General features: G+C 40.7%; 2 protein-coding genes across 5 annotated transcripts in view; both read right to left on the reverse strand.

The window, feature by feature from the left end:
* Window positions 1-18,092: 18,092 nt before the first annotated feature.
* On the reverse strand, window positions 18,093-152,826 carry LOC126106137 (uncharacterized). Its single transcript, XM_049912380.1, has 6 exons — window positions 152,664-152,826; window positions 149,584-149,626; window positions 114,720-116,728; window positions 75,654-75,743; window positions 18,615-18,727; window positions 18,093-18,508 (listed from the first exon to the last, which is right to left on the reverse strand). The coding sequence occupies exons 2-5, from the start codon at window positions 149,601-149,603 to the stop codon at window positions 18,678-18,680; spliced, it is 2,169 nt and encodes a 722-aa protein (XP_049768337.1). The 5' UTR covers window positions 149,604-149,626; window positions 152,664-152,826; the 3' UTR covers window positions 18,093-18,508; window positions 18,615-18,677.
* A 55,046-nt stretch (window positions 152,827-207,872) lies between these two features.
* The window catches only part of LOC126106899 (nuclear RNA export factor 1-like), a 299,293-nt gene continuing 218,807 nt past the window's right edge, over window positions 207,873-288,358 (reverse strand). For 2 of the 4 annotated variants that reach the window (XM_049913313.1, XM_049913314.1), the window contains exons 9-16: window positions 283,650-283,849; window positions 273,880-273,986; window positions 265,100-265,136; window positions 250,650-250,876; window positions 230,990-231,158; window positions 229,131-229,301; window positions 213,937-214,073; window positions 207,873-208,468 (exon numbers count right to left, since the gene is read on the reverse strand). In XM_049913313.1, coding sequence (XP_049769270.1) covers window positions 208,363-208,468; window positions 213,937-214,073; window positions 229,131-229,301; window positions 230,990-231,158; window positions 250,650-250,876; window positions 265,100-265,136; window positions 273,880-273,986; window positions 283,650-283,849 — 1,154 coding nt within the window. In that variant the 3' untranslated portion in view covers window positions 207,873-208,362. The remainder of the gene's footprint in view (window positions 208,469-213,936; window positions 214,074-229,130; window positions 229,302-230,989; window positions 231,159-250,649; window positions 250,877-265,099; window positions 265,137-273,879; window positions 273,987-283,649; window positions 283,850-288,358) is intronic. The other 2 variants (XM_049913315.1, XM_049913316.1) reach the window with 1 other exon arrangement.

Here is a 288,358-nt window from a genome sequence, read left to right on the forward strand (position 1 = left end):
TGTCCCTTCTTCTTGTCAAGTTGTGCCACAAACTCCTCTTCTCCCTAATCCTATTCAATACCTCCTCATTAGTTATGTGATCTACCCATCTAATCTTCAGCATTCTTCTGTAGCACCACATTTCGAAAGCTTCTCTTCTCTTCTTATCCAAACTATTTATCGTCCATGTTTCACTTCCATACATGGCTACACTCCATACAAATACTTTCAGAAACGGCTTCCTGACACTTAAATCTATACTCGATGTTAACAAATTTCTCTTCTTCAGAAACGCTTTCCTTACCATTGCCAGTCTACATTTTATATCCTCTCTACTTCGACCATCGTCAGTTATTTTGCTCCCCAAATAGCAAAACTCCTTTACTACTTTAAGTGTCTCATTTCCTAATCTAATTCCCCCAGCATCACCCGACTTAATTCGACTATATTCAATTATCCTCGTTTTGCTTTTGTTGATGTTCATCTTATATCCTCCTTTCAAGACACTGTCCATTCCGTTCAACTGCTCTTCCAAGTCCTTTGCTGTATCTGACAGAATTACAATGTCATCAGCGAACCTCAAAGTTTTTATTTCTTTTCCATGGATTTTAATACCTACTCCAAATTTTTCTTTTGTTTCCTTTACTGCTTGCTCAATATACAGATTGAATAACATCGGGAAGAGGCTACAACCCTGTCTCACTCCCTTCCCAACCACTGCTTCCCTTTCATGCCCCTCGTCTCTTATAACTGCCATCTGGTTTCTGTACAAATTGTAAATAGCCCTGTATTTTACCCCTGCCACCTTTAGAATTTGAAAGAGAGTATTCCAGTCAACATTGTCAAAAGCTTTATCTAAGTCTACAAATGCTAGAAACGTAGGTTTGCCTTTACTTTATCTTTCTTCTAAGATAAGTCGTAAGGTCAGTATTGCCTCGCGTGTTCCAACATTTCTACGGAATCCAAACTGATCTTCCCCGAGGTCGGCTTCCACCAGTTTTTTCATTCATCTGTAAAGAATCCGCATTAGTATTTTGCAGCTGTGTGTTCGGTAATTTTCACATCTGTCAACACCTGCTTTCTTTGGGATTGGAATTATTATATTCTTCTTGAAGTCTGAGGGTATTTCGCCTGTCTCATACATCTTGCTCACGAGATGGTAGAGTTTTGTCAGGACTGGCTCTCCCAAGGCCGTCAGTAGTTCTAATGGAATGTTGTCTACTCCGGGGCCTTGTTTCGACTCAGGTCTTTCAGTGCTCTGTCAAACTCTTCACGCAGTATCGTATCTTCCATTTCAGCTTCACCTATGTCCTCTTCCATTTCCATAATATTGTCCTCAAGTACATCACCCTTGTATAGACCCTCTATATACTCCTTCCACCATTCTGCTTTCCCTTCTTTGCTTAGAACTGGGTTTCCATCTGAGCTCTTGATATTCATGCAAGTGGTTCTCTTTTCCCCAAAGGTCTCTTTAATTTTCCTGTGGGCAGTATCTATCTTGCCCCTAGTGAGATAAGCCCCTACATCCTTACATTTCTCCTCTAGCCATTTTGCACTTCGTGTCGATTTTATTTTTGAAACGTTTGTATTCCTTTTTGCCTGCTTGATTTACTGCATTTTTATATTTTCTCCTTTCATCAATTATATTCAATATTTCTTCTGTTACCCAAGGATTTCTACTACCCCTCGTCTTTTTACCTACTTGATCCTCTGCTGCCTTCACTACTTCATCCCTCAAAGCTACCCATTCTTCTTCTACTGTATTTCTTTCCCCCATTCCTGTTAATTGTTCCCTTATGCTCTCCCTGAAACTCTGTACAACCTCTGGTTCTTTCAATTTATCCAGGTCCCACCTCCTTAAATTCCCACCTTTTCGCAGTTTCTTCAGTTTTAATCTACAGTTCATAACCAATAGATTGTGGTCAGAGTCCACATGTGCCCCTGGAAATGTCCTACAATTTAAAACCTGGTTCCTAAATCTCTGTCTTACCATTATATAATCTATCTGATACCTTTTAGTATCTCCAGGGTTCTTCCATGTATACAACCTTCTTTCATGATTCTTGAACCAAGTGTTAGCTATGATTAAGTTATGCTCTGTGCAAAATTCTACGAGGTGGCTTCCTCTTTCATTTCTTACCCCCAATCCATATTCGCCTATTATTGGAAGAGGGTAGCATAGTTTTGTTGAGATATTCATAAGGGTATGGATCAAGAATTTAGGAGGAATTAAAATCAAATTGGATTATTGTGTAGACCAGACTGTATGACCGACACTAATATATCCCCTTGGACATGAACGAAGTTTATGTTGTAAAATAAGGTTTGTAGTATGTGGAAAATAGTTCATATCTTGATTTACGATATCGTGGAGTTCGTAAAGAGATATCAAGCAGGTGGTGACCATCGAATTTGTTGCATATGAGAATAAACAGTCTTCATTGTGATCCAAGGTGAAACAAAGTCAACAGGACACTGAACTGTTTCCTCATGTGTGAGTAAATATGCTGAATTGTGTCGCCGATGTTGGAGGCCGGTTGATGCTGGGTTGAGTTTATTCAGTGCTGTTGGACGACAGACGGTTCGGTCCACTGGAGAGCAGGATCTTCTTTCTGCTGATTTCTTCAAAACAATACTGCAGCTTTTTCCACAATGGCAGCTTGTGAATTGTGCTTTTATAATGCAAGTTTTCAGGTTTCAGACACTTTGAACAAGTCTTCATCCCAGACAATGGTGAAACATGTGTAGCAACAATGTGTCAACTTAGCAAAATAATGCAAGCAAATGACAGAACCATTCAATAGGCGAATAATAAAATATAGAGGAATAAGCAGAAGAGTGAAGCAAGGCTGGAAAGGGTGTATTGATTGATTTTGTAATAATAGGGCGCGTCTAACTTACAATGTAAAAGCAGTAACACCGGGGCCTGCTGGTTATACAGAACAGAGTTTAAACCACAGAAAGCTACATTACAGCATAAAGAGGGGACCAATGGTGATACGGCATCAGCTTTGTGACAGGTGGTATGATGGATGCCAGATGTTGACAACGGAGAGGCTGTTGCTCGTATTGACCAGATCAGTGGGGAATAAGTTCTCTGTAACATCAAACACACATGCTTAAAAATCATTAAGGTACAGAGGTAGCTTTATAACAATGGCATACATGCAACACTTAAGCAAATTTTCTAGCTAATTGGGCACCTGATGCAGTGAAAACACACAAAAGAATCAATAATCTGGGTAAACAGTAGAGTGATATAGAAAATACTTACATCATATCGTGCCTAAGATACGGTTTGTTCTTAATCCCTTGACCATAAATTGCACAGTGGCAGAACATAAATTGTAGTGCCAGAAACTTGTTGGTTGCTGTGTAACAGTTTTGCTGCACATTGGCTTTTGTACTGAAGGATACTTTCTGAGCTTAGCTGTAGCCACTGCGAGGGGATGATATATTGCTACCTTTATACTTTGTTAAGCAATCAAAACGAACAATCTTTCAATCTGGGAGCTGTAATTTGACAGTGACAGGTGACCTGAAATGTACAATCTGAAACCGTCTGTCCCAGGGGCGTGTAAACTCTGTTAAGAGCATGGTCAGCATTACACACAGATGGTAAAAGATATTGCCTTAGTTCTTTCACACCCTAATGGAGGGAATCTTTGTCCTTCATGCACTATCCATGAAACATTAGTTTACTTTGAATTTTTGACTGAGATACACAAGAAGACACTAGTGCAGCTAATATATTGGATTTTGAGGCTGTTTTTTCTATAGCTACCCCAAAGGTCAAAAAATGAGCCATGCTGCTGCATCTGAATATGTGGGGAAATCAAAGTAGTTTGTACAAAAGTGGGTAACACGCTATAAATTGGTTAAAAATGTGCATGATTTTGAAGAGTGTGGCTGAATTGGTAAAGTGACTCCAAAAGTGGAAAAAATAATTATTAACCTTTCTTCGGGAAACCCATCCTTAACACTGTGTCAAGCACAAGCAAAATTCACTTTGAAACAGCTGTCAAGGCAAATTTGAGGCATTTTGAGGTCTCTTCCACATAAATATGCGGAAAACTTCATTTCAATCATGTCTCAGAGTTACCAAGCAATAATCGATGTTGTGGATGTATTATTAGTTGTAATTGCATTTTTATTTTGTTCACATATGATGTATGTCTATGTTTTAGTTAGTTGTCACATACATTTGTCTACTGATCTTAATTAACAGACTGTAAATTTCTGAGTTCTGCACACATTCAAGACAGTTTATCGTCATATAGTGTAATGTCGTATTTGATATAGCAGCATTCCACCATTCTTTCAAATACAGAGTTGCTATCTCCACATTAGAGCTGCACTGTTCTGCAGAACTCTCTTCCATATAAACTTTAATCTTTTAGCCAAGTGCTTCAGTTTGCTGGAATTAATTTTAGGTGGTAACATCTCAATATCAAAAGGGGAAGGCATTTTGCAACCATAAATGACGTCGTAGGGTCTCAATCCTGTTGTTTCATTATCTTGGTACTGTATGATGGAATTATGACAACAGATGATCCCCGTCTGAGTGTGAACTATTCATGTAACACGGTCACATTTTAACTACGGTTTTATGGAAGCTGTCAATCCTGCCATTACTGTTAGGGTGAAATTGCATAGTTCTCCACTTCTTTATTTTCAATACACTGTATATGCGAAATAGGTGATCGTTGATGTACTGGTAATGGTTTCGACATCGTTCACCAACAGATAGCATAGTGGCATAGCTACCAGACGGCCATTTGTTTCTACCCTTTAATAGGATGACTCACAGCCAGATGGCTCATTGTGATGCAAACTTGTGAAGCAAGCAGGCAGCCATGCCAGAGAGACATACTAGTGCTTCCTACAGCCAACTGAGCAAGTTTGAAAGGGGTCAAATTGTGGCCTCCTGAGTGGCGAGATGGTTCTTTCAGAGAACTGGCACACAAGCTGCGTCAGTTATGCAATGATACCAGTGGTCATGTGAACATTCTCGCAACTGTAGACAATGTTCTGGACATCCATGCAGCAGTCATGTGCCAGGATCGTGATTGTAAGGGTGGCAAGGGCAGATCGTACCTTTGCACAGGTAAAAGGCCATGTGAGCACAGACAGGTCAACACACACTGTTACGAACCAGTTGTTAGATATGGGACTAGCACACCCCTAGCCCACCTTCCACTCACACCATAGCACCAGCCGGCCAAAGTGGCCGTGCGGTTAAAGGCGCTGCAGTCTGGAACCGCAAGACCGCTACGGTCGCAGGTTCGAATCCTGCCTCGGGCATGGATGTTTGTGATGTCCTTTAGGTTAGTTAGGTTTTACTAGTTCTAAGTTCTAGGGGACTAATGACCTCAGCAGTTGAGTCCCATAGTGCTCAAAACCATTTGAACTCACACTATAGCACCGACATGCACAACTCGACTGGATCACTTGGAAGCGAAATAGTGCACTGTGGTCTTCAGCAATGAAAGCAGGTTCTTCCTGCGCACAAGTGATAGTCATTTGCATGTACGGCATTGACTGGTGAGTGCTGTCTTGTAGAGACGACATTGACTGGTGAGTGCTGTCTTGTACAGTGGATTCATCCGAGACACACTGGCTACATTCCAGGCATTATGGTCTGGGGTGTGATAAGCTACAACTACCATTCACCTTTGCTGTTTCTGGAGGGGACACTAAATAGTGCTCGGTATGTGCATAATGTTGTTATACCTGTTCTTGCAACTGGAAGGTGATTTGTTTTTCCAACAGGATAATGCTCACTCACACTCTGCCTGTGAAACTCAACCTACTCTGCAAGACATGCAGCAACTTCCTTGGCCAGCACAATCTCCGGCATGTCTCCAATCCAGCACTTGTGAGATATGATGGGGTGAGAAGTAAATCGTGTGACTTGTCAACCAACAGCTCTTACAGAACTACATGAGCAGGTGTGGCATAACGTATCGCAGGGCAATATTCGCCATCTGTACAATCGATTGGTTGCCAGAGTCAATGCATGTATTGCTGCCTGTGGAGGCTACACCATGTGCTAATATGGGTTCAGCATGGGTCGATATCTGATACCTCAGAACCGCTTATGCTATTGACCTGTAAATGTACATTCATGTATTCCATACACACTGTTGCATCAATAAATCTTGATTGAACTGGAAACCTCCAAAAGCTTTTTCCCTCAGCAATGTAGTTGGAATACCTGTACCATAAGATTGGACATAGTTTGTCCTTAGATCTCTTATAATGGCCTGTGGAGCCCCAAATTGTAGTGCTAAATGAGTGACAAAAACTTTCGCAAGTCTCTCTGCAGTAATGTATTCAGTCGATATTATAAGAACATAGTGAGAGAACTGGACAATAACAGATAAAACGTATGTTATTTTGCTCCATTACGAGAAGCTGTTTCATGATATTGAGTGCTACAATTTCAAAAGGTCCTGCTGCCTCAGGTAGAGCTTGCAGAGGTACATTTGGTCTTACAGAGTTTTGAATGTAATCTACTTATTTTCATTGCGGCTATTGTTAATGGGCTGCCATGCACAATTTCCTTTTTTAATTGTGACACATGTGTATGCTATCGTCACAACGTTGCAATATGTACTTGAGGATTACCTTTGGAACTACTATCCATTTTCCAAGATGCATTTTTTTTATAGAAAATCATATCGTGTAATAAAATACGGCGATGTAGCTAATTTCTTGTTCTTGGAATCAGATTCTTATGCCGTTTTTAATTCCTTAATACGCACATCGTGTCCTTGTGGAACCTTAATTTTCCTACTCGAGGGATCTTCACTGTGGTTTAATGTGCCAGGCTTGCGTTTGACTACGTAATGTTCACCGAGTTTTAAAGCTGATCTACCAGATCTGCTGCTCTGGAATCTTTTAAACTCAATAGCCATTGTAAAGCCACATGATGTGTAATTATTGTGAATTGTCATCTGTATAGGTAATACCGAAACAAGTGCCTTAAGTTCCTTTCTGTGCTCCGTAGTTTTGCCAGCTCGATTCAACAGATGCAAAGCATGCATCGACCAATTTTTTTTCCATCTCATCATCATCATCATCTTGTATTTGACTCAAATGTAGCTGAGAGTGACATTGCTAGCATCACACGACTAGTTAAAACACTAGTGCAGTAGTGTGACAAATTATTTTTAGTTTAAAGATATGGCAAAAGACTGACTTTTGCCAATGCTGTCTGTTCTTTTGTGTGCTGGATATATTCCCACTATAGTCCTAAATTTCTTATCTTTACCAATTTGTGCATTGAAGCCCCCCAACAACAGTTTGATGTTGCAGGCTGGAATTTTATTCCTCATTTCCAGAATTTATCTGCTTGTTACAGTTGTGGATGCATGTGTGTGCTTTGGTTTTTGATCAAAAGTAGGGAACTTCTTTCAGAGGAATGTGTGAAATTAGTACTGACTTGATGAAATTTTTCTTGTGTTGCCTTTAAATATTGTCATATTTCTGGTACCTTCTGTTATAGTTTATGTAGTGCTGTTCAAATTTCCCTACTTCAGTTTTTGTTTTATTACTGTTTATTAAAACATTCAGTGCTACTACAGTAACGATGACACACTATCTCTGCAAGAAACATACGGGGTGTTCAAAAAGTCTCTCCACAGTACCGTATGCCGCAGTGAATATACCGAAATGAAACTCAGTGAAATACAAGTTATTAATTTATTGAATATTTATTTTTACTTACAAATTTTCACATTAAATGTTGAAAGTGTCCCCCCTGTTGTTGAATACACAATTCAATTTGTCTAATCATGTTTCCAAACACAAGTTGGTTCATTTCTTCTGTAACAGAAGCAGTGAAAGTGGATATTGCAGTTTTCAATTCATCGATGGATTTTGGAGTTTTTATAGCCAGTTGCTTTCGCTACACCCCAGAAGAAAGTTTGGTGGTGTTAGGTCAGGCGATCGTGGAGGCCTAAGTCCCTGTGAAATCATGCGGTCACCAAAAACATCAGCAAGCAGTGACATTGAAACGCGAGGTATATGCTTGGTTGCACCATCTTGTTTAAAATAACCGTCCAGTATTGCACTTAACCCAGTTTTTCCTATGAATGGGTACAGAATATCACAGCAGTATCGTTGTGCGTTTATTGTTTTGTTGAAAAAACCAGACAGGCGAACAATCATACGGTACTCCTTAGCGACTTTTTGAACGCCCCGTATTACTTCAGGGAAAAGGAAGGATATACAGTAGTATTAAGGTAACCAGCAGAGAAATGAATTGTATCTTATCAGGTTGTATACGTGGACAAGAAAAAAATTCTCAGATTTTTCCCGGATCTCCCGGTTAAAAAATCACTTTTTCCATGATAAGCGACAGTGTGCTTTCCCTCGAAGCTATAAAAACATCAGTCCTCTGAATGGAAGACGTTTTACAGAAATCCATTTTGTTTTCATATGACGTGTGAACTGTAAATGAAGAGGAAATAGGACATCAGGAAACAGCAAAATCACTAATCGTAAACACAGGTCACTATCCCCCTCCCAATTAAAACCCAGACAGCTTTGCGCATGCCGTGAATCTGCCAGCTTGGGCTCGCCAGGAAAATTTTTGTGTGTACCATGCATTAATGCTTCTTGTTACTGTTGCAGCCACACTTCAAGTAGCCAGAAGCGGGAGAGGGCATTGCCCATAAGCAACTCAACTGTGCATGAGCCTGCTGTCAACTGCTCAAGACGAACTTAAGTCGGAAGCAGTTTGCTGTTATGAAGTATTCCATAGTCTTCGTCCCAAAACCTTTGACACATTTTGGTGTTTATTATTTCTTGCCAGTCAAAATCACAAAAATTTAAATCAAGACTAAAACAATGAAAAATTCCCAGTTTTCTCCCAGATAAAAAAAATTCATGGGTTTTTCCCGAAGCATATACACCTTGCTTATGTAACTCTCATTTGTGTCTCCAAATACTACGGAAGGTGGTGTTTAAATCCCACACAGTGAACACACAGATTACGCTGTCAGCCCTGATTTGTAAAGCAACTGTGTGTGCCTTCACTCTCACGTAACTATTTATCAGTGCTTGACAACATGTGAAAACTACTTAGCTGTTCTGTACCTCGTCCATTGAGATAAGGAAGTGGTGTTAATGATTCCAGATAGGACTATCATGATGCACAGATTCCATTTCTAGGACCAACCATACAGACAGAAGTGTGTGTCATATTGCTAAAATACTAGGGATGAGAAGTGATAGTACACGTCTCTAGAACCTTGAGGATTTCCCAGTGCACATCTTGTAAAGCATGCCTTGTGAGAAACTCGGGAATGGAAGTGTGCTTTTAATATCACATGTTCGAGCTCAATAACATTCACTAGACTTTGATGTCTCGCAGAAGGCAATTGTGAACTGAGGCCTTCTATTCACAGCGAATAGTGTAGGTACAGTCTGGTAATCCTGCAATAGAAACAACACATGGGGAGAATATGGTCATTTGTTTGGCATCAGTCGGAAATAACTGTACTAAATGCAATTCTAATACACATATTGTGGCAATGAAGATGAAATAATTGGCCTGGGAATAAACTGGATGTTTCTGAAAATAAAATACAGTGTCATATTTGTCCCTGGTATACTATTTCTGAAAGATTAAATACAGTTGGCATGATTCCCCTTTTGAAGAGACATGAAATGTTTCAAGGCATTTGAGCATTAGCTTGTATGTTCGGCGTTGCAGGTTATTAGTGCAGATATGACAAATGACGATAAAGTTGTTGTAGTCTACAGTTCAAAAATTAATTTGATGCAGTCTCCCGGCTGGTCTATCCCATGAACGTCTCTTTGGTTCTGGATAATTACTGCAACCTGCATACATATTTTTAAATCTTCTCTCACAGACTCGATTCAGTACCTCTTTCTTCATTGGTTTTCTGATCTACCCATCTAATCTTCAGCATTCTTCTGTAACACTACATTTCAATAGTTCCTACTCTTCTCTTCTCGTTGCTCATCTAACAGTCAATCTCTTGCAAAACTCTGGTTGGAACCTCACCTCCATTCAGTCCGGACATGGTACTTGGACTACTACCTGTTATCCAAGTTGAAGGAATGTTTGTCTGCACAGTGGTTCTTCACCGCTGACAACAAGATTCAATACTTTCTGAAAGCCATGGCAGCAAGCTGGTGACATGGAATTTGTAAAACTGCCTCAGTGTCTCCAAAAAGCATCGACCAAAATGGCCATTATGTAGAAAAATAAAGCGTGCTTCCACCTTTAAAATTATGTAATTATTTTTATAGAAAATAAATGGTTGGTTGTATAAGTGAAAATGCGGGAGACCTTACTTTTGGGATTTTCCTCATAATTGTGAAGATTGACTACTATTAAAAGTGGAAACAAATATTATGTTGGTCACGGTGTGACGACAGGAAAACAGCTTCACTTGCTGTGTGCGGGGCCTTTTATATTTTGACGTCGCAACTTGATCGTTGAGGAGTAACCAAGCTCTCCAAGAATGAAAATAAAACATAAGTTGGTTTTGTGATAAATAAAATATCTGGTAATCCAGATTCCAATAGGTTTACAATATAAGTTACTCCTCTCTTCCCTTTGGTAAAGGACCATAGTAGTCAGCTGCTGTGAGATCAAGTAATGCTATAGGTATTACAGAATATAGCTTATATGGTACTCAACTACTATTTTCTTTTATCTTTTGACACAAGTCACAGGTGTCGAAAGTGTTCTTAACTGTTTGACTTAAGTTTTTATAATAAAATTTAATCATATGTGTAATATATTTATTAACTTTAAAGTTCCCATATCCTTCAAGTAAGAATCAAACGAGATACTCTTCTGCATTCTAAGGAAACTGTGTAGTTTCCAAAATGCTGAACCTCTGTTGACACTCCAAAACAAAGATTCTTGATACACTACTCATTTCTTTTACAGTTAGTATACCTCGTTTGCTAGCCACAAATATCTCACAAATATCTTTTTTATTTTTCATGCAGGGTAACGTACTTCATTCTTAGTGTAACCAACTGATTGGATATTTATGGCAAATATCACTCCTGGGCCTCTTGTTCTGGTTAAGTCATCCACAGCAGGGGTAATTTGGATAGAGCATTGGATACCACATTCTGTGACACCTTTACATAATTTCTTTGTATTTTGAATTCCTGTAGAAGAGCACCGAGCACAGAAGGAGACACATAAGCAGATTTACCAAAGTCCTTATTAGCAAGTTCTGCCATATGGTAGGTACGATAGGCGATAATGTCTCTATCAACAAAACTTTCAAGTCCAGGAACACTAGGTACACCTGTACCTCCACGTACAATGGCTACAGTGAGCCAACTGTTATCATGATCGAAAGTATCGTTAATGTCAATACTAAAATTAAGTCTGCAACCACAGAAAACACAAGGTCCGTCGACAAGTGAAGTAGCAGCAACACTCTTAACTGGTATGCGGTTCTTCTTGTCTCCAGCTGTTGTGGCGAACTCGATGTTCTCGATGGTTTTATAAACTGTCTGTTTAGAACCATTAACCGACACGGGTACATCACGAACCGGGGGGGCTCAAGGAGGCAACAGTTTTGTTCTATTAATAGACTTATCGCCTGACCTTGCTGACCTCGCGCAGCTGCGGCTGGCTTACGCACAAGTCCAAGCTACTGCATATACTATATAAGCGAGCGAGAGCCGTGCAGAAACTCACTAGCGCTGCTGCTGCTGCACAGGCAACTCCATTGAACGCCGCCACGATGCCTTACAGGAGAATTCGTCGCCGTTCTAAACAGACAGTGTATAAAACCATCAAGAACATAGAGTTCACCACAACAGCTGGAGACAAAAAGAACCGCATACCAGTTAAGTGTTGCTGCTACTGCACTTGTCGATGGACCTTGTGTTTTCTGTGGTTGCAGACTTAATTTTAGTATTGACATTAACGATACTTTCGATCATGGTAATAGTTGGCTCACTGTAGCTATTGTACGTGGAGGTACAGGTGTACCTAGTGTTCCTGGACTTGAAAGTTTTGTTGACAGAGACATTCTTGCCTATCGTACCTACCATATGGAAAGACAACACTCGGTGAGCAGGGTAAACCACAATCTTTGACCCCGAATGAGCATCTGAAACTTAGGCAAACTCAATACTGAGGCTAATAATCCTTTTCAGTGATGGTGTCCACTCAGTTCATGCTTATTCAGGCTCCCGCCTGCAAAAGCTATAGTTGCATGTTCACCTTCTTCAGGATTTCATACCTCTTGAAACAATGAGACTAACGTATAAATGATAAATTGCCTCTCAGCTTTTGTCTCATGATCTTGGGCTGACATTTGCCTAACAATTTTTCAGACGTTTCAATCCTCCACTGCCGGTAGTGGAACGGGAGTAGATATTGTGGATGGAGATTATATGTGTGTTGCACCAATGTCTGATGGTTTTCTCTGATATCTGCTCTGATTTCTCAGTCCCTGCAATTGTCATTCATTGCAGCAAGTCCTTTTACTTTGAGTTTCTCTTATTTTTCATTGAAACTATTGTCAGTTTTGTGAAGTACTACAGCTTTCCTGAACAATGGGCAAAGATGCTCTTCTCCACAGTGTGAACCCACGTGTTGGGGAATTTTATTGTGTGTCTGGTGTCACACAGCAGGCGTTCCACCACAGCCAACTTCTGAACCAGCCCACCACCAATAAAAAAGTGTGAACCTCTGTTCTCTGGTGGTATTTCACCTTCTCATACATCTTGCACACCAGATGGAATAGTTTAGCCATGGCTGACTCTCTCAAGACTGGCAGTAGTTCTGGCAGAATGTCGACTACTCTAGAGGTCTTTTGACTTAGGTCTTTCAGTGCTCTGTCAACAGGGGGTGGCTACTTAAACTTGGAGCGGGCGAGTGAGGGGGGGGGAGAGGGGGGCGGGGGGGAGAATTCCTTGAGAATTCCAGCTATGAGGAGGAAGATGGTGTCAAGAAGCCCCTCATAAATTAAGGGTGAGTGGGGGCCAGCATACCACAGTAATGACTTCTCTTTCCTCTCAGCTGAACAATATACCAGCCATAAGCAGTATTTCAACCACAAATTTTAAACATTGACAATTTATATGGAATAATATTCAAACAATTAACACACTTTGAGATATTAAGTATTTTAAAATTTGTGACTTATAAAACTTAATATAATTCAGTTTCAATGGTAGTTAAAAATACAGAATTCCCTGAGATTTTATAAATTTCTCTGAAGTTTTACTTATTTTTTCCAGAAAAATTTACTCCCTGTGAAAGCCAGGTTTTCCAGATGGATCGCCACTCCAGTCAAATTCTTATTGAAGTATCATATCCCCCTCTCATCTTCATCTAGGTTCTCCTCCCTTTCTACAAATTGCCATCTAAGCTCATCTCCCTTGAACAGATTCCCTACATCATGGTTACACAACTCAAAAGTAGTCCAGGTCCAAACAAAAACGAGAATCTAAAGTGCAAGCCATAGTACATTTCTTGGTCAATTGGATCATATATAATCTATAAAATTAATAAAAATTAATCATTATTTCAATTATTAATTATTATTTTATTATATATTTTCACTTAGTTGTGACACAGAAATAGAAAACATACAGTACAGATACAGACTACGAATGTAAGCAGCAACCAAAAATATTAAACTTGGTATACACAAAAATAATTTTTGAACTCTTGAATATATACATTATTTACAAAATATTTTTATTAAGACACATTTAGTGGCAGTGAGGAATGATTGATTTAGTAGCATAGTAGCACGACAAACTACTCTGCTGAAAAAAATACACTCCTGGAAATGGAAAAAAGAACACATTGACACCGGTGTGTCAGACGCACCATACTTGCTCCGGACACTGCGAGAGGGCTGTACAAGCAATGATCACACGCATGGCACAGCGGACACACCAGGAACTGCGATGTTGGCTGTCGAATGGCGCTAGCTGCGCAGCATTTGTGCACCGCCGCCGTCAGTGTCAGCCAGTTTGCCGTGGCATACGGAGCTCCATCGCAGTCTTTAACATTGGTAGCATGCCGCGACAGCGTGGATGTGAACCGTATGTGCAGTTGACGGACTTTGAGCGAGGGCGTATAGTGGGCATGCGGGAGGCCGGGTGGACGTACCGCCGAATTGCTCAACACGTGGGGCGTGAGGTCTCCACAGTACATCGATGTTGTCGCCAGTGGTCGGCGGAAGGTGCACGTGCCCGTCGACCTGGGACCGGACCGCAGCGACGTACGGATGCACGCCAAGACCGTAGGATCCTACGCAGTGCCGTAGGGGACCGCACCGCCACTTCCCAGCAAATTAGGGACACTGTTGCTCCTGGGGTATCGGCGAGGACCATTCGCAACCGTCTCCATGAAGCTGGGCTACGGTCCCGCACACCGTTAGGCCGTCTTCCGCTCACGCCTCAACATCATGCAGCCCGCCTCCAGTGGTGTCGCGACAGGCGTGAATGGAGGGACGAATGGAGACGTGTCGTCTTCAGCGATGAGAGTCGCTTCTGCCTTGGTGCCAATGATGGTCGTATGCGTGTTTGGCGCCGTGCAGGTGAGCGCCACAATCAGGACTGCATACGACTGAGGCACACAGGGCCAACACCCGGCATCATGGTGTGGGGAGTGATCTCCTACACTGGCCGTACACCACTGGTGATCGTCGAGGGGACACTGAATAGTGCACGGTACATCCAAACCGTCATCGAACCCGTCGTTCTACCATTCCTAGACCGGCAAGGGAACTTGCTGTTCCAACTGGACAATGCACGTCCGCATGTACCCGTGCCACCCAACATGCTCTAGAAGGTGTAAGTCAACTACTCTGGCCAGCAAGATCTCATGATCTGTCCCCCATTGAGCATGTTTGGGACTGGATGAAGCGTCGTCTCACGCGGTCTGCACGTCCAGCACGAACGCTGGTCCAACTGAGGCGCCAGGTGGAAATGGCATGGCAAGCCGTTCCACAGGACTACATCCAGCATCTCTACGATCGTCTCCATGGGAGAATAGTAGCCTGCATTGCTGCGAAAGGTGGATATACACTGTACTAGTGCCGACATTGTGCATGCTCTGTTGCCTGTGTCTATGTGCCTGTGGTTCTGTCAGTGTGATCATGTGATGTATCTGACCCCAGGAATGTGTCAATAAAGTTTCCCCTTCCTGGGACAATGAATTCACGGTGTTCTTATTTCAATTTCCAGGAGTGTATTCTCTGCACATAGCTATCACTCACCAATCTCCTGTACACAATGCCACTTATTATTATTCTGGAATTTGAGTAGAGCCTTCTGGCCATTCAGATGAGGTTCCTTGTGTGATTTACAATTTCTTCCCTGCTGTTGTTTCGAAGCAAATTTGTTCCCATATGGATAAAAACATCTTTTGGATTTCTGTTACGCTTATCTGCTGTGTTCCCTCTTGAGTTTAAGACATTGTGTAGGTGTGTACGCAATTGAAGCATACTGATTCCTGGTCGGACATCAATTTCGGAGTGACTATTTTTTTCAATAATAATAATACAGAATTCACTTTCTGCCTCATTACAATACTTCTTTCTCTCTTTTTTTGTACATTACATCTGAATAATGAGGACAAAGACTTCAGAACCAGATTTAAACAGTAAGACATTTCAAGGAGCAGAAGTGGACTATCACCACAATTTACTGGTTATGAGCTGCAGATTAAAACTGAAGAAATGGCAAAAAGGTAGGAAACTAATGAGATGGAAACTGGATAAATTTCAGGAACAAGATGTTGTTGAGAATTTCAGAGAAAGCATTAGGCAACAGTGGACTGAAGTGGGGGAAGAAATAAAATAGAAAACAAATGGGTAGCTGTGAGAAATTCAATAGAGTAGGCAGCAGAGGATGACATAGGCAGAAAGACGAGGCACAATAACAATGCCTGGATAACATAGGAGATATTGCATTTGATTGACAAATGAAGAAAACATGAAAATGCAGCAAATAGAATGGGCCACGGGAAATAATGATGCCTAAAAAATTATACTAAGAGAACTGAAAAATGGCACACAGGAATGGCTTAAGGATAAATGCAAGATATAGTAGCATGAATAAATGAGGAAGAAATATATGCCACCAATAGGAAAATTAAAGACACATTTCAAGAAATAAGAAGCAGCTCTATAAATATCAAGAGCTCAGGTAGCAAGCCAGTGCTTAGCAAAGAAGGAAAAGCTGGAAGTGGTATATGGAAGGGTAAAAAAAAAAAAAAATAATGAACTTTTGGCAATATTATACAAAGGGAAGAGGACATCAATGAAGATGATACAGGAGGTATGATACGGCAAGCAGAATTTGACACAGCACTAAAAGAAGTATGAGGTGTGTACAAAAAGTAGCAAGGAATTTTTTAATTTTGCGGGCTTTATACATCTGATTTTTCCATATATATATATATATATATATATATATATATATATATATATATATATATATATATTCTTGAGGGTCCACACATTCCACATGCATGTTTGCATTTTCAGCTGTTTTGAGTATTTAGTTTATTGTTGACAGTTGAAAAGGTTACACATGTTTTCGAGTGTTTGGCAAACTTTTTACTTTCGAAAAATACGGATCAAACAATTTGTATTAAATTTTGTTTGAAAAATGGAATAAAATACAGGATTACATGTGAAACGTCAACTGTAGCTTTTGGCAAGTCTAGTGGGAGTGAGACAAGTGTTTGAAAGTGGTATAAATGTTTCAGAGAGGTCTGAGAAGATCTAGGAAATTGCTGAATCACCATCAGAAACGTTGCTGATGATGCTGGCATATCCTTGGGCTCATGCCAAGCAATTTTATCAGATGTTTTGGGCATGAAACATGTAGCAGCAAAATCTGTTCCAAAATTGTTAAATTATGATAAAAAATGATGTCACACAGACGTCACTCAGGAACTGCTAGAAGTTAACAATTATCCAGAACTCCTAAAGAAGGTTATAACAGCTGACAGAACATGGGTATGTGGGTATGACATCAAAACCGAGGCCCAATCGTCCCGATGGAAACTGCCTGAAGAGCCAAGACTGAAAAAAAAATTCGGTAAGTTTGATCCCATGTGAAGGTTCTCATGGTTTTCTTCAATTACAATGGGATAGGACTTCACGCGTTCCTGTCTTAAGGTCATACACACAATAAGAAATACTACCTAGAGAAGAATGGGACCAGAATTGTGGCAACACCTCTCACCAAAATTGCATCACAATAATGCTCCTGCTCATGCCTCAATGCTTGTTCATGATTTTTTTTTGGCAAAAAACAGAAGCATTATATTGCCTCAGCGACCGTATTTGCCGGACATGGTCCCCAGTGACTTCTTTCTATTCCTGAGACTGAACCATGAAAGGACATTGTTTTGTCACCACTGGCAAGGTAAAAACAGGCTTGCTGAAGGTGGGATTCCTATGCTGCGTTTGACGCATGCGGCAGCCGTTGTGTGCCTGACGCAGAGCTGGCGATTCCTATAGAGCAGCGGCCGCACAGTGTTTAGTTGGTCTGCTGCGTCTGTGCCAAAAGGATGAGTGAGTGCGATTTGTTGTTTTATCTAATGTTAGAAGACGTTGAAGATGAAGAAATTCAGCTTCAGCTATGTGAGGGAAATGCTGAAACACATCCAATTTACCTCACAAGAACTGAGGAAGGCTGTTTCGAACAACTCATCAGTCAGCACTTGTTAAAAAATGACCAGAAATTTAGAGAGTATTTCAGGTTGAACATAGCGCAGTTTAACTATGTTCTCAATACTGTCAAAGAAGATATCGGGAAGGATTCGTCTCCCAGATATCCATACCCTACAACACCAGATAAAAAAACTAGCTTTAACATTGAGGTATGTACAATAAAATTTGTTAATGTGTTACTGCTTTATTAATAATGCACACAGTGTAAAAAATGAAAATTGCACAATTCAAAAATATGAAATTAACACTTATTGCAACATTAAATGCATTAATAAGCTGGCGTTTCTGTCTCTGTGGTGGTCTGAATGATGCGATGTCCTCCACATCTTCGGAAAAAAATTTCATTTTCTGACAAAGTAGGCAATGTGTTGATAGCAGTGTTGGAGTTGTTGAGTATGAAAAAGTACTTTGAGATGAAAGACGCATGGAAGAGTAGTATTCAAATTAACTGTGATTCTCCAAATCAATAAGCATCTGCAAGGATCTCAATTTGACTTCATTGATCAAATTTTTTTACACTGCAGGCGATACTTTTAAAAAATAAATCGATGCCATCATCACACTTCAGGCAGTCTTTTCATTAGTTTTTCTCTTGGCCTGCTTAGAATCATCAACTCCATGATTTTTTTCATTTTGTTGTGACCTTTTCCTGGGTGGTCTGAATGATGCGATGTCTTCCATGTCTTCAGAAAAAAATTTCTTTTTCTGACAAAGTTGGCAATGTCTGGCACACCTCTCTGTTACTCAGTTCACCATCATATTGTGGGCTTTGCACTTCATCTGCCGCAACGTCGTTGGATGTACTTCTGTGAAATGAAATGTATTACAAAAATACAGGTAATTCAGTGTCAATAATAAAATGAAACAGAATAAAAAAAATAATGTAAACAGGCAAATTGTATGGCAACTTACACTCGCTTGTGATCCATTTTGTTTAAAAATGTTAACATATCAGCCAGTGACCAATTATTTCCTTTACTGGAAGCAGACCTTCCAGTACTTTTCCTTTTCTCTGCCGTCTTCAACTATAAAACACAATACAGTCAAATAATTAAGTACCTTAATATTTGTTAGATGTAAAAATAATAATTTTTAAAGTTACATCTATCTTATTTTTATTTTGTTTTTAGGTTTATGGCAAGGGGGAAACATTCAGAATATCTCCTTACATCAGTAAAATCATACAAGTTGTGCTATCAGTTCTACATAAGAAGTTACTGCCAATCCTTTTGCCACCGATGTCATCTGACCAGTTGAAATCAAAATATAAGGAATTTGAAGAAAAATGGCAATTTCCTAACTGTGCGAATTTTTCCCCCTGCACTGTCAAGCTCATTGTATTACAACTACAAACATTTTTTTTTTCTACCATCCTGTAGTTGATGCGAACTACAAGTTCATTTTCATTGATGTCGGGTCATATGGGAAAGAAGGTTACAGTAGAATTTTTGATAAAAGTAATATTGGGAAACTGTTTTCAAGTGGTAAGATGTTTCTTCTACCTACTAAGCTGCCGGATTCGGACATAGTAGTGCCACGTTTTTGTAGGCGACGAGGCATTTCAATTACATCCAAACATGATAAAACCTTTCTCTTATCGAGTTGCTAGTACTGACCAAAAAAAGCTATTTTTAACTACTGTCTTTCACGAGCTCATAGAGTTTCTGAAAATGCCTTCGCTCTGTTAAGTCAAGTATTTTGCATATTTTATTCGCCGATCAGTCTGAAGCCAGAAACGACTGATAATTAGATTATTGTTGCTTATTGTTTTACACAATTTACTTAGACATGCATTCTTAGAGAAAGTTAATGAGCCTTATTTTGAATTAAACAGAAGTGAAACACTACCTACTGAAAATCTTGGACCATTAGCAAGGAGTGGCGGTTATGCACATGCTGATGGATTTTCTGTGCAAGATTCATTTACAGAATACTTAAACAGCCGTGCAGGTGCAAGGATAACGCTGTGGAAAAGTGATCACGTTAACAGAACTCAGTAAGCTTTGAGCTCCCTAATCTTTAAAAATTTGTATGCACATTATAATAAATTGAATTTTTATAATATACATCAGGGTTGGGGGTTGGATTGTTTGGGGAAGGAAGTCGGCCGTGCCCTTTGAAAGGAACCATCCCGGCATTTGCCTGGAGAGATTTAGGGAAATCACGGAAAACCTAAATCAGGATGGCCGGATGCGGGACTGAACCGTCATCCTCCCGAATGCGAGTCCAGTGTCTAACCACTGCGCCACCTTGCTCGGTTATACATCAGGTTTTGGTATTCACTTTGTGTACACTTCATTATTATAATAATAACAACTGAATATTATGTGGGACAATGCTACTTATTCTTGTTTATTACAATATGCATTATTTGCCTGACAACTAAGTATTAAACATTATGAATAAACAGAAAATATATAGTACTTTTCGTACTTGTTCTTTCCACGAATTTCGCTATCTCTCTCCAAGCATTATCCTTCACAGTTTGGCACTTGTCTACTAGTAATTATACATCATAGATACAAGGAAATTTAGAAACCATTTCTACTAGTTTCTCATCTTCCACCACCGTGAATAGTACTTTTCCCTCTGACATGCTGTCATGTTTTCCTTTGCGGCTGCGTCTAGTCTGCTCTCAACCGGCTGAGCCGCAGCCGTAGCGTCAGCTGCACAGTCCCTTTTAACACCATCTGTAGCAGTACAGTGTGACAGAGGCATAACGGTGGCTGCATGCGTCAGACGCTGCATAGGAATCCCACCTTGAAGGGGCTGAACATCACAATGAAACGTGACTTCCAGAAATGCTCCAACGCTGGAAAAAGTGCTGGCACAAGTGAGTTATATCCGAGGGGGACTACTTTGAAGGAGACAAAGTTGTTGGTGATGAAAAATAGAGACTCTTCATGAAACACAGAAATTCCATTACTTTTTGATCACACCTCATATGTGGAAACAAGGTCCATGAAGCAGACGACATTGCCTCAGAATTGTTGAGATCCTTCGGGAAGCCACGTTTCAGGAAATTATTCCATCATGTGTGCAAGATAAATGAGACAGGGGAAGTACAATAAGGCTTCAGGAAGAATGTAATAATTCCAGTTCCAAAGAAGGCAGGTGTGAGTACCAGTGGACTAGGAGTTAAATAAACCATAGAAGCAACATACTGACAAGAATTATTTACAGAAGAATGAAAAACTGGAAGAAGCCATCCTCAGGGAAGATCAGTTTGGATTACAGAGACATACAGGAACATGTGAGGCAATAATCCCTCTACAACTTATTCTTGAAGATAGGTTAATGAAAGGCAAACCTGCATTTGTAGATTTAGAGAAAGTTTTGACAAAGTGCACTGGGCTTAAACTCTGAAACTTTGTTGGCAGGAAGGATAAAATGCGGAGAGCGAAATGTTGTTTACAACTTGCACAGATACCACACTGCAGTTATAATAACGAAAGGACTTGCAACAAAAGCAGTGATTGAGAAGGGAGTGAGACAGGGTTTTAGCCTATCCATGATGTTAATCACTCTGCACACTGAACAAACTGGAACAGAAACCATAGAGAAATTTGGAAAATGAATTAAAGTTCAAGAAGAAGAAATAAAACTTGTAAGGCCTGCTGATGATATAATTCCATCACAGGTGGAAATGGACTTGGAAGAGATGTTGAATGCAACAGATAGTGTCTCAATAAGAGATTACAAGACAAACATCAGCAAAAATAAAACAAAGGTATTGGAAAGTAGCGGAATTAAATCAGGCGATGCTGAGGGAACTAGATTAGGAAATGAAACACTAAAAGCAGTAGATCTGGAGAACAGAAATTTGTTAACATAAAAGTACGTGTTAAGATTCATTTTCTGAAGGTATTTATCTAAAGAGCAGGGGAAATGTAGACTTATACAGATGTGAAACATGACTCACTCAGACGAGAAGAGCATACACATTTTTGAAATGTGATGCTACATAAGAATGTTGAAAATTAGATGGGTGGATCAAATAACAAACAAGGTGGTACTGAATCAAACTGGGAAAATAGAAATTTATGGCACAACCTGATCAAAAGAAGGGATCGGTCGACAGGACACATCCTGAGGCACACAGGAATTGTCAATTCGGTAATGGAAGAAAGTGCGAGGGGAGACTGAGATCCGAACATGAGAAGCACGCTCAAATGGATGTTGAGGTGTAATATGTCATTTACAGAATGAGATGTTTGACATCCTTGATATCCACTAGCTGACAGAAGATGTTCGTGAGTTAAGGTAGTTACTAAGTAGAAAGCACTCCACTTTGGGAGGTTTTTGACGGATTGTGCAGATCGAAGTTGCACCAATCCTATGTTAACGAGGGCGACTGACTGGTGCTTCTACCTGGCGGGTGGAGTCGTTCGTTCCACAGGGTTGCAAATGAAGGGCACGGACTGCATTGGACTTCCATGTCATCAAAGAAATCATCGCCGAAGTGATTATTGATGTTAAGATTTTATTGTAAAAGTAAGTAGACACTCTTATGAGGTGCATTCATTCAAACATCTCGGCGGAATTTTACACCTATGTCATCAATCAATTAGAAGTTAGCATTGTATGTTACAGGAAATACACTGAGTTCCCTCCGTGGATTATTCCACCAGATAGAAGGAAAAAATCTTTTTATCTGTCATCGACACAGCGGATCAAAGTCCACAGGGGAGAAACTGGTTCACGGTCTGAGAGAAAGACATAGCAGGGACAGTGTACCATCAATATTGTACAGTGACCAACAGAGAACATAAGAGAATTGGAAAATCCTGTAAAATACATAAGCTGCAGATCGACTACTGGACTGTTTCAACAGTCCACAATAGGAAAATAAGCCACATAACATTCCAACGTACACTGTGGTTGTTAGGCAGAGACGATGAGTCTCACACAGTATAGACTAGTGCGGATAGCTGCATCAAGTAACGCAGTCTCTAGACTGAAGGTATGACAACATCACTGCCTTAACTTGTTGCCAAAAATAAAAATAAAATGGAAACACAGAGCCACTTCCATATTTGTACATTTAAGAGTTTCCCAGATCAAGTGAGGTTAAATGAAAGCAATACTATGCAACTGTTCTGTGAGGGCTGCTCTGTTCCTGTATGTGCTCCTACAAAACTGTCAATACTGAACTAATTTTGGACAGATTGTAATAAGGCACTCTGTGTAAAAATAAAAATTCTCTTAAGAAAACCAAAAAATTATCAAGAGACAGAATAGTTGGATAGTCATTACCCTCAGGATATGACATTCTAATTGCTGCTGACAGACATATACACTCATTCTTTAAAATAAATAAATAAAACCACAACCAACCTTGAATGACTAGAAGTAGAACATTCATATTCACAGGACATGTACATTAGTATGTTCTGCAGTAATGATTAGCATTTGAACAACATCGGCTCGTGGGTTCGATGTCAACATCAATATAGCAGCGCAACACCACCTATTGGTGAAACGTGCCTGCGACTCTCGATGTCGATATAAACTGAAGGTAATGGATCAATGTGACTTGCAGGATGCCTCGCAGACATATGTATGAACTGTACCATCAAATCAGTGAGTTTCAAAGAGGGTGCATTATTGGAATGAGAGAATGTGATTCATCCATCTGGGAAATTGCTGCTTGTGTGGGACGAAGTGTTTTGGCACTGCAACAGCTGTGTGCAGAATGGTTCAGAGGCCGTAGAACATGATGAGATGTATCAGGTTGTACCAACCACACCACCCCTCGAGAAAATCGACACTTCCTCTGAATGTTCCATAGAGCCGAGGAGGATGCAGGTCTGTCCTGCGATGCCAGTGTTACATGTCGTACACATCCTTATACGCATCAATGCCATCACACATGGATAAGTTATCAGGGACCATGGTGGACTACGTGCCCACTAGGCAACAGGACATATTCTGAACTGAGGTGGCGGGAGTGCTAATCATTTCTGCAGAACATATTAATGTACATGTCCTGTGAATATCAACATCCTCTCTCTTGTTGTTCAAGATGTTGTTCTATTTTTTCTGAACATGAGTGTGTAAACAGTGAGACCTTGGACCTCCCACTCTCTCTGACAACTTCCCCAGCATGTTTGTCTCCCCATGTCCTTATCTTGCTGTCTGACTGACCTGCCCTCATATCTAAGTACCTCTTTTCTCCTGCTGGAATAAACTAACAGTTCTGAAAGCCAAGAATTTTTGTTTCCCTACTTATACGCGTGTCTAAGAATTTAGAATATCCTTCCAGAAGTTAGCCATTCCATCCCCTTTTCATGAATAGATTACTTCTTTACCTTGTTTCTGAAGATACGGGGATATTTGATTTCCTGCCAAATGTCCACCATGAGCCTGTTATACTTTTTTTTACATAAAAGTATAAAACTCCATTCTCAACCACAGGTAGGGATTCATACTCTACAAGTAATTTACTTTTAATCTAGTACTGTGGTTGCGAAGTGCCACTGCATCCTAAATCCACTATAAATAGCTTCGAGATATGTGTATTGGCACTTAAGTGTAAGAACCTTAACATCCCTGAAGAGGCTTCTGCAAGATGTTCGGCTGTCAACATTACGTGGTATTATTACTGTACTCTTCTGTACAATAAATACTTCTTTGGCCTTTGCTATATAGCCCTAGGGCTGTATTTATTGGGAGTATGCAAAATAAGCAATCAATTGTAATACCAGTAGGAAATGGCTTGTTGAATACTGCATGGATAACCATTGGTTTTGCAGTATCTGATTAAATGTAAGGAATTTTATTTTCTTACAAACAGGCTTTCTAGTGAAACTTCCTGCCATTTCAAAACTTTGTGCTGGACCAGGACTCGTGCATTTCACAGGCAGGTGTCCTACTGACTGAGCTGTCTGATCATGGCTCACAACCTACCCTCACAGCTTACTTGTGCCAGTACATCTCCCACCTTCCAGATTCTTTCTGGGTACTTACTAGTGTTTACAAGTCTCTACTAGATTGTAACTATATTTTTAAAAATATTATTCAAATTAAAATTTTGCTTTGCTCATAATCAAAGAGTTAATTTATTTTTCAGAGTATTAATCACCTATTAATAGTAATACCTGAGACTGAAGAAAAGCAATCTTACAGATACTCCAAAATTTAAAAAAAATGTATTACAAAATTATAAAAACTGTCTAGATTCATATAACATACTGTTGTGACTCACAGTTAAGCGTGTGCTCTACATGCGGCGCTGTCTGCCAGCCATGCAGCAGCAGCGCCACCTAAGCAGCCAGCCAGCCAGCGGCCGCTAAACTTGGACTCAGTTACGATTTGATTGTTATTGTGTGTACACGTCTCACTCTGTTTACTTGATCTATGACTTTCATGTATTGCATCTTCCTTGAAATATATTTGTTCAACTAGAAGTTATTACAATTGGCGACGAGGTAGTGATTTTTCTTTTCCATCGTTGACCCATGTGTTTCCATGGCTACTTTACAGCAACTATTGCAAGGTCTCATAGAACAGCAAACGCTTCTCACAAATGCGATTCTTGATTTTGTCGCGGCATCAAATGTGGGGCGTCTCTCGTCATTGTCTCTACCTACTTTTCCTCCTTACGACGGGACGGCAGAAGACTGGTCTGATTACGAAACATGTCTTCGACAGCACTTCTTGGCATTTCATGTCGTGGACGAACAAACATGTAAGTCTCTGTTCCTTTCACAGATTTCACCTCAAATGTATCGGTTGTTGTCGCAATTGGCTCCTTCGAAAGATCCTGCGTCTTTGTCCTTTGCTGAAATGTGCTCACTTCTGTCCGTCTATTTTCAAAAGCAAACGCATGTGGTAGCCTCTCGTGTTGCCTTTTATCATTGTCAAAAACAACCGAATCAATCCTATCGCGCTTGGGCTGCTGAACTTCCCGGCCTCAGTAGAAAGTGTCAATTTGTTACTGAAGTTCACAAAGAATCCTACGCCGATTCCATGGTACAGGATGCTTTGGCAAATCCAACTCTAGATGACGTCCTATCCATTGCGCAGTCTTTTGAAATTTCTCGTGCCGCAGTACGCTTCCAAGCGCAGCATTGGCCTCACCGTAAACAAACCTCTAAGAAACTGCAGCAAAACCCACGGCAACTTCCTTCATGTCCACGGTGTTTTGCGAAACATTCACGAGAAGATTGTCCACAACGTTGAGCTGTGTGTCACAAATGCAAAAAAAAAAAAAAAAAAAAAAAGGTCATGTGTCATCCGTTTGCAGACACTGATTCTGATTCTGTGTTGTCTGTCAACTGTACTTCTTCCCTTTCAGGGAAGTTATTCCTCACTGTCCAAATACTTGGTCGAGATGTTCGCATGCAGGTGGATACTGGTTCTGCTGCCACTATCATCAATTCTCAGACATATCTTCAGTTGGGTTCTCTAATCCTGTCACGTGTCACTAGGCAATTACGGACTTACAATAAACAGAAGATTTCTCTCTTGGGACAATTTGATTCTGAGGTATCTTACAAATCTGTTGTTCGCACTGTTCCCACATTTGTGGTTGACCTTAGTAATGCAGAGAATCTTTTTGGTTTCGATGCCTTTCACGTTTTTGGGTTCTCTATATATGACTCTGTCAATATTGTCTCTGATGCTATTCCTTATGCTCAGTTGGATTCCTTATCGACGACATTTTCGTCCCTTTTCTCTCCTGAGTTAGGCCGTGCAAATGACTTTGAAGCGCATATCACGCTCAAACCCACTGCTCAGCCTAAGTTTTTTCAGGCCCGGTCCATTCCTGTGGCCCTTCGTGATCAGGTCAAACAGGAACTGGATCGTCTCACTGATTCAGGGGTCTTGCTTCCTGTCACTTCCTGTGAGTGGTTCTCTCATGTCATCGTCGTTGCTAAGCCAAATGGTGATATTCGTCTCTTTGGCGATTTCAATGCCACTGTAAATGCTCAATGCCTTATCGACACTTACCCTATGCCTCGATCTGAAGAATTGTTCACTAAACTTGCTGGAGGCCAGTATTTTTCTAAACTTGACCTGTCAGAAGCTTATCATCAACTTCCTCTCGATGCTGCTTCCCAGCAGTTTCTGGTCCTTAACACACCTTTCGGCCTCTATCAATACCAATGCTTGCCACTCTTTCAGCAATTCTTAGAACAATTATTGCTCACTGTCCCTGGGTGTATAAATTACCAGGACGACATAGTTGTCACTGGCACCACCACTGATGAACATCTTCAAAATCTCTGCACACTTTTTCATGTCTTACAGACTGCCGGTCTTAAGTGTAATCTTCAGCAATCAAAATTTTTTCAGGCATCTATCACTTACTTGGGGTTTAAACTCTCTCGGGATGGTATTCGTCCACTTCAGCATGCAATCGATGCCCTTCCTTGCCCTACATCTGTTAAGGAACTGCAGGCCTTCTTGGGGAAAACAGCATACTATCACAAGTTTTTACTGTCTGCTGCTTCGGTGGCTCAGCCGTTGTACCGCCTGTTGCATAAAAACGTGCCTTTTCACTGATCCGCATCATACGATGCGGCTTTCCAGAAATTGAAGACTATGCTGAAATAGGCCCCGTGCCTGGCTACTTATCGACCTGGCCAACATCTCGGTCTTGCCACGGACACCTCTCAATACGGGGTCGGTGCAGTCCTTGCGCACCGTTTTTCTGACGGTTCTGAACAACCCATTGCTTATGCCTCCAAAATGCTCACAGATGCCCAACAAAAGTATTCTCAATTTGAAAAAGAAGCTTTGGCCATTATTTATGCTCTTCATAAGTTTGGTGTTTTTCTCTATGGGTCCAAATTTCACCTTTCTACGGATCACAAACCACTTATTTCCTTGTTTCATCCATCAACGTCACTTCCCGACAAGGCTGCACACCGCCTCCAGTGTTGGGCTCTTTACTTGTCTCGCTTCAATTATGAGATTCATTTCTGGCCGACGGCTCTACATGCGAATGCTGATGCACTGTCTCGCCTTCCGATGGGTCCTGATCTGGCATTCGATAGGGACGAACTTTTGTGTTTCCACCTGGATGTTGCGAGCAGCGGGTTGTGGACGGGTTCCCCATCACCGGGGACCGGCTGACGGCTGCTACGGGTTCTGACCCTACCCTCTCCCGAGTTTTACGCTGTATTCAGAAGGGTTGGCCAGATCGTCCATCCGCTAAGCGTTCTGATCCATTGCGAAACTACTATGCTATGCGTTACCGCCTCACGGCTAGGGATGGTGTTATCCTCCTTTCCATCGAAAATGCTTCGCCGCATGTTGTGGTACCTGCGTCTCTGCGTGCTTCAGTTCTGCGCCTCCTTCACCAAGGGCACTGGGGTGTCTCTTGCACCAAATCTCTGATGCGCTGTCATGTGTACTGGCCCGGCATCAACTCTGAAATCACACACATGGTCGCTGCCTACGGCCCTTGTGCATCACAGGCCGCCGCCCCGAAGTCATCTTTGTCACCATGGCCTTCGCCTGAGAAGCCCTGGGAGCGTATTCATGCTGACTTCGCAGGACCTTTTTCAGGTACTTATTGGCTTCTCGTTATTGATGCCTACTCTAACTTTCCTTTCATTGTCTGTTGCACGTCGCCTACCACTGCGGCCACCACCAATGCTCTAGCCCGCATTTTCTCTTTGGAAGTCCTTCCCTCTGCTCTTGTTACTGATAATGGTCCGCAATTTGCCTCTTCCGATTTTGTGGATTTTTGTTCCCATCACGGTATCATGCATGTCAAGGCCCCTCCGTTCCATCCACAGGCTGAACGACTGGTCCGCACATTTAAGGCTCAGATAAGGAAACTCCTGACTTCTTCTGCTGATGATGTGCTTCTCCAATTTCTGCCTTCTTACCATTTCACCCCCATGTGCAACCACAGTACGGCTGAGCCCTTACATGGCCAACAGCCCCGCATGCTGCTTCATTTTCTGCGGCCTTCCACCTCATGGCCGCGGGTGCCTTCAGTTGGCCGGTTCGGACATGGGTGTTGCAGTGCGTCATTCGGACCAGCTTTGGCCTCGTGTGCTGGCAACGCCTGTTCCTGATGCCGCTACACCACCTTCGGCTCTACCTGACGCTCAGGATACTGGAATCTCTCATCTCTCATTACTCACAACGCAGTCCTCTCACCATCATATTAGTGCCAGCACAAGGACTGACACCACCAGGAGACGTGCCCATGCAGGAACCAGATGACCATCATCTGTCGGAGCAACTCTACTCGCCTCCTTCTCCTATGGACGCCAATACATCGCCCATGTCTCCTGTTATAACAACCAGACTTACCGCAACGGGCAGATTGGTGCACGGGGCCCCAGCAGATTCGACCCCCACGTCTCCTGTCATCTTGGCCCGTTATCATCGGGGACACTTCCGTCCGTACGGGAAGCCTCCTCCTCGAGACTTTACGGACAGTCAAACAACACCTATGGATGTTAGCAATATACAGGCCACCTCCATCGAGACCTGTGCAAAAAAGTGTTGTGACTCGCCGATCCTTCAAAGTGCCGCTGCGCAGTTACATGCATCCTCTACATGCAGTGCTGTCTGCCAGCCATGCAGCAGCAGTGCCACCTAAGCGGCCAGCCAGCGGCTGCTAGACTTGGACTCAGTTATGATTTGACTGTTAAAGTGTACACACATCTTACTCTGTTTACTTGATCTGTGACTTTCATGTATTGCGTCTTCCTTGAAATATATTTGTTCAACTTGAAGTTATTACACATACAATCTTAAAATATAAGATTAAAGATCTTACTATTAAGGTGATAGTTTTCTGGTTATGTCCATTGTGTGCACTAAATAAAACCAATCTTATCACACTGTACACCTTTTGTCTTTATTTTTTTAAAGGCATATTCAGTGTCCTGAAATATATCCATATTCACGAGTATAGCAATTTGCTTTACATACTAGACACTCTACTTCCAGATCAGACGCAGTGCTGGCACTCTATGATTTTGTATAATACAGTAATGCTGCTCTAAATATGAGCCCATTTTCTGTCTTTAAAGCTGCTGTTCCGCTTTCATTGGCACAGCACTGAGAGTATGAACACACATTTTCTTCATACTGTTCCAGACTACTGTAAAAATTCCAATCATTATTACATTATATAAAATCAGAAACTGCTACAAATGTTTCTAATCTGAAAGTACAATGCCTAGAATGCAAAGCAAAGTGGTACACATACAGATGCACATATCACACATTATTTTATGTTCTGGACAACCACAGCTGTTGAAATGCATGATGTTAGGAAGAAGTCCACTAACAACTGGTAAAATAGTTGTCTGTTAAACACAACCGGTTTAATGGCCTAAAGGCACATCATCAGGTGCAACATACATGGTAAAAAGCAAAGTCCAATGTCACCACATTTTATGGATATAGAACTTAATAAAGGAATGTGTAAAATACACTCAAAGTTAAGAGGTGATAGGCATACCCATCACTACTAGTCAAAATTTACTATTCAGTGAATATCGTCAATACTACAGTAAGCAAAATATAAACAAGACGTCCTCCATTATTTAAAATTTGCCTGCTCTATAACAAGAAAAAAGCAAAAATATTTTATATTGAGCAGATGGTTCCGGATTGGCAATAAAAAGTTGTCTCTGCTAACATAATTAGTCATGGCACTACGCAAATTACTATGTGGGAATATAATAGAGGGAAACGTTCCACGTGGGAAAAATATATTTAAAAAGAAAGATGATGAGACTTACCAAACAAAAGCGCTGGCAGGTCGATAGACACACAAACAAACACAAACATACACACAAAGTCTAGCTTTCGCAACCAATGGTTGCCTCGTCAGGAAAGAGGGAAGGAGAGGGAAAGACAAAAGGATTTGGGTTTTAAGGGAGAGGGTAAGGAGTCATTCCAATCCCGGGAGCGGAAAGACTTACCTTAGGGGGAAAAAAGGACAGGTATACACTCGCACACACACACATATCCATCCTCATATACACAGACACAAGCAGACATTTGTAAAGGCTTGTGTCTGTGTATATGAGGATGGATATGTGTGTGTGTGCGAGTGTATACCTGTCCTTTTTTCCCCCTAAGGTAAGTCTTTCCGCTCCCGGGATTGGAATGACTCCTTACCCTCTCCCTTAAAACCCAAATCCTTTTGTCTTTCCCTCTCCTTCCCTCTTTCCTGACGAGGCAACCATTGGTTGCGAAAGCTAGATTTTGTGTGTATGTTTGTGTTTGTTTGTGTGTCTATCGACCTGCCAGCGCTTTTGTTTGGTAAGTCTCATCATCTTTCTTTTTAAATATATTTACTATGTGGGAAGTATCACGTGGCAGTGTCTTACTAATGTGACAGCAGAGCAGCTCAGTGCAGGACAGGGCAAAAGCAGCCTGTAACAACAACAAAGAGAGACCAACTGGCTGGCTGAAAGGAAGCTATTCATGTGGGCAGCGTGATGTCATATACTCATGACTAGGATTGCTGGGCCCCGGTCCCATCTTTAGAAGTGAGAATACTAACACCTAATCGTACAAACAATTAAAATTGTGCAGAATGCTATGGTGCTTTCATTACAATTGGTTATTCAATGTAAATTGTGTATTTTCGTTTTTATATCTAAAATTTTCTTCTTCCTGTAACATATTCAGAATATGTCTTTTTCTTTTTTATGAAGTATTTATAAATTTTCTGAAGCTCTTTTGATGCCGTGCCCCTCTTTCCAAATATGCATTGTTAATGCAGATTGTGAGTTATTTAAAATAAGGTGTTTCTGACATCTTATTTGAAATGACCTACCACTTTGGTTTATATATTTCTTAGGACAATCACTGAATGTAATGCAGTATACACCCACTTAATTATTTACCACAGTATTTTCCTTATAATGCTTGGACCAGCTGAGCAGACAAAGGAACCTCGGCTTTTTCTAGAATAGCTTAGTTGCGTGCAACATCCAAAAAAATTGGCAGACGTACAAGATCTAAAAACATTATTCTAGCGTATTTTACTTTTTTGGATCTAGGCAGAAAACTCAGGCACAAGGAAAAAGCTGTGGTAAATAAATGTAATGATGCAAGTGTGTACTGCATTACATGCAATGATTACCCTAAGAAATATATAGGGCAAACCAGTAGGTTATTTTAAATACGATACAGCGCACTTTCCCAAAGAGGGGCACAGCATCACAAGCCCTTCAGAAAATTTAAAAATACTACATAAAACAGAAAAAAGCCGTATTTTGAATATATTAGAGGAAGCAGAAATTATTAGACATAAAAACGAAACACACAGATCATACAGAAGAACCAATTGGAATGGAAGCACCATAGTATTCTGGTGAATTTTGATTGATTGCACAATAGGTAATAGTACATAATAAAATTCTGTATTATTCTCACTTGTAAAGGTAGTGACCCAGCGATCACAGTCATGAGTATATGACGTCACACAGTCCACATGGGTAGCTTTCGTTCCGCCAGCCACCTAGTCCCTCTTTGTCGTTTATGCAGGCTGCTTTTGTGTTGCCCTGCATTGAGCTGCACTGCCTTCACACTGCCACCCAATGCTTTCCACATCGTAATTTCCATAGTGTTGCAATTGATCATATTAGCAGCGATATTTTTTTTTTTATCACCAATCCAGCCCCATTTTAAAAACTTTTAGCAACCACTCATTATAAAGTATTTTTCTTTTTTCTTCTAGATGCAGGCAAATTTTAAAGAACGGAGAATGCCAACATTATATTTTACTTGTCATAGTATTGATGATATTCACTGAACAGTAAATTTTGACTAGGAGCAATGGGGCTGGGTATGCCTATCACGTTCTACCTTTGTGAATGTATTTTAGAATTCCTTTATTAATTTTAACATCCACAAAATGTGGTGACATTGTACTATGGTTTTTACCATGTATGCTGCACCTGATGATGCGGTTTTTGGCCATGAAACCAATTGTGCTTTAGCAAACAACAATTTTACCAAGATATGCATATATTTCAAACCAATGATGAAGCCTTCAAAAAATAAAGGAAAAAGGCTTCTGGTATAATAAAATTGGTATTATTCAATTGCCTGTAGATGAACATAATGTGGAAATTATCAACACAGTATTACAAGTAATTTAGACATGACAATTCAACAGAAGTTACAGATGTTCATCGTTTACATTTATGGAACGCTTTTATTGATTCTGATATAAGATCAGATCACAGTGCAGTGTTAGGCAATGTCTAAACACCTGCAACTTCAAAAGGCTTAGTCTCCCAAAAGATGCAAGTACCAGCGTGCTAAAGTAAAAGGAATTGTTCTCATTATTTGGCTACAGAAGCTACAACCTGGTAGTTGTTTGATGTTGTAGTGCTCCATAATTCTCAGCTTTTTCAGAAAATGCATTTGAAAATCAACATCGGATAAATATCAGCTATCAACTACTGACACTGGCCTTCCATAACTCTACATTGCCTGATGTTTTAGTTCAGTTTTACTACTTTTTCTCCCCTATTTTTTGTTATGTGTAGAGATTTGGCTTTCAGCTCTCTAGTTCCCTTATCCGTTACGAAAACCTCAGCACAATTCAACAGAGGATTTATGAAAATAATTTTTTTCTGTGTTCAGATGGCAAGAAGTGGCAGTCGCCCTCTGCACACTAACCTCTGCAACTGAAGCGACACACAGTAATTTTTGCTCTTCTGATGATTTGTTTTCATCCTATTCATCTACTGAAAAGAATAATGTACTACATGATAGTTCAGTCCTTGTTTAACTGACTAGAAATAAAACAGTCAACTGAACTCCCCCCCCCTCAATAAGCACTAAGACTGCTGCAACACTGACACGCTGTCAGTAACGTACCTTCAAACTTCTTGCGAACTCATCTTATTCATTGTTTAAGTCACCTGAAATCACTTCCACATTAATTAAGCTGGCAATTTAGCTGTAGCCGAGGGCAAGCATCTGCATGCTGCAGTGGCTGAGTGGCTCGTATGTGTGCAGAATGAGTGCAGTAGCACTGCATGGTGGGTAGCCTACGCTACATGCATCTAAATGCAGGCACGCTAACAGGCAGTCAGCAGCCCCGTGAGATGGTGACGGAACGGCCCACTTCAAACTGGCCACTGCACTCTGTGGTCACTCTAACTTCAGCAAAGTTCAGATAACATTTGGCCAGTAAATTATAGAGCTTTGTTGCTAAGTGAGTCAAGGGGGTTTTCTGGTCTAGAAGTTTCAAAAAATCTATTTTTTTATTGCATATTTTGATATTATGGAGAATATGTGGATGAAATCGCTTTGCCTGTAAACTGTTTCATACAGTCAAAACACACGATCATTGGACTGGCAGTTCTGTGGTAGAAGGTTGCCTGTACCGCTTTCCACCAGTATGAGCAACATTCTACCACAAGACTTCAATAGACGATGAACCTCGGCACGAGAATTGCTGTGAGAGCTTGTATGATTGGAAGAAGGTTGGAAAAGATGGGACATTGAAGACTTACATGCACAAATCACCACTAGACGAAAATGTTCAGGAGACAATCAGATCTGTATACAAAGACCTATCAAATGGTTCAAATGGCTCTGAGCACTATGGGACGCAACATCTTAGGTCATAAGTCCCCTAGAACTTAGAACTACTTAAACCTAACTAACCTAAGGACATCACACACACCCATGCCCGAGGCAGGATTCGAACCTGCGACCGTAGCAGTCCCGCGGTTCCGGACTGCAGCGCCAGAACCGCTAGACCACCGCGGCCGGCCCACCTATCAAATGACAATTTACTGGATAGATATGTTGGAGCAAACACTCAAAACTCTTTTTTAAGTTGATAAATTCATTGATTTGGACATTTTCTCCAAAACGCATATATTCTGGTAAAGATGTAGTCGAAACTGCAAACAATTTGGCTACAGTTATCTTTGACAACAGCTTCATGGGAACTGCACAGACAATGAATGTCCTGGGTATTCAACTTGGCAACACGGAATTCAAATTTTGCAGAAGGCACAATGTGGACTGCCTTGGATGCTCAGAGCACTGCACATCTATGGCCCGTAAAGAAGCCAGATCTGCAGCCTGTGAGAAAGCAGTGCATGCAAACTAGATTCACGAGCTCAAGGAAGGTGTAGTGTATGCTCCACGCATCGCAGGCTGATGGTAAGCTATAAAAAACTGACGAATATCATATCCAAAACTTTAAACGCAATTTTCCAAAAGTATTTTTTTTTTTTTATTGCAGAAAAACTACTCAACCAATTTTGATGTTTGCGCACAACTATTTTTGTAGAGGATTGAACTGGCTATGGTTGGAACCTCTAAAACTAAAACAATTTTCATCTTTTTATGTGTTTGAATGCCCAAAAAATTAGTTTTTTTTACTTTTCTTTCAAATAGCCACCACTGTGGTCCACCCACCTACCAGTTCACAGTGTGCATTATGATCTTCAGCACCATTTTGTTTAATAATCCCTTAATACTTTTGGCCAAAAAAATTTTTTAATGCAGCTAGAAGATAGATGAATAAAAGGTTATAAGCATTGCTTATCTTTTGATACCACATTTAAAAAAAGAAGTTGAAAATGAGGTAGAAAATCGGACCTCTAGACTTGAAAAACCCCTTAAGATGAATTATGGTTACAGAAACAACAATGCAGGAGAGAGGTGATGGACAAGATATGGATTTCTTAGATCTGTGAGTTCGGTATCACAGTCAGTCCAACAATCACAAGTGAGTAGAGAGTGTGTGTGTGTGTGTGTGTGTGTGTGTGTGTGTGTGTGAGAGAGAGAGAGAGAGAGAGAGAGAGAGAGAGAGAGAACGAACATGCATACAACCAAGGGAGTTATCTTTTAGTCACCAAGAATATTGTTTATATAAGAGAGATCCAAGAACTTTTTCTGACCGTCCAGCCTTCTTGAAACAGTTTCTTTCAGAGCTTCTGATAGGTTGAAATCTTTACGAAACAGTTTGACTGTCATTTCAATCTATAGGGGTTAAAAAAGTACAATTCTGTCAATCAGACAGAATTATCACAAAACATTTTCATTGAATATACTACTTATGAATCCAAAAATTCAATGGTATTACTACACTTGAGAATACACAAAATTTAGCTTCACAGCTGGTTTTTACTTTCCAGAACAAAATTCTACCATACAAACAAAGTGATAGAGGGGCCTGGGTGGGCTGCCCTTCCAGCTTAACCCTTCCCTACCTGTGCCCTTCTGTCCTGCCAGGGAAAGGAACAGCTATTTCACTTTTAAATGTGTCTATCATCAGTGCTGCAATTATCCCTCCTGTAGCTAATTATTGGTTGGCAATTCCATCTCTGTAATGTTGCAGTTATGACATGACAACTCCCCATAACACTTAGTATTTGGCAGAGGGTTCACAGAATCAGTTTTGGACTATTACTCATCTATTCCATTCTCCAACATCAGTGGGAAAGATGAACACCTAAATCTTCCTGTGCACACTCTGATTTCTCTTATTTTATTATGATGATTTCTACCTATGTTGGTTGAGTCAATAAAACACTTCTGCTTCAGAGGAGAAAGTTGGCGACTAATTATGTGAAAAGATCTCACTGCAACAAAAAGGCCTTTGTTTTATCAGCTGCAACCACAAATCACATATCGTATTAGTGGCTGTTTCTCCCCTATTCCGTGATAATACGAAACAAGCTTCCCTCTTTTGAAGTTTTTGATGTCTTCCGTTGATCCTACCTCGCAAAGACCCTTTATTGCTCCGTAATTCTCCAGAAGAAGACCGACAACTGTCGTTCAGGCAGTGTCGTCGTAAATTTGTTGCATCTTTTAAGGGTTCATGAAATAAAATAGTCTTCAGTTTGCTTTCCCCGTAACTGTTCCAATTTAAGTTTTTTGTAGTTGTAATTTCTAGGTATTTAGTCAAATTGATGACCTTTAAATTTGTGTTATTGATCAAATAACCACAATTTAATGGAATTGTTTCAGTATTTGTGTGGAGAACCTATCATTTACAGCCAACTGCCAGTTTCCACATCCTGAAAATATCATGTCTAATTCGTCTTGCAATTTGTTTTGATCTGATGACATTACTACATGGGAAACATCAGTGCAAACAGTCTAAGAAGACTGCTCATATTGTTTCCTAAATAATTTATGTGGATTCAGAGCAGCATGGGACTTTTAACACTTCCTTGGGAAACCCCTGATATCACTTCTATTTGACTCAACAAGTTACTGTCAATTACTAAAAACTGTGACATTTCTGACAGGAAACAATGAATCTAGTCACACAACTGAGATGATTTGCTTAGAAGCGGCTTGTAAGGAACATTGTCAAATGCCTACTAGAAATCTAGAAATATGGAATTAACTTGAGATCCCCTGCTGATTGTACCCATTACTTCAAACGAATAAAGAGTCAGCTGTGTTTCATAAGAACAATGTTTTATTAATCCACAATTGTTACGTATCAACCGATCATTTTCTTCAAGGCAAACGCTTGGAATATAGTCCTCTGGTGAAGGTGTGAAATGCAGTTGGCAATGCAAGACAGGCAGGGGCCGAGAGAAAAGCAAGTGCCGCACGAGTGTGAGTCAGTCACACTTAGTCGAAACATTTATAGCGTGATTCAGTGTTAGCAGAAAGTGTCATTTATACTATTACACACAGACTCGAGCCCCATTATCGTACAACGGCTTTACAAGTTTGAGGACTTTGATCGATGTTCCCACTGTTAATACATTAAAATTGATTTTGTAGTGTGCAATAAATGGTTGTTTTATCCCGAGAATTTGTGTTACTTGTAACCGTTTCACCTGTGTAGTATTATAGACTGGGGAAGATAGGTAACGAGACTGGCGGACTTTGTACTAGTTTTCGTGCGTGCTGATGTCTGGGCTGCAGGATTCTCACATTCGCGGGCTCTATCTGTGCTTGGAGACATAACTACACATCTTAGCAAAATAATGATGGCAAAATCATTCGAATGAAATGTGTGATAAAAATTTGAGGAAAATATCCTTTCCAAGCATCAAATCATTAGATGTATCACTCTCATTTGACATCCACTACTTTGTAAAGACCAACTCGAGTTTTCTCCACGCATTACGATCTTCAGCCATATGCATCCCCATTGTTCCTGTACATTTTCTAATGTCATCTACATATATTCCATAAGGTAATTGTTACCTCTCTCTTGGAATCCAGGAAAAACCTTCACTGTTCCAACTACCATCCTCTCAATTGTCCACATATCCTGTGCCACCTCCATTTCTTTCTGCTCGTGTCTCACAGCTGTTAAGTTGGAACTGAAAGTGAACATCTGATATTCATTTTGAAAACTCTTTATAACGTACCAGAAGCTTTCCATCTGTCTTTCCCTTTTACTATCGAGATACCCAAGGCCGGGCCAGTTTCCTAGAAGCCTACGAGCAGAGACAGCTGAAGCCTCACAGTTTATAGTAGCGTTTGTGTGGTTTGATCATTTATGATGCTTACCTTCTGATTAACTGACTCTTTCTCGGACTCGGTGTTTGAGTTAAGTAAAATTATCGTGCCATTCAGATTACGTGTGCTGCTAACCATTTCTGATTTCTGTCTAAGCACCCATCTAGTCCTTGGCACCCATATCTGCCACAACCCCTATCTCTAACAAAGCATCAACAAATTTTATACAGGCACTAAACTGCTCTCTCACATAGGATGTCCCATTTATAAGTTCCACACTGTAGTCATGTTAAAAGTACCTTCTCATCTTCACATTGTAGGTGTAACAAATTGACAAAGTCACTTGTTCCCTCAAACTGCTAAGTAATGGAGAGAAGACGTGATTTTTAGTAAACAAGCTTGGTTTTCTTTCATTTATGGCAGCTTCTCCTTTGAAATCTGACTGAATACATTCAAATTTGGTTTTAGGGATTTGAATTTCTGGACAGACTCTCTGTGGCAGCCTGATGTTTCACACACTTTAAGCTTTTCTACCCTTCCCTCCAGTCCAAAAAACCAGCTTCCACAGATTTTCTATTTTGTGAGAAAACTGAAAAGATTTCCTTCAAATTTCTGTTCACAAATTTAACAAAAATAACATCTTTTAGTTTATCGTTACCAAGTTACACAATCTAGTGACTCCAAGGGGGCTGATAAATGTGATGATTTTTCCTGGAACTGTGTTTTTGTTACTTTTGTCAATACCTTTGTCTTCTTTTTCCAAAAAAGCACCACTAACACTACAGTTGGTGTTACACATCAACACATTTCTTCCTAATTAAAAACTCATCCACTTTAAACTCTCCAGTAAGGGACAAGAGACTGACAAACAATTCAACTGAGCCTGTGGTGGAACATGTCGTTCATCGACAATAACAAGTTTCACTTCCTTGCAAGCAGATGAAAGATGTTTGTGTAAAAACGTTATTTAGATAATTAGTATGTAGAGAATTTCCCACTCAGATCTGGGGAAGTACGTACAAGCACAGAATGTCTCTAAGGCATGGAAGCGATTGAACACCTCCACCTGCTGTAAAGGCGTTGCTTAAGCTTTGCCGTCACGGCTTGGCAATGTCTCGGAAAAAGAGGAGCAGATGGACAGGCAATAACATCAACATCTGATAAACAACTGAAGAGATATAATGTGAACAGCATTCTGTTCTAACATTCTATTTGGATATCATTGAGGTGACAGATCATCTGTGGAAGTAACGAACCATATTGACTTAGTCCACCTACAGAAAATGGATGTTAAATTCCAAGCTGCAGTAAAACTAAGTGGCCACACACACTGTCCACCGTGTACTGTATAGGTGCAGTGCCGTAATAGTGCACACACGTTACACGATAAGAGGTTTAGACACACTAATTGCACACTTTTGCTCAGCCCTCTCTGATCTGTGGAACTTGGCCAACTTTGGGCCACTCCAGAATACTTACAGTTGCCACCAACATTAGCTACATCAATATTATTTACAAAAGTGAGTGAAGAGGCTTTACGAGTAACTTATTCTTCTACTGACTCCCCATCAACTTTTGAGTCACTTCTGTGACTCGTGACCCTTTCTTTTACAAGCTATGAGATGACTGCCCTGTGGGGGGGAGGTGAGGCTCGTCCGAGCAGTCAATGCACTACAAGATGACTGGAAGATTCTGCCCCAGTGGGCCTCCGTAAAAGAGTGCGATTAGTACAGATTCAGGGGCAACTCCACCAAGACAGCTCATCACGTGGAGCAGTAGCAAAGATCAACTTGCAATAGCTCACCAAACTGGCATTTTTCCTGTACCAAATCATTACATACTGTCATGTAACTATGTACATGCAATATTAACAGATTTCCCAGTAAAGGGGGGCAACAAAGGAAAGAAACGCATGCCTGGGGGCAAAGGGAGGGTGGGTGGGGACGAGGCGCCTATTTCTGAGTACTGGAGCAAGGGGTTGAGTGCACAAGTACCTTCCCCCCACCCCCACCTTCCAAGTCAGTGGAAAAGAGGCTCTCCAGCACCTGTTTCCAATGCAGTTCTTCAGTCACATAGTTTGACAACAGGAGGACATCGTGGAAAAAAAGATCATCTGAGGCAAAGTCGAAGGGAAAACATTGTAAGGAAGACCACCGAGATGACGGACAGACCGGGTAAAGGAGAAGATGCACCAAACAAGGGACCAGCTACTCTGAGATGCAAAACACTGGGAAAAATGGAGACAAGACTGTCAAGAGGATTGTGTGATGGGTCACCAACTTTCAACTATGAAAGACGGAATGTCAATGATGTGACTGTGGCCTCTACGACAACACGAGCAGCAATATCACAAAACCATAAACTGCAGTCTAAATATGCCACGGTCTGGCTGCTGTCCAATTCAGGTCTGTGCTGGTAGACGTTTTTCCTTCTTACAAGCAAATAACACAATCTTCTCAGAAACAACTACATTCAAATATGATTTCTGAATGTGAAATCCACTGAGTAATAATTCTTCACATACAGAATGTAGAAGATATAGCTCTTATCTACTTTCTGCAAAATACTAATCACCTGTATATCTATGTGCAAAATGGGCATTTGTGGCATGTCGCCTTCAAAATATCTCTGCGATTCGTCAGTACAAGTTAACTGAAGGTTCACACAGAAGTGCGGAGGAACCATTTGCCGATGTGTTTCTCAATGTTACCTACTACACTCTGCACACTTTTCAAGGAACAGGGTGCTCTCTTCTTTTACCATAAGCCATTTCTCAAAAGTTTGTAATTCTTAGGAGTATCGTATTGTGATTATTGTGAAGTGCTGTGTCGAAATGTTAAATTATTTCACAGAGCGATCGTACGCCCCTTTTACCTGTGAAAGATGCACGACATTCCATTACTTTGTCACTGCTAAAATGATGTCTGTCCTGCCTGGTGTCAAGTACAAAGGTATGCTGCCACAATGGCTAATACCACAATTACAGAAATAGAGTGGAGACTTCATTTCACAACAAGACCGTGCCCCACCACACTTTCTTTCAGATGTTCTTGATTACCTCAATGCCAGACTGCCTCAGTACTGGATCCGACTCACTTTTCATTGTCATTCAGTTCTTCTTATGCGGTTGTGTCAATGACTGTGTGTTCCTGCCTCCACTACCACTTAATTTTTGGAGAGCTTCAACAAAACATAATTAATACAGTCACTAACTTTCAGTAGGTCATCGGAGAGTGTTTACGCAGACAAGGAAAAACACATTCGCGGATTTCCCAGTTAAAAATACACTTTTCCCTGGGTGAAAATACACATTTTCCCAAGTGAAAAATCATATTTTCCTGAGGAAAAATACACTTTTTCCCAGATGAAAATACACCTTCTCCGTGGTAAGTGACAGTACACTTTTCCTCCTAATTGAAAAACCAACGTGTTTCAGAAATAACTTTGATGAGCAGGAACTTGTATGCTGCTTATTTTCATATTACAAAAGTATAAACACGAATTTCACCAAACACAGCATGTTATTCCAAAGCTTTGAAACCAAGACTGCAATGCCCTTTTGTCAGCCAATCATAGCTCATATCACATAATCTCGACAGCAAATGACAGCAGATATTCAGAGCATAGGACTCATGATGTAGACAGCTGACAGCGACATCGCTGTTAAGTAGCACAAACAGTCAAATAGGAAAAGTTAATGGTTTAAATTAATATAGATGTTGTATAGCTACTAGAAAAGCAAAGCTTTCATATATAATACTGGTCTTTTTTGCGTGTGTTGCACTTTAAGATACATCAAACAGAAATGTGCCACTAAAATTTTAAATAGTGATATAAATAGGACAAGGAATTCTGCCTTATGCAAAACACCTTTTCAGTTTCATTTTATCCATATTTCAGCACTTTTTCATGCTATCTTCAGTGGGTTATTTTATATTCTTACTTTAAAATCGTTATTACATATTAACATTTAGAGAAACTTTTGATAGAAAATATTTACAATTGTGAATGAATAATTGTTGTAAAATATTAAACATTATTTGCAGTGATTGTGTGCCCAGACTAGCTACCAACATAAATACCCAACAGCTTCATGTAAGGTATGTAAACTACTAATGCATACGTCCACTCTTTTACCAATCAAGCTATAACTAGAACTTTAGACACAATCTAATAAACAACATACAATACATGAGGTCATTAATGCATATATCAACTGTTAACTGTAAACAAATAATAAATAATATTTTACAACAATTATTCATTCACAATTGTAAATATTTTGTACCAAAAGTTTCTCTAAATGTTAATATGTAACAACAATTTCACAGTAAGAAAATAAAATAAGCCACTGAAGATAGCACAAAAAGTTCAAAAATGGCTCTTGAGCACTATGGGACTTAACTGCTGAGGTCATCAGTCCCCTAGAACTTAGAACTACTTAAACCTAACTAACCTAAGAACATCACACATATCCATGCCCGAGGCAGGATTCGAACCTGCGACCGTAGCGGTCGCGCAGTGCCAGACCTTAGCGCCTAGAACCGCTCGGCCACTCCGGCCGGCTAGCACAAAAAGTGCTGAAACATGTCTGGGTAAAACGAAACTGAAAAGATGTCTTGCATAAGGTGGAATTCCTCGACCTATTTTCATAGCCAGCATGGACATAAGAAGAACTGCAGCACCACAAGATGATTAATGATATAAATGTTTGGTCTCCTTGCCCAAAATTTTTCAAAGTGACTGGTCCTCAAATTGTTAAGTTTCAAATTAGAGTCAAATGTTCCGCGATTTAAGAAATTCATCACACGTAATCCATCTCCCATAAAAGGAAATTTACTTTGAAAGTAACAGTTCTCAAACCACCACTCACAATACCTTTCCCGTGACCTGTTAAAAATGTAAACAGCTGTGACATCACGCTCATACAAAGCAGTTTGTTGTTATGAAATATTGCACAGTCTTCATCCTAAAGCCTTTGACATGTTTTGTTGTTAGCAGACACTTGTGTGTACACTTTGTTTTTTGTTGTGAGGGGTGCATTTTCTTTGCAGTTTAAGTTTTATTTTGGTGTTTTTCTCACAGTTATGTTTTGTTGCCGCAGCGTTATTCTGCAGTTGTGAGCTAAACTAAAAATTCTTTGTTAGAGTATTAGTTCTTGCCAGTCAAAATTACAAATATTTAATTGAAAATTAAAACAATGAAAAATTCCTATAATCCTAAAAAATTGCCAGGTTTTTCCCCAGATGGAAAAATTACTGCATTTTTCCTCGATTTCCCGGCTGTCGCAGGACGCATACACCACAGTTATGCTGTACAAGCCAAGTTACTGTAACTTAAACAAGTCACTGAAACATAACCTATCACACAGTATGCCGCGAGACTTCACAAGGTCAATCAATGTTCCCTACCAATGGACAGGTAGATTGTGATAATCTCTGTTCTATCAGAATGGATAATCCTCACACCTGTTAATGACAGTCTCTTGCATACTATTTGCTCTAGGCCCCAAAACAAAAGCTTATGTGACTGAAGTCACCTCAAAATGTGGGGCTTTCAAATACCTATTCCACCAATGTTTTGTATCAATGTGCAGGTTAAGTCTATAAGACTCTGAAGCTCTACAAAGCAATTAAACAGAAAACAAAACATGCCTGATACCGGGCACACTACACTTGGAACTAACACTGCGTGGTGACTGTAAAGGTGGCACATAAATCAAGTATTAATAATTTATGTTACAATAAAAAGCTGTACCGAGGACCCAGATTCACAGAGAATGACTTCTCACAGTTTACAAATAACAGTTTCTTCTGGCAGTTGATAAATTTCCAAAACAATAATTTTCACATAGTAACTAAGGAACTAAAACAACTAATGAACAAAAACTGATACTAAAACAGCCCAAAATAAACAAATGAGTTGTTTACCCTTCACAATTGACTAATGCCTAGTACAAGGTATTACTTCAGTAATGTTGCCAACCCTCTTACCTCACCATGGAAATTTTGGTCCAAAGTTGGTTATATAAGCAAAACCACACAAGAAGTATAGCTAAAAAGTAACTTTGCCTGTTTTAATGCCAGTCATTAAATTTACAAATAGGTGACAAAATTACTCAGCAGAAACTAACCTCTACAAAACTGTTGGAGATGTACAGCACTTTAAGATCTTGCTTGCTGAGTGTTTTCAGTTCCACAGCACACATGTTCACAAAGAACATTATGTGGTTATTTTCCATACTAAACTGTAAGAGAAGTTCAGAGTATAGACATGAGTGTAGTTACAAACAGAACAGTACAAAACTGTTCCGCAAAATTTACAAAGAATCTTTTAGCAAGCAGTGGCAGACAGACACACACATATGAAACAAATCAGAAGCATATATTTGACAACATTTGCTACAATGGCTGCCTTTTATGTATTTATAAAAAAGTTGAAAAAGAACATTTTTTTGTACAAATCATTCTATTGTTGCTCAAAATACGTGTCTATAAAATTTATGCACCTTTGCATTTGTTCGATCCAATTATGGAAACTTTTTTTCCTCTCTGATGTTGATATCTTTGATAATGTGGTTTGGGAGGATTCAATAGCTTTCTGAGTAGATGGAAATCACTGTCCATGTAATTTTTTACTTACACAAAACAAACAAAAATAACTTTTTAGGTCATAATACAACTAAAGAGATGTAAATCTGATGTTTTTCTCTGTCAAATAATCAACTATTGGACATTTTGAGTCAGATGGCATTTCCGTGATAAAGAATGATGCAACATTTTAGGTGGTTTTCTCTATTTTAATTGATGACAAACAATATTGTTGTATACCATTCAGTGCTAACTTACGTCCTCTAAAGAAATGTCAAGGTAGCCCAGTATGACTAGAGAAATAAGTCCTCTCTCTCTCGGAAGTGCTTCACCAAGAAACTACTTTTGTTACTTTTATTAGGACACACTTGATTGCTGCATACTTTCCAGCTCATACAAATATGGCAGCTGACTAAAAAGTTCTCAGCCTCACCCAGAGATCACAGCACTACTTGCATGATATTTTCCCCCTTATGTTGGTACACGTGTTACAGACACCATGTAACATTGCAAGTTGACTGTAGGCGGTCATTTGAAGTAGTTGTGGTGTGTATGGTGTTGAAAATGGAAAAAATTGAAAATTGTACAGTGATTAACTTATTCAGAAAAGAAGGAGTAACACTGACCAAAATTCATTTGTGGCTTGTAAATATACATAACGGCTCTGTACCTTCAATTTCCACTGTGAAGAAATGGGCTGCAGCCTTGAAAGTGTCCAAGATAATTCACAAGGAAGATGTCCAAAAACTGCAAATGCACCAGAAATCAATGACAAAGTCCATGGTATGATTTTGGAAGACCGGCGTATAAAGGCAATTGAAATTGCTAATGCTCTAGGGATATCAAAGGAATGTGATGGTCACATCTTCCACTAGGAACCGAATATGAGAAACCTTTGTGCAAGATGGGTGCCACGTATGCTCACTGAGGATCAAAATTGCATTCACATTACACTTTCCGAAAAGTGCTTGGTGCGTTTTAAGAAAAACAGAAGTGACTTTTTGTGTTGACAGTCATGACAGTGGATGAAAAATGGCTTTACCACTACACACCCAAATCCAAACAGCAGACTATACAGTGAATGCAAGCTACAAAGATGGCAAGGACACAGCCATCGGAGGGAAAGATCATAGCGTGTTCTGGAATGCAAAAAGAATTTGATTGATTGTCTGTCTTGAAAAAGGTAAAACGATAACTGGAGAATACTGCTCTCAACTTCTCACAATATTGGATGCAAGCTGTTGTGAAAACAAACAGCATCATCTTCCATCAGGACAACGCACCTGCCCATGAAAGGGTCTTGCCAATGGGGAAATTGCAGGATTTGTTCTATCAAGTGCTGGAACATCCACCATATTCCCCAGATTTGGCTACCTCAAACTTCCATCTGTTCTCAAAACTGAAGACATTCGTCAATGGTCAGGGCTGTCTATCCAATGGAGAAGCCACTGTGGCTTTACATGGGTACTTTGCAGCACTCTGGAAGAACACTACAGAGAGGAGATAACAGCACTCTAACAATGCTGGATGAAATATACTCTTTGATAGCATAAACTGTCATATTCACTATCAGGCTCAGAACTTTTCAGACAGCCCTTGTATAAGTGAGATGAGCCTCCTGCTACAGGGTTGCTTACGAATTTTTCCTTTCCCAAGTCAAAATTTTTGAGCAATTTATTTCGCTAACTGACGCGAGTCTCATTTTTAAGCTTCAATCGTACTGCGTAATACCCACAGGGAACAGATATTTTTTCTGAAAGCAATCGATTACAAAAAGTTGAACAAAGCAATTTGAGGTATCACTGGAGAGTTAAGCTTTTATGCAAGTCTTTAAAGAAAATTCAGCAAAAACTTTTACACTTTTTGTCTACACAATTTTGTTAAACACTCACTGTAAACAAAGTAATCAGGCAAATTCAAAGCTTCCATTATTTTGACAATAAAAATGAGAAGTTTTAAACCATAGTCATGTCACATCTCAACAGCACTACATAGTGGTGATTTGCAAAAACTTAAAAAGGAGACGAATTTGTTCTGCAAATGGTAAAGGAATGAGTCAGTGACAGACACTTTGCCAGAGTTCACTTCTGCGTTAACTTCCCCATACTCTCGAATTTACCTCTGCAGCACTCTAAAACTTCCTTCCCAGACCTGTGGTTAGCTGAAAATGGATTTGTGGTACACGTCATATGGGTACAGGACTTCTCACCCCTAGATGAGTTCAATCCACCTGCTTATTGTTGTTTCCATTTCTTAACTGGACTCAAATACAAGCAATAATCAGTTCACACAGACAATGTATGTGAATGGCACAGTAATAGATGAAAAATACACAGCTAATATTAAAACTCAATCTATTATTATTTCTGAAAATACTATGTACATCTACATTTATACTCAGAAAGCTATCTTGCACTGTGTGGCAGAGAGTTCACAGTGCACAGAAAGAACTGCTGTCAGCCAGAATGAAATTTCACTCTGCAGAGCGGAGTGTGTGCCGATTTGAAACTTCCTCGCAGATTAAAACTGACTACTGGACCAGAACTTGCATCTGTGGCCTTTACTTTTCACAGGAAAGTCCTCTACCGTTTGAGGTATCCACCAGCAAGTTTCGACGGTGCACACTCTGCTGCAGAGGATTTTTTTTTTTTTTTTAAACAATCCCCTAGAATGTAGCTGAGCCATTTCTCCACAACATTCTTTCTTCCGGCAGTGCTCATCTTGCAAGGTATGGAGTGCAACTTCTGTGAAGTATGGAAGGTGCGAGAAGCAGTAGTGGTGGAAGTAAAGCTATAAGGTCAGGTTGTGACTCAGGCTTGGATAGCTCTGTTGGTAGTTGCATGCGTGCACGCACACACAAACACACACACACACACACACACACACACTCTCTCTCTCTCTCTCTCTCTCTCTCTCTCTCTCTTTCTTTCTTTCTTTCTTTCTTTCTTCCTACATACGGCTCCATTTCAATATTGTCAACAAACAGCCTTCTGAAATTTTTAGACAATTATTCACTAGACTGATTACGTATGTTAACAGTGTTGGTGCTACAATTCTTGCTTGTGTATGCTTGAAGCAACTTCTCCAGCTACTTCCCTCTGATGAGCACAGGATATTGATCTGTGGTTGCTATGCAATCTATAATCTGAAGAAAATGCTGGTCTAATACTCCACAAACTTTACTGTATTTGTAGTAATATAACAAACACTTTCCATTATAATGGATAAACATGATCTTCTAGAGCAGCAACACTTTGACACAACTCTGTATGGTCATTTCAGAAATTTCACACTACACTTGTCAGGAATACCTTTACAAATCACCATTATAGGGAATCTTTTTAGATTTAGCAACACTTTAAGGATAACAAAAGTATCTAACAAAATAATAATTCATCAGTTGGTCACAAATCCGAATTGTATTTTATTGCAGGTCTAGATTTCAGCTACTGAACAGATAAAAAAACACACACACACACACACACACACACACACACACACACACACCACGCTGTGCTGTGCTAAAAAATTCATGAAAATATACAGGAATCAGTAACTGAAAAATTTAAACTAAAACCACATTGCACAATAGTAGTGACAACGTATTAGGTACCACATGATTGAAATGGAGTCACACCATACTCAACAAGCTTGTGACAACACATTTCAACACATTGCTACATGACTTTAACATGTACACAGCCAGATTCTAATTAAGGCTTTTGAAATGTACGAGTACCACAGGCATTGCACACAACCGTACCAATGGAATCAAAGTTGGTAAAAATTCTATCATATTGAACATGTGAAACATATTACAAATATAAGAGTCTTAGGATCAGGTTTGCTAATATCATCCAGCACATCATATTCAATAAACTATGCATTGCAAAGAAAGTCACATCCAGGTACATACGAGCCAGGTTTCACAGCAGGTTAATGACTGAAAAAGTGCTAAAGTCTACACGAAAATGTGAGGTTGTGATTATGAGAAGTGAAATATGGGAGTTGTTCATCAAAAGAGAAGAAAAATTGTTATGAGTTGTATAGATAACATTTTGAGATAGCAGAGCTTTTAGCTTCTTTAATGTTAGCAGAGCTTTTAACTTTTTTAATGTTTCATTTTTAATCTTCTTTTTTTTTAAAGGGACAATCTTAACAAAGTAGCTAGTGAAACAACACTAAGACATGATCGTAAAATTTGAAAGTTGATGGGGCACTCTGTGGGTTTTAATACAGGTAGTGAACAGAAATTTAGTTTTTATCAGAAAGTGTAAATCTGACAAACATTAGCTTCAGTGAACAGGGAAAAGTGATTTTAAGCAAAGTTTTGAAATATAATTAGAGTACTAAAATTAATGGTACAGTCATAAAAGCTACTATTGTGAATGTGAAGTATGCAATTGACACTCAAAACTCTTCAAAGATTGAACAAAGTAGGACTGTAGTAGCATTGTTAATAGTGAATGTATTAGACCCTCTAATAATAATTGTAATGAAAAGGCGATAGTCAACAGGTTCGATAACAAACTTAATGATGAAGAGACCATCATTACGAAAGCTGTCAAAGGAAACTCAGTGATTATAGACGGAAAATCTGAATATATAACTAACTTTTGATGAACATAAGACTATAAGAATTGATAGGGGCATAACCTCCGTAGCACAGAAAAAAATAAGTGAAAAGCTAAATTTATATAAAGAGAATTATTTCCCCCTAGACAAACACTTCCAGTTTGGAAGGTAGGAAGCGAGGTACTGGCAGAAGTAAAGCTGTGAGGATGGGGCGTGAGTCATGCTTGGGTAGCTCAGTTGGTAGAGCACTTGCCCGCGAAGGGCAAAGATCCCAAGTTCGAGTCTCGGTCCAACACACCGTTTTAATCTGCCAGGAAGTTTCATATCAGCGCACACTCGGCTGTAGAGTGAAAATCTCATTCTGGAAACATCCCCCAGGCTGTGGCTACGCCATGTCTCCGCAATATCCTTTCTTTCAGGAGTGCTAGTTCTGCAAGGTTTGCAGGAGAGCTTCTGTAAAGTTTAGAAGGTAGGAGACGAGGTACTGGCAGAAGTAAAGTTGTGAGGACGTGGCGTGAGTCGTGCTTGGGTAGCTCAGTTGGTAGAGCATTTGCACGTGAAAGCAAAGGTCCCGAGTTCGAATCACGGTCCGACACACAGTTTTAATCTGCCAGGAAGTTTTATATCAGCACACACTCCGCTGCAGAGTGAAAATCTCATTCTGGATAAATAAATTTGTTCGCCATATCACAGAAAAATTAGTTCAAGAGTAGCATCAGTTTTTAGGAAAGATGGTTTCATTCTCAACTATAAATAATCCTGGGCATTTTTTAACTAACAGTATTGACAGAAGAAGTTTTTAACGCAAATCAGGCGTGAATAAAATTAAATGTACAGACACTTATTCCTGTTATGGGGGTCAGAAAGGAAGACGACTTGAAATTAGGCTTGATGAATACATTGCCTTGGATAGGTGAGATATAGTTGAAAAATTTAGCTTCGCTGTCCACATGGTGTTCCGTCCTTGCTGTAACAAAGCTTAAATGTGCAGATTTGTACACCTCCTGGAACACACTGAGATTTTTTTGCCATGGGAAGTCATCTCAACAAGCAGGTGGTGAAGAGAAGCAACAATTTTTGGGAGGTTTTTGATGGCCACCTACTTGTAGGCAGAAGGCATTATGACCTGTAACAAAGCAGGTGGATCCTTTCCACCAGGTATGTTTCTCCCCCGCCCTCCCACCTATTGTTTTGCAAATATCTTCAATATTATAATGCACAGTACCTACAATCTTGAATATTAACTCAGGGCTCAGCCAACTTAACTTTAGTATCTGTTAGTTTTTGTTATTTAGAATCCATAAGTGTAATTAGTTTACCTAATAAACATGCTAATTATGAAACATCAGTAAATTCAAATTTCTTTATCACTGTTCACTTTTAAACATACACCTGATTACTGACTTCCTGGTAAAGTAGATGAAAAAGATATATAAATTAGCAAAGTAGTCTCACAACCAATGGTGAAAACATGTTAGCAACTCTTGTACTCATTTAGTTTCAGAGTGATTAGATTCCTTACCAAAAACATTGTTAGCAAAATAAAATCGCATATATAGGTAAAGTAGTCAGTGTAATTTAACAGAAAATATCATTACATCTGGAAGTTCACATTCAAATGAATCTTCTCCCACTCTTCAGTTACACGGAAATGTAAATCTTTAATTGTAATGTATGAGAATCCAGTAAACAACAATAGATAAGGTCAGGTCTAATTACTGTAAATCTACATTAGAAGCTTGTAGGAAGCCGTTTTAGATCAATCTGTGATGAGTTTGAAAGGAGTAGGACCTATGCCCTCCGATAAGGTGAAATGTACCACATTTGAAGTTTCATCTGCAAATCACAAGTTGGAAAATGCATTGGGATTTATCTAACTTTCGTGTCTGAGAGTTCGTTCCACAATTCAATGACTGTTTTTAATGCTCAACTATGAACTTGTAATTATTTTTGTGAACTGTGTTAATCTTCTAATAATAGATAAAGCTAATTCATACAATAGGATAAGAATATCAACAGTATTACTTCCCAGAGTTACTTGCTGTGAACATCATTTTCATATCAATATGATAGTTAGCCTTCAAGGACAGTGATTTTAGAACTTTATTCAATGACTGTGTTCACCGTGTACGTTTACTGCATGTGAACTTTTGCGAATAGTTCCATTGGTAATAGGTTGCATGCACTCTAACAATCGCACTATTGGACATCAGTTGAATGCAGTATGTTGCTATCCAGTTACCTGTACTGTTAATTATAATACACGAAACTCAATCTGGACATAAACAGCAGTTCATTCAACATCTCAGTACAAATAAAATGTTTGAAATGAAAATCTGGTGCAGTCTAAATTATTGACAATAGCTTACTTTCAACCACCAACTTTTCTGCCAGATTCGACTGAGGGGCAGCTGCTGATGGCATACTTGTACAGGTAATGCCTCTGCTACAGACTCAGGGTGGGTGTAGCATGCCTAACAATTCTCCTTTTTCTACAATGCCTAGGAATTCACCAAGTGAGAACAAAATTTATTACTACTTGAGGGTGTTGTCTATTTTATAGTTTTTTCCTGTTATTTTGTGTGTTATGTTTTTAATGCCAATTTCATTCAATACATTTTGAGTTAACCTCTTACTAGTTCACTAGGCACTATGTGTAAATCCAGGATTGATACAAGTTTCCACAAGCGAAATTTCCTGATTTCCAGACAAGTTTTAACATTTTTTCCTGAAAATTTTGAGATCTCAAGGTTGAGTAAAGATGTAGGTTGACAAAAAAAGTGTAAGGAGTTCTGTATTTCTAAACGTGAGCAAACATCTTAACAACTAACATCAACATCTTTTGTAATGCATTGTTTTTAGATGGAGAAAGCAAGCCAAATAGTATGTGTGTTTCATTAACACCACTAATGTTATTTTATTTTAATATAACGAAACACATTTGATGACAAAAATATGCATTTCCTTGGAGTCACAAGTCGGATTTAAAATATCTTCACTGATATCAGAAATAACCTCAGAAAAAAGTAGGTATCCTGAAAGAACTGTATAAGGTGGGGAAGAGTTGTGTAAACTAACACTACAGGTGACAACCAATAAAATATTGATTCTGCTACATTCATTATTGTCAGTTATTACCCACTGTGTTATGTCTACTATTAGAAGAATTGTGTGTCTGCCTGCTTAGCTGAGTGGTAACGTGTTTGCCTACCACGCAGCCGGTCCGAGTTCGATTCCCAGCCAGGTTGGATATTTTCTCTGCCTGTGGACTGGGTGTTGTGCTGTCATCATAATTTCATGATCACTGACACGCAAGTTGCCTAATATGGCATCGCCTGGACGAAGGCTTGAAACCTGGCAGCTGAACTTCCCCGGAAGGGGCCTCCTGACCATCAATACCACTTAGTCATCTCATTTTACAAGTATTGTGAGATTTTTCTTTCGAAAAATATACGAGTACGTAGCCAGCGACTGGTACAATTTTCTTCTTCTTATAGTCCATACTATATAATTATGAACTACTTTCAAAGTGCAAAAATGTACTAGAATAAATAAAATGTCTATAAAACACTGCACTGTACAATGTACTTATGGCAAGACAGTCGCAATTCCTGAAATCCATCACCCGTGGCCTCTGGCCTGCCGGGGAGCACCGCAGTCCTGGATTATGGATAAACCACAAAAATCCGCTGCATTATGCCACACACAAACAGACCCAGCCTGCGGGCAGATCGGTGAGACTAGACCCAACAGGCAGAGCCTACACATTAGTGGGAAACGATGGGCTTCAGATTGGCAGGCCCAATCCATTACCTGCAGAAATAGCCTGAGGTGATCAACCCATGCAACAGATAACTTGCACAAATATTCTGAGAATGAGTATAGGTAACAACTCACCGTAGAGGTCACTGAGCCACACACAGGTATGCAGAAAAGACAATCACATGCCCACAACTAAATTTTCAGTCAGAGCCTTTGCCAGAAAATGAGAGCATACACATTTTCACATAATTGCTCAGACACGACTCGTGCGCACATGACCGCCATCTCTGGCCACTGCGTCAACAGTTTCTGAGAATCAGATCCAAACAAACCACTCCTCATGTCTCCCTGCCTCTCATTAGCAGCTACTAGGTTAGCAGCAAGATGTGGTGGTAGCACTGACTGCAAGCTGAGGGGTGTGGTAGGAAGGGAAGAAACAGTAAAAATGAGGGAGTAGGGAAGCAGCGCACGTACTCAGCTGCACCCAGCTTGCGACGAAGCATGACATCTTAGTAAAAAAACCATTTCATCTACTGAGATAAAAACGAGATTCTTCCAGTTCCTCACCCCCCCCCCCCTTCCCCCTTCAAATTTCTCCGACAAGTTTGAAAGTCCCCGATTTTCAGAACTTGTGGCAATCCTGAAATATTTTCTTTTCTAAAATTAAGACACTGCAGTTCAAATGACAGTATTACGTTAATTAATGTAGGTACATTATTTTAATAGATGGCACTGTAATGATAATCAGGGAGTGTACTGGTTACTTTAAGCTTTAATCAAGGTATAAAATTCATTCATGAAAAAAGTTTTACAGTATTTTCAATCATTTTCCGCATTTATTTAGTGAATTAATTTTTTTCCTCTAATTCAATGTTATCTGTAACATTTTAACATGTAGTTTGGTTTATATAAAAAATACCAAAAATTTTTAATTGTAATATAGGTTACTTGGTTTTCAGTTTTTAAATTTCAATATCGATTTTATGTACAAACTGAACTGGTAATTCTGTGTCGATATTAGTGGTATAGAGGCCACTGCTCCCTCTGAATGGCATAAGCTGTGGCTGCTTGTACTGCTCTGTAAACAACAGTTTCATTTAGTATCTGGCTATGTACATGTTAAAACCATATGATACCGTATGTTGTCACATGCTTGTTGTGTCTACAGATCTTGGTTTAAATGGTATGTTACCAAATGTGTTGTCACAGTACTTTACAATGAGGTTTCATTTTACATTTTTCGATCACTGATTCCTGTATGTTTTCTTCTATTTTTTTTTTTTTTTTAGCACTGACAGTACCTATTCAATAGCTGAAACCTAGATCTGCAATAAAACACACACTGGATTTGTGACTGATTGTTGGATTCCCTTTCCTCGTTTGAAATGTACCACAGTCGCTGCACACAACTGTTCTAATGGAATCAAACTTGGACAATACAAGTAATTTCATGATATGTGTGTCCAGCAGCACAAAATTATATCTTGTCTTCCTCTTTGTTTGAGACACAACCAAACTCAATCTCCAGTGTCACAAACTACTGCCAGTAACACTGCTGTCTATTCCACCTGAGTGATGATGGGTAAATATCAAAATTTTCAATATTTTAAAATATTTGTTGCATTTATGTTTCAACATATTTTCCTTTGTTTTACATGGAGTTGATAAGAATTGTGACAAGGCACAGCATCACATTCATTTGAGTTGGACCCTTGCCAGGCCAAAATCCAGCAACCACAAAAAATTGGGGCCACTTCTTGAGATATTCAGTGTTTCTACTTCGACTGGCACAAGAGTAATATTGTGTTTATTAAATAACAAGATTTTCACCAGGAAACTGTCTGTGTTATGGTATTCAGTTTATGTGACTACTGATTTTAACCTGCAGCCAATGGTTCTGCAGTGGTATTGGAAAACCATTCAAACATGCCTGCTGGCCAAAATGGATAGTGGAATAAATTTAATATTGTACTATAGACAGTCAGGCAGCAAACATTTAGTTGTTTCATATATCCCATGTTCTGTATTGTAAAAAGGAAACGGAAAAAAATAATTATGCACTGTTAACAAGCTTTGTAATGTGATGTAAGAAAATGTTAGTCCTTATCTGTCGGACAAAAAAACACAAAATCACTCACGATATTGCAGAAAATGGTGAAGTAAGCAATTGTTTGTAATATAAATTTATAAACTATGATTAAATTTGAGTCATTTGAGGAAAAATATTTTAGCACTGAGTGGTCTTATATTCTCAATAAAATTATTCATTTCACAAAATGAAAAATGTATGAAAATTGAAATGAAGGAAAATGAGAGACAGAGTTGAATTTTTACCATGATGTTATAAACAATTTACCGTAGAAATAAATGGCAACTGTTTCGACTCATAAAAATTAGAAAATATTTTTTTTTACTTCAAGGGATTAGACATTCTCGGACATAGTTGTTCTTCCATACCAAATAACATGAATGAACCTGCTATTCTAAAAAAGAAAAAGGCAAAAGAAACTATAACACATTCAAGACAATTTGTTTTAGAGACAAATTCCTTATGTTTTTGATGTCCTGCAGCTTGTACACTCATGTTCAGAAAAAACAGAACATCTTGAATGACTAGAGATAGGACATTTATATTCACAGGACATGCATGTTAGTATGTTCTGCAGAAATGATTAGCATTCTAGTCTCCTTGGTTCAGTTGCCTGTTGCCTAGAAGGCACAGGGTCCGCCGTGGGCCCTGATCACTTGTTCCACACATGATGGCATCAATGCACATAAGGCGCAAATGGCATCCTGTGGTGTAGCCATCCACACTGCATTCCCTGGCTACAAGTGTGGTGGGCACTGGGTCACAGCGCTGCACCTGTCGTTTTGCCATACCCCTCAAATTTTCAATTGCCGACAAGTCTGGTGATCTGGTGGGCCAGGGCAAAAGGCTCAAGTCCTGTGACATCAAGCAAGCACGTGTTCGTGCAGCAACATGTGGTCATACATCGTCTTACTGAAAAATTGTGTCTGGGGCGTCATGCAGGAAGGGTACGGTTGCAGGTCGCAAGGGGTTACACTGGTCACAGTGCCATGGACACGCACCAACTGTGATATCCAGTTGTGCCCAATAGCACCCCACCTCATAAGACCTCGAGTTGGTGCCGCATGTCCTTTGCGAATGCAGTCTCTGTGATGCCACTCCCCATCTGTGGCGAACCAAATTGCGACCATCATTTTCAAACAAACTGAACGTGGATTTGTCCAAAAATACTATCTGATACCATTCCTGACCGCAGGTACGCCATTCCATTCACCACTGCCACCTAGAATGTTTCTGCACATTCATCAAAGGTGGGCAAAGAAGTGGATGACGTGCACGTAACCCATGCTGCAACAGACAGTGGCGGACTGTCATACCGATAGTGTACAATGTGTTACACTGATCCACTGTTGTGCCAGAGCCAAGTAAGACACGGATCTGTCCTACAATGCCATTTGGTTGAAGCGTCGATCTTGACTGGTGGTGGTCTGGGTGGTGGGACCTGACCCATCTCATCGTGTTCTACGGCCTTCCGTGAACCATTCTGAGCACACCCATTGCACTGCCAAAATGTTTCGTCCCACACAAGCAGCATCACATTATCTCATGCCGATAATGCACCCTCTTTCAATCTCACTGAATTGATGATACGTTTGTGCATACTTTCGCGAGACATCCTGGATGTCTGTTCGAGTCACATCGATCCAATCATCAGCTTCGCTTTATGGCAACAATGGGAGCTACAGGCACATTTTACTAGTATGTGGTGTTGTGCCATGATATCAATGTTGACCTGGAACCCACGGGCTGGCATGGTTCAAATGCTATCGTTCCTGCAGAACATACTAATGTACAAGTCCTGTGAATGTTAACATCCTATCTCTAGTTATTCTGTTTTTTTTCTGAACATGAGTGTACCAATTTGAAGTCCAATGCACACACATTCACTGAAACTTCAGAAAACCTTCTTCTTCTTCTTCTTCTTCTTCCTCTTCTTCCTAACACCTTCCTGTTGGGGCAGAATAGGCTTTTTGAGATGAAGCATGCCATTTGTTCTGATCTAATGCTTTCTGTGGATTTAGGCATCTTAATCGAATATCCGAATTTGCAGTGCCAGCCACCATAATTTAGGATTCCATGCTGTCTCTGGCCTTCAACAGTGAGCCGATGGGCTGAGATGATGACCGAGCTGGGTGGTTCATGTGCAGTGTGCCCATACAAACTCAATCTTCATTCCTGCATCTTCACACTGATTGGGGCCACTCCAGCTAGATGTCAAATCACCATATTGTTTATACAGTTAGGCACAGAAATGCTTAATGACCTTTTCGGCATCCGCATTTCCGCGACGTGTAATAAGTGCTCAGCACTTCTAAGTGTGGGCAAACACTTGGTACCACATAATACAACTGGCCTCACCATCGAGTGGTATATCATTGATTTTAGGTGGGTACGTATCTTCTTATCATAAACACCACCAGTGATGTCTCCGAATCACTTCCAGGTCACTACGGTTCTTCCTCACCAGTCCTCCTCCACATCGTCGTAACACTGTTGTCGAGAATATTGGCATCAAAACACCTACCTCAGTGAGAGGAGCTCAATTAATTTTTACAGTTCCCAGAGATGGAATAATTCCAAGGTACTCAGTCTTGTTGCTGTTCAAACAGAGGTCCAATCTTTACAGATGATCCTGCCCCATTTGGACTCGAGTTTTGAGATCTTTCCTGGTATCAACTGCAAGCATCAAATTGTCAGCACATAGCTCTATCCGTGGTACACAATTCTGTAGGTTGCACATGACGATATCCATTACGATAACAAAAAGCAACAGAGACAGAGCTGAGCTTCGATGAATGCCAACTATCGCAGGGAAGTTGTCACTCAGTCCTGCAAACCACCACACCTGCCTGGTGCTATTATACAGCAATTTTATCTAGCTTACGATCACGAAGAGTATACCGAATCACCTGAAATGGTACTCAATCGAATGCCTTCTCAATATTGAGAAAAGCAAGATGAATGACCTCCTTTTTTGCACAAAATTTCTCTATCAGCTGGCGCACAGCTAATATTGCATCTATCATGCCATATCCCTTCACACAGCAACATCGATTTATTGAGAGCTGGTGTATGTATCAGAGCCCGTTGTCAAGGATACTTACAAATATCTCCATAGCAGGTGTCACTCATAATTAAAGGTTCTGAGGCAGAGCTACCCTAAAATATATATTAAAATAAATTTCTCAATAACGTAATACAGAATTTAAATTATCAGAATGCAGTTCTCATATTTCCCACGCAGATTTAAATAGAGCTGGTCAATTTTTTTGGAACTGTTGATATGTGATATCATGCAATGTTTTTCAAATAGGTAGTAGCTAGTCTTATGGCTGCACCTAGAAATGTCACTTAGCTCTGTGTAGCAGAGGTCCGTGTGGCTTCCTTGGAGTACAGCTCTAATTGGCATCCCGAAGGCTCTAGTGTTTCAGTCTAAGGGTGACTTACCAACCTGCACAAAATTTTCACATTCCAACCCAGCACGTTGAGTTGAGTGAACGTTAATCCAGTAGTGAAACCTCCACTATTTTGTGATCATGCCATTTGTTCGTGTGCTGCTGCTCAAGATCGCCGTGAGATGAACAGTAGCAAGTGGAGAGTATCGAGTTGGCAGAATCTATTAGCCGCCTTCCACTGCCTGTTATTAGTTTTGAATTTTGTGTTATTATTTGGTGAAGTGCAACCAGTGGTATTTTACTGCCTAGTGGCCGCTAATGCCCCACTTACCTGCCCTGGAGGTTAGCGTAATTTTTGTGGCAGTGTACTTTTCCTCGTCTTGCCAATGCTGTCCGGCATGACATGTAGTTCGACAGCCTCCTTGATTGCAGTGTGGATTGTGGTTTCTTTTGTCTACCTTGGTCATAGCGGTTCCTTCTGCCTTTCGGTGTCATAAACACTGGATTCTGAAGACGCAGTGCTGTGTGTCACTTCGCCCTCGCTTGAACTATTCCATTGCTGTACTGGTTATCACACGTTAGGTGGAGTTGGTAAGAGGATTGATCAGCCTTTAAACTGTTCCTATATTGAGTTGCCATCCTGTTTGGTGAGCGTAACTCTTGGCTGCCTGTCTCACCGCTTACGCAGCTGTAGGGACTTGTCTCAGGTCGATTCCTCGAGCACTGTCTGTGGACCACTCCCTTTTTTATTTGGTCTGATTGTGTCAATTGTTTAAAAATAATATTTGTTTAAATTATTCCTATTGCTTGTGGCCTTCAGCCGACAAATAATGTGAATTCTTCCTTCATAAAGCCTTCAGCCGTCAGTGTAGCTTGTGTTTCAGTCACTTTTTTTAAAATGACTGTTTTTAAGAAATTATTTCCTTAAATAAAGTGTATGTGTTTACTTTGCAACCAACAGTAACTGATTAGGCCCCGTCCACACCATAACCTGCCTTCCCTAAGTCCCACATTTCAGTGGCAGCAGAGCATGGTTACTATTGTAATAATGCCATTATAGTTACCGTTGGTTCAAATTTTAACTCTGTCAGTGTTACACAATTTTTGTCTTTGCTATTTGGTTGTTTCAGGTGAGCAATTCTAATGGTGCTCAGGCAGTGCCCCGGTATCGGCCTGTTGAGGAAGGACCACCTCTTTTATGAGCTGGCGATAAGTTGCCAACCTATTGACGGTAGTGTCTCAGACTTAGCCGCCCGTTTGCGTGCTACCATTCTTCAGCCGGTTGACGTCACGCCAGACGTTGTGGGTGAGACAGAAACAGCCTTGAGTTTTTGTGGAAGGCTGTTAGGGGCCTTGAGGACACCATTAGCTTTTTGGAAGACACTCAACCTAGTGGCAGTCAGTCAGAGAGAGGATGGGCACAATTAGTACATTTATCCAACCAGATAGTGGATTTAAGGACATTAAAGTTAGAGGATCGTTATAAGGAATCAACCGCTCAATTGGGGTCCTTGATTAATGAATTGCAGTTTAAGATTACATGTTTAGAGCTTGATGGGAAGAGAACTGGGGAGCAGGACTTGCTGTCTTTAGGGGGGTGCGTGAGCCAGCCTGGGAATGATGCACTTATGTCTACCGAGAGATTAGATGCAGCGTTTGCTAAATTGCCTAATCCTCTGGTGCATCTCTTTTGGGACATCACAGAAGTAGTGATAGACCAACTCGAGCAAATTGAAAGGTTATTATGGTTGTTGGTTCGCCTTGAGCAACACCCTGATGCCTTTGGTGTTTTGCATCAAGTAGTTTTGTTGCTATTGTATCAGTTAGCTAGAGGGGAATTGAGGACCCTCATTCCAGAGCATGATAGAGGGGTTTTCCTTGTGGCGGTTGAGGGAGCTTGTAATTAACGAAAGATTGGCCATGAGATTTCGCAAGCAGCTCAAGTGTCGCTATATTTGGCAGTTGCAACAAGATAAAGAGGAGTTACAGCAATATGTGGACAGAGTCAAGACTGCCTTCTTGGCCTTGTTAGTCGACTTGCCAGAACACAAGTTAGTTTATATTGTTCTGAGGGGAATGCAAGCAGCAGATAAGTCGCACTTTGTTTTTTATGGTCATCCCTCCACCTGGGAAGAACTTTGTGCTGCCGCTGTAGCGATAGCTGCGTTACCGCTCGCGGACAATCCATAGCATGAAGTTAAGATTCAGCCAATGGGCATTATCAAGGACAACTCCAGATTATTTACATCAGCTGAGTTTGCTAAAAGGGATCCACGGCGTTGCTTCAGGTGCGGTCAGACAGGTCATTTAGTTCGTTCTTGCGTTCAACCACACGCACCCAGATAAATGACATTGGGCTGGGCAGTGACCTCGGGATCGAGCCTTTAAACCTTGGGGTGCCCATGTCGTTGCTCGATCATCACCTCCCCTGCTTTATATTCGTTCTCAAGTAGGTGGTGAACCTATTTGTGCCCTTTTGGATTCTGGTAGCTCCTTTTCGTTGTTGAGCTTGGAATGGTTTCTTGAATTTGGTCATCTTACAAGACTTAAGTCGGTCCCTTCGTCGGTGCAGAGATGTCGGGTTGCCAATGGCCAGGTGTTGCCTCTGCATGGTTGGGTCTGATGGAGTATCTCGTTTGGGGATTTCTCCTGGCCCTCGTCTTTGGCCTTGGTTAAGAAGCTGCTGGCTGATTTGATTTTGGAAAGTGATTTTATCAGTAAAACTGGTATTGTCTTGGATTATTCTGGAAACACCTTCTTCTTTAAGTTCGCTTCTGCTCAGAAGTTTGGGTTCTGTGAATGTGCTCAGCGTAAGGTGCATCGAAATGCCGGCATGCTGGCTGTTGATGCAAAGGTTAATGAGTCTGATCTTGCTCATCTGTCTTCACAGCAGGCCTTTGAACTTGGAGATTTGTTACAGAGGCTCCCCGAGCTTCTCTGCGATCGACTGGGGGTTACTAATTTTCCTGAATACCATATTCATCTGTCTGACCATATTCCCGTCAGGCAGAGCCCATATCGTCTCTCACTGCCTAAGACAAAGATACTAAGAGGAAAGATCTCTAAGATGCTCGAGCAAGGTGTTATTATGCCTTCTACATATGCTTATGCTTCCCCATATTCCCTGCTCCTAAGGATCTGGAGCAAGATTTTCGGCCTGTTGTTGACTACTGGCGCCTGAACACCACAGTTGTCTTCGACTCTGTTCCTTTACCTGATCTTCATAACTCTTTTTCTTGGTTTGCCAGCACTAATTGGTTCACTGTGCTCGATCTGAATCGAGCCTATTTTATCAGATTTCCTTAGCCGAAGAACGTAAATACACTACAGCATTTTGTACTGATTGGAATCTGTTTGAGTCTAACATGGTTCCCTTTGGTTTGGCTACTGGCGCAGCCATTCTCACTCGTTTGCTGGATAATAGACTTGGAGACTTGAAATTAGTCTGTGTTTATAATCACTTGGACAACTTGTCATAGCTGTTCATTTCAGGAGCATTTGGAACATATCCAGCAAGTCATTGCTAATCTGCAAGGGGCCAGTTTGACTGTTAAACCCAGTAAGTCGACATTAGCCAGGCAGCAGATATCCTTAGTATCAGGCAAGAACGTTCCCATTGACCAGGAGCTGACTAAGGATTTGAGAGCTCTTCCGCTGCCTGCTGATAAACATGGGATTGTTAGGTTCACAGGCGTGGCAAATTATTTTAGACATTTTGTCCCTAATTTTGCTCAGTTGGCGGCTCCTTTAAATGAACTGCATCAAAAAGGGGTGTGTGTTTTGAATGGGGGCCTGCCCAAGAGGCCACATTTGAGCACATTAAGACAGCTATAGCCAACCCTCCCATTCTTGGGGTGCCCGATTTTAATAAAAAATTTATTGTACAAACTGATGTGTCTAGTGCGGGTATTTCGGCCATCCTCTACAGGAGTCTGATGGTCAAAGGCAGCCATTAGCGTACGCGACTCGCCGGTTGACCAGTACCAAACTTAAATATTCTGTTTACGAATGTGAGGCATTGGCTGTCTTGTTCACAATGGAGAAGTATCGCTATTTCAGCTAGAAACTGACAATCAAGCATTGAGCTGGGTGGTAGCAAGGCCGCATAAAACTGGCTGTATCGCCAGGTGGGCAGTACACATTTCGGCATTTCAATTTGAGGTCAAGAACAATTAGTGGCACCGAGAATGCGTTCGCAGATGTCCTTAACCATGTATTTACTGAACAACCATCTAATGAGGACGCCCAAGAAGCTGCAGCATGCAATCTTAGTTGCATAATGTTAGGCAATATTCCTCATTTGTTTAGTGACATTGCCAACCACCAGGATCAGGACCCCACTTGGGGGCCCGGTTAAGAAACGGCTTTCAGTGGGTGAGCATTTGGATGAACTCGTCAGGAAGAGTATTTTGTGTAAAAGAGTGGGACGTACCAAGGAGGTAATCGATGAGTCTTTAGGAGTAAACCAGGAGACCAGGTGTATGTCTGTGATTTTCCCAGGAGGGAGGTGCGTGTTAGAAACCTTGGTAAGTTCACCCCGTTTCCTGGGTCCCTGTACTATTATGCGTATCTTAGGCCCAGTTAATCTTCTGGTTAAAGACAATCGCACCGGTAAGCAATACCGGGTCCATCTTAATGAATTTAAGTTTGGTTAGGCCACTTGCTGGGTTACCCTCGGACTGGTGTTTCAGGGGAGGAGGTTGATCTGTGTGCGGCTCGCATTGATACCGTTGGTAGGTTGGCATCGTGTAATAGGGATAGTGGCGTCTTGTTTTCTTCTTCTGTTTACTGGCACCACTCCGTCTGCTAGTGTTGTCTGTCCGTGAGGGGCAGCAGCAGTGTTTATTGATATCTATTACCAGTGCTATCTTTGGAAGGACATGAAGTGTATTCCGGGTCATGTGTGTTGGTAGTTCAGTTGGGATGGAGGAGCAGAGAGGTTAGGCAGCTTGAGGACATGCTGGGACCGCTGGTGGCACGCCGGCATTGCAGGATCGAGGGGCTGTAGTTATGAGGGCCACAACCCCATTGTCCACCGGACCCAGCACGTTGAGTTGAGTGAACATTAATCCAGTAGTGAAACCTCCACTATTTTGTGATCACGCCATTTGTTCGTGTGTTGCTGCTCAAGGGTCACCGTGAGAAGAACAGCAGCAAGTAGAGCGTGCCGAGTTGGTGGAATCTATTAGCTGTCTTCCTCTGCCTGTTATTAGTTTTGAATTTTGTGTTATTATTTAGTGAAGTGCAACCAGTGGTAGTTTACTGCCTAGTGGCCGCTAACGCCCCAGTTACCTGCCCTGGAGGTTAGTGTGTTTTTGTGGCAGTGTACTTTTCCTCACCTTGCCGATGCTGTCCAGCATGAAGTGTAGTTCGACAGCCTCCTTGATTGCAGTGTGGATTGTGGTTTGTTTTGTCTACCTTGGGTGTAGTGGTTCCTTCTGCGTTTCGATGTTTTAAACAGTGGATTCTGACGACGCAGTGCTGTGTGTCACTTCGCCCTCGCTTGAATCATCATTGTACTGGTTATCACACGTTAGGTGGAGTTAGTAAGAGAATTGATTGGCGTTTAAACTGTCCCTAGTTTGAGTTGCCATCCTGTTAGCTGAGCGTAACTCGTGGCTGCCTGTCTCGCTGCTTATGCAGCTGTAGGGACTTTTCTCAGATCGATCCTTGGATCACTGTCTGTGGATCACTCCCCTTTTTATTTGGTCTGATTGTGTCAATTGTTTAAAAATAATATTTGTTTAAATTATTCCTATTGCTTGTAGCCTTCAGCCGACAAATAATTTGAATTCTTGCATAATAAAGCCTTCAGCCGTCAGTGTAGCTTGTGTTACAGTCATTTTTAATGATTGTTTTAAAAATTATTTTGGTATCTTTAATGTGTAATTGTCTTCCTCATGTGAAATTCAGGCCTTCAGTCATTAATTGTTCTGAAGTATTGCTTGTGGCCTTCAGCCGACAAATAATTTTGAATTCTTTCTTTATAAGGTCTTCAGCCATCAGTGTAGCTTGTGTTACATTTTTAAATGATTGTTTAAAAAAAATTATTTCCTTAAATAAAGTGTGTTTACTGTGCAACCAACAGTAACTAATTAGGTCCCACCCACACCTTTTCCTTCTTTCCGTAAGTCCCACATTTCAATAGTGTAGGCTGTTTAATGAAGAAAGGACAAATGTTCATGATGAAGTACAATCTGGATGGCCTACAGCCATGAATGAAGACTCGACACAAAAAGTTGACGAGGCAATTCGCTAAAACAGACCCTTTTCTACTGACGAACAGCATCAGATATTTCCACAAGTTTCACGATCAGTAACTTATCACACTGGTATCAACAAAATTCACTACCAAAAAGTTGTGCAAGATGAAAAAATGTTAACAGAAGAACCTAAAACAAAGTGAATGGCACATTCTTTGTCCATTTTGGAGTGCTATTACACGGAAGGTGATGAGTTCTCGAGTCACACTGTAACCAGTGATGTAACATGGATTGCGCACTACACTCCAGAGAATAACCATCAATACAGTGAGTGGCATCATTCAAACTCCCCAATGAAACCATGAAAATTCAAACGAGAATCTTCAACATGGAAAATCATCGCCATGGTGTTTAGGGACCAGAAAGGCATGCCTCTGTTAGACTTTTTGCCAAGGGAAATAACTATAAATACTAATGCGAACTTTGAAACATTATTAAAGCTTAGGCGCACGCTGTTCAAAATCACCAGCAGGGACTGCTCTCAAGCTGTGTCATTCTGCTTCATGACAATGCTCGGCCTCACGCTGCGGCAAGAATAAAGACGTGACTGCACAAGTTTCATTGGGAATTACTGGTTCATCCGCCATACCGCCCTGACTTAGCACCATCAGATTTTCATCTGTTTCCACAATCCAAAACTGAAGGAATTTCTTGATGGAGAGCACTTGGAAAATTATTACACGATGAAAAAAATTGTTACTAACTGGTTTGATGGTCAGGCAGCAGCATTCTTTGATGCTTGGATCCAAAAGCTGGTGCAATGGCTTCACAAATGTTTAAATGTTCTTTGGTGACTAAATTGAAAAAAAGAAAGTGTGCTCACTGTAGTTTGTGATACAATCTTCTTTCATAAATAAAGTTTCTCTTACTCTATTGCAAATAGGTTCTCACTTTAAAAATGACCCTCACACAATTTACCGTAGATTGCACAAGATTTGTTTTGAGAATAAAATGTTGACAGAAACACAAAATGAAATGTTTCTCTATATGTCCTTGAAAAGTGCTTTTGGTTCCAATGGATTTCTGATTTGTGTACACGGGTAGAGTCTGTACTACCACTCTTCTTCTTAAAATTGCTCAGCTAATGCACAGCAGAGAAATTGGAGATGTGAAATTATCAAATACACAATTATATGACAGTTGTAGCAAATTAATAACGAGACTGGAACACCTGATACAGAAAAAGAATTGAATAGAAGTATTTGAATATCTAGGAGATTATGTCTGTGAGTTTTAAAGTGGACTGACTGGACAAATCTAGACATGGAAAGGCAGATGCCAGACAGAGATTTATTGGAAGAATCTTAAGGAAGTAAGAAAGTGTAATTCGTGCACAAAACATTATTCAAGTGCTCTAATTACTGATTAGCATTACTTTTGTGTACAGCTCAAGAATTAGCATGTGTCTGTATGACACAAATAATATTGATTAAATTTAAATAAATGATATGTGACTGGTAGTTTAAGGAACAATTTTCAGTTCTTGAACCCAATAGAACATTATTTTAATAGTTATACTAAATTTAAATCTATTGTGTGATCAGATTCAGCCTGAAAGAAGAAGAAGAAGAAGAAAAGAAGTAGTAAATTTAATGCAACTGGCAATTATTCTCTGTAATAGACAGCTTCTCACAACTAATAACACAGGAATGAATGAAAATATCTTCAACAGGCCTTAAACAGGCGTAACAAAATTACAGAAGCTCGCTGTTTTGCAAGAAATCAGTGAAAGTCCAGTCCTGTCATATGTACCATAATGTAATGCTGGCTGCTAATGGAGTAAACTAGATGACACTATAGTTTGTAGTTTTAAACAAAAATGTTTATTAAAAAAAAGAAAACAAATCCCTTGAGATAGCAATGTAATTACTAGCCAGTGTTCTCAATACTTGACTGAACACCACTAAATAAATAACATAATTCATTTCCTATACCTATTACTCCAGTCTGTCAAGACACCTGACAAAAACGTTAAAGTTCACAACATAAAATCTTTCACGAAAGCATCTGAGTTCAACATTGACATCTCTCGGAAAACTTAGGACTTTCGACTGTGTTGTTGGCCAGCACCCAGAACTGAAACACAGGCTCTCTGTACTGTCTCTCCACACAGAACCCTCATCTGACATCTCCCAGCACAATGTGTCTTTTTTTGTCCCCAAATGATAGGTCTCATCCACAAGTGAAGTATCTTACATGATATAAAAATTTAAAATTAATGACTCTATCAGCCAATTTACGTAAATTAGGCACAGCGTGCTAAAATGCATGTTAATTTAATGTTGTATGACGCAAAATAAATTATTATTTATATAATGATAAATTAAGTGTGTGCGACATTGCTGAGCTAGTCTTTTTATAAATAGTAAAATAAACCACAAGAAACCACCAGACATTTATGCAGGACTTCTGCTCAGACCTTACTTTTGTGTACTGGATTTAAGATAAAAGCAATAAGGTTTCTAATTCAGCATGCCAAGGAGTATTTTCATGTTATCCTGTGCATTCGAGTGGAATTTACATCCTGCTATTGATAACTCGGAAACTTAAGTTTAGTTAAGTTCCCAGTACATGCTTGTGTGGATTTTCCTTGTTACATTGACTGCAAACAGAAGTTTATGGACCATACCTGTGCCACTGAGCATTTTATGCCCTAGCTCAGTACAGTAGGCAGAGTTTGACTGCCAGACATTTCTGCTTCTGTTCATACACCTGCAGGGAACTTTGCGTGACTCTTTCCTGCTCGGAAACTACTTTACTCAACACACTGAGCTGCTCATAACTGGACTGGGAGCTCGCAGCTAAGTGACACTGAGATAAAATCTGTGTATGTTTGCCACTGCAGGAATTTCACAGCACACTCAAAGCCAGTGCAGGTGTTCACTCCAGTTACATTCTTAGATGCCAATATTTCTGTCAGAGGGCTGCAACATCATCCAGTAGTTAGATTTCTTACTTCGGGAAACTTCTCCTTACTTAAAACAATTCCTGGTGCAATTCTGTCCTCACACATTCCTGTATATGGTGAGCTTTTGCCTACATGTCTACATCTACTCTGTACAGTGTGTGGCTAGGAGTTTGTTGTGTACCTGCATCATTTTTAACACTTACCATTCTGTGGGAATGAATGTCAGAGAAATTAGTACATTTTGTGACCCATTTTAAAATGTGAGCTTTTGGAATTTTGTAAGTAAAGCTGCCCATAATGCACAATGTCTTTCTAGTACTGCCTCACACTGCAGTTTGTTGAACATTTCTGTATCTTATGCTGACCGAACAAACCTGTAATGAACTTTGCGGGTCAACTTTTTATGTCTTCTCTCATCTGTCAATCTAACTCAATACAGCCTCCAGGCTGACGAACGGTACTCGAGAATTGGTCGCACGTGGACACGTGTTAATTATTCTGCTATGCCTACTGCTATTCTAATTTTGCTTAGGGAACAATGTTTTGGTGACATCAGGACTTTAAGGGAAAACTGTATCCCCCAACATTGTCCCCTTCCAAATAAGAAGGAAATAGAGAAAGACAAAAAGGTGCTATTCATTCTGCTAAATGAAAAGAATGTGGTCTGTTGTTGTGTAAATAGCAGGACAATTTCACTGTTTCTACAGAATCAAATACAACTGTTCTGAACCCAATAATTAATGTTAAAAGAAATTTTTAGTGGTCAAGGAAAAACATTGAAGTTCCTGGATCCTCCATCCACACAGAATACAAGTCCACTACCTCCAGTTTCATGGAATGAAGCACCTGATTATGAAAATAAAGGGACTCAGAAGAAGGGGATGTAAGAAATCAGCAAGTACCAAGTGCAAGAAGTATAATGTGAGACTATACCTGTGTATTGAGTGTTTTGCTTCTGATCACCACAAATAATTAGTTGTTTTTGTTTTTGATTTGTACTGTGCACTCATGTTTAATTTGTTTCTTTCAGTACAAGAATGTGTAATCATTTCATATGAATGTACATTTTGTTCTCAATTGTGCTTAGCATTACGTACATGGTATAATATATTGTATTAAAACAAGAATGGTAAAAAATTAACTTTCTTCACTTTAAATGCTTCTTTTTCAATATAACAAACAAGGTAAAAGTAGTAAACATAAAAAAATTTAACAAAAATTAATTCGGCGCTAACTGATTAACACTGTAGCTGTATTGTCTCCACCCACTTACACTTGTTTAATACTGCAGTTACCAAGTTCTTCAAATAAACTCTATGAACCTTAATTTCAAGAAGGGAAATGTTTTGCACCAGTTTCTGGCCCATGTGTAGTTATTTATAATTTTATATATCTAAAAACAAAGATGATGTGACTTACCAAACGAAAGTGCTGGCAGGTCGATAAAAACACAAACAAACACAAACATACACACAAAATTCAAGCTTTCGCAACCAACGGTTGCTTCATCAGGAAAGAGGGAAGGAGAGGGAAAGACGAAAGGATGTGGGTTTTAAGGGAGAGGGTAGGGAGTCATTCCAATCCCAGGAGCGGAAAGACTTACCTTATCATCTTTGTTTTTAGATATATTTTTCCCACGTGGAATGTTTCCCTCTATTATATTCATATTTATAATTTTATTTGTTTAACAGATGGTACTCATAATGTCACAAGACCACTGAGCAATACGGGGGCAAGGTGAAATGTTAAGAGATGCATTCAGAGGTCAGAGTATTATGTCATATGTTTTGATGAGTTCATTTCATGCTTTAAGTGTGATTCTGCAAGGTCTACAAATAGGCATCTATAGCTGCATTCCACTGGCTCTCAACATTTTCAACCATAAATACCTTTAGATGCAGGAGTAGGTGGAAAACAGAGGAGCAAAATCTGGTAAATGACACAAGTCTGTTTCTAATGCCATTCAGTTTTCCACTGTAGAATACCTCTGAGGTAACAAGATTGTCTCGATGAAAGATTGTCTTCTCCTTTTGAGATCCAACTCTCTTCTCACATACTTTTTTTCGCCATCTAGTCAGTCTATGATAATTTCACAGCATTCAACAGATGCTATTTTACTCTCTGTGAGGCAATTGATGAGAGAAATCCTTTTTGCACCCCAGTAAATGCTAGCTGTAAATTTTCCAAGCAAATGAATGTGACATCAAATTTTGTGGTGCAGAGTGGACCTCAACCCCCTTTTTTTATGGCAGTTTTCTTCTAGGTTGAAACTGTTAGACTCTTGTCTCATCCACAGTAACTAAACAGCACCAAAAAAACTTGCATTCTTTTTAAAACACTTCAGATATTGCCCTGATACTTTATTCTGATTTTTGATGTTGTTCAGAAATCCGCAATCTTCATTGAATATGCTTAAGGTGACGAATACGTTGGACATTCATAATCATCCATTGTAGAATACAATACTCAGCTTTTTTTATGTTTTCATCTGTAATTGTAGTTTTGGGACATCATCCAATACAATATCTTCAAAAGATTCATGGACACATCTGCATTCCTTTCTTCACTATTGAAAATAATGAGGAATGAGGCAAAACTACTTCATCTTCGGACGAATTTCCAGCGGCAATAAACCATCCGACAAAAAAGTTATCTACATTCATCTTTTGAATGAAATAGCACAAAATGACTACCTACAAAAGCTGCCTACTCTGTAGACCAAATTTACACTGAACAACAGGACTTCCCAACTTTACGTGAAGTAACATTTGCAGTATTCAAAAGCCTCATCTCAATAATGTGGTTTTTGAATAATAAAATGGTATCCTACTGGCTGGGTTTTGTTCTTGGGCATCAGATGCTTGTAATATTCAGTGGATACATTATTGCCTCACAATATACATACGAAAACATACTTAAAAGCGGGCGAGGTTGTAACACATCACAACTCCCCCGGCTATGACGTAGCTCTTTCTGTTTAGTTTTGGGGTATGACATAAAATTATCATCTTTATTTTTCTCATCAAGTATTCTTTATTATCAATTAGGTGCTCACTTAAGGAATTTTATCTCTGTTGCCATTTCATTTCCAGTTATTCTAAATTAAATGAGAAAAAGAGAGAGGCAGATGTATTTTGTCTCCTCCCAGTGGATGTCAAACCGAGGGGCCGCAAAGAGCGTGTGCTAAAATTTTTGTACCAGTTTTGACAAAATGAAAACCAGTGAGTGTTAAGCCCTCTTGGTGTGGACAACATTATAACCCTGTTCAGCTATTTTATATTTGTGTTACATGACAAACACTAACAGAGAGCATACGAGACAACGCACAGGAAAGATTTCTTCAGCCAGTTGTACTGAAAATGATACGATATAGTATAAGCAACAAACAACAGTACCCATCAGTAGATTACCACTAAGTCCCCGATTCATTTACTAATCAAACTCCCACGTATAACACAGCTTCAAACTTATGATTATTTTACAAATGAGTTAATTTTTAAATATCTGACGTTAAGCACCTAAGCAAAAAAAAGTATGGAATTACGTTTAACCCACTGTCCCCACACCCTCTGTCAAATAATTTCCCCTTCTTCTGTTCTGACACCCCCTACCAAACTATGCCCCCACATCACCGTTGCACCTCACCTGCTCCGGCACCCACGCATCGCGTGCCTATAGTCGATCCCTGACTGCAGCGGGCAGGGCGCACTAGCTTTGTGGGCCTAAGTGAACCAATTACGTAATGCAATTTTGTAAATGTCTCTACAGCAATGCTTCAATGTTGTCAGAACTTTGTACACAGCTACTATTTGTGCCCGTTGCCATTAGTGTTTCGCTGACGAGTGCCAGCAACGGCGTTGTGAGCTGTCAGAGATCTTCTTATGCTGTCTCAACTATAGCCTGCACACCTAGCACTCCTCTCCCCCGCATTCACAGTTGGCAAACCTGCTGCCTCCCTCTGAGCCACTAGCTATTCTTCCCCAGCCCCTCTTCCTGTCTTCGCCTCTCCCCCCCCCCCCCTCCCCCCGCCCCCCACAAATGACATAACCCGACCTCACCGTAGTCCACCTACTGAAATGCAATGCCGGCATTGTATGTCCCATATTTTTCACATTAATTGAAGTGTTGTCTCCAGACTGTGGAGGAAGTTCCAGGAAACACATTCAATAGTGGATCAACATCACGAAGGCTGTCCACACAAAACTACAGCAGCTCAGGACCAGTACATAATGAAATGTGCACAGACACACCCTACAAAGACAGCGACTACACTGCGCCACAAGTTTTGAGAAGCCACAGGGGTTACCGCAAGTACCCAAACTGTGTGCAGCAGACTTCCCTGTAGGGGGCTGTATGGTCGAGGATCTTTCGAGACTCCACCACTCCGTCCACATCACAGGAGTATTCGTGTAAGAGGGCTTAGGGCACACGAATGTCGGACACGAGAGGGCTTAGGGCACACGAATGTCGGACACGAGACCGTCGGACCAAAATGCTGTTCACAGACGATGTGCAAATGTACTTGCACCTTGACGATAACTCTGTTTGCATACGGAGGTGAACAGGGGAACATAATCGTACCTCAGCAATTGGGGAACGTCACCTACAATCTGGTGGCTCAGTCGTGTTGAAAACAACATTTTCCGATCCGTAATCAGTGGTTTTGCAGAGACTGTAGGGGGAGGGTTTACTCTACAAGATGATAACGCCCGATCTCATCGTGCTCGCAGTTTGTGTCGGTTTCGGACAGGACGTGGGATCCGAAGAATGGATTCGCCAGCACGCTCACAGGATACGAATTGCATAGAGCGTGCAGAGAGCTTGCTCAAAACAGCAATTTCTAGTTGTCAACATCCTCCATTAACGATTGAAGCTCTCAGGAATGCTGCCACTGAGGAGTGGGAAAATATGTCTCAAAAGGCCTGTAACGAGTTGGTACTGAGCATGTCCCATTGCATTTGAGAGTGCCTGAAAGTTTGTGGAGGACTTGCACATTACTACACAGTGCACTGTTTTTTCGATGCTGTGGGACATCGCAATTTTTTGTTTTTTCAAATAATGTTCCTTTTTCACTTCATAACTGATTCAAAACGAACATTTAGTGTAGTTTTTCTTTGTGCAATATTCTGTATTAACAAAAAATATAGTATAAGACATCTATGTTATTTCAAGATACGAGAACCAATTACGTGCTTAACTTTTTTTGATGGATTTATTAAGGTTAAAGTTTGTTGGAAGTCATTAAGTTCTTTCATTGTTAATCACTGGATAAGTATAGTATGGGTAATTTGGAATCTGTTTTAAGCAACAGCTAGTTTTTCATGCATCTAAATGCTTATGGTGTCATATCTCATGAATTACGTCATACAATGATATAATTTTACAGGTACATTCAGTGATATATGTGGATACTGACCTCAAAATGTGTCGCAAAGAAGGTTAGTAGTAAAGCAGTAATAAATTAATTAAGTTTAATGCTGTTAAGAGGCAGTTTCACTGCAGGAACTGCAAAAATGTAGTAAATAAAAATCTTTTTTTGCTTTCATTATTTTGTGGAGGGTATCAAACCAGTCTCAGGACTGAAGACAACAATAACAACAACAACAACAGTGAGAAAAAGGTTCATGTAGATTTGAAATTATGAGTAAAGTTTGTTGTAAGTCACTAAGTGTTCTCATCTCAAATACTGGATGAACAGATGAACAGAGTATGGGTAATTTGCGTGCAGTGAGTTATGCTGCCTCGACACACACACACACACACACACACACACACACACACACATGGTTTATAACTGTAATACTAGTCTTACAATGTTAAATCTTCAACGTAAGACTATGTCTCATAATGAGTACATTACTTAGCAATTTAAGTTTTTACATTTGTCCAAAAAATACTGAAAAACACATTTTTGTTGTTCCTGTAAGCTGTTTAATAAGCAACCTGCAATTGTGACATGCAGCGTTGGCTGGGTTAGCCGTTTAGTAATTAGTAATAGAGATGCTCACACCTTTCGATGTTCCTCTCACATTCTACTAAATGGGGCTCTTTTTCTGAATCTGTAGATTCACTTCTCATAAGGAGAAGTTTCAGCAGGAAGAAATCCCAAGTCTGTAAAGGAAAACCACTATAATCATGATGCTGTGGTAGAGGAACATGTCACTACGTTAAGTGAACAATAAACAAACACTACGAGTGATACATATGTGTCTGCGTAATAGCATTTCAGATTACAAGTAATGAGAACATATGAAGGAAGGTGATGGTCATTATGAGTTATTTTTGTGACCATCCCAAAATTTGCCTGTAATGCTTCAGCAAGAACACTGAATATCTTATATATAATAGATGATGTAGAAATTCCTATATATTTGTAAATAGAGGATAAATATTGTCATAATGTTATTAAGTTTGCAAGGCAAATGCTTTCATATTTTGAACATTTGTTAAAAGAATACTGTAGGCTCAAGTCGTAAATCCTTCTTAAAGCTTACAGCCATTATTGTTACACATTGTAAAATTGCCGAACATGACACCCTTGTAAATGTTTATAGCTTCCCATATGACTGTAAGAAGACTGTGCTTTTAGCATTGTAAGCATTATTATTTAAGCACTAGACAATGCCTAATTTCAAATCCGGGTGACTTAACTGAACCTGACTGCATCAAATGTTAGTTCCCCCATCAAAGGAACTCACAATCATAGCTACCCAGCAATTGTTTGACACTCCACTGCTGACAAAAGTTCTGGCAGTGAAGTGGTGGGTTTGTGCTAGTTAGAGGAGTAAGACAGGTTTACTCGCAGACTCAGAAGAATGGCGTAAAGGAGCCATCGTGTTTGGATGTGTCGTGACCACACTGCAAGTCCAGTCGCTCAGTCTGTTGGCGTACCAATATGAACTGTATGAAGGAACAGTGAACCTCTCACAGCCCTGTAATGTGGCTCATGAACAGTGTCATGCCTCACCAGTGACAACTGGCTTCAAACCGGACAAGAAATGCTATCAGCAAATGCGGGCTCTTCTCGACCAGTTTCGTGCGGATGAGAGAACTGCACGCAGTGGAGTTCTGGAGGTGGGTACTTCACACGAGGCCATTCCTCAGAGCGGCACATAAAGCTGTGCATCTTCAGTGTACCGAACAACTCTGAAACAAGACAGAATCTTACTGGAGACACGTAGTATAGTCCGACGAGTCACAATTTTGATTCTTTGCGAAAAATACGAGGTGTTGAGTGTTCTGAAGGTCCTTACAGACATTTGACCTAGCAGTTTCTCAGGCCAGGCGTGATTCTGTGACGTTTCGGAGGTGCTTTTCGTGCCAAAGCCTGGGCTCACTCGCCTGTATCACAGCAAATGAGAACCAGGTCGTCCATTTTGACATTCTTGGTGACTAAATGTTCCCCTTTCTCCTACATCTCCATAATGAATATGCTGTAATAACTCCTATCTTCTAAGATTACAACAGCCGAGTTCACTGGGCTGCACATGCATTCCTAGTTTGACAAACTTGGGCACCTCAGTACACCTCAACAGACTCACTATATATGCCAATCTTGACCCCTTACAATATGTCTAGGATTATCTGGAACAGAAGGTGAAACATAGCAATCAATATCCCTGCAATTTGGTATCTGTAGAGGACCTAATTATTATTCAGTAGTTTCAGCTGGATTTACTACCTGAAGAAACTTGTGGATTCTCTTCAATCCCATTATTGATGACAGAGGATCAGTATTAAACAGTATTAATGTAATGTCTCCTAAGACTGAAAAATTTTCTATCTGGTGTGCTTATATGGAACATATCTACCACTAAGAACTAAATTATCACACAGTCATTGTGAGAAATATTAGCTACAGAAAGCAGAAAAGTATTCTAAATAGTTTGATCCATAGACTAACTATAATTTCAGCTTAAGAAAAATGTGTCAATGTACTAATGTGAAATAAATTAGGTCTACTTACAAAATGGGGAATAAGTTTCAGCGGCAATATTTGTTTGTTGATGGCCATGATGACAAATTTTCTGCTGCTTTCTAGAACTTGGGTTTTGATCTGGAAATAAAATATATAAAGCTTCAAGTAACAACAACAACATACGAAATAGGAAAGTGAAAATATCTCCTTTTGGATGTTTCTACCACATGAAACGCAATAGACTAAGAGGACAACTATTTCTGGAATGAGATATCAAGAATAGCCTGGATAACATAAATAAGAAAAGAACAGGAAAGTAAAGCCATTAAAATGCTAGAAATAACAGACAGCAACACTTTTACAATTCACGTACTTTATTTTCAAGGGGATTGAGGCAACAAAAAAGAAGAACCACAAAGACAGAAAAAGGAAAAAGGTAATATGGTGACAAGATGAATGAGCAATGAATGAAAAAGAAAGAACAAGGACTGTACAGAAATTGAATTTTGTTATGTCATTAATACAAAGAAGAAGAAGAAGAAGAAGAAGAAGATGATGATGATGATGATGATGATAATAATAATAAAACAACAATAAGGGAGCATGGTGATGGGAGAGGTCACATCATCCACTATGTGAAAAACTTTCCACTACAGACATCAGTCCTCGTTGCCAACATTGGACGATTGAAACTGGAAAAACATTGTGCGGAGTGACAAATCACAGTACACAATTTGGTGATCCGATGGCAGAGTGTGGGTATGGCGAATGCCCAGTGAACGTCATCAGCCAGTGTGTGTAGTGCCAACAGTAAAATTCGGAGGCAGTGGTGTGGTCATGTTTTTCCTGGAGGGGGCTTGCACCCCTTGTTGTTTTGCATGGCAATGTCACAGCACAGGCCTACATTGATGTTTTAAGCACCTTCTTGTTTCCCACTGTTGAAAAGCAATTCAGGGATGGCGGCTGTATGTTTCAACAAGATCGACCACCTGTTCATAATGCACAGCCAGTGGAGAAGTGGTTACACAACAATAACATCCCTGTAATGGACTGGCCTACACAGAGTCCTGACCTGAATCCTACAGAACACCTTTGGGATGTTTCGGAATGCTGACTTCGTGCCAGGCCTCACCGACTGACATCGATACCTCTCCTCAGTGCACCATTCCGTGAAGAATGGGCCGCCATTCCCCAACAAACCTGCCAGCACCTGACTTTCTTGGAAGAAGTAATTGCTTTCCTCATCACAGTGTCCTGCTATAATAATTTCTATTACACAAGGTCCAGCGAGAGCCAGTAATTATTCTTGTTCACCCTCAATTAAGGCTGAAATGAGTATTTATCGAATAAAAGAAATCTTTTCTGAAGTATAATCCAGGTTCCCCTTTCCTCCCATCATCAATGGGACAAAGGGAGGGGACCACAGGCAAAGAGAGGTGGAAAGGGAGGGGAGCTAAAGCAATGGGAGGTGGAAAGAGAGGAGAGGAGAGGTGACGCAATAGGAGGTGGAAGGGGAGGGGAGCCGAGGCAAATGGAGGTGGAAGGGGAGGGGAGCCGAGGCAAATGGAGGTGGAAGGGGAGGGGAGCCGAGGCAAATGGAGGTGGAAGGGGAGGGGAGCCGAGGCAAATGGAGGTGGCAGGGGAGGGGAGCCGAGGCAAAGGGAGGTGGAAGGGGAGGGGGACCGAGGCAAAGGGAGGTGGAAGGGGAGGGGGGCCGAGGCAAAGGGAGGTGGAAGGGGAGGGGGGCCGAGGCAAAGGGAGGTGGAAGGGGAGGGGGGCCGAGGCAAAGGGAGGTGGAAGGGGAGGGGGGCCGAGGCAAAGGGACGTGGAAGGGGAGGGGGGCCGGGGCAAAGGGACATGGAAGGGGAGGGGAGCCGGGGCAATGGGAGGTGGGAAGGGAGGGGGGCCGGGGCAAAGGGACATGGAAGGGGAGGGGAGCCGGGGCAATGGGAGGTGGGAAGGGAGGGGAGCCGAGGCAAAGGGAGGTGGGAAGGGGAGGGGAGTCGAGGCAAAGGGAGGTGGGAAGGGGAGGGGAGTCGAGGCAAAGGGAGGTGGGAAGGGGAGGGGAGTCGAGGCAAAGGGAGGTGGGAAGGGGAGGGGAGCCGAGGCAAAGGGAGGTGGAAGGGGAGGGGAGCAGAGGCAAAGGGAGGTGGAATGGGAGGGGAGCCGAGGCAAAGGGAGGTGGAAGGGGAGGGGAGCTGAGGCAATGGGAGGTGGAAAGGGAAGGGAGGCAAGGCAATGGGAGGTGGAATGGGAGGGGAGGCAAGGCAAATGGAGGTGGAAGGGGAGGGGAGCCGAGGCAAATGAAGGTGGAAGGGGAGGGGAGCCGAGGCAAATGAAGGTAGAAGGGGAGGGGAGCCGAGGCAAATGGAGGTGGAAGGGGAGGGGAACCAGGGCAATGGGAAGTGGAAGGGGAAGGGATCTGAGGCAAAAGAAGGTGGAAGGGGAGGGGATCTGATACAAAGAGAGGTGGAAAGGGAGGGTATCTGTGGCAAAGAGAGGTGGAAAGGGAGGGTATCTGTGGCAAAGAGAGGTGGAAAATGAGGGGAGTCGAGGCAAAGGGAGGTGGAAAGGTTGGGGAGCTGAGGCAATGGGAGGTGGAAAGGGAAGGGAGGCAAGGCAATGGGAGGTGGAATGGGAGGGGAGCCAAGGCAAATGAAGGTGGAAGGGGAGGGGAGCCGAGGCAAATGAAGGTGGAAGGGGAGGGGAGCCGAGGCAAATGGAGGTGGAAGGGGAGGGGAGCCGAGGCAAATGGAGGTGGAAGGGGAGGGGAGCCGAGGCAAAGGGAGGTGGAAGGGGAGGGGAGCCGAGGCAAAGGGAGGTGGAAGGGGAGGGGAGCCGAGGCAAAGGGAGGTGGAAGGGGAGGGGAGCCGAGGCAAAGGGAGGTGGAAGGGGAGGGGAGCCGAGGCAAAGGGAGGTGGAAGGGGAGGGGAGCCGAGGCAAAGGGAGGTGGAAGGGGAGGGGAGCCGAGGCAAAGGGAGGTGGAAGGGGAGGGGAGCCGAGGCAAAGGGAGGTGGAAGGGGAGGGGAGCCGAGGCAAAGGGAGGTGGAAGGGGAGGGGAGTCGAGGCAATGGGAGGTGGAAAGGGAAGGGAGGCAAGGCAATGGGAGGTGGAATGGGAGGGGAGCCAAGGCAAATGAAGGTGGAAGGGGAGGGGAGCCGAGGCAAATGAAGGTGGAAGGGGAGGGGAGCCGAGGCAAATGAAGGTGGAAGGGGAGGGGAGCCGAGGCAAATGGAGGTGGAAGGGGAGGGGAGCCGAGGCAAAGGGAGGTGGAAGGGGAGGGGAGCCGAGGCAAAGGGAGGTGGAAGGGGAGGGGAGCCGAGGCAAAGGGAGGTGGAAGGGGAGGGGAGCCGAGGCAAAGGGAGGTGGAAGGGGAGGGGAGCCGAGGCAAAGGGAGGTGGAAGGGGAGGGGAGCCGAGGCAAAGGGAGGTGGAAGGGGAGGGGAGCCGAGGCAAAGGGAGGTGGAATGGGAGGGGAGCCGAGGCAAAGGGAGGTGGAATGGGAGGGGAGCCGAGGCAAAGGGAGGTGGAAGGGGAGGGGAACCAGGGCAATGGGAGGTGGAACAGGAGGGGAGCCAAGGCAAAGGGAGGTGGAAAGGGAGGAGAGCCGAGGCAAAGGGAGGTGGAAGGGGAAGGGATCTGAGGCAAATGAAGGTGGAAGAGGAGGGGATCTGAGGGAAAGGGAGGCAAATGGTGGTGCGGGAGATAAGGGGCAATAGGCAGTGTGGGGGATAAGGGGCAAAAGTTCCGGAAAAGGGCAGCATGGTAGATAAAGGTAAATGGCGGCACAGGGGATAAGGGTCAAAGGGTGGCACAGGAGATAAGGGGCAATAGGAGGTGTAGGGGATAAGGAGCAAAGGGCAGTGCAGGGGATAAGGGCCATGGCCGTCATTGGGGATAAGGGGCTAATGGCGGGGCGGTGAATAAGATGCGTATGGTGGGGCACAGGCACAAATAGTGCCACGAAAGGAGGGGAGGAGACACAAAGTATGGCGTGAGGGGAAGATGCACAAAGGGCAGTGTGAAGGGAGAACGAGCAAAGAGAGGTGCGAGGGGAGCAAAGGGCGGCACGAGGGGAGGAAGTGCATTGTCGGAGTAGTGGGCAACAAGACGGGAAGCGGCAGACAAGGAATTATGTAAGGAGGGGAGGAGGAGCAAAGGGTGTCGTGAAAGCAGAGGAGGAGGCGCAAAGGACGTATTGAAAGGAGGGGAGGAGGTTGAAAAAAGAGAGGCAAAAGGGTGGCACAGAGGGAGGGGAGGAGACACAAATGGCATCACAGAGGGAGGGGAGGAGGAGCTTAGGGCAGCACAGAGGGAGGGGAGGAGGCACTAAGGGGGATGCAAAGACAGGGCAGGAGGCACAAAGGGAGAGGAGCTAGCACAGAGGTGGAGCGGACGTGGCATAGAGGTGGAGGAGAGGTGGCAAGGAGGGAGAGGAGGTAGCACAGAGGGGGAAGAAGGGGCATAGAGGGTGGAGAGAGGTGCGACAGAGGGCAATAGGTGGCACACAGGGAGGGGAGGTGGTTTAGATGGGGTGTGGTGGCAGAGGGGAATGGTGGTGCAGAAGGTTGAAGGTAGTGGAGAGGACATGAGGTGGGGGTTCGTACAGAAGGGGGAGATGGTGAAGAGGAGGGTGGCGCAGAAGGTGGTTGTGGCGCAGAGGGGGATGGTGGTGCAGGGAGGGTGGTGACACAGAGGGGACAAGTTGCACAGATGAGGGGGAGAAAAGAGAGGTGGCGCAGAGGGGGAAAAGTGTTGCAGTGGGAGGGTTGGTGGTGGTGCAGACATAGGGAAGGTGGCAAAGAAGGAGAGAAGGTCGAGCAAAGGGATGGGAGGTAGTGCAGAGTGAAGGAAGTTGGCGCAAAGGCAGATGAGAAGGGAGGGGAGGGGAGCAGAGGCAAATGCTGGTGTGAAGTGAGGGGAGGAATGGCATGGGGAGGTCCAAAAAGAGAGGAGAAGGGTTGAGCGTAGAACAAAAGCAAGGAAGAGCAGCCGCAGGGCTTGGTGTGGAGGGGGGGGGGGGGGGGATCGGAGAGTACAGGTGTGGTTGTGGAGCAGCTGGGGGAGGGGGCCACAGGAGGGGTCCCGGGAGGAGCACAGAGGCCACGGGAGGAGCACAGAGGCCACAGGAGGAGCACAGAGGCCACAGGTGGGCACATAGGCCGCGAGAGGGAGGGGCGGAGAGGCAAAGGGATGGGCAGCAAGAGGGGAGGGAACAGGCAACACGAGGGGAGGGAACAGGCGACACGAGGGGAGGGAACGGGCGACACGAGGGGAGGGAACGGGCGACACGAGGGGAGGGAACGGGCGACACGAGGGGAGGGAACGGGCGACACGAGGGGAGGGAATGGGAGACACGAGGGGAGGGAATGGGGGGCGCCACGAGGGGGGGAACGAGGGGGGGGGGGTGTGACACGAGAGGAGGGAACGGGGGATCGACACGAGAGGAGGGAACGGGGGATCGACACGAGAGGAGGGAACGGGGGGGGGCGACAGGAGGGGAGGGAACAGGGGGGCGACACAAGGGGAGGGAACAGGGGGGTGACACAAGGGGAGGGAATGGGGGGGGGATGACACAAGGGGAGGTAACGGGGGGGGGATGACACAAGGGGAGGTAACGGCCTCACGAGGGGATGGATGGAACGAACAGGACAGGAAAGGAAGTGGATGGGTTAAGGGAAGGTAAGGGACGGAATGAAATGAGGAAATGGGGTTTCCAGAAAAAAGGGGGCTGGGAGGAGGTGATAGGGTTGTTGCAATGAACATGATGTTAGCAACTTCCACATTCAACTTTCTAATGGCATATGGTAATTTAATGAGATATGAAATTAATGCTATTTGTGTCTGAACTAAGCGATCGAACAAAGTAGGGGCTTTGTAAAATCAAGTAATAGGGTAAACTTCTGTACTATATCAATATAATACTTCCACACGCTTCCAGCTGTTTCCTGACATAGCATCTTATCCTGATGGCATATTAATAGCAGCAACAAGTTCTAACTCTCTATAAAATATGTTTTTGGTGAAGTTATGGTAAAATTGGAGTGAAATTCCACACTTCTAAAAATGTCATTCATTGTTTTTCTTCAGAAAACAACTACCATAGAGATTGTGGGCTTCGCAACAGTATTGCTTTCAATCATATGGTCTGGCATGCCAATATGTAAACATGTACACTTGGTGACTCAGGAGCTCAGTTATTGTCTTACTTTGCTGGTGACTGAAATGCTCACAGATAAAATATTGGAAGAGGAATTATTGTTCTCCTGGATACACCCCAAAACTACCTTTTTTTTTAAGTGCAATATTCTATAGCTTACAGAGAAACAACTGAAATGGGGTATACACAAGCCTTGTTCTGCTACAGAACTGTACGTACTCGTAATTAGCTGCTAGTAAATATGTTAAGTGTTATCAATTTATATAAGACATATGCCATCAAACAAGTGAACATATGGAAGACTTACATTTATTGACAAAAAAAATACTAGTCTAACAAGGAGACTGCAGAGCGAGCAAATTAACAGTGTCAATGAAATAAAAAAGTTACTCTTTTTCTACATTTCAAGTATACTTGAGAATGAAAGGGTGTTTCGCTAACTGTGGTACAGAGCAAGTGACATAAGGCTTTCACTCAGGTCATGGTCAACTTTGGAGCCACTGGGTTTGAATCACACTTCTTGAAATATATTTTACTCTTTGACAGAGTGAAAAAGCGTTCACAAAACTTAACTGCTATTTTAAATACAATAGATTTCATTGTGACAGTGTGAACAAAGTATAATAAGTCATAAAACATACACACCAACTAACTTCAATCCTTGGTGCAAAATGTGTTCTTCTCTCTTCCCCCCTCCCACATTTTTCTTCTAGGAAGGGGGGGGGGGGGGGGGGGGGAGGGCAAAGAGGCGGGATGGCAGTGTTGGAAAAATGGAAAGGAAAAAAAGAACTGCTACAGAACTATTTGTGCTCATTCTCTCTCTCTCTCTCTCTCTCTCTCTCTCTATCTCTCTCTCTCTCTCTCGTGTGTAGGTTTGTTTTACTGGAAGACTGATATATTTTCTTCCTGTCATGGTACGCCTTCACAGTGCATCAGCCAGTGTCCATCATCAATACTGGGAAAGTGCAGAAATCTTCTTCAGCAAGCAAACAGGATGAAAACTATTTTCTTGCACATGCATTTTCCCCCACTCATCATTCAATGGAAAGCTAACTTTGTTTACACTTATGAGAGACATTTCAGGGTAGCTATTTCGATGTGTACCTTCCACATGATAAGCTGTGAAGTATTGGGCCTGGCAACTCGTTATGTACAAGACAATGGTAAAAAAAAAACTATAGCAAGAAGCAAAATTTTAACCTAACATATACTGCCCAAGGGCCCATTTCCTCCTGAAGTTTATCTGTAATAATCAAAATCACTAATCCCTCAACTTTTTGGAAATTATCACATTACTTTAACTATGATATAGATGTAATTAATTTCTTATCATTTGCCCTACCCCAAAAAAAAATCTTTGTAAGGGCACATTACCCTAATTACACTGTAAAGGTTATTAATTTTCAAAAGGTCACATGCCAATGTAAAGCATACCACCACCATTACCATTATAACATGGGTAAGATAGCACGAATTTTCTGTGTGGAGGTGTACTGAAAGACCTTACTGCAAATAGGAAAAGATGGTACAGCACCTATATAGGAAATAAGAGCACATAAATGTCTCCACGAGATCATTCATTTAATATTAGTCCAGTAACGGGATACTTTTTGCTTGCAATAAACAAGGAAAAGGTTTTATTTTTTTATCTTGTGTGTATGGTTGAGACTGTGTTGAATCCAAGTTTTCAACCTCCAAAACCCTTGGGCCAACTTTTTGTGGCCAAAAAACCAAGAAATTGTGACTTTTTTCAAGTTTTCACCTATTACTCAGAAACTATGCATCCTACTGAAAGTGTTACTGTTACGAAAATGATAGAGCATTAAATTTTGCATCAAATGAGCTACTTAAATGTCAAACTCAGTACAGTCATTTGGCCATAATCAGTTGGCAGCTAGTTCATTTGTACCAACTTGGCTAAAAAGTCGGCTCCAGCGCATGTAACTCGAAAACAGCTGTTCCAAATTAAAAATGTCAAGTTATCAAAGACGTATGAAATTGCGTGTTAAAAAATCGTCCAGTTTTTCACTTTTATGCTCTATTAAGCATTCATACATTTGAAAGACAAAGTAATTCCATTTTGTTGTCAAAGTTATTCAATGAAGTGAAATTTCTGGTGGGAAGACAGCTCTCTAATTAGCACATGTGTGTTCCCTATATATATCTTTCAAATTTTCTTCATTCAAGTGTATTTTTATTCATTTTTATCCATGCATTAAATTGTAAGAGTGGGTTGTTAAAATGAAAAACAAGTACACAGTAATGGCCAATAAGTATTTATGTAAGGGAAATATAAAAATTTGTAACAAATGAATAAATAAAGGGGTATGCCAACACAGGAAAAACAATTTAAATGCCAGAGGCTAACATTTTATCAAATTTCAATTTCATCAAGGTCATTCAGGTGACTGTGGCAGGTCTCAGTCCAGCATCTGATCTTCAGGATCCATTGCAACACCTTCACTAACTTCCTTGTCCAGCAAAATATCTTCTATCTCTTCCTCAGCACTGTTGAGCCCAATTTCTGGGCCATACTTGCAAGATAAGACACAACAGTGATTGCATGTCGAGGAGAAGTTCAGTCCAGATTTGCGACATCCACATACTGCTGTGCATCCTGTTTTGCATGCACAGGAAACCATCTTCAGTAGCATGTGTGGTGCTGCATCTTTCACGTCGCCACGGGAAACAAGCCTGATAAGTTTTTCCTCCAGCCCCAGTTTTCTTCCCCACCCAAGGTTTTACTTAATGGTGGGATCGCAGTGAGCACCACCTTGCTGTACCCAATGTTGGCGGCAGTCTTTCACGTTTGAAAGATTTTCTCGGAGCAGACTTTATAAAAAGCTCATACCTGAGCTCATCCAAAGTTGCGCAGTTGGAATTCGCGTACAGTGCTAACATCAGCTTTTCTCCTGCCTGTGCTATTAAGCCGTGAGAGACTGAAGGTTTAAGAAATTCAGCACCCTGCACATTGAGGTGTGGCTGTTGCTCCATAAGGTTTAGTAATTTCTCCGTTCATTGGTCAGAAAAGAGAGGATGTGGTATCATCCTGCAAAGGCAAATGCAGAATTGAAATTGAAAGAATTACTGGAGTACCATACTCGTGCTGATTTCCCTCTTCTCAGTTTATGGAATTACATGTTGTTGCAGTTGTTTCCTCGAATCCTTAGGAGAACAAGTATGCCAATGTCCTCACTTATGATTGCTGCACTGTCAGGCTCAGCAGCTTGGGAAATAGCTGTTTCCAAAACTAAGGAATCCACATTTTCTACTGCCTGTCGGATGTGAATACCTCCATCCTCAAATTTTCTCATGAATATAAAAATCAAGTGGTTCTCATTGCTGCTATTTACGAAAAATGTCTCCTGTGTGACAGCAGCATTTGTATCTTTATAAATAATGGTACCTGATGAAGAACCTGGTGTCTTTAAAAAAGGAGATCTCTCACAAGGCCTGGGTAGACAAAAATTCAGAAGTTGAACGTCTTCTTTCCTGATCAATGTTCTTGTCAGACTGTGCAGCTGTGCAGGGAGAGACTGCCATGGTTTCTCCCATGGAATGGATAGTATTCACCTGGTCAACCGTGCAGATGTTAAAATTGGCTGGATGAAACTTTCACTGATTATGTTAGGATACTCAGGTTGTGCAACCTAGGAAGAAATCATGTCCATTGCTTCATCTAACTATGTGGATCTATGACTTCCTTGTTTTCTTCCAGACCTGATTGGTCAATAAAAATCCCTATGACAAAACATGATATTGAGCATTTTTAGTACAAAGGTCCTGATCACGGATACGTTCCAACAATTCGTGAGCCCAGTCATCATTTCACCCTTCAGCAGCTCCAATGACAGTATCTGTTAATTCAAGTTTCATCACTTTACGAACAATATTTTGATTTGCATTGGGAAGTTTGCTAAATTTCTCCCAATTTGCTCACCACAATAAAAGCAGTATTTATTAACATAAAATACCTTCCTGTATGATCGAAGATTCAACACTGACTGTGAAGAGCCTTTGGCCAAAGACGATCTATTCAGTTTTGGGTTACTGCACTACTTCTGACAAGCACTGTGCACTTCAATTTCAGCCAGACTGGTTAATGACTTATGATGTGCTGCGACTTTCTATCCTTACTGGATTGTAGTAGTGTTTCCTGTTCTTTCTGTTTCACTTTAACCACATCACTAGCTGCCAAATTTCCATCACATATGAAACACACCACAACATGTCAATTGAGGGAGATCTATGTACCTGAAGGTGGGACAGATTTATGTCTTCCCATTGAAAATTTCATTTCACTGAATAACTTTGACTTACAAAAAAACAACAAAATCGAATTACTTTGACTTTCAAGTGCATTAATGCTTAATAGTGACTAAAACTGAAAAACAAGTTTCTTTTGTAGCACGAAATTCCATGCACTACGTCTTTGATAATTTGTCATTTTTCATTTGTAATAGTAATTTTTGAGTTACAGGGGTTGGAGTCGACTTTTTTAGCTAAGCTAGTAAAAACGAACTAACTTTGACAACTGATTACGGCCAAATGGCTGCACCGATTTTGATGTTTAAGTAGGTCAGTCGATGCAAAAATTTAATGCTCTTTCATTTTGGTAAGGGCAACGTTTCAGTAGGATGCACAGTTTCTGAGTAGTGGGCAAAAACCTGAAAAAAGTGCCAAAATATCTTGGTTTTTTTGCCGCAAAAAGTGTCCCGCGGGTTCTGGAGGTCGAAAATTTGGATTCAACAAACTCTCAACTATATATACAAGATTTAAAAAAAAATTCTTCTACCTCATTTTTTGCAAACAATGGGCTTTCTTTGTGACGCCATTACTGGACTATATGGGGGTATGAGGTGATACATACCACTCCGATGGAGTTACCTGTGCCTCTGCATCTTCTTATCACTTAATGATACTTAGAACTAAAAAGTTAAGCTATTGAAAGTGAAGCTACAGGTACTTGTGTGTGTGTGTGTGTGTGTGTGTGTGTGTGTGTGTGTGTTAAGCACGCGTGTTTTGTTTTGGGGGCTGGGAAGGATGGGGGAGGGAGATATTTTTATCTGCACATGCCGAGGTACGATAATGGACGATGTAAGTATTCAAAACAGGTTGGCCATCGCAGCAATTTCACCAGAGGGAATACCTGTTTGGATGAGAAAATTGAACTTCATCAAATTGCCAGCCCATTTTGAAGATGTATCAAGTTCCTATGAATGAATATATAAGCAATGGACATTAGGTTAGGAGAAACAAATGAAATGTTCTTTGAGATTTATCCGACAGCTGATTAGGAATACTGATGGAAGGTACTGATGTAGTCCAATTGAAGACAATATACAAGTTATTAGTTCAACTTGGACTTCATACTTCATTTGGTTGAAGCTTAAAATGTGGTGTAACTTTCCTTAATTACAAGCAAGATTTGACAAAGAAGTAGTCTGGTTAGCCTTATAAGATATTACAGTCAAGAATAAAGCTAAAGAGGATCCAATCAATATTACACATTACAGAGCAGCACGAATACTGTAAGAAGGTTCAAACAAGTCTTCGGAATGAATAACAAATGGTGCACCTCTGTATTACATAATTTACAAGTTCAGATGTTGGTGATGAAGAGTTCATGTTGCAACTGTGACAAAAATAACGAGGACTCAAGAAAGGACTTGTGGTGCCCTGAATAGGCTGCTATAAATAATGCAAACTGCGTGTACACTCCACCATAACTTCAACACTATCTTTTAAGTGGACACGACCACCTTGCAGCTGTACACACACAGGAACAGCCACTGCTAAATTGTGGTAGAGAGCCGAGTTGGTTCCACAATTGCAGAGCATATTGCAGGGCTCATCATGCACAACTTCAATGGTCTTTTCAAGCCCCATCCCCAGACAGCGAACATGATAATTGTTCTCACAACACATCTTCCAAACCTGTCGTCCTCCTGGACGCAATCTCCACCAGCCCCTGCCATGCACCCCGTAGAGATACATTCCAGTCAAATGTGAGAGCAAAAATGCTCATGACAGAGTAGTTCATAAGTGGTGAGCACCCCAATGTTGGGAGGTGTTTTAAATTGCAGATGCTGATGCCAAAGCTAACGATCCGGAACTGTACAGAAGTGGGTAGCACTCAGAGAGGTGGAGATGCGAGTTCCATGGAGTGGGCACTGTGGAAGAAAGAGCCCCATGAAATCTAAGAATGCAAAATGTCAAAGATAATAAATGTATTGTAATTGTTAACTATCATGTTCAGTATCAGATCTGTTATGCATGTAGTACATAGAGGCAGTAAACAATTTGGTAGCTGTCCTCATTTATCATGTACTGAGTTGTAATTTTGAAGATTATATAAAAAGGTGAATTGCAACTCACTTCTTATTTATGTGTTGGAGTGAATGAAAATGAGAAATTAATTTTCAGCAAGTTTATCTTCAGCCTGTAACGACATGAAGCCTGAGCCAAGTTGGAGGAAGAAGACACACAGATTCAGAGCACAGACTAGCTGGACCCTGATTAATAATACTTAAGGGTGGCCAAATATTCAGTAAACAACTTTCATTGTAAATAAAATGAGTATTCAGGTGGCAACTTATTTAGGTGTTTAGTGCTTGAGGTGAAGTACAACAAACTATATAACAAACTACAACACAGTTAAAACCAACTCGAACACTTCACGTGGCAATCTTGCAGCTACAAGACAGATAAAGTATAACAAAAAAGTCAAATCCCAAAAAAATTTCGTAAGAAAGCGCCAAGGAGAAAACGTATTGCCAAGGGCAATGAGAATACAACAAGACGTTCTATACCAGAGGTTCCCAAACTTTTGTTTGTCACGCCCCCCTTCTGCCGAAAAGAAAACTTCCGTGCCCCCCCCTAAAAAAATATAGAGAGTTTTATTAATTATCAAGAAACCATTGAAAAATTTGTGATGGTGACGTCATGTAACATGGTGGGCTGTTAATGTATCGAGTCGCAGTTATTACGTCATCAGTCTAGTCTAGTGATTATAAACCACTCCTACAGTAAAGAAAGTCCTTGGTAAACAAGGAAAAATATTTGTGACCTTTGCAGATTAGTGGATGCGGGCCATTATTTTAAGTTGAGTGTAGCTTATTACTTTCACTCATTATCAAAAATAGTCACTCAATCATGGTGTTAATGAACATCACTGATTTGTACGCCTAAAGTGCTCCCCATTGTCATTGCGCATAGGTTGGCATTTATGTCAATGATGACAGTTACCGAACGGCGACAAAGGCCCAGTTCCCAGAACCAGGAAAAAAAAAAGTTTTACGAAATAATTTTGCAGACTACACAGAACTTTAAAATCACACCTGTTAGGGAAGTATCGTTCGAATTCATCAATGAGGTGCTGCAAATGGTTCGATATTTTACTCTTAGTATGAGTATCCTTAAAATCACTTTGAAATCGGGCGTCTCTTAGGATTCCAAACGATCTGGGAAAGCAGGAATAATTGCAGGCTAAAATTTTACGTTTCCATAGTTGCAACTTATCAGTAAACGCTTTGATGGCATCCTGATGAAAAACTATGTTTTACTCTCCACCCTGCAATTTCAAATTCAATACGTTTAAAGATTCGAAAATATCTGACAGATAAGCCAATGCAACATGAACACCAGGCTTTCTAAATTTCACATACAATTCAGTTTGTTTGTTATTTTCCAAAAACTGCATCACTTCGTCTCGAAGTTCAAATAATTTTCCTAGCATATTTCCTTCTGAGAGCCAGAGTACTTCTTTATGAAATAAAAGTGTTTTATACTCTGCTCCCAAGTCTTTACAAAAAGCCGTAAATAACCCGGAATTTAACGCACTCTTTTTAATATGATTCACGATTTTGATGCACAATATCAAGACATCATTGAGTTCCTTTGGAAGTGTCTTAGCTGCCAATGCTTGACGGTGTATTACACAGTGGATAGCAGTAACACTAGGGTTTTTTACTCTGACCATCTGCACGAATCCTTAGCGACATCCAAGCATTGATGGGGCGCCATCTGTGCATACGCTTATCAGTTTCTGCCATTATAACTCATTTTTACAAAAGAATTCAGAGACGGCTGCCATTATATGAATTGCTTTTGAAGTTGTCTTTGTAGAAAACAACAACTCTTCTTTAATTGCTTCATTTTCTATATAGCGAACGAAAGCTAGCAGTTGGCAACATTTCGCAACATCGGTACTCTCGTATAACTGTATTGCGAAAAACTGCGATTGTTTGACAGCCGTAACTGATTTATTTTGTATGTCTTCGGCCATACCATCAATCCGACATTTCACAGTATTATCAGAAAGCGGTATTTGTGAAAGTTTTTGTTTACTTTCTGACCAAAGAAGAATATCAGCAGCTTTCAACAAACAGAGTTTGACTGGTGTCTCTCTGATAATATGACTTTTCTTGGCCCTTGAAATATGTAGCGATAACTCACACGCGGCTTCCAGTACCTTTTCTGATGTCTAAGCGAAGGATCCAGCAGTGTCCAACTTCATTCGTCTCAAATTATCACATTTTGCAAGCAACCGACTGAAATGAAGGAACGCTACTGTCGTCTGTCGGCACCTCAGATGACTACCTGTGAGGAGTGGGACGAAGAATGGGGAAGCCCAGCCGCAGCGCAGGTAGTCAGTACACTGTCTGTCTGCCACCTGGTGGCCGAGCAGGGCTCTTGCTGGGAGAAACGGGCTTTTCCCGGATTAGGGCGGAAACAGCCCACAGGCACCTTAAGAATTTGCTACCTGTTCTGCGGTGCTGTTCTGAGCAGTGCAGCCTGGGGTTTTATGCGAAAATCGTTTTCGTGCCCTTATCTTTCGTTACTTATAAACGAAACGTTATAAGTTTTGAGATAACATCAATGAATTGGTTGTCAAATTTCCCAGTAATTAAGTAAGGTCATCGATACACCTCACACATCGCTGGAAACTGTGCACAGTGCCAAGCAGTTATCTCTGTACTCGTACCAAAAGAAGCCACTGCCGCAGCAAAGAACGTACACTAATTTCAAACGAAATTATGCCGTATTTCAAAAAGGCAGAAGAAAAATAACTGTTTTGTCAGATAAGTAATCCGAATGAAAGAGCTGTAGTACTGACCGTTCGAAAAAGAAAAATAGCCTCAATAATGGACTTCATTGTCTACCTAGCTGGGTTATGTTTCATTGTTAGGAGTCACGACAGTGTTTCCAGAACGGTGCGAAGTACTCTGCTCAGAACGAACACTTGTACATGTTTCGCAATTACGTCGTGCACATTTTTCTGGTGAAAAAGGGCATAACCCTGGCGTCCAAATTATGAACCCGCCAGTTCATTTGAAGCGTATACAGTCTATTAAAATCACTGTAATCGCATCACATGGGAATCCGCGGGCTGACAGGGTAATAAAACGGCATTTTTGCAACTACGCAGTATAAGTAATTATTACTGTGATGAACATAGCCTACTACGGCTAAAAGTTATAACATGATTATGTTCAGTTCATGTGTACAAATATACGGAATAGTTAATACCTGACTTTTCTGTTTTCCAATTGTCAGAAGTAAGTTACTTACAAATCTGATATATTAGAATTAAGGCATATCGTCTACGTAATTTTGAGAGTTTCTGTGTGTGACATTCTAAACGTGTTCTTCAAAAGCTGTAAGTTCTAGGATAGGTTATTGAGATAGGACTGCGGGAAGTGGGACGCCAAATGATTGCATTTAGCACCATAATCTATCATTAATACCTGCACATTCATTTTTATTAAAGTATCGATATTAAAAAGAAATATTAGGTTTATACCACTAACTCCACCCGCGCCCCCCAGTTTGGGAACCTCTGTTCTATACAGTACCGACATCAAACTGAATCAGACACAAATAATAAAATTGGGTGAAAATGCAAGAAGAACTCTGTTGGGGGAGAAACGAAACAGTATTCACCCAAGGACAGTGCGTGCTCTACAAACAGTCATCAAAAGACAGCAGCGCACTCACAGCTGTTGACACATTGCAGCCTACATGCAGTTCATTAGCAGCATGCAGCCATCCACAGATTGCAGACCACACGCAGCACATTGGCAACACGCAGCCTTGAGCAACTAGCTGTCGACGTGCAGTACGTCGCCAGCATGCACTATAAAATTAACAGTGAGCTGTGCTTGCAAACAATTTAAGAAGTTGTGTGTGTTGTGAGTGATACAATAAGACAGTGTCAAATAGAATTAATTTTAAAATTAAAACCCTCAATATAGACAGTAAGCATACTGATATGAGAAATAAAATATTTGTTTATGCCTGTCATTACAAGAAAGATGACCATGACATGAGAAATGAATTTAGAAATAATTTTGGTAATATCTGATGAATTTACTAAGCAGATACAAAATCAGTTTAGACATTAATAATAAAGTACAGTCATCCAAGGAAAAGGTACTTACCAATAATAATGACAGATTTGCTTGATTTGATGAGAAACTTGAGCATTTGGAGGAGTGTTTAGCGAATACACCAGATCATAAATGTTTTAAAAAAAAAAATTCATACTGAAATGTTTCAACAATGTGACCTTGTACATAACGAAATTCAAGAACATATTAGCGAAATTCATACTGATGTAGATAGTTTGCAAGAATTTGCAGTAAAAGAGTGTAAACTTGTAAAAGATCACATCTCAGATGTGCAAAATCATACTGAACTTTAAGAGCAAAGGAGGGAGAACAGAGATTCCATTTCTTCAAATGATATCTTTATGGGTTTGGAGGAGAAAGTACAGGCCTTAGTACATCAAACATTTCAAGAGAGTGCACGAAATTTAAACAGCATACAGCTTTACAGGGATGAAGTAACTCATCCAAATAATGAATTTAAACGATTGTGGGATGAGTTAGTTAAAACATGACAAGAAATTACAGAAAGTCAGTGCAGAGAAAAATCATTAGATACAAATAGTTTTTTAGAAGAACTACAATTAGGCAGTAGCATGAACCTATAGAAGCATTTCCCAAAGTTTAAATCAGACTGGGATGTACACCCAACATACTTCTTATGAGTTTTTTTTCGACATCTTTACCTAAAAAATGTGAGGATTCTCGGAAAATAAATTTTGCATTAAGTTATCTAGTAGGGGATGCTGCTCAGTGAAGGAATGCTCACTCAAAATAATTTACTTCATGGAAGGAGTTTCAAGATAAATTTAAACGTAAATACTGGTCACAAGCGATACGGGAAAAATTAACTTAAGAATCACTTGATCCAACGCGCTACAATACTTCGTGGGGAAGTTTTGAATAGTATACAGAGTGGCATTTAACACAGTCTAAATATTTAGACACCCCACTGGACTTGTCAGACTGGACTGTCCAAAAGAATGCGTTATTTTGGAGAGTCAAGGAAGTTATACTAAAATGGAGATTGGTATACCACAAACAGTGAAGTTCAAGTTAATTAATTTTATTCACAGAGGGTATGGACATTTTGGAGTATGCAGATGTATAAAACACACGATTAAAATTTACTACTTTAAAAACTTAGGTCAAAAAGTATTATCAATAATAAGATCTTACGTAGTAGATCAAAGGATGAAAGACAATAATCAAGTAGTGTTGTACGAAGTGCATTCAAGTTCTAAGGCCTCCGATTGTTTTCTAATTAACTACTCACCTGAAATCCCCGATGAAACTGGCGTTACTTCTCGATGTAATCGCCCTGCAGACATACACATTTTTCACAACGCTGATGCCATGATTCCATGGCATGGCTTCTTTAGGAGTCTGTTTTGACCACTGGAAAATTGCTGAGGCAATAGCAGCACGGCTGGTGAATGTGCAGCCACGGGGAGTGTCTTTCATTGTTGGAAAAAGCCAAAAGTCACTAGGAGCCAGGGCAGGTGAGTAGGGAGCATGAGGAATCACTTCAAAGTTGTTATCATGAAGAAACTGTTGCGTAACATTACCTCGATGTGCGGGTGCGTTGTCTTGGTGAAACAGCACACGCGCAGCCCTTCCTGGACATTTTTGTTGCAGTGCAGGAAGGAATTTGTTCTTCAAAACATTTTCGTAGGATGCACCTGTTACCGTAGTGCCCTTTGGAACACAATGGGTAAGGATTACACCCTCGCTGTCCCAGAACATGGACACCATCATTTTTTCAGCACTGGGGGTTACCCGAAATTTTTTTGGTGGCGGTGAATCTGTGTGCTTCCACTGAGCTGACTGGCGCTTTGTTTCTGGATTGAAAAATGACGTCCACGTCTCATCCATTGTCACAACCGACGAAAAGAAAGGAGCGTCAACATTGCTTGGCAACATGGCACACGGGCAGCCATGTGGTCGTCCGTCAGCATTCGTGGCACCCACCTGGATGACACTTTTCGCATTTTCAGGTCGTCATGCAGGATTGTGTGCACAGAACCCACAGAAATGCCAACTCTGGAGGCCATCTGTTCAAGAGTCATTCGGCGATCCCCCAAAACAATTCTCTCCACTTTCTCGATCATGTCATCAGACCGGCTTGCGCGAGCCCGAGGTTGTTTCGGTTTGTTGTCACACGATGTTCTGCCTTCATTAAACTGTCACACCCACGAACGCACTTTCGACACATCCATAACTCCATCACCACGTCTCCTTCAACTGTCGGTGAATTTCAATTGGTTTCACACCACGCAAATTCAGAAAATGAATGATTGCACGCTGTTCAAGTAAGGAAAACGTCGCCATTTTAAGTATTTAAAACAGTTCTCATTCTCGCCGCTGGTGGTAAAATTCCATCTGCCATACGGTGCTGCCATCTCTGGGACGTATTGACAATGAACGTAGCCTCATTTTAAAACAATGTGCATGTTTCTATCTCTTTCCAGTCCAGAAAAAAAAAATCGGAGGCCTCAGAACTTGAATGCACCTCGTATAAGCTGTACCTGATAATATCCAAGGGATTGCATGGCCTTATAGCAGCGGACTTCTTTTGTCAACTACCCACCAAGAGGGGAGGAGTGAATATCATATTTGTATAGTAGAGTGTTGGTCAAAGTACTTTATGCTCTATCCAACCATACAAGTTAACACTGAAACAGTAATTAGGTGTTTAAAGGAACATTTCAATGATCGTAGGGTATTGACAGACAATGGACCACAGTTTACCAGCCAAGCCATTAAAGAATTTTTAGGATGGTAAAATGTTAAACACAATGATATTTCAAAATAACATCCGCAAAGCAGCCCTTGTGAACGAATAATGAAGGAAATTGCTCAACTTCATAGAACCAGTCGATCAAAGCGATGTACAGGTTGCGCACAATTGATTCCAGTTTCAAATGATTAAATGATTATTAACGAACTGCAACACCTAACTACAGACCTATCACCTATATAAATAATGGAGAAACGGTTTATTGGAGAACCTTTGTTGAAATTATTTAGTTGGCCAAAACAAAAAACCTTGCCAAAAAGAAGAAATAGAACAGCAAGGAACAAAAAGCCTAACACACAGTGCAGATCTACGAGTCCAACAACACAATGAGAAAGCGCAAGTACCACAGTTTAATATTGGAGGCCTAATGTTAACTACTGATCATCATGTGAGCTCAAATATTAAGGATGAGACCAGTGAATTTTTTCGTAAGTATGCTGGACCCTACAGAGCTGAGTGAGTTTCTCACCCACAGGCATTATTTCTAGTAGAGTCAACTATGTGAAAAGAAAAAGGACTATACAATGTACAGACGGTAAAGAAATTTAAACAACAGAGCATCTGACTAGAAGCCCAGTCAAGCACTGGTTTTTACTCTGAATAATATGAATTGGATAATTTTTTTAACTTTTATATTTCATGATTGTGGATGGGTATGCGTTCATTTTATAGGGGAGGTGTGGGATTTGCAGGCATTACAAGCCACACACACATGCAAAAAGGGTACAATCATGCACACAATCTCAAGCAGATGTGGGAAACATTATAGGAACAGAGGAATAAAGGGGCCAGGTGTCAGAACAATCCAAAGATAAGAGTGACAAGCTAACATGTGGAAGAGAATAGTGATAGGAAGAACAGCCAGGTAGGAGAACTGTACAGGGAAAATCAGGAGTCTGTAGGGTTTCCTGGTGGGGGATGTAGAGACAGGAAAAAGAGAAACAGAAGGGAGAAGTACTGGGGTACGCAAAATAATAGTAAAGAAGCTACATGATGCACTTAATGGGAGTTTATGGGTAAGGAACTTATACCAGTTTTGGTTCGACCCAGGGAAGGGATGACCTCAGCCACTTTGTAGGAGTTTATGGGTGAGCTGCCCCAGAGAAGGGAACTTATAACAGGTTCAGGTGGACCCGAGAAAGGAAGGACCCCGACAACTTTATGGGAAATGAGGTACATCACATTAGCGAGGGTACGAAGTTATAGGAAAGAGTGCTTAATCCCTGGAAGGGCAATGCTGAGAAGTGTTTACGAGTATTATTACTTGCTCAAGGGTAGAGACCCTGGATAAGGGAGCTTTTCCTCCAGATTGATTAAATAAAATTATTGAAGTCAAGTAATTTGCCTGTTTCTGAGGACACAATGTAATCCCAGAGTGCTCTGACGTTTGATCCTAGAAGTACAGATATTTACCTTCCCCGAGAAAGAAATAGATTTTTGTGATAAGGTATAATGAAATATGCGTCAATCGAAAAACAAAACACTAAGAAAGCAGCTACATGGGTACCACAGAACTTGTGGCGTGCCCATGGTTTTTTTTTAGATTAGGTTCCTCCCCATGGGAAACAAACCGTTGGCCTGAAAAATTACCAGTTCATGTAACTGATGTGGGTGTGCCAACTGTAAAAATTGTTATTTCGCCGAAACAGGTCATTCCAAAGGATTTAAATAAGCTTAATCTCGTGTTAGTAAATTGTCGAAGTGTCTGTAGCAAGATCCCCGAGTTACTCTCTGAAACAAACAGTAGCAATGCCAATATTGTATTAGGTACCGAAAGCTGGTTGAAACCAAACATAAAAAGCAGTGAAATTTTGAACTCAGATTGGACAATGTTTAGGAAGGATAGGACTGATGCTATGGGAGGTGGTGTGCTCATTGCAGTTAAAAGCTGTTTAAACACAGTTGAGATCGATAATGGGTCGGACTGTGAAATAGTCTGGATAAAGTTGTCAATCAGACAAGGATTGAGCATTGTATTAGGATGTTTTTATAGACGACCAGAGTCCGCAACAAACATCGCAGAACGTTTCAGGGAAAGTCTTGAGTACACAGGAAATAAATATCCAAATTATCCATTAGTTATAGGTGGAGACTTTAATCTGGTATCCATTGACTGGGAAAATTATTAATTTATCACAGGGGGCAGAAGCAAAGATTCGTGTGAAGTTATTCTAGGAGCGCTCTCAACATACAACCTTGAGTAATTGGTTAGAAAACCAACTCGAGATGGGAATGTATTAGATATCTTGGCGACAAACCGACCTGATCTCTTTGAGGAAGTTAATCTAGAAGAAGGTATTAGTGACCATAATGTTGTTGTGGCTTCTATGTCAGTTGAGCTCCAAGCATTCATTACGGGACGCAAGATACTGAGCATCTTTGTTCGGAATTTAAGGGTATTGTCCACCATGTGCTAGAGAAGTATGCGCCTAGCAAAAATATAGGGGAGAGAAAGTATCCACCTTGGTACAACAAACATATTAGGAAAATGCTGAGAAAGCAGAGAATTATACACAGTCATTTTAAACGTAGTCACTGCCCTGCTGACAAACAGAAATTATGCGAAATGAAAGCAGCTGTCAGAAGGACAATGAGAGATTTTTTTAAACGAATTTGAAAGAAATATTTTATCTGTAGATTCTAAAAATAACCCCAAAAAGTTTTGGTCGTACGTAAAGTCTATGAACGCTACAAACAATTCAATACCTTCTCTTGCTGACAGTATGGGTAATGTAACCGATGATGATAAACAGAAGGCCGAAATTCTAAACCTACCTTTCAAAAACTCGTTTACAGTAGAGGACTGCAGCACCATTCCCCCTTTCAATTATCAAACAAACGCAAGGATGGCTGATATAGTGCTTAGTGTATCTGGGATTGTAAAACAGTTAAGACCCTTAGATGCCAGGAAGGCATCTGGCCCAGACGGTATCCCCATAAGACTATATGTTGACTATCCTACAAGTATAGCACCATTCTTATCCATCATCTATCAGAGATCATTGGAACAGGGGGACGTTCCATGTGACTGGAAGAAGGCCCTGGTCATAGTAATCTATAACAAGGGTAGATAATTGGATGCACAAAATTACCGGCCAATTTCACTGACATCAATTTGTAGTAGAATCATGGAACATATTTTGTGTTCAGACATAATGACCTTTCTTGACTCTGAGAAGCCCATCTGCAGAAACCAGCACAGTTTTAGGAAACAGCGGTCATGCGAGGCACAGCTAGCCCTATTTGTGCATGATGTAGAACAAGCTCTAGATACCGGCTCCCAGGTTAATGGCATATTTCTAGACTTTCGAAAGGCGTTCGACTCAGTTCCGCACTGTCGCTTGCTCCAAAAAGTGCGCACTTATGGTCTATCCTATGACATATGCAGTTGGATAGAAAGTTTTCTAACAGACAGCTAACAGTGTGTCATCCTGAACTGGGTGACTTCAACAGAAACAAGAGTAACTTCACGTGTGCCCCAGGGCAGTGTAATAGGTCAACTGCTTTTTACAATTTACATAAACGATCTGGTTGATGGTACTGACAGCGGCATTAGACTGTTTGCTGATGATGCTGTAGTCTACAGAAAGTAGTATCACATGAAAGTTGTGAACAAATCAATGAGGATTTGCAGAAAATTAATGTGTGGTGTAATGACTGGCAGTTATCTCTCAATATTAGTAAGTGTAGCCAACTGCGTATAACAAGGCAAAAATCCCCATTAATGTACAAGTACAAAATAAATGCCAAGTCTTTTAAAGCGGTAGTATCCGTCAAGTATCTGGGTGTGACTATTCGAAATGATCTCAAATGGAATGATCAGACTGCACAAGTAACGGTAAGGCAAACTGTAGATTGTTGTTTATTGGTAGAATCCTGAAGTGATGAAATCCTTCAACAAAGGAAATAGCTTACAATATGTTAGTTCATCCAGTCTTACAGTATTGTTCGTCTATATGGGATCCTAACCAGTTGGGTCTGATTCAAGAGATTGAAAAAGTCCAGAGAAGAGCGGCAAGATTCATGATTGGTACATTTAGCCATCGCGAGAGTGTTACAAATCTAATAGAAATATAATAGCGGGAAACATTCCACGTGGGAAAAATATATCTTAAAAACAAAGATGATGTGACTTACCGAAGGAAAGTACTGGCAGATCGATAGACACACAAACATACACACAAAATTCAAGCTTTCGCAACAAACGGTTGCTTCATCAGGAAAGAGGGAAGGAGAGGGAAAGACGAAAGGATGTGGGTTTTAAGGGAGAGGGTGAGGAGTCATTCAGCTTGAATTTTGTGTGTATGTTTGTGTTTGTTTGTGTGTCTATCGACCTGCCAGCACTTTCGTTTGGTAAGTCACATCATCTTTGTTTTTAGATAAATCTAAAAGAAAGTTTGAAGTGGGACACTCTTGCAGATAGATGGCGCGCTAAACGGAAGGGGCTGCTCACTAAATTCTGAAATCCGATCTTCACTGAGGATGTAGAGCATATATTATTATCACCAACTTTCAAATCGCGAAACGATCACCATTCAAAGATGAGGGAAATTAGAGCTCGTACTGAGGCATTCAGACAGTCGTTTTTCCCTCGTGCGATCCGCAAGTCGGACAGAGGGGGGGGGAAATATGACTTTGGCGTGAATTGTGCCCTCTGCCACACACCGCTTGGTGGCTAGTGGAGTATATATGTAGATGTAGATGTAGAAATACTCACTGCAATGATAAACTTCAAGAAAAACTGAAAGTAATATGAAGCTAATGTGTGTATTTATGTAACACTTGTAAAATAATTAAAGTTGAATGTGCGGTCATGACATCTTTTCTCTTAGTGGAGGGATATGTAGTGATACATCCCATCCCTTGAATGAGGGGTATCACATCCTTAACTACGTATGTCAAAGAAAAGATGTACGTGACAGCGTAGTGGATAAATGGTGAACACCCCACCGCTGGAAGGTGTTTTAAATCATAGGTGCTGTTTCCAGAGCTAACGATTCAGTGACTGTACAGAAGTGGGTAGCAGTCAGATCTGCTGAGGTGGAGACAGGAGTTCCTTCGAGCGGGCAGTGTGGAAGAAAGAGCTCCATGAAATCTAAGAATGCAAAATGTCAAAGATAATAAGCATATTGTAATTGTTAATTATCAAGTTGAATATCAGTTATTTTATGTACATAATACACAGAGGTAGCATACGAGACAGTAGCTGTACTCATTTTTCATCTACTGATTTGTAATTTTGAAGATAATATAAGAAGGTGAATTGCATCTCACTCCTAATTTATGTGGTGGAGTGAATGAAAACGAAAAGTCAATTTTCAGCACCTTTATCTGCAGCCTGTAAGGAGGTGATGTCTGAGACAACCTGGAGGAAGAAGGCACACAGATTCAGGGCACAGACTAGCTGGACCCTGAATAATAATACTTAAGAGTGATCCAATATTCAGTAAACAACATTCATTGTATGTTCGGGTGGTAACTTGTTTAGGTGTGGTCAAGTATAACAAACCAACGCGCAACCCAAGCCACCATGAAACACTTCAGCACCTGCCCACCCAACCCCCATTTCACTCATTCTGCACTCACATGCTCCTCTTCACACTCTCTTTCTCTGTTCGACTTCCCCATCCCATTTCACTCCTCCATGCAGACATGTGAGACATGTGCCAGAGTGGCCATGCACTCTCTCTCTCTCTCTCTCTCTCTCTCTCTCTCTCCCTCCCACCCCCCCCCCCCTTTCCCCCACCCCATATTCCATCCAATTGTCAGCCATCCTTCCCTCATATCTTCCCTCCACATTCTTTCACTCACTCCACCCTGTGCAACTTCTCACTCCAGTCAACTACAGTGCAGTAATAATAATCAATTGATGGTTCAATGACTACCAACGGATTCACAAATAGATTTACCTTTGTTTTTATTCACATGTAAATGACTCGTATGCCATATTACAATCACATAACATTGATTCCACAAGTCAGTGGTTAATCTGCACTGCTTTACTCTATTACTTTTAGTATTAGAATAGTGAGAGCTGAACAGCTCAATATTAATCTAACTTCAAGAAATGCTAACCAGGATATAGATACTCCCTTATCCATGTTAAAAACAAACTAATGCTGATGACAAAAGAAAAGATCAGCGATGTACACTCATTAATAATAGAGGTTACCTTGGATTAACACATATGAAAGACAGATTTGTAAAAATAACATAAAAAAATAATTTAAACTCTGCTGTCTGGGCAGTTGACGTCACGGTACCCAAAGTAACATGATGTTCCCACTTGCTGGAGTTGACAGCAAACGAATGGAAGCACAGCAAAAATGCACACCGTTCACTCTCCAAATCATCTTCAGCGGAAGATTTGTGCAAGTACAAAGTACACTGTCGAACTGAAGGTAGAAATGTTACTCATCTATGGAGAACATAAGTTAGCAGACTAGTTATTTCAATAATGTTTTCTCATTCACAATATCCTCAAATAAAAAATGCATCTTCATCATCATTTTCCTTTTATTGGGGTCAAAAGTAGGCATAATACTACTCGGACAGAGCAACTGTACACAAAGTGTCACTTCAAGAAATGGCAAGTGTCAAACGAAACCAATGCAATCGTCATACTCACACAAGCCTTCCACTGAAGATGGTTGACTGAATGACCAGTGTGCATTTTCCTTCTGTTTCTTTTTATTCGCTGTCAAGTTCAGCAAATGAACAAGTTCAGGGCTACCACAAGTTCCCCCAAGTGAATTGCCCTGATATTTCCCTGATATCCAGATAAGTTTTAGCATTTTTCCCTGAAAATTTTGAGCTCTAAAGGATGAGAAAAGACATAAGTTGACAAAAAAAACGTAGGGACTTCTGTATTTCTAAACATGTAAGCAAAAATCTTAAGTACTAACATCAACATCTTTTGTAATTAACACTATTTAGATGGAGAAAGTAAACCAAATGGTATGTGTGTTTCATTGAGAATACTGGTGTTATTTTATTTCAAGAAAACAAAACACATTTGGTGACAAAAATTATAATTTCCTTGGAGCTGAAAGACAGGCACAGAGGTCACAATTGTCACATTGTAGAACATGCTCTCCAACAGGATATAGGTGTTGCCAGTACACACCCTCTGCCTATGCCCATTCATCCTAATTGATAATTTGATGGTAGTCATGCTGATGTTAAAAGGTGGAACAATGTTGTTTTTTGGAGAAATCAACAGTACTTTACAGACAATGGTTAATAAGAGGTAATGAGTGGGCAATCTATAGAATCCGGAAAAAAAAACAACTACAGTGCACACCACTGGTGACTCAGTATTATCCGGTCTGGAATGTATTAATCAGCTACTTCGACAGGCCATTACTTCCTAAAATCAATCCCTGAAATGAGATCCAGTCTGTCTGAAATTTTGCCCGCCACACCTAGAATAACTTTTCATCACCCTCCCAATCTCCACAATATCCTTGTTAGACCCTAGGCTTCTTTGGCTCCCATCTCCCTACCTTATGTCTCCTACCCCTGTGATCATCCCACTGCAGGCCTTGCCCTACACACCCTCCTACCACCGTCTGTAGCAGCCCTGTAACTGGCAAAATATAAACTATCAAAGAGAGAACCACCTAATAAACGACACGTGTCATATACTAGCTGTTATGTAAAAACTGTTTGGGCTTTGGCATGACTCCCACCAAATTATCAAATAGGATGGGGGCATAGGCAGAGGGTGTATCCTGTTGGAAAGCGTGCTCTACAACGTAACAATCCTGAACTTGGTGCCTGTTTCACCACACGTACCATCTGGATTCTTCCCCCAGACAGCAGTTTCTCAGAACTCCACAGGTGGGGACTAGTGCTACAACATATCCATGGTTCTCACCACCCACCTGGCCTTAATTTACATTAATTTCTTGCATTTCTTCACAGTAACTACTCTTTCCTTCACTCCATTTTAGTGTTCTACATCCTTCATTGTCTTACCCGTCTATTTTTCATAGCCCCCTCCCACCTCTTGATACATACAATGCACTTAGCTTTTCACTCTCATTAACTCGTGCATGATGTTTAAGCGGTAATATTTGTCTTGCATATTACCCTGTCTTCCACCTTTAATTGCTCAGGCTTTCAAATCTTGTCCAATGCAGTCCCCAAAAATCAGTCTTTCCTTCTCATTCTGCGTGGTAAGTCACCCCTGACCCTCGGTAGCGAAATCTACCACTTTTTTACATCTCTTTAGTCCTAGTCTTTTTCCTTCATGCCTCTTCCTTCCCCTTCAACTCTTCTGCCTGAAGAAGGAGCCACTGGTTCCGAAAGCTTCCCTAATTACAACCTTCTTTTATGTGTGTGTTGTGCTGGCACTTGGTGAGTAGATTTTTTATCTATTTAATTAAATTATTTTGTCAAGAAAGGCAGTTGCTCAAAGACCATCCTGTACTTAAACAACATTGCTCAATATATTTTCTGTTTTGCTTCCCGATAAAAAGTTATTTAGGGCACTCAAAATAAACGGAACAACCCCAATGATGTTTGCTAATAATCAATACCAATACTTATTATGTAAATGGATGGTTGTATGAAAATACGTTCTCTGGTACTGCACGCTGCAGTTTTTGAATTCACACCAGACGTCACGGATGTCGAAGACCCCTAGAAGCCTCTGCACCATTGCACTGTAAGCTGTGGCGGCGCATGCCTCCTGGCCCATATTTAATGTGAAAGTGCCACGGTGGAACACATGGTCCCAGTGGCCAATAGCGGCGTCCTCGATCATGTCTTTAAGTACCTGCCTCTTGCTCTGCCAGTCAGTCTAACCTTGGCGTGCATCTATCGATAGCTCACCTCAGATAGCATATTTACGTTCTTGTTCCATGTACGAGTGGACGTGGTTGATTAGTTAGGTTCTTGTGACTCTGTTGTTTCTATCTTGTTGTTCTTCGTAAGGTCCTTTGTTGTTAGTGTCTGTCCTCTCCCATACACTGAGGACTGTACATACAAAATTATATCGTTGTACTGCACATAGCTCAGGAGAGATGACATCACAACATTAAACACAAGGTCAGTTTCTGCATAGTAGGGGCACGGACATATAGCTATAAATAAATACCTGGGCAATATTGAGTTTCTCCACTAAAATATGGGTAAGAGGCAAGTGTGGGTGTACATGAAGAGACAACTTTCCTCCACCTACAGCCTCTCACTCGCAGTGGTGATGGTAGATAGCCCTCTGTCTCCTGGTGTTGGTAAGGGAGTTTGGTCACACTGGGTGATTGCTTGTGTGTGGCAAAAATAATTTTCTCACACATTGTATTTATGAATTGCATCTCAAAAATTGTTTTAGAATTTTCTAGCACATTACAAAATTTACTCTCACAGAAAATTCTAAAACATTTTAAAAAATTTAGATTTCCAATATCGAAGATGTGTAAGGTTAAATTCTCATGAAATTTCTTCAATATCTGAAACCAAATATATCTGATGCTGTAGAATATCAAAATTGAATATATCAAATTTTGATTGTCAATATAAGTTGCAGTTCAGCTTGTTTTTGTCAGTCAAATTTTGACAACATTCAAGAGAGGATCAAAGAGAAAAATACCAGAAAGTAAAAAGTGAATGCTCCAATGGTAAAGCAAGTTAAAAAAAATTGAATATTCAAATGGTAAACTGAATACAAAGAAAAAGAAAAAGAAATATGAGAGCGAGAGAGTTTCTAGAAAAATTCTAAAAAGGAGTGCAATAAATAAGGGAACAAAAAGTAAACATCAACAGAGGGACAAGAATTAGAATAAATTCAGTTTGAAACAATGAAACGTGAAATAAACAAAATAGAGAACTAATGCACACACTACGTGAACAGCTAGGAGTTACAGTACATAGAAACTGCAATTTAGAACTTGAGGCATTCTATTATGATTCCATGAAAAAATACAACGAACATCCAAATATCATTATTGGAAAGATGGACAAGACATGCAAGTACTACTGTGCAAAAAAATTTATGCGTATGCTGTATGAGTGGTACAGATAAATTACCAACACCACAAGTGCCACCATCAGAACTATTTGTTTATATGATCAGAACAGTTCCAGAATCAAAATATTTTCTACAACATATACATCAATATAATTATTCCCTTCAGATGGAATTGTTCAGGGCTACATAAATATACAATGGAGAAAATTGCACACTAGTTTTAAAGTCCAACAGCAAATTTATCACTGAATATGCTCTATAATGACCATACTAAATGAAACACTGAAATTCGTACAAATACATTTTGTTGGTGATCAAAAACTCAACATAGGTAAGTGTTGTACTCACATTCAGAGTCTCCAATGAGAAACTGTTCTGGAGTTACAATGCATATTTCATAACCACAAACAACTATAAGATCATCATTTGGGCCAACAAAAGACCAACTGATGAGCATGAACTAAGGATTATTGTGCTTCAGGTCAATAAAGTTGCAGCAGCAGCAGCAGCAGCAGCAGCAGCAGTAGTACCGCATTTACTCGAATCTAAGCCGCACTTTTTTTTCCGGTTTTTGTAATCCAAAAAACCGCTTGCGGCTTAGAATCGAGTGCAAAGCAAGCGGAAGTTCCGAAAAATGTTGGTGGGTGCCGCCACAACTTACTTCTGCCGTCGAATATATGTAGCGCTACACAGGCATGCTTTGTAGGCATAAAGATAAATACTGGCGCCAAAACCTCTGCGTCAGGAAATAAATTTAAAAAAAAAGGTGGAAGACGAGCTTTTTTCTCCGCCCCGAGTTTCGACCACTGCATTTTCATACATTATCCAACGAAGTAAATACAAATTCCGTATTGTTCATCTTCGAATGTAGCAGCATTTCAATGTACTACGAAAATCCGACTGGCAAGACTGTTTGGGATGTTTGTCAATATGGCCAACTCTACGTTCTGAACTTTTTTCCTATCTGTGAGACGAGTTGGTTGCTAATAGGAACTTTTACAAATTGTGAATCACATGCAGTATTCTCGTCACCATAAGAATAATACGAATATAAACATTTTGCCATGTATTGTTTCATGTTGGCTGCTATCTCATTTAAGTCCTGTCTGCCTAATAAACTACGAAACTAGAGTGAGACAACAGCAAACGCGGAGGAATATACATATCATGTCATGTTTATATTCGTATTATTCTTATGCTTAATAGTGATACAGTCAAAAATGAAGCACGACAATTGACTAGATTTTTAAATCTACGATGACTCTAATTTCTGTATAGAATGTAATGTACTAAAGAGGCGCATGCAAAGATTTTCAAACGGAGAAAAATTTTCGCTAAATTCTCGTTCAGAACATCTTCTATCATACGCAGTCTATTATTTGGTTCTTGTTGATCATTATCAAAGAAAGCAGCAGTGTAAGTAACAGCAAATAGCAGTTTCTTGCCATTGTTTCGCTAATGAGACGATTCCTCTCTTTTTTTTTTATTGTAAGCCGCGGTAGCGCGCACTAAAGCAAGCCCTGCCGCGAGCGGTGACAGGCCGTAAACACGCACTATCAGAATGCGACAAACAATGCATGACACAGTACAGTAATGCATTTTCAGCTTAGAGTGATGTAAACACCTATAACAAAGAAAACTGCGCTTATCAGATCAAAGAAAAAATAAGCAATCAATTCAAACAAGACGAGGCACGTGGAAAAGAAAGGGTACCCGTATAAATACAGACGGAGCGCTTGACGCATAGCAATGGCTACCTGGTGAAGCTTAACTGCTAAGCTTACGACTCGAACCAAACTACTGTAGCTGTATCGTCATTCATTCGACCTAAATTGTGTCTCATGTTACAATGGACCAGCTTTGTTTCGATTTGGAGATGCGGCCTATAACTTCTCTCTCCCCTTGAATTTCGAGTCTCAAATTTCAGGTGCGGCTTAGATTCGGGAAAATTTATTTCCTTGATTTTGAGTCTCATTTTTCAGGTGCGGCTTAGATTCGAGTGCGGCTTAGATTCGAGTAAATACAGTAGTAGTAGTAGTAGTAGTAGTAGTAGTAGTGGTAGTAGTAGATAACAAATATAGCCATCATGATAACATTATTCGACCCGAAGCAATGAACTGCAATATATTGCTGGAACACGTTGCACTACGGTATCTGCTGATATTTTGGGAAGGTGAACACTATCTGATATCTGATCTGTTTACTTAAATAGTTATATTTTATAGCATTGCTTATTAATTAATTTAGTATACCATATTGTAAATTTAATGGAATGATAGGGGGAACAGTCCTCATGCCATCAACTGTGTGATATATACTGACCTGGGCAACACAGGTATTGCAGTTACTATTAATATAATCATCTAATTATGTGATAGTGGTAACACACAAAGTTGGATGCAAAGCACAATGCCAATGGTTGTCACACAATATCTAAATTTATATGCTGATTACCAAGGTCACATAATTAAGACAATTACATGAATACTACCAGGAAAAGTTGGAAATAAGGAAGAAATCTGGATTTGTTGTGGTTCACAGATACAAGATGGAAAGGAGGGGCAGGGAGGGAATTGAGGTAAGGCTATCAATTAAACTGGGGAGTAAATGACGATGGAAGGAGAAATGGAATGGGAGTAGTAGTGAGTGATGGGTTAAAAGAAGTGGAAGGGAAAGCACAAACAGATGTGATGAAAGAGTGTGATAGTTATTGGGGATTTAAATGCACAAGTTGAAAGAGAAAGACAAGGACATGAAAGTGTGTTCAGATCATAGAATTGTGGCAGTCAAAATGAGGAAGGTGAAAAACTTGGGTTTCTGCCAAAGGAATGGCCTATTGGACGGGAACACCTGGTTCGAGAAACAGAAGTGACAAAAAATTACATAATACAATAATGGGAAAGTCAGTAGTTGACTATATCCTCTACAACAGTGCAATGAATACGAACATCACAGGTATTGAGGTAATAACATCGGAGGCCTCAGACAGCAACTGAGAAGAGAACGATGTAAAGTACTTCAGAAAAGCGATGGAAAATCTTCCTATGGACGAACCAAAAAATGGTGGAAGAGGAATGGGATAGATTTAAGAGAACATTACTAAGCGTGGCGGAAACAGTATGTGGGAGGCCAAGCGACAGAGAAAGATGGAAGGAACCACCACAGTGGATGGAGGAACAAAAACTATACGGCAGAAGAATAGTAGAGTGTCTAGTGTGTGCTTCAAGAGTAGGACAGCAGAGACACGAGAAGAGTGATAGGCAAGGCAGAAAGAGGCAAAAAGTCTGGTGGCTGAGGAGAGAAAGTGGATGGAAGAATGGACTAGCCTCTAGCATCTGTAGACATCATACACAATCCTTCTGGTCCACAAATTTTTACTCACTTTCCAACTGCTGGAGCAACGGTGCCTGCTGGCATACACTTGGAGTTTTCTGTTTTGTCACTTGTTGGAACTTCTCTGTGCCTTCAATGGAGGGTAGCAGCAGTTGGAAAATGAATATTATGAAAGAGTGCAACACGTCATGATGCAAAAATTTAAATATCCACATTCTTTTGGAATCTCACACATTTAGGAGTCTATTTATATCTAAAAGTATTTCATTCATTATGTAAATAAATATCGTTACCCAGTAACTACTCTTAACGATCAAAATGTTCTACTTACTTGGAGGTACCAACCCTGATACCTCAGTCCTCAATTACTGAAATGTACTGTCATTGTGTAGTTGATTATAGTAGCGTGTCTGTTTGTTTTTTGCTTTTAGCTAAATGTTCTTTTGTTGGTTCATAACACGGAAATATATTAGACATTTATTTTATTTCAATAGCAAAAAGAGTATGAACACAGCAACTCCAGTTTTAGCTGTAGATCCAACTTATGGTGAAATAATGGAACTATTGGAAGTGGAGAGCCCAAACATTTCTGAACTCGAGTTACCCGACGAAGAAGATATGGCCGATACAGCTCTCAGACCAAAAATGCCAGTGGCTGACGCTGTATTATCCAATTAGGAGAACGATAGGGTACTTATGAGTGAGATCAGACATAGAGGTGCAAAATGGAGACACTAGACAGAGTAAGCAGTTGCTGGAGGCAAGTTTGTGCATCATATTTAAGATATAGCTGGCAAAACATTATTATATTTTACTTTTATTTCCAGGTCTAGCCCTGACAGTCCACCAGCAAATAAGGCATCTTCCACTTCTGGTGTTCATCCCACTGCCCACATTCAATGATGATCAAAGAAAGATGAGGCTTTTGTACAGATTCAAAAACCAAATGCAATTACAGAATATAATACATATATCCATGGTGTGGCTCTCCAGGACTGGGCAAAATATCAAATGAGAGGTAGAACAAAACAAGTGGACAGTATACATGATCCACCACACATTTTGCTGTTGCAGCAGTGTGGTTACATTATAGGCCAGCAATGCAATGTAATAAATTTATGAGGAAAGACATCATGCAACACCCAGCCTTCTAGCTTCTTATTTTCTACAGGGTGCCAGAAAATGAGCAAAGCTCAGTCTCGAGCTTCGATGGTGGTGGTGGTGGTGGTGGTGGTGGTGGTCCACCAGCAAAACAGAGGCTTTATCATCTGTAGAAGTCAGAGTGTAAATGCTAAACAGATGCCCCTCAGTTGATGAACAATGAAAACAGAGGTCAAAATGCACTTTAGAAGGTTGTAGAGGCCTAACAATTGTCCGATGCAATGCATGTCAAATGTTCCTATGCTTCACCTCTGAGAGAAATTTTTTTGCTCTTTTTCATGAAAAGTGAATTTGAGTTAAGTTTCTGTCAATAGCAGGATTACATAAAACGTTTAGAACAATACTGTTGTTAAGATTATATGTATCTTCCCGTATCAACATAGGTACCATGCGTGATACCTTATTAAATTGTATGTTAAGACAGTTTTAGAAACATACACTTGGATAAAAATAGAAGGAAGGCTGCGAGAAGAACAAAGTGGGTTCAAAATAGGATGCCCCACAGTAAATCTAATTTTCACTGAGAGACAGTCAAGGAGTACCTCTATGAATGTTGAAATAGATTCACTGATGACCTTCCTGGAAACAAAAAAATCATGTGAGAGTATATGTAAAAACAAGGTACGGAAGTTCCTGGAGGTGTAGGAAAGCAGACTATATGGACGATAAGAGGAATGAACAATGGATCTGTGAGCTGTATGAAAGGGGGAGTAGAGAGATCAGATTGGCTGCAACAGAATAATGGCTCGGGTCAGGGCAGTGCACTCTTGCCATCTCTCTTCGCCGGGGTGATGGGAGAGGTAATGGCCAGAGTGATACAAGTAACTGGGGAATGAAAGATGAAGGGAATGGTGTTGTACACAATTTTATGATTTGGGGAAATAAGAGGAGGAAGCATGGGAGCAGTTGAACATATGGCAATGAATAGTGCAAGGATACAGGGTGAAGTTTTGTATACGGAACAGTGAAATGATGATCAGAACCAAAAAGAAGGAGAACCACTGACGAAGGTAGCATTGCTAGTACAATATGTTATTCACTTTCTTCATCTAGGTAGTCAGGATGTTCGTACAGTCACTTTCCTAATCAAAATGTTTAGCTATAGTGATTATTACAAAATTTTTAGCTATAATGATTATTACAGTCTAAAGTACATTAATCAACCATCTGTTTAGTTGTGAATGGAGACATGTTAATTTTTGTTAGGCTACTTACAGGCTATGTGAGCTGCCAACCTGTAATGTAATACCTAAGTTACTACTTCAAAGCTCATCACCATGTTTTGAGAATAAAAAATGTGAATTATATGAAAAATAAACTTGACACTATTAATTAGACTAATTTAGAAATGTTTTAGAGCAGTGGTTCCCAACAGGTGGTCCATGGACCCCCAGGGGTCCACGAGCTATGCCAGAGGGGTCTGCAAGATGCTATTAGAATAAAAAATATATTAAATATATTTCATATGATAACAGATTTTTTGTTTTGGCCACTTCCTGAATGAGCAGAGCTTTAGCTAACGCTAACTTCTGCATCTAGTGCCTTCCTAGAGCCAACTGACACTAGCACACTCTAGCGCAAAACTAGAATTAGGTAGAGGCAAATAGTTCTGCTGTATGCCGTTAGACTGCGTGCGCTGCCTCTTTGCAGCTGACAACTGACAGTCACTTTACACAGAAACTCGCATTTCAGACGACAATCGACCATTGTTAATTTATTGCCAGTGCTTTCACACACCATGTTGTTTACATATTCAATATTCTGTATTAAAACAGTAGTGTTTGTAAAGCATTGTTTTTCGCGGAAGCTAAAGTTCACGTAGTTAAAAATGGACTATTGGTTAACAAGTGGTTCGTTAAAATGAGAAAGGCCTACAGGTTAAGAAGAAGATAATGCATCTGATTTTCAAGCAAGTAAGTCAGTGACTCTCGAACCGAAGTTGTCAGTGTCCACTGAACCTAAATCGTCGGCGTCCCTTGAACCTAACCCTTCCAAGATCAGTGTTAAGCTTACTGGAAAAATTAAAAAATATAACTTTGATTACCTGGAAATCGGTTTTATGTTCACCAGACCTGAGCAACAGCCTAAACCTCAATATATAATTTACTATGAAAGCCTTTCGAAAGAATGTATGAAACTAGCAAAACTCCAGCGCCATCTTGAAACAGAGCACTCAGAGTACAAAAGTAAATCATTAGATTTTTTCAAAAATAAATTAGGAGAGTTGAAAACATCTCATAAAACAATTACCAAACACTGTGGTGCAAATGTAAATGAAAATGCAGCCCTTGCGCCTTACGAGGTGGCTCAGCTTGTTGCTAAATGTGGGAAAAACTACAGAATTGCTGGGGAACTTATACTGCCGTCAGTAATAATACTTTGCAAGAGAATGTTAGGTGATGCAGCTGCTTAGGTAATAGGGACTGTCCCGCTCTCAAATAATACTGTTCAGAGACAAATTACTGATATGGCAGTTAGCATCGAAGAAACATTGCTGGCTAGACTTTGCACGAGTGACATGTATGCTCTACAATTGGATGGAAGCACAGACATTTCAAAAAAAGCTATGTTGGTTTTCGCACGATTCTTATGGGAGGACCAAGTGCTCAAAGATTTTCTTTTTTCATGCGAACAACTGCATACAACAGCAGACGATATTTTTACTGCACTAAATAATTATCTCAATGAACACGATGTCACCTGGAAAAAATGTGCAAGGATGTCGACGGATAGAGCAAATTCAATGGCTGGCAAAAAAAAACAGGACTTCTAGCTTGTTTAAAGCAGTAGCCCCTGAGGTGAAATGGACTCACTGTAGTATCCATCGTGAAGCCTTAGTAGCCAAAAGATTGCCTGAACCTTTGCAAAAAATACTTAACAAAGAAGTTCAAATCATCAACTACATTAAAACTCGACATCTGCAATACAGATTATTGTCTTTGTTGTGTAAAGAGATCGGCAGTGAGCGTGAGCAACTTCTTATTCATACGGAAGTAAGATGGCTTTCTTGAGGTAGGATCTAGTCAAGATTTTCTGAACTTAGAGACAAGGTTAGTGTCTTCCTTCTTGACACAAAGTACGTGGATCTTCTCACTAACTTCTCTTGGCTTTGCTCAGTTGCGTACTTAGCTGATGTGTTTGAACAATTGAATGTGTTAAACTTGAGTTTACAAGGAAAAAATGTAGACATGTTGAAAGTTGAGGATAAAATTAGTTCCATGGTCAAAAAGTGTCAGATCTGGGCATCCAGGATAGAAAATGAGTCACTAACTAACTTTTCTACTTTAAAACAATTCTTGGAGTCATAAGAGGAGAGTTTGCCTGACCAGATCAAGATCAATGTAGCCGAGTATCTATGCAGCCTAGCCACAACTTTTAGAGAGTATTTCCCTGAACCTGACCCTGACAACAGAGGGATTCGAAATAGACAAAATCCAAGGCCTTACTGAAGAAGAGCAAGATCAACTTGTGGATCTGTCCAGCTGTGGTACGATGATAAACATTTTCATCGGTGATAAAATTACAGACTTCTGGGCATCAGCACGCAAGGACTACAAGAAACTTGGACATCAGGCAAGGAAAAGGTCCTTCCATTTGCAACCACATATCGGTGTGAGCAAGCATTTTCTTCCATGTGTTCCATGAAAAACAAATATAGGAATTGGCTCAACATGCGGTCGGATTTCAGAGTGAAAGTTTCAAATTTGGAACCTAATATTTCAGAAATAATGGACAGAGTGAAAGTTTCAAGATTGGAACCTACTATTTCAGAAATAATGGACTCAAAGGTCAGACTGAACTCATCTCATTAAGAACTGAAAATTAAAACTAACTGTATACTGATGGAGTACTCTGTTGTAAATGTATTTTTTCAAATAAATAATACCTTGAATGAAATTAGTGTTTTCTTATTTTTCACACATTTCTACTCAAAGCAACCTCAAGTGTAGTACACTTGAAACACCAATACACTCAGTTTTAATTTTTTCTGTCATTTTCAGTTCATACTCAATTTTTATTTTTTTATGGAGTTTGTTATACTAAACACCCAGATCTGAAGACAAAGATTTTGAGCAATAATCAAAAATTTTACAATAACAATGATGGCTAAATTGAAAAAGTTTTAAGCTCAATGTTTCTTCAATAATGAATATGTCAACGTTTTTTCTAAGTACCAAAAATAGAAAACGTATAAAAAGACTCTTAATTTGGCTTTTTTAGGTACTCGATACTGTGATACGACACGGTACCAATCATGCTCGATGAGGGGGTCCTCGAGAAAATTTTGTTGGGAACCTCTGGTTTAGAGCATCAGATAGTCATCTGAATGACTGGGGTAGCAAAAGATATAAGAGACTTATGAGGGATCCAAAATAGACCAGAAGCTTACACAATAAAAATCTATAAACGACCTAGCAGATAATGTCAAAAGTTCGGTTAGAACTTTTGTTGATGATGCTGTCGTATACAGAGAAATAGCAAAGCTAGAAAATTGTAGGAAAATTCGGGAGGGCAGCAGAGATCGACGCTCAGTGTGCTGATTGGCGGTCGGCCCTTTATTGTACAATCGTACAACCGCAGAGCAATCACTGGAAGCAGTCACATCTGTAAAATATCTAGGAGAATGTGTACGGAGTGAGAAGTGGAACTAATCGCAATTAAGCAGATGTGGGACAGTATTGTTGGAAGAACCTCAAAGACATTGTAGCCCTCCCACAAAGGTGGCAGCTTTCAGAACCCTAGTTCTACCAATACTGGAATACTACTCATAGTTTGAGATCTGTACCAGATAAAACTGACAGATGAAACTGAGAAGATCCAAAGAAGAGCAGCACATTTCGTTAAGGATTCATTTAGTAAGCACGATAGGATCACGGACACTCACAGCCAGCTCCAATGGCAGACAACGAAGGGAGGCATTCTACATCAAGGTGTGGTTCACTTTTAAAAGTCTGGGAGCTTACGTCCCTAGAAAGGTCAACCGTATGTCACTTCCTCCTACATGCATCTCAAAAAAAGACCACAACAATAAAATTAGAGAGATTGGAGCTCACACAGAGGCTTATCCGCAAACCATCGATGACTGGAATACAAAAAGGGGAAAGTAACAGTGCAAAAAGTACCCCCTGCCACACACTGTAAGGTGGTTTTGTTGGGTAGAGATGTAGAAGTCGATTTTCTGTTACCAGAAATAGCAAACTTCACTAGCCTAAAAAGAAATAAATAAGAAGCAACAAAGCAACAACTGTGATAAGAGCTATTGTTTCTCACAACACTCTCATCATGAAGAATTCACTTACCTGCCTCTGTGACTGCGCTCATCACTTGTGGCGTAGCTACAGTTACCACAGGGCCCTGTGTCATAGACGGATGTTGGCTCTGCTGCACCAGCAGCTGCGTCCGCAGCAGAGACGGCCGCGCCTTAAATGTCTGCTGCAGAGCCGGCCGCGCATCAGGCGTTCGCAAGAGAGGTGAACGAACCTCAGGTGTTTGCAGCAGACGTGACCTCGCATTAGGCGTCTGCAGCAGAGGCGGCCGCGCGTCAGGCGTCTCCAGCAGAGGCGTCCGCGCGTCAGGCGTCTCCAGCAGATGCGGCCGCGCGTCAGGCGTCTCCAGCAGATGCGGCCGCGCGTCAGGCGTCTCCAGCAGATGCGGCCGCGCGTCAGGCGTCTCAAGCAGATGCGGCCGCGCGTCAGGCGTCTCAAGCAGATGCGGCCGCGCGTCAGGCGTCTCAAGCAGATGCGGCCGCGCGTCAGGCGTCTCCAGCAGATGCGGCCGCGCGTCAGGCGTCTCAAGCAGATGCGGCCGCGCGTCAGGCGTCTCCAGCAGATGCGGCCGCGCGTCAGGCGTCTCCAGCAGAGGCGGCCGCGCGTCAGGCGCCTGCAGCAGAGGCGGCCGCGCGTCAGGCGCCTGCAGCAGAGGCGGCCGCGCGTCAGGCGCCTGCAGCAGAGGCGGCCGCGCGTCAGGCGCCTGCAGCAGAGGCGGCCGCGCGTCAGGCGCCTGCAGCAGAGGCGGCCGCGCGTCAGGCGCCTGCAGCAGAGGCGGCCGCGCGTCAGGCGCCTCCAGCAGATGCGGCCGCGCGTCAGGCGCCTCCAGCAGATGCGGCCGCGCGTCAGGCGCCTCCAGCAGATGCGGCCGCGCCTCAGGAGTCTCCAGCAGATGCGGCCGCGCGTCAGGCGCCTGCAGCAGAGGCGGCCGCGCGTCAGGCGACTGCAGCAGAGGCGGCCGCGCGTCAGGCGACTGCAGCAGAGGCGGCCGCGCGTCAGGCGACTGCAGCAGAGGCGGCCGCGCGTCAGGCGACTGCAGCAGAGGCGGCCGCGCGTCAGGCGACTGCAGCAGAGGCGGCCGCGCATCAGGCGTCTGCAGCAGATGCGGCCGCGCATCAGGCGTCTCCAGCAGATGCGGCCGCGCATCAGGTGTCTCCAGCAGATGCGGCCGCGCATCAGGCGTCTCCAGCAGATGCGGCCGCGCATCAGGCGTCTCCAGCAGATGCGGCCGCGCATCAGGCGTCTCCAGCAGATGCGGCCGCGCATCAGGCGTCTCCAGCAGATGCGGCCGCGCATCAGGCGTCTCCAGCAGATGCGGCCGCGCATCAGGCGTCTCCAGCAGAGGTGGCCGCGAATCAGGCGCCTGCAGCAGAGGCGGCCGCGAATCAGGTGCCTGCAGCAGAGGCGGCCGCGAATCAGGTGCCTGCAGCAGAGGCGGTCGCGAATCCCGCTTCTGCAGCAGAGGGGGCCGCACATCAGGTGTCTGCAGAAGAGGCAGCCGTGCTTCAGGTGTCTGCAGCAGAGGCTCCCGCACCTCAGGTGTCTGCAGCAGAGGTTCCCGCACCTCAGGCGTCTCCAGCAGAGGCGGCCGCGCATCAGGCGCCTGCAGCAGAGGCTCCCGCACATCAGGTGTCTGCAGCAGAGGCTCCCGCACATCAGGTGTCTGCAGCAGAGGCTCCCGCACATCAGGTGTCTGCAGCAGAGGCCGCCGTGCATCAGGTGTTTGCAACAGAGGCGGCCGCATCTCAGGTGTCTGCAGCAGAGGCCGCCGCGGCTCAGGTATCTGCAGTAGAGGCGCCTCGGCCTCAGATGTCGACCGCACCTCAGGTGTCTGCAGCAGAGGCGGCCGCACCTTAGGCGTACGCAGCAGCAGACGTGGATGCACCTCAGGCGTATGCAGCAGCAGACGCGGACGCACATCACGCGTCTGTGGCTGCTGCTGCTGCACCACACGTCGTTTTGCTGGGGCCGGAGAACCGTATTGTACCGGCCCTCTGTCTATAATCGGCTCAGAGATGAGGTGGACGTGGGTCAGCAGCCGGCTACAAACAACACACGAGACATTAAATCAACAAACAAGGCTTGAAATACCAGAAAAACAGAACGTACAACCAATTTACTATAGGAGTATATTCGGGGCACTGAGTGGCCAGCTGAGATGCCAGAGAGATTCTAAACATTACAGTTGTTCAATAATATTCAATTTATTCTGTACGTACATGATGTGATCAAACAGAAACAAGAATTTTTTCCTTAAAGAACCTTATTCGTTCATCAACATCGACTCTGTTCCATCGTAATTAATCCATCTCTGATATAATGTACTTGTGCCAGCACTTTTTCCAATCTAGAAACAATTTCTGGAACTCACTTTCTGTATGGTGTTCAGCTCCTACAATGATTCTGTTTTTACCTCATCAACAGTTGCACAATGACGTCCTTTCACAGTTCTCCTCACCCACCGGAAAAAGAAAGAAGTCCCAGGGGACCATATTACGTGATTACAGTGGCTGAGGCAATGTTACGGTTTTATTTTTTGCCATAAAATGAGGAACAAGCATTGAGGTGTCAGCGGGAAAATTATCGAGAAGCAACGTCCACAAGTGGTGTTGCCACAATTCTGGTCATTTTCTCCAGATTGTTACACACAAATGGCACATAACTTCCAGGTAGTAATTCTTATTAATCATACTACTGTAAGGCAGGAATTCATGATGCACTATCCCATTGTAATCAATGAAAACAGTGAGAACAACCTTCATAATTGATTGAATTTTTTTAGGTCTTGGCTCTTCAGGCAGTTTCCACTGGACGATTAGATCTCAGTTTCAGCATGTATACCCACATTTCGTCACCTGTTATAACATTCTTTAGAAGTTCTGGATCATTGGCAACTTCATTTGGCAATTCGTGATTGATGTTCATGAGACGTCATTTCTGGTTGAAATCCAACAATTTTGGAACAAACTTTGCCACTACAAGTTTCATGCCCAAAACAGCTAAAAAAATTGCTTGGCACGGGCTAAAGGGTACGCTGACATCATCTGCAACCTCTCCCATGATGATTTGGCAATTTTCTAGAACCATTTTCTTTACTTCTACCACCACGTCATCAGCAATTGATGTACTAGGGTGTCCAGGGCGGTCATCATTTCCGACGTCTTCTCGACACTCTTTGAAACGTTTACACCACTCTTAAAATATCGTCTTACTTGTAGTACATTTGCCAAAAGCCACAGTCAACATTTCTAATGTGCTGCTGCATTTTTCTTCCATTTTTTAAGCAAACTTTAGTGAAATTTTTTTATCTATCTTTTTCAAAAGAAAAAGTTCACAAAGCCCTTGCAAACACGTATAACCTTATCAACTCTCAACAGTAAACTAAATATTCAAAATAACTGAAAGTGCAAACATGTGTTGCGAACATGTGTACCAACAACAGTATAAAAAAATTTAAATAAAAAATCCGATATATGAAACCCATAAAATTAAGAAAGTTGCAATACTTTTTGATCACAACTCTTATGTATCACATCCCTATCACAGGGGTATTTCCGCACAGGTTGAAATATGTATCAGTGAGAACCATTTACAAGAAAGGTAATAAGACAGATTATTAACAACTACAACGCACTCTTCTTACCTCCTCCTTGAAGGTAGTCAGTATGTGAGAACTGTAACACACTCCTCTCTAAACAATAAACTCAATCAGCCTCAATTTCAATTTCAAAAGGGTGTCTCCAAAGAACATGCTATTTTGCATTTCAGAAATAAGATTCTACAAAATTTAAATGACAAAATATTGTCAACTGGTATTTTCTGTGACTCATTAAAAGCATTCAAATGTGCATTTCACAATTTTCTCCTAGAGATCTTACTGGTAACTTGTTTTAAATGATTAATGGAAAATCTCACATAAAGATGTGAAACAAATACTAACAAAGAGATAGAGGGGCTGGCCAGTACTTACCTCAGCTCAGTACAGCCGATAGATACACATAAAACAGAACCGAAAATTTACATTCCTAGCTTTCGGAACAAATGTTCCTTCATCAGGGAGGAGAGAGGGGAAAGAAAGGGAAGAAGGGAAAGGAGATTCAGTTACTCACAACCCAGGCTATGAAGCAACAGGGAAAGGAAAATAGGGAGGCTACAAGGATGGAGGCATGGTTGTCAGACAACCATGCCTCCATCCTTGCTACCCTCCCTATTTTCCTTTCCCTGTTGCTTCATAGCCTGGGTTGTGAGTAACTGAATCTCCTTTCCCTTCTTCCCTTTCTTTCCCCTCTCTCCTCCCTGATGAAGGAACATTTGTTCCGAAAGCTAGGAATGTAAATTTTCGGTTCTGTTTTATGTGTATCTATTGGTAACTTGTTTTCATTGTCTCTAACTAAAATGATGCAGTGGGTCGCATTGAGGAGCTCAGAGAGTGTATAGAATGAAACCCAATCTTCAGAATGGGGAATAATCATTGCAGGTGTAGCACAGTTATTGACACTCAGTCTGCTCTTATCCTGGTAATGTATAAAGGACCTTCTCTCTCTTATTCAAGGCGCTGGAATAGCTCCTTTGGCTGACAATGGAAATCAGTATAATAAATAAGCCTAAATGATTAACTTTGGCAGGGAAAGAAATGCTAGCAAAGTCCACCGAACATAGCCATACAGGACTGAGGAACATTTGATAGTTTGTATGCCTTGTTGCATGGTTTGGTTACAAAAATAAATGAGAGGACACAAAAGAAGGAATTGCTGCACAGTCAATATACCTTTCCATTCTTAACAGTACACTTAAAGATATCTCAGTTACTACTGAGGATGAAAATATAATAGGTGTGTTTCCTGAGATACTTCAAACATATTTTCTCTCTTTCAAAAAATATTTACAGTACTGTTTCTGTCATGTCAACAGAATGGATACACACAGAGGGTGTTCACTGGAGTGTTTCATGAGATGAGACCTGAGACATCTGACACTGACCAAAATAGTGTTCTGGTGCTCTTTACGAATCAAGTGTTGGGGTAAGTTTATGTGACTGACAGCACTGCGTTTATGTGACTGACAGCACTGCCTCATATTAAATTGTAGTACACAGTCACATGATATGCAAGGAAGAGTCAATATTTTGAGCAGTGAGTGGGTCAGATGTATGCTGCACTGACCATACACCAGAGATGCTCCATCACTGTTGTAAAGTCCAGTTATTCTTTGTGTATCATTATAGCCCACAATACACATTGCTGAACTGAATATCATAGCAGGCTAATAGAGGAGAACTCCATTTATTAGGAACATAAAGTTAGGAATTAGTAAAGAATGCAATACAGCACCAGCAATACAATAACATCATAAATCTAACGGAAATAAAAGAAACAACCAAAAATGTATAATGTCACTAACAACACAGTCATCATCACAATCAACAATTCAACACAACCTTAACAAGAATAAAAGTTTACATGCAAAGAAAAAAAGGAAAAAAATAGTGAAATTTAGAAAACTGAAAAACGTAACTTAAGATACATCCACTAAGACAAAAACAAGCAAATGAAAAAAAAAAAAAACCTAGCATAATTGACCACGTAATTTCAACAATGTAGGAAAAGACAGATTGTTACTTACAGTAAAGAAGACATGTCAAGTTGCAGACAAATAAGACACTTACATATAGCTTTCAACCACAGCCTTTGTCAGTGAAAAACACACACACACACACACACACACACACGCAAGCAAGCAAGCAAACACACACCTCCCACACACACACAAGCAAGCACACACCTCCCACACACACGACCACCAACTCCTAAGATGGTGGAGTTGGTGTGTGTGTGTGTGTGTGTGTGTGTGTGTGTGTGTGTGTTCACTGATGAAGGCCGTGGCTGAAAGCTATATGTGTATTTTAATTGTGCCTGTCTGCAACTTGACATGTCTTCTTTAAGGTAAGTAGCAATCTGTCTTTTCGTGCATTGTTGATATTGCTACCTGAAGTTTCAATTGTTTGACAATGTAATTTCATATGGATAACACTAGACTTACTGAGATGTGAAACATTTTTAGACCCAAAGTGAAAATTTAGGGAATTACTATTTTTCTTCACTCCAAAATGGTATAGCTTTACGGCATTATATGCTTCTTGCCTTCTAAGATGTTTATAAAGTCTTTGTACTTCATTGCTTTGATGAAATTATTACTTTTGCTATGAAACAGAAGTCAAGCAAGTTTAAACAACTCAAAAGCATTTATCAGTATTTCATATATATGTATTAACATTTTAGGGGCTATTCTATTCCACATATAAATTTTTGAGATTGTTGACTGAAAAGTGACTTTTCCCCTGCAAAACTTGCCTCTGCAAATGTCTTATAACAAGAAATATGCTGTTCAGAGAGAGAGAGAGAGAGAGAGAGAGAGAGAGAGAGAGAGAGAGCAAAAGGGTGCAAATATCCAAATAGTGTGAAAGTCAGATATTAAATAATGAGGAAGACTTATCATTTTGTTCCACAAGGAAAATGTGGACAAAAGATTAAATTGAGTTGAAAAATTGAATGCAGACCCATCCAAACTCTCAAAGACATAAGGGAGGCACCATCAACATTTTAGGACCAGTACGTAAAAGTATAAAGTACCCATCTGTGCCTCCAATGTTCACAGAAAACTCATTACACCCCTGCAATCTGTAAATAATCCTTTCAGCAATTTTTATACAGAGATTCAGCAAATCATACACTTTTGTAATTAGGTTTAATAATACTGCTTAACCAAACCAGATTGATATAATATACTGTGAACAACAAATTAAATGTATTATTGCAGTATATAAATTACAAGTTGTATAAACTGTCTAAAACAGTTGAAAGTAAAACAAAATATACATTTAATCATTTCTGGCAGCAACTGCACATTGGTTTTAGTATGGTGCATAATAACAAGTAGAGTTGGGAAAATCCACCTTTCATGGAATCGTGTTTTTATTATAATTTTACTTTGCGATTCCTTGCTTTGGGTGAAGCAAACTTATCAATTATGTCATCAAAGTCAAATTTAGCAGTCGTTTCACATTCTATCAATAGTAATTCCTGCAATTCCTTGCTTTAGGTGAAGCAAACTTATCAATTATGTTATCCAAGTCAAATTTAGCAGTTGTTTCACATTCTATTGATATTAAGTAGTTTTTGTCATTTTTGATTTGCGGAAACCGCAATCACAAGATATTCCGGTCACTAATATTGTCATAAATATCAACAAATCTCTATTTTGCGAAACCAGTCCTTCCAACCAACAAAGGTTGATCGTAACTTCTAGTAAGTGTTTTTATTAGTGGTTTAGTAGTCAGTATGTAGCTGCATATTGTGTGAGAAATTTTCTGTTTTCTTGTGCACCTGATGTGAGTGAGGCTGACTTCCCTTTGTGACACTTGCTGTTTAGGAAATTATTCCTTGTTGCTGGCATTCTGCCTAGGAGACTCACTGTGGATCCGAGAGACTTGGAGCTCGTAACAATTCCACTAATGTCACGGGAGACAAGGAAATCCAGTTTGGCTAAGAGACAGCTAGCTGATAAGATATATGAAACTCTATCAAGAGCAATTATAATACCTGATTCTGAGATGCACGTAATATGGAATGAAAAATTATAACAGAGGTACACTATATGCATGTATTTGGAAATTTGAGCCTACTTTTCAGCTGTTACAAACAGAGTAGCTTCAAGAACGCAGTCTGACGCCTGAGGATCTGTTCATAGCCATCCAAGCGGCAGTTACAAAGCAAACTACGGCAACTGCAAGACATTACTTAATTGCCAACCTCCTTACAACATCGTAATGTAACATCACCTATCACATATTCCATTCCAACACACGAGCACGCATGCACACAACTGTATCCGTATATGTGCCATCACAACATAAGGATAGAAAAGTGTGTGTGTGTGTGTGTGTGTGTGTGTGTGTGTGGACTCTGGCACATCAAGAATTTATTTTGAAAGCTATCAAGTTTTCTTTCTCTTGTGTGTGCCTGTCAATGACTAAATTATTGACCCTGAACATGTGTCTTATTGAGATGTTTACACAATTATAGCACTGTGATGCCATATTGAAAATTTTTGTCTAGTTTCAATAGAAAGCATGTGAAAGAGAACTGAATTGTTAATAAAGGTGAATGGTATGCATACAAAATACTGATGAATTTAACTGTTAAGTAAGTGTATGTAATACAAAAATGTTCTCTTTTCAAAAATTCTGCTTGAGCATAATAAGTTTCATGTTTCTGCATGTATGGTCAATAAGCATCAGGATCCGAGACAATACGAGTCATCAACAGTTCGCCATCTTCACTAGACGTAGTAAAAAATGTGTAAGAAGTGACAAATGGGACATGAACCCGTCACTGCCATGGCATATGTGTTTGTTTATTGTATGGGTTTTTGACACACTGGAAAAAAAACACAGTGTGTGTAGAACATATTATTTACAATATAAAATCTTATAAACAAACATCTAGGGCATTTATGTAATCTACTGACTTTGGAGTCACCAAAAGGAAATCTTCTAGTCTACCATCCTCTGTTCTTGCGGTGCATTATTCTGTAATGTGCCTAATGGTCTTTGGTTCTCTGCAATCACAAAGCGGGGATGGCTGCTTACCCCATTTGCATAAAAACTGTGCACATCTGCCGTGTTGGGTACTAATTCTGTTTAGCATTGCCCACGTTTTGTGTGGCAAGTCAAATACCAGTAATTTTTGGGTGATACACAGCATATTATTATTTTGTTGTCCAGTCCATTCTTCAGTCTACCCATTAGTAATGTTGAACTCCTCTTCCACAACAACCCTCGCCATTATTGTCAGTGGTCACCTACAGCAGTGTCTGTTACAGTTTGCATCATCCACACCTTGATGGATTGATAGATTTTTTATTATCCATTACCTCTTTGTACTTATTCGTGAGAGCATTCAAGTGACGTAATTGAGTTGGTGGAATGTGGCTTAGTGCTGGCAGTCAATCTGTAGGTGTTTATTTAAAAATGCCAGCAGTCATTCTCACAGTATTATTTAGCTGAACATCTATCTTTTGTGCATATGTGCTGCTTAGCCAAACTGTGGCACAATATGGGCACTTGAGTAGACAAGTCCCACAGCAAAAGAATGAAGTGCAGATGCTGATGCTCCCCTTGTTGTACCACATAGCTTTTGAATAACACTGTTTGTTGTTTTCAGTTTTTCAGCTGTTTTTGTTAGATTCTCTCCGAAAGACAGACTTCTATCAAGAGTTACCCCCAGGTACTTGGGTATTTTATTACGAGTGAATGTAATGTTTTCAAATTGTACGTCAAGTTTTTGTTCTGGCAAGTTTCTTATTTATGTATAAACAGGAAGCCTCTATTTTGGTGGCGTTTGGTTGCTGTCTCCCTTCGCAAAGATATTTTACCACTACATCTAGGTCCTCCCTTAGGATTTCTTCTGACTGTTCAATTAAAGTTGAATGCACCCAGTCATCAGGTTAACCAAACTTCCTCGGTTTTGTTTTGGCAAGCCTGCAACGTACAAGTCGAAGAGAAGTCGAGCAATGACTGATCCCTGTGGTAGAATGCGTTGTTTTTTGTTTTTTTTTTGACGAGCTGGCGTTGACTCTCATGACTATTTGGAACAGTTGATCATTTAACACACTGTTGATTAGGCAAGTGGTTGGTCTGCAAGGAGTTATGTGAAGAATCTCACATATCACGCCTTCTCGCCACACTGCGTCAGACGCTGCTGATAAGCCAATCAATGCAGCTGCAGTTTTAAGCTTTCTTTGAAATCCTGCCTCCATGTAGGTCATGAATGACAGAACTTGATATGTGCAGCTTCATTTTGGGTGGAAGCCTGCTTGTTTGACCTAGTTTGCTTCAAGTAATCTTGTATTAATTCTATTATGGATAATTTGTTCCAGTAGCTTGTAGATCACAGATAGCAGAGTCTGTAGCTCAGGGCTATCAACTGGTTTCCCAGATTTTAATAAAGAGATTATCATAGACCATTTTAATTATTGTGATATATTGCCGGTTTGAATATCTGTGAAGAAATGAGCCAGCCATACTATTGTGTATTTGCCGCAGTCACAGCAACGAACCAGGGTGGCACTTGGAAAAGGTGAGACAGATGACAAAATATATAAAAATGGTGATAAAGTATTTCAAAAATGTGATTAAGAAGGGATAAATTAATTCAATAAACAGTATGGCATAGATGAATTGTTAGCATTTTTTATAATCTCCTACCAAAATGGCAAATTAAGACTATAATAAATATAATATAATATAATAAATTATGATCCTGGATGTGGTGTTGCCATTTTTCCCTTCATACAGATTTATTAACCTTTAACCATTGGTAATTTGATATTGATGATTCAATACTTGTAATAGCAGTTCACAAACCAAATCTACATTATGTTTTTACAACTAATGATTTTCTGCACTTCAATGCTGGAAAGAGATCAACAAATTATTTTTGGATTACTGTTTCTCAGGAATCAGAGAAAGAAATGATGTAATCATATTAGATTTTGTTTTTCCTGATTTTTCTGAATGGTTTCTACCTTCCTTTTATTTGCCCTTTCTTCTATTTTCACAAACTGTACACCCTCACGTACATGCTGGGCCAATTTTGTCACCTTTAAATCATTTTCAGTGTTTTCTTTAGTATAGCCGAAGCTTCCGAGAGCTCGTATCCAGCCTCTTTAGACAGTTGAAGTTATTTTTTCTTTCTTTCAGAGCAGCTGCCTCACAGTCAATTGATGTTTCATGTTATTCACCTTTTTAATCTACACTTCTAGATTTTCCTTTCACATTCTTCCTAATAAGCAGTATAATTTGCATGTGCTTGATATACATACTTAATGAGCTGTCAGCCAATGGTCACAGAAAGAAAAATGGGGGAATTGTCCCAAAAATGCCTCACTGTCAAAACACTGCTTGCAAATCTTCTGATCATCACTGCCTTGTCTTATCTTAGTGTGTGCTTCAAAATGGAATATCTTCTCTCTATGCCCACATCTCCATCGGACAGTGGAAGAGAGAACCCTTAACAAATTTGGAAGTTTGGTTACTTCCACTCTATGTATGATGAGTCTTTCTGAGATCTGCTGCTGCTAGTAATTCTCAATATCTTTGTTGTCTAAAGACGGACCATCTTTTTCAAACTGTAGAACCTTCCATTCATCTAATAAGTAATCTTGCTGGATATCAAATGGCATCCTTTTTGCAATCTTTAACATATTACTGCAGCTTCTTCTCTTTATTCTTACTTTGGGGTGTAAAAACCTAAAATGTTTCATTGGTGCACTTGATAAATATGTTTTTCAATCACTTCTGCAAGCTGCAATTTAATGTTTTTGGGCATCTTTTAGAAACAACAACTTGTCCTGCTCTTCCAGTCTACTATGCTCATCAGCCACTTGCCCACAAACAACTAGTTGTTCAAGAGCTAGCAGATTATTCACTCTAAAGAAATCATTACGAAGAACTTCAGAAATAGTCCCAATTTTTCTCAAAGCTGAAACCTTCAAAACACGAGCCAAAAAGATTTGAAGTACATTTTCTGTTTATGGATGAAGCTTGTGAATCATAAATATTTGGCTTTGAAAATGACGTATAAAGTTACTGCAAATCAAGTTCTGCTGTCATTGATGGTTTTTTTAAAAAAAGTGTTCACAATAGCATTTTACTAGCAAAATTGTTTTTTTAGAGTTACATGCTTAAGAATGTAATGATGAATACCATCCAAATGTTCCAAAATCCTACTGGCTGAAGGTCCTAAAGTAAGCCACCTAGTAGCTGCATGCCTCAAGAACTTGTGATGCGGAAAATTGAACTACCACATTTGTTCAGGTTCTTCCCGCGGAATAGGCCAACTGCCATAATAAAATTAAATGTTGACTAGAAATTTTGATGCTCCTATCTTCAACTAACCACTCCAAAGCCTATAGACACGTAAGGTGTGCTTGCTTGTGTGAATATATGTGTGTTAGATTAGATTAGATTAGATTTACTTTCATTCCAATTGATCCGTAGTGAGGAGGTCCTCCAGGATGTGGAACATGTCAGAAAAACAACAATACATGACAAATATTTACAACTAAAACAAATAAGCTAATGTACCATTCCACAGGTCCCAAGTGGAATGATTGTCATTTTTTAATGAACGCTAAGAGTCATTTTACAAATACTAATGCACTGAATTTAAAATAAAAAAGTTCTTTATTTATTTATAAGGTAATAAACATGTAATACAACTACTGAAATACTTATTTACAATGAACACATTACTGCACTGAAATGGTGCAGAAGTTAGATTATACTTACACACACACACACACACACACACACACACACACACACACACACAAATTTTCAGTGAACACATTACTGCACTGAAATTGTGCAGAAGTTATGTTGTACTTATATACAAATCAGTTGGTTTCACTAAGAAATTCATCAATGGAGTAGAAGGAGTTGGCCACCAATAAATCCTTTAGGCTTCTCTTAAACTGAATTTCATTGGTTGTTAAGCTTTTTATGGCTGCTGGCAAGTTATTGAAAATGTGTGTTCCTGAATAATGCACACCTTTTTGTACAAGACTAAGTGACTTTAAATCCTTGTGAAGATTATTCTTATTTCTAGTATTGATTCCATGAATTGAGCTGTTGGTTTGAAAAAGTGATATATTTTTAATGACAAATTTCATTAAGGAATAAATATATTGGGAAGCTGTAGTTAGTATCCCTAGTTCCCTAAACAGGCTTCTGCAGGATGTTCTTGAGTTCACACCACATATAATTCTTACTGCATGTTTTTATGCCCGGAAAACTTTAGCTTGGCTAGATGAATTACCCCAAAAAAATAATCCCATATGACATTATGGAATGAAAGTAAGCATAGTATGCCAGCTTTTTCATTTTTATATCCCCTATGTCTGACAAAATTCGCATTGCAAACAGAGATTTGTTAAGACGCTTCAGCAGTTCTGTGGTGTGCTCCTACCAGTTGAATTTATTATCAAGCTGTAATCCCAAGAATTTAACACTGTCCACTTCTTCTATCTTCTTGTCATCGCATGTTAGACATATACTCTTGGGACACCCCTTACAAGTTCTGAACTGCATGTAGTGTGTTTTTTCAAAGTTTAGTGACAAAGAATTGGCTAGGAACCAGTGATTAATGTCCACAAATATTTTATTGGCTGATCTTTCTAAGACTACACTTGATTTGCTATTTATTGCAATGTTTGTATCATCGGCAAACAAAACAAACTTGGCATCTGGTAATGTTACTGATGAAAGGTCATTGATATACACAAGGAAAAGTAAGGGCCCCAAAATGGAACCTTGTGGGACCCCACATGTAATTAGTTCCCAGTTGGATGATGCCTGATAGCTTGATACATGTCTCTTTCCTAATAACACCCTTTGTTTCCTGCCAGAGATATAAGATTTGAACCATTTTGCAGCATTTCCTGTTACACTATAATATTCTAGTTTACTTAAAAGGATATTGTGATTTACACAGTCAAATGCCTTTGACAGATCACAAAATATACCAGTTGCCTGCAATTTTTTGTCTAATGAATTAAGCACATTTTCACTGTAAGTGAAGATAGCCTTCTCAATATCAGAACCTTGTAGAAATCCAAACTGTGACTTTGACAGTACGTTATTTGAGATAAGATGGTTATAAAGACGACTGTACATTACTTTTTCGAAAATTTTGAGAATGCTGGCAACAGTGAAATTGGACGGAAATTTGATGCTATTTCTTTATCTCCCTTCTTAAACAGTGGCTTAACTTCAGCATATTTCAGCCATTCAGGAAATATTCCACTGATAAACGACTGGTTACATAGATATGAATATAATAGAGGGAAACATTCCACGTGGGAAAAATATATCTAAAAAGAAAGATGATGAGACTTACCAAACAAAAGCGCTGGCAGGTCGATAGACACACAAACAAACACAAACATACACACAAAATTCTGGCTTTTGCAACCAACGGTTGCCTCGTCAGGAAAGAAGCTTTCCTGACGAGGCAACCGTTAGTTGCAGAATTTTGTGTGTATGTTTGTGTTTGTTTGTGTGTCTATCGACCTGCCAGCGCTTTTGTTTGGTAAGTCTCATCATCTTTCTTTTTAGATATATGGTTACATAGATAGCTTAATATGTTAGTTAGCTCAGAATCACATTCTTTAATTAACTTTGTTGATATTTCATCATACCCACTAGATGTTTTTGATTTTAAAGATTTTATGATGGACATTATTTCTGTTGGGGTAGTGAGGGTCAAATTCATATTATGGAAGTTACTTGAAATGTCTGGTCTAAGGTAATCCATAGCAGCATCTACCGAACCTGACAACCCCATATTTTCAGTTGGTTGGTTGGTTGGTTTGGGGGATGAAAGGGACCAGACTGCTACGGTCATCGGTCCCTTTTTTCAAATACAAAGAACACCCACAGAGAATAAAACCGAGGAACAGAATAGATCACAGACGATACAGAACAAGAGAAACGGAGACAAGACAAGACAAAACGAACTAAAACCACACAGAGTGTGACAGTGGTTGGCCGACCAGAGAAAGAAAAAAGGAAAAGCCAACCACTTAGAAACACATTAAAAGATCAGTTTAAAATCATAGGCCAAAGGCCAGAATCAACACAAAAAATAAAATAAAACAAACACTCAGATGAAAGAATAAAAACTCCCTGCCCTAATAAAACTTAAAACTAAGGCAGCCATAACAGGGTCATCAGATAAAACGGCAGGGAGCGTATCAGGCAGCGCAAATGTCCGCCTGACCACAGCTAAAAGGGGGCAGGCCAACAGAATGTGGGCCACCGTCAAAGCCGCCCCGCAGCGACATACAGGAGGGTCCTCCCGGCGCAGTAAATAACTGTGTGTTAGCCGGGAGTGGCCAATGCGGAGCCGACAAAGGACGACTGAGTCCCTGCGGTTGGCTCGCATGGAGGACCGACACACAGTCGTCGTCTCCTTAATGGCACGGAGTTTATTGGGTGTAATCCGATCGCGCCATTCAGCGTCCCAAAGCGCAAAAACTTTTCGGCGGAGGACTGCCCGCAAATCAGCTTCTGGGAGGCCAACATCCAGAGATGGTTTACTCGTGGCCTCTTTCGCCAGGCGGTCAACATGTTCATTGCCTGGGATACCGACATGACCGGGGGTCCACACAAAGACCACAGAGCGGCCGCAACGCGCAAGAGTATGCAGGGACTCATGGATAGCCATCACCAGACGAGAACGAGGAAAACACTGGTCGAGAGTTCGTAAACCGCTCAGGGAATCGCTACAGATAACGAAGGACTCACCTGAGCAGGAGTGGATATACTCTAGGGCTCGAAAGATGGCGACTAGCTCAGCAGTGTAAACGCTGCAGCCAGCCGCCAAGGACCATTGTTCGGAATGGTCCCCTAGAGTTACCGCATACCCGACACGACCAGCAACCATCGAACCGCTGGTGTAAACAATTCCAGAGCCCTGATACGTGGCCAGGATGGAATAAAAGCGGCGGCGGAAGGCCTCTGGAGGGACCGAGTCCTTCAAGCCCTGTGCCAAGTCGAGCCGAAGGCAAGGGCGAGGAACACACCACGGGGGTGTACGCAGAGGCGCCCGGAAAGGAGGTGGAACAGGGAAAAACCCAAGCCTGCAGAGAAGCTCCTTGACGCGTACGGCGATCGGACAACCCGACCGGGGCCGACGGTCTGGCAGATGGACGACTGACTGCGGGAACAGGACACGATAATTTGGATGCCCGGGCAAGCTTAGAACATGGGCAGCATAAGCGGCCAGCAAACGTTGGCGCCAGAACCACAGTGGAGGTACACCTGCCTCCACTAGTACGCTGTCCACAGGGCTGGTGCGGAAAGCACCAGTGGCAAGGCGTATCCCGCTGTGGAGAATTGGGTCCAGCACCCGTAACGCAGATGGGGATGCTGAGCCATAAGCCAGGCTCCCATAATCCAGACGGGACTGGATTAACGCCTGGTAGAGCCGCAACAGGGTAGAGCGGTCGGCCCCCAGCGGGTGTGGCTCAAGCATCTCAGAGCGTTTAGATGCCGCCAACACATCTGTTTAAGCTGCTGGATATGAGGCAGCCAAGTCAACCGGGCATCGAAAACCACCCCCAAAAACCTGTGGGTCTCCACCACAGCAAGGAGTTCGTCGGCAAGATAAAGCCGCGGCTCAGGATGGACTGTTCGGCGCCGGCAGAAATGCATAACGCGGGTCTTGGCTGCCGAAAACTGAAACCCATGCGCTACAGCCCAAGACTGCGCCTTACGGATAGCGCCCTGTAGCTGACGTTGCCACAGCTGCAATGCCAGTAGAGCTGCAATAAAGGCAGAAGTCGTCAGCATACAGGAAAGCAGAGACAGAATTTCCCACGGCCGCAGCGAGCCTGTTAATGGCTATTAAAAACAGGCAGACACTTAAAACAGAACCCTGCGGCACACCGTTCTCCTGGACGTGGGTGGAACTAAAGAAAGGCTGCGACTTGCACGCGGAAGGTACGATACGACAGGAAATTGCGGATAAAGATCGGCAAAGGGCCCCGAAGACCCCATCCATGAAGCGTAGAAAGGATGTGATGACGCCATGTCATATCGTACGCCTTCCGCATGTCGAAAAAGACAGCGACCAGGTGCTGACGGCGGGCAAAGGCAGTACGGATGGCCGACTCCAGGCTCACCAGATTGCCGGCGGCGGAGCGGCCTTTCCGGAACCCACCCTGAGACGGGGCCAGAAGGCCCCGAGACTCCAGTACCCAATTTAAGCGCCGGCTCACCATCCGTTCGAGAAGCTTACAAAGAACGTTGGTGAGGCTAATGGGGCGGTAGCTGTCCACCTCCAGAGGGGGCTTTCCAGGTTTCAAAATGGGGATGACAACGCCTTCCCGCCATTGCGACGGAAACACCCCCTCGACCCAAAGACGGTTGTAAAGATCGAGAAGGCGCCACTGGCAGTCCACTGAAAGGTGTTTCAGCATCTGACAGTGGATGTCATCTGGCCCAGGAGCGGTATCAGGGCAAGCAGCTAGGGCACTGCGAAATTCCCACTCACTGAATGGAGCATTGTAAGATTCTGAGTGGGTGGTGCGAAACGAAAGGCTCCGACGTTCCATCCGCTCTTTAATGGAGCGGAAGGCCTGGGGGTAATTCGCAGAAGCGGAACTCATAGCAAAATGCTCTGCTAAGCGATTGGCAATGACGTCGGAGTCAGTACAAACTGCTCCATTCAGTGAGAGCGCAGGGACGCTGGCAGGGGTCCGATAGCCGTAGACGCGTCGAATCTTGGCCCAGACCTGCGAAGGAGTGACATGGAGGCCAATGGTGGACACATACCGCTCCCAGCACTCCTTCTTGCCTTGGCGGATAAGGAGGTGGGCCCGCGCACGCAGCCGTTTGAAGGCGATAAGGTGGTCTAAGGAGGGGTGTCGCTTGTGACGCTGGAGCGCCCGCCGGCGATCTTTAATCGCTTCAGCGATCTCAGGCGACCACCAAGGCACAGCCTTCCGCCGAGGGGACCCAGAAGAACGAGGAATGGCAGATTCGGCGGCAGTAACGATGCCGGTGGTGACCGATTGAACCACCGCATCAATGTCGTCATTAGAGAGAGACTCAAGAGCGGCAGTGGAGGAGAACAAGTCCCAGTCAGCCGTAGTCAGAGCCCATCTGCTAGGGCGCCCAAAAGAGTGATGCTGTGGTAGTGACAGAAAGATCGGAATGTGGTCACTACCACACAGGTCGTCATGCACACTCCATTGGACAGACGGTAAGAGGCTAGGGCTACATATTGAAAGGTCAATGGCGGAGTATGTGCCATGCGCCACACTGAAGTGTGTGAAGGCACCATCATTTAAAATCGAGAGATCGAGCTGCGACAATAAATGCTCAACCATGGCGCCTCGACCTGTTGCCACTGACCCACCCCACAGAGGGTTATGGGCGTTGAAGTCGCCCAGTAGCAAGAAAGGTGGCGGCAATTGGGCTATCAGCGCAGCCAGGACATGCTGCGAGACATCACCATCCGGTGGAAGGTAAAGACTGCAGACGGTAACAGTCTGTGGCGTCCACACCCGAACAGCGACAGCCTCTAAAGGTGTGTGGAGAGGGACAGACTCGCTGTGCACAGTGTGAAGGACATAGAGGCAGACGCCACCCGACACCCTTTCATATGCTGCCCGGTTCTTATAATAACCCCGATAACCACGGAGGGCGGGGGTTCGCATTGCTGGAAACCAAGTTTCCTGAAGAGCAATGCAGAAGAAAGGGTGAAGGCTGATAAGTTGTTGGAGCTCAGCTAGATGGTGGAAAAAACCGCCGCAGTTCCACTGGAGGATGATATTGTCCATGGCTGAGAAAGGCGTGAAAGGACTGGGAAGGCAATTTACGCCGCTTGTTCACTCACTGCCACCGATTCAGTACCCGTACGAGAGGCATCCATGGCGTCTGAGGGACCAGCGAGATCAAGGTCCTCAGCGGACGCTAGAATCTCTACTGCATCCTCAGACGCAGAGCGTGAAAGGTGCGGTGGGGTTGGCGCCACCGCAAGTTCTTTGGCCTTAGAGGTCTTTCTCTTGGACTTCTCTCACTGAACCTTGGGTTGCACCGGCTGGGAAGGCTTCACCGATTCAGTCTCCGGGACAGAGGAGGATCGTGAAGCCCTACGCCCGGCCGCTGGTGAGGACTTATGCCACTGGCGGCCGTCATCCTTCCCGCTGGTGGAACCCTGGGAAGGGAGGGTCCCAAGGGAACTCTTACTGGCGAGAGTAGCCGAAGAAGTTAGACGCTTCTCCGGCTGAGAAGCGGGGACGGACGTCCCCGACGGGTGGGAGGAGGTTGCTCCTGAGGTAGGTGGTGCAGGAGCAACCGGTTGGGTAGAGCCCCCCACGGGCAAGGGGGCAGGAGGAGTCTTACTGCTTATCGAGCTGGCTGGAAGTCTCGAAACTGATGGGGCTAGTACAGTTGTCGTAGCGGCTGCATAAGAAGATGTCATTCTCACAGGATGGAGTCTGTCATATTTCCTTTTGGCCTCAGTATAGGTCAGCCGGTCCAGGGTCTTATATTCCATAATTTTGCGCTCTTTCTGAAAGACTTCGCAGTCAGGCGAGCAAGGTGAATGGTGCTCCCCGCAGTTGACACAGATGGGAGGCGGGGCACATGGAGTATCGGGATGAGACGGGCGTCCGCAATCTCGACGTGTGAGGCTGGAAGTGCAGCGGGAAGACATATGGCCAAACTTCCAGCACTTGAAGCACCGCATCGGGGGAGGAATATAGGGCCTGACGTCACATCGGTAGACCATCACCTTGACCTTTTCCGGTAACGTATCACCCTCGAAGGCCAAGATGAAGGCACCGGTAGCTATCTGATTTTCCGTCAGACCCCGATGAACGCGCCGGACGAGATGTACACCCCTGCGCTCTAAGTTGGCGCGCAGCTCGTCATCAGACTGCAAAAGAAGGTCCTTATGGTAAATAACTCCCTGAACCATATTTAAACTCTTATGCGGCGTGATCGTAACAGCAACATCCCCCAACTTGTCACAAGCAAGCAACCGTCGTGACTGGGCAGAGGATGCCGTTTGGATCAGGACCGATCCAGAGCGCATTTTTGACAAGCCCTCCACCTCCCCAAACTTGTTCTCTAAATGCTCGACGAAGAACTGAGGCTTTGTGGAGAGAAAAGACTCCCCATCAGCTCTCGTACAAACTAAGAATCGGGGCGAATAACTATTACCTCCATCCTGAGACTTACACTCCTCCCACGGCGTGGCCAGAGAGGGGAACGTTTTCGGATTGTACTTTTCAGCTTTAAATTGAGCCCGAGAACGCTTAGAGACTGCTGGCGGCTGGCCGCCAGCGAGAGATGATGTACCACGCTTCATTGCGGGTCATCCGCCCTGATGCCACCTACTCCGACCAAGGGCCCTCCCCACGGGCGCCACCCAGCCGCAGCAATAGCCACCTGGCAGGATGGCCATTGCCGGGAGTCCTGATGCCCCAGGGAGACGGGCATCTACTCCTTGGCATACGTGGGGAGTTAACGGCGCAGGCATCAGTAGAGCGATCCCTGTGTTGTCAGGGGGCTACAACCAAGAGGGTACATGGCGGCCCCACCACAATGGACTGGCTACCGTGCTGGATCTTAGGTGCAAAACTGTCCAAGGTCGTCGTCGCAGTTAAAAGAAACGCTGCAGAGTGCAGCGTGGGAATCACACCCAGGGACGTATCCTCGCCCAAGAGATGGAAAACGAGCGGGACACCATTGCAACGACGAAAAAGCCGGCTAAAGATCTCAATGCACGACGGATACAGTGCACCACGTAAGGCGCCCTTCCCCAATTGGCTCGCTCTTCGGAATAATTTAGAAAGATGGAGGTCAAACCCGAGAGGGGACCATCACATAAGGCCGAAACATGTAAGACTCCTTTTAGTCGCCTCTTACGACAGGCAGGAATACCGCGGGCCTATTCTAACCCCCGAACCCGCAGGGGGAGACTCCTATTAGTCGCTTCTTACGACAGGCAGGAATACCGCAGGCCTATTCTAACCCCCGAACCCGCAGGGGGGCATATTTTCAGTAACAGTTATAAAATGTTTGTTAAAAAGTTCTGCAACACTATACACATCTGTCACCAATGTATCATTTACTCTTAATGCTATTTGTTCCTCTTCATGTCTGGTTCTACCGGTCTCCTCCTTCACTATATCCCATATTGTCTTTATTTTGTTATCTGATATGACTATCTTTTCCTTGTAATATATTTGCTTTGACATCCGTATTACAGTCTTTAATATTTTGCAGTATTTCTTATAATGCGCTATAGCATCAACATTGGAAATGTTTCGGATTGACAGATACAGTTTTCTTTTTGTTTTACAAGATACCCCTGTTCCTCGAGTAATCCATGGCTTCTTTGTAGACTTTGCTCTAACCTTGGTAAGTTTTGGGGGAAAGCAGTGTTCAAATAAGGTAAGCACTTTATTAGCAAAAATGTTATATTTTTCATTCATGCCATGAGCACTGTAAACATCAGTCCAGTGAATGTCTCTGAGGAGTGTCCTAAAATAATCAATTTTTGGCATACTGATTACCCTCTTGAGCTCAAATTTAACAGATTTTATATCCTGTTCAGTATTAACATTTAACAGAAGGAACTGCATGTCATGGTCTGAGAGGCCATTGACTATTGGTTTTGTAATATAATTTTGTTCATTGGACTTTTCTATAAAGATATTATCAATGGCTGTTTGTGAGCAAGTGGCTATCCTAGTGGGGAACTTTACTGTGGGAATTAAGTTGAATGATAGTGTTACTAACTCAAATAAGTTCTTATTGGGAGAGTCTTAAGGAAATCTACATTGAAATCACCAGCAACCACTATTTCTTTGTTTTTGGTTGTTAAATGGGCCAGTACAGCTTCAAGGTGGTTTACAAACAGATTAAAGTTACCTGCAGGTGCTCGATATACACTTAATATTATGAAAGATTTTTTGTGAAAATCTAATTCTGTTGCACATGCTTCCATATGCTGTTCTAGGCAAAATTTATGAATGTGTGTTTTCTATCTGAAGAAGGCTTTGGCTAAAAGCTCAATGTGTAACAGTCTTCTTCTTGTGCCTGTGTGCAACTCAATGTGTCACCTTTATGGTGAGAAGCAAATTATCCTTTTCATAAGACTGTTGATGAGAATAATGAGAAACAAATATATTATTTTATTCTATAAATTAGGTTCAGAAGATCTAAATTTATCAGACACAAATAAAAATTTTGCATCTTCATAACATATTCAAATGTTCAGAAGATCATAAAAAGTTCCAAAACCAATAAGGATGAATGATTACATGGTCCATTACTCTAAAAACTCAGAGAATTCAGATCTGTCATCATCAGAAGGAAGATATAAAGAACAGTACAGATGGTTTCAGGCAATTGAAGAATAACTCTAATCGTTTGCTGAAAATCAGTCAATTTTACCTTCAGATATAAACCCAATAGACACCCAATGGATTTTCATAATTAAAAACAATCTCCAACGAGACATTTTTAGATACACAACATGAATAGTAGTTAAAGGATGTGTGATAATAAAGGGTTGAAACTATCACGAGAAATATATCCCAGTGATCCACAATAATTCATTAAGGTTTACCTGTTTGGTTTGGCTACAGTCTAGATCAGAGACAGTGGCAGTCATGGCGGTGCTTATCTACTGCTCAGACGTTAGTAACAAGTTGGTTCGCATAGCCAAAGGGATGATTCTTTGACATAACCAACGCGGGGCGGGAAGACAGGCAATGAATTTCTAGTACCAAAATTGAAATCATTGTTTTGTTTGCTGATTTTTATGTATTAGTGAGTTACAAGAGAAATATTTTGTGATTATAGGAGGGAGTACAATGAAGTGAGCTGATTAAAGTGGTTTACTTCTGCACAGCGACATTGTCCATTCATGCATGTCTCTTGGATTAGCTCCAGTTTGCATGAAAATGCTGTGAGATGTCAAGGCCATTTGGATGCACTTTTAATAACTTTTCTTATGTCTTGACCATACTTTTAATTTTCCAACGACCTTACATATTTCAAATTTCTGTCATTTTCAAAGACCAACACAAAACCAATAATAAGAGATAGTACAATGACTAGAATTTGGCTTCCTAGCTTACTAGTGTTATGTCAGTCATATCTCAATCACGAGACAAGTGCGAACTGCTAGCAAAGTAAAATTAAAGCCAAGTGGACTAAATCACTAGGCTGCACTAGGTACGTGGTACACGCACAGTTTGTTTTTGTTTACAACCACAATATTCACTGTTACAGCATATAAAACAATTTCATCAGTAAATGTGGAAATCACTTTACAATGTTTTATAAAAAGGTATTACTTTACAAAACAATGTGTAAAAATTTCTTTTTTTTCATTTTTTTAAAAAAACACCTTACAGCACAACATAAATTACTGTCATCAGTAAAAGTTCATAAATATTTAATATAAGCTGAAATTATAGAGATTATTAGTAGGTTGGAAGGCGATGGGTTAAGGTTGGCACACAGAAGATAACGTACTTAAGATCTTCCATGGTTTTATGATCATAAAACTGTTTTCTGTGAATAACAAACATTGTAGAATGCCATGACATCATTTAGAGGAAATTTATGTCAGAACGCCAGTTATTGATTTTAACATTAGAACTGTTAAGGATAAATGTATCATGAGACTTAAGAAAGCAGTTATGGATTAAAACACAGTAGCAGTAATGGAAACATTATGCTAAATGAAACACTATTAAACTTGAACTTTACAAGAAGTACACCTAGGGTGCCACCTTTCTGGAAACACTGGGCTGGAGAACTTCTCAATCATACAGAACGATGAACATGCTCATAGTTTACTACAAGTATCATAAGTAATACAACAAAGCTGTTGTACCTATAGCTTCCGAACATATCAAAAATTAAGTTTTAATACTGTGTTAACACAAAAATAAAACGTCCAACTGAACAGAAGTAACTAAGCCATTTTCTACTTTTCTAACAGCAGTTTCAAACAGGGACAAAATATGTAGCAGAAAATGTAGATAATATTCATGAAGTGAATGTTTAGTTTCTTAAGCATCGTGCTCCCCATTTGATGTCGCAAACTGCCAAATTCATCTTGAACAATCTTCCTTGCCCTTTGCAATAAAATATGATTTGATGGCAGGCCAGCAGTAGACAATTTTGGCAACTGCAGGACATAGCGAGAGCCATCTTGTACAGATGTCTCGTAATATTTCCTTAAACTCTAGCTCCACAAGCTCTGAAAATTCTCTCAGTGACTGAACATTTGATGCAGAGGTACCAAATTCACTGACGATTTTTAGAACTAATGTCTCTACATCATAATGAAATGTTTTGAGACCAAGTTTTACAGTAGTACTTATGGCATAACTGTTGCAGTTAGATCTCAAAACAGAAGGATTTTTACAGTATATTAATAATTTTTACATATGGACCATCTGACAGCAACTGAATAAAGCACAATTTTAGTGCCATGCCTGACAGTCAGCAACAGAAACCAAAACATTGCATCGAAACAAGTGTTCAGTTCATAGTGCTGTGAAATGTGGGGAAAAAACCACAAATCGGCATTTATAAGAAGAAGAACAACACCAAAAACGCAACAGGAGCATAATATGTAGGAAATCTCCCACGCAGTCTACCACTGATGACGCCTTGCAGAAAATAAAGGTGAAACATGCATGGCACTAAAATTGTGTTTTATACAGTTGCTGTCAGACGGTCCCTAAGTAAAAATTATAAATATACCGAAATATTACACGCAACTGAGGAAGAGAGGGCTACAAAAATTGTAGATGGATTTTTATTTTTCAGTAAGACAAAAACCAAATGTTTTTGCTACAGTTCACTGGAGTACTATCAGCACTGAATGCACATACTTGATTCAGATGAGTTTCTCGGGAGTCTTCATAGAAATCTAGAAATCTCCGACATGTCCCTTGGTAAACAGCAAAATACTGAACTGTGTAAGGAAAAGTTTTCCTCAATTGGAAGCATCTGAGGGCACAGAGAAAGAAAAGGTTTTATGATGCTTGCCTATGGCACCACCTTGAATATATGGCCCCAGAACATTTTCCGAGACAGCCATTGCCTTATTTCTACCGCACCAAATTTTGAATACAATACTACTATCTGGAAACAAGAAATGATCCAGTTTCATTTGGTAATCAAATGACTTGTAAGGACAAAACATCTTTTTTGAATGCAGATCCTTTATAATTCTAAATTTCTCAAACTGGATGTGAAACACACAGGCAACTTAACTGGCCAATTATCCCTAATAAATCCCAATAGGGTAGGTGCTTGTTGATAAAAAAAAAAAAAAACTAACATAACATATGAATAGGGCAACATTGTTATTAATTTTATGAACAAAGCAGTTAGATCATGTTTCTATCTAACTTTTCTTGTCAGTTATGGCCATACTAAGCCATTTCAGATCAAAAGCTGCAGTCCAGCAAGGACTGTTGCTATCATTGCTATTAGCTGGTGACTGGCGAACAGTGTACGGATCACATATCTCTGGCTGGAAAGCCAATATGGGAACTGGTAGTGGAGCTACCCACTTATGCTTTATCAAGAGGGTTGGGTTGTTTGGGGAAGGAGACCAGACAGCGAGGTCATCGGTCTCATCGGATCAGGGAAGGACGGGGAAGGAAGTCAGCCGTGCCCTTTGGAAGGAACCATCCCGGCATTCACCTGGAGCGATTTAGGGAAATCACGGAAAACCTAAATCAGGATGGCCGGACACAGGATTGAACCGTTGTCCTCCCGAATGCGAGTCCAGTGTCTCACCACTGCGCCACCTCGCTCGGTCTTTATCAAGAGGTATGAGACGCTGCTGAACCCAGAAAATCACAGAGGGTGGGTGTGTTCATCATCAGGAGCTCCCACATTAGGCAGGTAATGGAGCACCTCAGGGAAACAGGAGGCTGGTTGGGAAAGAATGCCAGTGTGCCCTAGGTTTGTCTGCTTGGAGGTATCATCCAAGACACTCTTTAGGAGACTTTGCTGGTGACCACTGAATGCTGTGGGTTCAACTGGATGCTAAAGGCAGCTCATGTCAGCACAAATTATGCCTGGCACCTGAACTCATTCTCAGATACTTGAGATAGCCGGCTGTATTGATGAAGGCAGCTAGCATCACACACTGGGTGCAAATGCAGTTCTCATTATCTGCAGCACAATACTCGGAATTGATCACAGTCTTCTACTTTGCAGCTGAGCAGAAGGTCTAAACCACACACTCAGATGATTCTGTGACAATCTAGAATGTAACTTTTGTCCGCCTCCGTAGCGTGGCTGTAGCGTTACTGCCTACCATGCAGGGGGCCCGGGTTCGATTCCCGGTAGGGGACTGGGTGTTGTGTTTCCTTCATCATCATTTTTATCATCATTGACTCGCAAGTCACCAATGTGGCGTCACCTAAAAAGGACTTTCAATATGATGGCCGAATTCCCCTGAATGGGGTCTCCCGGCCAACAGTGCCATACGATCATTTCCGTTTTTTCCATGCAACTTTTTTGACTTCCACTATCAGGTAGAGAATGGGAAAGCCCCTTTCAATATGTCAGTGGTGCACTGCACAACAGAAATGACTACCTGGATAGCAGAATATAGGTGGCATACACACATGGATTTTTAAGTTAGAAGGAAACCTGCTCAGGGTCAATGATGAACTGCCTGCCGGAATCAAATATCTATCAGTTACATTATCTCAGGTAAGACCTTTTGTCCTTGCACATCAAAAGGAGGAACTGTTAACATGATATTCTGCAGGAACGTCCATGCTAAGCTCCCAGAACCAGAATCGCTAACTACAGGTAATAATTCCCACATAATATCAAAAAATGAAATCGACATGAAATCTGAACTGACGAGCAGCAAAATCCTGAATTCAGACGGGAATATATACTGCACGGACAGGTTATATACTGATAGTGGCAGCATATTAATTGCTGTCAAGAACTCTATAGCATCTACTGAGGATATTACAGGAAAGTGAAATAATTTGAGTGAAGTTAAGCATCAAAGGTGGGTCGAATATGGTCATTGAATGCTTTTACAGACCACCTCCATCAGGTGGTGTAGTGTCAGATCACTTCAGAGTGAGTTGAAGAGTACTATGATTAACTTTGCTGTTCATGCTGGTGTAATAGTGGGAGACTGTAATTTGCCATCTACAGAGTGGGAATGTCATGTGATTAAAACTGGTGCCAAGCACAGGGATTTGAGTGACATTGTTTTGAATGTGTTGTCTAAAAATGACTTTTAAGCCAATGGAAAACAGACTCATGTGGGCAATGCCTCAGACATACTAAAAACTAATAGACTCCAACTTTCTGAATCAGTTAATGTAGATGACATTATGAGTGATAATGAAACTGTAATAATATCAATTAAATTGATATTATAAAGGCTTTATGAAAGATAGGAAAAAATTTTGCTTAAGAAGAATGACATGAGACAAACTGCAGAGTATCTGAGTAGTCAACACCAAACATTCAGATCTAGGCTTGAAGATGTGGAGCAAAAATGGGTCAAATTCAAAAGCATTGTATGACGAGCCTTAGACTTGTACGTGCTGCGGGAAGGTTATGAGGAATGGGAATGACCCATTGTGGTTCAATAGCTATGACGACAAACAGAGTTGAGTCCAAGATTTAAGAAAAGTCAAAACCTAATTGACAAAAGCTAACCGAAGGAAAAAAATGAGCATAAGGAGAGAATTCAATCAATTTCAAAAGTTTGTAAAGCAACCTGATTAAAAATTTACGAAATTTTGTTCCTACAAAAAGGCAACAAGCTGATCAAAATCATCTATTCAGTTGTTCAGTGAACATAGTGGCACAAAAACAATGACAGAGAGAATACTGAAATTGGGATCAAAAACAGTTTAATTGTGGGAGGTCATAATTCAATTTCTTCTTTGAACAACCGGATGAAAGTTGAAATTGTATAACTGAGCTAAGAGATTGCAGAACAGAAAATAAACTAAACATGTTCAACAGTGGAAAGGCTTGTGGATAGTATGAAACACCCATGAGATTATAGAGATATTCATCATCCTCTTCTAGCAATAGTTTCTCAACGCTCGCTGTAGAAACAGTGGGTACCAAGCCACTGGAAAAAGTTGCTGGTCATTCCTGTTTTCATGAGGGGTCATCCAACAAATGCACGTAATTACAAACTGATATTGCTGAGATGTCAGTATTTTGTAGAATAATGGGTCAATCCATATGAAGTGGTCCAGCAATGGTTGCTTGACCATTTTTAAATATTTTTTTTATATATATGTGTGATTGCCCTATGCTTGAGAAGTTCAAAACAGTTTTTTAAAATAATTTATCTTGCACCTTTACTGAATGGGGGCCATTTTTATTTGTAGGTGCGCAACGATTTTTCAGTCTGGAGACATTAACGAAAATTTTAATATCTCTGCACTGGGTTAAGTTACAACATTACAATTGACATGACTGTTTTTAGAAAAGGGTTCTCTACAACATTGTCTATTACACATAATACCCTAAATTAAAAAATAACCAGTCAAAATGACCTCCAAAGTTTGGCATCCAAATTTTCAAAAATCAACTTTATAGGCCCAAAAATAACAAACAAGGAGTGATTTATGAGAATCTATTTTTTTTCCCTCATACACTACTAGCCTCATATACAGCAAGAACACTTACAAATGTTTCCTTAATTTTTTATGAATTTTTGAAATTTGAAAATTTTCAGTTTTGTAAAGTTTGGGGTTAGTTATCTAAGGTGGGACTGAATATAAAAATATGATTTTTGCGCAGTTTGTACACCTACATGATAGCAAAGTACTGCAAAAATTTCAACATTGATATCTGACTGTGAACAAAGATATGAATTTTTGAAAATAAAGAAATAATTCACATTACTCTACTACTGATCTCATGGCTGTTGCCTATTTAAATGGTTTATTGTTTCATTGTAATAAAATTTAATTGTGACATATAATTAGTTTACTCTATCACCCAAAATTCACTTAGTTTATTTATAATGCAATATTTAACTATCCGAGCTTTCGCTTTTGTTCTACAGTAAAAAAAAGGCCCATTTACGTTTAGGTTTATTGTCAATAAAGAAGTACATTATTGCTGAGTGTGGCATTGCAAAAGTACATTATTGCTGGGTGTGGCATTGTTGTAGTCAGTCTGTTCTGAAACCTCTGTTAGAGTGGATGTACATACTTCATGTGTTATGTGCTTTGTTTGTGTGCAATTTGTAATTAATTTTGAGAGATTGACTGGAATGCAATAACATGGATGACCAGTGCTCTGTTGGGCAGGTAGCAAGTTATGTACGTCACAAAACAGTTTACGGTTCAGTTTCAAAAAACTTGAAAAATGTCAATGACTTTGATGAAGTTAGACAAACTTTGTTTAAATTTCTAGTAAGTTCTGTAACATCATGTGTGAGTATCATGAGAAGAAGTACAACTACATTTTTGGAAGGAAGTGCTGTGAGCCACTTGAAGTTCATAAAAAGCCTATTACTAAAGGTTTGAGGGAAATAAAACTTGTACATTTGTCCTTATTATGTGAGAGTTATCCCAGCTTCCCAAGTGAAACGTAATGTGATTCCTGCAAATTCCCTGTGCGCACATTATTACTCAAAAATATTTGTATTAAATCCAGAACCAGAATCATGTAATGTTGTTAATGACATTTATATTCCTAATGAGGAAGCGCATAGCATATTGGATTTTGCTTGTTCTAAGTTAGACGTATCTCCTGCTTCCAAAATAATAAAATTAAGTAGCAGAAAAAGGAAAGCAGTTATTGAAAATAAGGTACAACAAATTTCAGACAAAATCAGAAAAGACTTGGAATCATGCTTTGATAATACAGATACCAACATTATTTCTAAAGAAGAAGAAAACCTGCCACCAGTATCATCTGACACCGAATATTTGAGCTTAATAGAGAAATTAAAAATTAAATTTTCAGTGACATCTAAAGAGGACAAAGTCAAAATTTAAATTTTCTCCCTGACTCATGTTCAAGAGAAAAAAATAGTTCATGAATTCAACGTTTCTCATCAGTGATTATGCTAAAGAACTTGCCCCCTTTCTATCAGCAATTTATCGTAGATCGCTGGAAGAACGTAAAGTACCTAGCGACTGGAAGAAAGCGCAGGTCGTTCCCATTTTCAAGAAGGGTCATAAATCAGATGCGAATAATTATAGGCCTATTTCGCTTACGTCAATCTGTTGTAGAATAATGGAACATGTTTTGTGTTCTCGTATTATGACGTTCTTAGATAATACAAATCTCCTTCATCATAACCAACATGGATTCCGCAAACAGAGATCATGTGAAACTCAGCTCGCCCTATTTGCCCAAGAAATTCACAGTGCCGTAGACACTGGCGAGCAGATTGATGCCGTATTCCTGGACTTCAGGAAGGCATTTGATACGGTTCCGCACTTACGTTTAATGAAAAAAATACGAGCTTACGGAATATCGGACCAGGTTTGTGATTGGATTCAGGATTTCCTAGAAGAAAGAACACAACATGTCATTCTTAACGGTTCAAAATCTGCAGATGTAGAGGTAATTTCGGGAGTACCGCAAGGAAGCGTGATAGGACCTTTATTGTTTACAATATACATAAATGACTTAGTTGACAACATCGGTAGCTCCGTGAGGCTATTTGCAGATGACACGGTTGTCTACAAGAAAGTAGCAACATCAGAAGACTCGTACGTACTCCAGGAAGACCTGCAGAGGATTAATGCATGGTGCGACAGCTGGCAGCTTTCCCTAAACGTAGATAAATGTAATATAATGCGCATACATAGGGGCAGAAATCCATTCCAGTACGATTATGCCATAGGTGGTAAATCATTGGAAGCGGTAACGACCGTAAAATACTTAGGAGTTACTATCCGGAGCGATCTGAAGTGGAATGATCACATAAAACAAATAATGGGAAAAGCAGGCGCCAGGTTGAGATTCATAGGAAGAATTCTAAGAAAATGTGACTCATCGACGAAAGAAGTAGCTTACAAAACGCTTGTTCGTCCGATTCTTGAGTATTGCTCATCAGTATGGGACCCTTACCAGGTTGGATTAATAGAAGAGATAGACATGATCCAGCGAAAAGCAGCGCGATTCGTCATGGGGACATTTAGTCAGCGCGAGAGCGTTACAGAGATGCTGAACAAGCTCCAGTGGCGGACACTTCAAGAAAGGCGTTACGCAATACGGAGAGGTTTATTATCGAAATTACGAGAGAGCACATTCCGGGAAGAGATGGGCAACATATTACTACCGCCCACATATATCTCGCGTAATGATCACAACGAAAAGATCCGAGAAATTAGAGCAAATACGGAGACTTACAAGCAGTCGTTCTTCCCACGCACAATTCGTGAATGGAACAGGGAAGGGGGGATCAGATAGTGGTACAATAAGTACCCTCCGCCACACACCGTAAGGTGGCTCGCGGAGTATAGATGTAGATGTAGATTTGGTTAAACTAACCCAAAAACTAGTGAAAGAGCAAGGCATTCTTCCAATTTTAGAAAAGAAGAAAGGAGTAGGTATAAGTGAAGAAACAATTAAAAAGATCCAGCAGTTTTTTTAAGATGATGAAAACAGTAGAATGTGCCCGGGTTGAAAGGATAGGAAAAGAGCTGTTATAAATGGAGTTAAAGTAACAAAGCAGAAATTCTCATTCTGAACACAAAATTGGAAGGTCAAAATTTTGTGACCTCTGCCCTAAGTGGTGTATTTTGGCTGGATCCTCAGGGACACACTCTGTATGTGTTTGGTTATATCGTCAAAATGTCAAACTGATGATTGCAGGTGCAAAACTCAGTGATCTTAACTACAGAGAGTTACTACATTTAATGGTCTGTGATGCTAACAGTTATGACTGCGTGATAAGTTTCTGTAATAAATGGCCTGGTAAGAAAACCGTTATTGAATTGTTTCACGAATATGATGAGGAAATGCCAGACAGTATTACCTTCAAACAGTGGGTCACAATTGACAGGACAGAAATGATAACAGTGGTTAAATCTCAGGAAGAGTGCTTGGAATCTTTAACTGATAACTTACAAAAACTCAAAAGTCACCACTATGTTTCTAAAATCCAAAGTAAGTTTTTGAAGGACAAAAAAGCAAAACTTCATGCATAGTGATAGCTGATTTTGCAGAAAATTTTACATTTGTGATTCAGGATACAATACAAGGGTACCACTGGGTCAATGACTAGGCAACAGTGCATCCATTTATTATCTACTTTAAAAATGAGAAAGATGAAGTTTGTAGTTCTTCACTTTGCATTCTAAGTGACTACTTGGAGCACAATGCTTTGGCTGTATAGTGTGTTAACTGTAAGACGGCAGAGATGTCAGGGGAGTGCGGGGAGAGGACGAAGCAAGCATTGGCTGGCGAGGGGAGAGGAACCGTTGGGGGGAGGGGGTGGGGGGACAAGGCACGCCTACCAGTTGCAGTGCATATATATATATAAAAAAAATTTCTACTATGCACTCACAAACCATTCATCCGATTGCAATGAAACTTTTGTGAAACCAACCGTAGGCCTACCAGTAGGGGTTGTTGGCGACTCCCGAGACGGGCCAGCATCTGCCTCTTCACTCATTTTGATAATGTTTAGCACAACAGCACAATAAAAACACGCAGAACAGTACAGCACAAAACAATAACAAAGCAGACGATAATGGCTACCTTGTATAACACAGTCAGCTACGTAATGTTGGCAGCAGTCGAAACTGCGTGCCTACCGAAGCCTCCCGACGTTTACCGACTTCTACCGATTCAGGACTAGGGAGAGGTCTGCCATCTAAAAGTTTACACACTGTACATGTATTTCAAAAGTATGTAAAAAAATTACATAAAAGAAAATTTCCCAAGGTTGAGAAGCTGATATACTTTTCAAATGGAAGTGGTAGTCAGTATTGGAACAAAAAGAATTTTTCAAATTTGTGCAACCACAAAGTAGACTTTGGGTTGGAGGCAGAGTGGCACTTATTTGAATCTCGCCATGGTAAAAATGCATGTGATGGAGTAGGAGGTACAACAAAACGTGAAGTAAGTAAAGCCAGCGTACAAAGACCAACCACAGACCAAATTATCACAGACCAGCACATGTATCTCTTCTGCAAGGATAATATTGAAGGCATTACCTATTTTCTGATCAAGAAAGAAGTGGTTCTGCATATGAAAACAACCTTCAAACCACATTTGAAAACTGAAGGGCCTATACCAATAAAAGGAACAAGGCGTTTCCACAATTCCTTGGCATTGCAGAAAACTTAGTTCGATGCAATATAACATAAGAAACTGAAATTTATGAGGATCATTGTGTCAGTAAAATTACATCTCTATTGTTAACGGTGAATGAAATAGTGGCATGTGTGTATGACGGACAGTGGTGGCTTGCAGAGGTTGAAATAATAAGTTTGGAAAACAATGACGTTTTTGTACATTTATACCATCCTGCTGGCCCAAGAACATCACTCAAGAAATCTATACCAATGAAAAATGTTTTAAGGAAACTTTCAGTGCTTGACCTTACCACAGCAACTGGGAGGTCTCATTCTATATCACAAAAGCTGACTGAAGAAATAAGTGTTCTTAACGTTCACCACAAAGTTTAGGAACAGTTGCATCTTGAAGGATGTTAATCGAAAATCTTTAAGTATGTCAAAATAATATATGCGTTAATTTCAGTGATGTTTCCACTTTTTTAAATATAATTCAGTACCTTACTTCAATAATAATTCATTATATCCCGCCAATATGACACATGAATAGGCAACAGGCATAAGATCAGTTTTAGAGTAATGTAAATTATCTCCTCATTTTCAAAAATTCATACCTTTGTTCACAGTTAGATATCAATGTCAAAATTTTTAAAGTATGTTGTTATCACATAGGTGTACAAACTGTGCAAAAATCATATTTTTTATATTCATTCCCACCTGAGATAACTAGCCACAAACTTTACAAAAAAATGAAAATTTTCACATTTCAAAAATTCATAAAAAATTAAGGGGACATTTGTAAGTGTTCTTTCTCTATACGAGGCTGGCAGTGTATGATACCTAACTATAAAAAAGGCAGACTCTCGTAAATCACTCCTTGTTTGTTATTTTTTGGCCGAAAAAGTGGATTTTTGAAAATTTGGATACCAAACTCTGGAAGTCATTTTGACCGGTTATTTTTTAATTTAAGGTATTTTGTGCAATAGACAATATTGTAGGGGTCACTTTTTTAAAAACAGTCATGTCAATTGCAATGTTGTAACTTAACCCAGTGCAGTGATATTCATATTTTTGCTAACATCTCTTAACTGAAACATCATCATGTGCTTACAAATAAAAATGGCTGCCATTCAGTAAAGATGAAAGGTAATTTTAAAAAAAAAAAACTGCTTTGAACTTCTCAGTTATACCGTAATCACATATAAAAAAATTGAAATACTTAAAAATGGTCAAGCAACCAACTTAATTTTTATTGGACGATTTCATTTGGACTGACCCTTACGCAACATGTTTTATGCTCTCACATTATATGATGTTTGGACAGTGATAATTTCCTTTGTAAAAATCAACATGGACACAGTGATACTGCACTCACCTCACTCTCTTCACCTATGAAATTCAGTGCGCCAACTACAATTGTGCCCCTGATGAACCCACATTCCGGACTTCCAAAAGGCATTCAATACAGTTTTGCACTGTTGTATAATGAAATAAATACGAGCCTACTAAGTGTTGGGTCACATTTTGATTAGTTCCAGGGCCTTCAAGAACTCGGCAGATTGTCCTTGACCATATAAAACAAATTGTAGGAAAAGCAGATGTTAGGGTGAGATCAATTGGAGGAAACTTAAGGAAATATTATACATCCACAAAAGAAGTGGCTTACAATACACATCTGGCAGATTCCTTAATATTGCAGCCAGTCTGGGAATCTTAGAAATTTGATAAAAAAAAAATTGAAATCCTATGGCCCATCAATACAGCAATTAACATAAACCACACACAATTTTCTTGTGTGTCAGTACTGTTGTTATCACTTCTTCCATTGACACTCATAAGTCAAATTAATTCTTTGTTAACACCACAATGCAAATGACAACTCTTAGAACTAGTGCCATATGTAATAGGCCTACTGCAAAATGATTGCTTCAGTTTTTATAAGAAATATAACTTTTACTGCAAATAATATTGGGATTCCTTAGAGAATTATGTTGAAATCAATACTCACTGATTATATTTCCGATCCATGACCCAGAAATGTTGCTCACCACCTGAAGCAGAAAACAAGTTGTTATCTGAATAATTTGTTGGAAATCAAAAGCCAGAATGAAAAATACTGTGAGTTAACCAATTTTCAACATACACTGCTCATGAACATTCCAACGTGAAAATCAGACGATGTAACCCAACAGATTAAGAGAAGCTGTATACATATCATAGAACTTAACTACATGGCAGTTTGTTAATACACATTACAAACAAACGTCAATAATCAAAACAGTTCGAAGGATCGATTACGTTGTCACGTATCCAGCATTATTTCGCTGGTGATAGTTGTTGTTGTTGTTGTTGTGGTCTTCAGTCCTGAGACTGGTTTGATGCAGCTCTCCATGCTACTCTATCCTGTGCAAGCTTCTTCATCTCCTAGTACCTACTGCAACCTACATCCTTCTGAATCTGCTTAGTGTATTCATCTCTTGGTCTCCCCCTACGATTTTTACCCTCCACGCTGCCCTCCAATACTAAACTGGTGATCCCTTGATGCCTCAGAACATGTCCTACCAACCGATCCCTTCTTCTGGTCAAGTTGTGCCACAAACTCCTCTTCTCCCCAATTCTATTCAATACCTAGTCATTAGTTATGTGATCTACCCATCTAACCTTCAGCATTCTTCTGTAGCACCTAATTTCGAAAACTTCTATTCTCTTTCTGTCTTAACTATTTATCGTCCATGTTTCACTTCCATACATGGCTACACTCCATATAAGTACTTTCAGAAACGACTTCCTGACACTTAAATCTATACTCGATGTTAACAAATTTCTATTCTTCAGAAATGCTTTCCTTGCCATTGCCAGTCTACATTTTATATCCTCTCTACTTTGAACATCATCAGTTATTTTGCTCCCCAAATAGCAAAACTCCTTTACTGCTCTATGTGTCTCATTTCCTAATCTAATTCCCTCAACATCACCCGACTTAATTTGACTACATTCCATTATCCTCATTTTAGTTTTTGTTTCTTCTCCATGAATTTTAATCCCTACTCTGAATTTTTCTTTTGTTTCCTTTACTGCTTGCTCAATATTCAGATTGAATAACATCGGGGATAGGTACAAACCTGTCTCACTCCCTTCCCAACCACTGCTTCTCTTTCATGCCCCTCGACTCTTATAACTGCCATCTGGTTTCTGTACAAACTGTAAATAGCCTTTCGCTCCCTGTATTTTACCCCTGCCACCTTTAGAATTTGAAAGAGAGTATTCTAATCGACATTGTAAAAAGCTTTCTCTAAGTCTACAAATGCTACAAATGTAGGTTTGCCTTTCCTTAATCTATTTTCTAAGATAAGTCATAGGGTCAGTACTGCCTCACATGTTCCAACATTTCTACAGAATCCAAACTGACCTTCCCCGAAGTCGGCTTCTACCAGTTTTTCCATTCCTCTCTAAAGAATTCGTGTTAGTATTTTGCAGCTGTGGCTTATTAAACTGATAATTCGGTAATTTTCACATCTGTCAACACTTGCTTTCTTTGGGATTGGAATTATTATATTCTTCTTGAAGTCTGAGGGCATTTCGCCTGTCTCATACATCTTGCTCACCAGATGGTAGAGTTTTATCAGGGCTGGCTCTCCCAAGGCTATCAGTAGTTCTAATGGAATGCTGTCTACTCCCAGGGGCGTGTTTCGACTTTGTTCTTCCAGTGCTCTGTCAGACTCTTCACGCAGTATCATATCTCCCATTTCATCTTCATCTACATCCTCTTCAATTTCCATACTATTGTCCTAAAGTACATCGCCCTTGTATAGACCCTCTATATACTCCTTCCACCTTTCTGCTTTCCCTTCTTTGCTTAGAACTGGGTTTCCATCTGAGCTCTTGATGTTCATAGAAGTGGTTCTCTTTTCCCCAAAGGTGTCTTTAATTTTCCTGTAGGCAGTATCTATCTTACCCTTAGTGATATACGCCTCTACATCCTTAGATTTGCCCTCTAGCGATCTCTGTTGTATTATTTTTTGCCTGTTTCATTTACTGCATTTTTATATTTTCTCCTTTCATCAATTAAATTCAGTATCTCTTCTGTTACTCAAGGATTTCTATTAGCCCTCGTCTTTTTACCTACTTGGTCCTCTGCTGTCTTCACTATTTCATCTCTCAAAGCTATGCATTCTTCTTCTCCTGTATTTCTTTCCCCCATTCTTGTCAATCATTCCATAATGCTCTCTCTGAAACTCTCTACATGATTTCAACTTCTATACTATCACCCCCCACCCCCCCATGAACCATGGACCTTGCCGTTGGTGGGGAGGCTTGCGTGCCTCAGCGATACAGAGAGCCGTACCGTAGGTACAACCACAACGGAGGGGTATCTGTTGAGAGGCCAGACAAACGTGTGGTTCCTGAAAAGGGGCAGCATCCTTTTCAGTAGTTGCAAGGGCAACAGTCTGGATGATTGACTGATCTGGCCTTGTAACAATAACCAAAACGGCCTTGCTGTGCTGGTACTGCGAACGGCTGAAAGCAAGGGGAAACTACGGCCGTAATTTTTCCCGAGGCCATGCAGCTTTACTGTATGATTAAATGATGATGGCGTCCTCTTGGGTAAAATATTCCGGAGGTAAAATAGTCCCCTAGACATGAATACACTAAACAGATTCAGATGTATGTAAGTTGCAGTAGGTACTGGGAGATGAAGAACCTTGCGCAGGATAGAGTAGCTTGGAGAGCTGCATCAAACCAGTCTCTGGACTGAAGACTACAACAACAACAACAACAACAACAACAACCATGTTTTAATTTTGTTTACGAGATAATATACCATTAATTTGTATCGCACGTGCAAATGGAAATTTCAAAAATCTTTTCTAATTGACCAACGGCAAAGACACTATTAGAAATGGCTATATTAGTCGATTACTCTATTTTCCCCATATGTTTTCTCACACCCGGGAATTTATTGTTTACACTGCCATTCAACGCCCGAGAGCGCTGTCATATTAAATTCGAAATGAAAAAAGTACTTACAAACTGATATTAACATTAAAAATTACAACTTTCCCAAAATAAACACCCTGTGAGACTCACCGGAAATGGAAATTAGTATGTATGGGGTTTCTTCTGAGCAACAATTTCAGTAATAGACTTATCCTGGCCTCCAATTAACTCTTACCAAACATAACATACACACACACACCAACCATAAACACAATATTCAAAACAGAATCAACAAAGATTTTTCGTGTTAGCAGTGTCGCCAACGCAGTAAATGAAACCGCACAGAAGCCTTCTCTCATCTCTGAAAATCACCAGAGAAAGCACTAGAACTAATCAAATCAAGTTATCATTCGATACCTCTCCCGCCATGTGAAGAATGTTGATAAAATAGAAAAACTAGTTATACAAAGTGTAGTAAAGTAAACATGAAATTCGAAACAATGAAAATGGCCCTAGAGGTAATTTTACAACTGTCTAAGTTGTCGACAAAACAGAAAAACTAGCTATACAAAGTGTAGTAAAGTAAAATTAAAATATGAAACAATTAAACTGGCCCTAGAGGTAATGTTACAACTGTCTCAGATGAGCTATCTAAGTAAATTCAACCTCTTCTGCAATGACCAGCATGGTTTCGGCATGGTAGAGGTACAGAATTTGCAACAGCACAATTTAAAAAAAAAAACAGTTTTAGGAGCACTAGATGATAACAGCTATGTAAATGGCCTTTTCCCAGACCTGTCTAAGGCATTTGATACAGTTGACCACCAGAAGCTATCGCACAAGTTAGAGGCACTAGGAGTAAGGGGAGTGCTTCTCAAATGGTTTCGTTCATATCTAGGAAACAGAGTACAGTCAGTAGAGATCACACATGTCTCCAGTGGATCAAAGTACATTGAGAAACATACAGGGTTATTACAAATGATTGAAGCGATTTCACAGCTCTACAATAACTTTATTATTTGAGATATTTTCACAATGCTTTGCACACACATACAAGAACTCAAAAAGTTTTTGTAGGCATTCACAAATGTTCGATATGTGCCCCTTTAGTAGTAGTAGTAGTGGTTAGTGTTTAATGTCCTGTCGACAACGAGGTCATTAGAGACGGAGCTCATGCTCGGGTTAGGGAAGGATTGGGAAGGAAATCGGCCGTGCCCTTTCAAAGGAACCATCCCGGCATTTGCCTGAAGCGATTTAGGGAAATCACGGAAAACCTAAATCAGGATGGCTGGAAACAGGATTGAACCGTCGTCCTCCCGAATGCGAGTCCAGTGTGCTAACCACTGCGCCACCTCGCTCGGTGCCCCTTTAGTGATTCGGCAGACATCAAGCCGATAATCAAGTTCCTCCCACACTCGGCGCAGCATGTCCCCATCAATGAGTTCGAAAGCATCGTTGATGCGAGCTCGCAGTTCTGGCACGTTTCTTGGTAGAGGAGGTTCAAACACTGAATCTTTCACATAACCCCACAGAAAGAAATCGCATGGGGTTAAGTCGGGAGAGCGTGGAGGCCATGACATGAATTGCTGATCATGATCTCCACCACGACCGATCCATCGGTTTTCCAATCTCCTGTTTAAGAAATGCCGAACATCATGATGGAAGTGTGGTGGAGCACCATCCTGTTGAAAGATGAAGTCGGCGCTGTCGGTCTCCACTTGTGGCATGCGCCAATTTTCCAGCATGTCCAGATACACGTGTCCTGTAACGTTTTTTTTCGCAGAAGAAAAAGGGGCCGTAAACTTTAAACCGTGAGATTGCACAAAACACGTTAACTTTTGGTGAATAGCGAATTTGCTGCACAAATGCGTGAGGATTCTCTACCGCCCAGATTCGCACATTGTGTCTGTTCACTTCACCATTAAGAAAAAATGTTGCTTCATCACTGAAAACAAGTTTCGCACTGAACGCATCCTCTTCCATGAGCTGTTGCAACCGCGCCGAAAATTCAAAGCGTTTGACTTTGTCATCGGGTGTCAGGGCTTGTAGCAATTGTAAACGGTAAGGCTTCTGCTTTAGCCTTTTCCGTAAGATTTTCCAAACCGTCGGCTGTGGTACGTTTAGCTCCCTGCTTGCTTTATTCGTCGACTTCCGCGGGCTACGCGTGAAACTTGCCCGCACGCGTTCAACCGTTCCTTCGCTCACTGCAGGCCGACCCGTTGATTTCCACTTACAGAGGCATCCAGAAGCTTTAAACTGCGCATACCATCGCCGAATGGAGTTAGCAGCTGGTGGATCTTTGTTGAACTTCGTCCTGAAGTGTCGTTGCACTGTTATGGCTGACTGATGTTAGTGCATTTCAAGCACGACATACGCTTTGTCGGCTCCTGTCGCCATTCTGTCTCACTGCGCTTTCGAGCGCTCTGGCGGCAGAAACCTGAAGTGCGGCTTCAGCCGAACAAAACTTTATGAGTTTTTCTACGTATCTGTAGTGTTTTGTGACCATATGTCAATGAATGGAGCTACAGTGAATTTATGAAATCGCTTCAATCATTTATAATAGCCCTGTAGATCTAATCCACAATATTGGGGTCCCTCAAGGAAGTGCACTGGGCCCAGTATTGTTGCAACATAGTAATCACCAGGAGGACACCAGCACTGGAAAATTCTACTGAATTGCTGACGGATTTTCATAAATGGTCTCAGGAAAACAAAGTAACTCTCAACATAAAGAAAACAAATACAATATGCTTTACAATGAACAGAAAACAGAGTCCCTTACATTTAAAACTAGATAACATCTCCATAGATGATGTACCTACAACTAAATTCTTAGGGTTGCACACTGACAGCCAAATGAAGTGGAATGACCATGCTATGAAACTCTCGAAAAAGATATCCACAACATGTTATGCACTTAGAATCCTTGTATCAGAATGCAGTAATGAATGTTTGAGAATTGTATACTTTAGTTATGTTCATTCAGTAATCAGTTATGGTATTATTTTCTGGGGAAACAGTGCTCAGAATTTACAAACGGTATTTAAAATGCAAAAGAGGGCAGTAAGAAATATAACGGAAAGCAGTAAGCAGGCCCACTGCAGAGAACTTTTCAAAACGTTAGAAATTCTAACTGTTCCTTGTGAATTTATATGCCAAACCATACTGTACATCAAGAAAAACATAGAAAATTATAGCACTAATAGCAGTTTTCATAACTATAGTACAAGTCACTGCCTTCACCTAGACAGCAAGAGTAAACATAAGACTCAAAATAGCTTGTATAGAGGTGTAAAACTACATAATAAAGTGCCACAGAAAATAAAAGAAATGGATAACATGTACCGCTTTAGGATACATCTTAAAATGTTTTTGCAGGAACACTTCTTTTAAACTGTAAGTGAATTCCTTAGTGCAAAATGATTGTCAATAACTTTTGTTTCACAATATTTAACTATATGTAACATTTTGATAAGCTTTGTAAATAACTTATATGTCACAATGTATAACTACATGTAACAGTAAACTGTATAAATATATCAATGTACACAAACTGACAACATTCATTCATTTTAAAATGTCCACAGATGGCTAAAAAAATAAATTAATAAATAAATAAACGTACTACCTTACATAGCAGGAACCATGTTTTATAAGTTATGTGTGATGATCAGATGTTGCAACGATGATTGTTGTGACACCACACAATGTTCGAAGTATTTATGTTTAGTGATAAGTTCAGAGATATGTGTTTACTTTTTGTAGTTGTTAGTGATTCCTTAGTCTCAAATAAAATATTTTGTATACTATCTGGATAAGTCGTTTTATAAGTGTACTGTCCCATACATTGCATATACGCAACATTGCTGGTGACCCCGACGAGTTCGGAACACATAAACACATAACGTGATCGGAAGCATACGCGACGAGCAGTTTCGAATGCCTGACGTACGTGAAACATCGGTGCCAGTCGGGTCATGCTGCACGTGTCTTAGATTAGTTCTCTTTCGTAAATGGCGTCCCACACGACATCGTAAACACATCGGAGGACCAACCGGAGACTGAAAACAGTGCGGACAAAATGAGAGTGTGTAGGATAAATGTGCGCAATCGTCAGGACTGTACAAGCAGATGGCATGATTGCGCAAGAGTTCAAGTGTGTGTATGCTTGAACGTGAGCAGGGAGGCTTGTGACTCCTTATGTATGTCAGTGACAAAGTGACAACAATGACTTAAACCGTGAAGCTAGCTGCCCAAGTATTATAAGAGTGTTCCGGTTTCTTGCAACACTGGTAGAACTCATCTCAAGCGACAATGACAAGCGTCCGTTTACAAGAGTACTTTGAAAGAAGTTCACACATGTTTATTATAAGAGAGTGAAGACGGATGCTGCAGGAGGGCCAGTTAGCAACGGAGTTGATACATCCGAAGCAACAACCAAGAAAAAAAGAAAGCATGGCGTAAGGTAACATCAGTCAATCCAAAAGAATGAAAATGCTTTTTTCGTAAGTTTCCCATTCTTTGGCAGACTCACTGCAGCCTGGAAATGGTGGGAGATAAATGACTGGGTAGCGACAGGCAAAACAGGAGGTGGCAGGGGTGAGATGGACTCGAACTAGCGAAAACAGAGGCAATCGTTTCCAATACCTGGATCTGATTTGTTGCACTGTGGCAAACGCCTCCTGCTGTTGGCTGAGATACTGCAACGCCGCAGTAAGAACCCTTTGCTGATCAACCAGCGCGTCAGCAGCACTGTTAGACATCGCAGACACATCGGAGGACCAACCGGAGACTGAATACAGTGCGGAGAACAATCCCACACTTGTACTGTTGTTGTAATTTGGACAACAACACAACCAAGAATGTTAGTACAATTTTATTAGACTATGGCATATACGCCAATCACCATAACAGATACTGAAAACAATCTGCATCTACAACTACATGCTTACTCTGCAATTCACACTTAAGTGCCTGGCAGAGGGTTCATCGAATTATTTTCATACTACTTCTCTACCATTCCGCTCTCGAATGGGGGGCGGGAAAAAGGAACACCTAAATCTTTCCGTTTATTATGATGATCATTTCTCCCTATGTAGGTGGGTGTCAACAAAATATTTTCGCATTCGGAAGAGAAAGTTGGTGATTGAAATTTCGTAATTGGATCTCGCTGCAAAGAAAACCGCCTATGTTTCAGTCACTGCCACCCCCACTCGCGTATCACATCAGTAACACTCTCACCTCTGTTGCGCGATAACACGAAACGACCTGCCCTTCTTTGCACTTTTTTGATGTCCTCCGTCAATCCTGCGGGGTAAGGATCCCATACTTTGCAGCAATATTCCAGCAGAGGACAGACCAGTGTAATGTAGGCTGTCTCTTTAGTGGGTTTGACGCATCTTTTAAGTGTTCTGCCAACAAAGCACAGTCTTTGTTTCGCCTTCCCCACAATATTATCTATGTGGTCTTTCCAATTTAAGTTGCTCGTAATTGTAATTCCTAGGTATTTTGTCGAATAGCCAGCTCTTAGATTGGCGCGATTTATCGTATACCCAAAATTTATCGGATTTCTTTTAGTACCCATGTGGATGACCTGCACTTTCCATTGTTTAGTGCTAATTGCCACTTTTCACACCACACAGAAATTCTCTCTAGATCATTTTGTAATTGGAATTGATTGTGTGATGAGTTTACTAGACGATAGATTACAGCATCATCTGCAAACAAACCAAGGGGGCTGCTCAGATTATTACCTACATCATTTATATAAATGAGGAACAGCAGAGGGCCTACGAAACTACCTTGTGGAACGCCTGATATCAATTCTTTTCTACTCGATGATTTACTGGCTATCACTACGAACTGTGACCTCTATGAAAGGAAATCACGAGTCTAGTCACACAACTGAGACGATAATCCATATGCACCCAATTTCATTAATAGTCGGTTGTGAGGAACGGTATCAAAAGCCTTCTGGAAATCTAGGAACATGGAATCAATCTGAGATCCCTTGTCGACAGCACTCATTACTTTATGGGAAGAAAGAGCTAGCTGTGTTGCACAAGAACGATATTTTCTGAATCCATGTTGGTTATGTATCAATAAGTCATTTTCTTCAAGGTGATTCGTAATGTTCGAGTACATTATATACTCCAAAATCCTACTGCAAATTGAGGTCAGTGATATGGGTCTGTAATTCAATGGGTTACTCCTATTTCATTTCTTGAATATTGGTGTGACCTGTGGTACTTTCCAGTCTTTAGGAACAGACCTTTCATCAAGTGAGTGGGTGTATATGATTGCTAAGAAAGGCGTTATTGTGTCTGCATACTCTGAAAGGAACCTGATTGCTATACTATCTGGACCGGAAGACTTGCCTTTCTTAAGTGATTGGAGTTGTTTCGCAACACCTAAGATATCTACTTTTATGTCACTCATGCTAACAGTTGTTCTGGTTTCGAATTCTGGAATATTTACTTCGTCTTCTTTCGTGAAGGAATTACGGAAAACTGTATTTAGTAACTCCGCTTTAGTGGCACCATCATTGGTAACATTTACATCGCTATCGTGCAGTGACAGTATTGACTTTTTTTGCCACTGATGTACTTTACATACGACCATAATCTCTTTGGGTTTTCTATCATATTCTGATACAATGTTTCATCGTGGAAATTATAAAAAGCATCTCGCATTGACATCTGCACTAAATGTCGAGCTTCCGTGAAACTTAGACAGGCTTGGGGATTTTGCGTTCTTCCGAATTTGGCATGCTTTTTTCGTTGCTTCTGCAACAGTGTTCTGGCGTGTTTTGTGTACCATGGTGGATCAGTCCTGTCTCTTATTAACTTATGCGGTATGAATCTATCTATTGCTGTCGATACTGTATATTTGAATTTGAGCCATATGTGGTCTACACTTCCATAATTAGCTTGGAAGGAATGGAGACTCTCTCTTAAGACACCTTGCTGAGTTCCAAACTTGTTAACTTTTGTTTACAATATCCTACGGACAGAAGTGACAGTATCTCTGTCTCATCAGTTTTTCCAAGTTTTCCTGGATTATTATAACTAACGATTTTCCACATCACACTGTAGATTTGTACCTTGCAAATACTATCATAATATAAGCATGGTGATTAAGGAAACTTCTGTATAATAAAATCCCACCAGTTTTACTTATCTGAAATTCAAGAAATAGCTCTATTTCAGTAGAACTCCTTTAACATGTTGACATGCAATTTTAGAATTTTTTTCTCATTAAACAAATGAGTACCTTTGGGCTTTTTGTCCTTTGGGCTACACCACTATGTGTCTAGCTTATGGCTTCTGCCCTGTCTGATGCTTTCATCATAAATAGAACTTAAATCTTTCAGATTCTAGTTTCTAGGATGGTCCTCTTTATTCTTCTTTTTACACTGTTTATTATAACACCTGGCATACTTGTGCACATATCACATTTTGTCCTTTAGTTTCAGTATATAATCATCATAATTAGACATAACACCTACGCAATCTCTTTGCAACATACCCAGTATGTTACACACTCTACAAAGAAACAACATGTGTTGTACAATTCGTGGTACTGTGGGTTGTGGTGTTCTATACAAATACCACAAATTGAAGCCATTCATCCCAGTTTGATTTAGCTCTATTGATACAGCATCTCAGGAAATCCGTTATAGTTCAGTGTTCCATTTGATTTAGTATGGTAACAGAAGGTCTGTACCATACCAATCCTTAATAATCTGCACACCCTCATATTTTCTTTAAATATTTAATCCAACTGTTTTATTGGTCAGTTATGGCTGCTTGCTTAATGCTATGATATTTTTCCTGAACATTTATTCTAATTTTTTTTCAGTCATGGCCACTCTTGCTTAATACAGTTTGTATTATCACATATTGATTCTACTATGTTGTCACAGGTGTTACCTCAGATAGTTATGTTTCGTATTGTTTATTGGTCAGTAATAGTCACTTGTTCAATGTTATATAATTTTCTCTTTTACTTTTAAAGTTATCTGCTTTACTGGCCAGTCACGGCCATTGGGGGTAATGAAATTTGTAGGGTTACATGGAATTAATGCACTTAGATTCTTTTGAGAAAAGAGTAACTGCCAGAATTCACTTGAGTTAAGAAATTTAATACAACCACAAATTTAATTAGAATCGCATTTTCTAACATCAGAACTCTAATTGTACTGTTCTCTGGAATTAAAAATGAATATCCTTGGTTTTATTGGAAAGAAATATTTTAATTGGTAATGTCTTTTCCTGTGTTGCTCAAGTAACAATGTATGTACCATTTGCTTTTGTGATAAAATAAATTTTGAACACAGTGGCTTTCCACTCAGGAACCACTATGTCTAAGCAAACCTGCTCCAATGTTAAGTAGCATCCACTCTCCCCCCTTACCCACCACTTTAACCTACCTGCTGGATGTGGTTCACTATAGGAGAGCACAAATATTGTATGGATCTGTAACTTTATTTGCATGCGATGTCGATCCAAGGAGCAATGAGTGTCTTTAAGGTGGGACAGCGATCACAGCCACTGAAAGACCTATGACTTATCCCAAGTGATCATGTTGTGTGAGAAATTTGGATAATCTTCACAGAGTTGCTTGCACTCTACACACACTCTCACATCTGCTGTTTTTGCATATTGGTCAAAACTCTCAGCACAAGTTTTATGAAAACGTTCCACAAGGTCAGTCTTTTGATACAATCTAACGAAAACCATTTTCAGCAAGTCCAGTAATCCTGACGTCAACCATACACTCATTCGTCGGTCTTTAGTAAGTACATGGTGCACACAAATCACATAGTCATCTGCTCGCATTGTTGACGGGCATCCTCCGCGACCTCGTCAGTGACCTCTTCCTGACCTTCTCTGAACATCTTGTGCCACCAATTCAATTGCGATCTGGAAAGGCAGTCGTCCCCAAGGGCTTCCTTAAGCATTCCAAAAGCTTTCAGTGGGTCTTTTTTGAGCTTCACGCAAATTGTTATCACATAGCGTTGCTCTAAAGTTTCCTTCATTGTAAGTTCAACGTGACCACTACTTAGAGGTTCAGAGAAGAAGCTGCCCTTAACCTCCAAGAGAACGGAGGCAAATGAGCAGCCTACTGGTGGAAAGCTAAGGGTCTTCCTACCCCACCCTCCCCAACCAGTCCAGCCGCTCTGGAATATATTGTCGATGCACAAAAAAATGCAACACATTACTTTCTGGAAATACCATGTATTCTAATTGGTGTGATTCACATGTAAAATGAATATTACAGTGCCCACAGTTAGTGTTGGGCTGTACAGCGCTGTTGTGGCACAGAACTTGGCTTCAGTGTAAGGAAATTAATGCACATTGTCAAACGCGAGGTCCATGAGAAAGACAGGCCATGACACATATATCTCCATGCTAGGCCTGAGCTCCCTCGCTCGCTCAGCTCAGTAGACAAACTGAATTTCTAAACCTGTTACATCTACATTTATATCTATACTCTGCAAACGTGAGGTGCATGTACCAGTTATTAGGGTTTCTTCCTATTCTATTCACGTATGAAATTCGGGAAGAATGATTCTTTGAATGCCTCTATGCAAGCAGTAATTATTCCTCATGAGCCCTATGTGAATGATGTGGTATATTCCTAGAGTAATGATTTGAAGGTGATTCTTGAAACTTTGTTAATAGACTTTCTTGGGATAGTTTGCCTGTCATTAAAAGTCTTCCAATTAAATTCCTTCAGTATCTCTGTGACACTCTCCCATGGATTAAACAAACCTGTTACGATACATGGCACCCTTCTTTCTACACATTCAATATCCCCTGTTTGTCCAGTCTGGTACAGGTCCCACACACTTGAGTAATGTTCTAAAACCTGTCGCACGAGTGATTTGTCAGCAAGATCATTTGTAAACTGACTGCACTTCCCCAGTATTCCAACAATAAACTGAAGTCTACCATCTGCTTTACCCACAGCTGAACCTATGTGATCCTTCCACTTCATATATCTACAAAATGCTATGGTCAAGTATTTGTAACAGCTGGTCAATTGCAACAGTGATTTATTGATAGTCGTAGGATACTACGTTCTTTCGTTTGGTGAAGTGCACAATTTTACATTTCGAAACATTTAGAGAAAGTTGCCAATCTCTGCAGCACTTTGAAATCTTATCAAGATCTGACTCAATATAAATTGCAGTTTCTTTCAGGTAGCACTTCATTATAGATAACAACATCAACTGCAAAATGCCTGATTTTACTATTGATGACTCTCCATCCAAGATAACATGCTGTGTCCCCCCTACCAAAAAGTCCTCAATCTTGTCACAAATTTCACTTGATATTCCGTATAATCGTACTTTTGACAATAAGTGTTGGTGCAATACTGAGTCAAATGCTTCTCAGAAACCAAAAAACACTGCATCTACCTGACTGCCTTGATCCAAAGCTTTCAGCATGTCATATGAGAGAAGTGCGAGTTGGGTTTCACATGATCGGTGTTTTCGAAATCCACGCTGGTTGGCATTGAGAAGGTCATTCTCTTCAAGATATCTCATTATGTTTGAGCTCAGAATATGTTCTAAGTTTACATTAACTTGTAACTGGGTATTTTTACACAAACAATAATTGCATCATCAGCTGGTATCTGCTATAATTGAGTCTTACTGATTATTCAGTGACTGGAAGTTCATAGGCCTACTTCTAGTTTATCATGGCTGTACTAAGTGCAATAAAACTAAAATCATGTCAAAATGATTATTTTTGCATGAGGCACTACATCTTGTATGAAATTAGGAGCTATTGTCATTTAAATCAAGCATCAATATTACATACAGAATACTGCAAAATTTTAGTTCAATATGTAATTCTCATTTGTACATAAATATCCAAATATACGTTAACACGTTTAGAAACACACTTCGTTTGCTGAGCTGAGTGAGCGAGTGAGCTCGGGCTTACCTTTCTGTTGCACGCCCCGTGGCCTGTCTTTCCTGTAGGCCTTGGTTGATCGACAGGGGTGTTCTGAAGGTCATGCCACAGATGCATTGGCTAGAGCTAATTCTCCTTCATCAAAAATAGGGTTGCCAAATCTAGCTGGGAACTCGTCGGAACAATCTGAGATTGAAATATAGAAATGAAGTAAATCATTTATTTAATATGATTACTTTTTATTTAGAGCACAATTACATGGAACTTATTGTGCAGTAGTAGTTGGTACACCACAGTTTTCGGAAGACTTCACCTTTTCCATCAATTTTTTTTTCCTTTATGTAATTATAAAACTCCAAGCAAACCTCAACTTATAGTTAAACTGGCACCATAAGATTGATTCCACAGTACCTGGCAGCAGTCGATTTTTTTCATCAGTCAACTGGGCCGACATTAGTGAAAATGCTCTTTCCACAGTGGCGTTGTGTGTGGGAATAGAAAAGAAATACATGTGTAATTTTAGCAATTGATATTTGTGTTCAGGATTTTCGTTTTCCTTAAGAAAGTAAATCTATCTTGCTTCCAGTGACTGTTTAGACTTGCATTCTTCCCAGTCACACTTAGTTTTTAAAAAGCTCTTCAGATACATATATTCTTGAAAAAAAATTGTCACCTGAAATATTCACACCACTTTTAGTCAGATATATAATTGCTTTTTCAATCATGCCCCACCTTCCATTCAAATACTTGAATTTTTTAAAAGAAATAGCCCATTTCTCTAAGTAATCAAATGTTATGTTATAAAAAGCTATTGGCACTTCTTCAGATTTCGAAGTCAGATTATTTATTGGTTATGGATCTCATTCCTTGATTTATTAAAATTCAGCTTGGTTTTTATACCAATAAAATGCACAGTCTTCCTTCCATTCAAACATTTTTTTATTGTCGATGGATACATTTCTTATTTCAATTAATGAGACTTTATTCTGTCCATACTTTTTATATTTTTTCAAACAGAACCAAGTCTGACTGCAGAAACATGAAATAAATTTCACTGAACTAACTACTGAAAAAAATCTGAAATTATTATAGGAGTCATGTCTTTGGCATCAAGAAATTGTTTTAATGGAATCCAAAACTTAAGAATTCTCTCAAATGCAACTACAGCTGTCTACAGAATGAGATTTTCACTCTGCAGCGGAGTGTGTGCTGATATGAAATTTCCTGGCGGATTAAAACTGTGTGCCGGACCGAGACTCGAACTCGGGACCTTTGCCTTTCGCGGTCAAGTGCTCTACTATCTGAGCTACCCAAGCATGACTCACGCCCCGTCCTCACAGCCTTACTTCCGCCAGTATCTCGTCTCCTACCTTCCAAAGTTTACAGAAGCTCTCCTATGAACCTAGCAGAACTAGCACTCCTGAAAGAAAGGATATTGCGGAGACATGGCTTAGCCACAGCCTGGGGGATGTTTCCAGAATGAAGAGTATTCGTTATGAGAGCTGCAAGTGGAGCAAGTCAAATCTTAATAGATAAATTACTTACGAATTCATGATAAGTATTTGCAGTAAAGTGGCTTCTCATATTACCAAACAGAACAATCTCTTGAGAAATGCTATACGTGCAGAAGAGAGGCAAATTATGACACTGTGATTTCCTGATACAGAAGGAGCTACTCTATGAAACTTCCTGGCAGATTAAAACTGTGTGCCCGACCGAGAGTCGAACTCGGGACCTTTGCCTTTCGCAGGCAAGTGCTGTACCATCTGAGCTACCGAAGCACGACTCATGCCCGGCACTCACACAAGTTTCATATCAGCGCACACTCCACTGCAGAGTGAAAATCTCATTCTGGAAACATCCCCCAGGCTGTGGCTAAGCCATGTCTCTGCAATATCCTAGGAGTGCTAGTTCTGCAAGGTTCGCAGGAGAGCTTCTGTAAAGTTTGGAAGGTAGGAGACGAGGTACTGGCAGAAGTAAAGCTGTGAGTGCCCATGAAAGGCAAAGGTCCCGAGTTCGAGTCTCGGTCAGGCGCACAGTTTTAATCTGCCAGGAAGTTTCATATCAGCGCACACTCCGCTGCAGAGTGAAAATCTCATTCTGGAGCTACTCTAGTTTACAACACAACACTCGGATATCACATTGCACATTAACTAAAATAATTCTAGAAACGTGTGAAGCGATTTATAACGCACTGAAGGGGGAATATGAGAAGGTAAATAAATGTTCATTACATTGCAATAAGAACTATTTTAATTTTTGAATAATTTAATTAACAGAATTAGTGTTCAAACAACTAAAAAATTAATAAAAAGTACGAAACAGATGAATTGCTTCTTAACTTCTGGCATCCGGAGTTCAAAAATAGACAAAGTAGAAAAAAAAGCTAGAAAAGATTTTTTTATTTTAAAGTATGACCACATCCTCTATTCCAGTTTGCTGAAAAGCTGCCTGATTGTTTCCAGATGTAGAGGTGGATTGCTGTAGATGTAATAAATGAAATGATCGTATGGCATTGTTGGCTGGGAGGCCCCATTTGGGTTCGGCCGCCAAGTGCAAGTTTTAATTCAGTCGGCGCACAGTGGGTCAGAATCCCAAAAAGCTGGACAAAATATAAGTAGTTGTTCAATTTGTACCAAACTTAGTATGTAAGGGTTTACGGAGTTTCTGATTAAGAATATGATATCAAAAAGTGAAAAAACAAAATGGCGGACCCAAGATGGCAGGCTCTATGTACACTACTATCATTTTTTACACATAAAAGTAATTTTTAGGGAAGTATCAAGGTTACTGATGATGACAGAGTTCAAAAAATTTAAAAATGGTGGATCCAAGATGTCGGTCAAAATCTATGTCTTTTTATTTATTTATATTTATATATTTTTATTCATATAAAAGTCAGTATTTAGGGGTTATTGTAGTTAATGCTTAAAAAATAAACCAAAAAAGTGGGAAACTCGAAGAAAGGACCAAATATAGGTTACAAGATGGTGTAAAATATTGCAAAAAATTATTTCATTTTAATTACAATTATTTATTTTGTAAATTGTTTATAACTTAATTTACAAGTTTTAATTTTCTTATTCTTTTTCATCTTCTGCTTCAACTGAATCGTCATCATCCTCAAACACTGTTTCCTCATTATCTGCATCTGCATCTGAATCTTCATAGTCTTCCGCCACAGGAACTAAGAGGACAACGGCTTCTGGCGACGAACTCTTCAGTTTCTTCGGCGAAGATTTGCGTAAGGAAGAAACGTAGGGGTCTGTTGTTGCCAACAATCTCCTGAACACGTCTTCCATAGTCTTAACTCTCAAAACTTTCGAGAAAAACTCAGGCGATATTGCTTTATCAACTTATTAGTTGATTCCTGAGCATCCTCTGATAGTTGACCGATGGGTAAAATGCCCGAAGAAATAATGTCTGGACCGTGAATCAACAATCTATGGACTGCTGTTGGCATGTTGTAGCAGGGGTATTCTTTCACATAGTGCCTGGCAGTTGCTAAGGCGTATGCTCAAAACTTTTCAACGTCGATCTGACGTCCCCTCGAAATCGTCTGCAAAATTAGATGGAAACGGTGGATTAGTTCTTCGGAAACTCCAGTTATCAGCGCTGATGTTGGAGTGTTTTCAAAAAAACGTCGAGCGGTGTTTCCGTCATTCGTACTGCCAAACCCTTGTTTCGGCATGTCAATTACAATTCCAAGCTGCTCTTTGAAAGCTTTTTGAATGTTGGCTTTCAGTATTCCTTTTTCCTCCTTATCTCCTGCTTTACGTGCGTGCCACTTTTTTGTTTTCATTTGGTATGCCAAATGAATACAACATTCAAAACATCGAATCCAGGCGTGAAGAGTCGATAGTCCGTACTGCAGATAATCGGCGGTAACTTGTTTCTTCAAAACATCGTCAATGTTATTAAATTGGGCAGACGTAGCCTTGCAGAGAGATAGCATCGTTGCGCAGATTTCGTGTTGGTGATAGAATTTCACACTTTACCATCTACCATGCTTAAATTGTATTTAATGGAAATGTCTTTCCCATGAATAACTGTTTCGAATGACTGGAGTTATTCGATCTGTTTGTCGTAATACGCTTTCTCATTTAAAGACGTTTGCTCTGTTTCCTTTGTAAATTCTAACTTCAGTGGTCTGCAAAAGAGGGTTGAAGACGGCTTCGGATTAATCCATAAGATCTTTTCTTCTTTAGTTTCTTCATTTACACCTGCAAGTTTGAGTGGTACAAGCGAAGTAAAAAATAAAGTTGCATCTGAAATACTCGAATCTGAAAACTTCATTTTATACATGCTTTGCCCGGAGGTTCCGTCAAAGCCCCACTTACAAATAAGGGCCATATTAGACATTTCCGAATCACTCATATGTAAAATATCGTCTCGTTTCAGCAGTAGAACACGTTGAACAGTGTGGTCTAACAAAGCTTGCAACCGTACCTCAGCTTTTGATTCGGAAAAGTGAGGGTTACGTCTGGAGGGCAGCAAGCTTTTTTTGCTACCAAAACAGGTGAATACGGGGGATATAGTGTGTTTAAGCCTTTTCCTTTAGCCCCATTTCTCAAATGCTGGTAAGATTCTTTTGACAATTTCAAGTCGAAAAGGAGTGCTAGACCTTCATTTGCATCATATGAGGATGGCGATGATGTTGAAAATCGCAAGCCTGCCTTGTATTTTTTCACCTTGGATGGACTTGAGAGCGTGACATCTTTCGCAATCTCCGCAGCATCTGGGTACCCCGAAGATCAAAGTCTCATTTGCGCGGCGAACGATAATTCGACAGGACTGAACTTCGTACGAATCTCCTCAGTTCTCCTTCTTTTAGACCTATCAGATAATGTTTCAAATTTTGTGGCAGGTCGGCCTGTTGATTTAGTCACACTTGCAGGTTTCGAATCAATCGGAATATATACTATTGTATTTAACCAGGTTTCGTTCTTCTTGAAAAAATATCCTTGTCGCCGAGTTGCTTCCTTATAGTTGCTTCTTAATTTTGTTAACAAAATCGAATGGTAGGCCTCATATCATAGGGAATTTTAATTGTATGTCCACTTTTTTCTGTCAACGACCTTTCCAAATGTTCTATGACCCCTTCCAAATCATTTGACAAATACTGTTTTGTTATTAGAAAAATATCTTTCCTCGAAAATCGATTCTGGAATACGCTGGATCAGATGAAACTGAAATTTTTAAAAAGAATCTGTGTTACACTTTTCGTCATTTTTCTAATTATTTCTTTCTTTACAATGCTTCTACGTGTCGATTGTAATTCAAATTGTACAAATAAAACTCATAATTAATTGATTCTACTGTCATTTTTGAAGATGTCTGAACAATGATATTTTGCAAGTGTCGCTTAAAACGTGGCTCAAAGCCAGAGTCGCAACTAGTCGCAGGATTTGAAGCTTAATTTACAAAGGTAATAATATATACTTGTGTACACAGCGCAAAAGAAAGCGGAATGTCGTGGAATTCGTAACTTATCTATTTTTAAGCGCATTTTACGATTTTGTCATTCATGGGTCTAGTTTAGCAGGGGATACAACCACCACCACCTAAAGAGAAGGCCGCGACGCGCTCTTGTGACGTCACGCAAAGCGGGCCAGGGTTGGCTTGGCGCTGCGCTTAAAGAATCGAGACGCATGGCCTACAAATCTTTGTCAAGCGGTTTTACAGAACCTATTCCGTAAAAAATAATTAATTTCTGAAATACTTTTAGCTTTATATGGCAGCTTCATGATGAAGTGCCAATCATTTCGATAATGGTCATAACTATTGTGGTATTTCACAGATGAGTATCAAATTTGAGAACGTTGCCATCAAAAATAGGGGTCGCTATGAATTTGTGTTTGATGCATATTACACATTCTATTGCTGAGTATGAAATACAGATGAGGTTTTGAAATTTTCGTAAAACTTTGGATCAATATCTGCTTCCAATCTCGAAAAAATTGAGCATCTGCAGCAACTTCACTTCCGATCGCAACGCGCGGGAATGAAATATTCATAACGCCTATCATATCTCGTAAACCGCTGGAGATAACGATACGAGATCTTGGCAAATGATACCACGCAAAGAGGAGAGTACTTTGCCGAATGGTTAAAATAAGTAACTTTATCAATCGCGATATAGCAGAAACTATAGTTTATAATTTTTTTTTAACGGTAATGTAATTGCATAAGACTTATCAACAGCCAGTGAAAATGTACGAGTGCGGGATGTAAATAATATTGCGATATACATGATAAAACAAGGTACACTTGTGAAAAATGCACTGTTATAAAGTACATTCTTTCTGTACCAGACAACTATTATTTACATTCACTTGAAAAATTCTGCACTAATACAGTGTATAATATTAAATTCCTCCACCTTTAGTATCCTAAATAAATATTGTGTAGCTGTTTATAGAGCTCCCTCAGGAAAGCTGAGTACATTCCCCAAGCAAACAATCACTTTTAACTCACCTCACATAAACAATTATGCGTTGTTATTGTAATGTAAATTTTCTTTCCTGTAAAAATATGGCAGATTTTGAGCATAAGTCAACAGTGAAAATCTACAAACCTTCAGCAGACATTTGCAGCAGTTGGAATGAGACAATGTGTCAAGCTAAAAACGTCAATAATAAATTTAATCTATTTCTAGATTAATTTGTTCCATTGTTTGACACATCGAAAAATAAAACAGATATGCTTCATACAGAGAGATCGCTTTTTAAACATGAAAACAGCTGCTTCAACATTCGTTAGCACTCATGCTAACTAATGCAAGAGCGAAAAACAACACCCACTCACAAATAGAGAATAAAACGTAACGGTAATGCGTAACAAAATACGAACTGCAGAGAAATTTAAACACGAATAAAAAGTAACACGAGCCACAAATTTATATTTCCTTTTCAAAATCAAAATAAAGCTACTTGATAACGAATACTAGGCCTATTTACTGCGAACTTTTGCTCACAATTTTAGTCAAATGTATCCAAAATGCAAGATATTCCACCAGAAAAAAATAATAATTGTACTAGGTATATAGTTTTTACATACCTTCGTGTGCTCAGTGGGTTGGAAATTGACCCGATGAATCGCTGAAAGACATTTCCAACGCAGATTCGCATCTTTCGGAAAGGAAAATAACATTACTTTCGGTCGAGTTCCGTAATTCCCACGACACCTTGGCACACAACACTTGTAAACCATGTTCACAGTAGCTTCACTACACGTAAACACTGTAATCGCTAGTTTTAAGCACGAATATAGCATTCGATCCAACAAACGTGTAGATAAACAAACGCTTCGAAACACAACATGGTGGCCCGCTTGGAGTTACGTCACGACCTGCTATGAATTTCGCGCCGCAGCCTTGTCTCTAGGTGGTGGTGATACAACCCTTCGGCTTTGACCAATGACGTCAGAATTCGCCAGAGAGCATGTATTACAAAGATGAAAGAGCTGAGAAGAATGTTCAGAAACAAAGGAATGCCAGAGAGAAAAACTGTACCTCACATATATAAGGGCCAGTAGTATTTTCACGTTAACGATATCGCGTATTTGTATCTTAGTATTTCTCCGCAAAATACAATGGAAAGAAATGAATGAAATATGTTACTAGCAAAGAATACATCACGTTACATGTATGTCAGTTGTATCTAGAAAGTCTTTCGAACTGTATTGCTTAAGTGCAGTACGGGATACAAGTTCAGCGTAGTCGATTTCTTAGTTTCAACTAGCATTGCTGTCCTGTTGTTCACTTGAACTATGTATCCCCTGCTTCACTAAACAGCAAATGAAACACCCGATACAAATTAAAAGCTCATTCGAAGTGTGTTGCTTAAGTACAGTCCGGAATACGAGTTAGTTGTAATGCGATTTCTTCGTTTTCACTAGCATTACTGTCCTGTTCTTCACCTGAACGATGTATCCTCCGCTTCAGTAAACCCTAGTGGAACACGGGATACAAATTGTAGATGTGCTGTTTATTTCGTCTCCGCTATTACTAACAGTCTTTTCTTACATACATATCAGTATTACTGATGACAGAAGGACCTACGTATGTAATATATGTATACCAGACTTCCATTGACCTCGATATACACTCCTGGAAATTGAAATAAGAACACCGTGAATTCATTGTCCCAGGAAGGGGAAACTTTATTGACACATTCCTGGGGTCAGATACATCACATGATCACACTGACAGAACCACAGGCACATAGACACAGGCAACAGAGCATGCACAATGTCGGCACTAGTACAGTGTATATCCACCTTTCGCAGCAATGCAGGCTGCTATTCTCCCATGTAGACGATCGTAGAGATGCTGGATGTAGTCCTGTGGAACGGCTTGCCATGCCATTTCCACCTGGCGCCTCAGTTGGACCAGCGTTCGTGCTGGACGTGCAGACCGCGTGAGACGACGCTTCATCCAGTCCCAAACATGCTCAATGGGGGACAGATCCGGAGATCTTGCTGGCCAGGGTAGTTGACTTACACCTTCTAGAGCACGTTGGGTGGCACGGGATACATGCGGACGTGCATTGTCCTGTTGGAACACCAAGTTCCCTTGCCGGTCTAGGAATGGTAGAATGATGGGTTCGATGACGGTTTGGATGTACCGTGCACTATTCAGTGTCCCCTCGATGATCACTAGTGGTGTACGGCCAGTGTAGGAGATCGCTCCCCACACCATGATGCCGGGTGTTGGCCCTGTGTGCCTCGGTCGTATGCAGTCCTGATTGTGGCGCTCACCTGCACGGCGCCAAACACGCATACGACCATCATTGGCACCAAGGCAGAAGCGACTCTCATCGCTGAAGACGACAAGTCTCCATTCGTCCCTCCATTCACGCCTGTCGCGACACCACTGGAGGCGGGCTGCACGATGTTGGGGCGTGAGCGGAAGACGGCCTAACGGTGTGCGGGACCGTAGCCCGGCTTCATGGAGACGGTTGCGAATGGTCCTCGCCGATACCCCAGGAGCAACAGTGTCCCTAATTTGCTGGGAAGTGGCAGTGCGGTTCCCTACGGCACTGGGTAGGATCCTACGGTCTTGGCGTGCATCCGTGCGTCGCTGCGGTCCGGTCCCAGGTCGACGGGCACGTGCACCTTCCGCCGACCACTGGCGACAACATCGATGTACTGTGGAGACCTCACGCCCCACGTGTTGAGCAATTCGGCGGTACGTCCACCCGGCCTCCCGCATGCCCACTATACGCCCTCGCTCAAAGTCCGTCAACTGCACATACGGTTCACGTCCACGCTGTCGCGGCATGCTACCAGTGTTAAAGACTGCGATGGAGCTCCGTATGCCACGGCAAACTGGCTGACACTGACGGCGGCGGTGCACAAATGCTGCGCAGCTAGCGCCATTCGACGGCCAACACCGCGGTTCCTGGTGTGTCCGCTGTGCCGTGCGTGTGATCATTGCTTGTACAGCCCTCTCGCAGTGTCCGGAGCAAGTATGGTGGATCTGACACACCGGTGTCAATGTGTTCTTTTTTCCATTTCCAGGAGTGTATGTACACTGGTAACGAATAGGTGGAAATACACGTACGTTACATTTGCAACCTGTTTCATTTTATATGTTTTGATTGTTTATTTAACCTTTGTGTTTCACTTGTTGAAAGGGAACTACACATTGATCTTGTCAAAAGCCGAGAAGCGATTCTTCTTAGTGTTATAGCTCCCTGGGGCACTCTGGGATGCTCTCTGGGATTCTTTGGGTCACTCTGCCTTGTCCTGGTCACTTTGGTATTGTCTTCGTAATCTATTCTATTTTCAGTTTACCACTTTCGCTTTTGCTGTTATGTTTTAGTTTAGTTTTTTTATTGATTGCTTAATAAAGTAGGATCAGTTTATTCTATCTTGTGAGATATTTTTTTTAAAAAAGCCAAAAAACACTTATCAGCTACTGAAACATCTGTATCTTAGGATCAGTTTATTCTATCACGTGAGATTTTTTTTAAAAAGCCAAAAAACACTTATCAGCTACTGAAGCATCTGTATCTTCTAATGGGTGCGGGAGTTCCGACTCCTGGGGAGGTGGGTGGGTGTTATGCATGGCTGTCTTAGGTTCAGCTGTGTCGCTACGAAAGGCGGAGACAAGAAGACGACACATGTACAATTTGCATCCCGTACTTCACTATGAGGTACAGTTTTCGTGTTGCCTTGGACGCTAATAGTATCCCATTCGTTACTTGAGCTATATAGCTATACATTTTTATCTTGCTCGCGAATTGACATACATAGTGTCAGTGAAAGGCGAAGTGAAGGACGGGATACAAATTATAGTTGTGTCGTCAGTGTAAAGGCGAAGCAAGTAAACATTCGAAAATGTCGAACTGATACTAGTGCTGGGAAACGAAAGAAGATCGACAGCTGAGAAATTTCTATTACGTACTTCACAACACGAAAACACGCATATTGGTGGAATAAAACTGTGAAATATGTCAAAATTGTGAAATACAGTGAAAGAAGCAAATGGAAAAGTGAGCTTACCACACGGAAATATCGAGGAATAACCGAAGCTCGTCTAGACAGACAGTAACGAAATCCATTTCTATAAACGAAAATAAGATTAAAAATTGATCTACAATAACAAACTAATACTCCAAATTACCTCAATATCATTATGAATAATTATTTTAATGTACAATGATAGCGCTTATCCGGAACCCAGAACTCATTTATTATCTATGCCTCGAAGTGAAGACATTACTTTCTATGACTAAGGAATGACGTCATTGTTCAAAGCCGACCGGTTGTATCCCCTGCTAAACTAGACCCTCATTCATTTCCCTGTAGTACGTTAATTGAAATGTAAACGTGCATAATTGATGATTTAATAGTGATATAAGTGTTTTTTCACTAGTACATACCCCCTGGAATACATTCCATATTGAAAGTATTAGTTTCACTTGCACAAAACATAAATAACTTCCTTCAACAACACGACTGTTTTTGTAGCCTGGCCAGCTGCGCGCACGCTAACAATGAACTGCCGCATTTGATCTGAGATATTACCGAACAAATGAACATCTGGTCGTCCGCACAGCCGACATTCAGTTGTCCCAGCATTGCTGCTGCCAACCTGGTAGTCCAAAATCCCCGTCTTTAACCTTTTTTTTCCTTTTTGGCCACGTTTTCATGGCCCACTGTGCGGCGTCAGATTGGGCGACTTGCGACCGATGATAAATATGAAACGATGATGAAGACAACACAACACCCAGTCCACGAGCGGAGAAAATCTCCAACCCGACCGGGAATCGAACCCAGGTCCACTGCATGGGAGGCAAGCACGTTACCACCCAGCTAAGCAGGCGGACGGCAGTAGCTGTGATTGTGGACATGAAGTCGCTGCAGCATATTCCACTTACCCATCAACACACAATTAACAGCATGCTCAGTATCCCTTGCTCACCTCCATCCTAGTCGAAGCAAGTTTCTTTTTTAATAAACACACCAACTTTGAAGCCATGTTTACAAACAACACTACAGAGACGTCAATTACCAGTGGCGCTGCCAGTGTTCCAAGTGCAGTGCACTGAACATTGCAGTGAACACAAGATGAACGACTTTTATGATCAAATCTACAGCATGGCCCTAGATTTGATCATATTTATTTGACGACAGGCGAGATTTTACAAAGTTCCCTATGACACGACAAATTTCTTTGACATAAATATTTGACATATCAACTTTGACAAAGAAATATGGTAGTGTAATAGCAGACTAAGTGACAGCCACAGCAACAACAGCAGTGTAGCAATTCACTCACTATGTTGCGTTAAGGCTCCTACACATGCAATGACCTGTCTGCACAGATATCTGTGCAAATGTCTATGCATGAAATAGATCATTGCAAATGTGGTATGTTCACATGACAAAAGTTCCAATACACTGCTCGCTCATTATCTCTTGGTGTAGAAAAGAAATGTCATTGGCAAGCTACTACACTCTTGTACAATAATCTCAAAGAAGAAATGGAGGAAATTTCTATTATAGTCTGCGTCACACTTGTGTTGAAAAAAAAAAAAAAAAAGCCACAAACAGAAGAACAGAACAAAATAGTTTACACAGTGACTGCTAAAGTAAAGGCAGTTTTCACACCTAGATTTACTTCACAACTTGCAGCATAAACTCGACGATTGAGGTAATTATTTCAGGATGAATGTAGAAACATATATCTTTTTTCACTCATAGCTCCTAGTATTATACAAAAAAAAAAAAACTTGTATAAGGAAAGCAGTTTCTCCACGTGAGCAGCTGATGGTGACAAAATTCCTGGCAATAAAAGCTACTGTAATTTTGTGGGCGTTTGGACCTAAAAGGCACTCAATGGCGAAGTTGTCAGCGCCCTTATGCCTATTAAAATAAACGAATGTGGATAAAGTTACGAAAGTTGTTATAACACACTGAGGAGAAAACCTATCAAACGACACTCATTAACTCACTCTCACCTCACTTGCATTGACCCATACAACAACTCCAACTAACACGTCCTAAGATAATGGAGAAAGGGTGAAAAGTACTATACATGGGATAAAAGGGAAGTAAAACAACAGAATATCCGAAAGAAAAGCGCAAGGAAATGTGACTGGCTGACCACTTACAAAAAACACTCTGACCACATTTATTTCAATGTTACTTAAAATGGATGACAGATCTAACAGCAAATCTGTTGCACCCTGCTGGTTGGAAAATAAAGCACAATCCAATAAAATGTGACGCACAGTGATCTGTATGCCACAAGCACCACACACTGGAGGGTCATCTCACTGCTGGAGCTAGAAGCCAAGCGTCAAAGTGCTGTGGTCTATGTGAAGATGAAGGAAACTCTCGTCCAGTCAATATGGCTGGAATGAGGTACTCCATGGCCGCATAGTGGGCTTTAAAATGTGGAGCTCATTGTCTGGCAATTCCAGCTACTCTTCCTCCCACTAACGCAATACTCTGTAGCTCAACAGTGAGGTGACAGCATGCATTGCGGTGATGCATCGAACTAACAGCATCCTGACATGCCTCCTTGGCTGCTACATCTGTCCTTTCATTCCCTGCGATACCTATGAGTCCTGGTACCCAGCAGAAAGACACCTCCACTCCCAGGTGCTGTAGCTGTAGAAGGGCGTCCTGTATATTCTAGTTTGCTTTATCTGCTGAGTATATGTGCTGTAGAGAGTGAAGGGCAATCAGAAAATCAGAACTGACAAGGAATTTAACAATTCTAATCTGCTCCAGTGCCTGAAAGATCACATGTAATTCCTTGTTGAAGACAATAAACTCTTAAGGGAGTCAGACCTTGAGGCCATGATCAGGGAAAACAACAGAGCAACCAACAGAGTCCCTCTGTTTCAAATCATCCATAAAGACAGCTGTACAGATGTGGTGCTCCGTTAAAATAGGAGAAAAAATGCGTTAAATACACATATAGGAGTACAATCTTTCCTGTACTACAATTAATCTAAAAATGCTCAGGGCCTATGCAGTAGCCAAGGTGGCAAACGGTTAAAGCCCTGGATTTGGAGCTGTATGTGCTCCACACCAAGTTACTCCAGCATACGCCACATGCAGATCTGATACGGCGTTGTTCCTTGTGAACGATTGGAGGAAAGGCGTTTTAGAGGCGGACAAGGAAAATTATGGTATGCGGGTGAAGATGGAGCTGTTAGTAACATGCCTGATGCACCATGAAGAGCTGCCACTGGATGGTGAACAGTGGTTCCCCTGCCTCAGCACAGAGACTGGGTACGATGCTGGTCCTGTAAATACATGCGGCCAGCGTAAGCCCTTCACGCTGGATGGCGTCAATAATCCTTAGGTAAGAAGGCCTCGCTGGCCCATACTCTGTTCATCCATAGTCTAGCTGTGAAGGCACAAAAGCCCAATAAAACAAGGGCAGACGCCCCCAGTCTGCTACCCTGTACCTGTGGCTAAGTCATTTTACAATATTCAGTGTGTTCTGAGTTCTGGCTTTCAGGCCTCATAGGTATGGTAGCCATGACAGTTTGGAGTAAAAGATGAGGCACAGAAAGCTCACTGAGGCTTTAAAATGTAGAATGGTGTCCCTCTCATGCAAGTCAGGTAAATTAAAAATAAGAAGAGAATGGTTAAAATTAACACACAAACACACTGATCCACAGAGAACTGAAAATCCATCTTTGCAGCCCACTCCTCTAACTGCTGCACTGTGAGCTGCAACTGACAAAACACTGTTGCAACACTGGAGGAGGAACAGAAACAGCAAAATCGCCCACAAATAAGGACCACTGTACAGGACTCGTTACCACAGATGTAATACCAATTATGGCTATGGCAAAGGCGTTAACAATTAAAACACTATTCTGGGAACCACCATTCTCCTGCTCAAAAGGAGGTATCCATTGAGTGTATGAGGCGATTTTGACGTTTTTTCGCCCCCACCCTTCTCCCCTAATCTCACGTGAGAGTTTTAAAAATGCGTATTTTTATGTAACGTTCTTTAAAAAAAATAAAAGCTTTATGATTACTTCGAGTGAAAGTGTCACGTTCTATAAATAAGAAAACTTTACGATTATGTTGGATGAATGTCTGAACTGTGGAATAGGTACTGAATTCGAATTATCATGTAGTGTGTTGTAAGTGCAAGTGGTGTGCTTACTTTGTGTTATTGTCAGCAAAATTTTATACGTACTGATTCGGCAATGCAACTCCCAATACATTAGAGAAGTAGAGTCACTGCAAAATACGTTCAGCCCCTTAGGTAATGCATCATATGGCCCAGTTCAAAACTAATTAAACTGTCTTACCTCTAAAGCAGCAATGGAGTAACGGAATATATTCTGGTCTCTCACAAAAAAATATAAATATCCTAACTACAGGTTCAGCGATGTGAAATGCTGGTGGTATTACTTTGAAATGCAAATGAAGTCCTTTTGTCTGATAAACGAGAACATTTAACAGAATCCAACTTCTTTGAAAAACATGTGCCCTGGACAGTGAGGCGGTAGTGACTGTGGTGAATTACTAATGCTGATTTTTTTTTTAGCAAAATTATATTGCAAGTTAAGTTTGTCTTTTAAAAAAATATCTGACAATTGAAGTTACATTACTCACAACTGATTCACAAACAATGATATTTAAACATCAAGTATTATCTAACCTTACTAATCCAACATAAATGCAAATCATCAAATTACATATAGCTCTGTTAACAAATCTTAGAAGCATTACACAAGTGAAATATTTAACTAGGCTTTTTATCAAAACAGTTTACATACACTCTGGGGTTACTCAACAATTACAAATTATCAGCCAACTCATCTATACTAACACACTGGCAAAAACAAAAATCATTATTATTTAACACCTTTAAGTTGCTGGCATGAAGACTCCTGCTTCCAAATTCAACAATATTGAGATACCTAAATTAATCTAACACTTGGTGGATTCACACAGCTTACGCCATCGTCTTTTACTCACAGACAGTTACCTACAACTGTGTGCCAAGTGCTTTCTTCCTCCAACACTATAATAATCTCAGACCAGAAGCAGTATCTCTGGATCTGCGGTCTTACACAGTCAGCGATATAAAGCTTATCAAAGACGTACATCGTTTATAAAATCATGTTTGGGTGCCACATACAAATGTCCCCCAGTAGACTCCTTTCAGTTAGCATAAGTACGTTAATCTGTGCTTCACTGCATTGCAGTATATGCAATCAATCTACACTACTGGCCATTAAAATTGCTACAACAAGAAGAAATGCATATGATAAACGGGTATTCATTCAACAAATATTTTATACTAGAACTGATATGTGATTACATTATCATGCATTTGGGTGCATAGATCCTGAGAAATCAGTACCCAGAACAACCACCTCTGGCCGTAATAACGGCCTTGATACGCCTGGGCATTGAGGCAAACAGAGCTTGAATGGCGTATGTAGGTACAACTGCCCATGCAGCTTCAACACGATACCACAGTTCATCAAGAGTAGTGACTGGCATATTGCGACGAGCCAGTTGCTCGGTCACCATTGACCAGACGTTTTCAGTTGGTGAGAGATCTGAAGAATGTGCTGGCCAGGGCAGCAGTCGAACATTTTCTGTATCCAGAAAGGCCCATACAGGACCTGCAACATGCGGTCGTGCATTATCCTGCTGAAATGTAGGGTTTTGCAGGGATCGAATGAAGGTAGAGCCGCGGGTCGTAACACATCTGAAATGTAACGTCCACTGTTCAAAGTGCCGTCAATGCGAACAAGAGGTGACCGAGACGTGCAACCAATGGCACCCCATACCATCACACCGGGTGATACACCAGTATGAAGATGACGAATACACGCTTCCAATGTGCGTTCACCGCGATGTCGCCAAATACGGATGTGACCATCGTGATGCTGTAAACAGAACCAGGATTCATCCGAAAAAATGACGTTATGCCATTCCAGGTTCGTCGTTGAGTACACCATCTCAGGCGCTCCTGTCTGTGATGCAGCGTCAAGGGTAACCGCAGCCACGGTCTCCGAGCTGATAGTCCATGCTGCTGCAAACGTCGTCGAAATGTTCGTGCAGATGGTTTTTGTCTTGCAAACGTCCCCATCTGTTGACTCAGGGATCGAGACGTGGCTGCACGATCCGTTACAGTCATGCGGATAAGATGCCTGTCATCTCGAATGCTAGTGATACGAGGCCGTTGGGATCCAGCACGGCGTTCCGTATTACCCTCCTGAACCCACTGATTCCATATTCTGCTAACAGTCACTGGATCTCGACATCGCAAACAACAATGTCGCGATACGATAAACCGCAATCGCGATAGGCTACAATACGACCTTTCTCCTCCTTACACGAGGCATCACAACAACGTTTCACCAAGCAACGCCGGTCAACTGATGTTTGTGTATGAGAAATCGGTTGGAATTATTTGCATATCACAGCATCTTCTTCCTATCGGTTAAATTTCGCGTCTGTAGCACGTCATCTTCGTGGTGTAGCAATTTTAATGGCCAATAGTGTAAATATACGCTGATACGTTGTAGCTGTGTTTCCAGCATATCTCAATCAAGAATTTCACCATTGTGTTTTATTTTTACCAGTATCTATTAATTTTTGATTTTAACAAAGAAATTTACAAAAACCAAGACTGCAGCCGCCCCCCTGCTCAAGTTCAAGAATGGAGTTCTTGCTGCTACTCCGCTACGGTATTGTAGCAATAACAGAGTCGAGCAGACTTAAGGCAATATTATTAAACAGTTCAAGTCAGCTGCTGTTGCAGTCTGGTTACCAATCGTGTGTTTCTGTACAGGTATTATGGCTTAAAATTAGGATTGAAGTTTTTTTTAAAACAAAATATGTGACCCTGAAAGCGACAGTGATAAAGAAATAGACAAGAGAAAAAGCTGGAGGAAAAAAACTGGGAAAAAAGAGGGGCGAAAGCTCAATGAAACTGCTACACAGAAACCAGAAATACCGAAAAGAATGAGAACAAAATCCATAAATCTGTGATTGGAGTCGACCTTTTAAAGACGATGTCTTTGTGGGCTGTGTGTGTTGTGCAAATCTGTTTTCAAAGACGAATTGTCGGTGGCGATAACTCATGCGAAAAGTGCTTGAGTATTCTGCCTCCGTATTGTGATCGTGAGATGCCTACGTTATTAAGGAATGCCAGAGTAGTCCAGACTTCTCTCTCTATCGCTTCTCTGAGGAGCTGTCGGATCTAATGCTGAATGTGCAGCACCAAGTCTTTCTTTTTTGGGAACTTCTGTTTAGCTGCTTTCGATAACTTTTTCACTTCTTCCTGCCAGCACTTCTTCGTCTTGTAGGCGTGTCTTTTCGCATATGCAACATAATAATCATTGTAACTCACTGTGAATGACTGACAGCGTTAAACGAGCTGTCGAGTGACGAAACATTTACGAGTGTAAAAACAGTTAGTTGGGACCTGCCCAAGTGGCACTGCCACCCAGTTCGCACTCTGCAGCTTTCGTCGAGCCGCACGTTTTGCTGAGTGGCAGCTAAATAGTCGAGGAGCTACTGTGCTGCTTTACGGCGTTCTCATAATGGTAATAAATATTATTGTGTAGGAATTAGTCATATTTTAGTGGAGAAATATGTAATACATAATTTAACACAGTTTTCTCTCCATTTTACACTGCTTCTTGCAGAAAGAGAATTACATGTTTGCTGAGCGGTCCCTCTCCCTCATGTGAGATTGGCTAAGATTCAACTAGACCCCCTCCCCCACCCTATGTGCCGCATGTAATTAATGGACGCCCCCAAACGATCCAACAGCATTTCACCAACTCGGGACATAAATTAGACAGGAAGACCATATGAAGTTGAGGAGGTGGCCACAAAACCTCCATTGATGCAATTGAGGTGCAACACTATTATGTCTCCAAGTGGTATCATATGCCTTACTGGTATCAGAGAATAGGCTGATGCAGTGGTGGTTACATAGGAAGGCCTGCTGAATAGTCACCTATAGCTGGGTCCGTTTGTCGAAAGTGGACCGAATTCTCTGGAATCCACACTGAGAGCTATTAAGGAATTGCTTGATTTGGAAATTTGTGGTAAGGTTCTATGGAACCAAACTACTGAGGTCATCAGTCCCTAGGCTTACACACTAATTAAAGTAACTTACGCTAAGGACAACCATGACAAGGCGCCCCAGACCATGTGGCTGCGCCGCGCGGCTGCCTGATCTCCAACAACCAGGCCAAACGACAGTTAACCATTTGTTCCAGGGTCTTTCCTGCACAGCTCGTTAAGGCGATACTCCTGTAACTACTGGGACACATGTGGTCCTTTCCTTGTTTGAGGAGAGGTGTCAGAATTGTCTTCCTTCTGCCAGTCTGCTTCATAAGATTTAAATATTCGAGGAGGATTTCCTTTGATGCTGATGGCAAATATTGAAGCGTGCAGTACTTGATTGGTTGTGACTGGGTGCAGTATCACGAGTCTCAGACAGGGCCGATTCCAGCTCCCACATTGAGAAGGGGAAGTTATAAGACTCAGTATTGTGGTATCAGAAGTCTAACTTGCCCCCCTCTGAAGTTGTACAGTAGCGGCGAAGCAGTAGATACTGGGTGGCATCAGCAGCAGTCACTGCAAAAAAATTCTGCCATTATCTGAGTGATATCTCTGAGCGCTGTTTGGAGACACCAATGTTTCACCACCACTGCTATTGGTAAACAAACGTGTTTACTGGAAATCCTCCTGATGGCTTCCTATACTTCTGTGGAACAAGTGATGCAGTCCAAGAACGCTTGACATGATCTTTCCTTCTTTCTTTAATTAGGCATGAAGCCATGGCACTTCTAACCGAAAAGGCTGCGACGTTGTCTGCTGTTGAGCTGTACTTAAACCATTGATGAGCTGTACAACTGTTCAAAATCGTTAAGCAGCTCTAACTGGTCCACCAATCAACAGGCTGCCTCCCAAGATGACCTGAGGACTTTGGGATTGATAAGTCAGTGACATGAATCACTTGTGTGATGTAGTCCACCCATTACTGGATGCTTCCATGGGGTTCAAATACAGCTAGCTGGCTGAACAGTGTCCAGTTAGTCCTGCTGACCATTCATTTTGGTGGATTCTGTGAAATTAATGCTCCATCCAGGGGATGACTGCGGAGTGGGAAGTGGGCACTGGAATGAAGGTCGTCAATGACTTCCCACTGAGCAGAAGCCCCAACAGCAGAAAGAGAGGTCAATGGCTGAGAATGACCCTGTAGCAGCACAGAAATGAGTGGGAATGCCTGTGATGAAAGTGTACAGTTTGTGTGATGTTATGAGGCTCCTCAAAACCTGTCCCTTAGGGCAAGTAGATGTTGAATCCCACAATGTGTGATGAGCATTGAAGTCTCCCAGTAGGAGAAATGATTGGAGGAGTCGTTATATAAGATGTGTTAGAGCCACAGAGTCAATCGCATCACATGCAGGTAAATGTAGCGAATAAACTCTGACATACATGAGCTGCAAATCGACCACTTGCAGGTCAGTAGCGAGGGGGAGAGCAGAGGAGTGGTGTACATTATTGACAAACAGAGTGACCCTTCCTCTGACCCTTTCCACAACCAGGTCATCCATGCAAGAGAGTGTGTAGCCCCTTATGACAGGGGCATCTGACGTTTTAAAATGCATTACACACAAACTCAACCACAAGGGCCGTTTATGGGATAGCAATTTCAGTTCTTCCACATGTGTCCTACACCCATTAATGTTCCACTGTAGGATGGGAGCCATTTATTATGGGAGTAGCACTTTCATCATGATTTTCTGCCAAGGAGGGGAGTCTGCAATGGGAAGAGACTCAGTCTTGGGGAAGATGATTACCCCAGTCCAACATCAAGGTCCATCACTTCTAAAGAAGAATCGAGAGAGACATCAGAGAGGATAATGTCGACATTGTCTGACCGTTTACTTCCCGATGCCATCAGCTTTGCCCCAGGCACAACTGTGGCTGTCGTTGTGGTAGCAGAGGACAGCGTCCCATACTGAATGTTTGGAGGGGCAGGGAAACATAACAATGTCAGCAACCACGGCTTTTTCTGAAATTCTGTGGGGGGAGAGAGGTTTCGCGATAACTACAGCAGCACAAGTGCATGGACAAACACAGGTACTAGTGCTGACACTAGCTACCTCTGTTTGTGTAGTATCATTGAAGTTTAAGGGCCGAAACAAAGGAGGTAGCGAACATTGGGCACAGCATGACTTTATACAACTTTTTGGCCTCATTATATGGGATGCACTTTGTAGTGTTAAGCTTTTGTATCTTTATTTCTACAGAATATACGTTGCAGTCCCGACTCCAGACAGGGTGAGCTCCAAAGCAGTTCCATACCTCAAAGCAGACATACAAGCGACTCCTACATGGGTGGCCTTACCACGTTTGCCACAAGTGGCTTCTCCATGACACCCAAGAGTAGTATGCCCTAGTGCTGGCATTTGAAACAGCGCATTGGGTTGGGGACACAAGGCCACTCACTTAAGGGAAGGAAACCTGCCTTAACGAATGTAGGTAGTTTCATGTTATTAAATATCAGGATAAAGGAGTTGGACTTTACAAGATCTCATCCACCTTCGTCTTGATATTTTGCACATTGACTATACTTTCAGGAGCCCACTTATCTTTGTCCTTGCAATTCACAACACCTTTGCTATAATTCTAATTGGTGTGTAGCTCAGTTTCTCTGGCTTGTTTCCCAAGGCACTAAACTTTTTGGAAGTTATTAACTTGGTGAGAGCTAGATGTTTCCACCAACAGCATCCCATTACTTTAACTTGATTAAAACTGCCAGCAACACCTTCTAATCCTTTCTGTATATAGAAAGGCGAAACCTTCTCGAAGCTGCCCTCTTTCGTTTTTACTGTTAAAAACAAAATCCGATTGACAGCATGTGTTCTGTTACTAGATCCAATTTTACAATTTACTCCTGAGTCAGGAGGATTGACTACACGGGCTCTCTTACTTGAATGGGTGCTAGTACCACCTAGCAGCCCACCCAGGTGAAAATCAGCACAGGATCTATCTTTGTTGATTTGGAGGAAAAAGTTAGAGACCTAGGAGAACTAAGAGTTGAATCAAAAGTTGAAATGACTGTCCACATACATTTTTCTCCAAAATCAGTTGCTAATAAGTAGACGTGGGAAGAATTATTTAATTCTGATGCAAGATTACAGTTAAACTGATGGAACACTTGACAGAATTTTGTCGTCAGTTTCATAGTGACTGGAGATCTAATTTGTCTGCTTACTTTTACCACCATAGTAATTTTAGTACAATTCTGTATGAACTATTTAATACTTTCACGAGATTAAGTTTAGACGACATGAGATTGTTTTCACTGGAATCATTTTTTATGAAAAGAACGATGTCAAATTCACTTAAAGATGTAAGTGTAGATTCTACACAAATGCACTGAAACGTCAAGTGAATTTGTCACCTGGGCAGAGTAGCTGTTGCAGTTGTACATGCTATCCTATTTGTGGCTTCCTTCAACCATCAAGTTAAAAAAAATAATTTATAACCATGAATAGATAAACATGTGGGAAGAGAAGAAATGAACGTAGAAAACTAGTGAGTATTGAAAATCATTTAAATATACCTTGAACCCTTTTCATATGCAACCCACCAGTAAAAACATATATGAGCAAGGATGAAGTCAAGGAGGAAGCCCGGACCTTCTACCACCAGCATGAAATTACTCACGACCTAGTTAACATGTGAAACTGAAAGATAATACGTATGCTTGTGTGGCCATATTCCGCAGCAGCTGTTAACATCTGTTATTATAGGTTATCTGTGTTGAACTGACTGCAATGTAATTGAAAAGAACTACATCAGACGCGTTTCACTTTTATTTAAAAGCATCCTCTGTGGTATTCTGTAAATTGGATACACATGTTTATACATTTATTTGATTCTTTTAGGTTAAAAACAGCGTTTTCTTTACGAGTTGGTCTGTAAGCTACCTACAGTGTTTCTTTACATAGTCTGCACCTTCCCCTCTTGCTAACAGTGGTTGACGTCGACAGGTTTCCTTTCACGTCTGTAGTTTTTGGCATTTTGCATTGTTTCCTGCACTGCACTATTTATAATTGACTTTTCATTTATCACTGCTACAGTTTTCATGCCTATCCATTTGTTTTCGTTCATGTTATGAGTGTCTGCAACCTATGAAACGACTTTGTGTGTGTGTGTGTGTGTGTGTGTGTGTGTGTGTGTGTGTGAGAGAGGAAAATAGTAGTGGTAAATGGAGCCGGTAGTTATATTTGTACTTTTAATGTTATATTAAGTGGTCAATCAGTTTAAAGAGTGTGTGGTTTGACAAGTTGGTCTGATCATTTATGAGTTGTTTCTTTTCTGTTGTTGTTTTTTGGATGTTGTAGTTTTCTCGTAAGGTGAGGAGCTGTTTTTTGTTGTTGTTTATCCTTATGATTTCCATGTCAGTGTCTCTGGTTGTAATTTTATGTTGGTGTTGGTGTTGTAAGCGTTCTGCAAAAGATGAATTATTTGTCCTATACTTCCATGATCTTACATGTTCTTTGTATCTGGTGTCAAATGCCCTCATGGTTTGATCTATGTATCTTCCATCACATGTATTGCATTTCAGTTGGTATATTCCTGATTTCTGATGCAGATCAGTTTCTCCTATTGTTTTTGGGAAATATTTCTGAATTGAGTTGTTGGTTTGGTGTGCTATTTTTATGCCTTGTTTTTTGAAAATATGGGATCTTCTGTGTGTGTGTATGTGGTTGTATGCCATTGTGTACCATGTTTTACTTTCTGTTCTTTCACACTTCATGTTGTTTCTAGTCTTGTCTTTTGTGTATTTGTTTGTGTGTGATTTCGTCCTTGTGTTGGTGACAGCTGGGTGTTTGTTCTTTTCTGTTTCTTGTTCAGCTTTGTTACTAAGTTCTCTTTGTATCCATTGTTTGTGGCTATTTGTATTATAGTATTCATTTCTTTTTTGTAATTGTCTGTATCTAATGGCACTATGTTTAGTCTGTGGAGCATGTATCTAAGAGCTGCCTGCTTTTGATAATTGGGGTGCTGTGAAGTCTCATAGATAATTGCGTCTGTTGTTGTCGGTTTTCGGTGTATGACAAATGTATGTTGATTGTTTTGAACCTTTATGGTGATATCCAAGAAATTTAACTATTTTGCTGTTTCCCTATTGTAAAATGTATCCTATCATGAACAGAATTTATGTCTGTGTGTAACTGGTCAATTTTATAGTTTGGTTTGTCTATCAGGCACAAGATATCAACCATATATCTAATCCAGTATAGAATGTTGTACCTATTTGGCATTATTTTGTTAAATATAATCTGTTCTACATGGTTCATAAATGTGTTTGCTATGGTTCTGGACACTGGAGATCCCATTGGTAATCCTTCCCTTTGTAAACAGAATTCATTATTGAACTGAAAATAATTCTGTTCTGTTATCAGCTCTAGAAGCCTGACTGTTTCTTTGATGTAATCATATGGAAGTGTGTGTTTTAAGATTTTGTTCTGCAATGTTTATTGTTTCAGTTATTGGTATATTGAAATACATATTCCCTACATCAAATGACAGGAGGGTGGTTGTGTCTTTTATGTACTGAATAAATTGTGTGGTGTTACTTATAGTCCTGTCTTCTTATAATCTGTAGTTTTGTGATAAGATTTTCAAGATGCATCTTGCAAGTAGGTAAGTGGGAGCATTTCTATAATTCACAATAGCTCTGATGGAGAGATCTTTCTTGTGTAGCTTTGTAACTCTTTTAACAACAAACAGCTAAGTTCATACATACAATACCAGGAACAAAAATGATCTGCACAAAGACTTAAAAGCACTTACTTTAGTTCAAAAAGGGGTCCACTACTCAGGAACACTCATCTTCAATAATTTGCCAGCAAACATAAAAAATTTAGTTACAAATAAAGATCAATTTAAAAGGAGCCTGAAAGACTTACTAGTGGCCAACTCCTTCTACTCCATTGACGAATTTTTTAATAGAAACAAATGATGTATTGTATATATAAATACTATTAGTATTGTTATTTCAGCTAAAAAAAGTTGACATGTTCCACATCCACGAGGATCTCCTCAGCATGGATCTATGGAACGAAAAACTAATCTAATCTACTCTATCCTAATCTCCTGTACGTCAAATGAAAGAGCAACTCAAACAGTTTTGTTTGGCACCAGTGTGCATGCGCAATCCGCTAGACAGTGGTAGTTTGCAAAGACCAAATCTGTAGTTACTGTACAAAAGTGTGTTCCGGCTGTAATTCGGTTGTGATCCTCCAAGTGATAACAACATTCGTAGATGGTATCTTCAATTTGAAGACACCGGCTGCCTTTGCAAAGGGAAGAGCACAGGATGACCAAGAGTTAGTGAAGAGACTGTTGAGCGAGTGAGAGAGTCATTCACTCGTAGCCCAAAGGAATCAGTCCGGAAGGCTAGTCGTGGATTACAAGTTCCCCTGTCGACTGTTTGGAAAATTTTAAGAAAATGCATACTACTACGTTCTTACTGTTTACAGATATTACAGGCTCTAAAGCCGGCAGACCATGGATTACGTGCCAACTTCGGAAACAAAATGTTGTTGTTTCATGGCGATGAAGATTTTCTGGATCATGTCATCTTCAGTGATGAATCGACCTTTCACCTTAGTGGACATGTTAACACTCACAATGTGCGCATCTGGGGTTCAGAAAATCATCACGAGGTGGTACAAACGCAACGATATTCCCCTAAAGTGACTGTTTTTTGTGCCGTATCACGGCGGAAAGTATATGGGTCTTTTTTTTTTTTTTGTGAACCTACTGTAACTGTCACTTCTTTCCTTGATACACTAGAGCAATGGCTCTTCCCTCAGTTGAAAGAAGATGGGCCAGAGAACTTAATTTTCCAGCAAGATGGTGCGCCACCTCAGTGGCATAGCGAGTACGCGATTGGTTGAACTTCACTGTACCCAAGCGCTGGATAGGCCACAAGGGGACCAATGACAGGGCTTGCTTTGCATGGCCTGCACTTTCACCCGACCTAACGCCATGCCATTTTTTCCTTTAGGGCTTCATCAAGGATCGTGTGTACGTGTCTCCGCTACCAGCAGACCTACCTTCAGAAACCAAAATGAAGCAGCTGTTGCTACAATCACTGAAGATACACTTATCAATGTTTGGGAAGAACTCGGCCATAGACTTGATGTGTGCCATGTGACAAATGGTGCTCACATTGAACATTTATAAGGTTCTTGATAAAACTGTTTCAGTTGCTCTTTCATTTGACATATCATTTATAATAATTATATATAATAAATATTATAAAGTGTTAAAACCCTGATATTCATTTATAAACACCCAGTATATTATATACATACATGTTTACAGTCAGATTACGGAAACTTATGTAAACAGTGATCTTCCTCTTGTTTGACAGTAAAGTGTTCAAAATTTCATCAATATCGAAATAAAATTGTAGGTCTGTAGGAGTTACACACACACACACACACACACACACACACACACACACACACACACACACAGAATTTGCATGAAGGCCTCGCGAAAGCAAATTACGTACTTAAAAAAGGTGTTTTCAGAATGGCTGAAAAACGTGAGCCTTCCTAAAGTCCTCTTTAACAAATTGAAACCCCCCCCCCCCCCCCAACCTTTTGACAAAAACTTGGCTATACCATTGGTGTGAGGAAAGTAAAAAAACCTACATCATAGATAATAAATAGTACAGTCAACAATATCTATTCAACAACAGTTACAAGTGCTAGACATTAGCACAGTCACATTCACCTGGCGGGGTGGGGGGTGGGGGGGTGGGGTGGGGGGGGAAAGGAGGGTTGTTACCCACATTGGGAAGTAGGTGATCAGTTAACATCTAGGTATTCACAGTAGTGGTAGTAGTATTAATAGTAGTAGCTTTATCCATCCGTAGATCTCTTTTTACAAGGATATAGGACATAACAAAGTATTTGCAAGTTTAGAACAATTTAAAATAAGCTAATTTGTATACACATAAATTTACAGACTTCTAGTTACAGACAATCATTAGATTTACTCCTTATTTAATAATGTGATGCCACACTGTCCACTCATATCTCACTATCAGTCTCTGCACACACTATACACACATTGTTTCATAACACTTCACTCACTACACACACACACACACACACACACACACACACACACACCACTGGTGACCTCTAGGCCATTTTCTGTATCACAGCTTCCCATTTGCTATCCCTCTATAATGAGACAGATTTTGAGATCAGAAAGAGGAAGAGGTGTTAGTATTGTGCAATGTGTAGCTTTGGGGCAAGTTTTTCTAGAAAAGAAAAAAAAAATAAGGGGAAAAAACATAGTGTGAAGGTGTTATGTGGAATGTTGGATGTTTTATAATCATTATTATTATTTATTTGCAATGCAGTGCAAGGATAATGCACAAGTATAAGTCTGCAATGAAGTGAACTTGGGGTAGAGTACGATGGTAAGCTAGGCAGTCCAGAAGTTAGTTCTAGCTAAAAAGGGAGTAATGTACCTTGAGAAGAAAAAAAGTGACTGAAAAGAAAGAACTTCATGATGTACAAGGTAATGCACCTCAATATAAATTGGTTGGGTGAACCTCATAGAGGCAGGACCTATATCATAATGAAAGAGAAAGGAGATAAAGGGCCATTATTGGTGTAGCAAAATAGGATAATATTGGAAGTATTTTCCTGCATTAAGCAGCGTGTTTAACAGTGAACTTCATGTTTGGCTAAATGAATGAATGAGGACATGTGTGCCAGAGCTTTGTTGTCCACATAAGGCACAGGGAACATGAGCAATGCGTAAGGGGCAAAAAGGGTTGCAAGTTTCTTATGGCCTGTATCTCCTCAAGAGAATGATCTGGTTATGTAAGTAATGTCATGCATGTAAGACTTGGGTCACTTACAACCATTGCGTAACCATGAATAGTTGTTGAATCTATAAAGTGTCAAAGAAAGGCACAAATTTATGAATATACACATCTGAATGGTGAAATGCATGTGTTCTGGCTTATTAGATAACCATAATCTTGGTTACATGCTAGGAATAGAGGATTTTATACAGTTTTGATGAAAGTATGGGTTTTATACAATGTGGATAACAGTGCTGAATTACATGGTTGGGTTCATACATGTCCTTATGGGAGGGTCTTTACTTTTAACACGATTATTCCTTTTTGCATTTTCAATGTGCTAGTGACTTTAAACAACCTGAATGACAGGATTAGTTTTTTATTCTGTGGAATCACCCTCTTTCATGAGTAACCAGGGTAACATTTAGTAGTTGAAACCGAAATGTATTTGATGGACTATCTAGTGTGTGTATAGAGCACACATTCCTGATACAAAACTTAAACCACACAGTGTGAAGAATAGTAGTGTGAAAATAGAATTTTTCTTACTAAATTTGCAAGTAGGTGAATATGGATTGGGGCTAAGAAATGAAAGAGGAAGCCGTCTGGTAAAGTTTTGCACAGAGCATAACTTAATCATAGCTAACACTTGGTTCAAGAATCATGAAAGAAGGTTGTATACATGGAAGAATCCTGGAGATACTAGGTGGTATCAGATAGATTATATAATGGTAAGACAGAGATTTAGGAACCAGGTTTTAAATTGTAAGACATTTCCAGGAGCAGATGTGGACTCTGACCACAATCTATTGGTTATGAACTGTAGATTAAAACTGAAGAAACTGCAAAAAGGTGGGAATTTAAGGAGATGGGACCTGGATAAACTGAAAGAACCAGAGGTTGTACAGAGATTCAGGGAGAGCATAAGGGAACAATTGACAGGAACGGGGGAAAGAAGTACAGTAGAAGAAGAATGGGTAGCTTTGAGGGATGAAGTAGTGAAGGCAGCAGAGGATCAAATAGGTAAGAAGACGAGGGCTAGTAGAAATCCTTGGGTAACAGAAGAAATATTGAATTTAATTGATGAAAGGAGAAAATATAAAAATGCATTCAATGAAGCAGGCAAAAAGGAATACAAACGTCTCAAAAATGAGATCGACAGGAAGTGCAAAATGGCTAAGCAGGGATGGCTAGAGGACAAATGTAAGGATGTAGAGGCTTATCTCACTAGGGGTAAGATCGATACTGCCTACAGGAAAATTAAAGAAACCTTTGGAGAAAAGAGAACCACTTTATGAATATCAAGAGCTCAGATGGAAACCCAGTTCTTAGCAAAGAAGAGAAAGCAGAAATGTGGAAGGAGTATATAGAGGGTCTATACAAGGGTGATGTACTTGAGAACAATATTATAGAAATGGAAGAGGATGTAGATGAAGATGAAATGGGAGATATGATACTGCGTGAAGAGTTCGACAGAGCACTGAAAGACCTGAGTCGAAACAAGGCCCCGGGAGTAGACAACATTCCATTGGAACTACTGACGGCCTTGGGAGAGCCAGTCCTGACAAAACTCTGCCATCTGGTGAGCAAGATGTATGAGACACGCAAAATACCCTCAGACTTCAAGAAGAATATAATAATTCCAATTCCAAAGAAAGCAGGTGTTGACAGTTGTGAAAATTATCGAACGATCAGTTTAATAAGTCACAGCTGCAAAATACTAACACGAATTCTTTACAGACGAATGGAAAAACTGGTAGAAGCCGACCTCGGGGAAGATCAGTTTGGATTCCGTAGAAATACTGGAACACATGAGGCAATACTGACCTTACGACTTATCTTAGAAGAAAGATTAAGGAAAGGCAAACCTACGTTTGTAGCATTTGTAGACTTAGAGGAAGCTTTTTACAACGTCGATTGGAATACTCTCTTTCAAATTCTAAAGGTGGTAGGGGTAAAATACAGGGAGCAAAAGGCTATTTACAGTTTGTACAGAAACCAGATGGCAGTTATAAGACTCGAGGGGCATGAAAGGGAAGCTGTGGTTGGGAAGGGAGTGAGACAGCGTTGTAGCCTCTCCCCAATGTTAATCAATCTGTATATTGAGCAAGCAGTAAAGGAAACAAAAGAAAAATTTGGAGTAGGTATTAAAATCCATGGAGAAGAAATAAAAACTTTGAGGTTCATCTATGACATTGTAATTCTGTCAGAGACAGCAAAGGACTTGGAAGAGCAGTTGAACGGAATGGACAATGTCTTGAAAGGAGGATATAAGATGAACATCAACAAAAGCAAAACAAGGATAATGGAATGTAGTCGAATTAAGTCAGGTGATTCTGAGGGAATTAGATTAGGAATTGAGACACTTAAAGTAGTGAAGGAGTTTTGCTATGTGGGGAGCAAAATAACGGATGATGATCGAAGTAGAGAGGATATAAAATGTAGACTGGCAATGGCAAGGAAAGCGTTTCTGAAGAAGAGAAATTTGTTAACATCGAGTATAGATTTAAGTGTCAGGAAGTCGTTTCTGAAAGTATTTGTATGGAGTGTAGCCATGTATGGAAGTGAAACATGGACAATAAATAGTTTGGACAAGAAGAGAATAGAAGCTCTCGAAATGTGGTGCTACAGAAGAATGCTGAAGATTAGATGGGTAGATCGCATAACTAATGATGAAGTACTGAATAGAATTGGGGAGAAGAGGAGTTTGTGGCACAACTTGACAAAAAGAAGGGACCGGTTAGTAGGACATGTTCTGAGGCATCAAGGGATCACAAATTTAGCATTGGAGGGCAGCGTGGAGGGTAAAAATCGTAGAGGGAGACCAAGAGATGAATACACTAAGCAGATTCAGAAGGATGTAGGTTGCAGTAAGTACTGGGAGATGAAGAAGCTTGCACAGGATAGGGTAGCATGGAGAGCTGCATCAAACCAGTCTCAGGACTGAAGACCACAACAACAACACAAATTTGCAAGTTAAATCCACAGGCTCATGTAAGTATATGAACATATGGCTGTGAAAACAAGGTAAGATGGTCAAAGATTGTTTAAAACTAATTCACTATAAAGTAAGGTGTTAAGAAGTAAAACTTTTTGGTATTATTAGTGTGACTTATTGAAGATGTGAGTTGAAAATCAGTTAACATTGATTTAGTTTGTCTGTAGGATAAGACTGTTGCATCACACATCTAAATGAGACACTGAGGTGTAACAGATCAATTTGACTTAAAGCGATGTGTTACACCTTACCTTTTCAATCTGACAAATTGTGACCCACCTTCTGTGTGCAGAAATTTTATTTGGTTTATACACATACTGTGTGCTGTGGGAATATAGCGTCTCTGTGAAATGGAAGTGGGTGGCAATATTATGGCACATTGTGGAACTTGCTGCAACAAGAGATTATTCCGTGCAGTTTATGTCGCACCTATAACATATACTCAGATCCATGGAATCCCCAGAGAATGGGAGACTTGGTAGTTTGACTGCTCTAAGTTGAGTTGGTAATGGTTGACAGCCAGAGTATACATGAGACATTTGCACAAGGCAAATGTTTTACAACTTGGAATATAACCAATTGCACATCTACATCTACATGGATACTCTGCATATCACATTTAAGTGCCTGCCAGGCAGAAGGTTCACAATAATTCTCTATTATTCCAATCTTGAACAGCGCACAGAAAAAGCAAACATCTATATCTATCCTTGCGAGCTCTGGTTTCCCTTATTTTATTATGGTGATCATTTCTCCCTATGTAGGTCAGTATCACCAAATTTTTTAGCACTCGGAGGAGAAAGTTGGTGACTGAAATTCTGTGAGAATTTTCCGAAAAATGCCTTTGTTTTAATGATGTCCACATTTTCTAAGTGTCCTGCAAATAAAACAAAATCTTTGGTTATAAAAAATCAATGTAGTTGTTATTCGCTTGTAACGCAAAGTGGATGCATGTATAGCAAAGAAAGAGTTCCAAATCATTCAGCAGTAGTTGGTGTCTTAATTAACTTTCCCGGCTGACACAGGCATTTGCAATGGGAGAGAAAGGAGCCTGAAGCTAAGATAACTGGGCCACAGTACTTCTGGAACTGCTTCCAAGAGCCAGAAGGTAAAGTTTATAACCTAAAGCAACTGTAAAATACATGCAAATGGACCGTTACTGACGCATTATACATCACAAGGTGTGACGCTACACATATTGTACATTTCAACTTTAATCTGTAGCTGTACTTATTCCTATGTAAAGTTCACTTTCTGGCTGTTTGCATTATCCAAGCATGGCCGTTTTTGCTGTGAAACACAGTTAGAACAAGGGAAGTTCGCAAGTGTCTTCCTAAATAAAGATGCCTTGTAGATATAAAAGAACTCGTATTCAAGCCAGATAAGGACTTCATCAAAAAACTCTTTTCACATTTAGATAAAGAAAAACATTTCCTATAAGTTTAATAATCTTAGATTATAGCTTATCACCAACTGCTGCAAGATGACATCCAGATGAGCTATCGAGTGGCCACACTTCACTCTCACTCGGATATATACTCACCCTGCCTGGGGCTTCAGCTGTACATCCTGTGAGCTTCTATTTACTCATGTTTGGCAATAATAACTGTGCTGTCCCAAACAATACTAAACATATTTTATAGTGACATACACCAGTGAACCAATATACTGTGACCAGCTGCTTAATCATCGGAACACCAGAGGCATTACCCACATTTTGAAAATATTGTAATACAGTCAGTTTCTACAAAATTATTTTAAAAATTTGAAAAAAATATTTACTGTTCTTAATGAATTCTTCTACCATATTCCATACATATTTTAAATTTTTCAGTTAAACTTAACACAAAAATTTAAGTATCGATAGGTAATTCAGTTTCCCCCCATGAAGGTCGTATTCAATATTTCCAGGCTCAGGGCCATACTTACGTATCAATATCTCTATAAAAAGTATATTTAGAGTAAAAGTAAACAACATTAATGAAACTGCATTTTTTATGTTGGTCACAAAGTTGGTAGTGCACATTATTGAAACAGAGTTGATACTGCTAAGAGTGTGTTAAAAGGTATTTTCAGATTCTGGACCCTGATTTCACACAAGTACCTCTTTAAAAAGTATGTTGTTAATATAATTCAACAACAATTAACGAATTTTTTAAGAAATTTTCTTTTTAGTGTATACACCCCCCCCCCCCCCCCCCCCCTCCCTCGGTGATGCACGTAAAGGAAAATGCCTAGGTATCACTAGGGTTAATAGTGTATCATTGGTCAACCTTTAAATTCAGTATGGCAGGAATTGTGTGCAGCACAGATTCGATGAGTCACAGGTAGGTTGCTGGAGGTTCGTGGCACCAGATGTCTATGCTGGTAGTTTGTTGCCACGGCTGGGGCCCCATACTGTCCCACATGTGTTCCATCGGGTGCAGATCGGGTGAATTTGGTGCCCGAGATGTCAGCACGAGTTCACTATCCTGCTCCTCAAACCACTATAGCACAATTCTGGCCTCGAAATACAAACAATAATCCTGCCAGAACGTGCCAGCAACGCCAGGAAAGACATCGAATACAGATGGGTGCGTATTATCCGCAACAATGTTCACGCAGCCCACAGTTGTGGTGCCTTCAACTACTGCTGTTCATCCCGTGGAAGCCCAGATGAATGTCCGCTGTAGTGTAATACTGTCCCCACCTCCAACCGTAGTGTGATGCAGATTTCGAGCAGCCATTTGCCTATTCGACGGTGCATCTGGACACGATCGTGAAAGTGATGTAATGAGAAATGTGATTCTTTTTACCAGGTGACACATTTCCATTTGAAATAATGCACTGTAAACCACTAGCTGTACAAATACAAATTTATTCCTCTACTGATTTTGCTTCACAGAACCATTACCTTGGAGGGCTGTAACGATGCAATAAACCCAATGTACAATAGACAGACAAATACATAAAAATGTTCTGAAAACTGATAGTTGGAAGGTTACTTACAATGCTGGACATTGATGATTCATACATTTGTATAAGTACAATGGCACCTCGCAATAAACTTGCCCATGTTCATTCACACAATATTTGGTAATCATTATGGCAACTTATGTCAGAAAATCCTGATCACAAACTTGAAATATGATAGACATAATTGTCAGGTTACATCTTATATCATGGCTGAGTGCCAGAGATAGTTTAAAACAGAACTCACAAAAACATATGATCATCAAGGATGAAAGACTGTGGTCAGGAATGACCATAAACCGTATAGTCTGTTACTCCATGTCAACAAATATGGCGTATCCATATAAATGCAAATCGGTATATACACTGGCAGTTAAAAAAGACAGCTGCAAAAAGTCAATATAAAATGATTTTGACCTAAAATAATCACAAATAGACTACCAATACATTTTTGACTACAAACAGGAACAAATAATTAACAGTATGCAATATCACAACTAGTTAATACACCAAAGAAAAAAAAAAAAAAAAAGAAAAGAAAAAAGATGCACCATGGAAGAATAATGTGAATGGGGTGGAAATTGGTAGGTGTGATGTACACATACAGAGAAATGCTCCAAACTTTCTCAATCAGGGATAGAGATAGGCACTCTGCTCCTGAAATGATTCAAAGAGTCAGATCTTTCTAGTGGATAATGGATGATTCAGAAAAAATGAATGGTAGCTCATGTGATTACTGAATGCATTTCTGGTGGTTGTAATGAGTGGGAAGAAAATTCTGCAGCGGGCTGCTGCAATGGTGTCCCACATCACATCCTTAAGAAAACGTTTCCCAAGCTACAAAAAAATGTGTTATAGACCATGTGGCAATGTGGATTTGCAAACCCTATTAATACTTGAAGTTTTTCTCATCTATGAAAACAGAAAATAAAGAACGCTCCGTTTCTTTCCAATTTGTTGGCTGTCGGGCAGTATCCATTCAGCCATTTCAATAGTAATACTAATTATGGCATTATGAAAGCACAACGTAACACCCAGTCTATGGGTGGAACAAAAATTTCTCGACTTTTCAGGGAATCGAACCTAGGAACCTCCATTTTCAATTCACTGCGCTGTCCACACAGCTACCGAGGCAAACAAAAGTCGAGGTCTTCAGAATGATACAATAATGCAGAAAACACCTCTGGCATGTGTCTGTTCTTGATTTCAAAAGAATATCAATTTACTTCAGATGCTCAATAAACGTTTACATGCTTTTGAGAAGTTGCTACTTTTTATCCTTTGACTTAGCATTGCACTCACTCATAATGTGTTGCCAGCAATAGCAGCCTTCAGCCACCGCGTAGTCGGAGCCTGTTGCAAAGCGATCCAGGCATCACTCCCCTCTCAACAGCTCAGCACTCCCCACCACTCTCATCGATTGGACCGTAGGATCTCTCACTAGCTTACTGCTCCCCAGTCTCAGGGATCAGATTGCATGGTAGCTCATTAGCTCACTGCTTCCCACGAAGCAAACTAGCTCTCGTAACCAAAATAGCACGGAGCAGACCACTTGATGACTTGAGGTGTCTCTCTGTTCTCTGCGTTCTGGGCACAGCGAAACAGCTTGCAACTCGCTTTCATGACTGAGCACTTCTCCATCCGAGTTCAGCTCTTAATTCTTTATATCCTTACTTGACCTGCTCTAATCGTCATCATCTTGTGTTGTGTTGTTGCTCTTTGGTTTTTTGTTGTGTGAGTGTTCTTATTAGGTGTACTATTATGCCTTCTTCTATGTCTGTTGTCTCTATAGTTGCTTTTGTTGGTTTGTCAGTAACCTTTTTGCACCTTTTTTTTTTTTACTTTGGATGGATGAGATACTGAATGTAATGGTTATTTTAACATACATGATAGTCCATGTATACAGGTTGTCTCAAGATTAATGGTCAATATTCAGAGATACGACAGGAACGATCATTTGAAGCAAAAAAACTTAACATGGACATATGCCCTATTCCAAATAGTTTCTGAGACAAAACATATTTAAAGCTCCTTTTTCTTGAATAACATGAAATCTGCAACCTCTAATGAAAACTTGTTGCAGTACAAAATTAAACTACATGAAATTTCCTTTAAAAGGTTCCTATTAATTTTTTCTCAATGACTTTTAGGTTGTGTGGAGAGATCGAGAAAATATGGAAATTCCTGCACAATGCACTTGTTTGAGTCGTAGGTAAGCCAATTTGAGGTAGTTTCTTGACCTGATAAACCACGTGTCCTACATCAAATAATTCATCTCAAATTCGTCTGCACTGTTATGCTAAAGCTACATTGTAAACAATGACAATGTACTGAATAATAAAGAAAATAAGTAACAATATACATTAAATGTGTTCTATCTTGGAAACCATTTAGAAGAACGCATATGTCCACATGAAGTTTTTTTTGCTTCAATTGGTCATTCCTGTCATATCCCAGAACATTGACCATTCATCCTGTCACAACCTGTATATTATGTTTATTTTTTTATTTATTCATTTAACCTGAAAAGATTAATGCCCTCAGGAGTCCTCTTACATCAGACCAGATGTAATCAGATGTAATTAAAAAACATATTAAAATCACAGTTACTTACAAAATCATAATATTTTTAAAATGATATTTCTTATTCTGCTCTCCGCACATAGTAGGCATTTGCCTGTTACTCTTTCTTGGCTGAAGTAGTTGATTTTCTTCGGACTTCCTAAATATCTGCTGTGCATTGAGAAATAATTATCAACAATTTTGGTAATCTGTTGTCTTCCATTCTTTTGACATAACCCTTCTAGTTGTTTCTGTATTCTTTAATCTGCTCACTTAAGTTTTTCACTCTCAGTTCTTTTCTGATGTCTACATTCACTCTCCCCTCAGACAGAATGTACCCAGCTACTGTTCTTAGCAATCGGATCTCTAGTGCTTCTATTCTGATGGGACTGAGGGTATCTACTGTGTTGTCCAGGAAAGAGCTTCAAGGTCTAGGGAGCAGTAGTTATTACGAGGAGTAGTGGATCAACAATAAGCTCGAGTATTTGGACTGCAACACCGTCCTGTACAGTAAATGCTGAGCTGAAGGATTTTTCGACAGCGTTGTCAGCTCGAGAAAGAATTTTTTTGCAATTACCATAATTTATCTCTGTGAAATAATCAGTAAGTCCATGTTTTGTTTACAGTTCAACGAAGTACTCTAAAGTACTGGTTTAGTTTCTTGGTTGGGACAATGAAATCAGCTGCAGCTTCTACTTTGCTTACTCTTCCCTAGATCACACAAGCTTTTCCATAGAGCATCTGGTCTTTATGTTTTAGATTAATGTATTGACATGTCTTAGTTATCATTCCTCTCAGTTTGCTTTCTGCATGTAATCAATTTTATTTTCATGTTTAGGAGGTCGTTCGAGAGTCTGATGTGCAATGACTCCGACATTTGTGGACTGTTTTAGCTCTTCCATTAGCCAAGGTGTAGGTTTCCCCTTCAGGTTTCCTGTCTTTGGGGGAGCATATTTATTATGTAACAGAGTTAGTTTGGTAATGATGTTGTGAGCTGATATTCCAGGTATGAATTTCTTTGGTTTGGGGGCCTGACTATAGGCTGCATTATGGATAAGTGCAAGCTGAAATTTGAAGAAGAAATTACACAATTGAATTTCACAGTGAAGGGGCAAAATATTTATGTTAGTGTTCCTAGCATTATTTGTGCGATCCTGAGTCAAATCAAATTCTGAAAGGTCCATTTTGAAACAGGCTATCCTGCCTACTTTCAAAGATCTTTAGAGGATGCACATTAGGCAATTTTTTCTTTTCTTTTTTTCCTTTTTAAAGGGATTTGATATTGAGAAACATATATTTGTCTTGTTTGTCTTCATTAGTATTGGATGTGAGTAGCATGGTCAGTAATAAGTCAAAGTGTTTGTATGCCATTACTCCACCTTCTCACCTGTTACTTCTGTGATGCCTTAGGACAGTGGAGTCCACATTTAGCGAACTGGAGAGAACACTTGGCTTGAGCCAAGTGTCCAAGTTCATTAGAAGAAAGACATGGTTGTTGATATTCTGAAATATATGGTGGAATTTGTTGAAATGAGTTGAAAGTGATAGCCAATTATGTTCTACAGTAAAAATACAAACACACTGGTAGAAATAATGGCTGCACGAGAGGACAAGTTCGTAGTCCCTAAAGCACGGACTTTAGAGTTCATTTGCACTGTTTCTCTCCAGTCTTTATCTGCACCATTGTCCTGTCATCACTTGTTCACATGCTGTGTAGCCCAAATTCGGGTATCGCACGATTCAAAATTTTTATCCTTCAGCAGTTAAATCCTCAAATATTGTCAGGCTTGTCTTCACGAGTTTCTTAATAACCATGATTGTTTCAGACCTTTTTGTCTATGATACAAACTTCACGACTGTCAGTCTAGGTTTCGCAGATCACAAATTCCTACATCCTACTCTATAACTTCTGATTATAGTATGTGCTGCATGTATATTTGTTCTCACTTTAAGCTTTTACAATGTAGAATGGCTATGTTAATAGCAAATGTTTTAACTTTACCAGTGTACTTTCAGTGCTGCACAGCAATACATTATCCACATTGCCTCCGCCTAGAAGAATTATGAGTGATGTTCAGTAACATTTTACCAAAATGGAAGAAAAAGGGAAATGCCGCTAACTGTCAGCAGATAATTGTCATGGCATCTGGCTCGCCATCAAACCTGAAGAGTCATATAAAATCGAAATATTCTTCAGTACCCCTGGAACAATGTGGGTCGTCACAAACCCGATCGAGATTGTCATCAATCGATGCAGAAATTCGAGAAATCATTTCTCGTGAACTATCCTCCCTCTCTGCTTCCACCTCGGGTGAAGGTATCCTCCCAATAAGGCAAACTGAGTCTCAAGCACTATCCAGCCCATCAGTGTTGTCAGATGCTGGACCAAGTCCTGATTTATCTCCTTTGTGGAGCCCTCACCCTCAAGTGCTTTTCATTTACAACAACCAATAAGTATTTTTTTTTTTTTTTTAATATTATAAAGCCGTTCACATTAAGTAAATGTATGCCATTAGATGTACAGTTTTTAAAAATGATTTGCAGTGTAAATTAAAAATTTTTGGCCACCGAAAAGGTAGTCTGCTGTACATCTGATGCGTGGATGAGTGCAAGTAACGTTAGTTTGAGAAGCGTGAACTAAAGTCATACCTTTTAGAGTTCTCATAATTTGAAGACAGACAGATTGCAGAAAACATCTCAAACTGGATAAAGCCTGTTATCCAAACACAATATCAATTTTAAAATCACTTTCATAATAACAGAAAATGTGTCAAATATAAAATTAACTGCCATGCTTTTAAATTTACATACATCCCATGCTTTGCACATTCTTTAAATCCCACTGTACAACACAAATTCATAAGTCCATACAGAGGCCTGTTGATGAACTCAAACGAGTTTTTGTGTTTCTTAAGGAGAAACCCTTTGTTTCAAGCAAACTTGCTGAAATGTAAGAAAATTAAAAAAAAAGACCAACTGAAATGAAAACAAGATGTCCCAACCAGATGGAACTACTTACAAAATGTCGAAAAGATTCAATTTAAATAAAGATCTCATAATTTCTTACCTCACTATTTTAGGTGGAAAATCTGTCACCTTGAACTTACAAGATACAGGCTGGGAGATAATGCAACAGGGTTTACAGATTCTGAACATTTTTGATGACGTAACCGAGGAGGTGCCCTCACACGAAACAGTCTCAGTTTCAGTAATGAATATCTTGCCAAGATTAATGAAATAGCAATAAAAAAAGAGTATCCTCAAGAAACAAACTCACTGGTTGATAATATACTTAAGGGTTACCAGAGTGGTTTGGCATTATTTCCAGCAACGAAATGGTCAGCCAAGCAACGTTACTTGACTCCCGATTAAAAGGCAAGGATTTTCAGATGACAAAATATGTCAGAACTGCAACATGATGGCTGTTGCAGAAATGAAAGTGTTGGTTGTTCAGTAAGAAAAAACAGAGCTCATGTCTCAACCAGTTACCACCATTACACACGAGACTTCTTCGATCTGGTAGGAGTACAGTGAAACTATTAGTCAATTTCTAGCAAGTCACAACCAGGAAAATGCAGATACACTTCAATTACAGTTGTTATAATGCTTATATAGTATTTTTCCCAATAAAAATATCAAAATATAACAAGAATCAGTCTTCATTCTTAAAATTTTTCCACTTGATAAAAAATATTTATTATTTTGTTGTAATATTTATAACTTTTGCAGCAGATGAATTTTAAAACTGTTGTATCTGAAAATTACTAGGGATTTAACACAAAATTATCGCTCCTCTTTATATGTTCTTTCAAAATACGGCCAAATCAGATAAAAAATACTGGTTTAGTGACTGAATTAAGAAGGCAATGTACCTTCCTTTTACTTATTTTTGTGAGTGAATGGTGAGTGGCTAATCACGAAAAAGAACTAGTTCATTCCAGTGAATGGCCAGTTCTGATCCAAACTCTGAAAAGAACAGTTTCCCCATGTCTAATTAGGGAGAGATCTGGTGACATTGCTGGCCAAGGTAGGGTTTAGCAAGCTCAAAGACATGCAGTGGAAACTCCCACCCTGTGTGGACAGGTATTGTCTTCCTGAAATGTAAGCCTAGGATAGCTTGCCATGAAGGGCAATAAAATGGGGCACAGAATATTGTCCCTGTGGTGTAAGGGTGCTGCGGGTGACAACCACAGGTGTCCTGCAATGGAAAGAAAAGTATGGCAGGCAACAGTGAGGTTGGTACCCCACCACTATTCAGGACATCTCCAGATAGTCTTCGGCCTGAAATCCCATTGACTGGAGTAGAATTGTCTACAGTGTTGAGCCCCATTCGAACTGAGCCCTGATGACCGGCGCAGATGTGTCTGGAAATGACAACAAGGAATGATGGTCTGGGTGCAACTTCTTCCCATAGCAGAACACCTTTGGTTATCACCCGTAGCACTCTTATAGCATAGTAGTACGTCAACGAGATTCTACACCACATTTTGCTGCCCTTCCTGGCAAGCCATCCTGGGCTTATATTTCAGCAAATAATGCCTGTCTGACACAGTGAGAGTTTTTACTGCTCGTCTTGGTGCTTGCCAAACACTTTCTTGGCCAGCAAGGACAACAGGTCCTTCTCCAATTGAGAACTTTCTGAGCATTAAGGGCAGGGCCCTCCAACCACCTCAGGATTTTGATGGTCTGACATGTCAATTGGACAGAATTTGGCACTATAGCCCTCAGGAGGACATCAACCAACTCTTATCAATCAAAGCCAAGGTGAAATAACTGCTTGCATATGGGTCAGATGTGGGCCAATGCATTATTGACTTGTTGGTTTGTGATTTTCTCCCTTTAAAATAAATCATCAAATTTTTCTGAAATTGTAATTGTTTGTTTGTCTGTACATGAACATCACTTTTACCAATTTCCACCCCATTCAGATAATTCTTTCATGGTGCGTTTCTTTCCTTTTTGTCTTAGAATGTTTATCGGTTTATGGTCCAGGTATTATTTGACCAGCTAGTCTAAAATCTTACACATCTGTACTGCGCTCTCTGTCTGAAAATAAAAAAAAAAACTTTTGTTTACAACTGTTCAATCTCGATGGTCCCATTCCTACTGTAATCGTCAGGTAAATATGGAGACGTCGTCTGCTGCAGAAACTCATATTTGACAATGTGCACTGAACAGAATGTTCCGAACCACTTGTGCCTGCTCCAGCACTGAACTCGGTCATCAGATCTCCCACAGATTGCAGCCTGCCCGGTTTTACAGAGGTGGGCAAGCTTCTGACCTCCACGTTCTGAAATGAGGCACACAGATCCTACAGTTTTTCATCTACTCCTCATTTGACTGTCATTCAACCACTGTCCACACAGGCTCACAACAGTAGCAAGCAAACAGCTTTGCTGTTTCTGTTATGCTCATTAGAAGGTGCCTGGCCATAACAACCTGTTCTTTGTTAAAGTTGCTTATGTATGTATATCTCCCCATTCAGCTCTCTTCCATGTACAAGATATGATCAAAAAGCAATGGGAATCTTTTAATTTCACAGGCTTTATACATCCTATTTTCAAATTCTTTTTTATCTTGTTGGTACATGTGTTCCTGATGTATCTATGCATTTTCAGCTGTTTTGAATTTTCAGTTTATTGTTGTCAGTTAAAAAGGTTATATGTATTTTTGAGTGCCCAGCAAACTTTTACTTTCGAAAAAGATGGATCTGCATCTACATCTACATCAATTACCTGCAAATGACACTTAAGTGCCCGGCATAGGGTTCATAGAACCACCTTCACAATAATTCTCTATTATTCCAATCTTTCCAATCTCGAGCAGTGCGCCGGAAGAAGAAGAAAGGCAGGGGGGGGGGGGGGGGGGGGGGGGGGGGGGGGATGGTGGAACCCCTCTATCTTTCGGTACAATGATTATTTCTCCCTATGTAGGTTGGCATCAGCAAAATTTTTTTGCATTCGGAGGACAAAGTTGGTGAATGAAATTTTGTGAGAAGATTCCAACATAACAAAAAACATCTTTGTTTTAATGATGTTGAGCTCAAACACTGTATCACGTCAGTGACATTCTCTCCCTTATTTCGCGATAATACAAAATGTGCTGATCTTCTTTGAACTTTCTCGATGTCCTCCGTTAATCCTATCTGGTAAGGATCCCAGACCCTGCAGCAGTACTCTAAAAGAGGACTGACAAGTGTAGTGGAGGCAATCTCTTTAGATCTGTAACATTTTCTAAGTGTTCTGCCAATAAAATGCAGTCTTTGATTTGCCGTCCCCACAACATTTTTTATGTGTTCTTTCCTATTTAAGTTGTTCATAAATGTAATTCCTAGGTATTTAGTTGAATTTATTACCTTTAGATTTGACTGATTTATCGTGTAACCGAAGTTTAACAGAGTCCTCTTAGCATTCATGTGGATGACCTCACATTTTTCATTATTTAGGGTCAGTTGCATACACATATCTTTTATAAATCATTTTGCAATTTGTTTTGATCGCCTGATGACTTTACTAGACGATAATCGGTAGTATCATCTGCAAACAACCTGAGATGGCTGCTCAGATTTTTCCTAAATCATTTATATAGATAAAAAACATCAGAGGGTCTATAACACTACCTTGGGAAACACCTGAGATAACTTCTGTTTTACTTGATGACTTTCCTCCAATTAATATGAATTGTAACCACTCTTAGAGCAAATTATGAATCAGGTCACATAACTGAGACAATCCTCCATAAGCACATTATTTCCCTACAAGCCACTTTTGTGGTACAGTGTCAAAAGTAGAAATACGGAATCAATTTGAAATCCCTTGTCAATAGCATTCAAAACTTCGTGTGTGTAAAGAGCTAGTTGTGTTTCATAAGAACAATATTTCCTAAATCTGTGATGACTTTGCATCAATAGACTGTTTTCTTTGAGTTAATTCATAATGTTCAAACACACAATATATGTTCCAAAATCCTACTGCATATCGAAGTTAATGATATGGGCCTGTAATTTAGCATATTATTCCTATTAGCTTATTTGAATATTGGTGTGATCTGTGCAACTTTCCAGTCTTTGAGTATGGACCTTTTGTCAAGTGAGCAGTTGTATATGATTTTTAAGTATGGGGCTATTGCATTAGTACACTCTAAAACTTGCAGTACAATTTGCTCGAAAAAAGGAATAAAGTGCAAGACCACATTCAAAATGTTGACTGTGGCTTTTGGCAAATCTACTATGAGGAAGACAATAGTTTACAGGTGGTATAAACATTTCAAAGAGGGTTGAAATGACGTTGAAGGCAACGATCAGCCTGGACGCCCTAACACATCAATTACTGGTGACAATATGGACAAAGTAAAGAATATTCTGGAAAATCACAATCAGAGAGGTTGCTGATGATGTCGGCATATCCTTTGACTCATGTAAAGCAATTTTTCAGATTTTTTGGGCATGAAACATGTAGAGCAAAGTTTGTTGTGAAATTGTTCAATTTTGACCAAAAACAATGTTGCATAGACATTGCTCAGGACTTGGTCAATGAGTCTGACAATGATCCAGAACTTCTAACAAAGGCTATAACTGGTGACTAAACATGGCAATAGAGGTATGACATCTAAATCGAGGCTCAGTTGTCCCAATGGAAACTGCCCGAAGAGCCAAGACTGAAAACAATTCGACAAGTTCGATCACATGTGAAGGTTCTTTTCACAGTTTTCTTCCATTACAAATGGACAGTGCATCAGGAGTTACTGTCTTATGGCTGTATGATCAATAAGGAATACTATGTGGAAGTTATGTGTCATTTGCTTGTAGCAATTAAAAAAAAAAACAATGAGAATTTTGCAAAACCATTTGAGGAAATTACATCACAGTAATGCTCCCATTCACACCTCAATGTTGGTTTATGATTTTCTTGGAAGAAAGCAAAACTGTTACATTGCTTTAGCCACTGCATTTGCCAGACATGGTTCCTTGTGACTTCTTTCTATTCCTGAGGCTGAAAAGAACCATAACAGGACATCATTTTGCCACTATTGATGAGACAAAAACACAATCACTGGAGGAGCTAAACACCATAACAAAAAGTGAGTTCCAGAAGTGCTTCCAGGATTGATAAAAGTGCTGCTACAAGTGTATTGTATCTGAGAAGGTTTACCTTCAAAGAGACAAAGTTGATGTTCATGAATAAATAAAGATTCTTTAAAGAAAAAAAAATTCCCATTACTTTCTGATCACGCCTCATACACACTTTATACATTTCTTACCATGTCATGTGTCCGCACCACCACCAGGCAGCATTTGATTTCATGCTGGACAGTGGTCAGTGTTTCGGTTTGTTGGTGTTAAGTGAACTTTATTCGCAAAATTCTCTCTCTGCCCCGTGAATGACATTGCTCAGAAATATTGGATAAATTATGCAGGATGTGTGGAAAGACAGACACAGACAGAGAGAGAGAGAGACAGAGACAGAGAGAGAGAGAGAGAGAGAGAGTGTTTACACACAGACAGTACAGAAAAAACATAACTCAAAAAACTTGGAAATCAAGTTTTTTTAAAAGGATTTCCCACATATATTCTTACGAACTTGAGATGAGAGCACTGGAATATGTTACACACACATTCATACACTGGGAATGTGAGTAAAAGAACCAATCAATGTTCACACTAACACTTGCCACTTCCACATTACATGCCAGAATTGTGAAATTATGTTTTCCTAAAGAGTTGTAGCTTAAGGACTCACCATTACAGACCAAGTGTGCACCTTTTCTTCCTAATTTACCCATTATTGAAAATTACAAGCATACAGACAGCTTAGTGTATAACCCACACTGGAATGGTTGTATTTAGAGTGTGTATGCCACACATAACTGCCACCCAACACCCAAACTTCTGCATACCTCGAAATACACACACACTCACAGTCACAACAATGTTTTTTACATGTTCTTGCTTTTGTTGTATAGTCAACAACACATGCACACAGCACTGTGATTCTTTTTGTAGAGCTGAGTAACTTTTCTGTCTTATATTGAGTTGACGAATGCCGATTTTGGGATTTTGCTCGTCTCATAAAGTTCCACAAAAATTTCGAGGGCTTCCTTCAAATCCCAATCAGTATCCTCCAGGCATCTGAGAAAACAGGAAGCATTACTTTCTAAAGTCAAGCAAACCCAAACAAGATGAATAACATCAAAGTCGCTACAGGATGAAAGCAGATCAAAATTAAATTTCAACAGACATACTCAAGAATGGCTAAATGCAAAATGGAGCAAGCAATATTCGTAGCTGCCACAGTGGAATGAAGCATAGCACTCATTCCTCATCAGTCATAAGATGGCAAGGTGAAAAGTTCTCAGATTTGCAGGGAAATTGTGTTTACAGGTAAAAACGTATTGACTTTTCAATGTAGTTCTTCCCTAAGGCAATGCACTCTATCTAGTGATTGGCTTCCACCACTAAGATGTTATGCTGAAGTTGGAAAGTGCTCCACCTGGTGAATGGGCAATAATAAATGCTTCACTTGTGTAAATGTTTAGGAGTAAAGGAGACCATTCAACAAATAACTGAAGTACTGAAACATCAACAGCCACAGAAACACCTTGTCACATTTCACCTTTCTGTCGAGTTAAAGTGTGTGTACACACAAAACTAACTCTCCCACCCTCTCTCTCTCTCTCTCTCTCTCTCTCTCTCTCTCTCTCTGTGTGTGTGTGTGTGTGTGTGTGTGTGTGTGTGTGTGTGTGTGTGTGTGTGTGTGTGTGTGTGCGCGCCAGCTGAACACACAGTACTGAGATTGCCTTTCAAATGCAATTACAGCATCGTGTCTTCAGGCAGCAAAATGCGTAAGAAAGCAGTTGTGTGTGTGTGTGTGTGTGTGTGTAAGTGTGTGTGTGTGTGTGTGTGTGTGTTTTTCCCTCTCTTTTGTGTCTTCCTGTTGTTGACTCACCGCTGCTTCTACTATGTGGTGACTGGGCTCCTTTATTCCTAAATATTTACAATCTACCAGAACCTTTCTTACTATATTAACACTTCACTTTTCATATTCCCAAAGCGTTTTTGAGTGTCAGTGAATTATCTTGTCATGAGATATCTCCCTCCCCCTTTTAATTTAGGGCTCTTCTTAGGTATGTTTTCACACATTTCATGTGGAAAACTTCTTAGTATATTATAACCTTGGCAAGGAAACTCTTTCACTAGCCACAGCCATTCAAACACAGTCTTTTTCACTGAAGATCCATCAGGTTAAAACTACATAGATTGCTGCCTCATTTGCGGTGCATAAAATCAGATAGATCTGCATAAAATGGTCCAAACACTGATTAGGTATTCACTTTATCACTTTCAATACATACCTTACATAAAGCTTTCTCACAGTTAGGTATATTGAAAGCACTGTACTCTTTGTTTCCGATATCCCTCTGACATTAATTTCGCACACTTTCAACCCTGATTCTGTCCAATTTCAGATTGTACAATATCTTTATTCTTTCCCAGTGTTGATGGAAAGTGTTGGATTGTTTCCCGTTATGAGAAAAATGATTTTTAAAATGGTGTTTATGTGCCTATTTGATTGAGAGGTCCCACATTAGTCTACTGCGATATTTGTTTTATTGATCTGTATTAAGAGGGACAGTTTGTTTCAGGGTTTGAAAAAAATGATTTTTAAAATGGAATTTTACATGGGCAATTTGACTGAGCAGTACCAAATTAGTCTACTGTGATATTTGTTTTATTGATCTGTATTAACAAGAACAGTAAAACATGATGAATAACCAGTATTCCAGGAATGACAGCATTGCCCAGGCATGTGTTGACTGCTTCTGCTGTGTAGCAGCACTGTTCAGTCATTACTGGAGTACCAATTATTCTTTCTGTTTTACTGTCCCTGTTAATACATAACAACAAAACAAATGCTGCACTACACTAATTTGGGACCACTCAATTGAATGGGCACATAAAATTCTGCTTTAAAAATAATTTTGCTCATAGCAGGAAGCAAATCGACGCTTTTCGTCTGCAACGGGTGCTGCATGACTTGATGATCATTATTTATTGGGCTGACTCCAGCTACACATTACAAAAATGATACTACCAATACATGCCAAAACACCAGAGAAAATGCCCCTAGAGACTCGTAGGAGACACACTCTATATATATCACCAGGATCTCCTCCTAAACCTCTGTATTGATTTAAACAAAATTTGACACACAAACAGCAAACTTCACAAGTATCAGCAATGTGCTGCCTATGAACACAGAGATCCAATAGGTGTGGAGATGCAGGCAAACTGTATAGGATGTCCTGCATTATCATCCTGCTTGGCAGGACAGCCTACACATCCGGGACAAAAAATCGGATTTCAAGGCCCAAGACATGTAGGCTGCCAGGCATGACAGGCCTGTCATCGCAGTGGTTTCAGCCTGCTTGTGGACCAGTTTTGCAGGTGGGGGTGGGTATCATTTGGGGAAGTCTGAGATGGATAGAGAAGGGAAAGGGCAAAGAGGACAGGGAGTGGAGGGGGGGGGGGAGGAGGTGGTCAGGCAAGGGAGAGAGAAGAAGATGAACGGGGGGCAGACAGTTATTGACAAAGAGATGAATGAATGAGGGAGGTGGTTGGGTAGAAAATGAGGAGGAGGAGGAGGAGGATGATGATGATGATGATGATGATGATGATGATGATGATGATAACAAGGACGGGATGGAGTAGAGTGGGGGGAGGAGTAGGTGATGTGTGCATTACATGAGCTGAAATGTAAGCTGTCGAAGCCATGGGGAAAAAGCTAGCAAAAAACAAATATGAGATACCAAAACACGGAGGCCAATGATGCCACCCCTTACAATGCAGGAGGAGCAGTGCTGTCCAGTTGTAACTAAATTGCATGTGTTGAAACACACAATGCAAAACCTCTTCCTGTCTCGGCTCGACACACACTGAGGGCTGAACTGGGAGATAGCCAGCACCAGCCAGACCTCAACCGCCAACCACATAAATAGGCAACTAATAATTAAGGTTGAGGTAAACTTTTAGTTTTGATGCCTAAGTTAAAATTTCCTCCAAGTCTCTATCTTCATTCAAGCAGAAGATAAAGACTTGTATAATAAGACCAATTTTTCAGAAACTGCCTGTACCTTCAACTATCCTCCTTTGAACCTTTCCTACACCAAGGAATGTTTTCTCTGTGCACCTGGATTCTTTTCGTTTCAACATAGTTTATAGTGTCAATCTTTATTCTTTCCTAAATCCAGAAACAGCTTCTAAATGATGTTTATTCTTAACATTTAACAAAGTTTATTACCACATGCTTCAGGACTGCTGCTAATCATGATATTCCTTCGCATTTCCCTAATTGGCAACCATTTTACTTAAAAAATCTTGCTGGTAGTGTTCGAGACTCACAGTAGAAACATAAAACACTTTACAGTTGTTCTTTCACCTAGTTCCAGAATTAGTTACTAACTCAGCAAGGATAATCATCTGTATAAATTGTGTTGAGTACTGACCTGAAAATTGCTTCAACATACAAATTCATTTTACACATCCTATGCAACTTTTACATAATCTGAAACCTTTGCCCACCAGTCTCAATACTAATGCAGTTAACACCCTAATCTTATTACTCTTACATGCCACAGTCGAGGCCATCTGAGGGAGAGCTCTCGATGGCATTAAACAAGCGTGTCAGGAGGCTGTGTGTTGACATCTCTGCTCTACCTACCTTAGCTGGACATTGTATCCCATAACACAAGTTTAAAGCCTAATCTACGAATTCCATAAAAAATATTTTTTTAACATTGGTAAACTCATTTGAAAAGAACATCTATGAATGTAAAATAGCACTAATGCTAAATTCTTTGGATGTTAAGTATCATTAGGCTACAGTTAATCTTGACAAAGCAACAGATTTACACTTCATAGAAAATATGTTTTTTAATTCAGTGACATGTGCAAGGGTTTTCATGTCTGCATAACACCAGCAACCGACATACTCTTGAATCTGCTTACAGTGGTGAAGCCTTAGTTTACCTCTGTTATGAACACACACACACACACACACACACACACACACACACACACACACACACACACACTTCTTTCCCTTTCCAAACTGACTATTCCTCGACGCACCCTATCAATTGGTGCCTGCTTTTCGTCCAATTGTGCCATAAGAGTCTTTTCACACCAGTTTAATTCAGTACCTCTTTGTTATTTATTTGATCTACCCATTTAATCTTCAGCATTCTTTTGTAACACTAGCTTTTATTCCATTCTCGTCTGCACTCTTTATTGGCTATGTATCACTTCCATATTAGGCTGCACTCCAAACACTTATGAGAATGCATTTCTTACTATTGCGAGTCTAAATTTTATATCCTCTCTACTTCAGCCATCATAAGTCAATTTGGTGCCTTAACAGCGCAACTCATCTTATTTCCAACTCTAATCAGCTGAGCACAGCAAGGCTTAACCTGAGAACATCACACTCTTTTTACTATGATTTATGTTCATACCGTAACCTCTTTACCCATTCCATTCAATTCCCCTTCTGAGTCCTTTGCTATTCCTTTAGAAATACATCATGTGCTATATGTCCCACACTGAAGGAGAATCTACTAGGAAGTTGAATGAATTAAGAGAAGTACATAAATGTTAGAAACTTACATACTATAAGCAATGCTCATCCCAAATTAGTAAACACTGTTATAAATGCAAGACTTTTACTTCATGAAAATTTTCCCTTGCAAATATTGTATAATATTTAAGATATTGATATGAATTACAAGGTCATCAGCAAACTGTATAGTTTTTATTTCTTGTCTCTGAACTTAAATACACTTTCCAAATTTCTCCTTGGTTCCTTTTCTGCTGGCTGAATGTACAGACTGAATAACAAGGGGGACAGGCTTTGTTTAGAATGTGAGTGCCCCCACCTGCACCCTCTCCAACAGAAAAAAAACATGCTATATAACACTTTAATATTTTTTTGCCGAACAAATTGATGATGTTTTCATTTCTTACTCAATGATCCCAAGGCAAATAGTGTATGACGTCTAATGTGAAGTGCCTACATTAGGTAGCTTACTATAACAGCATATGTTAGGTATATAGGGAAAGATGTTAATTTTATGTTAATGTCTTATGGCCAGAACAAATAATAAAATAAAAATCACCTGTCACCATGTATCCCAACTTTGTGCTTATCAAAGTAATACACAGAATATGAACATTCCTTAAGTGTGTTATGGTTAACTTTGTTTGTTGAATATTCAAGCTTACTGTCTCTGCCTGGTGCAAGACTTTCCACTGAAAGACACTGTGGCTTACATGTAACCTGTACAATGAGTACATATCTAGCCCAGTGTAATGTTTGTGTTGTTGATGACAATAGCAAAACAGAAGCTTCGTCTCTGTCCATCTGCAACCACTCACAAAGATACCTTGATCTGAACAGGCTGCCTCCAAACCACTGCCACCGCCACTGTAAGGGTGCCTATCAACAACTTTGTCAACAGAGGCAGAAAATATTGTATTTGTGATAATATTTCCCCCACTGTCAATGAGTTATACATAATATGATGTAAATTAATGGTACGTACTTTCGTGACCATGGAGCTGACATACTAGTCAGTTGCTGAACCATTTCGGCCATGGACTCCTTCTCACATTCTGACAAATTAGGCATCAATCGGTTTTTCTTTAGTTTTTTAGATGGTCTTACAAACCTGAATGCCTCCTGTAAAAAACACACGTCTTCTGATAACACAGTTAGCCGTTCAGTTAGTCATACATCATGTTCAAAGTATCCCAGCTTGAAGAGAATCTTCAATGACATGGAACAAATGAACAGAAGTAAATAAATGTAAGAAACTTACTATAAACAAAGCTCATTCAAAATTAGTTAACAGTGTAATAAATGTAAGAATTTTACCTCATCAAAAATTTCTTCCTTGGAAATATTGTAAAATATATAAAATATTGACATAAATTTTCAAAAATATATATCTTGTGCACCCTCAACTAATAATGAAACCTGCACTAGCCACATGCGGTAGTACTGCTAAAGCCGCTCAGAATCTCAACTTTGACATTAGTTGTGGTGTTGATGAATATTGTGCACCTATCAGGATGAGTAAAATGCGTGTGTCCTGATTGATGTACAGCTCAACAAAGTGACGTGGATAATCTTACAGTTAGATTAGATTAGATTAGATTTACTTTCATTCCAACTGATCCGTAGTGAGGAGGTCCCCCAGGATGTGGAACATGTCAGAAAAACAACAATACATGAAAAATATTTACAACTAAAACAAATAAGCTAATGTACCATTCCACAGGTCCCAAGTGGAATGATCGTCATTTTTTAATGAACACTAAGAGTCATTTTACAAATACTAATGCACTGAATTTAAAATAAAAAAGTTTTTTATTTATTTATAAGGTAATAAACATGTAATACAACTACTGTAATACTTATTTACAATAAACACATTACTGCACTGGAATGGTGCAGAAGTTAGATTATACTTACACACACACACACACACACACACACACACACACACACACAAATTTTCAGTGAACACATTACTGCACTGAAATTGTGCAGAAGTTATGTTGTACTTATATACCAATCAGTTGGTTTTACTAAGAAATTCATCAATGGAGTAGAAGGAGTTGGCCACCAATAAATCCTTTAGGCTTCTCTTAAACTGAATTTCATTGGTTGTTAAGCTTTTTATGGCTGCTGGCAAGTTATTGAAAATGTGTGTTCCTGAATAATGCACACCTTTTTGTACAAGACTAAGTGACTTTAAATCCTTGTGAAGATTATTCTTATTTCTAGTATTGATTCCATGAATTGAGCTGTTGGTTTGAAAAAGTGATATATTTTTAATGACAAATTTCATTCAGGAATAAATATATTGGGAAGCTGTAGTTAGTATCCCTAGTTCCCTAAACAGGCTTCTGCAGGATGTTCTTGAGTTCACACCACATGTAATTCTTACTGCACGTTTTTGTGCCCGGAAAACTTTAGCTTGGCTTGATGAATTACCCCAAAAAATAATCCCATATGACATTATGGAATGAAAGTAAGCATAGTATGCCAGCTTTTTCATTTTTATATCCCCTATGTCTAACAAAATTCGCATTGCAAAAGAGATTTGTTAAGACGCTTCAGCAGTTCTGTGGTGTGCTCCTCCCAGTTGAATTTATTATCAAGCTGTAATCCCGAGAATTTAACACTGTCCACTTCTTCTATCTTCTTGTCATCGTATGGTTATAATAGGTATATTCTAGTCATCGTATGTTAGACATATACTCTTGGGACACCCCTTACAAGTTCTGAACTGCATGTAGTGTGTTTTTTCAAAGTTTAGTGACAAAGAATTGGCTAGGAACCAGTGATTAATGTCCACAAATATTTTATTGGCTGATCTTTCTAAGACTACACTTGATTTGCTATTTATTGAAATGTTTGTATCATCGGCAAACAAAACAAACTTGGCATCTGGTAATGTTACTGATGAAAGGTCATTGATATACACAAGAAAAAGTAAGGGCCCCAAAATGGAACCTTGTGGGACCCCACATGTAATTAGTTCCCAGTTGGATGATGCCTGATAGCTTGATACATGTCTCTTTCCTAATAACACCCTTTGTTTCCTGCCAGAGATATAAGATTTGAACCATTTTGCAGCATTTCCTGTTACGCTATAATATTCTAGTTTACTTAAAAGGATATTGTGATTTACACAGTCAAATGCCTTTGACAGATCACAAAATATACCAGTTGCCTGCAATTTTTTGTCTAATGAATTAAGCACATTTTCACTGTAAGTGTAGATAGCCTTCTCAATATCAGAACCTTTTAGAAATCCAAACTGTGACTTTGACAGTATGTTATTTGAGATAAGATGGTTATAAAGACGACTGTATATTACTTTTTCGAAAATTTTTGAGAATGCTGGCAACAGCGAAATTGGATGGAAATTTGATGCTATTTCTTTATCTCCCTTCTTAAAAAGTGGCTTAACTTCAGCATATTTCAGCCATTCAGGAAATATTCCACTGATAAACGACTGGTTACATAGATAGCTTAATATGTTAGTTAGCTCAGAATCACATTCTTTAATTAACTTTGTTGATATTTCATCATACCCACTAGATGTTTTTGATTTTAAAGATTTTATGATAGACATTATTTCTGTTGGGGTAGTGAGGGTCAAATTCATATTATGGAAGTTACTTGAAATGTCTGGTCTAAGGTAATCCATAGCAGCATCTACCGAACCTGACAACCCCATATTTTCAGTAACAGTTATAAAATGTTTGTTAAAAAGTTCTGCAACACTATACACATCTGTCACCAATGTATCATTTACTCTTAATGCTATTTGTTCCTCTTCATGTCTGGTTCTACCGGTCTCCTCCTTCACTATATCCCATATTGTCTTTATTTTGTTATCTGATATGACTATCTTTTCCTTGTAATATATTTGCTTTGACATCCGTATTACAGTCTTTAATATTTTGCAGTATTTCTTATAATGTGCTATAGCATCAACATTGGAAATGTTTCTGATTGACAGATACAGTTTTCTTTTTGTTTTACAAGATACCCCTATTCCTCGAGTAATCCATGGTTTCTTTGTAGACTTTGCTCTAACCTTGGTAAGTTTTGGGGGAAAGCAGTGTTCGAATAAGGTAAGTACTTTATTAGCAAAAATGTTATATTTTTCATTCATGCCATGAGCACTGTAAACATCAGTCCAGTGAATGTCTCTGAGGAGTGTCCTAAAATAATCAATTTTTGGCTTACTGATTACCCTCTTGAGCTCAGATTTAACAGATTTTATATCCTGTTCAGTATTAACATTTAACAGAAGGAACTGCATGTCAGGTCTGAGAGGCCATTGACTATTGGTTTTGTAATGTAATTTTGTTCATTGGACTTTTCTATAAAGATATTATCAATGGCTGTTTGTGAGCAAGTGGCTATCCTAGTGGGGAACTTTACTGTGGGAATTAAGTTGAATGATAGTGTTACTAACTCAAATAAGTTGTTATTGGGAGAGTCTTTAAGGAAATCTACATTGAAATCACCAGCAACCACTATTTCTTTGTTTTTGGTTGTTAAATGGGCCAGTACAGCTTCAAGGTGGTTTACAAACAGATAAAAGTTACCTGCAGGTGCTCGATATACACTTAATATTATGAAAGATTTTTTGTGAAAATCTAATTCTGTTGCACATGCTTCCATATGCTGTTCTAGGCAAAATTTATGAATGTCTATGTTCTTAAATTTATGACAGTTCCTGATGAATGTGGCAACTCCTCCTTTCTCCATTTCTGATCTACAAAAGTGAGATGCTAACCTAAACCCTGTAACACTTAAAAGTTCTATACCAGTGGTCACATGATGTTCAAAGAGGCAGATTATGTCAGCTGGGTTTGAAGACTCTAATTCATCTATGCAGATAGTTAATTCATAATTTTATTTCTCAGTCCTCGAATATTTTGATGCAATAAAGATAGCTGACATTTCACATTGACTGAGTTAAAATTGGGTGGAGTTAAAATATCTGCTGACAGTTGAAAATTCTTAGCCAATGGCTGTTTATGCTGATGTAATAAGCTGGACTTATGTTTTTTGATTTCTTTCTCAAACTGAAGGTTTGTCTCAGTTCTAACTTCTCTTAAAATTTGCTTTCTTTCTCTCCTCCCTACCCAAAAAAGGGTATTTTCTGAATCCTATAACCACTGGTATTTTACCACTCATGACAGTGCCTCCCCCCTTTAACTTTCCTGCTATTTCCCCAGCCAATTTACCCTTCCCCTTCCTGTTGAGGTGAAGGCCACGCCCAGTATAATCCCACCTACTGAGAGAATCAACATGAACCACACAATGTGTGACCCCGCACCCGACATGAGCAGCCGTTCCAGCTCTAAATTAACTCTCTTGACAGAAGAGTTCAAATGAGGTCGGTCATGGCGACCAAGAACAGATACAAACTCAACACTAGTATGCTTCGATACTGATGCAATCTTCGCCAGGTCACACTCTATACTGTACCCAGGATCTCTGTCAATACTGTTGCCTGCCCCACCCACTATAACCACGGTGTCTTCCTTAGTGAAATCTTTGCAAAGTGATCCTAAATCCTCTGTCACCTGCTCCAGACCAGCACTAGGTTTAAAAAAGTTGGTGACCTGGTATTCTGATCCTAGTTCATCCTGCAAAAGTTGGCCAACACCTCTTCCATGGGAACTACCTAACAACAACACTTTCTTTCTCTTTACTGATTTCCCTACATTCTTACTTTTCAGTTTGCTGCTGAAAGTTTGTTGTGCCCTGTCTACACCTGCAACTGCTTACACCTACACTGTGGCATCCAGTGCTACCATAAATAGGCCCTCCCCATCACATATGCCTAGAAATATAACGAAGGAAGCAAGGAGTTTCCATAAAACTACTGACTTAGCAATCCACTAATTACTACAGCTAAGTGTAACCCTTAAACAGCAAAAGACATTTTTCATTGCTACAGACACTTGACCCTGACGACTGGAAGTGATATGGACAGACAAGGAAACTACACTGATTGATGATGCAACTCAGCAACTATCAGACTTTGAATTTTTCCAAAGACTGTTGGTGCATGAAGAGAGAGCTGGTGAATTGTATCATTGCCAAAAATCCAACATGGGTCCAAGGCGAGGTTCAGACAGTAAACCACTTTTTGTTATGTGCAGAAATTTGAGTATTGTGGATTTGCTTGAAACAGATTATACAAACGAATGGCTGAAAAAATTAAAACTTAGTTTGTACTACTAATTGTCTATACATAAAACATGAAGTCTCAAATATTACATGTACTTCAAGGTGCCAAATTCAAATGTAGTATCTGACAATTTCTTTAGCAAACGTTACATAAAAATAACTGTCCAACTAATGACAAAATCTGATAGAACTGTGAATCGCACACAGTGTATTTTTAATGAGACTAGGACAGTATTTTTAATTCCTTTTTAGAAACAGAACAGAATAGCTATTTCAAAAATCTTACCACGGTTGAGAACATTAGTCTAGTCACATAATAATTAATTCTTAATTTTTCAGTACATATGTTCCACCAGATAGAAAGTGAAGAACCTGTACAATTTAGTTAGGCCAAATCCAAAATGCAGTATTTTCTACATAAAATCCAGGAAATTCACAGCATGTGGTAACGAGAAGATAACAAAAAACCTGCCGATGACATTGAAACTTCAGCAAAACATGTCTAGGGAATAAAAATAAAATAAAAAGGCGGACCCTGTCCAAAAACAAATCTATACTTACTCAGAGTAATTAATCACTGCAGATTTCGTTCGGGTGAGTAATTTTGTATACCTCGAGTGTGAGGTGAAAGACCACTGTAGTTGTCAAAGCACAAGCAAATCCACCAAGATTTCCAGAAGACATTCCAAACTGCACAGTCATTAAAGAAATGTTCACAGCACCAATATTTGTATTGTTTACAGTGATCTCAGATGAACTATTCTGATCATTCATTTTGTAAAATTGGGCCGCAAGTGATTCTGCTAGGAAACAGTGATAACTAGACCGTGGCTTGTGAGCTGTAGGGGAGCTGGACTGGTGAGGATGCTTGTCAATGCTTCTGCAGCCTAACAGTAAATGCCTAAGAAATTTGGAGAGTTGCTCAGAACTTATGAAATAGGAGATTGGTTAGCAGGTTCAACAGAACACAGAGCCAGAGTGTTCCACAAGTTTGACAGACAGCCTTCAACATTTCAGCACAGCCGCTGGTATTATTATTCGACTGCAGTTTTGAGTAAGATAATGGAGCTAATAGTTAGCTAGAGGAAGTGCTGCTTCCTTGAAATAGTTTATTAAAGTAAGATTGAACTATATTGATTCTCTGGAAACTGATTTTGGTTTAGCTTTCAAAGCTTCATATTTCCAAGCTGTTAACAATGCTTTTTCTTTTTTATAAATTGCTGAGGATGTTGCAAGAAGCCAGGCAGCAGTGAATGTTTTTATTGTAGTTCTAGGGCTTGGAACCTCTCTGAAGTCAATCGTGCTGCTTCAGGGTGTGATCGGTGTCAGAACTGTTATTTTTTATGTCCATCTTGTGGATAAATGCAAGGCACGTGACAAATCAAAACGTATTTAAGTGATCTACACTCGTGCTCATAAATTAAGGATAATGCCGATACGTGGTGAAACAGTGCTCTGATGGGCAGTCTGCGGGTTTACATCACCTCAGGGTACGACCGTGCGGTGCATCTGACCTGCGGCTGTTGCACGGTGGTGCTGGCAGCAGTCCACGTACACGGAGGTGTGTCGGTGCATCTCAGAGTACGGTGCAGCGAGTACGTGTGCACACATTTTCAGACGTGCTAATAGTGACCGTGTATTGAAAATGGCTCAAAGATCACATATTGATGACGTTATGAGGTGTAGAACGCAGGGGCCACCGGAGGCTGGTCAAACACAGCAAGTCGTAGCACGGGCCCTCCGTGTGCCGCAAAGTGTGATCTCGAAGATTATGGCAACGATTCCAGCAGACGGGAAACGTGTCCAGTTGCTACAGTAGGGGACGTCCACAGTGTACAACACCACAAGAAGACCGATATCTCACCATCAGTGCTCACAGATAGCCACGGAGTACTGCAGGTAGCCTCGCTCGGGACCTTACCGCAGGAACTGGAACAGTTGTCTCCAGACACACAGTCTACAGACGACTGAACAGACACGATTCATTTGCCCGGAGACCTGTAAGGTGCATTCCACTGACCCTCGGTCACATGAGAGCCAGGTTACCGTATTTACTCGAATCTAAGCCGTACTCAAATCTAAGCCGCATCTGAAAAATGAGACTCGAAATCGAGGGAAAAAAAAAATTCCCGAATCTAAGCCACACCTGAAATTTGAGACTCGAAATTCAAGGGGAGAGAAAAGTTTTAGGCCGCACCTCCAAATTGAAACAAAGTTGGTCCATTGCAATATGAGACACAATTTAGGCCGAATGAATGACGATACAGCTACAGTAGTTTGGTTCGAGTCGTACGATTAGCAGTTAAGCTTTACCAGGTAGCCATTGCTATGAGTCAGGTGCTCCGTCCTTATTTATAAGGGTACCCTTCCTTTTCCACGTGTTTCGTCTGGTTTGAATTGATAACTTATTTCTCTTTGATCTGATAAGTGTCGTTCTCTTTGTTATAGGTGTTTACGTCACTCTAAGCTGAAAATGCATTACTGTACTGCGTCATGCATTGTTTTCGCATTCTGATAATGGGTGTTTACGGCCTGTTGCCACTCGCGGCATGGCTTGCTTTTGTGCGCGCTACCGCCACTTACTATTTAAAAAAAAAAAGAGAGAGAGAGAGAGGAATCGTCTCAATAGCGAAACAATGGCAAGAGACTGCTATTTGTTGTTACTTACACTGCTGCTTTCTTTGATAATGATCAACAAGAACCAAAGAATAGACTGTGGATGATAGAAGATGTTCTGAACGAGAGCATAGCGAAAATTTTTCTCCGTTTGAAAATCTTTGCAGACGCCTCTTTAATACATTACATTCTGCACAGAAATTAGAGCCATCTTAGATTTAAAAATCTAGTCAACTGCCGTGCTTCATTTCTGACTGTAGCACTATTAGGCATAAGAATAATACGAATATAAACATGAAATAAGGATATAAATATCCTTCCGCATTTGCTGTTGTCTCGCTCTAGTTTCATAGTTTATTAGGCAGACAGGATTTAAATGAGATAGCAGGAAACACGAAAGAATACATGGCAAAATGTTTATATTCGCATTATTCTTATGGTGAAGAGAATACTGCATGTGATTCACAATTCATAAAAGTTCCTACTAGCAACTATCTCTTCTCACAGGTAGGAAAAAATTCAGAACTTAGAGTTGGCCATATTGACTAACATCCCAAACAGTCTTGCCAGTAGGATTTTCGTTGTTCATTGAAATGCTGGTACATTCGAAGATTTACAATACGGAATTTGTATTTACTTCGTTGGATAATGTAGGAAATGCAGTCGTCAAAACTCGGGGCGGAGAAAAAAGCTCGTCTTCCACCCCGTTTTTTTCTTTTTTTTTTTTAAATTTATTTACTGACGCAGAGGTTTTGGCGCCAGTATTTATCTTTGTGCCTGCAAAGCATGCTTGTGTAGCACTATATATTCGACGGAAGAAGTTAGTTGTGGCGGCACCTGCCAACATTTTGCAGAACTTCCGCGTACTCTGCACTCGATTCTAAGCCGCAGGCGGTTTTTTGGATTACAAAAACTGGAAAAAAAGTGCGCCTTAGATTCGAGTAAATACGGTATGTTCACGGACGAGTCCAGGTAGAGTCTGAACAGTGATTCTCACCAGGTTTTCAAATGGCGTGAGCCAGGAACCAGATACCAACCCCTTAATGTCCTTGAAAGGAACCTGTATGGAGGTCGTGGTTTGATGGTGTCGAGTGGGATTATGATTGGTGCATGTACACCCCTGCATGTCTTTGACAGAGGAACTGTAACAGGTCAGATGTATCGGGACGTCATTTTGCACCAGTATGTCTGCCTTTTCAGGGGTGCAGTGGGTCCCACCTTCCTCCTGATGGATGATAACGCATGGTCCCACCGAGCTGCCATCTTGGAGGAGTACCTTGAAACAGAAGATATCAGGCGAATGGAGTGGCCTGCCTGTTCTCCAGACCTACACCCCATCGAGCACGTCTGGGGTGCTCTCGGTCGACATATCGCTGCATGTCTTCAAACCCCTAGGACACTTCAGGAGCTCCGACAGACACTGGTGTGAAAGTGGGAGGCTAAACCCCAGCAGCTGCTCGACCACCTGATCCAGAGTATGCCAACACGTTGTGTGACCTGTGTATGTGTGCATGGTGATCATATCTCGTATTGATGTCAGGGTACATGCGCAGAAAACAGTGGCATTTTGTGGCACATGTGTTTCGGGACGGTTTTCTCAACTTATCACCAATACTGTGGACTTACAGATCTGTGTTGTGTGTTCCCTATGTGCCTATGCTATTAGCGCCAGTTTTCTGTAGTGCCACATTATGTGGCACCACATTCTGCAATTATCCTTAATTTATGAGCATGAGTGTAGGTTTGCCAATTAACAGTTCCTTTGCAGAATGTGCTACTTTTAAGCAGATAGTGGAACTGTCATAGCAGCCCCTTATTGCTAGAGGGCCCACATAAATGACACGCAAGATGGGTTGTAGCGTGGAGAGAAACATCTCCAGCAGACAGAAACAGTACCAGACTTTCAAAATAAACATGGAACTATTTCACCAGACAATATGTGACAGTGTTCCACCAATCGGAACTCATATGACTGATGTAGCACTTCACCAACACCTACACTGTCAGACAGGCAGTGTTTACCAACCCCTAGGAACAGCTCCGGCCAGTACTTACGCCAGTCCTAGCCTTGTATTGACATGCTGTAGTCTTGCAGTAGCACTTTGTAGTTTGTAGGGTAGTTTTGGTCAGTATCTTCTTCCATTGTCTCATCTATTTTGCTACCACAGACTTTTGTGTGTGTGTGTGTGTGTGTGTGTGTGTGTGTGTGTGTGTTTTTTTTCTGCATTTAAATTTAGTGTATGCCAAGAAGGCGTTTTCCCTTTAATTTAATGAAGTGTGTTCAAATTGACTGTTAGTGTTTTCCTACCGACCACAGGACACAACAGTTATTGGTGACGAGGATCATTCATTTTCGAATGGAATGGCCTCCTCTGAGGAGCTTCTTCAGTCGTTGTTGGAAACTCTACAGCAGATTCAGGTAACATTCACGCATTCAGAAATTTGCTCTCACTCACCAGCGTTGCAAGAAGTAGCCCATAGGGTCGATTCCATAGCAGGTAAACTGAACACGTTGCATGTGGCTCCACCGAAGTTTCCGGCTTTCGATGGTCTGTCGAACCACGGTCAAATTATGTCGAATGGTTGGAACAACATTTACTGGCACATGGGGTCCACAACGAAAATCGAAGTTGGGCTATTTTTTTTTAGTGACAGTCAGTCCACAGGTGTATTGTTTAATTCCGCAATTGAACCCTGAGCAGTCCCCTCAATATCTCTCATTTACTCCCATTAAGGGCTACGTTAATTCAACAATTGAACCCTGAGCAGTCCCCTTGATATCTCTCATTTACTCCCATTAAGGGCTGAGTTTTTGAGTACTTTGACTCAAAAACACACATCACCTCTGCCTGTCAGACTTTTTTTTCTTGTTGAAAGTCTCCAAGTCAGACTTATCGGGTCTCTCCTGTGATTGTAAATTCCGGTGCACCAACGTCACCTGCAAGCAGTCTTACGCCTCTTCATTGATTCGTGATATGGTGATGTTTCGCGCATCAGAAGAGGGTCTTCGGGCTGATATTTTGAAGTTAATGGACCTGTCCCTCAACACCTGTCTGCCGACCATTCTCACCAGCTACAACCACCGCGTCTTGATCCAGCTATTTTTGCAGCTTGTCAGTTGCCTAACACTGAGCGGGAGCCTCGTTCATCTGTTGACCCACTCTGTGACAGAAAGTCTTTCACGCGACTTCCACACTGTCCGGACTGTTTCCAGACTCACCGACAGTCAGATTGTCCGCATTGGCGAGCAAGATGCATGGCTTGCAGCCAAGTGGACCGTATTGCCTCGGTGTGTCAGGCTGCACAAAAACATCGTGTCGATGCCACGCTTCCTGCAGATGCACAGGCTCGTCAAGAATCGTCACTTTAGGATCTGGAAGCCTCGAATTCCGTTGTCGGCCAAGTATTCTTCATCATTCCCCAGCTGGGTGCCTGTTTTCTCATTACCTTGGAAGTTAAGCATATTCCGGTGGTCTTCCAAATTGACACGGCATCATCCTGCTCTATTGCGGATGGTGCCACATACGAACATTTGGGCTAACCGGCTTCATCCCCCTACACTTCCACCTTGTGCAGTTTCAGTAAACACTTTATATCCGTCAATGGTGTTTTTTCCACACAAATCTCTTACAATGGTCGTTTCTTCACTGCTCAGTTTTTGGTGGTCGGATCCCCTGCAGCTACTAATCCTCTGGGTGTGGACATTTTTGGCCATCTGGGTTTATCAGTGCAAGATGCGATATAAGCTGTGTCGATTCCCTCATCAGATACCCTCCTCGCCCCACTGCTCAGAAAATATGACTCATCGTTCTCATCCTCCACATTAGGCGTGAAGGGTTTCACTGCACGTTCCTCTTTTTTAAGGCCCGCCTGGATCCATTTGCTTTCCGAGGCAGGCTCCAGGTGGAACTTCGCCGCTTACAGGATGAAGGCAACCTTTCTCCCATTGCACACAGTCGCTGGGCGACACCTATCACGATAGTCGAGATGCCAAATGGCGCTTTACGTATCTGCGGTGATTTTAAGGTCACGGTCAATTCTTAGTCCATCGTCGATGCCTATCCTGTCCCATCGGTGGATGACATACTCACACATCTTGCGGGCTTGACTGTTTTCACGGTCAATTCTCTTTCTGTCATCAATGCCTATCCTGTCCCATCAGTGGATGACATACTCAATGCCTGTGGGCTCGACCGTTTTCACCAAAATTCATTTGCGCGATGCTTATTTGCAGCTGCCATTGGACGAGGAATCGCAGCAGATCCTAGTCGTCAACACCCAGTGTGGTCTTTTCCAGTACAACCGCCTCCCATTTGGCATTGCCAGCACCCCTGCCATTTTCCAATGTTATTTGGAACGCCTCACAAGCAAGGTGCCTGGGGTGGCCAATTATCTGCACAATGTCATCGTCAGTGTCTCGTCCACGGTGGATTTCGTGGACAAGCTGGACCGACTGTTTCAGGTTTTTTCTGAGGCTAGCCTGCGTTGCTGGAAAGAAAAGTGTGGCTTTTTTGTGCGAGATGTCAGCTATCTCGGGTTCGCAGCCTACACATCTCTAAGGAGTATGTTGAGGTGATTCAAAACCTGTCTCCTCCCACCAACGTGAACCAATTGCACTCCGTCTTCGGTCAAATCAACTATTATAGGCATTTTATACCCTATGCCGCAGAGATTTTGGCACCCCTGACTGGGTTATTGCACAAGGGTGCATGTTGGGTTGGGACATGGCATGTGAGCTGGATTTCACACGTCTCAAGTCAGCTCTCTCCCACCCTCCTTGTCTGGCCACTTACAATCCTTCCCTGCCCCTCATCGTCACCACCCGTGCCTCAGACTATGACCTGGGTGCAGTCCCGTCACAAGTGGTCGATAGTGTTGAGAGGCCGGTGGTTTTCACATCCAAAAAATTGATCGACGCTCAAACCAACTATAGTCAAATTGAAAAGGAAGCTTTGGCACTGGTTTTTGCACTGACTAAGTTCTACAATTTTGTGTATGGTCGTCATTTTACGCTGCAGACTGATAACAAACCTTTGGTTTCTTTGTTTTACCCGGGTGCTGCAGTGCCCACCTGGACAGCACACCACCTACAGCACTGGGCGCTCTTCCTGGCGAAGTTCGACTGAATGGCTCGCAAATGCTGGTTTTCTGTACTGGCTGCCTGCAAGGGCAGTCTGTGAATTTGATGCTTCCCCCTCGGTTAGTTTCCAGATGGACCCGGATGTGGATGCGGCTCTGGATGCACTTCCGTTGGATTTCGATTCAGTCCGGTGGGCTACCACTCAGGACCAGACTCTGCAAGCTCTTTGCCGCCAAATCGCTGCAGGTTGGCCAACCAGCCATCATAGCAACCGCAATACAGAGGTCCAGCACTTTTGAGATCATCGGCACAGTCTCTTTATCCGCAGTGGCATTATCTTTTTGCACAGTGATTCTGACATTCCCCGGGTGGTCATACCACATGCATTGCGCTGCCGTGTCGTTGACCTTCTCCACACTGGCTATTGGGGCATCATCCTCACCAAACAGCTGGCCTGCTGACACCTTTACTGGCGTGGTATGGATAAAGACATTGCCTCCCTCTTGTCAGCCAGTACCACGTGCCAAACACTTCACACAGCACCCCCACGCCAGTATTTTTCGTGGCCGGATGCTGCCGCTTCGTGGGAACGTATCCATTTGGATTTTGCACGGCCATTTCATGGTTCCCAATGGCTCATACTGATCGACTCCGGGTCGGGATACACTTATGTCTCCAGCATGATGAACACCACTTCTGCTGAAACTATCAAAATTCTCCGACGCCTCTTTGCTGTCGAGGGAATCCCCAAAATGATTGTTATGGATAATGGCCCACTGTTTACTCTGACCGAGTTTAAGCAATTCTGTACTGCCAATGATATTTCCCTAGTTCATACCGCCCCATTCCACCCTCCATCAAATGGCCAGGCGGAATGTTTTGTGTGGACATTCAAGACCCAGCTCGATAAGCTGCTGTGCCATCACTCGCTGGAGGAAGCTGTGCTTCGTTTCTTGACCATGTACTGCACTGACCCCAGGCTGGTACAAGTCCAGCAGAGATACTTCATGGTCGACCATTCCGCTCCCCCTTATCTGTCCTGGTTCCCGAGGCTTCTCACCCTTCCACTCGCATGCCAAAGCACTTCTTTCAAGTTGGGCAGGAGGTCTGGGCACGGACCTTTTCTCATCCACTGGGTGCCTGTCGTCATCACCGAGTTCTGTGGCCGGGCGATTGTGTCTCTCCAGTGGGCCGACGGTTCCGCCACCCGCTGGCACCTCAACCAGCTCCACCCCTGTCTGGTGGACCACGATGCCCCGGAGGAGCTGCCAGTGACAATCGCTGACCACACTGTGGTGGAACCTCCACTTTTGCCTCTGCCTCAGCCACTGTCTCCGCTGCCAGCTCCCCAGCTGTGTCACTGCCTCCTGCCCCTGCCGGCCATGAGCCCATGGACATTGATCAGGATGCCCCTATTCCTATGGACGTTTGCGGTGCTGTGCATTTTTTTCCCCACAGGGTGAAATGTAGCAGCCGCTTATTGTTAGAGGACCTACAGAGCTGACACGCAAGATGGGTTGCTAACCCCCTTTCAGCAGCACGGAGAGAAACATTGCCAGTGGACAGGAACAGTAACAGACTTTCAAAACAAACACAGAACTCTTCGCCAGACAACATGTGACAGTGTTCCACGAATCGGAACTCATATGACTGATGTAGGACTCCGTCGACCAGGCTCTATAAGCACACCTAGACTGTCAGACCCACAGTGTTTAAGAACTGCTAGGAACAGCTCCAGCCAGTACTTATGCAGGCCCTAGCCTTGTATTCACTCGCCATAATCTTGCAGTAGCACATTGTATTTTGTAGACTAGTTTTGGTCAGTATTTTTTTCCATTGTCTTGTATCCTTATATGTTTTGCTACCACAGAGTTGTGCCCCCCCCCCCCCCCCCCCCCCTTTATTTTTTTTTATGCTGAGAAGGCATTTTTCCTTTAATTGTAATAAAGTGTGTTTAAATTGAATGTTAGTTCTTTCCTGCCATCCGCAGGACACAACAGGAGTCACACAAATGTAGGCCTAGAAAGTGTGGATCTGGACACATTTTTGTGACACTGCAGAGCTAAGAATAGGACAAATAGGTTTGTTAAAATTGTTTACTAAGTCATTTGCACATTTTTTAAATGGTCGACAGTCTTGAGACATCAAGTTAATATATTTATATATTATATCCGCTTATCACTGTATGACTGGAAGAATAATAAAAATAATAATAATAAAAAAAAACAGTGATGGACGGACACACACACACACACACACACACACACACACACACACACACACACAGAGATTATTTTGTGTCACACACTTACCTCCGCCTCTCGTGTACTTGCATTTGAGATATACAAGATATCATTAGTAATTTGATATTCTTCATTTTCTTGACCCTTAAGGACAAAAGTGCGTGAGAAATGTCTGTGAGAACTTTTCTCCTTGGTCATGTCACGGAAGACACCTGTTACTGTCAGTATGGTGAACTTTGGCTGAGGGAGAAAGAACCAGAATTTTTCACAGAATTTTCATCATTAAATGGTAATTAAGCTTTAGAAAAATGACAAACCCTAAGTGTAGCTCATCAAAAATACACCAAGCCTATATCTACAGTAGCCTACATGTGTGTTCTGTACACCACATACAGTGCACAGTAAACAGTATGTGTAACAATATCACCCACCCATTCCCATAGCATTCACAAATATTACAGGCCAAGTTTACGTTTTGATATTTCAGTTTGTAAGGTGGTTTTTCTCCATTTTCATTGTCACTGTCATTATAATAACTGTATATGGGATAAAGTAACATCTTTATCATTTAGTCTCAGTTAATTTACCAGAGAACGTTTTAGAGGCATGTGTGTTCCAGAGAACGAGCTTTCACATGATACATATGGTGCAGATATGTAAGGGGCATGAAAAATATAGTACCAACTGCACCAATGAATGAATGTTGCCACTACAAGGGTTTCACACACCACTTACCCTTTCAATGCAGTCTTATGGCTAGCTGAAAACCACAATGTGATCATCTAAGCCACTACTCAACCACCACCACAGCCAACACGATGCTTTCACAGTTGGAAGAAGTCTTTCTGGATTGCTGGATTGTACACTTTCTTTGGTTATCTCCACATATAAGACACATTTTGTGGTTGGAAACAGTACTTATGTAAATTCATCTGATCACATTACTCATGCCAGTGACTGACTGTTTATAATTTGTACATTTTACATGACCTCTTTCGTTAAGAGTTGAGAAAATGGTTAATGGCTTGTTGTTATTTCTCTACTCCACGATCATATAGTAATGTCTTACTCCTCTAAGAGTTTTTCTTCGACTTTGTAAGTACAGACATTTCTTTACCACGAGCTCTGTACAGAGATACGACACTCCTTGCACATTATGAAATAGTTTCAAACATCAAACAGCTAAAAAAGTTGCAATAGAGTATACAGTTCCTGTCTTACTGTTTTACATATTTACACAGTGAAACATAGGAATCAACAGTTGTTGAAACCTGTTCCAATGATAGTAACTGTAGCTAGAATTGATGAACATAAGCTTCGGAAATGGTTAAGTACCGTGACACATAATTTAAATGGGGTTAAATTTCTGTAGTACTCCAGAAGAAGAAGTTAGTGCTGTAGCCACCAACTAGCCTGTCCAATGGCCTCAGAGCATAAGATACTGTCTCCAGTTATTTCGCAGCATCCTGAGATTACTTCATTATTATTACTAATTTCACCCAAGTTTAAAGGAGGGGTGCAATTAACAAAACAGCTTTCACTTATTAATCTGCTTTACCTCGTAAACTATTTGGAGTGTACAAAATAAGTTTTACTGGAGAAAATTTTGAAGAGTGATTAAAATACAAAAATCCATAATAATTGGAAAAAGTAATAATTTGCAAGAATCCTAGATTCTATAGAGCTGCATAGAAAAAGAGAAAAATTGCAAAGAAGAAATAGATCTGGATGTGAAATCATTAAAAGAAAGAGGGCGGGATGCAGTCAAGAACTGATAGGTACTCCCAGCCCCCACCTCTCTCTCTCTCTCTCTCTCTCTCTCTCTCTCTCTCTCTGTGTGTGTGTGTGTGTGTGTGTGTGTGTGTGAGATACTTCCCAAGAGTACAAGAACAAAAGGAGGCGTGATCATGTGGAGCTGAGCAACTCACCGTGTGCACTGTAAGATCCACAGCGAAGGTGTAGGGATCATGCTGTGTATTGGGTAGGTTTGATAATCTTTCGAGGATCTCCTCTGAGCCTTGCGTTAGTGCAGCCCTCACCTTCTTCATGTTGGAGCAACGTAACAGATTTCGGGACTCACCCGAGTAAGCAGACAATCTGGAACCGAGGAAAACTTGCTTCATTTCAGAAATAGATGCCCCAGCTAGTTTGATCATCTGATGGCAACATGGGCTTAAAATAGTAGTTAATTTAGCACTGTAATTGCAAGCAATGGGGGCACATAACAAATCTATTGCACAAAATTATTGAAGATAAACTCTGATTCACATTACTTTCATTTTATTTTTATTCAAATGGACCTCTATGTTGCTGAAAAATTAGCACAGAATAACCCATAAACTTATAAAGCCCATTTTAATTAGTAAGACTAATCAGCTGTGCAACTCTCAAATTTCTAAATTATAAGAATAAGAACAAAAACAATAACAAATAAAGAATCAGCCTTTGTCTGGGATGATTTGTGAAAAGCAAGGAATATCCCAATCATTATGACTAGATCATAAACAGCGGCCTACATATTTTTTTACATGACTAGATTCTGTACTTTCTAGTATATTTTATTGTAACAATCATGATATGTTTTTATTATGACCTGGGCCAATGATTATTTCATTCATTTCAATGAATTACATATCCACAATACAATTATTTGAATCTAAATTATCCCAGTAGGAATAAAAGAAGTTTTTTTTAACTGAAAAAAAGGGTTTCAAAAACTATAATTACTCACTATAATTTTCTACTCTTCTGCAAGCCTATAGAGTCCTACATACTTTTTTGAACAGCGTCTCAGAATGTACCCACAACATCAACATTAAGATTGTTTCACTGCATTGTGTTTAGTTTACCAAATGACTGCTGCTGTTCTATTTAAGCAAGGTCCTGTTGCCAGCCACAAATCTAATATGCAGATGTAGTGCACTGTCACTATAAGAATCCAACTTCTTAACACTCTTGACTGCTATGTGCAAAACTGAGAGGCCGTGTGTCAGTTTCTGCAATATAGAAGTGTAGGGTGCTCAATTCTTTTGACACACTTGCCATTTCTCAGCTTATTTCGTTCTGAGGTTCAGACAGGTACTGGGGTTGGTAAACACTGCCTGGGATGTCTGGACGGGTATACACTCGCACACACACACATATCCATCCACACATATACAGACACAAGCAGACATATGTCTGCTTGTGTCTGTATATGTGTGGATGGATATGTGTGTGTGTGCGAGTGTATACCCGTCCTTTTTTCCCCCTAAGGTAAGTCTTTCCGCTCCCGGGACTGGAATGACTCCTTACCCTCTCCCTTAAAACCCACATCCTTTCGTCTTTCCCTCTCCTTCCCTCTTTCCTGATGAGGCAACAGTTTGTTGCGAAAGCTTGAATTTTGTGTGTATGTTTGTGTGTCTGTCGACCTGCCAGCACTTTCATTTGGTAAGTCACATCATCTTTGTTTTTAGGTATATATACTTATATATATATATACTTATATATATAGACTTACCTTATGGGGAAAAAAGGACGGGTATACACTCGCAGGATGGATATGTGTGTGTGTGCGAGTGTATACCCGTCCTTTTTTCCCCATAAGGTAAGTCTTTCCGCTCCCGGGACTGGAATGACTCCTTACCCTCTCCCTTAAAACCCACATACTTTCGTCTTTCCCTCTCCTTCCCTCTTTCCTGATGAGGCAACAGTTTGTTGCGATAGCTTGAATTTTGTGTGTATGTTTGTGTTCGTTTGTGTGTCTGTCGACCTGCCAGCACTTTCATTTGGTAAGTCACATCATCTTTGTTTTTAGGTATATATATATATATATATATATATATATATATATATATATATATATATATATATATATGTGCAGTTTCAGTGACTTTTGAACATTATGTGCACATGATTTAGAAGTTTTCATCAAGCTGTCACCAACACACCTGTCAATGTGCTGGAAAGAGTTGAACCAAACTTCTGAGTTCAATTAATGCAGTGTATTGAGAATAATGGATGCCATCAGCCTGGTATCATCTTCAAAACTGTGTAAATATAAAATTTAAATTTTGTACTTCACGTTGTTCACATAATTAAATAAATATTGGTATTACTTTTTTTGAAATTGAATTTTTAAATAAGCAAGCTCCTCTGCTCTATCCTGTTAAATGCCTGTCAAATGGCTCTTTCTCAGGTACTCTCAACTACATACAGTAGGTTCCTGACTAGTGCACTCTGCACAGTTACATACAGTACAATCATAATGGGCAGATGAACAAACCACAAACCAGATGCAAGATATAACGGGAATGTTGGTGTGATTCGAGTGCAGCTGGCCAGTAGACACAGTTAACTTGCAAGTAAATCTGAATCTGATTGATGCCATCCAACTATCAATGGAATTCTCATGAGAGATGGAGAAGAAGTGGATGATGCAGTTATTTTATGACGCGGAGTGGATGAATGACATTCTGCGTTCTAGTATACTCCATATATCTAAAAACAAAGATGATGAGACATACCAAACAAAAGCGCTGGCAGGTCGATAGACACACAAACAAACACACAAAATTCAAGCTTTCGCAACAAACGGTTGCTTCGTCAGGAAAGAGGGAAGGAGAGGGAAAGACGAAAGGATGTGGGTTTTAAGGGAGAGGGTAAGGAGTCATTCCAATCCCAGGAGCGGAAAGACTTACCTTAGGGGGAAAAAGGACAGGTATACACTCGTGCGCACACACACACGCACATCCATCCGCATATACACAGACACAAGCAGACATTTGTAAAGGCAAAGAGTTTGGGCAGAGATGTCAGTCGAGGCGGAAGTACAGAGGCAAAGATGTTGTTGAAAGACAGGTGAGGTATGAGCGGCGGCAAATTGAAATTAGAAATTAGTGGAAATTGAGGCCTGGCGGATAGCGAGAAGAGAGGATATGCTGAAGGGCAAGTTCCCATCTCCGGAGTTCTGACAGGTTGGTGTTAGTGGGAAGTATCCAGATAACCCGGACAGTGTAACACTGTGCCAAGATGTGCAGGCCGTGCACCAAGGCATGTTTAGCCACAGGGTGATCCTCATTACCAACAAACACTGTCTGCCTGTGTCCATTCATGCGAATGGACAGTTTGTTGCTGGTCATTCCCACATAGAAGGCTTCACAGTGTAGGCAGGTCAGTTGGTAAATCACGTGGGTGCTTTCACACGTGGCTCTGCCTTTGACTGTGTACGCCTTCCGGGTTACAATACTGGAGTAGGTGGTGGTGGGAGGGTGCATGGGACAGGTTTTACACTGGGGGCAGTTACAAGGGTAGGAGCCAGAGGGTAGGGAAGGTGGTTTGAGGATTTCATAGGGATGAACTAAGAGGTTACGAAGGTTAGGTGGACGGCGGAAGGACACTCTTCGTGGAGTGGGGAGGATTTCATGAAGGATGGATCTCATTTCAGGGCAGGATTTGAGGAAGTCGATAAGATGGAGCACTTCCTTTTTTCGCCGATCACCTGCCACCCTACCTAAAACCTCTTTCCTCATTACCTTAGCCAACTTCATCCTGACCCACAACTTCTTCACTTTCGAAGGCCAGACATACCAACAATTAAAGGGAACAGCCATGGGTACCAGGATGGCCCCCTCGTACGCCAACCTATTCATGGGTCGCTTAGAGGAAGCCTTCTTGGTTACCCAGGCCTGCCAACCCAAAGTTTGGTACAGATTTATTGATGACATTTTCATGATCTGGACTCACAGTGAAAAAGAACTCCAGAATTTCCTCTCCAACCTCAACTCCTTTGGTTCCATCAGATTCACCTGGTCCTACTCTAAATCCCATGCCACTTTCCTTGACGTTGACCTCCACCTGTCCAATGGCCAGCTTCATACGTCCGTCCACATCAAACCCACCAACAAGCAACAGTACCTCCATTTTGACAGCTGCCACCCATTCCACATCAAACGGTCCGTTCCCTACAGCCTAGGTCTTCGTGGCAAACGAATCTGCTCCAGTCCGGAATCCTTGAACCATTACACCAACAACCTGAAAACAGCTTTTGCATCCCGCAACTAACCTCCTGACCTGGTACAGAAGCAAATAACCAGAGCCACTTCCTCATCGCCTCAAACCCGGAACCTCCCACAGAAGAACCCCAAAAGTGCCCCACTTGTGACAGGATACTTTCCGGGACTGGATCAGACTCTGAATGTGGCTCTCCAGCAGGGATATGACTTCCTCAAATCCTGCCCTGAAATGAGATCCATCCTTCATGAAATCCTCCCCACTCCACCAAGAGTGTCCTTCCGCTGTCCACCTAACCTTCGTAACCTCTTAGTTCATCCCTATGAAATCCTCAAACCACCTTCCCTACCCTCTGGCTCCTACCGTTGTAATCGCCCCCGGTGTAAAACCTGTCCCATGCACCCTCCCACCACCACCTACTCCAGTATTGTAACCCGGAAGGCGTACACAGTCAAAGGCAGAGCCACGTGTGAAAGCACCCACGTGATTTACCAACTGACCTGCCTACACTGTGAAGCCTTCTATGTGGGAATGACCAGCAACAAACTGTCCATTCGCATGAATGGACACAGGCAGACAGTGTTTGTTGGTAATGAGGATCACCCTGTGGCTAAACATGCCTTGGCGCACGGCCAGCACATCTTGGCACAGTGTTACACCGTCCGGGTTATCTGGATACTTCCCACTAACACCAACCTGTCAGAACTCCGGAGATGGGAACTTGCCCTTCAGCATATCCTTTCTTCTCGCTATCTGCCAGGCCTCAATCTCCGCTAATTTCTAATTTCAATTTGCCGCCGCTCATACCTCACCTGTCTTTCAACAACATATTTGCCTCTGTACTTCCGCCTCGACTGACATCTCTGCCCAAACTCTTTGCCTTTACAAATGTCTGCTTGTGTCTGTGTATATGCGGATGGATGTGCGTGTGTGTGCGCGAGTGTATACCTGTCCTTTTTTCCCCCTAAGGTAAGTCTTTCCGCTCCCGGGATTGGAATGACTCCTTACACTCTCCCTTACAACCCACATCCTTTCGTCTTTCCCTCTCCTTCCCTCTTTCCTGACGAAGCAACCGTTTGTTGCAAAAGCTTGAATTTTGTGTGTATGTTTGTGTTTGTTTGTGTGTCTATCGACCTGCCAGCGCTTTTGTTCGGTAAGTCTCATCATCTTTGTTTTTAGATATATTTTTCCCACGTGGAATGTTTCCCTCTATTATATTCATATCATTAGTATACTCCATATGTTATACATAAAGCACATAAGTTTAAGTTTATTGTTAATTTACCTGAAAAAAAAATGCATGACGAACACAGTGATGTCTTGTAAATTATTAGCCCATTGCACTCTTTAAGGTAGACACAGAGTGGCTCGGCACACACTTATGTAAATTGCCACTACCTGGGCAGCGAGCGTGCCACAGAGAATAGTACAGTCTCTCTGTGGAAACAATGAGGTCACTGTCCAACAGGTTGGATATACATTAAAACAAAAAGTACACTTTCATTCAAATATATTTCCAAAACTATTACAGTACAAAACTTTTCAGTGTACTATATTTTTTGAAACCATCATCAGGATGAAGAGCTGGGTTTTGTGTGCATGTTTCACAGCAAAACAGTGTTTCACACCTGCCACCTTTCTTTTTTCTGTCTGAACACACTGCACAATCCTTATGCTTGTTCCCAGGAAGCTTGTTGATAATGTGCAACTGTCCAGTATAGCATTCTTCATCATCAGAAGTTGAACGACATCCCCGTTTCTACCCTGGATTTATTTCTTCACCAACAAAAAAATACTTAACACTGCCCAAATATGCCACGAAGGCCCAATGGTACCGACCTGCCGCTGTGTCATCCTCAGCTCAAAGGCGTCACTGGGTGTGGATGTGGAGGGGCACATGGTCAACACACCGCTCCCCAAGCCGATGACAGTTTATGAGACCTAAGCCGCTACTTCTCAATCCAGTAGCTCCTCAGTTTGCCTCACAATGGCTGAGTGCACCCTGCTCAGCAACAGAACACGGCACACTGGATGGTCACCCATCCAAGTGCTAGCCCAACCTGGCAGTGCTTAACTTCGGCGATCGGACGGGTACCAGTGTTACCACTGCAGCAAGGCTGTTGGCTCTTCACCAACTGAGTATCTTACAAAACTTTTACAGGATACTCTGTGAGACAGTTTTTTAAGTTGTTTTTCTTGCGGTGATTCTTGTATAGCAAATAGCTGTTTACAAGTCCTATTTCCAACAACCAGAAGTACAGTTTTCGCCACCATTTCAGATCTTTCATTAGAGAATCATAACTGGAAATAAAACGTCACATTGATATACTGCGCCCATCTCTGACGTATATCAATAATCACATTTGGTTTCACTGTTTCTTCCCTTTTGTAGAAAGCATTAGAACAGTTTGTTTATTTTGCCGTGCCAGAACCATAATTTTGTTATTGTGGATGGTTCTTCAGATGCAGAACTTGTTTCTCGAGTGCAGCTGGAAGGTTTTTGTGGCCGGCCTGGATAGTTCATGTGAGATGCACATTTTGTTTCAAAAGTTCATCAGCTAATGCAACAACTGTATAAAAATGGCCAGTGTAAGAGTGAGACTCTCATTTTCCTTTAGCATTTCTGATATTAGTTATCAATTGAAGAACTATTCCCTCAGAAAAATTCAAGTCTGACAAATCAACGACTATGGTGTTACTGTGTCAAAAAAGGGTATCAAACCGCAAATATAACTGTTTGATGAATCCAAAATCACATAAACTCTGAGTCCCAATTTTGTTGATTTTTTAGGATTGTACACACACAACTCTTGAATGATACTGTATATTTATAAGAAGTTAAATACCTATATGGTCAATAAATTTCGAGAAACTTGCCAGACAAGTAATCCGACACATTCTTTACTTTATTCAGATGTGACTGAACTGAGTTTTGATGTGTGTAGCACTCTCTGGATTAGAAACATGAAGTGCCCAGAAAGTTTTCATAAATTGTCTACAAGTAAAACAGGCTGAAGTCGGATAATTGTAACCATTCTCTTGAAAAAAAGTACTGCAAGTTCTTACACTTTTGTAATGTCATATTTAGTAGCACATCATGGGAGCATTTCATTTCTTCCTTGGTAACGTTTCTCCAATCCCATCATGCAGAACATTGTGGAAGTGGTGTCACTTTACATATTTTTGCTATAGCATACCTGTTTGTTTGGTCTGCTACTTGTGTTTGTTTGGTCTGCTATTTGTTGAAATAGGTTGTCTGTAAAAATTAACAGAAAGAAACCAACTGGCGATAATGGAACATTACCAGTTTCAGTGATAAAACCACACTTTGAATCATCAAAAGAAGAATCTGTAACTTCAGAATCATTTTCACTCCACATTTGCTTCGAATCTTCTGCTGAATCACCAGAAAAATGCACATCTTCAAGGTTTTCATTGTCATCTTCACTAGAATTGTTAATAAATGAACCACTCTCATCATCATCATCATCATCACTGTCTCTATCATAGTCACTTAGAGATTCCCTAAATCAAATGCTGTAAAATCTCTTACTCAGGAAGAACTGAATGTGAAGAATTAGCCATTGCACATGCGCAAACTTGAATGTAATAATTCTAACATTCGTTTCAACACAGTTGCAACAGTTTGACACTGAGTTAACACAGGTTCCCCTAAATGGCTGCACTAAGCACCATTGATGCCTAGTACTGTCAGAATTGAGCATGTGAGAGCCATGAAAAATCACGTCAAATGAAGCATTTGTTTTATTTAAAGTTTTAAGAATTTTCACATAAAAATTTGGACATTACTCTTTAGCATGCCCTCTTACACCACTTTTGTTGAACAAGTACAAAATTTACAAAGTCTTGGAAGAAGAATTGAGTGATTCTGGTTTGGAGAGAAGGAAGGGTTTAACATTCTGTCGACAAGTTAATTGAAGACAGACCATAAGCTCAGTTTAGGGTAGGAAATTGGTTGTGTACATTTCACAGAAACATTCCTAGCATATAAACTGTTGTACTCTGGGAATAATTCTAGTCCACTATTTTTCATTAGTAAGTTCACCCATGAGTTTGGAGCATTTTACTCTGTTTACTGACTGCTGTTCAATTGCTACATTAATTCTTGGCATGACTCTGTTTGCTAAATATGGCCACAATCGGGCACTGAAATGAATTCTGTGGCTACAAGTGAAAGTTTGTGCTGGACCGGTTCTCAAAACCAAATTTTCCATTTTACGTGAGCAGTTGCCTTAACCATTTTGGCCACCCAAGCATGGTTCCTGTACACCTCACACTGATTATCACAAAAATTTGGGACAGAATGTGACCTGCATGGGAGTGATCTTAATAGCCATCAACACATATATATTTATGAATGTGTGTTGTCTGATCTCTAGAACATGTCAGAAAAAACCAGCAGGGCATAGCATTCTTGAAATTGGTCTCTCCCCAAATTTTTAGAAAACACACTTTATTTATTTATATATGTGACATGTCTCTTCCTTCTCACATGGCCAAAAGAACAGACATAACACATATATCAATGATTATAGTGTGTTTTCTCAATATTTAGGAACATGATATTGAGTGGCGAAGTAAAATCTGATCAGGAGCTGCCACTTGCTTCACACAGTGGTCCGTGTCCGAATGTTCCACTTGTTACAGTTCTGGCACCACTTGTTAGGAGCAGACACAGTGGCTGTGCCAAAGACTGAGACGGCGTGGAGTTTTACAATTATTTATTGAACTTTCTTTACAATTTCTCCCTCGATGTCGCTGCCCAGCCCTGCGGGTCTCTCCGTGCCGCTGATCGGACTCGGGAGCCTCATGTTACCAGTGCTCCGCTGAAGCCAGGATGCCCTGTGGTTGAGACGAACTCGTCACCCCAGTACGGGCACGCCCACGGAGCCGCGTCACCATGAGGTCAGCTGCTGATGCCTGCTGCACCGGTGGCTGGGAAGCCGTTATTCGCGATGTCCGCAAGGTCCCATCATGGACGGACCACGCGCCGTGGGGCCGGGTTGCCGTGAAGTCCGGGCGTCAGTGCCCGGCGGCGCCTGTGACTGAGACTGCGCTGCAGCCAGTCCTGCTGAAAGTTCTCACTGTAGTTAGTCAGCCATGGTGCCAACCGAACTTGGCCCGACCTCCAGACCTGAAGTTGACATCTGATGGCGAATGGATGACTCCTGCGAGCTGGAACAGACTTCCGGAATCATCACCTATGAAGATCAAACATTCGGACACGGACCATGTCCGTCCTCAGATCCGAACAGCTTCCCAATGGCTTCTGTCTGTTGCTGCCTGCACTCCACTATTTATATCCAGCAGGACGACGTTTTTTTACCCTCGGTGGTAGCTTTTTGTTATTACTCCCGCAGTATATTGCAGCGTAACTTAGCGTGCTGGCCCTTCGTCTTACTCAGCACTCTCCAGGCTTCGCTCGGTCTGTGTGCGTCCTTGCATCAGCTTGTTGGTAGACTGCTACTGTCAGCAAGGCTATCTGTGCTTGCCTACTTCGCAACACCTCGGTCGCCGGCATGCCTCTGTTTTGCCATTCTCCTCCATTGTGTGAAGCAATGCTTACTACATGTGGCCGCAATGATATCTAATGTCTACATGATGTATAATCACAGCTGTAATTGTATCTAACTTGTAACAAATATGTTTATTTATATTTATTATACACTGAATGTCCCACAATGAATAGTAATACAAATAAATTATCAATCATAGGCATGTATTTGTCTCTACTTCACTTTGATTAAATTTCACAACATTTCTGCCAAGTACTTATTCTTTTACTATGGAGAGTATTTCTGCTAGAAAGAGCAGAGAGACAGTTGTTAGCACCCCACTTAAACAATGAACTGACATCATTTAGCTCCAGTATGATGGACATAGAGCAATTATAGGCAAAGATTAAATGGATTGCACATCATACTCTGGAGAAGCATGTGCCAAGTAAATGGATAATGGATGGAAAAGACTCACCACAGTTTAACAGAGGAGGAGATTAGTGTTTAATATCCCATTGACAACAAGGTCATTAGAGAAGGAACACAAGCTTGGATTATGGAAGGACGGAGAAGCAAAGTGGCCGTGCCCTTTCGAAGGAATCACTGTGGCATTTGCCTTGAGCAATTTGGGGAAATAATGGAAAATCTAAATCAGGACGGCCGGACTCGGATTTGAAGTACTGTCCTCCCAAATGCAAGTCCAGTGTGCTAACCACTGCGCTACCCTGCTCGATCGTGGTCTAACAACAAAATTCGAAAAAGATACATAGGAGGCAAAAGCTGTTGCAGTCTCAGTCGAAAACAGAATGCGCAACGGTTCGAAACAAAATGCACAAAGGACAACAGGCAAAAGTTAACAGAAATTCATGCGTCTGCAAAAAGATCGATGTGTGAAGCTTAGGACAACTGTCACTGTCATGCTTTAGCAACTGATCTTGCCACTACGTAAAATCATTAAGTGGGTCTACAGCTTCTATCCAGTCAATCGTTGACCAATCTGTTGGGGCAATAAAAGGTAACATAAATAAAGCTGAAGTTTTAAATTTCACATTTAAGAAAAGTTCACACAGGAGAAATGTACAAGCATACTGTTGTTTGACCATCATATAGATTCTTATACAGAGGACATAGTAATAAGCGTCCTTGGTGGAGAGAAATAAGGAGTAGAAAGGAAATAAGTAGCCAGATCCTAATGGAATCCCAATTAGTTTTTTTACACAGAGTACTCTATGGCAGTGGCCCATTACTTAGCTTATATTTATTGCAAATCTCTCACCCAGTGCAAAGTTCCAAGTGACTGAAAAAAAAAAAAGTGCAGGGGACTTCTGTATATAATAAGCATAAACGAATGGACCTGCAAAAATACAGACCAGTATCTTTAACTTCAGTTTGTTGCAGAATCCTTGAACATCTTCTCAGTTCTGATCAAATAAATTTCTTTGAGAGGGAAAAGCTTCTGCCCACAAATCAGCACAGCTTTAGAAAGCATTGCTCGTGTGAAACTCAGCTTGCCCTTTTCTCACATGATATTGTGTGGACTATGATTGAAGGGCAACAGGATGACTATACATTCCTAGTTTCTGAAAAATATTTGACTCAAGCCACACTGAAAACTGATAACGAATGTATGAGTATACGGAATATGTTCCCAGATAGGCAAGTGGCTCGATTTCTTACATAAGGTACCCAGTCTGTCATTCTCGACAGCGAGTGTTCACTAGAGACAAGGGTATCGTCAGGAGAGCACCAGGGAGGTGTGACAGGACTGCTGATATTTTCTATACACATAAATGATCTGGCGGACAGGGTAAGCAGTAGTCTGCAGCCGTTTGCTGATGATGCTGTGACGTATGGGAAGGTGCCATTGTTGAGTGACTGTAGGAGGATACAACATGACTTAGAGATGAATGACAGCTAGCTATAAATGTAGAAAAACATAAGTTAACACAAGTAAGTAGGAAAAACAAACCAACGGTATTCGAATACAGCATTAGTAGTGTGTGTTCAAACACAGCATTAGTAGTGTGCTGCCTAACACAGTCATGTCCATTAAATATCTAGATATAATGTTGCAAAGCAGTATGAAATGGAATGAGGATGTAAGTACTGCAGTAAGGTGAATGGTCGACTTTGGTTTACTGCGAGAATTTTCGCGAAGTTTGGTTCATCTGTAAAGGCTACTGCATAAAGGACACTAGTGCAACCCATTGTTGGGTACTGTCCAAGTGTTTGGAGTCCACACTAAAGGAAGACATCAAAGCAATTCAGAGGTGGACTGTTAGGTTTGTAACTGGTAGGTTACAAGTAACTGGCAGGTTACAAGTATTATGGAAACGCTTTGAGAACTCAAATGGAAATCACAGGAGTGAATGCAACTTTCTTTTCGAGGATCACAGTGACAAAATGTAGAGAATTGGCATTTCAGGCTGACTGCAGAATGATTCTACTGCTGTCAATGTAAATTTTATGTAAGGCCACCATGGCTCACACAGAGGCATATAGATAGTCATTTTTCCCTCACTCTATTTCTGAGTTGACTATTTGTGAATGGAACAGATTTGACTACATAGTAGTGGTACAGGGTGCCTTTTGCCATGCACATATGGTGGCTTGCAGAGTATATATGTAGATGCAGATGTTGATACAGGATATTGGTTAACAAATATTTCATACCGACATTGCTCATTAAACTGTTTTACAATGTTTCTTTGTTTTATCTAATGAACTACTCATCATTACCAGGATCTACAGTCCAGTAGCCATTTAGTCTAATCTTCCATATTTCATCTAATCAAAGATATTTCTTGCAGAATTCAGGCTTTTCCAGTCACCCTCATAATATTTTCGGGAATCACTGTACTGCTACGCCCTAGGCAAGCCTGTGAATAAAGGTTTTAATAAATAGACCCCAAAGACTGATACTTCCCCTCCCCCACTCCCTCCAGCCCACAATTCCCTTCCTAACAGCTTCTTTGCCAAGGAGCTGGAGAATGAAGATGTTTGGCATACTCTACACAACAATCTTCCCCAGTTTCACCCATACAGTTCCCAAAAACTAGTCCTAAACATCTTACTACTGAAGCCAAGTGAAGAAGTTAGCAACATGACGCAGTAATCACGTATGCCTTTGTAAACTCTACATTCAAATTAAACAAATTCCATGGACTAAATTACCCAAAACTTCCCATAGAAAACTCTCATATACCTAACGATATCATTTACTATCTCAAATAAAAATTAAAAAGAAAAAAAAGGGGATTCCTCTAAGAAGAGTATATGAGACTACAAAACATGGAGCTATACTGGGATATTGCTCTGTGTAGTTGTTACAGAGAACACCACATCCATTATTATATGGCAGTTTCATCATCAGACATTTTCAGCATTCATAAAACTGCCACCGAGCAAGAGGAGTTACACACTTTGAATAGTTAAGAACCATTGTTGTTGGGCATTCTATAGTCAGTTACCTATTTTTCCAAACCTGAAGAATAGCATGAAAAATTCACTTCTTTATTATGTCATCTTCAAATGGGTATATGGGACACATTAACAAACTCAGGCAAGTTCAACTACTCTGCAACTTTAGAGAAACCTTGAAACCAACAGTATCAATGTAAGTATAATGGGCATTTGAAAAGTCCGTGCAAAGTCCGAGAAATGGCACGACCGGTGCGTATCGAGGTCATGTTTAATTAGTAGCATCTTTGGAAAGAACGCACACCAAGTTTCAGCCATATTGGTCTATTTCTTTGTGTTTGGCATTCGTGTGAATCAAGGAAGTCAAGTGATTGTCACTACTTTATGAAAGGCAAAACACCTCAGGAGACTAAAAGAAGCTTGATAAGCATTACGGTAACTCTGCACCTTTGATTACAACAGTTCATAAGTGGTTTCAAAATTTTCGGAGTGGTCATATGGGCACAAGTGATGTTGAACTTTCTGGATGCCCTGTGGAGGTTACGACTCCAGAAATCATTGATATGGTGATGGATGACAGAAAAGTTAAGGTGCATGAGACTGCTAGTACTGTGGGCATCTCAAATATATGGGTACATAATATTTTTCATAAACATTTGGTCCCGAGAAATCTATCCACAAGATGGGTTCCACGATTGCTCACACCTGACCAAAAATGGAATCGTGTGAAATGTTGCAAGAATGGTTTGCAGCTGTTCAGGAAGAATCCGCAGGACTTTAAGCGCCATTTCGTCACTGTGGATCAAACGTGGTTACATTATTATACTACTGAGACCAAATAACAATCTAAACAATGGTTTACCAAGGGAGAATCTGCACCAAAAAAGGTGAAGACCATTGCTTCAGCCGGAAAGGTTATGGCGACTGTCTTTTGGGATTCGCAAGGGATAATCCTCATCAACTAAATGGGAAAGGGTGAAACTATTACAGGTGCATATTATTTCTCGTTATTGGACCATTTGAAAACCGAGCTGCAAGGAAAATGCCGGCGATTGGACTGCAAAAAAGTCCTTTTCCATCACGAAAACACACCAGCACACACCTCAGCAGCTGTGGTCGCAAAATTAATGGAAATAGGATTCCAACTCGTTTCACATCCCCCCTATTCTCTAGACTTGGATCCCTCGGACTACTACTTGTTCCCCAATTTGAAGAAATGGCTGGTGGGACAAAGATTTTATTTCAAACGAGGAGGTGATTGCAGCAATTAATAGCTATTTTGCAGACTTGGACAATTCCTAATATTCGGAAGGGATCAACAAATTAGAACAGTATCGGACAAAGTGTATAAGTCTCAAAGGAGACCATGTCGAAAAATAAAAAAGGTTTACCCCAAACACGTAAGTAGTTTTTATTTTTGCACAGACTTTTCAAACGTAGTAACCATCAAGATACACATCTTTCCACAGAAAGATTATTTTTACACAATCTTTTACTTTTTCCACAGTAATAGTGTATCTTCCTTTTCCTTCTTTCCAACACACCATACATACATACACACAAATTAAAGTACAACATCATGTTAACAGCATTTATAACTCTACTTTCTCCTTCAAACATGTATATTGAGATAAGCTACTCCTACCATAGGCCATATTCATAGTTGGTTTTCAATCTGTCTCATGTACTGCACTTATTTTACTCCTCTGTACAGTCACTCACTCCTGTAATTCTGAACTTTGTGTTTCATCAAATGCCCTCCTCTTTTATGCTTCAATAGTCATACCTGGATGTTAGCCCATTATCTTTATATTTTTCTCATAGCTAAGAGTTTATCCTCTTTGATTCCCCCTTCCAAAAGTGATGGAGCTAACACCCACCTCCACTTGCATAGAAAAAATAACTCACCTAGGTTCTACAGTGTACAGGGTGGTTATAATTAAGCTTTTGCTACCTGAGGGTACGGGTAGGAACGATGTTCAGACTGTGTGCTGCAGGATATGCATTGTTAGTAGTGTTAGTGTCACGACTTGCCGTTAGGCACCGCTAGTACTCTGATGTAGGTAGCAGCTGCAGACGGTCAACATGGCTCTGGACAAGGTGAGAAAGCTTTTACTCATAAAGCTGTTTTATCAAAACAATGGCAATAATGCTGCTGCTCTTCACGAGTATTGATGCATTGAAGGAATATGTAGAGATCCCCTTTACACACCGGGACTGGAGAACACGATTCAGAATTTTGAATTAACTGGCAGTTTAGGATTGCTCCGGCAAGAGGCCGACAGCCGACAGCGCCACAAATTGTTGAAGAAGTTACTGTTCCCATAGCTGAGAATGCTGGGCACGATGTGTAATCTTCAAGCTGTTCATTGGCAGCATCACAACAGATAAATATTCCACAGTCCACCATTCGAAAAATACTGTGGACAATAGTGAAACGATATCTCTAGTGGAGTTCCAGGCTGTCGCAGATGCAGGTGTTTGCCACAATGAGCAATATTTGAAACCTGGAACATAAACGTGGTATGCAATTAACAAATATTACTCTCTTGTGGGGAAATTAGAATGTGTATTTGTTATTTCTTTCACACATGTCCTTTCAATGTTTCCAAAAAATTTCACTGTCCTACAATCACTCGTTCTTCATGAAGGCCCTCCAAGTAGAGAAAGTTAATCACTCTGTAATTGCTGGCTAAAATTTGTTAATGTCTACTGTTTGCCAGGTAGTAATGCATCACTGCATCAGTTGTGAAATATGGGATAGTTAAGAGTAATTACAGTTCTAAAGAAGGTAGGAATTGAATTAAGAGACTGCAATACAGAAATCTAAAGCTGAAAGCAGTTCCCCACTCTGCTATGCCACCCTCTATCTCCTCTATCATCTCAGCTGACAGTCCACTGTCTCCACTACACCTTCTTTTATTAAATCCTCCTTAACCTTAGTTAATTTGTCCCAAATTTTCTGTAGTTCACACTCTGTTCTGTGTGTTCTGCATTAGAATGAAGTGTATCTAAAGACGATTCAGTTCTTTCTTGTGCTTCATTATTGACTAAGTCAACTACACGCTCCTCCAAATTATCATGTGAAGAGCCTGGAATAGTGGCTACATCTGAATCTTTGCTTTGTTCCAATGTGGTTATCATTTGTTTCCAAATTTAGGTCCTCTGGTAAGGTGGAAAGTGTCATCTATAATTGCAGTATGTTACTTTTGGATTTCTTGCTTTTCATTATGTGACTCACTGATCTGCTGTCAGTGTTGTATTTTGTCATTTTTATTTCATTTCCAAATACTGATTTTATTTTCTCAATAGTCACATTCTGATTTTGCATGGAACATCTGCATCCATTCTTCTCATCACCACAGCATACAATGTCTACGATAACACATGTTCGATTAAACTCAGCTTAATACTGCCATACAGCTAGTCATGACACTCTAGTATGCCCACAAACTCTGCTCGTAAAACCACTTGCAGTTTACCCCACAACATAAGCACCACTACACTTTTTCTTTTTTTTTAAACTAATCAATTCGGATTTTATACAGCTCACCAGAATCTTGCCACAACTAGATTTTGACAGAAAGCTGGCTCAGTGTGTAGGTCACACTGTGTCACCACAAATGAGTGTGCTATAGACACTGCTGTTGTTGCAGGTTGACGAGTCACAGGTGCAATTCACGGCGGCTGTTGTAGACTCGTCTTGGGATTCATAAAATGTCATCCCCCGTTTGGGAACTACATAACGTGTGTACAGTTACAGGTAGTAATGCAGAAATGATGCCATATGGAAGTTTAGGTCTGGCTGTGAGTTGTGCACGTATAGCCAAAGCAGCTAAGGAGATCTCTTGCATAAAGTAAGAAATACAGTTTTGAGTCTCAGTCTGCCACAAATTTTCATTGTCGTCATTTCCTTACACAGCTGCTGGTTGGTTGTATTTGCAACTGAGAATAACCTATAATACGAGCCCCTCTGACTGCAGTAGGGACTGGCATTTTACTTGGTGGGCTTGTGGCCCCCCTTAAACTCTCTGCAAGCTACTCAGTCAATCTGTCCTTCCCCTCCAATTCAGGTTCAGGCATCGAGTTGTGTATCACCATCTCCCAATTGCAGCAACAGGTGCAGTACATATACAAGACTTTGTTTCAGTTGAAAATAATCCACTCGCTTCTACACAGCTGACAGCTATGTTAACCTAAGGTTGGCCATAGCACTGCACAACCACAACAAACCCCATTTGAGTGAAAGCTGCTTCTGCTCCCACGTCCTTCACGCCACCTTCAGTACCACACTCTATGCCGAGTAGGTTGTATTGGTTACACTGAGATAAAAAGTCTCGCACAATGTGCACTACCCTGATGAACAACATAAAACTAATCTTTGGACAGCTGACCACGACAGCTACTAATCTCCTGAAGAGGTGATAATTGCCACAGTACGTGGATGAAAAAAGAACTGATACTGCATGCAAAAGATTGCTTCCATTTTATACAATGAGATGCCATAATCACACCAATTTCCCAAGTATATACACTACTGGCCATTAAAATTGCTACACCAAGAACAAATGCAGATGATAAATGGGTATTCATTGGACAAATATGTTATACTAGAACTGACATGCAATTACATTTTCACGCAGTTTGAGTGCATAGATCCTGAGAAATCAGTACCCAGAACAACCACCTCTGGCCATAATAGCGGCCTTGATACACCAGCGCATTGAGTCAAACAGAGCTTGGATAGCATGTACAGGCACAGCTGCCCGTGCAGCTTCAACATGATACCACAGTTCATCAAGAGTAGTGACTGGCGTATTGTGATGAGTCAGTTGCTCGGCCACCATTGACCAGGCATTTTTAGTTGGTGAGAGATCTAGAGAATGTGCTGGGCAGGGCAGCAGTCGAACATTTTCTGTATCCAGAAAGGCCCATACAGGACCTGCAACATGTGGTCGTGCATTATCCTGCTGAAATGTAGGGTTTTGCAGGGATCGAATGAAGGGTAGAGCCGCAGGTCGCACCACATCTGAAATATAATGTCCACTGTTCAAAGTGCTGTCAATGCGAACAAGAGGTGACCTACACATGTAACCAATGGCACCCCATACCGTCATGCCAGGTGATACGCCAGTATGGTGATGACAAATACATGCTTCCAATGTGCATCCACCGCGATGTCGCCAAACACGGATGCGACCATCATGATGCTGTAAACAGAACCTGGATTCATCCGAAAAAAAAAAAAAGACATTTTACCATTCCAGGTTCATCGTTGAGTACACCATTGCAGGCGCTCCTGTCTGTGATGCAGCGTCAAGGGTAACTGCAGCCACGGTCTCTGAGCTAATAGTCCATGCTGCTGCAAACATTGTCGAACTGTTTGTGCAGATGGTTATCATCTTGCAAATGTCCCCATCTGTTGACTCGGGGATCGAGACGTGGCTGCACGATCCGTTACAGCCATGCGGATAAGATGCCTGTCATCTTGACTGCTAGTGATACAAGGTTGTTGGGATCCAGCACGGCGTTACGTATTACCCTCCAGAACTCACCGATTCCATAATCTGCTAACAGTCATTGGATCTCGACCAACGCAAGCAGTAATGTCGTGATACGATAAACCGCAATCGCAATAGGCTACAATTCAACCGTTATCAAAGTCGCAAATATGATGGTACGCATTTCTCCTCCTTACACAAGGCATCACAACAACGTTTCTCCAGGCAACGCTGGTCAACTGCTGTTTGTGTATGAGAAATCAGTTGGAAACTTTTCTCATGTCAGCACGTTGCAGGTGTCGCCACCAGCACTAACCTTGTGTGAATGCTCTGAAAAGCTAATCATTTGCATATCACAGCATCTTCTCCCTGTCAGTTAAATTTCACGTCTGTAGCACATCATCTTCATGGTGTAGCAATTTTAATGGCCAGTAGTGTATTATGAAATAATATATTTTGTCTAAAATTTCACAGTGTGCAGAATTTTTGTAAAGACCTTCTGGAAAAAGAAAAGTAATATAAAAAACAAGGAAAATAATGGAAATACAAGATTTGACAAAGCCACAGACACTTTCATATTGGGAATAAGTCAGTCACTGATCAATAAAGGATGAGATGGAAATCAACACCAAATGAAACCAGAGGGAATTGACTATTTTAGCACAATCAACGATGTTTTAAAAGTATTACCTTGAATATCACCACCTTCATGCTTTCATGTGAAAATTACAATCTTGCGGTTTCTTGTATTAAAACTATTATACCCAGCCTCCTTCCTAAAAAATAAAATAAAAACCCACTGTGATGTACTGCAGTTGTTAAGGCATTGACTCATACCTAGTCATTCTAATTTCTGGTTTCTGTGGTTTTCCTAAGTCGCTTCAGGAAATTCTTGGATAGTTCCTCACATAAAGCATTCACAGTTCTTGCCCTATCAGAATTATGTATGGAGAACTCTGTTAATGGAGTATTTCACAACAGTCTCAATTCTTTGTTTTTCAATAAAAGAGACAATAATGCAAAAATTTCTTTAATTTTATTTATTTATTTTTTTGGTTGCTTACCATGGGTTGATAGAGAGATAGAGAGAGAGAGAGAGAGAGAGAGAGAGAGAGAGAGAGAGAGAGAGAGAGAGAGAGAGAGAGAGAGAGGCTTACCTTGCATTTGGAGTTGTCATTTGTGCATCCAAACACAAACAGCTCAATGAGAAGTAAGCATTCTTGTGGTACAATCCACGGAGTTTCGTTCGATCGCTGTCATCATAGAGTGTGAAAAAGTGCTCAATGAACTGGTCAGCAAATTCACCCGGATCACCAGCACCATTCACAATGAAATTTGGCTTCCAGTAAGGTATGCATGCTGACGTGTGTAGGTAAGTCCCATCCTTAACAGAACATAAGAAATATATAATTACAAATGCTACACTAAAACATACAGTTTCTAACTACATCACACTACATTTTTTGACATTTCAAATACTCTACAATAATTAAACCTCAAAACACAACAGCATGATTATTAGGTTCTTGCTGTATGAGAGATTTTTGGCCTTCATCTACAGGTTGGAAATCAGCATGGATACATCTTCATAAATCTGGAAGTAGCTTGGGAAAAGGTAGAACATAATCTCAAATAAAAATGGAGGAACATTGAGTGGCCACCTATTAACTGAGAGACCTCTCACTGCTATTCTCATGGCAGAAGAGTCGTGGAACATGAATACTGAGAATGTCTACAACAGTGTGCGACTAACATATGATTAATCCTGTAACTGACAAGATTTCTGAAGCAACACTGATTTCCAAAAGCCATATATGAGCACCAAGAGTCCACACACACAAACTGGCAGTGCTGCTCACAGTCAGGCATTGGCTGCACTCAGATTGTAGATTCCACACTTGAAGAGTGGTGTTGTGTAGGCAAATTACAAAGAAATTTTGATAAAAAAAATGGGGGAAGAAACAATACAGATTTCACAATGTGACATCAAAAATAGTTGTTCTACAGTGGAACAAATGTCAGACTTCGAACCAGCATACACATGGCACAAATAAAACTTTTACATTCGCTATGAAACGTGGGACAGAGTGAGAAGTGAATACACAGGAAACTATGGTACATAAAAGAAATGGTACATAATGTACAAATGCACCAATCTAAATGACACCAGTGTGTTCTGAGGATGCTAGAGAATGCGCTGCCAGGCAAAGTGCTACAATATCAACCATTGGGAAGACCACACAGTCTCTGGATTGAACCATCAATGTAGTCACCAAACATCAGATACTCAAAGCTGCTGCTGCTGCTGCTGCTGCTGATGATGATGATGACAATGACGACAATGATGAGAGCATATATACAGTGGGTTGTAAAAGAATTATGGGCAGCCAGACAGTACAAACCTAATACCATTTTTTTTCCTTCACTCACCACAAATTACAAAAAAATTTCATGCGGACTGTGTTGGGTCACTTTCCACAAAAAATACACATACATTTACAGTTATTTACATACAAAGTATTATGGAAGGTAATGGAAGGGTTTAATTTCTTACAAGCAACATCCTACACTTTCCAATATAATTAAAAACAAATTTATAAAGATATTTCTTTGCATACAGGAAGCAACAGTCCTTTGAGGAAGGAAAAACATTTTTCTCCAAAAATTTTAAAGCAGTCTCAAATAAATGATTAAGATTAAGGTCAGCTGGACAGAGCACCACCTTCTCTCTTGTGACTGGAAACATCAGCTCTGCACCAAGCTCAATCAATGAAGAAAAGAAGGAATGATTAGGTCATGTTGGAGGTTAAAGTTATGATTCCACTGGGGCTGTAAACTGTGTGTCAAAATCAAAAATTTCTTGACATTTACTACAGAACAATTTCGGATGTGATTCTTGCATATACTTTTTAATTTGGGCACAGCTATGTTTCTACAAACATATTACCACATATGTTTGAGTAATATCAAGAACTTGCAAACACAATGGAAAATAAACACAAACTGCATACACTATTGTTGCAGAGGTTTATTTGCTGTATAGTCTACATTAATTCAGGCATAGGCGAGTGAGCGTGTGTGTGTGTGTGTGTGTGTGTGTGTGTGTGTGTGTGTGTGTGTGCGCGCGCGTGTGTATGTGGCGGGGGGGAGATGGGATGGGTGTTAGTAAGAAAGCTGCATTATACTGTTTAATCCAAAGCAAATTCCTGGTTCCAGGCTAGCACAGATGGAAAAATGTTGACTTTTTTCCATATATTAAACATTAAAACACACTTTCTCTGGAATGGAGAAAGGTATTTTATTGCCTTTTATATTATTTGAAAGATGAAAATATTCTGATAAACAGTGTTGGAGGAGGAGATAATTGTTTCATGTCCTATCAGCAATGAGGTCATTAGAGACAGAGCACAAGTTTGGATTAGGGAAGAATGGGGAAGGAAATCAGCTGTGCCCTTTCAGAGGAACCATCCCGGAATTTGCCTGAAGCGGTTTATGGATCCTGATGTGAGTTTGAACCCCCCCTGCCGAATGTGAGTCCAGTATGCTAACCTCTGCGCCAACCCACTCAGTGACAAAGCTGTATCTTCAGGTTTAAAATATTGCCCCCATTCTTTTTATGTAGTCACCTAATCTTTTTATTTGAACTCTTTTTCTTTTTTTTTTTTTTTTTCAAAAATTGACAATTCCAATTTTTCTTATATTCTCTGAAAAAGAGAAATCAAATTTTTCAGTGTAACAAGCTTTAACAATGTTTTAAGTTTTAACTTCTGTGTCAAATATCTTTATTGCAACTGTGTTATAATTTTTCATCTTAAAAGCATCAATCTCAAAAAATCTAAGAATTTTACAGGAGTTGTATATCCAAAAAAAAAAAAAAAAAAAAAAAAAAAAAAAAAAAAAAAAAAAAAAAAAAAAAAATTCCAAATCAAGAGAGGTTTTTTGAACAATGTGGAAGCTACAATGAAAATAATGCATTTATTATTAGTTTCATGATTGTAATTTTGAAATAAAAAAAATGTTTTTAAGTATTTCCGGAATGTAACAGAACCTCAAGAAAAATCTGAAACCATCCAGATAAACAGTATGAGTTTGGCCTAGCATACAAACATGAGGATTCACAAATCAACAGTTCCATTGTTAACAGATAAATAAATACAGCAGTTTACTAAATTATTTGTCCAATATTTTTCTATCAGTCACGACAAACACTTACATCTTGTCTCCTGCTGATATGAAACTTTCTGGCAGATTAACATTGTGTACCAGACTGGAACTCAGAACTGGAACAACAGATTTCCAAATGGTTGGATTCGTAGGAATGTGCCATTTCCCTGGCCTCCAAGAAGTCCTGATCTTACCCCCTTCTCTCTTCTTTTCTGGGGCAACATACAGAACACTGCCAATGCAGAAAAAATTTGAAATATAAGACATTTACGAAAGCGAATTTTGACAGGCATCACCACTGTAGCACCAGAGATCCTACAAAACATACGGCAATAAATCGAGCATTGTTTTGATGCCTGCAGAGCAAGAAATAGAGCTCACATTCAAACTTTTTAAGATATGAAGAACATTTTATCTCTCTCTCTTCAATTTGACATTTGATTGTTGCATTATCTTGACCTTTTTTTTGGTAGCACTTTTTCAAGATCTCTTCATTCATTTTCGAACAGCCTGTACTGTGGTTAGGCCACAGTAGTAAACAGCAGGTTATAACGTCATTTGAGCCCTCATCCAGAAGGTTGGGTGCTGAGAGGCTGGGGACACTGGGCAGGGTTCCCGTCTCCATTGGCACTCATTCCTTTTGCAGACTGTTCAGCCAGTGGCAGGGCCAAAAATTATTCAGCCACTGCAGGTAGAGCCCTGTTGTCAGTGGAGGTGGGGTGAGGGCGGCCTTATGCCTGCCAACTGGGCTACAGATATGCCTGGCAGTAGGAGTGTGTCTGTCGATTGCTCACCAAGTTTTGTGGGGGGGGGGGGGGGGGGGGATGGGGGGAAGGGAGGGATCTTGTCTGCAGCTGTGTCCAACATTCCCATTCAGTCTAAACTTTGGAAGCAGGGAATGTCTGTTGCTCGTCATGTCACCTCAAATCCACCCAGTGGCTCAGCCAATGGTGCGAATCCAGATTCGGGATGCCCACACGATAGTACGGTGCACATGACCAGAGGCTCTGAGCTCACAGTCAGATGCAGAAGGTCAAATAATGGAAGGGGTCTGCACCTGTGAACAACTGCAGAAGGGCTAGGTCAATTAATGGTGCTGGGTCAAGACAAGTCAAATAAGCTATTGAGAACTTCCTCAGAGGACATAACTTGCACAGCTTTCCACAATTGCATCTCAAATGTCTCGATCTCTGCTCCACCTCAGAATAGACACCAGGCAGAAAGGGGCCGACGGTCAGGTGTTTGCGCCACTGAGCTGGCAGAAGTGTCTGAATGTGAAGGCTATAAACTGGGAGCCACCGTCAGATGCAATTTCTAGGGCACGGTTGTCTGGGTTTAAGCCAGGGTCAGAAATGCTGCAAGGGAGCCAACTGGTTTGGCATCATTTCTATGATCTCCTGAAACACAAGTCCTTTCATTCTGGACATCCCAGTGGAATGTGGAAAGCAACTGGAGGATGCAAGCATGGCATGAGAACAGAATGACAACTCCACTGTAACAGAACCGCCTTAGATTTCATACTTATTAAGTAAGGAAGTATACAATATGAATTTTGTGTAGCAGCAAGTGACAGACAATTTTAATGTATCGATGCTTTATCATTTTCTTTATGTTGTTGTATATTTATGTTGTAATGAGGTGTAAGGACAACACGGCCAATAGACTGAACACAACATTATGCCACCGAAGCATTAACAACTTGAACACAGTATTTAAGTAACATCCCGCAGGAAAAAAACAATAAGCTGCAGCAATACACAATGAGAACTGAGGGCGAACATAGCTCCGCTAGCCTTCAGGCTCTGACAGTGATATCTCTCTCTCTCTCTCTCTCTCTCTCTCTCACACACACACACACACACACACACACACACACACACACACACATGATAGGCGCCCTCTGCGGACAACATAATACTTCCGCACATTTGGCGATGAAAATTGTGTACCATTATAAGATACTAATGTCGTGGTCAAGCCTCTGAGTGAAAAAATTTTGAAGAGGGCTCAGATGCTGGCAGTTGTGGATGTGGAAACACAACGAACGACACATTGAACACAAGAATGTGTGTCAACAACCAACAGCCAATAACTGTTGAGAAGTGGGCCAGTGAGTGTATACAGCAATGGTGTCGGCCAAGGGGACAAAGGTGCCTGGGGAGCTGCCTGGTGTGCCGCACATTGTGAACAGGAGGCACCCAGGCAGGCAACGTCTCTGTCTGAGCCGGGGCAAAGCACATGTCGACGGGTCAACGCTTTAGTGTGTGATACACCCCGATGATCTGCATGTAACAAACAGAGAACATCTGAACAAAGCACTGAGGGGATCACTACCTGAGGGGCTGCGTGTTCCGTATGTAAGAGCAGAACACCATCCACAACAGAGAATCGATGTCGAAATATGGGATGAAAACAGAGGTCAGATGTACGATAATGTGGTGCATCCAGCCAGCCGACCAAGTTGTACAAAAGTTATGACGTTCTACAAAACAGGATCCGAAGCAACAGTCTCCACGATGTGTGTGCTAGTTAACACGAAAACCATCAACTGCCTGCTGTGCAGTGACATCGATGTGAAAACAAAGCGATTCCTCCTGATCAAATCCTGGGTCCGGACTGGCTGGCAGGCAGGACAGAGCATCAGAATTTGCTTGTCGATCGTAGGTCGGAAATGAATCTCATAGTTGTGGCACGACAAGAAAATAAACCGACTGTTGAACACGATGTGCCGCTTTATCTGGTAACAATTCAGAAAGACTGAATAAGTAAATCAATGATTTATGATTGGCACCTGGTGGAATTTGGTACCACAGAGAAAAACATGGAATCTTCATACCTTTTAGTTCTGTCTTTATTAATCAGAGTACTGTTTGGAATAGCTCCTCCTTATGTTTATCAGTCACATTGTCTTTAAGCAAATAGTTTCATATTTGTCAGAATATCCACATCACCAATTAACAATTCTCTGTGTACAAGACACAGTCGTGTGTTACGAGTTGCGTTCCCGCGAGTGTGTGCACGCGTATGTGTGTCTATTGTTGACAAAGCCCATTGACCGAAAGCTTTAAGTGTGAAAATCTTTTTGTTGTGCCTATCTGCGACTCAGCATCTCCGCTATATGGTGAGTAGCAACTTTCCTTCTCATAGTATTGTTACATTCCATCCTGGATTTTCCATTGTTTGATTTTAGACTGTACTCATTTCCACATATAAAAACTTTCCCTTTAAGAAACAAAAAGAGCCCTGCTCTCCACTTCAATCATTATATCCCGAAATTACTTTTTACTTTATCTTTAGGTTGGTTCATATTTATTATATTTCTCTATATCAAGGAGACTATCTTTCTTACTAAGCCATCTAACTCTTAATGTACCAACAACTTAATGTCACCAGTTAGTTGCCAGTCCTCTGCGTCAAAATACCCTATGAAACCTATTCTCATTATCTTACCTTACTCCAGTACAAGGTTTGTGGATTACTTCCATTCACCTTAGATAATATCTTCATTCTATATATAATAACGTAATCATGCTAATTCAAGGAATGTGAAATATTCTGCAAGATTCCTTTTGCTTTGTCAGCTTATATTCATGATCGCATACTGTGACTCTTTTGTACAACAAAGGCAGCCAGTGGTACATCACTTTAACTCAATAAATGCATACACTAGATACATACCTTCTTTTATGCACCCAAGGAGCTACAGGCTGATCTTTAAACTCAGTCTGCGATTGCTGACTGCAAATCCCAAACATTCACAAAGTCAAGCAACTTAATGTCACCAGTTAGTTGCCAGTCCTCTGCGTCAAAATACCCTATGAAACCTATTCTCATTATCTTACCTTACTCCAGTACAAGGTTTGTGGATTACTTCCATTCACCTTAGATAATATCTTCATTCTATATATAATAACGTAATCATGCTAATTCAAGGAATGTGAAATATTCTGCAAGATTCCTTTTGCTTTGTCAGCTTATATTCATGATCGCATACTGTGACTCTTTTGTACAACAAAGGCAGCCAGTGGTACATCACTCTAACTCAATAAATGCATACACTAGATACATACCTTCTTTTATGCATCCAAGGAGCTACAGGCTGATCTTTAAACTCAGTCTGCGATTGCTGACTGCAAATCCCAAACATTCACAAAGTCAAGCATGCCTCCTTTGACAATAACCAGGTTAAGTCTCTTTACATTGTACAAGTTTGGAGAATATTTCATGAATGGTAACAACAGTTACTGCTTCTACACCACCTTCTGCAGGCAGATACTTCTTAATTACCTTTCAATTTAAGATGGCAGTGTACTCTTACAAACACCTCCCCCCCCCCCCCCCCCACTCGCCAAGTTCAGTTCAAGTCATCAAGTCATTCCTCCTGTGGATTCATCTGACCTAGGCGTAGGTCATCTCTTCCATGTGTCCCCCTACCCTTCACTCTCCAACAAATTCATTATACTTGGTACACTGCATCAAAAGCACTCACTTTTCCATCTCTTCCTGGTTAATATACACTTGCATTTCCACACTCCTCTAAATTTACATTCATGCCTATACTTCTTTTTATTTGATACCTGAGTGATGGTATTACATAAATTTATCACTTTTATTACTATATTACAGACCACTCATTTTAGTACAGTGCAATAACATCTGTAAACTCTTCACTACTCTGTGCTACCTTAAAATATTATTGCTCTTATTTTAAATATTTTAAACTTTCCTAGCAAGAACACATTCTGTTTTCAAAACTCCAAGGAGTAGATGAGTAAGATGTTATAGCTTCTCTTAATCTCTCATCCCTTCACATCCATAGATCATTTTATCTAAGTATCCACAACAGGAGTTCATCCAGGAACAACTCTACATTCTAGTTTCCTCCTCTTCAGTACAAAGTTATGGCTTCTCACAACATGTTAGCACATCAAAATCACATTTACAGAATAGTTTACCTTCCTCTTCCCTACATTTATTTGACTCTGCTAACATATTTTTAACAATAACTTGTTCAGTATTCATTTAACTCCAATGAAGTGACAATGATATATATTACACAGATGGGCAATTCTGCCTGTGAGAATTTCGTTTGACTTGGAACACATGCTCTCTTACGCGAAGCCCACAACTCTTTTTAACAACTAAACTTTCAACTGCCACAGTTGAAAACAAATGGAACACATAATAACACTTCCTACATTATACAGGGCTATTACAAATGATTGAAGCGATTTCATAAATTCATTGTAGCTCCATTCATTGACATATGGTCACGACACACTACAAATACGTAGAAAAACTCAAAAAGTTTTGTTCGGCTGAAGTCGCACTTCAGGTTTCTGCCGCCAGAGCGCTCGAGAGCGCAGTGAGACAAAATGGCGACAGGAGCCGACAAAGCGTATGTCGTGCTTGAAATGCACTCACATCAGTCAGTCATAACAGTGCAACGACACTTCAGGACGAAGTTCAACAAAGATCCACCAACTGCTAACTCCATTCGGCGATGGTATGCGCAGTTTAAAGCTTCTGGATGCCTCTGTAAGGGGAAATCAACGGGTCAGCCTGCAGTGAGCAAAGAAACGGTTGAACGCGTGCGGGCAAGTTTCACGCGTAGCCCGTGGAAGTCGACGAATAAAGCAAGCAGGGAGCTAAACGTACCACAGCCAACGGTTTGGAAAATCATATGGAAAAGGCTAAAGCAGAAGCCTTACCATTTACAATTGCTACAAGCCCTGACACCCGATGACAAAGTCAAACGCTTTGAATTTTCGGCGCGGTTGCAACAGCTCATGGAAGAGGATGCGTTCAGTGCGAAACTTGTTTTCAGTGATGAAGCAACATTTTTTCTTAATGGTGAAGTGAACAGACACAATATGCGAATCTGGGCGGTAGAGAATCCTCACGCATTCGTGCAGCAAATTCGCAATTCACCAAAAGTTAACGTGTTTTGTGCAATCTCACGGTTTAAAGTTTACGACCCCTTTTTCTTCTGCAAAAAAAAACGTTACAGGACACGTGTATCTGGACATGCTGGAAAATTGGCTCATGCCACAACTGGAGACCGACAGCGCCAACTTCATCTTTCAACAGGATGGTGCTCCACCGCACTTCCATCATGATGTTCGGCATTTCTTAAACAGGAGATTGGAAAACCGATGGATCGGTCGTGGTGGAGATCATGATCAGCAATTCATGTCATGGCCTCCACGCTCTCCCGACTTAACCCCATGCGATTTCTTTCTGTGAGGTTATGTGAAAGATTCAGTGTTTAAACCTCCTCTACCAAGAAACGTGCCAGAACTGTGAGCTCGCATCAATGATGCTTTCGAACTCATTGATGGGGACATTCTGCGCCGAGTGTGGGAGGAACCTGATTATCGGCTTGATGTCTGCCGAATCACTAAAGGGGCACATATCAAACATTTGTGAATGCCTAAAAAACTTTTTGAGTTTTTGTATGTGTGTGCAAAGCATTGTGAAAATATCTCAAATAATAAAGTTATTGTAGAGCTGTGAAATCGCTTCAATCATTTGTAATAACCCTGTATATTTAAACTCTGCTAAGTTCAAATGTATATACAAAGGTAACTTCACATCAGGTAAGTAATTAAAATAAATACAGTAAATTGTAAAAATTCACTCTACAGCTTTAAAATAAAGCCTAGGCCTTTCTCCCATTTGATGACAGTTTAACTTAAGGCACACTGCATCCGTAATGATCTTTAGGTGCCCTCAATGTAATATATCAACAATGTAGGATAAGACAGACTGGTACTTACCGTAAAGAAGACAAATTAAGATGCAGGCAGTGCCTGTCTGCAACTTGACATGTCTTCTTTACGGTGAGTATTAATCTGTCTTTTCCTGTGCCTGTCTGCAGCTTAATGTGTCTTCTTTACGGTAAGTAGCAATCTCTCTTTTCCTACATTGCTGATATTCCTACCTGGGGTTGCCATTGTTTGATTTTGCTCAACATGATATATGATAACCCCCTCCAGGGTCAGGAGAACCTTAAGTTTCTTCCTGCTTTTCTGCTAAACCATTCACTCCTTATAAGTATACACATATCACCTACATTGTGCAAAATGCTTGTCATAACAAGGCATCATAGACTGAAGCAAATGAACAGTGTGACCTGGTAAGAAACAAAGTAAATGAGGACTTTAGACACTAGATGATCAAATTTCAGATACAAGAGGACTGGTTTTCACAAATGACAATAGTTTACAAAATAAGTTAAAATTACACGTCTACAGCTTAAGGCTTCTTTTAAGTATTCACTGATGTTTACACTCTTATTAGTACAAAATTTAAATCCTGTACACGTACGAATACCTCAACCGGCAAGTGTACCCGTATGCCCATCAGTAAATTTCAATCTCAAATCTTCATCTGTGTATTCATTACAAGTTACCGTATTTACTCGAATCTAAGCCGCACTCGAATCTAAGCCGCACCTGAAAAATGAGACTCGAAATAAAGGAAAAAAAAATTCCCGAATCTAAGCCGCACCTGAAATTTGAGACTCGAAATTCAAGGTGAGAGAAAAGTTTTAGGCCGCACCTCCAAATCGAAACAAAGTTTGTCCATTGTAATATGAGACACAATTTAGGTCGAATGAATGATACAGCTACAGTAGTTTGGTTCGAGTCTAAGCTTAGCAGTTAAGCTTTACCACGTAGCCATTGCTATGCGTCAGGCGCTCCGTCCGTATTTATACGGGTGCCCTTCCTTTTTCACGTGCTTCGTCTGGTTTGAATCGATTGCTTATTTTGCTTTGATCTGATAATTGCCGTTTTCTTTGTTATAGGTGTTTGAGTCACTCTTAAGCTGAAAATGCATTACTGCACTGTGTCATGCATTGTTTGTCGCATTCTGATAGTGCGTGTTTACGGCCTGTCGCGGCTCGGCTTGCTTTTGTGCGCGCTACCGCCGCGTACAATTAAAAAAAAATAAGAGGAATTGTCTCATTAGCGAAACAATGGCAAGAGACCGCAATTTGTTGTTACTTACACTGCTGCTTTCTTTGATAATGATCAACAAGAATCAAATAATAGACTGTGTATGATAGAACATGTTCTGAACGAAAGTTAGGCGAAAATTTTTCTCCGTTTGAAAATCTTTGCGGTCGCTTCTTTATTACATCAAATTCTGCACAGAAATTAGAGTCATTTTAGATTTAAAAATCTAGTCACTTGCCGTGCTTCATTTCTGACTGTATCACTATTAGGCATAAGAATAATACGAATATAAACATGACACGATACCTATATTCTTCCGCGTTTGCTGTTGTCTCACTCTAGTTTCGTAGTTTATTAGGTAGACAGGATTTAAATGAGATAGCAGCAAACACGAAAGAATACATGGCAAAATGTTTATATTCGTATAATTCTTATGGTGAAGAGAATACTGTATATGATTCAAATTTCATCAGGTTCCTATTAGCAACCATCTCTTCTCACAGATAGGAAAAAATTCAGAACGTAGAGTTGGCCATATTGACAAACATCCCAAACAGTCTTGCCAGTCAGATTTTCGTAGTACACTGAAATTGTGCTACATTCGAAGATGAACAATACGGAATTTGTATTTACTTCGTTGGATAATGTATGAAAATGCAGTGGTCGAAACTCGCGGCGGAGAAAAAAAGCTCGTCTTCTCCTTTTTTTTAAATTTATTTACTGACGCTGAGATTTTGGCGCCAGTATTTATCCTCTACAACGTATGCCTGCGTAGCGCTACATATATTCGGCGGCAGAAGTTAGTTGTGGCGGCATGTACCGACATTTTTCATAACTTCTGCTTGCTTTGCACTCGATTCTAAGCCGCAGGCGGTTTTTTGGATTACGAAAACTGGAAAAAAAGTGCGGCTTAGATTCGAGTAAATACGGTAAATATTTATCAGACTTAGGTTTACACTTCAGTAAGCTCACTCAGACACCCAAATTCTCTCTTAATGGCTCCATTGAGCTGAGCTGAGCTGACAAAATGTTTTAAAATTGTTCTGGTATTTGGAATCACATTCTAATTCTTTCCACAACTATTGAAACTCTTTTCTGTTTTCTTCTATATCATCCACAGAATTAGGTGTAGTACTGGCACAGTCTACTTTTACTCATATTTTCTGCTCCATTAATTCCTGTAGCTGTCCCTCCAAGCTAGTCAATGTGTTCTGAGCACCCAGTGTTTCGTTACCTCACTCTAACACCTCTACTTGTGCTCACATACCTGAGATTTGATCATTTAATGTCTTGAGTCCTCATTCACTTCATTTCTTACTAAGTCACACTTTTATTCAGTATGTAAATCCTGAGGTAAATTTGATATTTTGTTTCAAAAATAGAAATCTTAGCTCCTTGTTTATTAATGTTATAATTTAATTCTGTTTATACTGTTTCTTATAAATCTTAATACCTTCTGTCTTAATCTCATTCATAAACTCCTCTACTTTTGCCAATATGGCTGTTAAAGTCCCTTCCATTCATTGTGCGACTGCAGGCTTACGATACAGACCCAAAATAAATATTTGGCTCTAAAAATTACTTCCATAATGTCACATCGCTTCTTATTTACTCTTAAACACCAATTCAAATCTTTGGGAGTTTAAATACAAACAAAGCACACGAAATCTCAGTTCTGGGCCGAGTGTATGCTCACCGGATGATGGAAATAGCTCACTGTGCTGCAATGCTGGTGAATAGCAGTCGTGTAACTGATGCAGCATGTAGGTGATGTGCATCACGGACAGTGTGTGTAGGTGAGCCACTGTCATGTCGACTGTCAGATGCCGTAGTGCCGCTGCAGACAACTGAGTCAGCCGTAGCCCTCCGACCCGAGACAGGAAATCATCTTTGTCGAGCAATGAAGTGTTCTAATATTTGAGTGTCTGACTTGACTCGAAAATAGTTGTCGTAGTCATCGGAATTGCTACAGACAACAAAATATAATCTCAAACTTCCATGTTTTGTTCAATCTTCCTAAATTATTCTTTCAGATAGTATTTCTTTTTCTTCTTCTTCTTCTTCTTCTTTTTCTTCTTCTTCTTGTAGTTCTTCTTCTTATATTCTTTCTTTTTGTAGTTCAATTTATTAGGCTACACTGTGTACCTTTATTCTTCTTTACTGGTTGTTGTTGATGCCACATGTCCTTGACAGCAACTGATTTTCTTATTCTATCTTTCTCCAGCAACACTAATCCAAGTCCTGCACTTTGGTTGCCAAAATGGAATATAATGTGGATGGTTTTTTGGTACGGCACCAACGTTACATTTCCTCTGTTTGATCTGTAACCCTTTGATGTTCGATGTTAATAGATTTATTTGGTGAATTTCTTTTGCTCACCTTTCTTGATTTTTGCTGAGGTGTATAATAATATCTCCCACATAGGGATGTCTTGACGCTTACTACCAAATGTCACGAACATCTTTTGTCAACATGGAAGCCTGGAAGTGGGACGTGTTATTTCATAAAAATGTCATGTCACACTTCACAACAAATGTTAATTGATGTCACTGATGCAATTCTTTTACAATATTCTTTCCTTTTTTTATTCAGTTTTGAACTGGATTATTCCACAGCATACATGTGTGTTTTATATGTCACTGCCAGTGGATTCCATTTGTGTCATGAGTGACTACAACACAAGCGACATCTTTTGTCTGTGAGGGACTACGTTCATTATACTTTACCAAAAGAGTCTCAATGAGGTCCATAATAAACTTACTGGACACTTCTTCCATGGAGTTTTCCAGAGAAGAAGGAGCACATACGTAAAAATGGTTCCAAAAGGAAACGATCTGAGATACAAACTTGAACTTACAGAACTTACTTTATTGTTTCTTTACGAAGAGAGAAAGGTATCTAGGATACAAGAGGGTGTACAGGCAATATGTTCTGGAGACAGAAGGGGCATGTTGTAATCGATTCTCCGATTTGGTCCCTCTGCTTCTACTACTTAAAGTTTTGAATCATCTGCTTAACCACCAACTATGCAGAAGCAGCAGTTTCATTGGAACACTTATTTTCTTCAATGCTTGTGTGTCCAGCAATGATAAAACAACATGCTCTTGTCAAGTTCCCTAAAAATATTTGATTTATAGCAGATCTTACAAAAACCTCTTGCAACAAGTTAGCACTGAGGTACACAAGACATGGCAAGAGAGACTCAAAACACAGATTAAACTTCTAACAAAGTCAAATGTGATCAGAGGACTGGTGCCTCTTAAATGGCAGTGCTCCTGGTCACACAGTGTTAAGTAGTGGGAAGCCTTATGACCTACAATAAAATGCAAATGGTTTCATATTTACTCTCATCATATCTTTACAACTAAGTAAGATGTTTAGTGCCACATTCCATAAAAAACATGGCAGTGTACCAGATAGCAAGCACAACAAACAATTACTGTAAATTAATATATTATCAAATGCACATTTTAAACACTCACCAATTTTGCAAGACGGGGAAAGGTTGTCTTGATGGCACTAGAAACGAAGAAATAAAAGACATAATTTTCTGCTACATAGATTGCTAACATTATCATACAGTAATAAATAAATTATAAAAAAGTTGGAAAACCCGATAATACTTTACTGACAATCTCCACGACTGTGAGACTACAGGGCAAGCTTTGTCCCAATTTCTCCAATACAAATTCCAAAGGCAGACTCCATTTTCGCTAGAACACCTGTCCCATTTGCTCTAAGACATCTACTGCTGACCTGCATCTGGTGCATCATCAACTGTTTCCAGTCCACCCTTACCCTTTTATTTAAAAAAAAAAAAAAAAAAAAAAAGGGGGGGGGGGGGTGTGACCTGATGTGAAAACAAATACTATTAACAGCTTCTGTTACATAAACTCGCACAAAGTCATGTGCCTATCTCAGTTACTGTTCCTCACAATTTATTGAAAATCTAGGCTGTGTGTTATGCTGAGACAAGTGCTTTCACCCACATTGCAGCTTCCTGTAATTGACACTAAAAGGCACTTTTCGACATGCTTCTCCACATGTGAGCGCACGTGTCGATATTTAACACAGCTTTTCATTTACATGAAGATACTTTTTTCACAGTTTTTGGATACCCCTACCACTACTTCACTTGAAAAAATACAGCAGACAGTCACTTTTTTTTACTTCATTTATGCTGAGACACATATCAGATTTGCATCCATCTTCAATTGCATACCACAATTACATATTCAGCATTATTATGTGCATGTCAATTGCATTTTGAATACTGTAGTTGCCCTATGCAGAATACCTGGTCTCTTTGCTACCACATATTTCAAGTTACATATTTATATAATAGAGGGAAACATTCCACGTGGGAAAAATATATCTAAAAACAAAGATGATGTGACTTACCGAACGAAAGTGCTGGCAGGTCAATAGACACACAAACAAACACAAACATACACACAAAATTCAAGCTTTCGCAACCAACGGTTGCTTCGTCAGGAAAGAGGGAAGGAGAAGGAAAGACGAAAGGATGTGGGTTTTAAGGGAGAGGGTAAGGAGTCATTCCAATCCCGGGAGCGGAAAGACTTACCTTAAGGTAAGGTCGATAGACACACAAACAAACACAAACATACACACAAAATTCAAGCTTTCGCAGCCAACGGTTGCTTCGTCAGGAAAGAGGGAAGGAGAGGGAAAGACGAAAGGATGTGGGTAAGTCTTTCTGCTCCCGGTGTAATGGATCTGGGAGATGCTATTTTCTTTACCGTATTTGTCGATACCGAATTGTAAATGTTTTCTTATATTTTTGTCAGGATTTATTATAATTTGTCTTATTATATGTTAATTTACTTCTGTTTTTGAGAGTAAAAGCATATTGATTACTATTAGAAAATGTATCGAAGAATAGCAGAGAGACTGATTACAACTGGAAGATTGTTTGTGGTGTAAAACATCTTTGACGTTGGAGTCATCTTTGACTGTATTTAGTCGGCAGCTAACTGTTGGTGTGTGTTGACCATGGTGTTGACGGAAGAACAATGTGAAGGTCGCCGTCACAAATAATTTTGAAGTATGTTACTATTATTTTTGTATTAACTAAAAAGAAGAAACTACATTTGAAGAAACTGTATTTGAAACACCAAAATGAGAGAAACACGTTGAACCATGTCAATTCTGCAACCAACAAAGATGCATTGTGGAATCATACTTAGACAACTGAAGCCAAGACTATATCGCCGTGTAAACGTCTAATGGAAAAGGTACTGTCACGAAATATGGCAAATTTAAGTAAATAAAAAATAGTGATCATATTTTCAACTTGTGGCTCGTCCGGGATAACATTTGCCGTATTTCACCGGGATTGGAATGACTCCTTACCCTCTCCCTTAAAACCCACATCCTTTCGTCTTTCTCTCTCCTTCCCTCTTTCCTGACGAAGCAACCGTTGGTTGCAAAAGCTTGAATTTTGTGTGTATGTTTGTGTGTCTATCGACCTGCCAGCACTTTCGTTCCGTAAGTCACATCATCTTTGTTTTTAGATATAAGTTACATATTTATGTGTATTGCATGCAGTTACTTTTATTTTGTAGCTCTTTTTTTGTACATTACACACACACACACACACACACACACACACACACACACACACAGAGAGAGAGAGAGAGAGAGAGAGAGAGAGAGAGAGAGAGAGAGAGAGAGGCAGTACTGTTTTTACAGGAGAGTGGAAAAAGGTAGAAGCTGACATTGGGGAAGATCAGTTTGTGTCCCGGAAATATGTAGGAACTCACAAGATAAAACCGACCCTACGACTTACCTTAGAAGATGGAGTTAAAGAAGACAAACCTGAGTTTATCAAATTTGTAATTTACAGAAAGCTTTTGAGAATGCTGACTGGAATACACTCTTTCAAATCCTGAAGTTAGCACAGATAAAATATGGGCAGTGAAAAGTTACCTACAAGTTCTACAGAAACCAGACGGCAGTTAAAACAATCAATGGACATGAGTGGGAGGGAAGCAGTGGTTGAGAAGAGAGTAAAAAAAGATTGTAGCCCACCCACAATATTATTCTATCTGCACAATGAGTAAGCAGTAAAGGAAACCACAGACAAATCTGGAATGCGAATTAAAGTTCGTGGTGAAGAAACAAAAACTTTGAGATTTGCTGGCGACATTACAACTCTGAAAGCAACAGCAGGTTGTTCTGAAAAAGAGGAATTTGTTAACATTTACCATGCATTTAAATGTTAGGACGTCTTTTCTTACAGTATTCATCTTGTGTGTAGTCTTGAACAGAAGTCTTGGACAATAAGGAGTGTGGGCAACAAGAGGATAAAAGCTTCGAAATGTTGTAATACAGAAGAATGCTGAAAGCCCGATGGGTAGTGTGAGTAACAAACTGAACTGAAGAGTGAAGAAATTTATGGCACAACATGACATGAGTGTTGTCGTAACTGCCATCTGCTTCACGTTTGTTGTGCAGCGAGCTACCTTAATTTAAGTATTAACTGTATTTTTCTTACTTGTCACTTCTTCTTCCGTGTGTATTTGCTTTTAGGAAGCTTTAATTTTCGAGTGCTCTTAATAGTGTTCCATAGATTTTGTGTTTGTTTTGAATACAGTCAGAGAGAGTCCCTTTAGTCAGCCATAGTACCAGTAGAGTCAGGTGTAGTCGTAACTGCCGTCTGCTTCACGTCTGCTGTGCAGCGAGCTACCTTAATTTAAGTATTAACTGTATTTTTCTTACTTGTCACTTCTTCTTCCGTGTGTATTTGCTTTTAGGAAACTTTAATTGTCGGGTGCAATTAATAGTGTTCCATAGATTTCGTGTTTGTTTTGAATACAGTCAGAGAGAGTCCCTTTAGTCAACCATAGTGCCAGTAGTGCTATTGTTTGTTTTCAATACAGTCCAGAGACAGGTAGTGCTATTTTCATTGTTTTCTACAAGAAGTGGCTAGCAACCACAGTTTAGTGAATAAACAGCCGCCTTTAGTGAATTAGCAGTCTAGTTAAAGGTTGATTAACTCTCTTCAGTAAATTGATTCCTTAGGATGGATAGGATGTGTGACTGCTGTGTACGGACGCAGGAGGAGCTGGCCACTGTTCGCGAACAGCTGAGCGTGTTGATGGCCGCGGTCAGCTGTCTTCAGGCTGCTGCCTCGGAGTGTAGTGGCAGTGGGGAGTCTGGTGCGTCGCAAGGTACACCCCAGGTGTTACATGCTTCACTCACTGTCCCTGCTGTCGAGACATCTTCGCGGGTACTGGGCGCGATTGGGCCACCCTCTCCCCAAGGGGAGTGGCGGGTTCAGCGGCGTTCGCGGTGCACGAGGCGGAGGGTCAATGTGGAGGCTGGCCGTGTGGCATTGCAAGCTCTGCCTGTGAGTGGACATGTGGCTGCTCCTTCAGCAAGGTCCGAGCAGGCACAGGGGGGCGGGGTTTATTAGTTATTGGGAGCTCCAACATTAGGCGGATGATGGAGCCCCTTAGGGAAATAGCGGGAAGGTTGGGGAAGAAGGCCAGTGTTCACTCTGTCTGCTTGCCGGGGGGTCTCATCCAAGACGTGGAGGAGGCCCTACTGGCGGCGATAGAGAGCACTGTGTGCACCCGACTGCAAATTGTTGCTCATGTCGGCACCAATAACTCCTGCCGTCTGGGTTCAGAGGTCATCCTCAGTTCGTACAGGCGGTTGGCAGAATTGGTGAAGGCGGAAAGCCTCGCTCGTGGGGTGAAATCAGAGGTAACTATTTTTAGTATCGTTCCCAGAACCGATCGCGGTCCTCTGGTTTGGAGCCAAGTGGAAGGCTTAAACCAGAGGCTCAGACGATTCTGCGGAGATCTGGGGTGCAAATTTCTCGACCTCCGCTATCGGGTGGAGAAATGTAGGGTCCCCCTGAATAGGTCAGGCGTGCACTATACGCCGGAAGCGGCTACAAGGGTAGCGGATTACGTGTGGAGTGCACATGGGGGTTTTTTAGGTTAGAGAATCCCCTCCCTAGGCCCGACAAGACGCCTCCTGAGACGCGGCAAGGTAGGAGTAGGCAAAATGCAACAGGGAATAACAATATTAATGTGCTAATAGAAAACTGCAGGAGCGTCTACAGAAAGGTCCCAGAACTGCTCTCATTAATAAACGGTCACAACGCCCATATAGTACTAGGGACAGAAAGTTGGCTGAAACCAGACGTAAACAGTAATGAAATCCTAAACTCAGATTGGAATGTATACCGCAGAGACAGGCTGGACAGTGAAGGGGGAGGCGTGTTTATAGCGATAAGAAGTGCAATAGTATCGAAGGAAATTGACGGAGATCCGAAATGTGAAATGATTTGGGTGAAGGTCACGGTTAAAGCAGGCTCAGACATGGTAATTGGATGTCTCTATAGGCCCCCTGGCTCAGCAGCTGTTGTGGCTGAGCACCTGAAGGATAATTTGGAAAATATATCGAGTAGATTTCCCCACCATGTTATAGTTCTGGGTGGAGATTTTAATTTGCTGGATATAGACTGGGAGACTCAGACGTTCATAACGGGTGGCACGGACAATGAATCCAGTGAAATTTTTTTAAGTGCTTTATCTGAAAACTACCTTGAGCAGTTAAACAGAAAACCGACTCGTGGCGATAACATATTAGACCTTCTGGTGACAAACAGACCCGAACTATTTGAAAATGTTAACGCAGAACAGGGAATCAGCGATCATAAAGTGGTTACGGCATCGATGATTTCAGCCGTAAATAGGAATATTAAAAAGGGTAGGAAGATTTTTCTGTTTAGTAAAAGTGACAAAAAGCAGATTTCAGAGTACCTGTTGGCTCAACACATAAGTTTTGTCTCAAGTACAGATAGTGTTGAGGATCAGTGGACACAGTTCAAAAACCGTCGTACATAATGCGTTAGATGAGTATGTGCCAAGCAAGATCGTAAGAGATGGAAAAGAGCCACCGTGGTACAACAACCGAGTAAGAAAACTGCTGCGGAAGCAAAGGGACCTTCACAGCAAACATAAACATAGCCAAAGCCTTGCAGACAAACAAAAATTACGGGAAGCGAAATGTAGTGTGAGGAGGGCTATGCGAGAGGTGTTCAATGAATTTGAAAGTAAAGTTCTATGTACTGACTTGGCAGAAAATCCTAAGAAATTTTGGTCTTATGTCAAAGTGGTAGGTGGATCAAAACAAAATATCCAGACACTCTGTGAGCAAAATGGTACTGAAACAGAGGATGACAGACTAAAGGCCGAAATACTAAATGTCTTTTCCCAAAGTTGTTTCACAGAGGAAGATTGCACTGTAGTTCCTTCTCTAGATTGTCGCACAGATGACAAAATGGTAGATATCGAAATAGACGACAAAGGGATAGAGAAACAATTAAAATCGCTCAAAAGAGGAAAGGCCTCTGGACCTGATGGGATACCAGTTCAATTTTACACAGAGTACGCGAAGGAACTTGCCCCCCTTCTTGCAGCGGTGTACCGTAGGTCTCTAGAAGAGCGTAGCGTTCCAAAGGATTGGAAAAGGGCACAGGTCATCCCCGTTTTCAAGAAGGGACGTTGAACAGATGTGCAGAACTATAGACCTATATCTCTAACGTCGATCAGTTGTAGAATTTTGGAACACGTATTGTGTTCGAGTATAATGACTTTTCTGGAGACTAGAAATCTACTCTGTAGGAATCAGCATGGGTTTAGAAAAAGACGGTCATGTGAAACCCAGCTCGCGCTATTCGTCCACGAGACTCAGAGGGCCATAGACACGGGTTCACAGGTAGATGCCGTGTTTCTTGACTTCCGCAAGGCGTTCGATACAGTTCCCCACAGTCGTTTAATGAACAAAGTAAGAGCATATGGACTATCAGACCAATTGTGTGATTGGATTGAGGAGTTCCTAGATAACAGGACGCAGCATGTCATTCTCAATGGAGAGAAGTCTTCCGAAGTAAGAGTGATTTCAGGTGTGCTGCAGGGGAGTGTCATAGGACCGTTGCTATTCACAATATACATAAATGACCTGGTGGATGACATCGGAAGTTCACTGAGGCTTTTTGCAGATGATGCTGTGGTGTATCGAGAGGTTGTAACAATGGAAAATTGTACTGAAATGGAGGAGGATCTGCAGCGAATTGACGCATAGTGCAGGGAATGGCAATCGAATCTCAATGTAGACAAGTGTAATGTGCTGCGAATACACAGAAAGATAGATCCTTTATCATTTAGCTACAAAATAGCAGGTCAGCAAATGGAAGCAGTTAATACCATAAATTATCTAGGAGTACGCATTAGGAGTGATTTAAAATGGAATGATCATATAATGTTGATCGTCGGTGAAGCAGATGCCAGACTGAGATTCATTGGAAGAATCCTAAGGAAATGCAATCCGAAAACAAAGGAAGTAGGTTACAGTACGCTTGTTCGCCCACTGCTTGAATACTGCTCAGCAGTGTGGGATCCGTACCAGATAGGGTTGATAGAAGATATAGAGAAGATTCAACGGAGAGCAGCGCACTTCGTTACAGGATCATTTAGTAATCGCGAAAGCGTTACGGAGATGATAGATAAACTCCAGTGGAAGACTCTGCAGGAGAGACGCTCAGTAGCTCGGTACGGGCTTTTGTCAAAGTTTCGAGAACATACCTTCACCGAAGAGTCAAGCAGTATATTGCTCCCTCCTACGTATATCTCGCGAAGAGACCATGAGGATAAAATCAGAGAGATTAGAGCCCACACAGAGGCATACCAAAGGGAGAAGGGACAATCGATAGAGGTACTCAAGGTACCCTCCGCCACACACCGTCAGGTGGCTTGCGGAGGATGGATGTAGATGTAGATGTAGATGTAGATTAAAAGTATTAATTAGTTGAGAGGACAAATTTTGAGGCATCAAGGAATTGTCCATTTAGTGTTGGATGTGTGAAAGGTAAAATTTACACAGGAAAGCCAAGTGATGAATACAGAAAGCAGATTCAGGAGGATGTAAATTGCGGTAGTTATGCAGAGATGAAGAGGGCTGCACAGGGTAGGGTAGTCTGGAGAGCTGCACCAAACCAGTCTTTGGAATGAAGGCCAGACCAGTAACAAATGATGATGGTTAAGATATGCATCAACATTTCCAAAACATTTTAATTCTTGTATTTCAGTTCCATAAAAAATCCAGTTTATAATCAGGGAAATGGAGAGATCTGTTGGGGGTAAAAATTGTAAAGAGAGGCCAGGGAATGACTACAGTAATTAGGTTCAAATAGAATGTAAGAGGGCATGCTGAAACCAATGTGTCTTAATTTTTTATTCCGTTTTCAATATCGGTTGAGTTATTACAAGTCACGCCTATCACTCGGTCAACTTTCACACTTTGCTGATGCAAGTCGCGGCCCTTTGCTGCTAGAAGATTCCACATTGTAGCATATAATGTAACGCTTCTTCAACATAGTCAGCCATTCTACAGTGACAGTGGTGAAGACCACAGCAACGTACTGCGGCAGTGTGAAGTTCGCCTCACAGTTGTACTTACACATTTGTTTATAACTTAAGTAAATTTACAAGTTTTATGTCTGGAAATTGTTTTTCACAGTGGAGCCACAGCTTTTACAATGTAGTCATCATAAGCACAATAATGCTGACTGTGTTATACATGACTGGATAGCTGCACGTGTTACCACACAGCTTCTAGGATTCAGGCAGGTGTGCTGGCATTGATTCGAATCCACACAGTGGATTAACAATTAGGGCCAGCATGCCAGTCAACCTGGATGTGATTTATAGACAGATTTCCATGTCCGAATAGGTGAATATCGGGCTCGTTCACAAGCTCTTCCTCAGTTACATGATACAGAGACATTAACAAAATGTTTGCACATTTTTACATGGATAACACTACATGCAGACAGTTTTGGGTACACATATCTCACACTGGAGTGTAATGGGGTGGTGACAGGAAGGGAATCTAGCTACCCCTTAAACTAACAGTGCCAAATCAAATAGTAAGCATGCCGATCCCAAAGATGTGAGATAAAGGAACAGGAAAAAGAAGAATGATGACTGTATTATGCCAACAGCACACAGGCAATAACCTGAAACACGCATTTGAATAAATGCTGTTATAAAAAAAAGGGGGGGGGGGGGTTGGCTGCTGTATTGTTTTTGTGTAATTTAATCCACATTATTATTTTAAAATGGCTGGTAATAAAGTCACTGTAATGTCACATTACCTACTCTGAAATGATACATTACTACATAGTAATGTTATGAAACTCATGTTGTCAAAAAGCAGCACTCACCTAATATAGGGACCCTTGTTATGCATTTGACATATCGGATTACGATCCAAATATACTTCCGAGATTTGCAAAGTGCGAGGTAGTGAAACTGTACCAGTGCTCTTTATCTGTAAACAAAAACATGCAATTGGTACATTATTGACAAAAGGTAGTAGTTTGATATAATGTTAAAATGTTAAGTGTTACTTATTTGCTAATACTAGACAGAATGCACGTTACATGAAGTGTAACGTAACATTAGCAATGTAATACGCATTATACATGAAATGTAAGACAATTCTACACGACTTTTGAAATTTCTCAACTTTACAGATGAACAGTGTGATGTTCATTGCCCATCTTTGATTATTGTAAAAATATATTTAAATGACTGACAGCACCGCCAGGTGCTGAGAGCAACCTGTTCACTGACTGGACTGCAAAAAGACTACGAGATATTGCTGCTGTCACACTGCTATTTACATCGGATCTCTAACCCTTGCACTCACAACGCCACTGGATGCATATTTCTTCTCAAGTTTAAGTAATTATCAGCTTCCACCTAATCCATACCTTTCAAACATCAGAAGGGAACAAAAGACCCTTGTTTGAGAGTGACTTAAAAAAAAAAAAAAAAGTATTTCCTGGGAGGTACAATACTTCCAGTTGAAAGAATAAACTTCTTTTGCATTTATATATGTTATGTACAAGACAACATAGGAAATCACTAAATGCCACCTACTCACAGTAAGTAGAATGGTTGTGCTTACCACACACGATCAGTTGAATTTGGTTGTGTATGGTTTCTTGTTTTTTCATCCAGCACACCTCAGGTGTGTACAGAGGATATGAGCAGTACAGCCTTATGTTATTTTTATATTCATGCCATCTGCATTACTTTCTTCTAAATTATGAAATGAAATGCAATAAGACTGGATTAGGAGAAAGGCTGTAAGTTTCTGGGACCACGTCTCACCATTGGGTAGTTCTTGTGACTGGATAACTTTGTTTTCAATTCATATGGGCATTATGGGGCTGTATAACTGTTTCTCTCTGGTAACCAGATCGTCCTTCAATTTCTGCTTATCAGCTGCAACCAATAGTTTGACTTAATTCTTCATTATCATCATCATCATCATCATCATTTAAGACTGATTATGCCTTTCAGCGTTCAGCCTGGAGCATAGCCCCCTTATAAAATTCCTCCATGATTCCCTATTAAGTGCTAACATTGGTGCCTCTTCTGATGTTAAACCTATTACTTCAAAATCATTCTTAACCGAATCCAGATACCTTCTCCTTGGTTTTCCCCAACTCCTCCTACCCTCTACTGCTGAATCCATGAGTCTCTTGGGTAACCTTGCTTCTCCCATGCGTGTAACATGACCCCACCATCTAAGCCTGTTCGCCCTGACTGCTGCATCTATAGAGTTCATTCCCAGTTTTTCTTTGATTTCCTCATTGTGGACACCCTCCTGCCATTGTTCCCATCTACTAGTACCTGCAATCATCCTATCTACTTTTATATCAGTAACCTCAACCTTGTTGATGAGATAACCTGAATCCACCCAGCTTTCGCTCCCATACAACAAAGTTGGTCGAAAGATTGAATGGCGCACAGATAACTTAGTCTTGGTACTGACTTCCTTCTTGCAGAAGAGAGTAGATCGTAGCTGAGCGCTAACTGCAATAGCTTTGCTACACCTCGCTTCCAGTTCTTTCACTATGTTGCCATCCTGTGAAAATATGCATCCTAAGTACTTGAAACCATCCACCTGTTCTAACTTTGTTCCTCCTATGGCACTCAATCCGTTTATATTTCTTTCCCACCGACATTACTTTCGTTTTGGAGATGTTAATCTTCATACTATAGTCCTTACATTTCTGATCTAGCTCTGAAATATTACTTTGCAAACTTTCAATCGAATCTGCCATCACAACTAAGTCATCCGCATATGCCAGACAGCTTATTTTGTGTTCACATATCTTGATCTCACCCAGCCAGTCTATTGTTTTCAACATATGATCCATAAATAATATGAACATCAGTGGAGACAGGTTGCAGCCTTGTCTTACCCCTGAAACTACTCTGAACCATGAACTCAATTTACCGTCAACTCTAACTGCTGCCTGTCTATCCATGTAAAGACTTTTAATTGCTTGCAAAAGTTTGCCTCCTATTCGATAATCTTGTAGAACAGACAATAACTTCCTCCTAGGAACCTGGTCATATGCCTTTTCTAGATCTATAAAGCATAGATACAATTCCCTGATCCACTCATAACACTTCTCCATTATTTGCCGTAAGCTAAAGATCTGGTCCTGACAACCTCTAAGAGGCCTAAACCCACACTGATTTTCATCCAGTTGGACCTCAACTAATACTCGCACTTTCCTTTCAACAATACCTGAGAAGATTTTACCCACAACGCTGATTAAAGAGATACCTCTGTAGTTGTTACAATCTTTTCTGTTTCCATGTTTAAAGATTGGTGTGATTACTGCTTTTGTCCAGTCTGATGGAACCTGTCCCGACTCCCAGGCCATTTCAATTATCCTGTGTAGCCATTTAAGACCTGACATTCCACTGTATTTGATGAGGTCCGACTTAATTTCATCCACCCCAGCTGCTTTATTGCACTGCAATCTATTGACCATTTTCTCCACTTCCTCAAATGTGATCCTATTTCCATCGTCATTCCTATCCCATTGTACCTCAAAATCTGAAACATTACTGATCGTATTTTCACCTACATTGAGCAACTCTTCAAAATATTCCCTCCATCTGCCCAAGGAATCCACAGGATTCACCAGCAGTTTTCCTGACCTGTCCAAAAATACCTGTCATTTCCTTCTTACTTCCCTTTCGAAGACTGCTAATTACTTAATTTTTCCTCCATATAAAATAACGGCTTTTTCTATTCTCTATATTACAAGAGAGAAAATAATTTTATTCAGTTTAATTAAAATAGATAAAATAATTTTCTCCAGTACAATACATGTGTTCACAAAGATCCTCTGGCAGTTGCAAAATAGAGGGATTAAAAGTGCATTTCCAAAATAACCACCATATTCCACTCCCTCACACCTGAGGAAATTTATGTTGAAAAGGTTTTGAGACCAATGGAAGGGTTACATTAGCAATACTTGTTCCAGAACTTAATTTCAGGAATTGATTCTACTAACTGCAACAATGTCGGAGACAGTATGCTGGATTCTGAAAATATTTGCTATGCAAAACCAAACTCGCACTTTCTCACATGGCATTCTGAAAGAAATGGATCAAAGTAATCAGGTAGAAGCAACATTTCTCGACTTGTAAGAAGCCCTGGAGTCATAGCACACCAATGCTTATTAATGCAAGTACTACAATTTGAGGTATCAAGAGAAATTTGTGTCTCGACTGAGGGTTACTTATAGGGAGGACCAAAAGGATTTGATTGCCCTCGCAAAGTTTGGTCAACTCTTAATCGCATCAGAACCAACTGTGGGAGATGTGCCGACTCCTTACACAGATGGGGTAAACTCCCTTCGGCCGCTTCCGACTGTGGCGCTGAGAGACAGACGGTCAAACACATCGTGCAGGAATGCCCACTAAGGGCATACGAGGGTGACCCACAAGATTTCCTAATGGCGACCCAAGAGGCAATTGACTATTTACTATCTAAGCTGGACGTCTGCTTGTGACTCGTCTTCTGTGAGTGTAACTTTACAATTGGCGGTGTCCTTATATACAAACTGTTATTTATTGCTCTGTTTATACATATGTGATTTTTTTTTTAATCGTGTTGTTTCTGTAATTTTTACTGTGATGTTATGAGCCATATGCTAAATAAATAAATAGGGAGGACGCAGATAGTTTCATCAGTTGGGCAGTCATGGACAGTTGTAGATGTAACTTTGGAAGAAAAAAACAAAACAGCTGCATGATCTCTCAAATTAAAAACAGTAAATCCCAGATTCTTTAAAGAATCTAACTCCCATATATATAAAAAAAGCTTCAGACATCTGATAACTTCAGAAATGAGTTAATGTGTTAATATGTGACTTTTAAGAATCTAAGCAAGAAAAAGTTTGGGAAAGATTTGAAATTATGCTTTGTTTGTTGGAAGGCACTATGCGCTCTCATTATGAAACAGATGCTGAAGTTTTAATGGACAAACAACAACAGCATCTACATCGACACACTGGAAATCACACTTACGTGCCTGGCAGAGGGTTCGTCAAACTAACTTCACAATAATTCTCCATTATCTTCTTCTTCTTCTCATGGCATTACAACCCTGTGTGTGTTTTAGCCTTCTCAACCAGCTTCCTCCATTCTACCCTCTCCTGCAATCCTTGGATTTTATATCTTCTTCCACTTCCTGAACTGCCCCATAGATCTTGCACAACACTCTGTGTTCAAATATCCTGAGCTGTTGCTTATCAACACTTGTTACCATCCATGTTTTGCATCTGTAGGTAACAACTGGCCTAATCGTGACCTTATATGGTAGCAGCTTCAGCTGCCTATTTAATAACCTAGAGGTCAACAATTTCTTAAACATGTGGAAGCATCTATTACCACTTAGGATGTGCAGTTTTATTTCAGCTGACATGGAACTTGTGTTGTTAGTACTGGAGCCCAAATAGTTAAAGTTCTGCATATGTCAAAAATTGAAACCATCTGCTGATAGTCTATCCAAGTTATTATTTTCCTTCTAGGAGAAATTCATGTGTTTAGCCTTTGTTTCATTTACAGAAAGACCTCTTTCAGCTCACATATTGTCCTCTATAGTAATACCCTCCTTCTACTAATAATTGCTACATCATCAGCATATGCGCTTATCTGAGTCAACTTTGTGCCTATGTAGCCAGATACCTGAAGCTTCAAATGGCTGCTTCAAGAGTCAGATTGAAAAGCATTGTAGAGCGTCCCCGTGTCTGACTCCTTTACTTATGCTAAACCAATTGCTCAGTTCTCCATCCACTCGCACTGCAGCTTTGGAACCAGCCTATGTTGCTTGGATAAGTGAGACATACTTCGATGGTATACCAAGCAGCAGCAAATCATTTAGCATTTGTGCTCTACTGAGACTAGCAAAGCCCTGCTTGAAGTCTACGTAGAGGTTATGAAGCTCAATATTATAATCATATGCCTTTTCATGTATTTGCCTTAACACAAACATCTGGTCCGTTGTTGATCTATTAGGCCAAAATTGACACTGATACTCCCTCAGAATCTCTTCTGCATATGGTACGAACCTGTTGCAGATAATACTAGAGAAGATCTTATAGGTTACATTCAGCAGGGCAATTCCTCAGTAATTTGAACAGCAGGCCTTGTCTCCTTTCTTGTGTATTGTTTGGATTACCCTAAGGTCCATTCTTCTGGGATTATTTTCTGATTCCATATCAATATCTGATTACTTTAGAAATGAATTAATGTGTTAATATGTGACTTTTAAGAATCTAAGCAAGAAAAAGTTTAGGAAAGATTTGAAATTGTGCTTCGTTTGTTGGAATTCGCCAAGTGCTCTCATTATGAAACAGGTGCTGAAGTTTTAGTGCACAAACAGCAACAGCATCTACATCTACATCTACATGGATACTCTGCAAATCATATGTAAGTGCCTGGCAATAATTCTCCACTATACCACTGTAGAAAAGTGTGCGGAAAAAACAAACATCTATATCTTTGAAACTTCCTGGCAGATTAAAACTGTGTGCCGGACCGAGACTCAAACTCGAGACCTTTGCCTTTTGCGGGCAAGGCAAAGGTCCCGAGTCTGAGTCTCGGTCCAGCACACAGTTTTAATCTGCCAGGAAGTTTCATATCAGCGCACACTCCACTGCAGAGTGAAAATCCCATTCTGGAAACATCCCCCAGGCTGTGGCTAAGCCATGTCTCTGCATATCCTTTCTTTCAGGAGTGCTAGTTCTGCAAGGTTCGTAGGAGAGCTTCTGTAAACTTTGGAAGGTAGGAGACGAGATACTGGCAGAAGTAAAGCTGTGAGGATGGGGTGGGAGTCGTGCTTCGGTAGCTCAGTTGGTAGAGCACTTGCCCGCGAAAGGCAAAGGTCCCGAGGATGATTCTCAGTCCGGCACACAGTTTCAATCTGGCAGGAAGTTTCATATCAGTGCACACTCCGATGCAGAGTGAAAATCTCATTCTGGAAGAATCTTTATCTTTCCTTGTGAGCTCCAATTTCCCTTATTTTATTATGATGAGCATTTCTCCCTATGTAGGTTGGCATCAACATAATATTTTAGAATTCGGAGGAAAAAGTTGGTGATTTAAATTTTGTGAAAAGATCCTGCCGTAACGAGAAATGCCTTTGTTTTAATGATGCCCACCCCAAATTTCGAATCATGACCATGATGCTGCCACCCCCCCCCCCCCCCCTCACACCCACCCACCCCATTTCTCGATGTACTCCGTTAATTGTATCTGATAAGGATCCTGCACCATACAGCAGTACTCCAAAAGAGGATGCACAAGCATAGTTTAGGCAGACTCTCAAGTAAATCTGTTACATCTTCCAAGAGTTTTGGCAATAAATCACAGTCTTTGGGGCGCCTTCCCCAAAACATTTTCTGTGTGTTCTTTCCAATTTAAGTTGTTTATAATTGTTATTCCTAGATATTTAGTTGAATTTATGGCCTTTAGATTTCACTCATTTATTGTGTAACTGAAGTTTAACGGATTCCTTTTAGCACTCAAGTAGATGACCTCACACATTTCATTATTTAGGGTCAATTGCCGATCTTTGCACCATACAGGTATCTTTTCTAAATCATTTTGCAGTTTGTTTTGATCTTCTGACGACTTTACTAGATGATAAATGACAGCATCATCTGCAAACAACCTAAGAAGGCTGCTCACATTGTCTCCTAAATCATTTATCTAGATAAGGAACAGCAGAGATACTATCACACTACGCTGGGGAACATCAGAAATCACTTCTGTTTTACCTGATGATTTTCCATCAGTTACTATGAACTGTGAACTCTCTGACAAGAAATCACAAATCCAATAACATAACTGAGACAATATTTCATAAGCACACAATCTGATTACAAACCACTTGTGAGCTACAGTGTCAAAAGCCTTCCAAAAATCTAGAAAAACCGAATCAATTTTAAATCCCTTCTCAATAGCACTCAACATTTCGTGCGAGTAAAGAGCTTGTTGTGTTCCACAAGATTGATGCTTTCTAAATACGTGTTGACTGTGTGTCAATAGACCGTTATCTTCAAGGTAATTCATAATGTTCGAACACAGTATACATTCAAAAATCGTGCTGCATATTGACATTAACGATATTGATCTGTAATTTTGTGGATTATTCCTACTGCCTTTCTTGAGTATCTGTATGATCTGTGGGACTTTCCAGTCTTTGGGTACGGGTCTTTCATTGAGCGAGCAAAAATTTAGGAAGTGATAACTTCTTTCCTTTTATGATTTTGTGGATGTTGGTGGTGTGGGGTGTTCCCTGAGGATTTGAGATTACGTGTAAACTTCATCCTCAGGTACTCAATGAATGAAGTCAGTGTGTTTGTGAGCCATCAGTCACATTGCCTCAAGAGAAACACACAGTTGCTAACTGTGATTCTTGTTTTATTGTGTTAAACTTTAACATAAGATTATATCTCTTAAGGAGTATATTATGGCAGTTTTTTAAATTTTTTAAATTCCATCAGTAACTACGCAAAATATTGAAAATTGAATTCTTGTTGCCCTTCATTGCAACTGGTACCTGTTTCAGGAAGAGCGAATTAGTAATAGAGGGGATAGTAAAATGGGATGCTGATTGTATACAAAGAAGGGCAACAGGAATGGTCACTAGTTTGTTACATGCACAGGCGAGCACCACTGTGACGCTGAAAATCATGACCTGATATATTACTTTAAGATAAATGCAAACAACTTTGGAAAAACTTATTTACAGTTTCAAGAAGCAGTATTAAGTGTGGACTAGGAAAACGCTACAGCCTGCGACCTATTACTCTTGTAGGATCCGTGAAGAGTAGATCAGACTAATTACCGAGTGCACAGTGGCATTTCAGCACTCTTTGTTTCCACATTTCGTACGTGGGTGAAACTACAAGAAAACCTAGTATGTGGTCAACTGGGAAGTACCCTCTGCCGTGCACATCACAATGGTTTGTAATGTAGTGATATAGATTTATACCCAAATGCCTATTAACATAATCCTTCCGGAGAAAAATGAGAGGATGTGGAGTTACACATGCTATATTAACTTGCCATCTCCACCCTGCTACTGCACATTGCACAGAAGAAAAAGCAAGTCTAAAGTTCATGGTCTTTCTCGAGATCAGAGTGACTTTGAATGTGGACTAGTCATAGGATGTCATCTAAGTAACAAATCCATCAAGGACATTTAAACCCTTCTAAAGCTACTTAAGTTGACTGTCAGCAATGCAATTGTGAAATAAAAATGTGAACAAATGACTGTCGCTAAACCGAGACCAGGTAGACCTCAGGTACTGACGGTCAGGGACGGTGAGTACATTCGAGAGTGACTAAGAAAATCTCATGAAATTGGCAGAATGAATTACTTGTCTTGTGGAAGGACCTACCAGCAGTCCATCTAGCAAAATAATTGTGCTTAGGGAGATATGAGGAGTGGGGAACGATGGTTGAGCAGTTCCTCATAGGCTGCACACTTCTGTAATAAATACTAACCGACATTTGAGGTGCTGTAAAGAGTGCCACCACTGGGCAGTGGATCAGTGGATGACAGGAGAGATGCAGTGATGAATCCTGCTGTACCCTGTGGCAATTCAATGGAACAGTTTCAGTTCGGTGCTCGCCTGGAGAAAGTCCGAAAGCTGCAAGTTTTCTTCCTTCCACGTGTGCCTATTGGCAACTCGGTGCTTCTGCTTTCTGGTGAGTGGTTTCCTTTACTCCTAACGTATTTACATTCTTCTAGAACTTCCCACAACCTGTATTACAATAGTTAACTATGAAAAACTATTTCTTTAACTGTAGTGTAATACTGGCATAATCAATTTTTGGTGGCTAACGCCGATTGCCTGTGAAGTGCACACAGGAGTGAAGAGATCCGGAGCAGATCCAAGTAAGTGGATGCACAAAATGAGCCTGGCAAGTTTGCAAAATTTTCAAATACATTCTGCGCAAGGAAATAAAAAAGTCCAATCAGGTTATACACTTTAGCTTCACATCTCATTGAAGCCTCAAAATCAAAGATGGCAGATTGTTCTGTAGCACTAATTATCTGCATATTTTCAGAATGAATCTGTTGCTCTGCAGTGGAGTGTTCTGTGCTCTGAAACTGACTAAATGTGCATGACAGACAGGGACTAGAGCCTAGAACTTTGTCTTTCGTAGACAATGCTCCGACTGACTGAGTTATCGGGCACAAGGCACAACCCAAACTCACACACCAGTACCTCTATCTTACTTCACAGAAGCACTCCTGTGCACTTTGGTGGAGTAGCGTACTCGGGAGAAAGGATTTCTGAGTACGGTGAGTTTTTAGGTTCCAGCTCCAGTGTGGCACACAATTTTAATGACAGACATATCATTTGCATGTCGCATATAACAAATTGGTGGGATAAGGCCCATTCGAGTCACACGTATTGGTTGCGGCACTGTAGTTTTCACTCTTGTTAAGTCTGTTCTCTTACTTCTATTGTAGGATGTCTTAATCTTTATTTCTGACTTTACTTATCTCAGTTTGGATGAAGCTTGCTTAAGCTGTTCAGTAAATGGAGGAAATACAAAGATTGCCACTTTGAAACTTTAACTGATTTAAACTTGCCTTATTGTCCGACAAATCCAGAGTTCGCAGAGACTTCCACTTGGTATGGGCCAGCAACTCCCACAGGGCAGTCAGTGAAGTGATGCCGTTCCCTGCGAGCCCGAGGGCTATGAGCCCGGGTGCCGCGACCTCTGCGACCCTCAGCATCTGGTCCAGGATGTGCCAGTTCTCAGTCGGGTCGTACAGCATTTCCTGGACCTCTTACCGATGGCAGAAACGAGAATCGTGAGTGCGAAGATTGACGTATTTCAAATCTCGTGAATGTATCTTTGTGCAAATCTAGATTACCACTATTACTTCTGAGGCAGTAGCTACAAAATACAGTTTCAATATATTAGGAACTAGATACAGGTGCTCTAATTCTTTACATTTAACAAACAATTTCATTTAGTTTTAAGACCATCTTCAGGTTTTTTTGTACCAGAATGAAAGGCCATCACAAACTGTTATATAACACATTAACCACCCTGGCAGAATGACCCTTATGCTTCAAGATCCATGGGTTTGGATACTACTGACTACTGATGTTGTCTTTATTATTTTCTATGCAGCCATGTAAAAAAAAGAGACCTATCTTCTAGTTTATACCGCTCACCGCATTACTCAAATTAACAATACAAGAACATGTTCAAATACCACAAATAATTTTCTGCAAGAGTTTTGTTTACAGTACAACAGAATGACTTACATACTTCAACAGAAATTTTAAAAAGATGACAGTCAATTAATTACAACTTTGTTCCACTAAAGTGCTGTACATCAGTACAAATGCACACACTTCTTTGCAATGGCAGCTTATATTAAACTATGGTACACATCTTGTTTCTCAAACACAATGCACAAGAACAGTTTACACGAAGCACCAAGTGTGGTGCACAGAACCGAATCTACACATAGTTGTCAGTGAATGGCAAATGACAATCCAGTCTCATATCAAACTGAAACAAGTTGCCTGGCATAAAAGTAACCTTCATTCTTGAAGCAGCTGGATCATAAATGACAAACAAGTGAATCTGCAGCTCATTCAGTGGGCTTCTTATGCAGCCCCGGAGACTCTGGATCCACATACCAGATACTATATGTGTGGGGAGGGCATATTGCATATAATATCACTATCTGTGCTACTGTGCCGAGCCAAAAGCCTTTGGTGGTGTCATCTGTCAAATTGTGTCATCTGATTTGCTGTCAGATACCACATTTTATTTTGGTACAGATAATTTGGTCTTAAAATTGATAAAAATCAGTTTTTAAAATGAAGAATAACTACAGTTGTGTAATTGTATGATGAATAGATAGAAAATTTACTCACCAAACGGTAGTAGGAGAACACACGATAAAGGTATTGAAATTTTCATGCTTTTGGAGACTTCTAATAGAACGGTGGGAGGGGAAGGAACATGGATGAAGGGAAAGACTGGTGAGGTTTAGGAAATGGGAAGAGTTTGGAAAAGTCACCCTCAACTTTGTGTCAGGGTGACTTTTAGGAAATGGGAAGAGTTTGGAAAAGTCACCCTCAACTTTGTGTCAGGGTGACTTATACAGGCGGGTCACAAAATAAAATATATACAAAACCAAAACGGAGTGAAGAAAGGAATAGTTACTGAGAACAAATGCTGAAACCAGAAAAATTAATGTAAATTAAGACCAGATGGGTGGTGAGAACCAAGGACAAGTTGTAACGCCAGTCCCCGCCTGCATATTCTGAGAAATGGAGTCTGGAGGAAGAATCTAGATGACACTTGTGGTGAAACAGTCACCAAGGCCATGACTGTCATGTTGTAGAGCATGCTCTGCAACAGGGAATTGTATGTTGTCAACCTCCACCCAATCATTGGTGGTAGACACGCCAATGTAAAAGGCCAAGCAGTGTTTATATAATAGCCAGTACGTGACGTGTAGTTTCACATTTGCAGGATGGTAGGAGGGTACACATTGCAAGTCTTACAGTGGGGACAGTCACAGAGGTAGGAGCCATAGGGTAGGGAGATGGGTGCAGGAGGAGGATAGGGTCCGACAATGATATTGTGGAAATTGGGAGGGCAATGAAAAGCTATTCTAGGTGTGGTGGGAAAAATGTCAGACAGAATGGATCTCATTTCAGGGCACAATTTTAGGAAGTCATAGCCTTGTCGAAGTAACTGATTATTAATATATTCGAGATCAGAGTAATACTGAGGACAAGAGGTGTACTGGTACTCCTATGTTGTTGTTGTTTTTTTTTAAGTATCAGCAGTACCAGGGCTGGATACGATCGGCCAGGAAATTTTCTTTTGAGCGAGGCTGGTCGGGTAATTATGTCCAGCGAAGGTTGAGATGAGAATGGTAATGCAATGATGTAAAGAGTCTGAATATGAAAAAATATGTTTGTCTTGAAAGCCGGAGCTGTACGGAAAGAAACATTTGACACGGTACGGATGGGAACTGTCAGAATGTAAGTGCTGTTGTTTGTTAGTAGGTTTAATGGGAACAGAAGTGTGTAGCTGACCCTGTGTGAAGAAGAGGCCAACATCGAGGAAAGTGGCACAGTGTTCAGAATAGGACCGTGTGAAATTTAATTGAGAGAATGTATTTAGAGATTCCAATTATAACTGGTAAAGATGTCATCAATGTGTGTAAACCAAACCAATAGCTGAAGCCTTATGAATCCCAGAAAAGCCCCCTCCAAGCGAACCATGAAAAGGCTGGTATAGAAAAGAGCCATTCTGGTTCCCATGACCATGCCCCTGATTTGTTTGTATGTCTGTCCCTCAAACGTAAAGTAGTTGCTGATAAGTACAAAATGGATTAAGGTGAGCAAGAAGGCCACCGTAGCTTTGGGATCAGTGTGTATTGACTGAGGAAATGTTCAGCAGTAGACAGAACATGTACATGGGGGATGTTGGTACACAGGAAGGGGGCATCAATGGTGGCAAGTGAGGTATGGGGGGGAGGGGAATTTTAGATTATGGTTGGTGGCTTTAATATAGGAGGGAAGTCCTTGTACTATACGTTGTAGGTGTTGATCTGCTATTTAGATATACATTTGGCAGGTGCTTTGAAGCCAGCAACTAGGGGACAACCAGTGTAACTGGGTTTGTGGGTCTTAAAAAGCAGGTAAAAGGTGGGGGGAGGGGGTGGGGGGTTGGTTTGGGTGGGGTAAGAAGTTCTATGGACTGAGGTGTTAGTGCTCATGATCATGAGTTATCATTGCTCTGGGAAGCAGTGGTGAAGGCTGCGGGATGTTGAGTACATGGGCTAAGCTCGGTTTGCAGAAGATGAGTGGTAGCTGATGGTGTGGCTGTTGTGGAGCTGGAGAGAGAGAGAGAGAGAGAGAGAGAGAGAGAGAGAGAGAGAGAGAGGGAGAAATCGCTTTTGAAAGAGTTTAGGAGAAGGTGGGATAGCTTTTTGTTATGAAATCTGGCCTGTTTTTACAGTTTGAAGCTGGCTTAAATATGGCACTTCTTTATAATGTATCTGGATAATCTGTGACGTATGTGCCTCATCTGTCAATTTCCACTCCATCAGACTTCTCTCATTCTGTAAAATCCTGCAGTGTTATCTGCCCCTCATGTTTCCTAGGATGGTATAATCTGCCAATCCAACTTCAAAATGCAACAAAAGATTAGACATCACCAACCCCTGATCAAGGGTTCTGGTTGGCTTTTGTGAACTCGAGCCATTTCCTAAACTTTACCAGTGCTTTTCCTTCACTACTCTTCCTTCCCCTTCGAGCCATCTGCCACAGAAGGCAGCCACTGGCTCCAAAAGTTTGCAAATATCGATACTTTTATAAGTGTGTTCTCCTGCCACTGGCTTGGTGAGTAGGTTTTTTATCTAGCCAATTACTTTATATTTTCAAAAACTGATTGTTCCCGTTGATACAACAATGAATTTACTTCAATATCTAAAAGCTGTCGAATATCACTTTTACAGTATCCAGCAATTCCAACATATTTCCTATCTGTTCACAATTTATGCGCACGCAGTTCATAATGTGTATTCTGTGAGAGATGTTACAACAGTTCTTGGCCAAAATAAAATAAACAAATTTTCGAAAATGCAAGATGTAAGAGAATGTACATTCCCACCTTCACACTTTTAAAATCAAATTTCTCATGAAAGCAAACCAAGATCCCAGCAACAGCGTGAACTAACTTGGTTGTGTGACCAATTACATACACAGTCTGTAATTATAGAAATTGAAGGATATGAAAGGGAAGCGGTGGTTGAGAAAGAAGTGAGACAGGGGTGGAGCCTATCCCCCATGTTATTCAATCTGTACATTGAAGAATCAATACAGGAAACAAAAGAGAAATTTGGAAGGAAAATTGAAAGTTATGTAGAAAAAATAAAACTTTCTTTTTCTAACAGCATTGTAATTCTACCAGAGATGAAAATGGACTTGGAAGTCAGTTGAATGCAATTGACAGTGTCTTTAAAAGAAGTTAAAAGTTAAAATATAACAAGGCTAAGGGGATGTATAAAATTAAGTCAGGTGACGAGAAGGGAATTAAATTAGGAAACGAGACAAATATTTGGGCTACAAAAAAACTGACAACAGAAGTAAAGAATAAGAAAATGTAGAATGACATTAGCAAGTGAATCTTTCCCGATAAAGAGAAATATGTTGTTCTGTGTGAGCACTGTACCTTTTGATTTTGCTTGCTTTTATTTTTACGATTGTAGGAGCACTTATTTTATTTGTTGTTACAGTTATTTGTCATTTGGTA

Source organism: Schistocerca cancellata, chromosome 10 (assembly GCF_023864275.1).
Source record: "Schistocerca cancellata isolate TAMUIC-IGC-003103 chromosome 10, iqSchCanc2.1, whole genome shotgun sequence".
Taxonomy (NCBI): domain Eukaryota; kingdom Metazoa; phylum Arthropoda; class Insecta; order Orthoptera; family Acrididae; genus Schistocerca; species Schistocerca cancellata.

Excerpts from the sequence above, each read along its gene's own strand:
- LOC126106137 (XM_049912380.1), bottom strand. The coding sequence starts at position 149,603 with ATGGATCGGAAATATAATCA. Across the intron at positions 116,729-149,583 it reads ATGGATCGGAAATATAATCA|CCGGCTGCTGACCCACGTCC; the intron begins GTGAGTATTGAT and ends TGTTGTTTGTAG. Across the intron at positions 75,744-114,719 it reads GAGCGCAGTCACAGAGGCAG|ATCAAAACCCAAGTTCTAGA; the intron begins GTAAGTGAATTC and ends TTTTATTTCCAG.